We start from the raw sequence: 288,358 nt of genomic DNA, 5'->3' as shown, positions 1-288,358 counted from the left end.
AACCACATGGTTTAGCGTACATCAAAAGGGTCTGAAAACTATAATGTGCATGCATATGTGGGTGTGGGATCCTGTGGCCGTAAAATGAAACCTGCTCCAAACCACCAGTCTGGATTCAGGTGGAGAAGAAATATTAATTCCCCCCAAAACCACAAATGCCACAAATGTTTTTGCTCTTGTGTTACATCATCATGGCTGTTGTCCATGTGATGAGCGACGGAGTGGTGTTCGTTCCAGACCGACTCCATGCCTCAAACATCTGAGTCCGGTTTCTGCCCATCACTGAACCGTCAAAGATCAGTCTTTTCTTCACATCATCGACAAGACACGGATGTTTGATGTTTCAGAGGAGCAGAACCTCATACCGTTGGCTTTCTGAAACGTCCAGTTTGTCACATGTGGCTGGACTTATCGTTTACACTTCAAAGCATATGGCAAATACCTGGATGATCGCTGCCAGAACAAACGCAAAGTGACCCCAGGGCGCCCAATCCTCCACACATGTTGAACCTGCCAGACAGGACGACATATGACAGGAAAGATTATGTGACTCTACTGAAAGCCTCACACATGAGTATTTCTGAGCAAAAAAAAGACCAAAAGGACGCCAGAATCTCATCATTTGTGCTTATGTAAGAGAATGATTCATGTGTGTCAGAATCAGGATTGATGTCACTTAAACTGAGTCATTAGAAATTGTTCAAACAAAAACAAAGCATGCATTATTTATAATTAGAAATATATAGTGTAGCCTGTAGAAAGTATATGGGAAAGGGATGTTTCCTCTGCAGGAGAGGAAGACATTCGCTGGGAAACAGTATGGAAGAACTTGCACGACACATCCAAAAACCCTGACCATCAGTTAATACATTTCAAGTTTATACACAGGATGTATTAAACTCCCAGGAAACATCACACTATGAAAATTATTCCATCTCCTATGTGTGACTTATGTACACTAGATACTGTAGGACAATTTATACGTATGTACTGGGAGTGTCCTGAAATGTATGACTTTTGGAAGCAAATTTCTGTCACTTTGAGTGATATGCTGGAGATTAATATCGCATTATCACCATCTTTACTCCTGCTTAATGATGACTCTACCTTAGAACTTTCTCTTCAGCAAAGGCGTATATTATGGGCTGCCCTCACTGCAGCCAAGAAAATGCTGGCATTGAGATGGCAACCACCTCATACTTTATCACGGCAACAATAGATAAATTATTTTCTAGATATAGTTATGATGGAGAGGTCATCGGCCCGGATACATGCAGCCAGTCGAAAAACGCTGAGTATGTGGGATGGTGTTTATTTTATGGTTAAAGAAAGAGTGCAACATAATTGTCTATGACTTTCCTGATCACTTTTCTGTTTATATCTGTAAATTATATTCTCTTTCATCTATATACATGTATTTGTCTTTATTTGTCTTTATTAGTTGGTTTTCGTATTCTGAGATCCAGATTGGGTTGGTATGGGGGTCGCCACTGGTTCTGGGGGTGGTGGTGTTTATACTTTGTGTGCCACAGAGTCTTGTATTATAAAATGTGAATTTCTTTTTCTTTTGTATTGTACTTCTGAGATGCACAATGAAAACAAATAAAAAATTGATCAAAAAAAAAAAGAAATGTATTGTGTAGAGTTACTGAGATCCAAATCTAAACTTCATTAATAAAAATTTCTATTTTCTGTGAAATCTATATTTCTGGGAACTGTGTTAAAATTGAGTATTTTTCATGTGCAATGTATTTCTTGGAATATAAAGAGTAGTATTTCTGCATGTTCATGTGATATGTGAAAATTTTTAAAACATTTTTTAACTTTATCTGTAGAACATTGTGAACATTTTAGACAGAGTGGTGCACAGCAAAGGGTATGAAAATACAGAATAAACCACCGCACCACCCACCACCCAAGGCCAGTCACTCAAAACCCAAATGAAAGACAAAGACAAAGAATTCAACAAAAAAAAAAGAGGTAAATAAAAAAAATAAAATAAATAAGGAAAAATAGTGTGTGTGTGTGTGTGTGTGTGTGTGTACATATACACACATACGTACAGTACATAAATATGCACATATACACATACATAAATATACATATATATACACACATACAGGGTGGGGAAGCAAAATTTACAATATTTTGAGGCAAGGATTGAAAGACAGTGTATGACCAATTAGTTTATTGAAAGTCATGAGAATTTATTTGCCACAAGAAAATGTACATAATAGAAAATGTTTTTATTCTATGTGTCCTCCTTCTTTCTCAATAACTGCCTTCACACGCTTCCTGAAACTTGCGCAAGTGTTCCTCAAATATTCAGGTGACAACTTCTCCCATTCTTCTTTAATAGTATCTTCCAGACTTTCTCGTAATAGTTTTGCTCATAGTCATTCTCTTCTTTCCATTATAAACAGTCTTTATGGACACTCCAACTATTTTTGAAATCTCCTTTGGTGTGACGAGTGCATTCAGCAAATCACACACTCTTTGACGTTTGCTTTCCTGATTACTCATATGGGCAAAAGTTTGTGAAAAGGTATGGATAATAGTGTTAGGTATGATTATGACATCAATATATGTTTGGTTTCAAAACAATTGATGTAGTGCCTGCTGAGAAAAAACAACTAAATGTTCATTGTAAATTTTGCTTCCCCACCCTGTATATTAATTATATATGAATAAATAATATTAAATAAAATAAATAGCAAAAAGTAAATAAATAAGTACACATATATCAATCCTCCAACTCTGAGGAAAGGTCCAGTGAATGTATGTAGTTCAAAAAAGGATCCCAAGTAACTTAAAATGATTTCACCAAACCTTTTAGTGTAAACCTGAGTTTCTGAAGCTTCAGATTATTAAGCACCTCACGAACCCAATGAGAATGTGAAGGCTGACTGGGGAGTTTCCAATTAAGGAGGATCAGCCGACGGGCCAGCAGGGTGGTGAACGCCAAGGCCTGTTTCAGATTTTTAGGAGGTGTTATGTGAAAATTTGATATTTTCAGAAATGGAGCCATCAAAAAAAAAAACAAAACACCAAATTACCACAACTACACAGATAAGGTGTTGTCTGCTCCTGGAGTTTGATGTTCAGTTATTACATTCAAACCGTACAGACTGTAATAATCTGTTCAGGTGAAAAGTTGATTTTTAGTTCAACAACTGCAGTCCAAAAACATGTTCAAGTTTCTCTGTTTAACATCTCTAAAATCACGAGTTTAAACATGACTAACCCTAGTCATTAAATGATGTGGAGAGGTTAAAAATCTTAACTGTTACTTTATTCACTCCAACAATGCAGTGACTGCAAAAACTAACAATATTCAATGTGATTTTACTGGTGAATCTTAAAGGATTCATCAGCCTTTATGAAACGTGGTACATATTTTGATCAAATAGACATTCTTATTAATCAAATATAACCCAAAACTTCACATTTACCCTGTAAAGCTAATCAGGTAATTTTAGATTGATAGGTTTTAAATTTGCTTTTGGAATTCCCTCAGCAACTACAACATAAAGTGGGTTAGATTGACTTAACTGTCAAATATGTGGCTCCAGCTGTTGTTCAACTACAGTCTGGTGGAGATGGTGTGTTTGGAGCCACTTCAGGTGCTTCTCCATTAAATTGTTCTCCTTACTTTTATAGAAAAGTAAACTCCTAGCCACAAATTGACACTATTTTTAGGCTTATAACTAAAATATAGCACCATCTAGCTTCACAAATATTAGATGTTCTCTCTTTATGTATGATTTGTGGATCAGCACAACCATATTTTTTTTTTATTTCTGGGAATCTTTTCATGGTTTTCTAATGTTATAAAATGGCGTTGAATAGTTATGCTTTCATTTAGGATAAAAATCATGAAATATGTCCACCCTAAGCTGAGGTAAAAACCCAGTAATTTCTCCATTAAATCCATGAAAGGGATTTTTCTCCAGTGTATGTAACTGTTACTAAACACCTCATTTTCTTTGTGCTTTTGGATCACTGCAGCATTTTGTGTAATTTTCAGTTGACAGTTGAAGTGTTGCAGGAGAGACTGGAAGTGAAATACTCCGAATTCCCCAAAGGCACATTAACACAATCAGCCTGAAACCTGCATCACTATGAAACACACATTTTCACACACTCAGCTCTTTGCTCTCTGAGGCTGATAGTTATTCTCAAGGGTCTAACCCTAAGTGTAGTGGGTTTAACATTTGACAGACTGTTTTTACAGTGGACCTTAAACTACAGACATCCACAGATAAATGATTTCAGATTTGTACTCACACCCGGTGATTTATTTTCACCTTGGGATTCATGCTTATGAGCTGCGTTATCCTCGTCTATGTGGAGATGCACCTTAAGCCAACATATAAGCTAATTTTGGCGTCTTTGTCCAACACCGATACTACAAAACACAATGAAAAATGAGCTTTAGAATCTGCAGATCTGCTCTTATCAGTGAATTTGCTGAAAATGAACATATTTTTGAGTTTCCCAGTTGAATCTCTGATAAGCCATATCAACACACACCTCCCTCAGTGCTTCTTCCTACACTCCTTCCCATAAATTCATGGATCTGTTCAGCAGTTGCATTGTCACTGTTAATATAACACATTTCATACACATCCATATTTCAGTAGAAAAGGATGTATAAATCCAGTATAATAATAAAATATAGAATATTATCTGATTAAGTGAATATCTAGTTATTGAAGAATGCATAAAATAAGATATTACTGTGTATTGCCCATTTGTAATTATTTAATTAATAAATACGTATATTAATTATACGCTCTTAAGCTGCTCATGTCATGTTATTGTAATGTTTGCTCTTTCAAAGTAAAAGCCCTTCCTACGCACTTCAAAATTTATAATTTCAGTATCATTCCTTCAAAGTTCAGATGCATTGATATTGCCCTTAATAAGATGTAACGACCACAGGGATCACATCAAGAGGTTTCTAAAAATCATCTTGTGACCCCCCGCTGGCGTCCCCCCCACTTTGGTAACCCCTGCTCTAATAAATGAAGGAACTCCGAGACACTGTGAGAGAATTTCTTGCAATTTTCAACAAATATCCAGTTGGACTTGAGTAGAATGTGGCGATTAAAAATTTAAATCACTTACAGTCACACAAGTGTCCAAGTGAAGTGCACTGATGACCCAGTGAGATTTTAAGTCCATAGGGTCAAAGGTCAGCTTCTCTGTGTAGTCACAATATCCTCCAAAAATATTTTACAGGCCATTATTCACTGTCATATCAAGGGTTAAGGACTTTGGCTCCAAAATGAGCTAAATGCGTCAGTATCTTAAAGTTGTAATACAGCTCACGGCCACTAGATGCTGCTCTAAAAGCCCTGTTTTCCATACATTTATATTGATAATCTCTCTAAAATACTAAGTCCGTAATGCTTTTCAGGACTCATTCTGATCTCAGCTGTAAGGTTTCAGACTGATCTCAGGTCAGATAGAAGCTTTGACGTCTGTCATGTCAGGCTTTGATTGACAGGTGTGATTGACAGCTCATTGGCCTGCAGAGTCATGTCTTTCTATTTAAAGGGGTCATATTTTGCTAAACCCACTTTTATTAGTCTTAGGTTCATTTATTTCTGTATTTGGACCCTAATAGTTTATGAAGTTTGAATTTGAACCCTCCAGGTGCTGCAAAGCTATCTTTATATTCATTCTTGCAAAAATCGAGTGGATTTCTACAACCTGTTTCAGCCTCTTCTTAATTTGTTGCGATTTATAACTAGTTACGTCACGACATTTGTACATATAAGGTCAAGACTTCCGACGAACATTTCTTCGAGTACGCCATAATTGTTCATCAGTAGCAGCGGTTGTAGTCAAAACTGAAAATATGTCAAAACTTCGAGCTGATTACCTAAAATGTTCAGTTGTTGGTTGTATTAACAAACACAAGTGGCTGAACAGGACAGAAAGCACAGCCAACAACCTGGAGGGGGCGGGGCCTGAAGTGGCTCATTTGGATTTAAAGGGCCAGCACTCAAAACCACCTTTCTGGTGTCATTACTCAGAAATAGGGTTGAAGATGGACCTGTGGAGTTGAACGAATGAAGAATTCAGACCCAAACATAGCATTTACAGTTTATGTAGACCACAGGGAAATGTTTTAAAATGAAGAGTTCTATTTAAAAAAGCAAAATATCACTCCTTTAAAATAAAACACATTTTTCCTGACAAACAGCTCCACCATTGCTGTAGTTTATAAGTTACACTAAGACTGTGGCGTGACTTTGTTATGAAGTACTTAGTATTAGCTCACCCATGATGCCCCTTTTGTGTCATTTCCAGCCTCAAAAAGTCAACATGGTGATGGCAAAAATGCAAACTAGTGGCTTCAAAACATCTGTTTGGATGAGAAGGATGACGTGTACTCCATCTGCTCATTATCAGTCTGTTGTCATATTTCAGGAACAGAAGAACAGACTGTGTCCATATGTCACATTTGCTCCGATACTGAATTGTTGACACTAATCTTCGTTGTCCACCTTGACTGAATAGATCTTCTGTGCTTCTGGGTGGAACATGTGTGTGAACAATTTTTTAGCTTCTTTTCCATATTTGAAGCATTATCTACTGTTATGGTTGCAACTTCAATCAGAATCAACTTTATTGGCCAAAAATGTCAATACATATGAGGAATATGGGCATTTTTTTGTTCCTCTTAATGATGTCACACTCTTTTCCAATAGAATACACCACAACAGTTAAATCATATTATACATTACTATGTCACAAATCAACTATTGACATGTCTGGATGTAAAACTCCAATTTATACAGCTACAACATACATAATGTATGTACATGTATTTACGGTTTCCAAGTCTTTGATGGTTAAACAGAACAAACAAATGCACTCGGAGAAATTTAATCTGATTTTATTCTTTTCTAATTTCATGAACACACAGTTAAACAAACACACATGCTGCAGCCACAACAAAGCAGTGACGTGAGTCTTTTAATTTCATTTGGAGATGTCGTCTTAACAATGAGGCACAATGTGCTCGTCTTTAAAATGGGAGATTTTGCAGCATTGATCCAAAATAGAGGTTTGGACAACATTCATCAGACCCTTGAGGTACATCCTTGTTTTATTTATTACCAGAAAATCCCATGTAAACGCATCATCCTGCAAAGAGTGTTCGATCCTGATAGTTTTAAACCTATTTCAACAGACGTGACCCAAAGAAAGATGTCAGTTTTAGTTTGAGAAACCTAAAAGATTAAATCAACTTTACAGTGTAGCTCAGATTAGATGGATAAAGGAGACTTATGGTAATTTTAAAGCATATTTTCTTAGACTTCAACATCAAAACAAAGCAAAACTTCCCAGGGTTTTTCTTGCCTCTCTGTGAATTTAATGCAGTTATCGATGCAAAAGTCGGAACATTAAAAACACTGGAGCTGTTTCAATCTCAGCCGCTGCCAAATTCTGAGCGTGCACTGGCCAAGAAAATGAAATTAGAGGCAAACAAATTACACAAAACGAAAAGAAGAGACAACAAAGGCAACACAAGAGACTGGGAGAGAATAACACTGGAGTTTTAGGGGAATATTTGGAGAACATAAGGAGCTAGTTAGACGTTGTCCCAAAGCCATTCTGTCCATCCAGCCCTTCCTGCCAGATAGACGTTCGTAATAAGCTATCAGTCCATGTTCTGGCCTTCTTCAGGTATTGACAGTCTGTAGTTCCCCTGGTCTCTGAGGCTTGAACCACTTGGATGACGACCAGCTCTTGGACCTCGCCCGACTACTTCTCTCCTGACAAAAACAGTCATTATATCTCACGCAGCTCACATTATTTTCCCCAGTTTTGCTGAAAAGGTACACGATTGTTATGAAATGTAAAATTTTATCCAAATAAGAGAGAGTATGAAAGGTTAAGGTGGATGTTTGAATCATCAAGATGCAGAGAGACAGGATAATTTAGGAGCCATAAAACTATATTTTTGCAGAATTATTAATTTTGACAGTTCTCTTATGGTGAGTGTTTTGTTTTTTTTTTTGAAGTGAACTGCATTAGTTTGTGGTTTGGTATAAACTGTTATCTGATTTGGGCCCAGAAATGAAGATGATTGTTCTGTTATTTAAACCTAAATTTGCTATTATGTACAATATGCATGTAAACTAACAAGCAGGGTGTACGAAACAAGATAAAAATGATGTAAAAGATGCAACAAAATATAAAAAAACACAGGATAAAAATGATGTGAAAGATGCAATAAGACATACAAGACACAACAAAATGAGAAAAAATAAATGAAACAAAATAAATGCATGAATGAATAAGATAAAAAAAAGATTGAGCAATATCTCACAAGACATTATTGACCTTTATAATGCCTCTGGAGTGCTTCTCCCAAGTATAGAAACAGCCACAGCAGGTGTTATTCCAGATCTACAATGTCCAGATGTATTTAAATTTCTAATAAACTTTCCCTCATAAACAACATTTGTGAGTCTGTCAAATTTTACAAGAGGCTGGAGGGACACAAACTGATGCAATCTGAATTTGTGAAAAATATTCAACTTTGAAGTTTTCCAACTAAAGAGAACATTGTCATCGCAGATGTTTTTCTTAATTTTGCCTTTGCTAATTTGTGTGTCAGCTCGTCTCTGTGTGATTGAGCGTGAGTCAGCTACATTATTGTGACATGTATGAATTCCTGAACATGCGGTCGTGGAAAAAATTATTAGACCACCCTTGTTTTCTTCAATTTCTTGTTCATTTTAATGCCTGGTACAGCTAAAGGTACATTTGTTTGGACAAATATAATGATAACAACAAAAATAGCACATAAGAGTTTAATTTAAGAGCTGGTATCCATCCATTTTCCATGTTTTCTTGATAATAACCAAAATCACTTCAGTTCTTACATCAATATCTATCGCATTGTACTGGCAAAAACAGTGCTTTTAGGCATTCCATGTTTACTTTTCAGTCTGTTTTAGTCATATGATACACACAGGAGTTAGGACTGGATTGCATAACCATTGTTTTTGATGACTTTGATAGTCTAATAATTTTTTCTGCGACTATAACAAAGTACAGCCCTTTGGTTCACATCATGTCGATAGGTGGCATTCTTACACCAATTACACGGGTCTACAAGTAAAATCCCTGCAGAATTAAAGTAGTGAAACTGAGTTTGAGTCACTGATAAAGAAAAATTAAGTCCAAATGCTGGTTGGCTGTAGTTTCCAAAATACAGTCTTGGGTCAAAATGGGAAATTGTGTGAATTAATAATAGAATTGGTTTTACTCCAAAGGAATGTTTATATCAGAGTAACCAGATCTACTTCAAAACACTGTACATTTCAACACATTCACTTTACAGAGCCTTTATACTGGAACATTTATAAATCTATTGTATAAATGGACATAAACTTATATATGTGTAATAACACTTCATCATATACACTGAAAATATCAGCAAACTAACAGATTTGTCTTTTGTTTTCTGATTCAATTAAAGTATGTGGGTGGAATTTATCTTATCTTATCTTACCTTATTTTACCTTATCTTATCTTTATCTTATCTCTAATAAATTGTAGACCGGTATTATTTATCATTTCGTACTATGTTTGTCCTTCCAGAACACCATAGTTTGATCATTTATGTACAGCAGGACACCATGTTCATCAAGTTTACTTCAGGCTGTAAATCTTTTAACTACAAATCAGACCAGTTTGTGGATTGTCTCCGTTTCTGCTTTTCCTTCTGTCTCCTTACATCACAATGGCCACCCCTCACTTCAGACAAACAGAGTACACGTATGTCCTGTAAGGAGGTAAACAACTACAACATCAACAACAACAGGCATCCTCCTACTCTTAGGGTTGCACATACATAAAATAATCCCCTTTAATAACGCCTGTTATCATGCAGGTGCCCTGATATCTGTTTTACAGGTGAAGCACTCAGACTGAGTGACCCTTAAATGAAACCATGGGTGTTTTTTGGAAGATTCTGTTACTGATAAGAAGTGATCACTACTCCAGCAGAATCTGTTCCTGTAGCTCCAACTCTACCTTCACTCAGGATGTTTGGATATTTTTCGATCCGATAAATGCTCTCCCCTTTGTTTATCCCTGACTATTCAGGCATCCCAGGACACAGCAGCTGCAGTAGTGGAAAAAAGTGTCTGGACACCCTTAAAATTTTACGCAGTCTCAAATATTATCATGAAATATTTGCAGAATAATCTTTTTTGTGTTTCAAAAGGTGTGGCTGCATCAGACATACACAAATTGAAATGTTTCTTTGTTTGTTATTAATAAGAAAATAACAAACTCGATTCTTGAGAGTTTCAACATGTCATGTCCTGGATGTATTTCATTATACACTGAAACATCTAGTTTTGACCTTGATGGAGTAGAGCATGTGCAGAAGGGACCATGTGGGTTTGGAGAATGGAACAATACTTGGTAGATTTCAGTGACTTAATTTAGATTCTTAATGCAGTATTTATTCAAATGCATGGGGTGTCCAAAAACGTTTTTCCACCACTGTATCCACCATCTTCAATTTTTAATCAAAACAACCAACAAAAAAATCCAAACCTGGAGCACCTTAATGATAAAGATTAGTCATCGAACAACTCCCCCACTGACTCTTGCACAGTAAAGTGATCATTTAAGGTTATTGTTCTGCTCATTAATCTTCAGATTTCTTCATTTTCTGGCAAAGCAGAACAAACACTCCACCACCAGAAAGAACATAAATCAGCATATTTCAGATATGTTGCAGTCAGCTCTTTAGGGGAAAGATTTGAAGGTCTATAGAGTTTGGCGGAATGTTTCTGATTATCCCTGAAGTGTACACGTGCTGCCTGAGGCCCTCCTTCTTCCTCCTCCTCCTCCTTTCCCCAGAGTTACTCATTTGCGCAGTGGGGAGACTCAGACATCTAACAGGGAAGAGAAAAATCAAGGGTATCATAGAGAAATATGGGAATTAAGACAGAGATGTGAGAAAGCAGTGAGTCATGTCTCAGGGATGTTTAAACATCTGTATCCTGAGAGAAATTGCCTTTTCTTCTCCACAACACACAAATAAGCTGATAAGATAATAGATATGTGCAGCTGTAGAGTGTCAGATACTTCAGTTTTTCAGTTTTTTTCTATCTATACTGCTCTAAAACTCACCAAACAACAAAAATTACCGTAGAAGAAGACTAAAATACTTTACATCTGATATAAAAAATACATCCACAGTGACAGTTTTCTATTAAATTCCAAATTGAGTGTGAAGAAGAGGTTGTGCCTTCAGTTTAGTGCAGTAGGTAAATGCATAAGCTGCGAGTGTTAACGCTTTCAGAGATGGTGTTTCCAGAATCACTGTTAGTGTTAAAATGTTCTAAAGAAACTATAATAAAACCCTCATAAGGAGTATAAATTATAGTTTTTTTTATCCTCATGCCAGCCCTCAGAGTCTACATTGAAAAAGTAAAAGACTCCAAACAAATAGTTTCAACATCTGTTTGAGGTAATTGAAGATTCAATTACTCATCTCTTGTTTAAAGCTGAGTCTGTGCTTTTGTGTCGCTCTCGACTTCTTCTGTTTCAGCATTTTTTTGTGTTTCTAGCGAAGAGGTTGAAAGTTCGTCTAATTTCTGCTGAAGAATATGATTCAATATGTGCAGCAGATATGATAGTATAATGTTATGGTAGATATTAAATTATGATGGGCTAGTGAGTGCATAATGAGAGTGAAATTGTACAGAGTTAAAATTTATGATGGTCTGATGAGACTAATATCCTGTCTAGATAATGTGTCTGGCTTAACTCTCCAGCACTTTCAGCAGCGTTGCGGTGTGTGTGTGTGTGTGTGTGTGTGTGTGTGTGTGTGTGTGTGTTTACCTACCTTCGTCATTTCCCTTCTTCGTTGTGAAAGGTGATAAATCAAGTCAATTATGAGTACAGCTGCTGCACAATTTCAGACGATCCAGACACAAACGCACACTCCTTATACTGAAAAAAACACTAACGTACAACTGAGTTATTATGTTTACAATGGACGACATTAGGTGAATATATGTAGTGCAGTCGCTGGTTGTCAGAGGAAAAAGCGAAAGAAAATGTGATGTATTAACCCATTAACACCCAGTGCTGCTTTTGTGTCAGTTCCCAAATGAAATTTTCTTCAATATCTAACCTTTCTTAAGTGATTTATCACCATTTATTATAATATTATCCTCTGTATTTTGTATTTTACCAACATAAATCGAGTGTTTTCCTATATTTAATTAATTGATCATGTAGATGTTCATAAAAGCTCAGATTAAAGTTGAGTGTTATTGTATCAAAAACAGAGAAAACTGAAAGAAAAAGTGACTATTTTAGGTGAATATATCATTAACTCTACATAAACCAAGCATTTCCATCCATTGTCATTTATTAGACTCCATGGGTTTTACTGGTGAATCAATGTTGTAGAAGATGACGGTGTTTTAAGTGTAACTACGGAGCCTCTGAACGTCCAAATGGGTCATATCTGATGACCATGAAAAGACGACAAACTGTATTTTACACCAATTATTTACATGTATTGATAGGATAAGTGGATCAACAAGTATTAAACAATTTAGATCATTAGATGTTTTTGGTTGGTCATAGATGTTTGGTGGGTCTTTATGGGTTAATTAAGGTTCTGAGTAATTTTATGAGATGCAGAGGTAAAGATGTAACAACTTTAAAATAATGTAAAACAGATCGAAGATGCAACAGAATGAAAAAGATGTAGAAGTAAAAGGATGCAACATGTTATAAAAGGCACAAGATGAAAATGATGTAAAAGGTGATAATTCAAATGTATAGCAAGTACCTTGTTGTGTTTATTGCTGTGAATTCAACCTCTGATTTCTAAGCTAAAGTTAGTCTTGCACTCTGTGTCTACCTTAGAGGAACTGAAAAGAGTGTGTGAAGAACTTGAGAGTGAAGAAAAGGGTTTTTATGCAAAAGCTCAAAGATGTACGAACTGTTGGGTGCAGCAAAGGCTTTATAACTTAAAGATGCAACAAGATGTAAAAGATGCTAGATGAAAAATTATATTAACCCTTTCATGCAGTGTTCACTCCAGTGGACAGTTCTTCTCCAGCTGTTCTCTTATATATTCATGGGTTTAGTTGTTTTAATTCCATGTCCTCCCAAGACCCAGCAGTGCATTTTTGTCCTCTGTAGGGGACAAAAGTTTGACAATTTCACTAAAAAAATACTGAAGGACATTCCATTAAAAAATAAATAAATGAAAATAATTTTTAAAATGTATCTGGAAAAAACTGTTGCATTATGCAGTTTCCAATCAAGATGACTGTTTAATGTAAAAAAAAAAAAAAAGTTAAAAATGTTCACTTTCCTGGGTCTCAGGAGGATATCAGCCAACACAGTGGACGCACATGCATCATCTACGCTGACATTCAGAACATTAATGTAACTTTACTGTTCTTGATAAACCTGATCTGCACTAACATGTTTGAGTGGAAATCAACTGCTAATTTTCTCAAACAAAAAGTTTTTTTTTTTTTTTGCTTATTATCTCCATAACTAGTATTAGAATATGATAAAATGTGGGAAAACATGAGATTAGCTGCATTAAAAATATACATATATTTCATAGTTTTCACACAGTATATCACTTTATGATGATGGGTTTTAAATATATGTTTCTTTGCTTCAAAAATGAAATGCATGCTGTCCAGCTGAGTGGACATTTTTGTAACTCTGTGAAAAATAGATAAATTAAAAAAATTCAATCGCATTGTTTTTTTCATGCCTAAATAGGAATAATAACACTCAGGAAAAAAAATCTTGATTAAGGTTCTCATAATTCATGCATGTAAGGGTTAAAGATGCAAGAAGATGTAAAAGATAAAAATGATGAAATTGATGTAAAAGATGCAAGAAGATGCAAAAGACAAAACAAAATTTTAAAAATTATGTAAAAGATGAAACAAGATGAAAAAGACCAAATAAGCTAAAAATCATGTAAAAGATGGACAAAAGATATGAAAAGATGTAATGACAAAAACAGTTTAAAAGACTAAATTAGAAAAAAGACTTTCCAACACTGTTTTAATGGTGAAAGAGTGAGTTAATGTTTTGACTTTTTGCCAGTTTAAGATGTATTTGTGTAAATTCAGGTCCTGAGGAGATATCAAATGGATTTATTTGGGTCTCGAGCTGAACTGCTTTAGTGTGCAAAACTCATTTCCAGAATAAAACCTGACAAACAAACACATGTTTGCAAATTCACTGCAATTCAACAACAAACAGTGTGGTTTACAAATACAAAACATTTCAGACAAACACACAACTGGTGTTAGAATCAAATACAACGTCTATCCAATGTGATTATATTGACAGTTTTCTCACAGATGACCAGAGTAATACGACCTCCAGGACAACAGGTGGCGCTGTGGGTCAGTTTGAAGGACTCTATATTTGTATCTGATGCATAAACATTTTTACTGTGTTAGTTTGGCTGAAATTTGGCTCCAGAAACAAACATTACAACCAAGAAGAAGAAAATAAAGACACATCAGCTATGTTTAGTGTGGAAGTATCTGATGTTTGGAGTAGATGGGAATGTTTTAATTGTTCTCTGAGATGGATTAAAGCAACCGCACTGACGAAAGCAAATGTGTGGAGGAAGTGTGGAGCGGTTCGCCTGTGGTCAGGAATTAGAACAGAACCAGCAGCTTGAAGCCACCGGAGTCTGGTGCTAACCCAGAAAATATGAACACAGCAGGGGTTAGTCGTACATTTGTGCTCAGAGCCATATTTTGATATGTCTGATGATACTGTGTTGACATGGGGAAAGCTTCTCATTAGTATGTTTGACTAAAGTCTTCCTGTGTTATGGTGTTTTCTGCAACTGAAAGCTGAAAATGAGTCATGATTCATTCAGATATGTCACATCACCTATAACATGACACATAGTTTATCTGTAGGTTACGTAGATACGTATAGTGTTGTGCAGTTCCTTCCAAACTGTAATACTCCTGAATTACTTTTGAGTTACATACAGACTCTCATCCTAAATGTCATGTCATACCCCACCCCACCCCCCCTCAAAAAAAAAACAAAAAAAAAAACAAGAGATAGGAGATAGACACATAAATTTGCACCCCGAAGTACATGTGGACCGATATTACGTAACGCTACGGTCTACGATGTTTGAATCCCAGCAGGAGCACTTGCATTTTTTTCAACATTTTATATATTCAAACGGGGGCATAGCACCGATAAATCTGCAATCTATAAATAATTCTAACAAGTCATAGAAACGTTAGCTTACCTTGTCATCGCTGATCAAAGGGAACGTGCTAACTAGCTTCTTGAAAGCAGGGTTAGGGTGAGTAATGAGTATACGTCCATGTGGCCAATGGACTGTCTTCTGCTGTCTTCACCCATTGGCTGAACAACAACAGGAAACAGAACTTTCCTACTGCATTTTTTATTCCTGAAGGTCTCACGGTCTTGCTGTTTTTTTGTTGTTGTTTTTTTTTTCCATTTGGGCAATTAAATTGTGGGCAAAAAGTGTGTTGTAACGCACATGTACCGAGTAAAATATTACTGAAAACTGATTACACTACTACGTTACAGCAAAAAAAAAAGTAATCTGTTACTGTAATGCATTACTTTTGTAATCCGTTACTCCCAACACTGTAAATAGACATGTTTTTTTTGCATCAGGTGAAGAAAAAAAATCATTAACGAGGTTCATAGATTTGCAGTGGCTCAAGTTTTTATTGGATGAAATATAGCGGTGTCTGGTGGATCTGGGAAGGAACAGACCCTGAGGTGACCAGAAGCTGGAGGGGGAACACAGTGTGGAACTTACAACAGAAAACGAATGAGAGGAAGATGAAAATCAGGGTCAGAAAGGTGCACCAGGGTATCAACAAAGTGTGACAAAATGATGGGAAAGAAATATAGTATATTGGTCTTCAAAGGGTAGGAAGGGAGCATGGGGAGGTCATGAGTTTGGGTCAGGGGTGGAGCATATTTATCAGAAAGCCAATGAGCAACAACCTGACAGTAAGGAATGTTTTGACCAAAAAAAAGTCGGTCCTTAGTAAGATGAAAGGGGCTAAAATCTGAGTCATCAGCCATAACATTCTGACCACTGACAGGGTAAATGTTAATAATATTGATTATTTCATTACATTGGTACCTTTCACTATGTTGGATAGACAGTATTAGGCAGCAAGTGAACATTTAGTCCTTGAATTTGATGTGTTGGAAGCAGCAAAATGATCAACGAAAGGAACCGAGTGACTTTGACGAGGTTCATATTGTAATGGTGACTGGGTCAGAGCATCTCCACAACTGTAGGTCTTGTTGGATGTTTGTGGTCTGGCATGACTTGACTCATTTTCCTGTAATTACTATGTTTAACATGATGTTTAAAGAGTCTTTTAGCTAGGAGGTCTTCCATCTCTTACACTCTGTTAGCTCTGCATAAGTGCCGTAGTTAGATCTGGAAGCATCCACTATCATTCTGGCATAGGGATAAAAGTTTATATGTAGTGTATCTGCAAATTAATGTTGAGAGAAACGTTTTGGCAAATTTTGTTTTGTGCAAATGAGAAGGAAACTTGTAGTATTAACCCTTTAACAACAGCAGTCTCTCCGGTGCTGCATTTTGCACTTTACAGCATTCAAAGTACTGTAACTCCTGAACCTTTTGTGCTGTCCACAAAATTCAAGCAGCATCAGAAAGCTGAGATCCTGAGCTTTCCGACACTATGTAACACTTTACAGCAGCAATGTGGGACTCTATTAAGAGAAGAAAGGAATTGTTTCAGAGACTTCCACACAGACTAAAAAACACCTGGAAATAACAAAAAATATGAAGCCATAATATGGATACTGAATGTTCAAGACCAAAAAGCATGTTTGAGCAGATGTAAAATAGTTGAAAGTTTATTTCTGCAATCTGAGAAAGTTTTATTATGGACATTTACAGTTGTTTTTGATAATAAATATGCTAAAAACTTCAAATCTGTTTTTTTGTTTTTTAATAAAACTCACAGTTTTAAGCATTTATTATTTATAATAATGATAATTAATGGCCAGATATTGAAAGTTAAGTTCTTCCTGAAATCAAAGGTGCAAAAGAATTGGCAAAAAAGACGTTTTCTGACACTTTCATTGCAAAGAAAACATGCAGACAGCTAGGTGGCCTGTTGTAATGGAAGTCTTAAAAGGGTTGACAGTAAAACATGCATGTTTGTCAAACCAGGCCATTTTCAGGATGTAGTTGCAGCTTGGAGATTGTTGTTCTTTTACATTATGAGGATGACTTTACAAAACTTTAATGCACAGTTAGTGGAAGTAAGAACAATGACAGTCCTGGAGATATTCACCTCTATTCCAGCAGAATACTTCTAGTGATTACCAGTTACAAACATTGCCGTCTTCATCATTCGCTTCCGGCTCCAAATTAATCCAACAAATTCCAAGAGGAAATGAAATGAAAAATGTGAAATCCTTTCTACTGATCCCTCAGGCGTTGTTACAACCACAGAGATGGACCAAAACAGACTAATAATGTGGTAAACATTAAGTCCAATGTCCTGTCGTCTCTGGTGAGTATTGTGCAGACAGACGTGGTTGAAGCCTCTGGAGATGAGGATGAAGGTCCTGCTGTTTTGTCTGGAGCCTTGTGGTGACAGAACAGCCATCGTCACATTGTCAGAGGGAGGAATGTAAGCCTCGATGGTGTGCGAGAACTGCTGCTGCTCATTATCTGGGATGGAGACACATTCCTCATTCACAATGTGACTGAAGGCCTGTTTATTGGCAAGAATCTGATGTTAGGACGCATCATGATGTAGAGATTATTATTCAGAACATGGGGTGATATTATACTGCAGCTTTATTAAATCTAACTATAACAAACCTGTAATTATACAAAGATCACACCAATTTATGCATCAAATCTGAGTAGAAAAAGTTGCAGGTTAAAACATTGCATCATCCTACAGTTTAGACACAACAGTTCAACCCCCATCTCATGTAATGTATTAATTAAAAGTCGGTATAGAGGCTTTAAATTCAATACACACAATTACAAAGCATTATACCATAATACTCATGCACAGATATTTTCTTAAACTTCTTGCTCCTATTTATTGATGAGACATCCTTCTTTCAGTTATGTTCACAACAAAACTAACAATACTACAATGATAATACTTTTGTGTCATCAGTTTTTCTTCTTATAGTCACCTGTTTTAACAGTTGGTTAATATAATACTGTCTTATAATCCTCATTATGTCAGCTGATAGTTTACATTGTAGATCTGTTAGCTTAGCTCTATTTTTAGACAGAAAACGGCCACAGTAGAACCACAAATCACCTCTGTTTTCTGTTCGGTTTGTGTTGTCAGTAGCTGAACTAAAGATATGTTTGGAATCTAAGAAACACAGTCAGAACTGTCACAGTTTAGTCTGAACCATGGATCAACAAACAGCAATTTAGCAAAGACAAGAACATCCCATAATAACTTTATACCTTCATAAGCCTCATAATCAACCTCACCCGTGTAGAAGAAACACTGATATTTCAAAATCAAACTCCATTCTTTTCATTTACAGCTGTGTTCAGTGGAGAAAACAACAGTGATTCTACTTTACTTTCACTGACTCAAACAGCTGTTTCTTAGAGGTTCATCATTCATACCTTTACAATCCAATACATTGGCATCTACGGTAGAACTTCACAGCTCCTAATTCTAAACACTATAATGATAATATTAGGTACTTTTTTTTTTTACATTTGAAGGTAGAAATACTACAAGGGCCGTTCAATAAGTTCATGGCCTCACCCAGAACAGAATAACACAGACTGATAATTTATATTTTATTTTTCAACATAATCTCCATTTACAGCAATGCACTTGGTCCATCGATGTTCAAGCATCACTATCCCATCACGAAAGAATGTAACATCCTGTATTATAACAACCAGTATTTCTGGGTGAGGCCATGAACTTATTGAACGGCCCTCGTACATATATCACCTTTAAATGAATGAAATGCAACAACAAAAGTCACATCTCATCTTCCATATCTTTTCTTTTTATGTGCAGCTGCTTATTTTATTTTATTTTATTTTATTTTATAAGCTCATAAGTGCATACACTGAAGTCTGATTCATTTCCAGACTTTACTTCATGATGTTCTGATGAAGATCAGAGAGAAAAAACTTTAAAAAAAAACTTTACTGTTGGAAACAACCTCAGAAAATTCCAAAAAAGAGTCCCCTCATTCTGAACAGTGTTTATTTTTCTTGCCCATGTCTGTGGTTTCTGGAAAATATTCTTTTCACTTCGTGTTGGTTGGATTTGCAGGTCCACACCAGCCCATGGCAGATGCACAAACTGTTCTTATTTCTGCTTAAACAATAACGACTTCAGTCTCAGAACATGCTTTTAGCTACCTCATGTTATTATATTTAATACATGAAAAACTTTACAAGTATGTGTTCAAATCTGCTGTTTTTTTGTGCATTATTTAAGTTGATGTATGTTTTTCATTTGATGTTGCAGTGGAGGAGACTCTGGTCCGGCTTGTGAACGGTTCAGGTCCCCATGAGGGTCGTGTGGAGGTTTTCCATGAGCGGCGTTGGGGGACGGTGTGCGACGACGTCTGGGATAAAAATGATGGCAATGTTGTGTGCAGGATGCTGGGATACAGAGGAGCCACTGAAGTCCATAAGACCGGACGCTTCGGACAAGGTACGACACTGACACACATTTAAACAGATCAACATCAAAACCACTACAGCCAGTACAGTTTGTTTTTGATGAATAAATATAATTTCACAATACATGACTAAGGCTACTACAGTAAAAATGTACAAAATAAGGTTCTAGGTGGTTCTGATATTTTCTATGTTGGATAGAGGAGACAGTTTCACAGTATTGGGTTTTCTGAACATAATAAAACTCAACAGCTGAAGATCTTTAAGGAAATATTTTGCTGAAATTCTATAAATTGCTTGAATGAGATGAAATATTATTATAGGATTTTGAGGATATATTGGTTTTACCCCGACCACCGCCGCTGTGGGATCTGCCGGATATCCTTTATGTGAACGCCATAACTAGGACAGATTTGGTTGGATTTCTTCTCCCTTGATAACCAACATAGGGGACCCCTTGTGGAAGAACCCCGTGGATTTTAACTTCTCTATGAGTTTATGTTTATGCATTTGGCAGACGCTTTTTTCCTAAGCAACTTACAGGGGAAAACCAATCAAATCACTCAATCAATCAAATTTTATTTATATAGCACCAGATCACAACAAAAAGTTATCTCATGACACTTTATATATAGAGTTGGTCAAAACCAGACTAAGCCAATTTACAGAAACCCAACAGAATCCTCCAGGAGCAAACACTTGTGACTGGTGACAGTGGCGAGGAGTATTATAAGTCATCCAAATGTGGGCACTTAAGTTGAAAATCATTTTTATGGACATTAAATCAAACAATAATAGGCCAATTGAGATAGAATTTGGTTCATATTGATTGTCTTACAAATGTCTGTTTTCATATGGAGTCATTTTCATTCACTAGGTGGAGTTTTGTGGAGCAAATAATTGGTTCTCTGACCATTATTCTGCCACTATCAGGTCGATGTAGCTCAAATTGCGTTTACCGTATTTTCCGGACTATAGAGTGCACCTGAATTTAAGCCGCATCTGAATATAAGCTGCACCCACCAAATTTTAAAAGAAAAAAATATTTGTACATATATAGGCCACACCTGACTATAAGCTGCAGGTGTCCATGTTGTAACATGAGATATTTACACAGAAAGATGGTAAACAGAAAGATTATTTAAATATTTATTTACATACCTTAGCTGCTTTTTTTCCATACAGTGCCTGTTAACACAGCAGTAAATCAACAGAAACACGACCGGTTAAAAAACCCAGAAAAGTCATTGATCTCTATCTTCATCTTCCTTCTGCGTATTGAAACCACTGCAGTCGTCTTCTTCAGTGTCGGAGTTGAACATTCTCAGAAAGGCTCCATCACACACCTTCTCAGTCTCTCTTTCGTTGTCTCTCTCAATGGCACTTCTGTGCTGCAGCTTTATTTCCTTCTTAGACACATTGATTGCTTTTAACTTAAAAGCTGCATCATATGCATTTCTTCTTGTGTTTTCCATGATGACGGTTTGTGCATGACACGCAAAATGATTGTTAAAAGTTAAGCTTAAAACTTCTCCTCTTCACATCATCTCTTCCACCTGTCTCTCAGTCTTGCGCTTCCTGTTAGAGCGCCCCCTGGAGGCTGTTAGCCCTTATAAATCTATACTTGAGCCGCATCGTTGGATAAGCCTCAGGGTTCAAATCGTGAGAAACAAGTAGCAGTTTATAATCCAGAAAACACGGTATATCAATTGTCTAACAATTATCGTGGATAGATGTGTATATATAGCAGAGATTGGGGGGATTTCAGGGATATACCCTAAGCCTCGTTATTATTATTGTTATATGCCAGTGTGAGTCCGTGCATTTCACTCCTAAGCCTTCAGCGGTGTTCTACCTGACTTTCATCTTTTAATATCAGTATTATACTGTCAATGCTACACAAAAAAACACAATATAACTGTGTTGTATCACAGAAAGAATGTCAATACTAAAGGAAGAAATCAATGAACACAACTCAGCAGCAGGTCTCCTTTCACAACAGTCACAGCTGCACCATGTACATTATCTCAACACAATCAGCAATATTCCCTGAACAAAATGACAAAAATGCACAAATGTTCATTAAATACATTATACATATTAAAATTATTGCTTTAACCAAATCCATTTCTTCTCCTCTGTCAGGTTGAAAACGGATATTAAATCTAAACCAGAATATTTTAGTATATCCATGCTGCTACAGATGTGGTTTGTAGCTGTTATGCTATTTGACCGTCCAATCAAATGAGGTGAAAATGTTATTGTACTCCTGCTAGATCGCCCCCGTGTGGCCAACATGAAAACTGATTGGTTAAATTAGCAAGTTCCCTGTTAGGATTTTTTTTTTTACCTGGCAACACAAGATGCTGAAATATGATTGGACGAATGCTGTAACATACACATACATAAGCAGTAACCAAGACAAAATATGCCAAATAATGACAATAGACAATTGGGAATAATTTAATACATTTTCATGGAGCAAATATTTAAATGTAGGTCAGTGAGTCAGAAGAAAAATGAGTTGATGGACACTGATATATACATTAGAAACTGCAATTATTCCTTGATGAAACCAGATTTTTAAGTGTTTTTTATGTGAGTTTCAGTGGAATAGCAGCTTTAGTTTCAAAATTAATGAGTTTTATTGTCAAAGAATGGAGACATTTTAGTAATCGCCTTTGGTGTCTGCAAGATAATGAATGCATCCTGTGTCTGTAATTGCTTTGGGATGTTTCTCTCTTCATAAAATTATCCGAAATAAGACAAGATCCAAAGCATCTTCTAGTATTTTGTCAGGTCGTCTCATTAAATTGATTCAGTAAAGGTAAGAAATCATCTACAGTCGCTGAAAAAAGTATTAGACCACCCCTTGTTTTCTTCAGTTTCTTTTTCATTTTAATGCCTGGTACAACTAAAGGTACATTTGTGTGGACAAATATAATGATAACAACAAAAATAGCTCATAATAGTTTAATTTAAGAGCTGATATCTATCCGTGTTCCATGTTTTCTTGATAATAACCAAAATCACTTCAGTTCTTCCATCAGTATCTATGGCACTGTACTGACAAAAACAGTGCTTTTAGGCATTCCATGTTTTCTTTTCTGTCTGTTTTACTCACGTGATACACACAGGAGTTAGTTCTTGAAAACATAACCATTGTTTTTGATGACTTTTGATGGTTTAATAATTTTTTCCGCAACTGTATAATAGTACAGCTCCAGTGTGATGCTTTTATTGTTGATGTGTTAAAACCAACCAGTGGAAATGATGGTCTGTATTAAATTTGAGGAAATGCTGACTTTAGGCTCGTTCTCCAGAGGTCAGAGGTCACGTTGTGAAATAAACAACATCTCAATCTCAGCAGGAGGTCAGTCACATTGTGCTTACCCACAGAACATCTCTGCTGAGACAAACACAGGGAAGCACTTCTGGTTTTTACAAGCTCTGCTGTTTTTTGCTGTTGAGTGGTATGACTTGACCAGTGCCCTGAAATGCTGCAGGGATTAATATAAGGCTTTTATAGGGAAAGTCGTTTGAGCCAGATGTCGTCAAAAAAAAAGAGTCTCGGAGGTCATATCCATCTCTTTTCTCGCTCTCACTTTGTTCATTTTATTCCGCTCAGCAGTCGGACTTACATCATTCAGCGTCTCTGTCCAGGCTGAGTTGTTACCAATGCGTCTGGAAAACCGAGAAAACACACTTTTGTTCCAGGCGACAACAACAAAGGCTAAATGTGTGGCTGGATTCAGTTTAATACAATCTGGCAATGAAGTATAGGTTGTCAGTTGAGTCACTTACCTCTCTGTTTTTTGTCTTAGTTTCATTTATGAAGCAGAATGAATTTAACAGGAGGAAACAGAGTTTACCACCTCAAAAAACAAATAAAAGAGCCTTTTCCTATTCGAGTGTAACAGAGGGAATCGTAACAATGGAAAAGCTGCTGTATCTGTTCAGCACACTCTGAATAAATAAACTAAATGTTTTTCATTTTGTCCACAAAGTAATTATTTGTGCATGAGCCTGTTCTAATCAGAAGCAGAAATGAAAGCAGGCTTGTTAAATTATTCACCAGGAGTTGGAAAAATGAGCAAACAAATTTAAGAGGATTTCTTATAATCACATATTGAACCAAAAAACTGTTGTGGAGAGATCTTTGACCACTCAAGTGTTATATTTAAGAACAAACTGGAGGTGTTTTATACTACTTTATACTTGTACTCCAATAAATTTTAAAGAAATGTTGTACTTTTGACTGTACTACATCTATTTATCAGCTTTTATACAGTGGATAACATGACAAGCTCACTTCATTGTTCTAATTAAGACTGATCCAGTTGTTTTTGTTTTTTATCTCTCAGCTCATTCCATATTTCTGTGAGCTGTTAACAGATTTTTCCTCTAAACTTTAAGTGCTTTAGTTTATCAATGCTAAAATTCAAAATCTAATTACATTAGACTTTATTGATTCCACAATGGGGAAACTCAACAGTCAAGGCAACAGAATAAAGTGCAAGAAAAAGTGGGCATGCATAAAGAGAGTACAAAAAACAATATATAACAAAGTGATCACAATACCTCCTGGTGGAGGTAATAAAGACAATTTATGGCAATGGCTACTGCCACAGTACTGTGGCACAAAATATCAGTTTGCCTATTGCCACAGACCAAACAAATTTGTACTAGAGTCAGTCATGGATACTGTTGCATGAACTCATTACCCTCTTGTTGCCACAGTACTGTGGTAATATATGGCGTAAGAGGGGGACTTGACATCTAGCAGCACTAAGGTGAGAGAGCCAGTGGCGAAATGAACTTATAGCATGTTTTTCAAAGAGTCAGCAGTGCAACGCCAGGTATTTAGACTGCTTCATTAGCACCATTAATTCAAGCCGTTGAAAGCTCCATGTATATGACATTCAAAAAGGAGAGCATCCAAGATTGGATAGTAAGAGAATGAGATGGCTTCCAGTAAGTTGCAGTCATTTTCTTGGCTGCTGTCAGTCCAGCAAAGATGACTCACTTTTTGAATTTAGAAATGTTAAAGACTGACAAATCTTTCAGCATCAACACACATATGTTTACAGGTGCTGTTTCATGTATCGGCTCGGATAGTCTGGATGCAACATTGCCCTAGAATAGTATTTGTGAAACTCTTGAATGTGGAACCTGAACTAAATCGATTGTTAATATCTCTGGTGTAATTTTTGCATTTCACAATTTCATCATAAGGGCCAAATTGGACCCTTTGGCGGGCTGTATGTTTGACACCTGTGATCTAAATCCTTCATCCTCCACTGCAACAAAAAAAAATAGAGAGAGAGAACCAGATCAGATGCTTGTCTCTGTCCTAATGTACTGTATTACTCTACCAGTCAAAAGTTTGGACTCACCTTCTCATTTAAATGGCATGAAATGGACCGCAGATGGCCAACAAGTGCTCAGCATCACTGGGAACTCCTTCAGAACTTTTGGAAAACATTTCAGGTGACTACCTCATGAAGCTCATCGAGAGAATGCCAAGAATATGCAAAGCGGTAATAAAAGCAAAATGTGGCTATTTGGAGGAATCTAAAATATATTGTCACACTTTTTTTTAAACTACTTAATTCCATGCGTTCATTCATAGTTTTGATTCCTTCAGTGTGAATCCACAATGTAAATAGTCATAAAAATAAAGAACAACCAGGTGAGTCCAAACTTCTGACTGGTAGTGTATATCTAAAACACATTCTAGCTCTTCTTCTCTGGGTTATTGCTAGTGTAGCATATGTGTAAGAGGAACCACTGTATGAGTACTGGATATCCTAAGTCACAGATAAACAAGTTAAAGGTGCATGACTCACTGCCTCTCAGTAAAAGTCTTGTTTTTGTTTTCGTTAGGGAAACTTTTCAACTTCAGATAAAAACATCTGTGGCTTTTAAGTAAAAGATAATGTCTGTAACCAATTGTAGCTACAGTGTTTGTGAATGTCAAAGGCTTCCAAACCTTTTTTATTAAGCGTGTTTACCAAAACCATATCTAATCCTGATCATTTAGTCCAGTGGTTTTGATCTTGAACTCGGTTACATCGTGTTTGCTCCCCATCTGACTCGGGCTCTGGGTAAACAGGTCCAAAGGTCTGAAACATCTCAAACTCTTACAGATGAAGTGGATAAAATTAAATGGTAGAATTCATTGCAAAGGTGAACTCCCTCAGTCTCCCATGACGAGAAACAATAGAACAGTCTGGAGTCGGGAGGAAGGCCTCAGTGAGAAGAGTCAGTTGTGCAGGAAGGAAAACCTGGTCCAGGATGGAACGCCGTGAGGGAATTTCTTCAGATTTATGCAAACTTGGACTCGAGGATGAATTGATGAGATTTCAGTGGCCAAAAGTCACAACCACCGTGATCGCAGAGAACATTATTCTGCATGATGTCTTACTTCACTTCCTTCACAAACATGAGCTTTGACAGATGTAAACAGAAACGTGGTTGATGGAGGAAAACAACCCTGAGGCTAAAACGTATATTTGTCATTTCTCAGCAGCTTTTTGATCCAACAAGTCACTTTCACAGTTAAACACTCTTCTGTAAATTGTCCTTGTGTGTTCCCCTGAGATCCCAAACAGTTCGCCGGTGATTCAACACTTATTTGTGAGATGTGTCATAAATTTTCTGGATCCCACCCTGATGCTGTAAATGTGTGTTGAGGTCCAGAGTAAACGAGTTAAAGGTCTGCGTCCGCTGAAGTAAACTCTCAGCGGCAGAACAGCTGGGTTTCATGTACAACAACACTGGACACGTACACCGTTTCCCCAGTGCATACCTCATTTACATCCTGCATATATGTACATGTTCACTGTGTGTTTAATGCTGCTTTCAACACCTCAAATCGGCAGCCAGTTAGTGTTTGTTAATGTGATGTCATAAATGAAGAAGAAATGTTTGAAGAAAATGAGGAATTAATTAGGTAATTTATTTTTTTTTTATGTTATTTAACTAGAAGTTTGCATTTTTACTTTATCATCTCATATTGTATTGTCAGGAGCTACATTTGGCAATAGATCCCAAACCAACCAAATCAAATGTGTATAAAATATTTGCAATTGGAGTTTGCCCTGAAATGTGTTTTGTGAGATCAGAACAAACCCAACCTTTGACCACCAAAGTCATCCGCTCCTCCTTACCTCCAATTAAAAGTTTGCTCCAAATTAGGAACAAATCCCTTAGTGCATTCTTGAGATATCGTCTCATAAATGAATGTTGTCTCAATAACTTTGACCTTTATTCATCCCTGCATCCAAGTGAATGCTTGTGCCAGATTTTTTGCAGCATTCTGACAAACCATTCCTGAGATGCTGCATATTATACATACTGTGTATTAGTGGTTCCCACATCACAAATTTCTGGTGACCCCACACATTCAAAACAGAGACATTTTTTTGCTAAAATTAATTTGTTTTGAAATACTATGTTGCAAATAAACGTTAATTTTAGATGACATTCAGTCTATATAATGTATATTATTATGGAGGGAGGCAGAAAAACCAGGTGTAGATTATTGCGCAAAGTGAGAAGTTTATTTTCCTTGGTCAGGATATGTACAGTCAGTCCAGCTTGGATTTACAAGACTGACAGTTAATACTGAACAAACAAGAACTCAAACTATGAATTATGAAAGAGCTGCAGCATCTGAAACCGACCACAATGAACATTTGAAAGATAAACAGTACCACAGTGCTTCAGTTTCAGACTCACAGTTTGTCATGTCTTTGTTTGTCATTGTGATTGTCTCTCTCAACTCACCATATATTTTTTATTTGTAATTTTTTTTTTAAATTTTATTAATTACCAGAAATTTCAGGCGACCCATTTGAATTCCAGGCGACCCCATGTTGGGTCCTGACCCCAAGATTGAAAAATACTGCTGTATATGAATAACAGATGCTCTGTCACAGATTAATCTAAAAACACACAATTTATAGCCTTCACTCTGTACTCAGGTACGATGAAAAAGACATAACTGTGCCCACTGATGAATTAAGTGTAATATTCATGTGATTGATTGTGTTGTGTACCATTTAAAAATCATAATTATCACGAAATAGTATTGTAATATATGATGATTTGCAACCACAGATCTAGGTAAAGAACTGTCTGCATAGTTTTTCCCTTTTGTTTTGGCTGTAGTGCTGTTAAAAAACATTTAAATGCTGATAATGGAAAGGAAAACTCACTTTATTATTAGATTTAATTGAAATGTGTGTAAATATGAGCAACATGAATTATGTTTTTCTCCAGTTATACCTGTGCCTGAGTTTTCTTTTCCCAGTAAAGTTTATTTTAAAGCCTTTTGAGACTACTACTTGGTTTGTAATTTTGGGTTATGTAAATAAAATTCACCCAACTCGACTAAACAGCATAACATTTTATTAGACTGTGCTTCACAGGAGAGTTTTTACGCATCCAGTGATGATCTAAAGTCATCAAACCTGATCTGATCTCTGAAAAAAAATCTCTGAGCAAAATGCAAATGGAAAAAATCACACCCTAAATCACATTAATGGAAAGACGAACTGTCTGACGCAGTCCCAGTGAGAGTTTTTGGAAACATTTCATTTTTGCATGGTTCATGAAACATCTCTGATATGGCAGCATGGGGTCTGTGACACATGTGCTGCTGCAGCTTGGATGAATTTTCCTCAAATTTGTTTCCAACAGAAAAAAAGGGAAAGAAAAGACAGTTTGATTTGTCAGCAGTGAATTAAGCAAGAGTGTAGAGATTGAATGCCAGACACCTCAGGTCATACAGTGTTTACTTATAATGTATTCATTAAAGGGGCTGTGTGTAATATTTCTACTTTCAAATATCAAAAAATGACCTAAAATAATCATCAGAATGTTTTCAATAAAGAACTGTGAAGTTCTGCCAAAGATGTCAGTGTATTAGATTGTAAAAATATGAGCTGAATTTATTTCCAGCGACAGGCCGGGGGATTTATGTGACCACTAGAGGGAGGAGTAAGTCCCTCTGCCAGTCTCCTATGGTGAGGAAAACTAACACCATGGAGCCAAAGCATCAGAAAGTGACCAGATGGGATGAGAACCATTAAGAAACAACTTTTAAGGCAAAGAAAAGAAGTGATAAAAATAGCAGCTGTTGTTTTCTCCACTGGACACAGTAAATGTAAAGAATGGAGTTTGATACTGAAATGTCAGTGGTGAGTTTGATTGTGAGACTTATGAAGGTATAAAGTTATTATGGGATGTTATTATTGTTGCTAAGTTGTCATTTGTTGATCCATGGTTCAGACTAAACTGTGACAGTTCTGACCTTGTTTGTTGGATTCAAACAGATCTTTAGTTCAGTTACTGTCAATACAAACTTTACAGAAAGTAGAGATGATTTGTGGTTTTACTGTGGCTGTTTTCTGTCTAAAAACAGAGCTAAGCTAACAGAGCTATAATGTAAACTATCAGCTGATGTGGCAGGTGAAGATTATAAGACACTGTTATTTTGAGTGACTGTTAAAATAAGCATCTGTGAGTTTTAGTCTGAAGAAGAGAACTTAATGACACCATAATACACAAACAATGAGCTTTATATATTATAAAGTGAGTGGTACAATCTGTGGAGACATAGTGTTGATTTGTTGGCAGTTCTGGTGCCAGACTGACCCCTGCTGGTGAGAGTTTGGAATCTCAATACAATATTGAACTGCTTAGTGACAAGGTGATCAATGAAATATGAAGAAAAACTATGAATGAAATCATTTTTAGGCTGATAGTATAGTAAAACATCAATGTAGACAGTGTATTTCTCATCAACAAATTTCATTCGATCATTATTTAATCTTTGGTTTAAGTTAAGACTTTAAACCTTCTCAGTAATTACATCATCTTTAAAGGATAGTGGTGAAATAATCAGCAGGATATAAAACTTATATCTTATAACTTATACCTATAACTTATATAAATGTTTTAAAACTCTGAACAAAGGCTTAAATAACATTAAATTCTCAGTGTGTTCCTCATTTGATATCATTTCACCTGTTTTGTTCCTGACTGTGTGATGAAATATGTGCTGACTTTTAAGAGGAAATAAAGCAGAAGATGAACAGTCTGGGACGATGATGATGATGATGATGATGATGATGATGATGATGGCTCTGAATTATCTGAGTTTTATGAGTCTGCTGGCTTAAAACTAGTGGCCTTGTGATTTTGATGATACTCATTTGCCAGGATGTTTGATATATCATTGCTGAAGTTGTGGTTGAACTTCTGACCTCTTTAGTTATGAGTTCTAACACTTGAAGATCAACACATCCAACCAAATATCTCTTTATCTCGGTTCCATTCCCTCACAGTCGTTAGTACTTGAGTGTTTCTATCTTACATCCTTCTACGCCACTATATCTCAGAGATACTTTGTTTTTCTTCCTCCACTACATTTATCTGGAAGGTTTAGTTCATTTTACCATTTTTCATCCTCTTCCTATCCAGCAAAAACCACAAATATCCACATGTGCTGATTTTGTGATAAACTGAAGGATGAAGTGTTTCCTTTGAGACCAAAATTTTCCTTCTTCTTGTGCTAAATAGCATTTTGGATCTGCTGGAAAATGCATTTTTGCAAATCTGAAAACAGACCTCTCTCTTTGAGTTATCCTGTGAAAACATCAAATGTATGATCATCCCATGGCATATGATTCATTACTGAAGATTAAACAACCAACAGTATGTAAAGTAGTGAAAATGAGCTCAGACTTAAACACTGAAACTATAACATGCAACTTAATGAGTCAAAAACATCATATCTGTATAACAGTAAATCAGTGACAGGAACCATATAACAGTTAATTTTGCTGAGAATATTTTATCTTAAGCATGTTTTTAGAGTATGAGTTCAGAGCAGAGGTGTTTATTTTAGTTCAGAGATCGCATAATATATGGCATAATAACCTATAAATAATGACTACACAATTTTTTGGTTCTTTGTTTTAGTGCTGAAAACTAAACTTACAGTATGTGATGTTTACATTTACAAATTTTCTTTTCACAAAAAATGTAAATAACCTGAATTTCCATTTACAACCTGAAATTTCTAAAGAAAAAGAAGTGTAATTTTAACAATGTTATGCCTCAGCATATTGTTTACACATGTGCAATACAACTTACAGATCACAGTGGATCTCCAAAACGTAAAAGTAACAGCCATCTTGAACTGAAAATGATAGTTTTTATCTTTATGATCAGAAAAACATCAGTGACACCTTTGACTGCCATTGTCTTCTGTGCAATGTTTACGCTTTGCAAATTCATCCTTCGGGCCAGATTGAACCCTTTGGAGGGCAGGTTTTGGCCCACAGGCTGTATGTTTAACACCCCTGGTTTAGAGTATATTGACAGTAGGGCATGAGTATTTTTACTGTTTTCTTCTTCCGTCTCCTCTCACAGCTGAGTAACATCGAAAACAGTTGCAAAACCAAAGCGTCCGGGACTTTCGAAAGCCTCCAGTGATTCTGATTTGACAAACAGGAACCAAAGTTTATAGAGTAACTATACTGCCAAAGGCTCTGCTTACCAGCTGGAATTGTGTCTTTTATTACCGGATACAATATTATCTGATCAACAACCCTGAAAGGAAGCAGTGGGACTACTCTGAGGCTCCCAAGAACCTTGTATAAAGACACCTCCTGAGATAATATGTACCACTTTGGACTCTTGTGACGTCTTTGTCTTGGTCCTGTTGTCTCCTTTTCTGCAGGTACTGGTCTCATCTGGATGGACGACGTGGCCTGCAACGGGACTGAAAACACCATCCACCAGTGTAAGTTTTCCGGTTGGGGGAAAACAAACTGCGGCCATGTTGAAGATGCAGGAGTGACCTGCGCCGTCTGAGCAGACGTATCATGAAGCAGCTGCAGCAGCCGACCACCTCCTCCAACACTGCCTTAAACCTTCACGAAGCTCCAAGATGAACAGCTTACAGAGATGCCACCTATCTTCCTTTTTTTACCTATAAAAAGCTGATAAACCTTGATATTTTGCAGAAAGTGAGGAGAAACACTTCAGCCGACTAAATATAACCATAAATGTTGTCATATTTTTTCATGGATTGCCATCACAGCTCAAAACACCAGCATCCCTTTCTTCTTCTTGCAGAGAAATGTGTCTAGCCTTTCGGATCTCATCAGGATCAAACTGTTGTGTTGTTTTGTTCTGGTTTATGTCCCTTTCTACTCGTTTGACAAACCTCCATGTCATGCACAAACTGAACCTGCAGCAGCTAAACATGACGTTATGAAGGTTTGAGTCCATGGCCTGAAAACATGTGACGGATGACTCTGAGCGGACTCTTCATCAGGACTTCAGAGCAATGAAGTTCTGCTCATGCTCAGAGTTCAGACCGTTTGGACCTAAAGAGTTCCTAAAGACCTACGACAAACAGAAACTGACAAGACTGTGACAAACTGATGTTTCCTTTGTGGGCGGATGCTGCTCATTCACAGTGTTATAATCATGTAGGAATGGCTTCTGCAAAACATACCACGTACAGTGTTGCCTTATGATATACAGCTTTGCCCGGCTCTGATTCTGTGATTTGCAGGTCACAAATCTTAAACAGCCTAGAAAAGAGTATTTTTATTTATACTTTCACTTTTTTTTAGCTTTCACCTTTTCACCAAACACTGCTAAAAGAATATATTTTATCTTTGTAACACGGAGATTCATTTTTCAAGTACGCAAAATGGATAATTTTCTCAACATTTGGGCGTCTTGTCCACATGTAAATGGATTTTTACAAAGGAAGATTTTTATGAGGATATCGGAGAGATTGGAAAACGATGGCATCATTTATATTATGTCTATTATTTCTTTGTGTGATGAAGCTGCACCTGAAACATCCAATCCAGGTGTATAGATCAGTGGATGACCTGCAGTAGATGAAGGTCAGCACCGATACCTTTTGGAGACGGACCAGACCGGACCAGCATTATGGACAAATCCACATCATGTAAAGACACTTCCACAACCAACACTTAAGGAAATGAAAGTTTACAACTGAACTTGTTGCTGCTTCACCTTCATGACAGATTAAAGCCTCTGCATCTGCTACGTCCAGGATTATCCACAGTGTCCAACAACGATGGTTTAACTGAGTGTTCGGACCAGTTTGGAGTGGTATTTGTGTTGCTGCGTGGACAGATATTTAATAAAACGAGGACAAAAAAATAAAAATATCCGTTAGTTTATACAGGTCACTAAATAATAGGACATTACATCGATTGTGTCATACATTTTTAAAATACAGCATCTCTGATAAGGGTGTGAAAGACATTGAAGCAGCTCCATTTTTATATTTTTATTTGGCATAAAAGCAGGAATAAATAACAGCAAAAACAAAATCTGCCTGTACCACTAATGCCTCTGAGTGTAACGTTCACTCATTTTTCAGCAATAAATTTTGTGTCTGTAGAACTATTTTATGCTGGATGCAAAGCACCAAATAACAGGAAAACAGACAAAGAGAATGAAAACCTAATTGGATGCTCAGCAGATGAAAACCAAACTGTCTTGGATCAGTTTTACAGGCATGAGCATGATTCCAAATCCCGTTGTGACTGCAGAATCTGTAAGGAGATAACATACAGATGGATGACACATTTCTGGGTGTATTTCAGTGCAGCGGTATCTTCATTTGTTCCTATGTTTTTTGCAAGAGGAATCACAAAAAACAAACTACATCTATTACATTTAGCAGGAATGATTTGGCTTTTAATGCATCTAAAGGCATTTGTTTTCCTCTCTTCTTTTGACTCTTTTCATTTGTTAGTTGTTTTTGATATTTTTTTTTTTTATCACTTCTGCTGTTCTTTTCCAACAAGTAGAACAATTTCATCAGAGAGAGGTGATAAATTATGAGAAAAATCTGACGGTAAAGGTCTTTGTAGGATACTCTTCATGAAGTTTTATTGTATAGTTTGACCAGATCTCAACCCAAATGGACAGATTTTCACCACCTCCATCATCAAAGCAACAAATGAAGGTATATATCTTGAAAAATGTTGTTATTATGTTGGGTTTTTCCTTTAATTTGTTGCCCCATTGCATGTTTTGTGGATTTTTCAGCCTCAAAATAATGGACTCTTACAGCTTTTATCACAGTTTTAACATAGAAGTCCGGGCATATTTTGACCCGCAAAGTTGCTATTTACTGAGTGGTTTGTGTTTATAGAAGAGTCTGCAGCTAACAAAGATTTTGGAAATGTTTATCAGTCATTGCAGCTGACAGAGGAAGTGATCAGAAAGAGGGAGAACAGATGAATACAAACAGATGGATGCATGGACGCCTGCCATGTGTGATTTATAACCATGAGCCTGTCAGTGTTTACTGCCAAAAGGGTTTTTTAGTATTAATACTCAGGCACATGCACAGCAAACAGACCACCACCCACAGGCCTTTTCTCTCAGTAGGTCTTCATGTTTATGACTCAACTCCAATCCCAAAGTATTGGTACTTCCCAAGTGTCCTTGTTTTCCTCCGATCCTGAGCGAAGAGGAGACGTTCAGCTGCAAGTCAGACTATAACATAATGCAATAACCCGTCTCTGTACGCTATCATGTTTTATATTTGAAAAGGGCTTTAAAACATTCACTGCACCTTCTGTTGTCGAGTTCGTGTTCCTTCTTCAGTCTGTGGTGATGTCAGTCTGCGTAAGTCGTCCAACTTTAAGCAGATTAAGAGTTATCTGGTGCAAAACGACACATGCTGTCCATGTGAGACCAGGATATGGATTTTATTTAGCATCACAGTGCAGCCAGAAATCACTTTTTCTACCTCATGTTCAGGTGCACGACTGTTTGTCGAGGGGTTCGTGACTGCCACTGAAGAAGACAGATTAGACAAAGAAAAAAGATCAATGAGGTGAGAAAAATCAATTTACTAATATAGGATGTCTCGAAGAATAGATGATCCCAGCGTGAGACATACAGCACCATGCATGATGAAGAAAGGTGTTTCTTGCATCAAAATATAAACCCTGTTAATTTTACAACTGTGCATGGCTCATTATACTATTTCACTTTTATTAAGTGTATTTTTTGATCACTGTATTTGTCATTTTCTGATAAAGAGCAACCAAAATTGATACATTTAAAATACAAAAGTAGAATACTTCCCCAGAAAATTCAGATTTTATTGTGCAGGCACTATATTTATCCATATGCTGTTGCCCGTAAAGGTGGAATAATTTTGTTTTCAGACACATTCCTCTTTTTATTCCTATTTATACACATCAGAATTAACCTTTGGGGCAGTGATAACATACTGAATCGCAGTTACACTTTATCTATTAAGAATAAATCACATTGTCACAATAATTTCATGAGAATAGGTAAAAAAAATATTTTATTTATTTTATTTTTATGGGTAACAATGTATTGGCAAGCCCCCCAGTTAAGCAAAATGTGCTCGACAGGTTGACAAAAATCTTAAAATGGGGTATCAGGTGCAAAATGGAGTGGGGTTCACATTTTGATGCCCACTTCTGTACAGAAATAACTGAAACATCCTATTTTTTTTTTACTAGAAACACCTGAGCTGCATGCCTTATTTATCATGCATGTTCCTATATTTCTCCGTCTGCAGTTTTCTTGAAAAGTAAAGGATTGAAAAGAGTCAGTTTTCTATAAGACACACAGTATTTTCCTTATATTTCTCCATAATCTGTACTCCAGCACCAGCTCAGCATAGGTATAGTAATTCAGTAGTAAGTCTTCTTTCTAATAGTGTTTACACATTGCTAACATTTTAAGGGTTACACCAGCTGACATTTAGCCCTTAACAGGTGCAAACTCCTCTATAAAATCATAGTTGACATGCAGCATCTGGTTGTTTTACCATATATTGTATAATTAACAGTGTTACCACTGATTGCCACTATTGTCATTTGCACTAGCTTAACATTAATGCTCTATAGTTCTCACCAAATCATAACCCTGTGTTCTATTCACATACCTTTTGGTGGTTGTTTGGTGATTCATGTCTTCAATTTTTAGCATTTAGCCTCTTCACTATGAGGCAGAATCAGAGTTTAATAGGCAACAAGATAGCAAAGCAATATTGAATCATAAACTCTGCAATATGAATAAATCCTTTCACTGGTTGGTAATGAAAACATCATTATCTGGAGTTAAAAAGCCCTGAACAGTAGAGGTTAGACTCCCAAGTCACTGTATTTGTCCAGAATGGCACAACAGAGCTACTTTGAAACATTTTTGTGCTGATAGTGCATGTGAATAAGCACCATCGCTGCATCTTTTACCTGAAATCTGTTTTCTGCTATCACATGTCTTACACTGACACCAATATGTGGTTCAGTTTATACTTCACACCCACAGTCAGATCCATTAGTATTTGGACACATTTTGGTCACAAATGTTGTCATTTTGCTTCTGTTTACCACCATGTTGGACCTCATGTGCTGTTCTTTTCCTTCCACATTTCCACACTTTTCTCTTAAATAAGTAAAATATATATAGCACATTTCACAGAAAGAATTCACAAAGTGCTTTACAGTAAAATCAGAAGTAGGATACATAGACAAAGACACACAGACATAAAAGCTTAAAAGCAAACTGTCAAAAACCCACATCGAACTAAAAGCCTGTCTAAACAACAGGGTCTTCCGCTGCTTTTGAAAGGACTCAACAGAATTTAAAGTGCAAAGTGACAGTGGTAATGCATTCCATAGTCTGGGGGCCATTGTTTGAAAGGCTCGATCCCCTCTAGTTATGACCAGCAGGCATCAACTCAATGATCTAAGAGCATGTGTAGGGTTACGCAATTATAGCAACTCAGAAATGTAAACAGGTGCTTGACCATTTAAAGCTCTCAAAGTGAGCGCTAAAGTTTTAAAGTTAATCCTTAAATGAACTGGGAGCCAGTGGAGCTCTGTGGTGAATGTGAATCTGTTTTCTGGTGTGAGTTAAAAGTTTTACCATCATTCTGGTACAAGTTCACTTTGGCTTCATCCAGCTAGAGAATATTTTTCCAGAACTGATCAGGCGTTTTCACATGTTTTCTGTCAGATTCTACTGTGTTCACTGCAAAAATCAAAACCTTACCAAGAGTATTTCTGTCATTTGTAGTCTAAATATCTCATCACACTTAAAATAAGACATAATCACCTAAAGAGTAACTTTTCAGTGAGATATAAGAACTTATTTTTAGACAATAGATCCTGAAAATCTTATTTCAAGAAATCTTACCAAGATAATTTTCACTTGTTCCATCGGAAGATTTTTTTTGCTTAATTCAAACAAAAAAAATCTGCCAAAGGAACAAGTGAAAATTGAGAAAAAGAGAAATGAGAAAAATAGACTTGGTAGGATTTAGATTTTTACAGTGTTCTTCCTGTTATTGTGTTACCAGTGGTTTACACCTTGTTGTTAACCCTCTGTATTTACATTCATGAATGCATCTTTTCATTATAGACCAGGGGGGTCAAACTCATTTTAGTTAAGGGGCAATATTCGGCCCAGTTGGAGCTCAACTGGACTGGACCAGTAAAATAATAGCATAAGCCGATATATAAGGACAACTCCAAACTTTTCAACAATTCCAAATATTTCCATAATTTAACCCTGTAAAGCCTGAACCATTAAATCATTGACAGAAAATTCCAGCTCTTTGAAACTGGAGCCTTTACCCCCCAAAAATTTCCAAATATCGATTTCCATGTATGAGTTTCAATTTTGTATCTTATTCGATACATCAGGTCTCAATTCCTCAAATATTATTATTTTTGAACGAACAAAACATAATATAACACAAACATGTCTAACAAATTGGTAATTCCTTTTCAAAATTGCCAAAGTTCTGCCTCCTTCCTCTTTAATGACAGTGTCATCGGAAAGGCCTCTGGTGAACAAATTCCTCCCCCCTGGTGGATTATCTGTGTATTGCATGTATCTAATTGTATACATCAGGTTTTTCAAGAAAAATCACACTGATCATGTGGAGGGCTTCAAAACTCATGTATCAGATATGATACGTTTGGTGTTATAGGGTTAATATCTTTTTTTTTAACCAAAATGAAGAGAAAATTTTCAAGTTGTCATTATTTATATTCATAATTTTTTCACATTAAACCAAGAAGAATATTTGGAGTCATTATTTATAGGTTATTATGCTATTATTCACCTCACAAATTCATCCCTCCGCATGTTTAACACCTGTGTTATAGACTTTGAAAATGACACACTGACCTCCTCTATTGTGTTCTGGACTTAGATGGATGTAAAATGTTTTTTCTTCGCCAACAAAAGAATACTTGATCATCCGCTTTAGTTGTCTTTCATGGTCTTCCAGGCCTTTTGGTTTTACTGAGCTCAACAGTGGATTCTTTCTTTTTAAGACTGGACCAAATTGTTGATTGGACTACTCCTTAAGTTTTATCTATGTCTCTGAACGATTTCCTTCACTTGCATTGACACCTCTTTGGACCTCTCATATTGAGGATCCAAATGTAAATTCAACATCTGGAATCAGCTCCTTTCAAGACCTTTTATCTTCTTCATTTATATATACAAATATATTCTGGAACTGCCATGAAAGTAACACTGGGTCTTTATGGTTAAACAGAAGAACAGCATAATAGTTTCATTTATGTGCCTGAAAAGGGGTGGGAAGAAGTGCAACTTAATAGTGAAAAAATGTCACTGTGAGAGGAAAATGACAGTATCTGAAAATCTGGAAGAAACTTAATGGAAACTGTGTTGCATGCATGTTGTTTTAAAAGTTTAATCAGTAATAATTCCCTTACTGGAAAGAAGCAAACAGTGATTTAAGATCACTGTCGAAGTAGAGGTGGTGAGGAACAGGTTACAGTTAATATTTCTTGAAGTAAATCTTTGTAACTGAGGTTATATTAAAGATGGTTCAGCTCTTTACAGTCACCTTAGAGTTAAAAAAAAAAGAAAAAAAGTTGACTTTATTTTTGACAAATCACCTTGACTATGGATTTGGAAACAGCACCACCGTCAGTAGCATGTTTGATAGATTTTCCCGGTCTGCAGCAGGTGAAAACATTGCAGACCAGTTGTTTATTTTAACATCATAGACATTTTAGTGAAGATAAACTCTCCGACCAGTTAAATACACCCATAATGGTTCTCATGTGTGTTTAATGCTCCCTCCTGTTTACTCTCCTCTCGGTGCTAAATGTGTTTTGACTGACGTTCAGTCGCAGCCTTTCACATCCCATCGAGTTTGAGACTGTTGTGATGTGACGTCCTGATTGGTGAGAGGCTCCTCTGACCTTAGATCAGCTTTGACATGATGGGGTCAAATAGCTCAAATACTGAAATATAAAGCAGACAAAAGCACCAGAACACATTTAAAAGAGACTAATGCACCAAAGTGCTTGAATGTGTTTGTTTTTTTATGTATGTATACATGTTACAGAGACTTAAATATGCAATTTCTGGACTGTTTGTATTAATTGTGCTGGTCATAACACATATAAGGGCATGGAATTTGCATTAAAAACACTTGATAAACTGTTTCACATTTGCTTACAGAACAAATAGACAACTTTTTTTTTTTATCTGTTTTGCTCATTTGTGCCACTAAAATGCTGTATATGCACTGCTGAAGTAATAAAGTGTAGATTTGTTTAAAGAAGTGAGCTGTGTTATTTTTGTTCATATTAACAGAGCTGAGCTGAAAACACTTGTAAGACGTCAATGAAGCAGGTGAAGATGGATGACTGCATACACATATTGCTGCAGCACATGGATGTGTGCACGCCATATATGTGCTGTGATTGACAGAAGTGAAGTGTAATTATGAGTATGAATGTTTCCACATGTGAAGCGGATATAGAAATGATTGGCTGAAAATCACCTGACACACATGGCCGACAGTCAGAACAAAGAGTGTACAGCCGGTGAGTCTCAGGTCAACATGTTTTCACTTATCCTGCAGGAAGGTAAGGCTTTACTTTTTATTTTCTGACAGTAAAATGTACAGATATGAAAGTGGAACTCATTTTACATGTAGTTGGATGAACATATGGCTGCATGAGATTCTCAGTTTCTTTATTTCTTCATTTGTTTTGCCTGGAAATCAGACTGGACGTTTATATAGTAGTTTTATTTTTGCAAATTTATTCCTATTTGTGCAGTCATAGCAAAAGTGACAAATTAAACGTCAGTGAAACCTAAAAAAAAATGCTTTTAATTGTTCTCCAATGTACCTCAGACATACATGGGGACAAAAGCTGCACAACTGTACAGTACCATTTCATACAAAAGCATAAAAATGAATAAAAACAAAACATACGCCAGATAAAGCAACATGTGCTCAGCCGCAATGTGAAGCCATCTTTCTAACTTAAATATAGTTTATTATTTTTGATGAGGTGAAATTGCAAAGACAATTTTAATTTGAGCTTGTATTTATGTTCACATTCTCAAATGCGGTGACCAGATCCAAGTAAACCAGATGAAGGTGAAGTATGTTTATATAGGTCATGTTACCAGGTATGGAAAGTTTTATCTGAATCGCATACAATAAACTGTGCAGGTGACAGCATGTGGGTGACTTAAATAAATAAATCAACTTACCAAACGTCCATGGAAAGTAAACATGGTGAGCATAAACGGAAGTTAAAAAGTAAGTTTCTATATTTTTATGTGGTAAATTTATATACTGTGTTAATCAAATTAGTTGCAAAAAAAAATTATTAGACCATCAGAAGTCATCAAAAACAAATGTTATGCAATCAAGTACTAACTCCTGTGTGTACCATGTGACTAAAACAGACAGAAAAGAAAAGATGGACTGCCTAAAAGCACTGTTTTTGTCAGTACAATGTCATATACTGATGGAAGAACTGAAGTGTTTTTGGTTATTATCAAGAAAACCTGGAAAATGGATAGATATCAGCTCTGAAATTAAACTACTATGAGCTATTTTTGTTGTCATCATTATATTTGTCCAAACAAATGTACCTTTAGTTGTACCAGGCATTAAAATGAACAAGAAATTGAAGAAAACAAGGGTGGTTTAAGAATTTTTTTCTACAATTGTATGTTTTTCCAGTCACTCCTCCTTCTGGGACGCAGAATTGTGACATTTGTTGCATTTCAATGACGTAAAGGTCGAATAAATCAACGTGATATCATGAATCATCATATCATCATCATCATTGCATACAGATATGCATTGTACTGTACACATTATAAACTTTCAGGTTAGCGGTTTGTGAATAGCGTGATTAGCAATCAGCAGCTACCGCACTGACATGCCATCAAATGGCGTTAAATAACACGCGAAAGGATGAAAATGCCTACGTATAGCACACCAAATGTAATAAACTGGCGTCACATACAATATGATTTCATGAGATCAGTCTGAATAAATGTGACCTGGCCGTTCAGACTGAAGTGGCATTGCAAAATATCAGATATGTATCGGATTTAGGACCACAAATAAAAGTGGCCTGGGTCGAATTTTAAAAAATGGGATTTTTGCTGTTCAAACTGTCTTTAACAGATCGGATACAGGTCATATATGGGCAAAAAAACTGGATTTGGGCCACATTTGGCTGCAGTCTGAATGTAGCCTTAGTTTGTGCAAATATATATTTTCTCTGTGCAGCAAAACACAAATCACAAAATATTAATAAGTGATAAAAATATGCACTGTATGTCTATATTGCTCTTGTTTATTTGTGTACTATAAACCATATTTGTCCATGACAGTGAGCATCACTTCATGCCCTTTTTCTTGTCTTCCTCTGTGGTTCTTTCTTCCTGGTTTGGACTTTCACCAGCTCATCCTTCGTTCATAAACCCGACCACAACATGTGCTGGTCGAGCCCACAAACATGAGCTCATTTCCCTTCAGGGGGACGAGCAGAAAGAGCAGTCGTTGCAGTCTTTCCCTCCATGTCTGTTTGTCACTGCTGTGCATTCCTGCTCCTCTGTTTCACAATGAACCAGTTATCTGTCCATGCAAAGAGGAGTCCAGACCGGGACCATCTGCAGAATGTGAAGGAGATGAAACAAAAATGGGATCATGAGAGACGAGGTCAAGGTCAGCTTCACCAGCCGGGCGAGGAAATTCTTCAGGACAAGTGTCTGACATTAAAGAGACACAGAGAGCATTTTAGCAATAATAAAAATACCACAAATCTCTTCTTGACTGGCACTTACTGCCCACATGTGCTCCTCATAACTGGGGATGTGGTGGTTTACCAGCTTTGAATCATCAATACAATGTACTTCATTTATTAAATATCATTTTCAGGTTGTGCTGCATGTAGTCGTCCATTAAAAAAGGAGTGACAGTTTTACATAAAACATCCATCTCCAACTGGAGGGTTTTGCAAAGGAAAATGTTATTCACAAGCTCCAGGAAAGATGTTTTAACAAAAGTAAACTGCAATGAGTATTCAATACAAAGATGAAAATGTAAATAAGAAATGACAGTGCACATTTATTATATATTCATGTAAAACAATGATCCAGAAGAGTGATATTTTATGCTTTGCCCTCAAAAACAGCTGCTGGTGACCAAAAGCTTCTATTGATCTAAAATATTAAATAGCTGTTGGACCGCTAGTCCTATCAATACATGTAAATAATTGGTGTAAAATGCATTTTGTCATCTTTTCATGGTCATCAGATATGACCATTTGAACATTCAGAGGCTCTGTAGTTACCGTGGAAACACTGTCATCTTCTACAATCCATGCAGTTTGATAAATGACAGTGGTTGTAGATGCTTGTTTTTATGTTCAGTTAATGATATGTTTTGCTGAAGAAGTCACATCTCTGTTTTGATATAATAACCTTTGAATTAACTCTGAAGTTTTATGAACATCTACATGATCAGTAAATTAAATATAGGAATATACATGATTTTCACTGAAAACTGTAAAATACAGAGGCTAACATTAAAAACAGTGGTAAATCACTTAGGGAAAAGAAAAAAGTTGAGAAAAATTCATTTGAAACTAATCAGAATAATAATTCTTTCTAGGATTAAACCCTTAAAAGCTTGTGTACAATTTAATGACGTCAACACTGATTTTATGATCCATTTAAGAATTTTTTTTATCATGAATATACAGTATATACACCTGCCTGACAGTTTAATGAATGTTGTCTCTTGGCTGACCTCAGCTGGTGAAAAAAAATATTACATTGTCAAGGTTTTTTAAAAAAAAAAAAAAAAGGTTTATATCAGCCCTTTAGTAACAGCGTTGCACTCATTTTATATCTTCTGTTTAACATGGAAACATATGATATGGCAGCACCATTACTGAAAACAGTATAATCATTATATATCAGGGAATCAACTTCCATCAGATAGTACTATCAGCCATTGTCGTCATCTTTTTCCTATTAGGACTTGTTCTGAGAGTATGAGGTTTATTGCATTAATTTTCTGATGTTTTATACCAGGTTTCATTCAACACATGTCAGATTTTCTTTTTATAAATGCATACAAAACACCGATATTTTTAACAAACACCAAGATGTTAAAAAGAAAATTTGTCCAAACAAATAAATTAACATAATGCAAGGGCTTACAAATACAAAAAAGAAGAAACAATAATTTAAAATATAAAGATATAAAGAGAAAAACACAACAAAAAGTAAATTCATTCCATTTTGAAGAGTTGTTGATAAATTGTCAGGTTTTTGTTGTTGTTGTTGTTGTTGTTGTTGTTAAAGATAAATTCTTGGGAGTGGATAATTTTTTTTTTTTTTTTAAATTCTATCATAAAGACTTGAAATGTTGGGGGTGTTTTGGCATATTTACTTTTTGTGTATGTGGAATTTACCAAATAAAATGATCAGATTAACAATAAATTCAAGATTATGCATGTCATATTCAAAATGTATAAGTAGCTACATTTTGAGATGTTATATCTGTATTTTTGATTACATTTAGATACAATAAGGTTTTCAGTTTTCGACCAAAAGTTATAAGAATGCACGCAATTAAAGAATAAGTGTAAAGTAGTTTCAGGAGTAGAGTTAGAAAAGTTACATGTTTTCAACATGTGTCAGATGTTTCTAATTGTTTGTGCTGCTTCTTGTCATGGGGTCAGAGGTCACACGAAATAGTGACTTCAGAACCATTCAGTTCAGATTGTTGTTTTTTTTGTTTTGTTTTGTTTTGTTTTTTTTTTTGGTCTTTTTGAGGGTATGCACATATTTCCTGTATTTTCTTGTTGTATGTGAAGTTAAGACATGACAAATAAATATCTATGCTCATTTCATCCCTGCAAAAACAACAGTTAAAGCAGCTCAAGACTTTTAGAGTGAAATTCTTCATTGCAACTGACCGCTCTTTGACAGTTTTCTCAGATTATTGGTAATTTGTTGCAACAATGTAATGCTTTTTGCTGTAGTAAAAATATTTGGTTATTCTGGTAATATTCATCAGCATCACATTTCAAAACTGCTCCTCTGAGGCTCCCGTACAGTTCGCGATATTACTGTGGGTTTTTACAATCGCCTTTCGTGTCTTGTTCCTCTGAGGCTTCCGTACAGCTCGGTTTGAATATTCGGCGGTTGAACAGCTGCGTACTGAATTGGTGAGAACGTCCGAGAAACAACAGGTAATTTTACTTTTACTGAGGAAAATAGACATTTATCTGACTGAGAACGGGATTAAAAGATAGACTACTTCAACCGTAATTTGCTTCCGTAACTTAAACGCAGTGTTTAACATTGTTGACCCTTGTTAACGTGAACAACTGAACCTAACGTCAAAGCTAATGTCGCCGTAAACTAGTTTAGCTAACTGTCTGTGTTTGGCCACAGCTGGAAATGTTCATGTAAGCAAATGGTACAACATATGACACGATGAGCAAATAAATTTTTCATCTTTCTGACGCTAATTTGACACCATTTACGTAACATTTCACCTGCAACATGACAGACCGCAGACAAATGTGTGTATTTACTGTATGTAAATAGACACATTCGGTTTTAGACTAACTTTACCTTTTTTATACTCAGTAAAGCATAGATCCAAGTTTTCAAAAACAATGTTATTTTCTCGTTTTTGGCCCAGATCAAGTGAAAGTGAACATCAGTGTCAAAAATTAGTTTCACCTATCATTTATCAAATAGGCTCATTTTTTAGCTTAACTCTATTTTATGGAACTGTTTACATAATTTCACTATCACTTGTAGAAAAAAAGATGTAGCTGATTATGTAAAGTGATCAATATAAAATGAATTCTAAAAGGAGCACATGTAAATGCACTGTTAACTTTAATAATTTTTTCTTGATTGTATCAGTGATATTTTAAGTCAGTGACTCTATATGAACTAATTATTCAACAGTCCAAGAATATAGAAAGGTTCTGTACAATCAAATTATTTGTAAAATATGCTCTGCTATTAGCTGTATATATCACTTCAGTTGTTATATGGATGTTAAATAAAAGTTTATTAGCATATTTGTAGTATTTTAGCTCAAGCAAAGTCTTCTTTTCTGACTGTTGAACAAAGTGACAAACTGCTGGCCCCGTGTCACAACATATTTCTGTTCATAAAAGCTTATCATTGAAACATTTTTATCCAATATTGATCACAGTTGTAGTTCAACATCATAGCTAAATTCCTATGTTTCATTTAGTATCAGTTTCTTATGAGAACAGCATGTTTTGTACATTTGTATAAAGTGATAAAACAAGATGTTCATTTTGAGTCTCCTACAGTTCTTGAGTAAATGTAACTCCAGAGGATATGTTTAATTGTATAATGTACCTTCTTTTTTTCGTCCAATAGAATGAATACTTCTGGTAAACACAGTGATGAGGGTGTCTTTAAAACCCCTAAAACCATCCGAGTGAAGAGCTCTGGAAACAACGGTGGGACCCCCATCACCATCCCATCTTCCCCTTTCATGAAGAAGCTGGGCTGTGGAACTGGTGTGAACGTTTACCTCATGGACAGGTGTGTGTTACAGGAGAGTTTTGTTTGAACATTTGTACTGAATGTAGTTCATCCTAATTAAAAGTATTTTGTGTAATTCTGTATAAATCTGTCACCAAAAGTATTCACTGGTGGACAGATACGTGAGGCTTCATATCATGTTTATCCTACTACAGAATAGAAAAGAATAGAATAGGCTTTATTATCATTACACCAGTTTTGCAATGAAATTGCAGGTGGTTTCTGCCAGCGACAGTGCACTTACATCTAAGTAGCAATACAATAAGATCCAGACATCTTTAAAAAACTATAAAAATATAAAGGTGTGCAATTGAAAAATGTATAAAGTGGAGATATATACTGTATGAAAGGCTAAGATTTAAACATTTAAGGAGTATAAAATATGCAAATATAGTAGTAGTAGTGTAGACAATGTAAACACAAACTATCGTGACAATGAAGTATTCAACATTTTGCCAAAGCTTAATGTCTGTGAGTATAAACATGAAAACAGAACAGCTCATCCAAGTGTTTCCTCACAGAGTGGGAAAACTCAATGCATCTCCATGGGCTGTGAAGAAGATCAACAGTAAATGTGCAGCAAAACAGAAGGCGGTTTACCAGAAACGCCTGAGCCAGGAGGCAAAGGTCCTGAAGGGAATCATCCACCCAAACATTGTTGGTAAGACACAACACCAAAGAGTCACTGGAATGTGCAACAGTGATAGGAGTTAAAGAGTCTAAAAACAGACTTTATACTTTATACATTTTGGACTGTGTTCAGATGTGTTTCCAGATGTTGAGTAATGAGGAATAAGTATGTTTTCTGAAATTGTTCATTTTTCACATGTTTCTTCAGTGGTTCAGCTTATCCCACTAGCATTAATGAATGTGTTACAGGGTGTTTTTAAATCTTTTTCAGGTGGTTGCCAATGGCCTTGGTGGTACTTTATGATCAGAAAGTTCTTTTATGGACAGGTTTTAATTTTTTTTTAGTTTTGATCATTGCAAAGGCAGTAATAAGTGCTCACAGAGCAGTTTCTAAGCCTCTGGTAGAGAAGTAATTATTAGATAATATGTATTCTGAAGATGGTCGTTTTGAACAGGTTTTTTAAAGTGTTTCTGGTACTTGCCAGGACATTAGTTGTTGCTGTCTGAGGAGTTTCAGGTTGTTTTTAGGCTACCTTAGTGGTGTAATTAAAATGCCTTACTTTGTTTTTATGCAGGTTTTCATTTATATTTGTATTTGTTAATTAATAAGGCATTAATTGAGGTGTATCTGGTTATTTCTCTGCCTTTTGTAGGAGGTTGGCAATAGCCTCTGGTATATGTTCAGGGTGTGAAAATCATCATTCTGACAGTTTTTCATGTGTATTTCTAGTGTTTTCATTAGTGTTACCAAAAGCTCTATAGAGTGTTTCAGGTGGTTACTTAGACTTTTTCAGGTGGTTGCCACTGACCTCCTTTGGATTTGTAAGGTAATTTCTGACAAGTTTTAATTTCTAAAGGTTTTCCAAAGCTTCCAGTTGCATTACGCATGCTCCTTCTGTTTCTGAACCTTTTCCTGGTGGTTGTCAACATCCTCTGGTGAAATATTAAGACTACTCCTTCATTTATGCTCCTTAAGTATTTTAGAGGTGTCAATAATGCATTGCTCCAAAAAATGTATGACTTTTTCATCTTAAATTAACTTTTGGAAAGGAGCAACAAATCAGTTGAGCTGCTCAGAAGGGGTCGTTAATCAGTTTCAGCTGCTGAAATTAACATCAGGTGCACTAGAGGACGATGGTTTTTGCAGGGGGAGACCACAGACATTTTAACCTCAACTTTTCAGGATGCTTTTGCAGTAGTTTTGCATTTGGCGAGGGTTAGTGTCAGTACTGGTATCATGACCCGACAGAGGTTGAACAGGCAGTAAAACTCCTCCAGGATGATGCATCAGTATGTCGCATGGCCAGAAGATTTGGTGTGTCTTCCAACACAGTCAAGAGCATGGAGGAGGTTCCAAGAGATGTACAATTACCTCAGGAGAGCTGGACCAGGCTGCACAAGGTCCTTAACCCACCGGTAGAACTGTCAGAACCTTCAACAGGACACAGGTGTGAATGTCTCAGACCAAACAATCAGAAACAGACCTTATTAGGGAGGCCTGAGTGGAGGCCACCCAGGGTACAGACAGAGCACTGTTTAGAGTCACTGCAGTGAAAGTTCAGCAAAATGGACTAGACTTCCATTTAATTTTTTCACTTAGATTTTTGGGGTGTCTTTGAATTCAGCTTCTGTAGGTTGATGATTTTCACTTTCATCAAACAATGTGACTTCCTTTCTTTCCTAACTCATTACTCCGTCCATATCCAGCATGACTTTCTTTCCCAGTGAGATCTGATGTGTTTTTAAAGTGTTCCTTTTATATTTTTTTTCAGTGTATAAAGTGAACCTTGAGACGTTGATGTTCCTAGTGTTTGTGATTATTGATAAAGTGATAATAATGTTCTCCCTGACGTGTTTTAGCCTTTTAGCCAACTTTGTCCTTCTGTTTAAAAAAAGTAATAGAGAAATAGCTAAATGTGTTGTTTCTAATCAATAGATAAAATGCTCATTAACAGCCTTGAGGATAGAAGTCTTTCCTTTATTGCGAAGTCAAAGTAATAACAGAAGAACCAAGCTGAAAAGACTAAACATTGACTTTATTGTTCTTTTTTATGTTTGAATATTGTCTGATTTCCACATGTTAATATTCATCTTTTATTGTTAAATATAATAATCCCTTTGTAACCACCAGGGTTTCGTGCCGTAGCCACAGCCACCGATGGATCCAAGTGTTTGGCCATGGAGTACGGAGGAGAGCAGTCGCTCAATGACCTGATTGAGAAGAGGAAGGAGGAAGGTCTCAAAGCTTTTCCTGCTGCCAACATTGAACAAGTGGCTCTACACGTGGCTCGTGGCCTGAAGGTAGAACATACACCTTTCTGTTGAGTTTTCTTAAATGACAGAGATGTTGTGATTGAATCTCCTGTTTGAGTTTCACATGTTCTTGTTTCTTTTAGTCCTAATCTGAGATATAGTTTCAGGTGTTTTTTTTTTTTTTTTTTTACTGCAGTATCTTCACAATGAGAAGAAGCTGCTTCACGGTGACATGAAGTCCTGCAACGTGGTCATTAAAGGGGATTTTGAGACGGTGAAGATCTGTGATGTCGGCGTGTCTCTGCCACTGGACGAGAACATGAAAGGTGAAGTAAATAGACTTTACCTGCACAGATGATCTGGGGGTCAAAGTTCATGTTTGGTCGCAGCCCTGATGCATTGTGTTTTATCATAATGTCAGATAGTGATGAAAACAAAATGGTTGACACATTATGTTACTTATATGAATAACAAAGAAAGTAAAGATGGAACATGAAGTAAAAACACAAAAAAGCAACTTCACAAACCTTCATGATGGTGAAATGGGTCCCCACGCTTTTAGAGTCAAATGATTGACCTACTCTAAAAATTGTATTTATTTTTATTTATTTATTCATATACTGAGCATACTTCATATCTATAATAAATGAAATAATGTCATCCCATTCTGCTTCTTCCCACACATTTTTACAGCTCTTCTTTAACAAAAAAAGTGGAAGGTTAACAAGTCAACTTAACTCACTGGAGTTTTACAGTAGCTCATGTCATTGACCTCTGGGTCATAGGAGATCTCAGACTGGACTCCCTGTACGTCAGTCAAATACCAAAGGAAAGATAGATGAACATCTGAAACATTTTATGAATGACACATGATGAACAGACACAAGCGGAGAAAACAGTTTATAAACACACCAAATGTTTATTTTCTACACATGGAAGTGATACCATTGGACCCGTATTAACTGTAAAACTAAAATTAAACTGTCTAGTAACACCTGTAGTGATTGATGAGTAGAATAAACAGACTGATGATCTTGTGTTTACAACTGGTATTAATTCTAGATTCAAGTGCAGAATTGGCACGACTGAAATTGTTTTGCATCATTTGGTTTACTTTGTTTCTCTGCCCAGAAACGGTTTTAACACTGAGTCAAGAAGAGTTTAAATTTAAATGATTTCAATCAACTGTATCTTAATTCACTGCAGATGTAAAAACAACCCAAAACTAGCTTTACTTATAAAAGATAAAACAGTTTGAGTCTGTTCCATTCTGACTTCATTAAAGATGTATTTTGTTCTGTTTAGTGTCGGATCCGAAGGCGGAGTACATCGGTACTGAGCCGTGGAACTCAATGGAGGCTATGGTGGGAGGGGAGATCACAGACAAGGCGGACATCTTCTCCTATGGTCTGACTCTGTGGGAGATGATGACTCTGGCCATGCCTCATCTGGAGACACTGGACCAAGACGATGATCAGGAGGATGAAGGTGAGACGCTCTTCAACCTCAGAAGAAGGCTTGTCCATCTATTTCCTTGCATAATTCATGAGTCGTTGTTTTTAGTTATCAAATAGTCAAGTGTGACGAAGGCTGTTCAGTTTCTCAATTGCTCAGTTTATAAAACGTCAGAAAATAGTGACAAAGTGTTTCTCCAAGATGATGTCCTTAAATGTCTTATTGTCTTCATACTCAGTTTAATATTATATTAAAATCTTAATTATCTTGACTGTTTCAATTGTATTTCAGTCAATATGCTTTCAACAAAAAAAAAAAGAAAATCAGCCGACCAAATTTTTTTAAATGGGCATTGTGTGGAAAATGGCAAGTCTCATGAAGTAGCCTTTGGATTAATTATCAGTTTTAAGGAAAGTTAAGGTCTTAATTTAGGACAATCACAATTAAGACTTTATGGAGGTCCACTTTTTCAGACCAGTAACTGTTCTGTTTCCTCAGGGGACTCCTTTGAGGAGAGCTTTGATGAAGATGCCTACTACGAGCGTTTGGGGACGAGGCCGCCACTGGACACAGAGGCCCTGGGCCGCTCGTACCGGAGGATGGTGGAGCTGTTCTACCTGTGCACCGAGGAGGACCCCAAGAAAAGACCCTCAGCTGCTCAGATTGTCCAGGCTTTAGAGAGCAACGCCCCACTGGAGAAAACGCCCACTGAGGTGATTGTCATCGACTGATTTATGGATTTTGTGGACTTTAATGCACTGTCTAGTATTTAAAAAAATAGTTACAAGTAATAGAAATACTGTAATGAACCAACTGATCTTTAACTCTATACATTTAGTAGCACTTTCCCATCTTTCATCTGTTTGTTTCCTTCCTTATTTCACTGTAAATGTTTATATGTATTTGTTACTGTAGCCCTAAATTTTAAAAAGTTTCTTGGCCAAATTTATGCTGCTTTTGTTTCTGTTCAGTTGGTTGAAGAACATACATTCTAATGCTAAAAGGTCAATTAATCCAACATGCAAGAAAGTACAAGTATGTAAATGTAGAGCAACGCAATCACTGAGAAGTATCAGAAATCAACAATGTCTAGATTTTGAAAACGTTTATTAAATCCATTTACAGAAGTAGATGAACCTGCAGCATCCACATTTTAACAGCTTTTCCTTCAGAACTGGTACCAAGTTCATAAAAACAAAAAAATTAAACTGGTCAATTATAAACACGTATCGTAAAAATCAGCTTGTAGAGATCACTGCAAACTCTCCAATAAGAGTATAAACATCTGAAAGCACTGCCAATATGTACATGAACCTTCAGTGGGAAACTAGCCGTACTGAACATAAATATTGAATTAAGTGAATATTTGAAATACAACTCTAACATCTAGTCATGAAAACCTGAACAGTTTGTGTTGCATATGAAAACCCTAATGCGTTATTAATACTGAGTATTTAACCCTGTTAAATAACGAAACCTTTGACTCAGATTCAACAAAGTCCTTCTGACACCTCACGCGATGAAGTTGTAGACAAGGAAGGATGGTGTGTTGCAGTACTTTGTTGCAAACTGTTTCCCATCAGGTGTCGGGTCTGAGAAGGCGATTTCCTCCTTCGTCAGGTGACTGCCGTATGTGAATGTACTCCTATGAGAGAGCGAGAGAGAGACCAGGTGTGTCAAACATGTTATAATGCTGATTGTAAAAGGAGTTGATGCATAACATTGTTAAATTGCACTTCATGGTGGGGGACACTTTCATCACCAATTTTTCATCGAATCTGTAAAACCCCAGTCATAGCATGAATCCGTGTCTGTAGTTTGTCACCTGAATCTCTTCTGCCGATGGGTCACTCAGCCATCTTCAGAATGTTGTCGAGACATGCATTGTGGGATGTGGTGGAAGGGAAGCGGAACTGCTGGTGAATCTCCACAATGCATGTCCCGACAAAATTTGTAAGATGACCAAGCGGCTCTGTAAACAGATGGTTTGTTTACGGTGGGCTACACCTCGAAATTGTTCACGGTGAGGGAAGAGATTCAGGTGACAAACCACAGACAGACTTAAGGATTCATCATACTTATGCTGACTGGGGTTTTACAGATTTGATGAGACATTGGTGATGAAAGTCTACCGCACCATAAAATGCAATTTAGCAATGTTATGCCTCAACTTATTTTACAAAGGCACGAAACATTACCAAGCATAATGACAAAATTTTTGAGTCTGGAACTTATAGGCTTTATAGTTCTGACCGACTTGAGATCAAATTGGTCTGTATGCGGTTCCTGAACTAAAATGGTTTTGGCTAAAGTATTCTTTAAGTTTTGCATTTCATAAATTCATCCCATGGCCCAGATTGGACCCTTTGGGGGGACTGGATTTAGCCTGTGGGCCGTATGTTTGACTCCCCTGCTCTAAAATGTAATACAGCCATTTTACAAGTTATAGGTCATAGAGAAATGTAAAAACAAAAACCCTGACATTCTCTAACCGATGACAGTAGGTACTAATCAAACCCTGAGGCGTTTTACCTGACGGTGTCGAGCAGGCGGGTGGCGACGCCCCTCCGTCGGGCCAGGCTGAACACCCAGATCCGGCTCACCCCACACAGGGCCTGTTCTGGGACAGTGGAGCAGCACCAGGCCCGGTGGCGCTCCATGAAGTCGTCCTTGGTCAGATCCTTCTGGCGGTCCGGCTGCTCCAGGACCCTGTATGCCTGGGAGGACAGGAAGTGGACAAACCCTTTAGTCGCAGTAGTCACATAACTGGTGTGAACAGGTACGAGCACACGTCGGGTCGTACCTGTCGTATGGGCTCGGCGACCAGGCAGCCCACCACCATCCGCTCAGTGCTGATGAACAGGTAGGTCTTGGCCTGTGTGGGTCGACTCAGCGCCACCTGCTGGAATCCCAACTCATTGTCCGCTATGAGTCGCACGTCTTCAGCCTGAAGTCCAACACATGAAGAAACAGCAGGTGAACACTGACCTGGGAACACCAAAGTGAATTAAGGTACATTTATGTGTTCAAGCCTCACCTTTTTAATGGCGTATTTAGGATCATCCGGCATCACAAGGAGAATTTTTCCATCCCAGAACTCGGCGACAACACGCTCCTTCTTCCAGCCCTAAAACATGTGAAACCACTTAATATACTTATAGACTAAATGTTATGAGATCAAAAGCTCTCTGAGGGTTTAATTATAAGTGCAAATACCTTAAAGTTGTTTAAAGTATCCAGCAGTAGTTAATTACTTAAATAAGCACCTCATGCAACATTATCATCATGGTATGAGGCAGCTTTTAATAAATATTAAAGCCTTGTACTTTTTTTATTATTTTGAACATGCAAACAAAATAAAACAAAAATAACATTTAAATGAACAAAATCTGTATGAATACGACAGTCTGAATTTGCATGGTTGAAAAGGAGTAGAAAGTATAATTGTGTTTCCTGTTAACAGAAGTTCAATATGCAGCCTGTTTGGTTGTTGTGATGTATGAAGTGCAAAGTTTTAGTGAACAAAGTATTTTTTAGTCTTGTTTTGTCTTTAGTTCATGAGTCGGAAAATCATCAGGAATCAAGTCTAAAAATAAAGAGATTCATTGTTTTTGTACATGTGACTTATTTTTCCTCATTTATCCTCTTCTTTCCATTTGATCAGACTCGTACCGACACAGACCTGAGACACTATTAGGTTTGAAATATGTGGTCTTTTTTGTCACTGTGTTGTGTCTTATTGTTTTATGCACATTTATAGTATTTGGATTAAACTGTTGCCGTCTTATAATTTAATCATGCTTTTAGATGTAAAGCACTTTGGTTTTCTTTGTTGTTGTAAATTGCTATATAAATAAACTGATTGATTTAAGTGATTCTCATACTGTGTGTTGAATTTAATGTGTACAGACACGTTACCACATATTTGATGGAGTCCAGGAAGCGCTGGTGGAACTGAGTGTGTTGGAAATGATCCTCTGGATTATCTGCGCTGTAGATCATCCCACAGGAGCTGCAGGTCATTGCTCCAAACTGCTTCTGACCTGCATCCTGAACAGGAAGATCAGAGTACACCATTAATTCCCACAAAAAAAACAATTTCATCTTCCGAGCAGCAAACTGAACATTAATGCCCAAAATAAACCATCTACGTTGTGCTCAGAGATGATTCTGCTCATACAGACGGGACTCATTTATATTAAATATTAATACGTACGATGATGAGTTGATCATCGTCCTGCTTGTCTTTCCTCCTGCGACTTTGCTCTTTTGCTGCAGAGCTCTGAGACTTGAGTGTCATGGTGGGACCAGAGGGGGTGCTGCAGGACACTGGAGTTCGCAGGACGGCAGCCTTAGACCTGCACCACAATAAAAAAAAAACAAAAAAGATAATGTAAAAGATGACACATCAACAGGTTAATACATGACATTCTGAATGTAAACACATCAAATTCTGTCTCACCTCTTGGATGAACCAAATATGGGATATACTGCTGCAGAGGCTGTGGAGGAAAAAAAAAAAAATCTATGGTTATCCAAAAGGTTTTATTTACCTTTATATGTACTAGTCTCATCCATAAAAAAACTTATAAAACATCACATGGTTGAAGTCAGATTTACCTTATACTATAAGTATTGTCTTAGTCACTTACAGACTAAGAATATTCTATCTTCTTTGTGCAAAATATTGTAATTTTCTGTCAAATATCACATTTTGTGGATAATTGATGATTAAGAATAAAATGTTCTAAATGGTGCACTAATATACACTACTGTGCAAAGGTTTTAAGACACATCTAGCTTTGTTTTTTTAGGGTTGAAATGAACTCATTTATTTCACTGTTTTCTTCAAATATGAGAAAATACTGAAAATATGTGCACAGCCTTAAAAAACCCCACACAGACTGAACTAAAATGTGTTGTAAAGTTTAAAGCAACTATTTAGTTTGACCTCTGACCCCATGACAAGAAGCAGAAAAAACTATTGGAAACATCTGACATGTTGAATGAAACCTGGTATAAAACATCAGAAAATTAATGTAATAAATCTCATTTTGTCTGAACAAAAGGGTTAAAGTGCAAATGGAGGTCACACTAATGCAACCACAATGGTTTATAGAAGCTGTTTTTTCCATGAAACTTGTTTTTCCTGCTGTACATACTTTATATATATTTATCAGATTGGATCTTACTACAGAGACTGAGAAATGTAATATGTGTGGAGATTAGGTTTGTTGGTTTAGTAAAGTTCTAATGTTGGACCAGGACTTTTACACAGAACTGTATATAGTTGTATTTCAAAAAGTTTGTTCAATACTTTAAATGTTAAATCCATTTTAATCGTCAATTATATACTAGAAGACATGCTGGGATACAAAACAATAATGATGAATGTCATAATATAGTTTTATATTGGGATAAATATTATTGCATTGGTTGGTTTGGTTTAAATGATCTTTTCTTCCAAAATGCCTCAGAGATGGTTTTTACTTCATTTCTCTGAACATTGATTTTGTTTTGTTTATCCATTACTATGATTTAAATTTTTTTTTTGTTTATTTCGAGCATTTACAGAATACATGCAAGTTCAAAATTCCAAAATCATTCATCTACAATCGAAAAGGAGTGGGAAGAAGAAAAACTTATTTAAATGTTCTACTTCTAAATTTCCAAAGTATTTTTCATGCTCTGATCATAAATAATTTTCTATCACAACTAACCATCTACTTTCTTCACATCTCACTTGTGAAGAAAAATCTCCCATTAAACTTTGAGGAAATATTGATGTTTATCTCAAATCAGCATGAACAGGACATCTTACAGCTGGTCCAGTTCATTTCTGATTGACCAGTCGACTGCTCAAATGCATGACTGTTGATGCGTCTAAATGTCTGGGCTACTTTTTTTAATAGTTGATATAAGCAGCCAAATAAATGAATGCTCGTTTATTTCAGAAGGTGTCTGACATTCTACACAACAAACACCTGCATCTTCACAGACACTGACTGATACATCTTTGAAACCCAATAATTTCCACTTGTCTTCTGTACAGTCGGTGTGTTGTTTACCTTTGGGTGGGCTTGTGGCACTAGTGGGACTTATTTCACTCAGATCAAAGACTGGTTCAGAGTCACTGTCGGTCACAGAATCATCCTGCACAAAACAGTTCACTTTATGACTAACAAGCACAGGAAAAGCAGCATACAACCATTCATCATATACTTCACGTACATTCAATTTTAAAATACTGTCCAATTTCTTTTACTATGTTTATTGATTAATTTTTAACATTACACTGTAACTATGTATTTACATGAAAAATGCATTGAATCATGAATATAGAGCTGAAATGATTCATTGCCAGAGTATTAAATTAATCAATATTTGATTGATATAAGCATTTGTTAAACTAATCTAAGCCTCTTATGACTCACGACATTAGTTCAAAGGCCTCACACAGTCCAATATGGTCTCAAGTGGATCCAACCATTAAAATGATAACATTATAACCTATAAACAATGACAACTCCAAAGTTTTCTCTGTGTTTTAGAGTAAAAAAGTAAAGTTACAGTATGAAAATGTTACAATTTTCAACCTATCCTTTCACAAAAAATGTGAACGACCTGAACAAAGATGAACAACCTGAAATTTCTGTAGTAAAATAAGTGCAATTTGAACAATATTCTGCCTCAGTTTATCATTTACACATGTGCACTACACCTTACAGATCACAGTGGATCTACAAATACACATTTACTAACAGACATCTGGAACTAAAAAATATAGTATTTAACTTTATGATTAAAACAACTTGTCAAGGCTCAGTGATACCCTTAACTGTTAAGGTCTTCTGTTTAATTTTTGGACTTGCAAATTCATCCCATGGGCCGGACTGGACCCTGAAGTGGGTCAGTATTGGCCCATGGGCCGTATGTTTGACACCCCTGCATTAGAGGGTGTCACTTTCAGATTTTGACGGGGGGGAAAAAAAGACACTTCATTTTCTGGCAATAACTAAATGATTGAGGAAAATGATGAATTTGAATAAATAATCCTTAGTTTCAGTCCTAAATAACTAGTATTTACAACAAACTGCTTGATCAACATACGTTCTGAACCAGGTAAAGCCACATATTTCACCTGAGGTTTGACGGATGGAGTACTGGAGGCTGGATTCGGGGTTCTCGTCAATACAATCGCCAGCTCTTTGTTACAGCAATATTTCTCCAACATTGTCTGAGACCTGCAGGAAGAAAATCAAGATTACACTTCTAAAACTAAAAAGTTAAAACAGTAAATTGTGTAAATTTAATATGCAACGAAGAAACTTAACAACAAAACATTTCTGTACAAAAAAAGACTGTAAACTCACTTAGGTGGACGTGGAGTTTCAGGCTGTTCAAAGGAGTCTATCAGGTCCAGCAGGTCAAAGTTTGTGTGCTGTTTGGTGTTCTGGTTCTCTTTTGTCAGGTCCGGGTGGGAAGTGATCTACAAAAACAGAATAGAATTAGAATACTTTATTAATCCCAGGGGGAAATTATTGGGTGTTACAGTTCAAGTATAAAAAATATAGTAGTAGGAAAGAAATTATCAAAACAACAAAAAATACACATAAACACACCAAATATACATATTAAAACACTTTATTAAGACACAAAATTAGAACATCAATTTGTAGAATATGTACTGGGCAATATATTATCTATACGATAATTACAGGAACATACAAAAGTGCGCAAAACTATACTTGTGTGTAATTATAATTATGTGGTTATAAGGTGGAGTTAAACAGTTTGATGGACACAGGCAGAAATGATTTCCTGTGTTCCGTGGAGTGGGTGAGTGAATTGTCAAATATTCAGGGTGTTTTCTCTTTAATATTTTAAATTCAAGCCTTTAACATGCATAGCCTAATGTCTGGGCCTATTATTGATTTTTTGTATCAGCTGTATGGTGTGGCGGCAAGGATTTGGTGCCCCATGGCAAAACCTTACCGGCAGAAACACTGGTAAAAAGCTGACAGGGACCACGTTACCACACTGTCTCCACTCACCTCCTGAGGTTTGTTCATCAATGTCGTCGGTGGTTTCGGTTGAGCTGCTTTGTTTTTTCCAGGAGCCGACGCTGGCCTGGTGGAGGACTTTGGGGCAGATTTCTTGTACATAGATGTCGGTTTCTTCCCTGTGCCGAAGAAAGCAGCTCCCACAAAGATCTTAGGCTTGGGCTTAAGGCTGCTGAACGTGATGGTGATGGCCTTCTTCGACTCGGTGGACTTGGAAGGAGCGGCTGCTGTGGTTGGTGCTGCAGGTTTGACAGCGACGCCGCTAAAGGAAACAAATCAAAAGTATAGGTTTTAAACAAATGTCTTTAGTTTTATGTGAGTGACAGTGAGAAAAATCTGATACCAGGGAGCAATCAGATAATTATAATAAAACAGCTAATGTTCTTCGGGTTTCATAGATGATATAAAGTGAGCAAAGTCAAGGGAAGGTTAACATCTGGTCCAAAAAATTTAAATACAATAATCTACATAAAACTTAGATTTTTGGGTAGGTAATTACTTATATTTTCAGGAAAATGTATTTTGAAATGAGAAAAAAAATTGGAGAAGTTTTATGAGTGTGAATGTAAAGTGACGATGTTTTCTGCCGTCATTCTGGGTTCATTTTATAAACTCTCATAAATAAACTAAATTTCTTCCACATACATTGATATTTGACTATTATATTATTTGTCATATTCTAAACACAGTGTTTAAAATTAATAAATACACATATTTCTGCAAAATACATTTCAATATAATATTAATATTACTTGTATGTTGTAAATATTGCAAAAAAAGTATATGATATTGATAACAAATAAAAAATGTTTAATTTGATATTTACTTTTCGCCCACACTTTTCAAAACTCTTGCTATTTAGTCTAGATCAAGTTTTTTTTCCTCTAACCAATTATTAGGTTGTAAAATCGAGGGTTTAAGGTATACACCGAATACATTTTAGGATGAAAATGTCAGAGGTACTTCACTTTTGAGAACTTCGTAATTCTTGCAAAAAATAGATGTTAATATTTTGTCTATCTGTGACGCAGTAGTTTTTGATATTATTCATTTAAAAATATTTGAAACTAAATTTTTCCCTTTGAGTATGTTTAAGGTGGCATTTAGACCTTTCCAATTATGTGTAATACTTGTCTTAAACTTGTCTGGTTCAAAAGGTATGAATCAAAAAGTAGTGGGCGGTCCCTTCGTGACACCCTTGACCTCGCCCAAGTGTATTAGAGGCAGTTGGGTATAAAAGGTTACAGACCTGCACAAACTCTACCAGTCGAATGTGTCACAGCTGCTGTGGAAACCAACCTGTTGCCAGCTGTGGTCGTCTTGGTCAATGCTGATGTGTTGCCTTTTCCTTTTGTTTTCACACCATTTTTTGATCCTGCTGCACTCTTTCTCAACCCGACTCCTTTTACATTTTTCTTTTTCTTGTCAGGCTTTTTGGTTTGGAGGGAAGGAGGAGGAGGAAGAGGAGGAGAAGGCAGGGACTCCTTGATCCTCTTCCTCTCCAGTGGAGTCAGATAGATGGACTTCTGTTTGCCATAGAAGGAGCTCGAGCCCAGGGCACGTTTGAAGGGAGAGGCTTTACACGGTGACTTGGCGGGTGAGCCTAGAAGAAGCCAAGAACAAGAAGAAAATAGAAATTTAACACATTGATTCTAAAGACGTTAGCAGTTTGTGTAGCTTTTCCACCTACCAGCTGGTCTTCGTGGGGATCTCTGCTGTGAAGAACTGTTCTCTTTATCCAGGTTTCCATTGGGCTTCTTCTTGATGGGGGACCTGGGGGGTTTCCTGGGAGACCTCCTCTTCACCTCATCACTCAAACCCTTCTTGGCTGGACGACTGGTTTTAAAGTAACAGAAGATGAGTAAGAGCCAGAGCCAGGGGTAGCAAAAGTACACATCCTTTACATCTGGAGTAAAAACATATCTGTGCTCGACCATCCAGTAAAAACAGAGAGGGTTGTGTAAAAACAGAAGGAATGATTCAACAAAGTGTGAAAAGTACAAGCTCTGAAAACTAAAAAGTAGATGTTCGACACTTCTACTGGCTGTTAGGATGAAAAGTAAATTAAACTTAAAAAAAAAAAAAAAAAGTAAAATACAGAGAAAAAAGAACATTGGTGTGTAAATCACGCATTATGACTGACAGCGTTTTCATCTTATTGCATTGGCTTCTCCTCACACTAACTTGTTTCAGTAAGTCAGAGTGTACACATTATTAGAAACTGCATAATAAAAATAGAGTTGGGTGAAATTAGCAGGAAAGTGTCCTTACAGTTATAGACAAGTGACCATCAGTTGCCTAGAAGATAAAACTGGACACAAAAATGTTCTTCCTTCACTAAAACTATATGCCACACACTAGTATAAGATAGTACAAGAAGCAAACAGGTTGCATTTTAAGCTAGAAATATCTCCAAGGAATAATTTCAGTTTTGCAATTTATCAGGCTTTTTTAAGAGAGGAAAAGCTTAATTAACCAAATTAATTCGATAACTGCCCAGTCTTAGAGGAAAAATAAGCACTAAATCACACAATCAGACATTGCAGTTGTGATTAAATGTCTTGTGCATTTCATCCATTTAGGCTGAAACTGGGGACAATAATGCTTAAATAAAAATAATCAGATATTACCTTCAAAAGTATTAAAAAATGTGAAAACATGAGTAGAAAACAGAGGTACTTGTGTTAAAATGTAGCAGGGATAAAGGGAACATCCTCAAAGTCTCCAGGTCTTAAAAACAACTGGAAAAGCACTCCTAAACTGACATTAACAGGATACAGTTCAGTCCAAATGCATTCACAGCTCCAGACCTGCAGACTATATGGGACTGCAGACCTTAGTCAACTCATAAAACACCTGATAACAATCAGATCATCAGGGTCCCTTTCACCCACGACATGGAACCACTAGGGGTCACTGTATTCCTCTAAAATTCTAATCCATGAGTCTCTCGTTATCCAGTTAAATGCAGCTGAAACTGAACAAAGTCTACACCAACTATGATACAAATACAAATTATAATGAGTGCAATGTTTTTGTTATGTTTCTTTGTATGCAGGATGATAAGGCCTCCACTTGTCCATGCTTTTTAACATTTATATCTCATGTTATGTTTTTGGGGAAAAAGCTCCAGATTAAGTGAATAATAATTCAGTGTTGTCCAAGAGTTGACATTAACAAAGAAATAAAGCCTCAAACCCAGTTTGTTTGTGACTCACATGTCTGTGTCCAGAGTGGAGAGCTTTCTCTTCCTGGTTGTTGTTGGCATCATTTTGATGAATCTGCACAAATAAAAAGACACTTAAATTATCATTAAGCAAATGACGACATGCACCATCTTACACATAATTAAATACACTTAATAAAAATGAAAATATAATCAGTGTCAGTCACACCTGTCTCTCAGAAACAAGATACTGTTGTGAGATGATAAATGATGCCGACTGTAGTGCATTATTTTGTTTCTTGATTAATGGATACTTTCTTAATTGCCAAATGTTTTGCACTGCAGCATGTATTTATTAATTTGATTAATAATGCAAAAAATAAAGACACATCCAGTACATAGGATTTACAGCGTTTAGATATCCATTTTTACTGAATGTTATGCATAAAGACAAACATTTTTGCTGGGATTTGCCTTCATAAGATATATTACAAATAGATTCTGATGGGAATTTTTGTGATGGGAGCAAACATCTCAATCAAAATAGGGTTAAATATGACGGACTTAAAACTGCTACCACATTTTTTACCCAATATCTATGTGTTGGACAGAAAATGGTTGGATTTCTTTTACGAGTTTGATGCGACGTTTCTGAAAAAGTTAATAAAACTCAGTTATGTGAAGCGCAACCTTTACATCCACACTGTTATTGGTAGATTTAAGTATAAATCACAATTAAAACCTGCAACAACTATACTTCCATGTCTACACACAGCTACATGTTTTTACTAGCATGTTAAAGTAGCATTTTAGCTAATTGCGCTAATTATACAGTAAACACCGATATGAATAATGAATAATTGGCGGGATGATTATTTTGCAGTAAACTACCACCAATTAACGTGGGGACCTTCCTAAAAAGCTTATGACTGAAACAGTTTTCTTGACTTTACTTAACCTGTTTAATACAAATAAATTCAACAACATCGAGTTAACGAGTAAACTCATTTACATCTATCTTAATTTGGATTAACTGACGCGCACAATGTCCGACACAAAGACATAAAACATGGGTTCATTTTCTTACCGAGCCTGTTTCCGTCGTGCTGCATAAAAGAGTAGATATTAAAATAGAAGCAGACGTTGTTATAAATGTTGTTTTATCTGTCGGCGCTGATATTTCGACCCGCGTTTCTTCTCTGTGTTTTGAACAGCGCGCGCCAGGAGGGAAAAAAAAACTGCGCGACAGGAAACGGAAATGACGTTTAATAGTAAAGTGGAAAAAAACAAGACTCTCAAACATCCAGTCACAGCCTTCAAAGTAAATGCATTACCTTATTTGATATTTACTTATTCACGGCAAAGCAAGATATTCCACATAAAAAGACACCTACATGTATTAAGAAAATATTGTCAAGTTCTTTCAACGTATTTTCACAATATATTGAGAAAATTTAGCAGTAAAATATTTCACTTTTAGCTATAATACAATTATCTTCAGAAAAAGAAATACATTTGCAGTATAAAGAACAATGATATAAAAAACATGACCAGAGTTTTAGTGGCTATTGTCTGTGAGTTTCAGGGTTTGTTGTCCCAGTGGAGGGGGTGGGTTGTGTGTGGGGGGGTCTCAGGTGAGACCAGGTGAACGGTTGCTTGTTGAAATCCCCCACCAGCAAATAGTACTGATGAAGTCTCCAGATGAGAGAGGAAATGTTTACAAGAACAAAACCAGAGTTAAACTGAAAAAACAACTGAGTGTCATGTTATATTACATTAATTTCATGTTATGGTGAGCTAAAATTCACATTGTGACAATTATTATATTATATTATATTATATTATATTATATTATATTATATTGATATTGATTGATCTCTTGGGCAAGGTCCATCAGGAAAATTAAGGTTTCAGCAGCAGCACAGCACCATATGTAACAAAAATTATAGATACAGCAGTTAACAGGAAATTGTACATCAAAAGTACAACTACTATACTACTACTACTGCTACTACTACCACTACTACTACTAATAAAATATTTCATATCATATCAAGATATCTCCATGCTATAACAATAATTATTCAAAGAGTTCATACTTCATTTTATTACATATATTTTTCCTATTTATTTATCATTTATGTGTTTATTAAATTCTAATCTACACAGTTTCAGATATTGGTATTTATTTTTATGCTTATTTCAAATTTCTTTTTTCAACTCTTACTGTTTCAGTCAAACTTCCCCGTGGTGGAAACAACAAAGTATTTTCTTTTGATATCTTAATATTCACTTTCGAAACATATTTTGTATTTTAACTAATTTCATCCACAAACTGACCACCAAAAAAAGAACAAACTCGCGTTAAAAGAAACATGGAACGCGAAAACATGCTGCTGCTTTTATTTTGAAGGAATCTATTTACTTCCTGCCTGATACATGCTAACCTGATGCTAACTTTGTGTGACTTGACGCAGTAACTAAACAACTTCCTGGGTCAACTTGCGGAAAAGTGACAGCTCCAACGCTACCACTTGGGTTATAGCAGCTTTTTTTCCTATAATCGTACTCATTACCATTACTTACAAACTTCATACTTATTATTAGACTCGTAGAAGCCAGTTTTCATTCAGTTAAGATGGTGTTTTACTTCACAAGTGCCGGTGAGTAAAGCTAAAGCAGTTAGCAGCGATGCTAACCATTAGCCTGGCTATTAGCTGTTAAATCTTTATCTATTTTTATGATTCTAAGTCAATGTCTGTTTTTCCTTAGTGGTAAATCCGCCTTACACGATCTACATGGGGAAGGACAAGTATGAAAGTAAGTCCGATCAAACACAACTTATAACATGCTGGGTGATTTTTATCTTTTATCATTTGTTTTGTCCGATCCATCAATTAATCGAATAGATGTAAACAAACATGTGACTTACCATGTTTGTTTTTGTCAACAGATGAGGATCTAATAAAGTATGGATGGCCTGAAGACATCTGGTAAGATTTGAGTTTTATGTCTTTTCGTTTATCCAAGCTGCCTTAAGACACGTGCTGAGTTTGTTGTTTATTTCTAATCCCACGTGTTTACAGTTTAGAAACATCACTCACTAATACTTAAAACTCTTACTTTTTTCTGTTTCTAGGTTTCATGTGGACAAGTTGTCTTCTGCTCACGTTTATTTGAGGCTGCCAAAGGTAAATCAATGCATTTTATTCACCTGTGTAAAAGGTTTGTCAGTATGAAACTTACTTTATATTAGAGTGACCTGGATATGAGAGCTGCATAAACTTATAATAAGGGTTTTTCATGGGGTTTCAATAGAATTAGTTATTGAAATGTGTGGATGACTTAAAGCCACACAGGCAAGGGCAGTTTATGTTCATCCATGTAAGATGAAATGACTCTTGATGTTTTATTTGTACTTTCTTCTGATTAAAATGATGCTTAAGTGAAAAAGCTTAAACACAACAGACATTTCGTAGATAGTTCATCACTTTTTCTCCAGGTGATAACTTATATTTTGATTGTTGTGTTGTGCTGTTTTTAAGGGTGCAACTATCAATGATATTCCTCCTGAGGTGCTGATCGACTGTGCACAGCTGGTGAAAAACAACAGCATCCAAGGTAAAGATCTATTTGTCAATACATTAATGGCATGTCTTATGGAGAATAATAGAGTTAAAGTGCTTCAGTCAGAATATGAACACGAAGCCCCCAAACCTGCATCCTCACAATTATTCTAATGAATTCATAAGAGATAACTATAGTCTGTGCCTATGCTAATGATAAAATGTACTGTTTTGTGCTTCCAGGCTGCAAAATGAACAACATCAATGTTGTTTACACGCCGTGGGCGAATCTAAAGAAAACTGGAGACATGGATGTAGGACAGATCGGCTTCCACAAACAGAGAGAGGTCAGTGAATAAACTCACTGTTGGAACCATGACGTGAAGATACTCAGATGATAAATAAATATAAAATAGTTTTGTCTAGGATTTCTTCTGGTTTAATTTTTTAACCTCACTAAAACCTACTATTTTGAGGTATTGTGTCTAAAAGATGCTGAGAACCTGTTACTCTTGACACCTCACGCTACATCCTGAACAGGTGAAGATCGTTGCAGTGGAGAAGAAGGTCAACGAGATCGTGAACCGTTTGGAAAAAACAAAAGAGGAACGATACCCAGACCTGGCAGCAGAGAAAGAGTCAAGAGACCGAGAGGAGAGAAATGAGAAGAAAGCGCAGCTCCAAGAACAGAAGAAGAAGGAGAAGGAGGAGCAGAAGAGGAAAAAAGAGATGGAGGACCTCAGGTAGGTGAAGGAACTGTTTATTCAATCTTTTTCTTGGTGTTCTTTTAGAGTGGACTGAGTTGTTATTTGTCAGTTAAATTAATCTCCAGACTAAAGTGTGTTTTATGAGGTAAATGCAGTTTTTTTTCAGCGACATCCTGAGTATTTTAACGTGTGGTTTTGTCATGATCTGTGCTTTTATTTAACCAATAATTTCTCTCTGTTACAACTGTTTTCTCTCTAGAAACTACACATCACTGATGAAGTCTGAAAATATGAAAACAAATGAGGTGAGGACAAAAATGATTAATCAGTGACTGTTTTGATAATCAGTTTTAATTGGAAAAAGTAATCTGCAAATGAATTGGTTAATGATGATGGAAACAACTATTAGAAGCATCATTGTTAGTTTTCTACTTGATACATAGTTTTTATGTGCATATTTATTTTATCTTGAGTGTACACCTGGAGGCTTCAAATTCAAATTTTTTGAACTATTATGGTCCACAAATGCACAAATAAATGTACCAAAGGCTAATAAAAATGGGTTTAGCAAAATATGACCCCTTTAAAACACCACAGTGACACAACACAGATTTAAGAGCACTTCAAGGCTTTAGTTCCCTGTCAGAAAGGACAGTATGATGGCGAGAAATAAGAAAAAGTGTTGAAATTATTGGACATTTTAATGTTTTTTTTAGTGTGCCTTTGTCAGGTAGTAAAACTCCTTCAGAGCGTCATATGGTTTTAAATAAGTGTCTTATAATTCATATGGATCAGTGATATGCGAAGTGTGTTGGTCCGTGAGAGGAGGTCATAAAAAAGTCAAATTTATATCAGTGCTTCTCAAATCACCCTCATTTGACTTCCAAAGCAAAGTTACGAGTTCAGATAATTATTTTCCAAATTGAAAGCGCATCAAATGTAGCCTAAATAATCCTAACAGTAGACTTTTATTGAATTTGTCTGTGCAAACCCACGTTTTGCGTCACCATTTCTATACAGTTAGGTTACCTAAGTTGCCGATTTTCATATCAAAGACCTCTCGTGGCTTGTGAATTGTGGTGGAAATGAAGTAGAATAGCTAACTAATCAGAAACAAAGAGTGAAACGAAACGAAGAGTGATGTGAACAGTTCGAAAAGACGACAATGGATCAGAGACTGAAGAGAAAAGCTGGAGAAACGACGACCAATGTTAGCAACAAGGTGCAAAGACATTCTTTTAGCCTTGAGCTGTTCGGACCATTTGTAGTATACTGCAGACTTAATTTGTAATATGCAAAACATAATAATATTGTAATATAGGGTGGGAGTGATAAACTGGCCAGCTGTTTAGGTGGTCTGTGAAATGTATTCTTTTTTTTTTTTTTTTGATAAAGTGGTCCTTGGTGTGAAAAAGTTTGAGAACCCCTGATATAGATGAACCTAAACTACTTAAAGCTACTTAACAGTAAAAGTTCAGTAAGTTTAATTTGCTTTTATGGCCTGTTAAAAATCACAAACGGGAAAAAAAAGTCATGTTTGAACTCAGAAGTAAAATCATCTGTTGTAACATTGATGATATTTTACTGTTTTTGTTTCCAGGACGGCTACGATTCAGATGACTTCATGTGAAAGCTGAGGACGATGCAGCGACACTCAAACCTCTACTGTCGGACGCTGTGCTGCTGTTTTCCGCTCGCTGCTGTTACCGGTGCACTGACACTGACAAAGACATACCTTCAGCTTTTTATTTTTTTTATCTTTTTTTTTTTGAGGGGGGCAAAAATGAGCCAATGAGGGACAGCTTTGGGACTTTTCTACATGCTGGTTGGTTCAGACGCTGCTTCCAAACTGAACCTAACTGGCTGTGCCCTCCACATCGAGACAAAAGAACAGAAACAGGAACGCCGAGGATGAATTTGAGGAACAGATCAGTGTTTGATTTGATTCACTGCCATGTCGAATGATACTAATGTATGATTAAAAGTGTTTGTGTGGGTTCCTTTGTTTAAAAACTCTAAAAGAGGAATTTTCTAGAGGCTCCTTTGACCTTTGCTAGCTGTCTTCTTGTGTATATTCTGTCTGTGCATGTCTGATTTTATTCATTGGCGTCACATATTATTTTAACGATCAACTACAACTTCCAGAAACACAGTGCCTGCAGCCCCAGTCGTCCAGAAAAACCTACAGAGGAATTTAAAGTGTTTTCTCTGACTGTAATTGTTCATAGTGGAGATTTGAAGGAGGACGTTTAAAATCACATGCAATGGTTTATCTGAAGATGACATGAGGCTTCATCAGATCAAGTTTTTTTTTTTTTTTTTGTCATTTTACTGCAAATAAGTACAAATATGAGGGTCTTGTTCTTAAGTATTTTTATTTTATGCAGCTTTATACTTCTATTCCTCTACATCTCAGAGGCAAATATCATACACCTCACTCTACTTATTTGTCTGACAGCTTTAGTTCCTGGTCAGATTCCAGATTTCCTGTCCAGTGAAAGCTACATATCCCCAAATGCCAATATATTTTCAGCATTTCTGATGAACTGAAGGATGCAGGGTTTATGTATGACTTCAGTTTAAAAGAATCCTCCTCCTTTAGTTAAATAAACTCGTACTGAGCTGAACATAGGCCTGTTTTTTTTTTTTTTTTTTCTTTTGGAGCTGCATGATGGTATAGATTAGAACATGATTCACGGCAAAAAAACAGTTGATAAAGTACTTAAAATGAGCTTATGCTGTAGCAGAAAAATTTATCAAAATAATCACATATGCAGTAATAGACAATGATTTTTCACACTTGTAGTATATTTTGCTTATTTTTACATAAATGAGGTTTTGGAGGACTTTAATTTATAGCAGCATATTTTCAGTGCTTCACCAAGAAACACAAGAAAAGTGACATTTTGCTGTAAAATGACAAGATACTGCTAATTTTACTACCACAGACTGATGAACCTCACATCAACTTTAGATCAACAGGAGTGTAGAAGACAAGGCGAATGCATCCGAGTATTTACTAAAAATGAGTGAATGAATGAATATAATCTAGAGGGAGAATCTGGAATAAAAAGCATTACAAGTGTCAAAACACATTTAATATGGAGGTGCTTTCTTTTTCATAGTGTTATTTTAAGAGTCCTGTTTGAAAGCTAACAGCCAGTTCCACAAGGTGCTTTGCATGTTAAATAAAAAAGGGAATAAAACTTTTTCACATAATGGCTGTTTATTGTCTGAATGCTTATTTTACCACACATGCAATGACCATACTAGGGCTGCAGGTAAAAAAAAAAAAAAAAAAAAAAAAGAGATATTGCACCTATTGGGGTCAACATTTGACACTCTACTTGGTTGTACTTACTTTCATTTTCAGAATTAAAGGAGAACTGTGATGGGAGTTGTTGGTTCTAGGATGAATGTGTGCACATCCACAGGCCATGGATGGAGTAGAAGCTCCAAGGTGTGCCTTCATTTCACTGTGACAGATACAAAATTATTTTAAAATGACATTTCCTGCAAGTCTGAAGACACCTGCGATATATATTAAAGATAAGATGAATATTATTGATTCCATAGCAGGGATATTCACTGATTAAGGCACCAACAGGATAAAGTGCAAGAAAGTGTGCATGCATAAAGGTAGTGCAACAAAAACATACAAAAGATTGATACTAAATACATAAGAAGAATTGCAGTATGTCTGACAGTGCACATGGGAGACAAACACAAAAGAGCTACAGTGCAGAAAGAAATTAAACTACAGGGTTTAACATGTTAGACAATCATTGGGTACGGTTACATGATGTTTTTTAAATCCGATTTATTTTTCCAGAAGAAACTGATTCGGAACTTAAGTATTTTCTCTGCTGTTCACATGGAAATGTTAAACCTGAATAAAGGTTTACATGAGGTATTAATGAAGTAGATAAGTGAGCAGAAGGGTTAGCGCTGCAGTGCTCTCGTTGCCTTGTTCTCACAGCCCTTCTGTTAGCTTAGCTTAGCATAGTCACTGCATTTCCATGGTCACACGTAGCCAGTTTTTTAAAGGTGATTTGTTGTCTTTTGAAAGTGATTTTCTGAAAACCAATTTTCCCTAATTATCTCTATAGATCCGCGACTTACTGCACTCATACAATCTAGAGACTGTTGTGTTGACGAAAGTTGGAAAATCTTTTTGTTGGAAGGGATGCATGCGCTAAATAAGCTTTGCTTTACCGTTTTAGCTTTGCATTAGTTTTTATTTCCTAAGATTTTATTACTGCAGTAAGTCACATCGCCATGATTTGAGCCTCAATTTGTGATCATATTGACCCCACCGGACTAAAGTAATGATTAAGGGGAACTGAATTTCACAAAATCACTCATAAAATACTACAAATCACCTATAAAAGCCTGGCTACATCAGATCATAGGAATGAAGCAATTATGCTATGCTAAGCTAAGCTAATGGAACGGCTGCGAGAACAAGGCAATCGGTGCACTGCAGTGCAAACTGATTTGCCCACTTATGGAACTCATTAGTGCATGACAAATGAATTCATAAAAAAACAAGTGAGGAACTATTCCTTCAGGGTTTTCCAGGCTGGTAGATCCCATCAGAATAGCCCACTGGAACGGTTTGGGTTGACTAGACTGCGCTGCATATTCTCCCGCCAGCACAGAATGTGTGCGTCATCGCAACAGGACAAGACAACGAGCATGCGCAGAATGGCAGGAATAAAGTCCAAACGGAGTAAAGGGTTTACATGTCCGAAGAATAACTTAGTTCGGAATTCTGAAAGGGATTAAACCAGTGACTTTATTCGGGTTTAAATTTAATCCGAACTATTCTTTTTCAACTGGAATAAGGTGTTTACATGGGCATCTGAAATAGAATCTAACGTTTAATCAGATTAAACCGCAAATAAAAGTTGTTATGTAAATGCACAGAATATGAACTCAGTTTGAGCTACATCGACCTGACTGAGGCAGAATAATGGTCAGAGAAACAATTTTTCCCCACAAAACTCCACCTAGTGAATGAAAATGATACCATATGAACTCTGGATTGTAGTGAGAAAATGGACATTTGTAAGACGATCAATTGAACCAAATTTTTATCTCAAAGCGGCCTATTACTGCTTGATTTATGTCCAAAAAAAGATTTTCAACTGAAGCACCCCCATCTGGATGACTTAAGTGGGGTACACACATAAGGATAATTGGGTTGGTTTTGTCTCAATTTTCCCCCTTCCCGACCAAGGACGGCAAACACCAGATTTTATGTCTTATTGACCCTTTGCACCAACGTCACAGTTATCACGTGACTAGGGGTGCAGCGCCATGGTGGACAGCAAAAGCAACACAGCAAACAAACGAATGAGAAACGGCTTATGGCTACCAGCACTGAAAATAATGTTTTGGAGTTGTCCTGCGAAGTGACTCACCTTACTGGACGGCACAAAGAACACTATTTGGAGAAGCTAGTGATAGCAGGGCTAGGTACCGACCCATACCGTCTCCCTGCTGATGTGTTTACGGATATACCAAATGCCTCCAGTCTACCGGAGTTTAAAGCACACGATCTGTAGCATTATGTTATAAATGTGTCCCCATACGCAGGCGCTGATCTAAAAGCATACTAAAGTCTGGATGCTTACCAGTTCTTAGTCTCAGGTTAGATTACCGAGTTGCTGTACTGCGCTCACGGCAGAAGAATGTATCTCATAATGGTAAAGGTATGATATAGCTAACATTAGCTTGCTAGCTGTGTATGTTTTTAACATGTTTCCCCCAGCATGCCATCAAAACTCAAATAGACTGGAGCCAAAAGCAGCTCTAATTAACTAACATTGTATAATGTTAGTGTCTGTCATCAGTAGCCTACAGTATTAGCTCTGTTGTTCTACTATCTACACACAGTAATATGCACAGTTCCACCACTGGAACATATGGCAGAGCATAATGACAATAACAGTAGGACATAGAACATAGTGTAGCTGGTAGAAAGGCAGCCACTACAACAACAGAGCTAATATTGAAGGCTACTTATGACAGCCACTGGAACATAGTGGCTCATAGTAGTTAACCCCATCTAGCCACCTAGCTAGCATTTGGTGGTGCTAATGTGTTATCGACAAAAACAGAGCCTGCTCTATCTGTAATGTCAGGTCCGTCATATCCAGGCTCTGTCTGTAACCCAGCTGAAACCATGGGTGTCTTTGAAGAAGGATGGAACTGTTGCGTGCGACCACTGTACGTGTAAAGCAGGGTTAAAAAACAAACAAAAATGAGAACGTTCAGATCAAATTTAATATTAGCTGGTTTTCCATTCAGTGTGCAGTCCGGCACTTCCGCTGTCCGTCATGGTGCTTGTTTGCAGCGCGAACAGTGCATGACATAACATGCAAAGGGTCAATAAGATTATCCTATAAGATTATCCTTTGGTCTGAGCTGTGTTAAAAGTGAATTTGTCCTGATAATTGGCTCCAAAACAGGTCAGGACTGACAATCATAAATATTAAACTTGTTCAATATTTACGACCAAAAATCTTCACGTGTGTGAGGAAAGCTGATGACTCCTGAGTCATGACTACATGAATTGTGACATGGAATGGAAATGTGGCCAATCAAGAAATGAGCTGACTGAGGAACAAGGAAGCAGGCGTAAATAAAACAAGAATGGCCAACCTGAAACATAAAGTTCGGTGAACCTCAGAAATGGAGGACCAGCTCGTGGAGCTGTGGGAAGCCCAAGAATGTCTTTTCAACATCTCCACCAAGTCGAACCACAACTGAAACGTGCTGCATGTTGTGGTTTCTGGTTGTTGCTATGTTTCCTCTTCTGCGTTTTTGTTAGATCACTTTTGATTATGCGAGATTTCTGGCTAGGAAGACTAGCATCTAGATTAGTGGTGGGACAGAATCGTTATGTGTGTGGTGTGCAGTGTTGAGATTATCGGAGCACACCACACACAGTATGATCAAAACTGTTCAATGCCTGAATTTTTGTCTTCATATGTGGGGTCTGTAACAAATAAAAAATATTTTCAGATTTAGAAAATCCTTATGTGTATACCTAGCTTTATAATACTCACAGAGAAGCTGAACTCAATAGTCTTCTTCCACTAGTGCTCCCCTATGTTGGTTATCAAGGGAGAAGAAATCCAGTCAAATTTGTCCTAGTTATTGCACTCACATTGAAGATATCTGGCGGCAGTGGATCCGGCTGATTTGGCAGTGGCAGCGGCAATTGGGGTAAAACCATTATATCCACGCAACTTGATTTTGGGGATATAATAATGTGTGCCTTCAAAGACTAATGCCATAGAAAATTCACGTCATTGAATTAATTAATACTTATTATTTTGTGTGTACTGTGAATCTTACAGGCACAGATTACCCCACAATTGTTTTTTCTTTGGGTTAGGAGTTTGGCCACAGGTCATTTTGGATTATCAGATTCACCTGCCATGGTGCTCTCACCTGGCTGTAATTAGTCAGGTAGGCTTTAAAAGGAGCTGAAGCTCAGCAGCTCAGTTGGCTGTGAACTGTCCAGAAAACAACATTCCCTTGATTGACACTCCCCACTTAGTTTTTCAGCTGGCCACATTTTGTCCCTTTTGCCCTGCCCCGCCCCGCCCCCCCATTCCTGACCACTGACTCCCACACTAGAGTTTTTAAAGCCCACCTCTTCATTTCCTCTATCTTTACGCTAGACTTAGTGGGTGAATGAGAATGAAATTCTCAGTCCCTTTTACAACCCCTTTAAAGGGGGCCTGTTGTGGTTTTACCCCTTTTCCTTGGTTTTGTGTAGTTTTTGTTTGTTAGTTTCCCAACTTGCTACCCTAGTCCATGTTTTGTTGGATTTTGTTATTTTTGGGGAAACGTAACAATGAAGAACTTTGCTTTGGTTTTAAAATCATATTCCACCCAATGACTTGTAATGTTTATTTCTGTTTCTGTTAATATAATGATACTAACAATAAAGTGTACCTTCAAAGACTGTGGGACTGTGGAGCTTTTTTGATGATGCACAGACTGAGTCTTAAATGTTGGTATTATCAGATTTAATGAACTACAACCCAAGATCAAGGAGAAACATGTACTGAACTGCACAAACATCAGGAAAACACAAGATTTAAAATAAACAAATACTGGAATGAACACACACACACTTCAGGAAAACTATATACATACAGAGAACTATACATGCAGGCATACAATACAGTATATACATAAAATGCAATATATGCATAAAATACAATATATAAATAAAATACAATATATATACAAGCAAAATATCTCACTTTGCTGCTCTCTGTTCTTCCAACCATTCCTCAAGTGACTTGCCACTTTAGGAACGTGCACAGAATGTGGCACTGCCATGGCGACTATGCCCAAACTCTTTTGTTTTGGGCTGCCCACACTGGCTACAGGTATTGTATGTAGTGGTTCTCACATATTTCCTCTTGAGGATGCCACTCTCCTCCTCAAGGGCCCGCTGCCGCCTGTTCCTTTGGGTGTATCGGGACACAGTAACAGAGGGTGCAGGAACAGGTTGAGCTGGGGGTGCAGGAACAGGTTGAGCTGGGCCTGCACCAGAAGTTGAGGCACCAGAAGCTGACAGCACCATGGACATAGTCATGTCTGGGTTTAAGACAAGAGTCCGAAACCTGGGCAATATTCCAGACATGGGCTGTGCAGCTTGTGATGCTGTGGGGGCAGGTGCTATTGGGCGTTCCCTGGTGGTAGAGGCGGGCCGTCGACCTGGCCGGAGAACAGGAGCCTGTCCCTCCAGATTGGGAAGGAGGATGAATTGATGGTGTGGACCAGATGTTGAGGGACGGACCTCCAGCTTTTCCTTCGGGGACAGGAGCTGCTTAGGTGCCACAGGAATTGTGTTTGCTGTCTCCAGACCCTGAGAAAGGACACTCTTTTCCTGACTCTTCTGCCACCGTTGAAACCTGAGAGATGATCATTTGTGTTAGATGTATTCATTAGAGAATTATTCAGTAAATTTGAGGTAAATAATGTGCCAGACCTACCACTGAATGAGTGTCCGCTGATTGATCTCAAACAGCTGGATCATCATTTCAGCCATCACCCTTGGACTGCTGATCACTAACTCCCGGATGTGGTGGTAGTCAGTGAGAATCTTAGTCCATCTGGGGGTGGAAACTCCAGCCTTCTTGGTGGTCCCCTTGTGCAGAGTGCACAGCCTCATGCACATTGCTTCAACCAAGCGGCTGGTGCTGGGCCACTGAGCTGGTCCCCCAGGATGTCCTATCAAGCAGCGCTTGACACTCTCCACACCCGGTGTGTTTCCAGACCGCTTAGAAGCCTTAAAACGGCCAGATGGCAGTCACGGCTGGTGACGAGGCTGAAAGTTGATCCGCTCCTTGTCGCCCTCAGGGAGAGCTGTCCACAGCTGGATGACCTCGGTCACCTGCAGCTCAGTGAGGTAAGAAGCCTTACGGAGACCCACCAGGTAAGCAGCCAGATCTTGGACTTTGTCCCACCCAGCAAGCCCATCTGGTCCAATAACTGCTCCATAATAAATTAATTGATGAACAGTCATATATGTGAAATAAAGTGACATTAAAATTGGATTGAAATAGGCATTAAAGTGTCTTATACCTGAGCCATGTCAGACTCAGAGGTGTCAGGCAGCGCTGAAGGGGCAGCGGCAGGATGTTGTCCATCACGTGAAGTGGACGGCAGATCAGCCAGTGATTCAGGGGCCTGTGGTGGAGAGGCCTGAGGACTTGTCATCAATGAGGGCCTGTTCTCCAGATCACAGCAGAGGTCGTCATCATCACAGAGGACAGGAACTGTGATGTCTTCTGTGGTCTCTTCTTCAAACCCCGCATCTTCTATGTCCTCATCATTCACCTCCTCCACCAGCCTGTCCTCCTCCTCTGGGTTCTGGAGCACTGGAGTCAGTGTTTTGCCAGTCTGGCTGTACAAGTACTCCATTCCCAGCAATTCACCTACAAAAACAAAACAGAAAAAAGGAAGTATTCTTAATATTTTATCTAATACATTAAAGGTTAAATTGATTAATGAATAATGTTATTAAAGAACAAATTAATGAAATCATTCTTTCTCATGTTGAATGAGTGATAGTTTCTTGCCTGTGTAGGCTCCAGGGGTGCGATAGCGCTCATCCCAGCATCTCCCTAACACCGTTCGGCTGAGCTGGTCCACTGCCTCTCTCAGAGCACCACCATAAGAGCGGATGGAAGGTGCTCCTTTTACGGCGTCCTCCATCTGGTCATCATTCCAGCGCATCAGTCCTTCCAGCAGATATGCCTGGAAATGTGCATCGCTGGCACTGGTTCCTGAAGGTTAAATAAGTAAAGAAGCATTTATCACATTTGTACAAGATATGTGATACATATGAGATACTATGAAGTATCTGTACCATGTAACAGAATTAAGTTAAAAAATTATCACTACAACCAGACATACTAAGAAAAAGAGTTCTTAAACTAGTAAGTTATCACAGAAAAGGACTGTAGTATTACTGTAAAACAGAAACTAGTAACCTATATGTATGCAATACCTGGAATGAATCTGTTCAGGGGGAGGTGGAAAGACTCCAGGGAGGTAGAGCCACGGGCACACCTGTAGCAGCACAGCTCTACACCTCCTTTCTTCAGGGTGCCTTTCTAAATGTAGAGTGGGAAATCCTCTGGGTCTTGGATACAGTACACGTGCTTCTCCTGTTCCTTCCATATCTGCTGGATCCGTTCGTGGTCCAGCAGAGGAGCACCCAGAATATCCTTCCCACTTTCACTGTCAAACAGACTGATCAGTGATCCGATCAGTCTGGTGGTCTCCTCCACGCCCCTGGTCCTCCTCCTGCAGTGCAGCACCAACTCCCTCCGGGTAATGCGAGTGGTGACTGCCTCCTCTGAGATATGGCCAATCCTCTTTGCTGCCAACTCACCCTCCTTGGCACGACGTAGAGCCGCAACACCCTCTGGATCCCATTCAAAAATGCTTCTGGATAGGCGTGCCATGAAAATGCCATACAGGGGGTGAGCCTCTGTTGTTACACCTGCAGCAAACCACCGCATGAAATGCCATATATCAAGGCGCACCTGAAGCCCATCCCACTCTGTAAACATGGCCCTCACCTGACAAGGGCCGTGCTGATTGCAGCAGTCTCTGTCCATGTATATGACTTTTGGTGGTGCCTCCCCTCCCTCTCGGTAGCACTTCATTAGGCCAGCTGCCATCGCATCCAGTCCTTGTCCCTCGCTGGTTGTCAGGACCGAGACAAGAACTTGGCCGTGTTCATTTCCCACATTAGTGCACCAAGCAGCTGTACCTGCAGCGGCACCAGCAAGTTTCTTGGTGACCTATTTGGAAAAGATAAGAGTCAAAAACTGTTTTCATTATGAATGCATTCAAAATTCTGGATATAAACAGGGCTGTGATACCTTTTTTGTGGAGTCCATCTTGAGGACAGAGCCAAAAGTGGATGTTATTTTGGCCTTAACCTCATGCAAATGCCCCAGAACATCCCTGGCATACACAGCTAACAGCCATTTGGGCTTAGGTAGGGCAGGCAAGAGGGGAGGCTCAGTAAACACAGGGAGCACAACAGATGACCTTGTGAATGGTTCGCAAACTGTCAGGTACTGGAGGACACGCTGCATCCATGCTTCACTGTGTTGCTCCAGCACCTTTTTGTGACGCTGAGTGACGCTGTTGCCCATTGTTGTCTCCCTCATCATCCTAAGCACCCGGATGTCACATGAGTATCTGAAGAAAGAAGAGTGTAATGTCTAAAACAAATAACGCAAATAAAAGCATCTAAGCATTCATTATGAATCACCTGTATGTCAGCAAAGCTGGAAACTGGCTGTGGTGGCCCATATCCAGCTGTTCTAAGATGTCCTCAGACCAAGCAGGATACTTTTTGAGCAGCGTTTGCACTCAAGGTACTCAGTAGCAAGGTCCTACCACCCGTCAATGTCCAAGACCTTGCGTACTGTTCGGTACAGTCCTGCTGCTGTTAGTCTGTTTGTCACAGGCTGGACGAACACAGACCAGAGGAAACTACCACATCCTCTGAGACATCCACAGGAACAAGGGCCGACAGAAGAAGTGGTCAGGTGAGGCAGGAGGCTGGGTGTGAACGAGGGGGGGCTGAGGAGGATACCACCACAGTTTCAGCTGAGGCACTTTTTCTAGCTTGCCAGTTTGTGGGTTGGCCTTGAATAATGTGTGCTGAATCCACTCATGCTGGAAAGGTGGAAGCTGATCCTTCCAGTGACTGGGAAGCTCAGCTGGTGGCTGAACGTCACTTGGCTTCCCTGCTGGAGGGGGACTGAATAAGAAGTGACTGTGGGATGAACAGAGTCTGCAAGAGCTAATGAAGGAGAAATTAAGCAAACAGACAGCAAAACAATATTAAGCTGACTGTTCTGTTTGATAGTGATATGCCATAAATGCAGCTGACAAACAGGTTTACACAGCAGTGATTTTGGATAAGAAAGGAATCAGCAGTAATGTGGGGTAATTACACCAAGTGAAGAAGTACTACAAGTGTTAAAAAGCAAAGAACACAGTATACACTTTTTGATGTAAAGAGTATGGCGTAAATACAGCTGTGTTAAAGCTGTGTATGACGTTCATCACCAATTTTTCATCATATCTGTAAAACCCGAGCGATACATACCGAACCGAAACCGGTCACTCAGGTCTTTTCAGAAAGGGCTTTATGCACAGCCCCACTATTTCCTGAACTTCAGGTGGGTCCTTTTATATCCTGTCTGTCATTATTGGACACACTGATTAATCCAGGTGTGCCTAATTTATCAGTAGTCACAACAAGAAGGAGCAGACACACCTGGATTAATCAGTGTGTCCAAAAATGACAGACAGGAAATAAAGGAGCCACCTGAAGTTCAGGAAGTAGTGGGACTGTGCATAGAGCCCATTCCGTGCAGCAGCAAGAAACAATGAATCCGTTTCTGTGTTTGCTGCTGCTGTGGCCATACTGGCTAGTGATGTGTCGGTCGCGAACGAAACTGCTCTGAGAGCCGGCTCTTTGACGTGAACGGTGGGAGCCGGCTCTCTCTCTCTCTCTCTCTCTCTCTCTCTCTCTCTCTCGCTGTCTTTCTTTCTTTTCTCTTCAAGCCACATTTGATTGGTCAGTATATGTGTGGTGTCACCTGTGTCTGCGCTGAGCAGAGGGGGGAGGGGCGGAGTTACACACACACACACACACACACACACAGCACACAACAAGCACACGAACAGGAGGGAGAGAGACGAGAAAGAAAGAGAGAGAGCAGGGACCACAACGGAAACGGACTGGAAAGGTAAAAAAAAAAAGTTGAGAAAATGAATGACAACAGGAAACGCAGCAAAATGTGGACACATTTCGATGAAATTGTCCAAACTAAGGCAGAATGTAGAGTGTGCAAGACAAAAAATCTCATATAGAGTTGACTCCACAAACAACCTGCACAGACACATGAGAACTGTTCATCCATCAGTGCAACTGGAAAAGTAGTAAAAAGCTAAAAGTTTAAAATAGTTAAAAGTTAGTAAAGGTCATTTGTAAATAGTTAAGCGTTTCTTTTTGCACTTTTTTAATCACTCTGTAGAGTGTATAAATAAAGGTGTATCTATATAAAAAAACATTTTATATAGTGCACGTTTTTTTTTTTTACATTAGTAATTCATATTGTGCATAACTTTACATTATTGTTGGTAATGAATTAATTTAAGCACCAAAAAATTTGAAGAGCCACTTGGGAGCCGAAAGAGCCGGCTCTTTTTATTGAGCCGAGCCGAAAGAGCCGGCTCTCTAAAAAGAGCTGGAATTCCCATCACTAACACTGGCTGCGTGAGAACGGAACTTCGAACAGTAAGCCACAGGGAAGGACCGTGATTGGTCACAACAAAGACACGGGAGAAACGTGATTGGCTAATGTGGGCTTACTTTGGGCTTACTTTAGCGAAATTGACGGCAGACAGCTGCGAGAGGTAGAGGGATCGATCCCCACATCCTCCACCCCTATTATGTTCACTTACAGGATGTGTCTTGAAATGTTTAGTGAGTGTAAAAAAAAATGTTTAGTAAGCATTTACAATAACCTGACAGCTGTGTGAATAGGCATGTCGCATATTTATGTTATGAATATATCCACTCGTCAAGAAGAATAAAAATGGACGGATTTTTGTCATCACTGAGTTTAAAGTGGCAAGGGCAACTAATCACTATAACCTAATTTGTATAATGAGATACTGTCAGTAATTTGGTAATTGCTTAGTGACTGTATTTACTTTTTCCTTCCCCTAATCCGAGTGGATCATTCATTAATGCATCAGTGAACCAGCCAATCAGAGAGCTCCTTCGGACAGCAGGGGGCGGAGTCGCAGACAGGTTAGCGGTAGCTAGTAGCAGCCTGTTTACTAGAAGTGGTTTATAAAACAGAAAAACTTCCACTTTTCTCCATTTCAGGGTAAACAAACTCCGAATTCAATCGTTTGTAGTGGAGTCCAGAAGTGTATTGACCAAAATGAGCGGCGTGTATGCTAACGCCGTTCCCACTCAGGATACATACAATCCGAATGCATAGGTCAAACATTGTTCAAGTATCGGCGTAAATATAAACTGATGAATATGTTGGACTTTAACACATGTACTGCATCACAGTAGTGTAGGAGTAGGTTTTCTTTACTTCCTGTTCATAGGGTGATGCTGTTTCTGTAGGTGTATCGAGGGGGATTAGCTCAAATGGTAGAGCGCTCGCTTAGCATGCGAGAGGTAGCGGGATCGATGCCCGCATCCTCCAAATTATTGTTTCTTTCATAATGTGATGATTTTTGTTCTTTCCTTCTACAGCGTGAGCTCATTTGAAGAACTTTGTAAACTGTTGGTTGCAGTGAATCATGTTCTAAAGCATCATCATGTCTGTAGTGGCCTGTGTTCAGCTCTGCAAGAGTTTAGTTAAAGGAGGATTCTTTTAAACTGAAGACGTACATGAACACTGCATCCTTCCCACTTTCACTGTCAAACAGACTGATCAGTGATCTGATCAGTCTGGTGGTCTCCTCCACGCCCCTGGTCCTCCTCCTGCAGTGCAGCACCAACTCCCTCCGGGTAATGCGAGTGGTGACTGCCTCCTCTGAGATATGGCCAATCCTCTTTGCTGCCAACTCACCCTCCTTGGCACAACGTAGAGCCGCAACACCCTCTGGATCCCATTCAAAAATGCTTCTGGATAGGCGTGCCATGAAAATGCCATACAGGGGGTGAGCCTCTGTTGTTACACCTGCAGCAAACCACCGCATGAAATGCCATATATCAAGGCGCACCTGAAGCCCATCCCACTCTGTAAACATGGCCTTCACCTGACAAGGGCCGTGCTGATTGCAGCAGTCTCTGTCCATGTATATGACTTTTGGTGGTGCCTCCCCTGCCTCTCGGTAGCACTTCATTAGGCCAGCTGCCATCGCATCCAGTCCTTGTCCCTCGCTGGTTGTCAGGACCGAGACAAGAACTTGGCCGTGTTCATTTCCCACATTAGTGCACCAAGCAGCTGTACCTGCAGCGGCACCAGCAAGTTTCTTGGTGACCTATTTGGAAAAGATAAGAGTCAAAAACTGTTTTCATTATGAATGCATTCAAAATTCTGGATATAAACAGGGCTGTGATACCTTTTTTGTGGAGTCCATCTTGAGGACAGAGCCAAAAGTGGATGTTATTTTGGCCTTAACCTCATGCAAATGCCCCAGAACATCCCTGGCATACACAGCTAACAGCCATTTGGGCTTAGGTAGGGCAGGCAAGAGGGGAGGCTCAGTAAACACAGGGAGCACAACAGATGACCTTGTGAATGGTTCGCAAACTGTCAGGTACTGGAGGACACGCTGCATCCATGCTTCACTGTGTTGCTCCAGCACCTTTTTGTGACGCTGAGTGACGCTGTTGCCCATTGTTGTCTCCCTCATCATCCTAAGCACCCGGATGTCACATGAGTATCTGAAGAAAGAAGAGTGTAATGTCTAAAACAAATAACGCAAATAAAAGCATCTAAGCATTCATTATGAATCACCTGTATGTCAGCAAAGCTGGAAACTGGCTGTGGTGGCCCATATCCAGCTGTTCTAAGATGTCCTCAGATCAAGCAGGATACTTTTTGAGCAGCGTTTGCACTTAAGGTACTCAGTAGCAAGGTCCTACCACCCGTCAATGTCCAAGACCTTGCGTACTGTTCGGTACAGTCCTGCTGCTGTTAGTCTGTTTGTCACAGGCTGGACGAACACAGACCAGAGGAAACTACCACATCCTCTGAGACATCCACAGGAACAAGGGCCGACAGAAGAAGTGGTCAGGTGAGGCAGGAGGCTGGGTGTGAACGAGGGGGGGCTGAGGAGGATACCACCACAGTTTCAGCTGCGGCACTTTTTCTAGCTTGCCAGTTTGTGGGTTGGCCTTGAATAATGTGTGCCGAATCCACTCATGCTGGAAAGGTGGAAGCTGATCCTTCCAGTGACTGGGAAGCTCAGCTGGTGGCTGAACGTCACCTGGCTTCCCTGCTGGAGGGGGACTGAATAAGCAGTGACTGTGGGATGAACAGAGTCTGCAAGAGCTAATGAAGGAGAAATTAAGCAAACAGACAGCAAAACAATATTAAGCTGACTGTTCTGTTTGATAGTGATATGCCATAAATGCAGCTGACAAACAGGTTTACACAGCAGTGATTTTGGATAAGAAAGGAATCAGCAGTAATGTGGGGTAATTACACCAAGTGAAGAAGTACTACAAGTGTTAAAAAGCAAAGAACACAGTATACACTTTTTGATGTAAAGAGTATGGCGTAAATACAGCTGTGTTAAAGCTGTGTATGACGTTCATCACCAATTTTTCATCATATCTGTAAAACCCGAGCGATACATACCGAACCGAAACCGGTCACTCAGGTCTTTTCAGAAAGGGCTTTATGCACAGCCCCACTATTTCCTGAACTTCAGGTGGGTCCTTTTATATCCTGTCTGTCATTATTGGACACACTGATTAATCCAGGTGTGCCTAATTTATCAGTAGTCACAACAAGAAGGAGCAGACACACCTGGATTAATCAGTGTGTCCAAAAATGACAGACAGGAAATAAAGGAGCCACCTGAAGTTCAGGAAGTAGTGGGACTGTGCATAGAGCCCATTCCGTGCAGCAGCAAGAAACAATGAATCCGTTTCTGTGTTTGCTGCTGCTGTGGCCATACTGGCTAGTGATGTGTCGGTCGCGAACGAAACTGCTCTGAGAGCCGGCTCTTTGACGTGAACGGTGGGAGCCGGCTCTCTCTCTCTCTCTCTCTCTCTCTCTCTCTCGCTGTCTTTCTTTCTTTTCTCTTCAAGTCACATTTGATTGGTCAGTATATGTGTGGTGTCACCTGTGTCTGCGCTGAGCAGAGGGGGGAGGGGCGGAGTTACACACACACGCGCACACACACACACACACACACACACACACACACACACACACACACACACAGCACACAACAAGCACACGAACAGGAGGGAGAGAGACGAGAAAGAAAGAGAGAGAGCAGGGACCACAACGGAAACGGACTGGAAAGGTAAAAAAAAAAAAAGTTGAGAAAATGAATGACAACAGGAAACGCAGCAAAATGTGGACACATTTCGATGAAATTGTCCAAACTAAGGCAGAATGTAGAGTGTGCAAGACAAAAATCTCATATAGAGCTGACTCCACAAACAACCTGCACAGACACATGAGAACTGTTCATCCATCAGTGCAACTGGAAAAGTAGTAAAAAGCTAAAAGTTTAAAATAGTTAAAAGTTAGTAAAGGTCATTTGTAAATAGTTAAGCGTTTCTTTTTGCACTTTTTTAATCACTCTGTAGAGTGTATAAATAAAGGTGTATCTATATAAAAAACATTTTATATAGTGCACGTTTTTTTTTTTTTTACATTAGTAATTCATATTGTGCATAACTTTACATTATTGTTGGTAATGAATTAATTTAAGCACCAAAAAATTTGAAGAGCCACTTGGGAGCCGATAGAGCCGGCTCTTTTTAGTGAGCCGAGCCAAAAGAGCCGGCTCTTTAAAAGGAGCTGGAATTCCCATCACTAACACTGGCTGCGTGAGAACGGAACTTCGAACAGTAAGCCACAGGGAAGGACCGTGATTGGTCACAACAAAGACACGGGAGAAACGTGATTGGCTAATGTGGGCTTACTTTGGGCTTACTTTAGCGAAATTGACGGCAGACAGCTGCGAGAGGTAGAGGGATCGATCCCCGCATCCTCCACCCCTATTATGTTCACTTACAGGATGTGTCTTGAAATGTTTAGTGAGTGTAAAAAAAAATGTTTAGTAAGCATTTACAATAACCTGACAGCTGTGTGAATAGGCATGTCGCATATTTATGTTATGAATATATCCACTCGTCAAGAAGAATAAAAATGGATGGATTTTTGTCATCACTGAGTTTAAAGTGGCAAGGGCAACTAATCACTATAACCTAATTTGTATAATGAGATACTGTCAGTAATTTGGTAATTGCTTAGTGACTGTATTTACTTTTTCCTTCCCCTAATCCGAGTGGATCATTCATTAATGCATCAGTGAACCAGCCAATCAGAGAGCTCCTTCGGACAGCAGGGGGCGGAGTCGCAGACAGGTTAGCGGTAGCTAGTAGCAGCCTGTTTACTAGAAGTGGTTTATAAAACAGAAAAACTTCCACTTTTCTCCATTTCAGGGTAAACAAACTCCGAATTCAATCGTTTGTAGTGGAGTCCAGAAGTGTATTGACCAAAATGAGCGGCGTGTATGCTAACGCCGTTCCCACTCAGGATACATACAATCCGAATGCATAGGTCAAACATTGTTCAAGTATCGGCGTAAATATAAACTGATGAATATGTTGGACTTTAACACATGTACTGCATCACAGTAGTGTAGGAGTAGGTTTTCTTTACTTCCTGTTCATAGGGTGATGCTGTTTCTGTAGGTGTATCGAGGGGGATTAGCTCAAATGGTAGAGCGCTCGCTTAGCATGCGAGAGGTAGCGGGATCGATGCCCGCATCCTCCAAATTATTGTTTCTTTCATAATGTGATGATTTTTGTTCTTTCCTTCTACAGCGTGAGCTCATTTGAAGAACTTTGTAAACTGTTGGTTGCAGTGAATCATGTTCTAAAGCATCATCATGTCTGTAGTGGCCTGTGTTCAGCTCTGCAAGAGTTTAGTTAAAGGAGGATTCTTTTAAACTGAAGACGTACATGAACACTGCATCCTTCAGTTCATCACAAATGTTGAAAATATTTTGGGATATGAAGATGTGTAACTTTGACTGGACAGGAAAACTGGAATCTGGCAAGGAACTAAAGCTGGAAGACAAATAAATAGTGAGGTGTATAATATTTGCCTCATATGCAGAAGAATAAAGTATAAAGCTGCATAAAATAAAAATACTTCAGTACAAAATCCTCAAATTTGTCCGTAAGTGCAGTAAATTAACAAAAAAAAAAAAAAAAAAACAACCCCTTGATCTCATGTAGCCTCATGTCGTCTTTGAGTGAAAAGATTGGCTCCCTTCCTGGTCAACAAATAAATCCTGTTTTTATTTTTAGAAAAGTGACATTTAACCCCACACATAATATGTTTAGCCTTTATATTCACATAGTTTTCAAGTTCTGAGATGTTGGTGATGAGCCAGTAACACATAAAACACCAAATATTTACAAAAACCTAAGGTATCACACCACAAAGTGACTGAAAAACCAGAGGATGGGGTGGAATTCTTTATTACAAATCATTTACGTTACAAAGTAAGACATTGCCATAGCCATCCAAACATCATTTTCACAGAGGGGGGAGCATATCAGCTGGTCAGAAATGGTTGCGCTACTCTGTGTTAATGTGGCCTGAAGACGAGGGTTGGCACAGGGTTAATCACCATCCAATCATCAATCAATAACACATACTAACCTTCAAGTATGAGCATGTAATCAATGTGCAGCTTTGACGTCAGCACAGAGAGAAAATAAACGAAGAAGAAGCTCGAGACACAAAATGAAGTCATGAAGACAGAGGATTCTTCTGAACTGAAGCGAAAGTCTTCATCCTGTCCACTCCTCATCGTCCGAAGGGGTCATTTCACCCCCTCCTCACTTCTTTCCATCATAATCTGACAACTTTCAATGATGAAAATGCACAAAAATACTGCAGCTGATTTACTGCCAAGGATTTGTGAGATGAAGCAGCCCTCAGAGATCAGCTGGGGGCTTCAGTGGCTCGGAGAAGTCTGGAATATCTTTTTTGGTCTTTTCCCTGCCTTTTCCCCAAATTCTTCACAAAACACATCTTTATATCTTTAAATAAAAATGGTTTATAAATGATCTACAAACCCATATTTTCTATAAATTACTTTTTTAAATCCAGAGGTTAAAGGAAGAGTTGAAAATTGTAGTAGAAAACTCAGAGACGACCTCTGCTTCCAGCAGTGACAAAAGGACTGATAGAAAAAAAAAAAATTCTATACAACGGCAAACCGATTGAATAAATTCAGCCAAAACAAGAGACACGTGGGTCCTTTTAGAGTGAGTGTTCGTGTGTTGACCCAAAGTGTCCAATGTCAGCTTCAGAGAGGAGCTGACGCACTGAAAGGCAGCCTCAGACCGGGTCGGTGTGTATTCTGTGTGTTGATCAGCATCTGTTGCGTTATCATGCTCGTGTCAGCAGGTCCTGAGCCCACGTCTTGATGGCCGAGGTCGTGTGTTGGAGCAGCTGCCACGTGGAGTTGGTGAAGGATAAAGCGTGGCCCTGCAGACACGATACTGAAACCTCCCCACTGCAGGAAAACAGAGGACAGAGTTTATTCATCAGCCTGTTTACAGAGAATCACTTCAAGTCAACTGAACTGGAGGACTGGATGCACTGCTGAGGCCGACCAGCAGGAGGCAGTGGTGCTGCCAAAAAGACATCTTTGGATGGGGAAAATTTACAGTTTTTTTTTTTTTCCTTTCACATCAAAATGAAGTATACAAATGAAGTATTCACACAACCAAAAAATTGTATCTTTACATTGTAGAATAAAACATATCCTCCTGAGGTCCAGCAATGCATTTTTGTCCTCTGTAGAAGACAAAAGTTTCACAGCTTTACTTAAAAATGCTGTCCACTGCAAAGGACATTCCATTAAAAATGTATCTGAAAAAACTGTTGCATTATGTAGTTTCCAATCAAGACAATTTAATGTAAAAAAGCAAAAACTTTCACTTTCCTGAGTCTCAGGAGGATACACTGTTAATTGTTTTATTGTGATTTACTTGTACATATTTTGAAGCAAGGTAATTGTTTTGAATGTTCTACCTCAGTACTTACGAAATGTTCGAAAGTGTTCATCATGCTCTGATCATGGAGCAGCAATTAATGACCTTTTACAACATATTCATCTTTCTGACTGAAGAATAGGAACAAAATAAGCACTAAACCACAAAAAATATCATTATTATTATAAAATATTTGACAAATGTTGTTTTCCACATTTAAATTACACAGATCATAATTTTTGTAAACCCCGTCTCCTCATTTACTATAAACCATCACTGTATGAGACACCTCTTGTGCAGTTTAATGTGTTTGACTTTAAATCAAGAGGAAGACAGATTAAAATGCATCCTGGACTATTTTCATTTTTTTTCCCCAGTCATATCAAGCATTTGATTATGTAAATATATACTTTAGTGCCTGCTTGTATTTGCATAAGACTTGTTAGTGCAGTGGAACCTGTTCTTCGTTAGAGATATATAACTGTTCAAAAACACCAACATTACAATTCAATGATGTTTGACTTTACACGCCTCCTCACACTTAAACACTAGATCTATTTGTAATCAGGTCACTTTCATAAAACAGGGAAAAACAGACATGTTAAATGCAGGTTACTGACTTGCAGGAGTCCTGTAGGTTGGTCCATGCTCGTTGTAGCAGGTCAGATATATACGCCAGCGCTGGCAGGATGTAGTTTTGATGGATAAAGAGGAGGAGCTCCTTTAAATACGCCAATGCCTGGAATACGCTGTCTGGAGTGTTGGTGTTTATCTGGACACGGATGGAAACATTAGTCACAGTGACGGTTTACCCGGATCAGTGAGTGATCGTCTTCACTTACCCACTCGATGACCAGCGGCGTCTTTTCTTTGACCCACAGGATAAACTGTGTGGTGTTTTCAGAGATGAAGATGGCTGCTGCTTTGGCCTTTTCCAAACCTTGTTCTGTTAGAGGTCCCAAGACCCGCACACACTCAGAGTAATAATAAGGAGTGTTTTTCTCCAACCAGCTACAAAGAAAACACATTTTAAAATTTAATGGTTTATGAACAAAAAGGCTCATGGCTAAATCTACTATATAAATTAAAAAAGAAATCAGTGAGGAGCAACAGAAATAAACCATTTATTTATCCATTAAATCACAGGGAAAGCCTTTTTGAGATATAAGCTATAACCTGGTCGAGACAGCAGCAACAAAAAATTACACATTAAAAAAAAACAATATACAAAAGCAACACAAGAGGAAAAATAAAAGACACACGTCAGACTCCTTATGTCCACATACACACACCCCTTAGTAGGGCAGCAGCATATGTCTTTTGTACCAGTATGCAAAATACCTTAAAGATATTTTGCATACTGTCACCATAATGTGGGAGTGGTTCTATTGTAGGTGTTTTTGAAGCTCATTGCCCAGGGCGCACAAAAAGAGGACATACTTTGCCTAAGCTCTGGAAACACAAGTTAAAAAAAAAAAAAATTAAATCGGATTACACACTGGGAACACTAGAACACTTTGTCCATGTATCCATAGTCAGTTTTATTCCAAAAATGACATTATACTCATAGGATGTTTACTCATTAATCTTCTATTTCACAAACAGCAGTGACTATTTTTACATGGACAAAATATTCAACTTCTAGCTCTTTTTGCCCTAGTCATTGCTTTGAGAAGTGAGTCAGAGGATTTTCTATTCTTTGAATTAACTGGCTCATGTTCAGATGTAAAAATACTGACAGAAATAAATCGGGGAGACTAAAATCTGGCACCTGGTAGATGATAAGACCGACAATACGGCTTGTATGTATGTATGTTCTCAGTTGTGGATATAAAGTCGTAGGTCAGATCATACCTGAAGCCCTGTTTTGAGTAGACTGTTATTTTGCTCCAGGCCTGCTGCGATACAGCTGTGACCCCTGAGTTGTGCAGATACAAGGCTGTGGTGGAATCTGGAAGAAACACAGAAAGGCAGATTTAATGCACATGGTCCTGGTGATGGTGCACAGAAATCATGGTATAAGTTGTGTGAAAAGCATGTGATATGTGTAAGTGTCACTCAGATAGACCTGAGAAGGAGCCATGTGATCTGATGTCATGAGTTATGAAGCCGGCAATGAAAACCAGCAGGACCATAAAGAGTCTGGACCAGGGGAACCCATGACCACGCATCTTTACCTGCAAATTCTGGAGCAAGAAAAACACATGCAGCTTTAGCAGCAATGTCTTAAACATATACACACACACACACACACGCACGCACGCACACACACACACACACACAAAATCAAAAGAGTGCCTAAAAATACTCCAGTATTAATAAAAGGTTATCAGACATAACTGTTGAATAACTTGGATAACTGTTGGACTGAATGTCTAAGTCTTAGTAACAAATACCTACATGGGAAAATACATGTGCTGATACATTTTTCAGTTACTTTCTGGTTAATATGGTGTTGTGCGTCTCACCTGACACAAGTTATTGCAATCCTGAAGGTCCTGAGATTCAATGGTGTCTTTCATCTCATCATTGGTCACTCTGAAAGACTGGATAGTTTCTTCAAGATTCTTCCTCAGCTGGAGAAGGAAAATGAAACAAGACAAGTCAATGGCTGTGACTGACTGATTTACAGCATCTCAAATGAGGTATATCTTATTAACAAACTTAAACGTCTCACAGTAGGACTCATACCTTTGGTGGCAGGATTTTCCAGGACTTCAATAAATGGTTTAACAGCAGACTGAAGAAGATAAGAAAACCATTTAACACCCAGATTTCTGTCAATTATGCTCCAAATACAGTTCATTTGAGTTAAAAAGAGGTGAAAATTAACTCACAGAGGTGTGTTCAAAGTGGTACGTTTGTGTGCAACTCACCTGGACTGGGGTAAATGTTTAGTATAGAGCTGCCTCCACACTCCCAGACTCTGTACGTCCACACACAAACACTCCGTCATACAGCTGAGCAGCTGCAAAAAACAGAAAAAAAATGGGAAAATTATCATGCTGAAAGGGAAAAAATGTTAGGAACTACTTTTCCCAGAATACACTTGTACATTTTAACTTAGGATATAACTGCAATAAAGTCAGTGCATATTAAAAGGATTTCTTTCTGTTTGCCAACATGCCTTTGATCTGTGCAATTACATGCATCTTAACTTCTAATGCCTGTAATATATGTTTACAAGAGTGCCCTAATATTCCACTAATAATTAACTACTAACCCAAATATAATAATAAATATATCTCATCAAACCAAACCTCTGACAATCAGTTTAGAACCAAAATGTTAGCAGGTAAATCACTAATCTAAATACCAAACTGTTCTGTGGTAATTGCTGAAAACGTTAAAAGTTTAGTAATTACATTAGATTCCCCCTACGCAGACCTAAAAAAAAAACAGAATTCCTCGAGTTACTGTCAGCATTTTCTTTGCCTGTGTTAGGCTTTTTAGTTAAGGGGCTACTAACTCATACACAGTAGGAGATTGTAATGTAACCTTAACAGTGGATTCTACACGTTAAAAAAATTGTAAGTGACCGATTATATTCCATTCTACAATTGATCAACCATTTAAATTAAATGACTTTTGAAACATTTTAGAATGGTTGAATGCGTCAATGGTCAAAGAAGTGTCTGAAAAATGAACAAAACCACAGAAGTTGCATAAATCTGTTACATTTTTGGCAAATTAGATGCTTCAGAGCTGACAGAAAAGTTCTATCCTGATAAAATGCTTTAGTCGTTGCAGTAAGTAAACACATATCTTATCAGATCACTATATTTAGCCCACATGTAAACAATTCAGTTGTAATCTCAGAACAGAGTGATCTCAGTCAGGCTGACAAAATATGTTTCACTTGACAGCAACTAGAGCTCTAGATGGGGTTAACTCCCGCCAATCATGAGGCTTTTGGGCTCATGTGTGGGTCACACCTCTCTCTTCATGTCGTCTGGACAGTGCGGTGTGGCTCTGGACAGAAATGATGGCAGGTACGTGTGCAATGTGTTCTCTGGTTTGGCTCCAAATGCCAGGACCTTCAGACGAGGATAAAGACGCCTCAACTGCTCCTGCAGACTGGAGACAGACAGAACTGGCTTCAGCAGTTTTTCAGAACAAACTGTTCCTTAACAGTCAGTTTCTCTCTCAGTTTCATCGTCCATGTACGTTTCTATGCTAAACAGTTTCCTCTTCCAGGCTTTCATACTGTTCAGCAGCTGATTCATCTCACTGTGACTGGCTCTTGTCACATCCTCATATATAAACTCTAAGCCTGCATATTTTATTCAGGGATATCTGTACAATGTAATTCGTTTTAAAACTGTTTTTATTGCTTCTAGGTTACTCAGTCTATTTATTACCTCTAACAGAGTTTTTGTTCTCTGCATGCAATTCTTTGTTTTCAATGCACTTGACAATCATTGCTAAACATGCCGTAATGACATGAGTGACTCCAAATTATATGAACTTAAATCTTTAGATGCTTTAGCTGCAACTACTAATGGTGTTCAGACTGTTCAGGCTAAAATTAACCCTGTACTTGGATAAGTTTAAACGGATTATAAGGATTTATTACCATATATGTATGCTAAACTGTGTGTTGTAATAAATAAAGACACATGCCCACTGACCACTTTACATCTTGCTAGTACTGGGTGTACCTAATAAAGTTGTCTGTAAGTGGCAGCTGTTGCCGATCTGCTGTATTTTGATACTCCAATACTGAGAAACATCTCATATCTCTGAATAGGAATTACCAGAAACAGGGTTTTCACACTTACGAAAATAAAGGATACAACGTGAACAAAGCATCAACCTGACTGGGATTTCAGGAGCTTCTGTGTTTGTTTCATGAATGCAAAAAGCCTCTTGAAACTAAAAAAACATCTTCTCTCAGACACATCTGACATGTGACTACACACTGTGGATCCAGTTAATAAGAGCAAACTGATTCACAGATGCGCACTGATTTTCTGATGGGTTTCTAGAAGAGAGAACGAGTGTAATGTACATGGAACACCAGCCTCAAGGATGACGAGGCCCTAAATATCCCAGAATTTTTTTTTTTGGATCCATAAGTGCTTTCCACTCTATTTGTCAGTACATATTCACCTTGATGACAGGGCATTTTTGGGCATGAAGGCAAAATCCAGCAAAGGAAAGAACTCTTTTGGCCCCATGATGCCAAATCCCTTTGTCAGGTTTGCATGAAGTCTGGAAAAATAGGATGCAGACACAAAAACAAACATTCAAAAATAGCAATTGGCAAAAAGGAAGAGATTTTCAAGGGAAGTAACATCGTCAGACAGGCTTACAAGAGGAGTCTCTCCAGATAGGCGATGGCGTATGAGGATAAGGATTTCACTCCCAGAACAGGAAGCATGATACCGAGCCACACTGAAAAATAAAACAAGCCTTTTACACTTTACCCTTAGAAACCCCAGGCAACTGCACCCTGCAACACTATTAATAATTCAAGTACAGTGGGTAAAATCAAAGAAAGCTAAAAGAGTACAAAGTAGAGCATTGTGAGAGAGGAAGATTACCCAGCAGGCATTTCTTCTTCAGCGTACTGTAATAGAATTGTGACGTTCAGACATGCCTTTTTTATAATAAACATATTTACCACAAGTCTGCATTATATATGTAAAACTACACCATTTTAACACCAACATTCTCAATAAATGTATTAAATGTAAGAGAAGTATATCAGCAAGTTTACATATTAAATTGTTTCTGTGGAGACCAAGACGTACATCACATATTTTCTCTAAAACTATTACAATCGACAGGGACTGACATTCATTTTTGTTGGCCTGTTTCTGCTACAGAGTGTTAAGATGTGCAATAATTCCACTTATGGATTAATGAGAGGTTGTGTGATATAGCATAGGATAAGATGACTTATAAGACAAGAGGGATGATTAGAGGTTTTTCTTTTTGCGTCAGATTTGTCTGTACAGATGTTTACAACGTGGCTTTTGTTTAGCTGCTATGCTGCAGAGAAGAGAATTGTTTGAGAGTATTTCATTGCAAAGCATTGCGTGTCTACCTTTAAATAATTAAACGTAACTGTATATTAAAAATAAACTGGAAAGGTTTCAAAATTAGGTCAGTTAGAGCAACTCCAATACAGAGCTCAGACAGAAAGGGTCTTGATTGCTCATCAAATTGTCAATTGCCCCAGTGTTTCTGGAACAGGCATAGCTTATATTTGTGTCAGAATGAGCTGATTGTGTCGGTCTTTGCCTTTGGGGACTTGAATGATTCTTATCAGACTTTCTTTTCTTGCAGATGACTGTTGTTGTATAACCTTCCTAGAACATTCATCGTCCTCTTTGCCCACATATTAACACCCACCTTGGTGCCGACTCTCCCACTACAGATCTTCATCGCAACCCAGGAAAGACCTGGTGGCAGCAGCTGAGGGTTTGAAGTTAACGTGTTCAGATCACAGTTGGCTCAAAGCCTTAGTGTCACTGCTCAACTAAGAACTGCTGCTTCATTAAACCCTGACACAGTTTCTGTTGTGACATATTGTTGGGAAAGGAGGAGAAAGGGGAAGACACCAAGAGGGAGCGAGAGACAAACTTTTAGAGTTGAAATTATTCAATAATCCATGAGTTGTTAAGCAATTTGATATTTCACCTTCCTGTATTTCACTATTTCATTGTTTTCTTTGCTCTTCAATGATAACAATTTTTTTTTTTTCTGGACTAAATGAGACATTTGAGGACATCTCTGGTGAAACAATCATTGATTTCTTGTAATTTTCTGACATTTTTAGGCTTGACAACTTGATTGAGAAAATAATCAACAGACTCAAATAACAAATCTATGGGCATTGGTTTAGTGATTTAAACTATAATACATTAAATTAATGCAAAATGAACTTATTTGTCTCTTGAGAGTGTGGGCTAGCTGTAGATTATTTAATTACCCATTAAACACTTTGGGCAACTACAGTACTTAGTAAATAATGAATGAACTAAATACTGTAATTTTATTTTACTTTATGAAATTCATCTCATTTACAGACATTTTCTCATATTGCAATTGCATTAATTTATTTTACTTAAAACATAGGCTGGTCCTCAGCAAAATTAAGCATATATTAATGCTACTCTTCCTTTTCTTTAATAAAATCCAAGGTTGTTTTTCATATTGAAATAAATGTGTGAGAATGTGTGTGATACATTGAGTGCCATTGTGTCTGTCTGCTGAACAATGTGTCACCTCTTAGTCCTTGGCTGAGGTCGTAAAATCCAGCCTGGCCAAGTGCCCACATTATGGTCAAACACTTCACTGGACGATTCTGAACTGACCGTAACCACTCCAAATACTGAAGAAAAAAAAAAGACGAAGAGAGTCAGTTACAACACATTGCAGAAGGCAAATCTACAAAAGGCTGGACAAAGGAAATGACACTGCCTGTTTACACAACGTATTCTTTCACAAAGAAAAAGTAGCAAGGTTTTACAAAAGACGGCAATTAACAATTTACATTTCAACCAAAAGAGCCAAAAGAAGACTGGGTACATCATTTTGCTTCAGCTGCTTTTTGTTTTCTGTCCTCCACTTGAGAAGCACCTGACTCAGACTGATTTTGCTGGAGGTCCTGTGGTGAACCGTGTTTATCAGCATGTGCATTCAGTGTAGACAAGACATGGGCGACTCAAGGACGCACATACTCACCTCTGGCAGGTTTTGGGTCGCTATTTTGGGTTTGTCCTGTAGGATCGCCTGAATGCAAACTCTATAACCATGCAGTGGCTCTCCTGTAAACACAAACAACAGATGTGAACATTCTGACACTGTACTCCTATTGAGGTGCGCCACACTAATTAGAATCACAGTGACATAATTTTATATCATATCTCAATGTCATTTTATATAATGTCACAGCAATTTTCTTTGAAGATATCATTTTAAATTCTTTACATCATAGGGGTATTTTTTCCCCATTTACATTGTCAAACCTAAAAATGTTTCGATATTTTCACTTTTCACTTACTTACTGATAAAACTACTACCATTACTACTACTCCTACTATTACCACTGCTACAAACAATAAAAATAATAATTATAATAATAATAATGAAAATACCAAAAAAAAATAACTTTATTATCTTAATTGTTTTGAATGTTCCACCTCTTGATTTCTGAAATGATCTGACCATTAAAGATTTGCCATTTATAAGTACAATTGTTGCAGATGTAAACCAGGCAAATTCTGCTTCTTTTCACTGCACATATCTGTTTATGTGAAGAAAACAACCCTGAAAATAGGTAGGTTGACATTGGCAAAAGGGAAAAAAAGGAAGGGTTGGACGATGCTCAAACCACTTCAGCGCTTTATGCAAACGTTTCCACCTACCTGACTGTCTGTCCAGCTCCCTGAGCATAGTGCAAACACAGTGGTCGAAGAAATCTGGCAGACTGTCATTGCAACGTCCAATGAGGCCTTTGATCACACCCTTCAGCTCTTTTCCTGTAAGGCAGTATGGGTAATCTGGGGACAAGAGGCAAAAAAAGAAGATTTTTAATTCATTTAGATGACAAATTTAGTGTCAGTGAAGTGCATGTAACTTTAATATCACGTAATGTTGACCACCAGAGTGAAAACTGAAATGAAAGGTGTAGGTGTGGCTGACCGTGAGCGTAGCTGCTGAGTGTGGGCTCCGTCTCTGGTGCAGTCAGATTGAAGTTGAGGTATCCCGCCAGGTCTTTGACCCACACCGATGGGTTATTTGGAAACAGGGTCTGACTGCGAGCCAACTGCTGCTTCAGGTCTGCAACGTCCAACTACGAAGAGTACAGGACGGAGAGAAATTAGGCTGCACTCGGAAACAACAGATCTATCAGACAGAGATGACACTGCGCTCTAGCATGTGACAGTCGGCTTTCAAGATGCCACAGTGCAGCTTTTGTTTCTGTGTGATATTTTTAACATGGAGGTGTGTATTACATTTATTTTTGTTTTCCCATTTCATGAGAAATATTTGCCAAATTCATAGATTATTGTTAAGGATTAGAGATTACAGCATTTTACTGAAAGTACAGCAAGAAGTGATGAAACCGGAGGCAAACAGAATGGAGGCTTCGGAATAAGTGCAAGTTCTTTCACTTTTCAGTCAACTCAAATGATTTTGTTTAAGCTTTTCATGAAAATTTGTAGACTTATTTTTCTTTTTAAGAAAACGCCAGCTTTCAATTTCTGGTTTTCATTGGACAGAGCTGAACATGAGAAATTTTGCCAAGACTTACAGCTTTAAAGGCTTCCTCGAGGCTCTTGTGAGTCACAGAGGGAACTGGATTGCTGGATTGCGACTTCTTGGACGGTTTACTTGACAAGGGCTTCTTGTTTTGAGGCTCAGATGGTGGTGGAACCTGCTCTTTGTTCTGTTTCTTTCCCATCTTCTCAGTGCTGTCGTACAGATTCTCCGATATCTTCAGGGGCGCTGAAAGACACAAGGCAGAGCTGATAAGGCACGGTGCTCGATGGCTACCAGAGCCTTTACTTGAATGTCTTTGGTCCTCTACAACACTTTTCCTCTGTCATAACCCAGCCCTGAAGACCAAGTTAATCTGTGAAACCATGGCATTCCCCTCCCCTTATGTTTCTTATCCTCTGCACCCTCCCTCCATGGCTTGCATAACGTGCTGAAATTATCCATGAAAATATTCATGCAGTGCAGTTCACAACACCAACAACATTCCAACTAATCACATGTCTTACTTCTGAGCTTTTAATAGAAGAATACAATCACAATACAATACAATTTGAATAAGAAATGGATCAAAATTCACATAAAGTAAGGTTCTCAGAACAGGTTAAAAGCAGTGATAGATTCAGCAGGTAGATCATTTCAGAGCCTGAGACCTGGACTGTAAAAGCATGACAGCCCCTTATGTCATGAACCAACAGAGCACGATCAGCTGATCTATGAGGGAGTTGACAGTGAAAGCCTCAAAAGCGAATAAAACACAAAAGAAACAAAAAGCAGTTGGATTTTGGAGATATACAATCTGATTTTCTTGAACTGGTGATAACGTTAACGGCAGCATTTTGAACAAACTTATGATAAATGTACAATCATTATTTCCTTCCAGATTAAAGAATTAAATTAAATAAAAAGACTGACATGAAATGGAAAAATGACTTGTCGGCTATGATTTCATGATTTAATGCTTAGTTTGTTCAGATTTTATTTTGCTTATTGAACAAAAATAAAGAAATTATTTGCCTAGTGACTGGTAATTCCAAAAGATGAAAAATATGTCAGATGTAGTTTTTGTTCAGTACAGGACCCTCATGGCAAAAAAAAACACTTCACTGACTTATTCTGAAACCATGTTTTATTAATCTCACAAAAAAATACTAATGCAATGAAATCAGTGTTGTTGCTAGTTTTTGACATATCCAAGACTCTAATATATATCATCAATATACATTAAATTTAACTCCCAAATGCAAAGGAAATCCTATTAAGAAAGCATAAAACTCTGAATTTAAATGGTCAGTATTAAACTCCATGGATGCACACAGGAATTCCCCTCAGACCCTCCCACAGAGATGAGGAAGTGTTGACAGGGGTCACCAGTTGCTCACTCCTCATTCAGCTGTGCATAGAGCTGAGAAACCTAAATCTAAATCTGGTCTCAGTGTGTCACTGAGATGTGACGCAAAGGGGGGACTTGTTTCATCACACTGACTGAACGTGATATCCAGTTGTCACCTGTACAGATGTGTCAGCTGAAGATGGGGAAACTAGCCCAGACATGCTGTCGTAAACAGCCTTAGAAAGAGTTACTGTGAGAGGAAACTGTACATTGACTACAGTCACGAAGGACTGACCACATGGTTTTGTCTTTCACTCAAATGATTTCAAGTGGCTGCTTATGACATGAGAAGATATGTATTACACATGCTTATACAGAGGACAAAAGATACTTGAGTAAAATAGAACTGAGTCATTTTTCAAGAGAAATTTCTAGACAAGCCTTGATTTCCAGAGCACTGGCAGATATCACTGTTGGCCTGATTTCAGACTAAAAGAAGCAACAACTAAGGACAAGGAGCTTCTAATTTTTGTATTTAAAGTAAAAGAAGTCTGGATGATTTGGCAAAACATGTTATCAGGTTAAAGATTTTGGTATCAGTCTGGAACTATCCAATCACCATTTCCAGTTAAAGGCTGGTGTCCTGAGTGAAAAGTGAAAGCTGGCACTGTCCTGTAGTCAAGTCTTTCTGGATAGACGTCTACAAGTTAACTTCAGAGCTTATTAATGTAAATATTGCTCCATGTCCAGCAGTGTGTCTGATGGGGTACAGGGCTGCACGGGTAAAAACAAGACGGAAAAAATAGCTGGTTTAGCCTTTTTGGCTGCGAAAAGAATGATTTTGTCGAGCTGGAAAATTCACAAATCAAAATGTTTCTCAATAGAAACATGGGTTTCTGAATTCTGAGTTTTTGAATCTCTAAGGTATAGAGCGAATAACAGATATACTTAATGACACTAATTTTAGAACTAAAACCATTTGAAACCAGGTGAGGGGGTCACAAATATTATGTTGAAAGACTATAAATTCAGAGCAATAGGCAATTTTCTCCGTTCTTTTTTCATCAGTCTTTATCCAGTCTTGTATAGGATCTTTGGATTCCCTTTGATAATTTAAATGATTATTTATTGAAGTTGAGAGTCCTATCCTTTTATGTGGTATTGTTGTGAAAAGTATTAATGTTCTGTCTTTGTCTGGTTTGTTGTTTTGGTTGTTGGTTTTCATCATGGTTTAGATCTGTGTTTATTGTTGTCATGTATAATTGTAAAAATTAATAAAATGTGGGGAGAAAAAAAAGAAGAAACCCAAAGGTTATCTGTGGTTTTAGATTATTGGTCAAAGGCTAAACAGGATGTATGAAGACAAAAGAACACCTGCAGTCTACAATGTAACATTGTGGAAGCTAATGTATGCTAAATCAAAATGAGGAAAATTAGTACAATCCAACTTCTTATTCAACTAGATGAAAATGGTGTAAAATACAGTTATTTGTGATTTTTAAACTCACTCTTTATGTTCGGAACATGGCAAATACTTATTATTTCACAAACATAGATATTCAACAATCAAAACTATAAGAATATACATTAAAAACAACAAAACACTAAAGCATTTTAATTGTTTTAGCTGAGGATGAAATCAAAATAAACAAGACAAAAGAAAAATATTTCATGGTAACTATGAATATTGCAATACAAACATATATTGTGATGGTGATAAGTAGCATTTTATTGCGCAGAAGATGAAGAAGAAGAATGGCGATATCAACAATCAGCAAGACATCAGAAATAATCTTGATGAAACAGCAAGAATCTGGCCATACTTTCTCAACATTAACCTGATTGAATAATTCACAAACACACTGATAAACTTCTAGATTAAATATTTAGTCCAACTCTGTGCTGAAACTGCTGCAGTGACTGTGCTCGACTAAACCTGTTAGACAGACTTTGGACGAGATGATTAACTGATAAAAGTAAAACGAAAAACAAACAGTCATATGACCGACATGATGAGATCTGAGATTTTGCCATATCATGCTCATGTAGCACCTACATTATTTGCAGTCACAGCTGTAGAGATAAATCTGTTGAGGAAATGGACTATTAAAAAAAGAAGTATTGATCAGTTTTTTTTCTTTTAAGTTGCGATTATGCTTCTATTGATCACTGACACATTAGTTGATGTCATTGTCAACTACGATCAAAAATGGGAAAGCACAACTTAAAACTCTGTTAATTCAGAGTGGTTTTTATTTTCCCTCAATTCTAGAGGGCATGGTCTGCATGTTTATGAAATTTTAATCTTCCTTTTCATCATGCATGGGTCACCACAGTTATTAGAAAAAAAGTGGTTAAAATTCTTCTGCTCAAGACGCAAAAGAGAAAATCAGCATCTCCTCAGGAACCAGACTTACAAAAATGCATCATCAATGACCATCCATCTACATTTTTATTGATTCGGACTACCTTTTTTTGGTGTGGACTATAAACTAAATGTAAAATTGTTAATTATAATGTTTTGGGGCTGCAGCTGATGATTATTTTGATTAAACTGTTAATTAATTTCTCAATTCATTTTTTAATCTATAAAATGTCAAACAATCACTCAAACCAATATTGACTTGTCAAAAACTGATAAATCATTGCAGCCCTACAGGATCCGATCAAGCGGTAACATGTGGACACATTTCGTGTTCAACAGTCTGTCATGTAAGCAGAGTAACCTATATGCATGTATTATACATATTTGAGTAGGTATTTAGAAGCACTTTAACATTATGTATAACAAAATTTGGGGAGTTAAATTCTTAGGTGAAAAATGTCAAATTACTGCTCGATAACACGTGGACTTGAAATGGACATCAATTTTTTAAGCTTTATGCAAACATTCAAAACATGCAGTTCTCAACAGAAATTGATATCAAGTAGGAGAAAACCTTTTAGATATTATGTTTAACTATGCTGAAAATAAATTTTGGAGTAAAATATTTAAAAGTTTGTTTTATTGACATGAGGATGTGATAACACATGGACAGGCTGCCACAGTAAGACGTGGCTGACTCTTTACTATTGTATATGCATCACCCAAAATGTTGACTTATTTTTTAAAACAACAAGCCAGGTATAATCACAATGCTTAATTTAATGTATTTAATACTAACACAGTGGTATTTACAACTTGTGGTGGGCCATACTGATATAAGTAAATTACAATTAAAGAGTAATTTCTCAGTAACAGTTCACAGATAGTCTTTTTAAATGTGACAGTGTATGAATTCACAAACTTCATCATTCAGAATTTTAAAATCTCAAAGAAATAGACAGACTTTTGCATGTCTTTTTGATAATTTAATGGAGCCTAGCAGAAGGTTTGAAACTTCTCCTGTACTGTGTAAGGGGTATTTTAAAAAGGATATCAGTTCCAGTTAGCTAAAAAATGAGCCCACTTGATAAATGATGTGTGCAAATTTACTTTTTCATGGTGATGTTCACTTTCGCTTGATCGCACCCTACAGTATTTTCCATACAAATCAACTATTATCATTCCATCCCAAATCAGCTGTTTATTCATGTATGCTATAATTTATACTACTTAACACTATGAGCTGGTAGTTAAACCCTCTGTTGCATTTCGATAGCTACTTTAACTGATTTGTTTGGTAACTAACTAGTTTTTATGTGCCTTTGATTTCAATATGTGGTTTTGTAACTATTCACACCAACTGTCAGCACACTAGTTATTGCACAGTCACCAAATATCAGCATGGCATCATCTATTAAATTACTTTATGGTCTAAAATGCATGTGTATCGATGACATTTTTTGTCAATAATTCTAGAGGCAGCTACAGGAGCATCTGGGGGACATGTACCACTAGTAGATCACACATAAACGAGTAAAATAAGCAGCTGATCACCGGAAATGTGACATTACTTAGTGTATAAGTATTAGATGTTAATATAGATTTCAGGGGTACGATTAAAGGTCTGAATGGAAACACATGCCAACTCCTCAGTGATGACGTTGCCTCTGTTGACACATTGCTAACCTATCTTTACACAACCTAACTGACTACGAGTTGCTGTTTCTTAAAGCACAGTGGTTTTCATCAACTAGTATGTAATCGTTTGAGTTGGAGAAAAGCGGAAGTTTGGGTATTCTTACAAACAGGGCTAACTGCATCACAGAAATCACCGTATGAACTCACTGTGTGAGGCTATGCTAGCTAGCTAGCTTAACGGCTCAGCTGACAGCTGTGAGCCATCTTATTTTGCAGCATCATCAAGAAAAAATAAGAATTCTGGTTGAGTTTACGGTGTAGATACATTCGCACAGTCCGGTTTATCCTTTACAGAACTCTGCAGTAGGGTGTCGGGGTGACGGAACAGCTAGCAGCCCCTCAGCGGGCCGTGTTCACTTACCTCTGGACGGTTGGTTCGACTCGCCCAGGGCTCTCCGTTCTCCGCCGCCGGGTTTCTTGTCATTCGGATTCTTGCCCCCTCCAGAGCTGTTACTCTTCTTCCCTTTCTTCACCACCTCCCACTTGCCGGCTGAACCATTATTCGAAGCCATGTCTCTGGTCCGGATACGTTATTAGAGTCGAGTACCGTGACTTCCTGGCTACTTCCTCTCCGTGAAATGAGACGACACGACGGGATGCGGAGGACGTCAACGGTTCGGATTATTTAAACGTCAGCGTGCCACGTCTCTTTGACGGCATGACGTCAGAGCGCTGCGCGCTTTGAACGAGCGGTACGTGCACGTTTAATTCTACAGATAATTCAGCTCGTAAATAAAAACATTAGTTTATCAACACTACAGTAACTCAAATGTTTTCTGTATCCCCTGAATTGAATTATCTATTCAGTTGAATTAAATATTGTATCATTCATTTATTTTACATACCTTGTTTAGATATTTAGTTAAGTCACCTAATTGGAAAATACTTAATGTTTTAATATTTCATCAGATTGAATTTTGAATTGCACAGAAATAGTATCTCCTTGTCCAGTGTCGATAATAATATTATCATCACCTCCCTAAAATAATTGCCTAAGTAATTTTTGACATTTAGACAAACATTTTTTGCCTAAATCCTCAAATACTTTTTTTTTGTTAAATTATATTTTAAGTATCCTAACAGGCTTTTACTCAAAAGGTTTTGTGTTTCTTGAAAGGATATTCAGTTATGACAGGAAACGTAATTTAAAAAAAGGCTCATAAACCCATATTTTGTTCACATTGCAAGAAAAAAATAGCAGAAGTTTACAATTTTAACAAAAAATAAGGTATCTTAGAATTTGATGGCAGGAATACATATCTAAAAGGTTTGGACAGGGGTGACAAAAGGTTAAAAAAGTGTAGCATTCGGAGCCACAACTGAAAGAACATTTTGCAACTAATTAGGTTAATTATCAACTGGTCAGTGACATGACCGGGTGTAAAAAGAGTATCTTAGAGAGGTAAAGTCTGCCAATGTGAAATTGTGAATACTTTGAGTATCTCATAATCTCCAGTACCAAATATGGTCTGAACACTGACAGAATCTGGAGAAATCTCTGTGCACAAAGGAAGGAGGCTGAAAATAAACACTGGATGTCTATGATCTTCAGCTCCTCAGGCAGCACTGCACTGAAACCAGACATTATTTCGTAATGGAAATCACTGCATGGCTCAGGAATACATCCAGAAATCACTCTCTGTGAAGACTTCACCATGACATCCATGAAGGCAGGTTAGAGCTCTATCTTGCAAAGAAGAAGCCTTATGTGAATATGATCCAGACACATCCTTCAGTTAATCACAAATATTCAACGTGTTTGAGGATATGTGGTTTTCACTGGATAAGAAGCAAATGATAAGCTGTACAAGGAAATAAATAAAGCGGTCAAATGTAGGTGGAAATACTCAAATCTGCACCACAGTACTTAATTCCACCACAGTGATCGCCTTGTCATGTTCTTGCCACAGGCTTCATCATTGACAGATGCCTAGACCACATAAATCGTGGACCTGCTGCAGTTTTGTGCCTGGCCTTTGTGTGTGGAACAGACGGTGAGTGTTGGCAGACGAGCCTTTTAAAAGACCCACTTAGTATCGCTCAAGTGATTCACTTAGTGTTTGGCAAAAACCCCCTGGATTCCTGTCAAGGGTTTCATCCATTAAATCTGAACACAAGCTTGAACATTAACCACTAGAAACATCAAACTGGGTTTATATCATTTGAAGATCAGTTGCTTTTACATTAACCCTTAAAGACCCAGATAGCCACCAGCAACCAAAACATCTACCAATCGACAATGTTCAATAATGTCTGATCTACTAATCCTATCACTACATGTAAATAATTGATGTAAAATGCAGTTTGGCATCTTTTCATAGTCATCAGATATGACCTATTTGGACATTCAGAGGTTTCATAGTGAACATGGAAACACTGTCATCCTCTATAACATTGATTCACCAGTAAAACCCATGGAGTTGGATCAATGATAGTGGATGGAGCTACTTGTTACTTGATACTACAGTTGCTGATAAAGTCACTTTTTCTTCGGTTCCTTCTATTTCTGATATACTTTATCCTGAGCTTTTATAAACATATGCATGATCAGTAAATTAAATAAAGGAAAATACCAGATTTTTTCTTGATTAAAGCAAAATGCAGAGGACAATGTTATAATAATTCCGATAAATTACTTAAGAAAGGTTAAATAAAGAGAAAAATTCATTTTTGTAATTGCCACAAAAGTAGCATTAGGTCTTTTTGGGTTAATAATACATGCCCCCCTTGCTTTAAATAATACTGGAAATAGGTTACTAGAAAAAAGCATTTCTTTACACTAGATATTTATATGATTATCTTTCATATCACATAATATGCATATATTTCTTTTTTAATCATTTTTCTCTTTACATTATTTTTACATTTCTACATTGCTTTTTGTCTCTTCAGGCTCATTCCTTAAGCCAAAACTTTGACCTTGTTTCTGGTTAAATGTAGCTCAGTATTAGTTGGAAAAATAGGATTCATTTCTGAGAAGCAGTATGTTTTTTACTGTGTTGAAATTCCTTTTTTGCAGTGCAGTGTGTACATAATTAGCAGTAAAGCTTATGGAAACAAAATATTTGTCAATGTCAAAACCTTTGGCCATAACTGTAAGCTTGAAAAAGTAAGTGAAAACACAGCAGAAACAGATCAGATGTCAAACAGTGAAATGATTTACTTTTCTTAAACCTCAGAACTTTATTTCATTCCAGCAGTAACTCCAAATGATGCAAGTTTAACACAAGGCTGCCACAGCAACAGTGAGAGGAGATGATGTTTCATCTCTCTGACCAGTACGTCTAAAGTCAAATTCCAAACCACCCCTGTAGCTCCTCGGCAGCCACTGTGGCGTTTTAACGCTATGCAACACATGAAAACTCAATGAAAAACGGCAAAAGAAGAATATAGCAGCTACAATGTTTAACTCAATTAATGCAGTCAAACATTAGTACTTAGTAGTGTCTGTCTGTAGTCTCATGTTTTTACATTTGTTCATTCATAGAATTTCAAAGCCTGACGTTTGATAAATATGTTTTACACTGATGCCTCTGACTTGGCCATTGAGGAATTCAATGCAAATAAAAAACAAACCTCTTTAAAACAAACCTATAAAATATAAAATTGCATCTTCCTGTATCTTTCTGGCTTCAGCCAGTCACTGCATCTTGGCATTTTGGATCATTTCAGTCATCTCATTTTGCTACATTTAGTGCAAGACCTTCAATTTCCCCAAATCCAAAACCACACATTTTTTTCTGAAACTGTAAAGAGCAGATTAAAAAAAGATAAATAAATAAAAACATAAATACATCATGCTGTCTCATAAAGAAGCAGTTTCATGAGCACCCTCTCTGCTAAGACAACTTGAAAAGTACATACACTGTGATGTTTGTTTATTTAGTTTTTACCTCAGAATGATGATGTTTTATGCTTGTATATGTGAGCTGATCAAAGTCTGGGATATGTTTGTGGGTTATATATAAGTTCACATGTGTCATCATATGTATTATGTAAAACGTGCATGTGCAGGCCTCTAGACTGAACCGAACACGCTTTGAATGTTTTAATCTTATGAAATTCCCATCTGAAATATCCGAAAACTGGTCACATTGTGTGAACAATGTAGTGTGATTTCATAAATAAAGTGTTTAGCGAACCCTGGTGTACGGTATAGTGTCTGTGTGCGGTCACCAGTCGTAGTGAGCGGTGAGAGAAAGTGACCCACCTCTTCAGACAGACAGATTGATAGCACTGTTGGCTCCAGGCTGCCAGTGCCGGATCCCTGTAATCTCATTGCTATTAACCTTAAACCACAGACAGACTAGCAGTACAGCTGTCCACTCTGGTAGCAGGTTAGAATAAATTGAGTAAGCCAAGCCAGTCCTAGTCCTGACAGGTCTGGGTTAAGTGTTCATTGCTAGTAAGAGGCTGTTCAGCAAAGTCGACATGGATATGGACAGCCACAGATGAGATGGGAGAAGTAAGCAAAGAGTGTAAAAAGTAAAATAAATGGAGCAAAAGGGAGAGAAGGTGATGACAATTATGACAATTAAAGAATGAGAGGGGAGGGGATGACAAACTGATGGTGATGAAGAGAAGATGAAGACTTTAGTACTCCTCCTGGTCTCCTCGTGTTCCTTCGTCAATGTCTTCATCTTCTGGTGGCGCGAAACCCTCCTGTAAAAAAAGTCAAAGGTGAATAAACAGTAGGATGATGCAGCTACTACATGGCTTCGGCACTGCTATTCATAATGTGTCATGTTATCATCTCTTCCAGTTTGAAAAATTAAAGGTCATTTATTACATTTATTATTCAACATCCATGCATCTTACCATAACTTGAAAGCAAATTATTAAACCTGCAACTGGTTCCAAAAACATCTCAGGATTTTCCCTGCAGTCTGAGTTAAGGTTCCTTAAAATAAAATCTGCTGCACAAACCAACCTTAAGTCTTCCTTAAAATCTTCACCACTATATCAATTAGATGTATCAGCCAATATTTGCCGATATCATCCAATATCAGTATATAGCATCTTATAAGATGTGTTTTCACCCATGGCAGTGTCAGATAGTTATTAGATATTTATAGTGTAAGGATATATAAAATGTTTTCTCCTAAATGTGTATATTTGAATCTCAAAGGTTGTTCATTCAAAGGTTAAAATTAAGGTTAAGCTTAAATCGCTTAATTATCCCAAAGGGAAATTTGGTCCCTGCATTTTACTTATCCTAATACAGTTTCACACAGTACCTAGCATTAGCATTAGCACTAGCATACAGACACTAGGAGCAGTGAGGGGTTTTTTTGGTAACAAAAATAAAATAGAGAAACAAAAACAACATCCATATCAGCTATTGGCCAAAATGTCATCTTAAATATTAGTATTGGCCAAGAATTCTGCAATCAGTGCATCCCTAGTTTTCTATTTTCTAGTTAATAATAAATTATTACATGTCTAAAAGGTCAACAGTGCACAGCGTCATCCTCTAACCTGCTGAATAATGTGGTTCCTGTTAAAACAAGGAAAGGGTGAGAAAGCGGTGCACTTTTTTTAACACTGTCAGCTTCCCAAAAGTGCAGAGTGATAAAAGTAATCACAACTGCATGCACAGCTTTCATACAGACTTTAGAATTTTACTGCTGCAAAACCTGTCAAATGCCTCAATGAAATAAACAAGTGTCATTCTTAAGAAGAAAACATAAGGTGGTTCTTGCAACCAGCTCTAGAGTCTCTGTGACTGACGCTTCACTAAAAAGCCCTAAATATATGTCATGGCATTTTATATAAATGCTCCTGTGTGTGTGTGTGTGTGTGTGTGTGTGATCTGACTGTATTTACCTCTGTAGCATACAATATGTCCATGATTTTGCCGAGGATTGGGTTGTTTTCGTTTTCTTGGCAGATGAGCTCGATGTCTCTTAGCTTTCCGAAGTAGAAGTCCCTCTCCTTCTCCAGTCCGTCTACAGTCAGCTTCATATCCAGCAGCTTTGATCAGAAACAAAAGCAGAGGGAAGAAAGGTCAGATAGAGAGTACCTGCACAAGGCTCACTATGTAACAGACCTTCTGTATATATAAAATTTGATATACCTGCAACTTTTTATTAATTGCAAAGCCTTTAGGATAATTAAAATGTGAAGAAAATTAAATGTCAAGATAAATAAATGATTATTTAAAATGTATACAAGATAGAAGCATTGGAACCATAGACCTTTACATGACCATCTCAACCAAGTAGTTTTGTTTTTTCATGTTCCTGTGTTTGACCCATTCATTCTTCAAGACCACCTCCCATGTGGACCCTACTATTCTTTATCCAACCTCAGCCGACTTCCTACAATCTAGGTGGAAGGAAGCCCTGAAGGCAAACTTCTCCCACCAACACACAGAGCGAACACAGTGACCTTTCATTACGTGGAAGCAGTTTTCAAGCAACTCCAACCTGTTTTATCACTGTGCTGCTTCTGACAAAAGGAGCCTTAATATGAGTCATGCGTTCCAGTGTGATTGTGGGAAACCTGTAGATGTCTGAACAAATCAGCAGTACCTGCTGGTTGAGCTCTATGAGCTCAGCGTCTCCTCCATTTCGAGTGACTGGAGTGTTCCTGCGAACAGGTGCATTGATCTGCCTCTGGGGGGCAGGGACGCTCTTTGGTGCTGTAGGAGACGTTCTCATGGGGCCTGAAAAACAACAGGGGTTCATCCATGAGTAAACACTGACATACAGATAGAGATACATATCAGTTTTATTTACCTCCAGGGGAAACTTATTCTGTTACATACTATTATATATGTTAGCATCCACTACCCTTTAAACCCTGTAAAGCACTTTGGGTCAATGTCTGTTGTTTTTCAATATGCTATATAAATAAACTAACTTGACTTGACTTAAACCTTGAAAGGCTCGGGATAATGTGCTGATAATAGACTGATGACTGTCTGTCCATTCACTCACAACAGATCAACTGTGATGTTAACTTCACTTTTACTGAGTTCTGTAACAGTTTCTACCCTAAATGTCTAGTCCAGGGGTGTCAAACTCATTTTAGTTCAGAGGCCACATATAGCCGTACATGTTCTCAAGTGGGTCAGATCAGTAAAATAACAATAGTGAAACAAATAAAATTAGATTAGGAAAATATTTACATCTACAAGGTATCTTTTGAAAAATAGGACCAATGGCCCTGTATCTCACCACCATGTTCTATCAAGAATCAATAACAAATTGAATTTGTGAGGTTGTCAGGTTGTGCCGCTATGTCAGAGTCCTGTGGTCTTGATGCAGGAGATCAATCTTTCAACAGAAGTGGGTGGTACTTTCACTGGAGAAGAACTCAACAAATTAAATCAAAGTCCATATACGACTTCTATCTGTGATCAATAGTAACAATATTGATATCTCTAAACTTTTCCATGTTTTAAGCCATTAAAGGCAAATTTTTAATATTTAAGAAATTATCAAAATTCAAAAATTTAAATTTCTCAAAACTGAACAAGCATTGTAGCATTGCCTTGCAGTGACAGTAGTACCACCACCAGCCTCTAACAAATTAGTACTTGATATAACCATGTTGTAGCCCTTCTGAAACAAATTTCGCTCGCCCTCAGGCAGTTTTTTGGTAGTGGACACAGAAAAAACAGTTGCAGTTTGGGCCCTGGTGTTAAACCTGCTTCAGTGGAAAAGGGATTTCAGAGGCCTTGCACTATTAACCCAGTGCAGCGCAAAATATCTCCTCCCCGTCGGGGAATTGAACCCCGGTCTCCCGCGTGACAGGCGGGGATACTCACCACTATACTAACGAGGAGACGTGCTGATCTTAAAACACGCATGTCCATGTAGTGCAGCAAAACTATGATTAACTCTAGAGATCAAATGTCAGAGGTGTCCCGATACTTTTGGCAATATAAGTCAGACAGCTCAGTGTATGTGTGAGAACAAACAACCCAGCATGGAGAGAATTCTACCACTGACCAAACCACCAATGCTGATCCTTTTTTAATCTCATGAATTCATCCCAAGGGCTGGACGGGACCGTTTGGCTGGCCGGTTTTGGCCTCAGGCCATGTATTTGACACCCCTGGTCTAGATCATGGTCTTTCTTTAGTGTGTCATCACCAGTCACTGTGAAAAGTATTGACAGGCTCAAGCTCTGAACTGTTTAGTCACTGTTAAGACACACATGCACAAACAACACAGTTGTTGACACAGAATCAACCTGAACAGGATGTTTTTCACTGCATTTTGACTTTGACCTAAGCTTTATGTATTTTATGTATTTCTTTAGATCTAGATCTTAGGCTATAATTTTACTAGTACTAATGAGCTGAGCATGAATCTAAGTATGAGGCTACAGGATTTTCTGAAACCTGACGATAGTGATGATGATTGTATTCTTAGTTTTGTCTACCAGTCAAAACCTAGTAAATATGTGACATTTATGACTTTGTTTTTGTCAAGTGTAGTCACAAGTCATTACAGTTTCCAAAGCAAATTCTGTGTTTTTTCCATAACATGCTAAACACAGTCATTCATGATGAGGCTTTGTGTGCTTTCCTAATAGAAATACCACAAATGACGATCTCTGACATTGTTAATGCCACAGAGTAAACTGTGATCATGAACATAAACACGAAACTTCTCTACTTTAAACATATTTGGATGAGACATGCTACGATCTTTTATTTTATGATCATTTTAATTGGCTGAAATTTACGCAACAGTAAGTGAGAGGTGAATGTAATTGAAAAGGTAGCACAGAAGAAAAATTCACACTCCATTCACGTTTTTCTTTTATATTATTTGATTTTTTTTTTTTTTTTATCCTGGACTACTATGAAGTCTATTTACTTTATTCTCTGTTATTTAAAAGGAGACATAGACTGCTCTCACTGTGAAACTGATGATAATAAAGTACTTGTTAGAAAATGCTGACAGCCACTGATGCCTCCAATAAATATACAGAGAATAGATCAAAAACACAAACCAAGTAACTCACACCGTTATTGTGGAAAATACACATTGCAGACATGAACAGCACACACACATGCTGGATGGAGGGGTGTTACCTGAGCGAGAGGGTCTTTTAGGTTTGTGATGAGTGAGTTCACCTGGTTAAGGGCGAGGATGTGTTTGCATGAAGATATCAGAGCAATGAAATGAAGGGTTAAAGTTCACACACAGTTGGTCGAGTCCTACGTCTGTACCTGGGTTTGGAGGAGGCGGCGTTCCTTCCTGTCCCTGTCGTGACTGAAGAGGGTCATATTCTTTCCCGTCGTAGTTGGCGTCGAAGAACTTCTTAAACCACTGGAGGAACTCAAAGTTGTCCTGAAACTTCCCCTTCACCAGTTTCTCCACAGGGATGATCTGACGGGACACAGAGGTAATAAGAGCCGACACAGAGGACAGACTGAGGAGGAATATCATCAAAGTGCTGGATGTGTGTGGTCTCACCTTGTCCACATTCATTCTCTTGAACGCAGCCTGTAAGACCTTGAAGTTGTGAATGTATTCATGTTCCAGTTTAGCATTAAACTTGACTTTCTTCAACAGGATGCAGCCTGGAAACAGCATGTCCATGAACTGACAGTAGGCAGCACCTGGAGAAAATGACACAAACGCACATCATCAATTCAATGGCTAGTTATAGGCGGACTATGTATTGAATAATGTGTTGTAACTTGTTCTGTATCACAAACATCATGTTCAAGTTGTCACAGTGGTATGAGATTCACACATCTTAACATGTTGAGTAGGGCTAAATATTGATTTTATCAGTGTTATGGATCATGTATGGTTTAACCCGTTTTTCCCATCTATTCAAAATTAAGACACAACATTCAAATACAGTTATTTCAATAAAATTCACTGCATATGTGTAAAATCAACTACAGATGGAGCAGTTAATCAGTTCGGTTGGTTAATAGACATTGATATGGTGTACAAGTTGTTAACAAAAAAAATTACTTTGAGGGAAAATAAGTGCCAAAAAATATGGCCATCTATGTTTTTACTGTTTGTCTTTTTTAACTAACATTTGTTGCTTTCTAATAAATTGAAAAACAGCTGATGTCATACAGTACTGTGCAAAAGTTTTAGGCCACAAGTCGGTCTATAGTTTTAGCAAGAGTATTGTGGTAAATTATATTGCACAAATGCATTGCTCAGTCTGTGTAACAAGATACAACTGAAATACTGAACAGCATTCAAGACAAGAATTTGAGAACAAAACAGACTGAGGTGTCCAGTACTTAATGTGACCTTCAATTTTTCTTAACATGTCTTTAACTCATCTGTGAAGACTTTATGAGATTTACTGAACTAATCTTCTACTGTCTTATTCCAGGTTTCATTCAACACTTGTCCACTGTTTCTTATTGAAAAAGAACCATTTGTGAAGATCAAAATTGTTAAAAATTCTTATAATAAATGTTTTCACCAGAAATAATTTACAAAAAAAAAGCCAGTTCTGTTTTGAGAGAGCTCCAGAGGACGCATTGCTGTTGATCTTGCAAAGCTGTAATAGCAGATGGATGTGGATGAACTAGATCCGTTGTCTGGCCTTGGTTTGTTTATCACAAGGAAGAAATTATTCAGTAAACAAACCAAAACACCCAAATACTATTTACAGGTTACAATGTCTGGCCATAATAAACAGTTTACCTGAACAAAGCTGTTCGATCCTTGTGAAGGTGAGCTGTAGAGAGTCGTTAACCCATGCCAACATGTCATGGCGACTGAGGTTCTCTATGTTCATAGAGGTGGAGTAGACATTCACTGCCATCCTCCTGCCGTACCAACACATAAATATTAGATGCAACATACATATAAGTACAGGATAACAGCCTCAGATTAAGACTGCAGAGTTCTACCATTTACAATAAGACTGTGGATGATTTAGGAGCATGGTTGCAGAGTCTGCAATAAAATTGTAGGTTTTTCATTAAAATATGTATCATTTGGCCTTATTCTGGAGCATTTTTATCATTTATCTGTCAAAAATTTGGAGAGAAAAATCTAGTATCAGTTTTTTTTTACTATTTAAAAAAAACATGGTGGAAATACAATATAAGAAAAAAACAGGTGGGAGTTGTATTTTTCTATAATTCCCCTCTCTTTTTCATTTTTCTTGTCCTCTGAAAGACACACAGAAATGACTTACCTGCTCTGGGTGTGCGTTGGTGTGAACTGTTAAGAACTGGGTTGTATTTGGCCACCTTATAAAAAGACCTGGATACAGAAACAGAAACCCCATGAGACACCATTTATACTGACCTACAAAGTTACTTCACTGTCTGTGAGAAAAATCGACATTTTGTTTAGTTGAACACACAGCTTGTTGGTCAAAAAATGGCCCACTAAAGGGTCCAATCTGTTAGGTGGAATGAATTTGTGGAATGCAAAAATTGTAGATGTCTTCAATATATTAAAAACTGAAGATACAATTACAAGGAAATCTTTAAATTTCGGCTATAAGTTATCCATTCACAAAAAATGTGAATAACCTGAACAAATATGAATAACCTGAAATGCCTTAAGAGAGGTCAGTGCACTTTTAGAAATATTATGCTTGTTATTAAATCTTTTGTGCCTTTGTATATTCACTGTGATCTGTTGTAATCGGGTACATGTGTGTAAATGATAAGCTGAGGCATAATATTGTTAAAATTGTACTTATTTTTCTTAAAAATTTCAGGTTGGTCATGTTATTCGCATTTTTAAAAGGTACTTTGTAGATGTATTCATTTTCATAATGCAATTTTGCTGTTATTTTATTTTTATTTTACTGCTCTGGCCCAATTGAAAACATATTGGGCTGTAGTTTGAAACCCTTGGCTTAAAGGGAACTGTTTTGTCTTTGTAAATTCCCTTGACACAACTGACATGCTTGCACTGCAAATCAATCAAACCGGGCTAGTGCCCTGCTCAAGAGCGCCTCCACAGATGAACTCTCACAGTCACTAGTTCACTCTCTTGACCATTAATCTGCCTCAGTTAATCCTCTTCTACAGCTTCAACATGCTGTAACCCATCACAGCCGATAAAGGCAGCTAAAATCCCCTGTAAGTGCAGCCAATAAGCATAAACACCAATGCATCTCGATTCATCACTTTGACAATCAAAGATAAGGAAAAATCCAGCAGTACTGGGGCATTTCCTGTGTCCAGACTGCCTCCTAAATAAACAGCATACAGGATGCCGTGCTGAACAATCACTACCTACATCCAGGCTTCACAGAGGTGACACTGTCCGCCAACTGGGAAGCTCATTTGGTTATGGCTATGAATACCTGTCTTTACATACTGCGCGCACAATGTCCCAGCAGTCTGGAAAACTGATTTGACTAATATGTAACTTAAGGCCAGCTGATTATAACTGAACAGTTCAAGTGATTTACAATCTACATGGCTTAAAATGGTTATAGTTAATGTACTTGGCAGAAAAAAGCTGAGTGATAAAGATGACTTTGTTAATCTCTACACCAGGGCTGGGCGATTAATTAATGTGATATTATTTCATATCATGATGAATATTTTTTAACATGATTTATACATTTTAGTTTTGCCTTTAGGGTTAATTTTGTTGAGCAAAATATGTGCTACATCACAAAATCAGAGACCACGGGTGGATATGAAATTACAGTCAACATGTTTACTCTCCACAACTTTAAGATACAGCTAATATTTCAAGAAGATACATAGTTGCTGTTGGCTGATGAGTTGAGCAGGTTACCTTCTGATATTCAGAAAATTAGAAGCAAAGTGTTTCCTGACTATACACACATGGCTTGTTAATATAAAACATAAACAAAAGAGACAAAAATAAGACTAGCTACAGTGTCGCACCCTGGATTTAATTCAAATAATTCAGAGATACATGCACAATTAATCAAACTGCTGTTCCAATTTCAACCTGTGCTATTAAATGGTAAAGGGCTGCAATTTATAGGTCCTATCTGGTGATTTTTGGATTCAGTAACTGCACAGAGGGAAACTGTGTAAAAACATGCAAAATGACAGGCTTTTTTCAACGCTTTTGTCTGTGTTATTCTAGTTCTTTGAATTTTTGATCTGAAAAAGAAATTATAAACGATAGAAAAGATATCAGTTTTCTTTGATAACCAAGCAAACAGACTCAAATCGCAAAACTAATCAGAATATGATTTTTCTAGCAAATCCTGGATTCAAAACTGCACAGGCAGACAGACTGTATTTTATGTTGCACTTTTAGTAAAATATCCGTGTTAGATGTTAATTTCCTTTGACTGGAGGATAATATATTCAAAAAACGTATACAATGTTTAAGAAGAAAACCTCTTTTTACAGCAGAGGTGAGATAATATTTCGACCTAAATCTCAAAATGCAATGTAATGAATTGTTTGTTCACTGCAACTGTAAGCTAGTATATTACAAACAGTGAAGGGCTTATTACTTTGTGCGCAATGATAACCGAGTTTCTATCCCGGACTCGGTGCCGCTCGTCCCTCGGCTCATCCCGGTGGTTTGGATCCGCGGAAAGTGCGACAGTCTCCGCCACTGACACTGTATTGTGATGCTAGCCTTTAGCTAACTCACACTGCTAACACGGCTTTACGATCTAAGTTAGATTCAGGCTTTCTTGGTAACCTTTACAGGCTTTTCATATGATTTAATTTCGCAGAGGAGATTTTTAAAAACTTAAAATACGTAGAAGTGTGAGTGAAAATGGGACTTTTTATCCTTACGTTACCCCCCTCTGGAGGCCTTTCCGATAATATACACGCACATTACCCGAGTGGGAATGACAGCGCTGTCACCTACGGGCTGGTACAAGTATTTATCTGGCACATAAATCAAAGCAGCCGTCAAACAGCCACATTATAATAGTAAACGGGCATATTCTAAGTGATGTGGAGTATATTTTACTCACTGGAGGTCGACAGTAGCCTCACTCCGCCGTCCCGTTGTTCAGATGATGGGCTTTTCTGTTGCTACAAACCGACTGTTACCTCAGCAAGTTGCGCGAGACTGCTCCCACCTAAGCCGCCTGTACTGCGGCTGCGCGTTACAGTTGCAGTATTTCCGTATTGTTTGGGATGAAACTGATGCTTCTGATCCGCCATGTTGGAGTAAAGGTCCGACAGTGACTGCGGACCGTGCTTAGAGATTAACCTGACCTGCACACACTCTCCCTTTGGCCCAGTCTGGGGTTTTATATTTAGTTGAGTCCAAAAGTCATACATCATGTTATAAAAGGCTGTGATATATTATCCACTCTGTTTCTGCTTTTGTAGAGTCCTCTTTTTATGTCTGGCTTTGTTAGTCCTGTCTCACCTTAAATCACCTCAACAACATGTATTAGTGTGTGTACATTAACACCATGTAGCTACACTTTCACATCAAATAATATAACTTGACAGGCTATGACAGATAAAATCTAGTTTCAATTTTATAATGGAATTATAATATAATACATCTATTATATGTTAGGTAGAACACATATGTCCTAAATATGATTTAAAAAGCCATTTTCTTGTGTGCAAACATGAGCCAAAAATCTAGAAATCTATCCAGTAAAATAAATAGTATTAGATGTGAATAAATGACTGGTATATATAGTTTTATATTCTAATTTTTAGTGTTATATATTTTATGTATATATTCTCTTTAAATCCTGCATTTATTTAATCTATTGTGTATTTTGTATAGTGTTTTTTTTTTTTCATATACTGTATTGTATATGTATATTTTCTTTTCCATTATCAATTTTTACTGTTGCACAGAGCACTGATAATTTCATTGTGCGACTTTCACAATGACAATATTAATTTCTATATATTAAATAAATAAAACTTGGTATTATATTTATCATATGCTATGTTCATGGTAATAAGATGACCTTTACTGATCACCTCCAGGAAATTCAATTTCCCAATGGTTCAAAATAAAATAAAAACAAAATGAGCATATTGTTCATTATTTACAATATAATTTTAGTAGTAATAGACATACATGTACATGCAGTACTTTCCATTCTCTATCATGGATTTCTAAATTATTTTTCTAGTTCTTTTCATTTAATAATTCATATTTGCACTGTATTTTTGTTTATATGGCAACTGCGAAACCATGTAATTAAGGCTTTCGTACTTCTGCCCTTGACAAGCTATGTAGATTATTAAAAAGGACACATGAGGACAAAACAATCCTTTTCTTTTTACTTTATTATTTTGCCATTATTTTTGTGGTAAGAAACAAGCAGCCACTTACAGATTCAACAGGTTCACTGTCCAGCACAACAAGAATCTACAAACACACACAGCCACTGAGCAGTTAGTGCCTTCAAAACAACAAAACCATCCAACAATAAAATCATGTTATCGTAGGTAAAAAAACAGCACCAGTTGTTGTCGTTGTTAACCTGTGGCGTTCAGGGAGCTTCATCCCTCTATGTCCATGTGGTGCTCTTCATGCATGGGCATCGATGTGGCACAGGTGATTCACATTGGCACATTTATTCTTTCAACTAAAAAAACACAAACATCCTAAATATATAGTACACGGACGACAAGATGTGATCAAGTATAAATATAATACTGCTAGGCAGGAATGAGAGACATTGTCAGGAGGTGAGAGGGTCGGCGGTTTCTTCAGCCTGTGCAGCTCAATCTTCCTGCCCTCTGGAGACTCGACAAGTAACAACAACCCTTATCATTAAACATGGGGAGTTTGCTTTTAGAAGCCCATTAGATGCTACTGAAACTTAAACACATAATTTTCTTTTGAGGTGCACAAACTGGGGTTCTCATTTGAATCTGAATTCCCTTATTTACCCATGAGGAATCACCTTGATCCAGTTCATTGCTTGCTTGTAATGTCTGTGTGGCAAGACTTGATTACTATTGTCAAGAAGGTACAAAGCTGACGATATACATGACTGTGGAAGCAGAGAACGGCATTTAATGCTGTTACCTCAAAGTCACAAGTGTTTTATTTTGTTACCATAGAAAACGAGGTCTGTTTTGTTGAGACAACAGATAACCACAAAAAACAAAAAGGTTGTTTCCTCTTTTTACTTACAGTGCGTTCATCAGGGATCTGCATGCACGCACTAGAACGCATCTTAAAATGAAAATATCAGATGAGCATGTAATCGATCAACACATCTGACTTGTGTCTTTCTATTAGAGATAAGATTCAGATCAGTCCTCATCACTAAAGGAGATTAGATTCAGAAGCTGACATTAATTTTCAAGTTCTCTGTGATTACCCAAAGATCTCAAATGATAAAAGATCTAATACCCAATCTGTATATATATATATATATATATATATATATATATATATATATATATATATATATATATATATATATATAACTTTTGCTGTTCATCATGTCATTAGGTCTTGAAAAAATAATAGGTTAGATATTCTTTTTAGATAAATATGGAATTCTAATATGAATAATTGATAATGAATGATATCAAATGTTATATGAGGTATCAAAGGTACCAGAAAAATGTTTGCATTGCCTAAAAATAAAAGAGGAGGGAAATTCCACTCCTAGATAATTGCAGGTATGGCTGTTCTCTGCCTCCATGCTTTATCTCTTGCCCACTGTTGATGATTCCTAGCTGTTAACTGCACCACTAGATTAATATTTGATTACTATCAAATCTCTTAGATGTTCAAGCAGCTTCTTTTTTCACTCAGTACGCTCTATGTAATCTCTCTGGTGAATGAGAAGGCACTACTTTCCCTTTTTATTCATGAAAAATTACCAGTTATTCTCAGATTGATCAGTAGCAAAGTAACAGAAAGGGTCTCCTCCCTGTCGTCTCCACTGTGACCTTGAAAACATCCACCATCCTTCCTTGAGGAGACTGAACTGACCTTGAGACACATATAGTCTATAGGATAATCGAGTTTACATACATTTAGCTCTTGAGACTCAGTTGTGATCACAGGTCAATACATTTTTCTTACTTGTGACTCTTTCTGTAGGCCTTCAGAGAGGCTGAGTGTCCTTAAGGATATGTGTATTTTCAGTCAGAGGCAGTGAAAGTATAAGGATGGATGGAGTCAAGTCTATTTGGAGAGTGCAGCGGTGTTTGAAGCAGTTGGATTTCATCACCACACGGCACAGTTCACCCATTGGAAATAAAAACACGGTTAGAGGAACCCGCCATGCAGCAGGCAGGAAGCCGTGCACAGTGGGTGGTTAAATCACAAACAGAATCCACACACATCTTCATACAACTCTAAAGCTATGGTGTCAACGGTGTACTGTATGTTTGTGTGCGACGGGGTAATAGATATTTCAATGATTCCAGTTCTACTATTTTAAATAATTCAGTCGACATCACTTTGACTCAAACCATCAAAAACTGTACTGGTTTTGACCTTTCACAGTTGTTTCGTAGCTGGCGGATACAGGCAGAATGAGAATGAGCACACTTTGTCAATGTTAGTATGATCAGCTCCAATTTGGCAGGATATTTTAATTCATAGCCAGACAGCCCTTCGCTCTCTTCACCGCAATTTATCAAATCAGTCACTCCAATTACGACAAATTAGATTTGTAAAAGTCACTTTGGTAAACTACTGATCATCAGTTACCAATCACAGATACAAGCGTCAATTTATTTCCTTCTTAACTTTACTCCTGTGATTGAAAATCAGTGCAGTTTTCCTGGTTGCTCAAAAATATACAAAACGAGGAGGCTCGGAATATTTGACGCTCCACAATCAGTGTTTACCAGATACCACTGGAGCGACCGCCAGGAGGGGCCAGGATTCGAGCCGAGGACCTCTTCGGGATGTGGTCATCAACCTGAGATCCTGAGAGGAAAAAACACCAGATGCATTTACATGTTTTGAGATTTATTCTTTGTTTCTTTTATTTTTTAAATTAAGTTTTCATTTCTTTATTTTTCATTTTTATTTAGCTTTTCAATTTTTTCTTTTTGATTTCAGCTCAAATCTGTCAGACTTTTTGGTTTGATAAAATTGCTGGAGTGTGGAACAAAAGAGTTGGTTCATTACGTAAGACTGTGAAAACACTTTTTGATTAGTCCAGACCTGCAGACTAATCACAGGAAGCTGCAAAAGGATATCACTTCCAAAAAAAGAAGAGGAAAAGCAAACGGAAGATGCAAGAACAACATGCTGACATCAGACAAAAACCCATCTATAAGAGCGACACAGCAAATGCAGGTGATGACAGCAGGACACATTAGTTCACATGGAAAACAGCAGCATAGAAGTGAAATTCACCAAACCAAATGTATAAAAGGTAAAACACATAAACTTTGACTTCAAGGTGTTAAAATTCAATTGGTTTTATTCTGAATATTTGACAAATTTGATTTTGTGATCATTTCTAGTTTTAGGTTTTCAGATATTGAAGGAAAGCCTTGACAAACAACATTAAACATAATTTCAAACCATTATTTATCAAAGGTTCCTATTGTATTAGGATCTTAACATTGCTTAATTAGCACCTGGAGCTAAATCAAAAGAAAGTAATTTACAGTCATTTACAACTCACCAAAACAGCTTTAACTGAAGGCGCTAACCTCCAGAAAGATTCATTTTTATTTTTAAAACCTTTTTAAGATAATAAATGTACAAGATTTATTAGTTCTCATTCCCTATGTCATAATATCACAGAAAATTCCAAACTAATCCTAAAAAAGCGTGAATTAAATAGAACTGGATTATTCCATTTCCCTTTTAGTCTTACCGGAGAGACTAAAGGAGGACTCATGGAGGTCTCGGACACCCTGGTGCACACGTCCACAGGCCTTGTTGGCTGCCTCTCCGTCTATGGGGCCCAAACCGAGCTCCTTCTTCAAGGTGTTTGCCACCTTGGCCACATCTCCAGAGTAGGGATCCCTGTCGACGCCTTTATAAGCCTGGCTCTGCAACAGAAGATGAAAAGCTGAAATACAACGGTGACCCAATGAAGATAAAAGATGATAAAAAAAAATCTGATGAGTGACTGGGAGTAGTTTTCACCATAGGGTAAAGGAATTTATTGTTTTGTGTTCATGTCTGCAAGAGACATTTACTGTGTGTTCTGTCGCTTCTCATTCTTAATACCAGTCCTACGAAATCAAGTACCATAATTTTGTCCTTGAAAATGGATGTTTTAAAAGGAAATTACCTAAAAAACATACTGACATTGTGCTGAGAGAAAACAAAACCAAGCACACGTGGGGGAAATTTGTCTTTAGGGGCTTTTTTTGCCCCTAAAACCTACACTAGCCTAAAAATCAGTCAATGAAGTACGAATTTGCCAGAAACTAAACTTCTAAAATATTCTGCCATAATCATTTTAGCATGTCATTTTAACATTTTAACCCACAAAGACCCAAACACCAACTAATGACCAAAATCATCTCCCAATCTAATATACTGAATAACTTCTGAACCATTAATCCTGTCAATACATGTAAATAATTGGTGTATAATGCAGTTTGTCATCTTTACATGGTCATCAGATAAGACCCATTTGAGGCTTTGTAGTGAACGTGGAAACACCTTCGACAACATTGATTAATCAGTAAAACCCATGGAGTTTGATAAATGACAGTCAATGGAGACACTTGTTTTTATGTGCAGTTATTGATATCTTTCTAAAAAAAAGTCCCTTTTTCTTCAGTTTTCTCTTTCTGATATAATAGCCCTCAACTGTAATCTAAGCTTCTATGAACATTTACATGATCAGTAAATTAAATACAAGAAAATACATGGTTTTCACTGAAAAAAATACCAAATACAGAGGATAGTATTATAATAAATGATGATAAACCATTTAAGAAAGGTGAAATCTAGAGAAAAATGTATTTGGAAACTGCCACAAATGTAACAGTGGGTCTTTACGGGTTAATGACATGTAGAATAATTAAAGTACAGAGTAAATTTTGAGATCATGCACAGACTCCATTCATTTTTCATTTCCACAACACCATATGAAGTGGCAGACAGTAATTGAAACACCACAGCCATTGTGTCTAAACGGACAAATATGAGCAACACAGTTTCACAGAATTCAACAAAGGTGATGGTGTCATTAGGTTTTCCATCTGTTTCATCTGATTACCCTCCTAAAAGCCCTGAATGTCAGAGACAACAACCATTTAATACCACAACAATTTTCCATCTTTTTAAAAACTGAAAATAAAAAATACACTGTTGCACAACTTGAGATGAGAGAAACATCAAAGGTTAAAGGAAAAAAATAGTGCAGCATATCTAGTGAGGTGGAGGCTGAGTAGAGGAGATATTTGCAGACAGCAGTGGCAGAAAAACAGTGTCAGGGCACAAAGAGAGTGTAAGCATTAAATCCTTTGTACAGACTGCCAAATCAGGGTCGTTAGACACACTGTAAGGGCAGCTGACACAGCATGGCATAAGCCTCACTGCTCCGCAACAACCAGTGAATTCTTTGGAAACACTTTCATCATCTAAGCAAATTCTGAACATACAATATATTATGGATTGTTAATGTTTGGATGAACGTGGTCATACCTTTTCTCTTTGCACCATTTTCTTATAGAGGTAGTCAGGGAAAGTGCGTTGTGGGTAAAACTTTCCAGAGCCCTCCGCACACATGAACACGCCATTCTCACACACTAAACGTCCTCGGCTGATGGTGACGAGGGGGACGCCATGGCATCGCATCCCCTCATACAGATTGAAGTCTCCACCCTGCACCTGAGTGCTCACGGAAATAGTCCTGCATGAAGACAGAGAAGTTATCAGCCTTTGTTTATGTTACGCTTAATGAAGTAAAATATGTCTTATATCTGTGAACCTTGTTGCATCTGGGTCCCAAACGACCACATCAGCGTCAGCACCGGGGATGATGCGACCCTTGCGTGGGTACAGGTTGTAGATCTTTGCAGCATTAGAGCTGGTCACTGCCACAAAACGGTTCTCATCCATCTTTCCTGTAACCTGGGAACACATCAGATTATCGTTGTTGAGTTCATTTAAAAAAAAAAAAAAACACTTGATGATGAGATGTTTGCTGTGTGATTCTAGTGGGCTAGTTTTAGGAGTGTATTAGAGTAAAAATAGGCCAGGCTGTTTTATTAATGTGCTTTTTCATACTCATATGCTTGTGAATAAAAACTTCTACCACTTAAATTCATATTATCTGGATACTACATAAAGACTATGGACTGTAACAGAAGAGATTGGGAGAGACTGGAGCACAGATCAGTGTCCTGATTGTGTTAAAACGATATGCTGCAGGGTTTATTTCCATCGGCTTGACTGGGAATGCCGTAATGTCACCCCAGAGGAGCTAGAGGGGAGTCTGGGTATCTGCTAAGGCTGCTACCCCCACAACCTAGACCCAGATGAGCAGAGGTGGGTGGATGAAGGGATACACAGATGGAATATTTTTATATCGTGGAGAAGATTTTTTTGTTGGTGGAAATATATACAACAAAAATACAGAAATAGAAAATACCATCAGCTATTGGCCAAAAACTAAATATCACTATCAGTATCAACCATAGATTTAGCAATCAGTGCATCCCTAATTGCCGCAAATATAGTTATTTTGTTATAAAATGATATTAAGTTGTAGGATTTTGTTGCACAGCCCTCCTACTTTTCTTCAAACAACTGAGTGTGCACATACCACTCCCCTCTCCCAGATGACACTCATCCTGTCCTGGACTCCAGGCACTCCGTGGGGGATCTTAGTGAAGTCCTCCTTCCCCAGTGCTCTCTGCTTGATGTTAAAGGGACGGTGCTCCGAGGCCACGACGCTCAGAGTGTCACTGAAAGCAGCATAAGCAGTTTAGCTTTGACAATTACTTGAGCTGACTAAAATACTTCAGGTGTTTCAGATGACCTACTTTCCCAGCAGGCCCATGAGGTAGCTGGGAGTGTTGGGGTCCACCCGGAGAGGAGGGACGAGGACGTGGGCGGCGGCGTGAGCCCAGTCCTGATGGTAATACTGCATCCCATTCAGCACGGCGTGAGCTACTGTGGTCTCTGCATGGACCACTTTACCTGGAGAGACAGGAGGAAGGTGGAAGGTGGCGATATTGTCACCTTTATCACTGACCCATGATCACCATCTCAGTTTTTTTTATTATCTTATCGGTCATCTGGTATGCTCTTTAATCTGCATTAACATTTACAGTACAATACAAATAAAGTTTTTAGTGACTCACCTTGCATCTTAGCAGCAGCGATCATGTCTCCAGCTGACATACTGGACACGTTGACCAGGTAGATTGGGCAGCGGGCCTGAAAAAACAATAACACTCAGTCATTTGTTCATTTATCAGTTAACACCCAAATGAGATATTGAAAAGTGCTGCTGTTGACTGTTTACCCTGTTGGCAATGGTCACTGCTCTGTGAGTCGCCTCAGATTCCAACTGCAGACAAAAACACAAGGAAAACTTAAGTATATACTGAACATACATAACTATACTGTAACAAAATAACTATGATATTTTGTTTTTGTTGCAGTCAACTGATTTATTTGCTTGTGAAAGTAGTTGTAGTAACTAAAACAGCAGAGTTTTTGTGTTATTTCCTAATCTGAAGAGCATCTTTGTTAAGTCAGTATTTTTTTTTACATCAAATCCAGAACTAAAACTCATCAAATATCCAAGTGTTACCAGAGTCCTGCTTTCACTTACATTCTGATTTTAATGAAAACAATACACATAAAATATATGTGTGTTCTACCAACAGTGTGCAGACAATTTAAAACAGAAAATGGCATACATTTTAAACTACTGAAAGACCGATCTATGGAATTCAATGACCTCAATTCCAAAAAAGTTGTGCAAAATGTAAATGAAAAAAGAAATCTCGTAAACCCACATTTTATTCACAATAGAACAGAGAAAATGTATCACAAAACAAACATAAGGTGCTTTTAATTTAATGCTAGCAGCATATTTCTAAAACACTGAGACAGGGCCATGTTTAACATTATGTAGTTTCTTTTAATCTTGTTTTGTCTTTTACCCAGCCCCTGATAATAATCAAGTTAGTTTGACTTAGTTATTTTTATGAAATGATTAGAGATGCCAGTATTGTGGACTTTACAGCTCAACAACAGTAATATTTGAAGAATATAATAGAAAGCAAATAACAGCAATACTACTGATGCTTCCTGTTTATAAAAGTCCATCTGATGCTTATGAAGACTCACCTCCTCTGGTCGACTGATCTCAATCCCTTCTGGTCCACTGATGCCTAAATCCAAAGCCTCTTTGGCGCCCTGAAAAACAAAATCTTTAACTAGAAAAATTTCAATCTCTGAAGAGGTCATATCCGATTGCTGGTTGTTGACAGCTTGGCTTGCACACTGCTGACATGCTGCTGAATTATGGCTCAAGTTAGATATCTTAAATTAGAAAATATTGTTAAAAATAAAGCAATAAAGGTGAAGAAGAAGCTGGAATAGTAGACTTATAAAAAACAGGAGAAGATTTCTTGGGCTCTCATTATAAAGCCTAAAATTCTTAATTTTAATAAGAATAATAGGAATAAAAAATATCTTGAAAAATATAAAAGGTAAAAATAGGGGGAAATCTGACTGTTATGTCTTTAACAACCTGAACATTTTGGACTTTGAGTGGTTTTAGTGGAACAAAGTATGCAGGAGGAGCAACAATTAGACAACAATTATCGGCTGAGTATGAAAACATGCAGCTGTTCTGAACATTTCTCTTTTAAAGGAAAACAAGGAGACAGATGTATCACTGGATCTGCTTAATGTACCTCTGCCACCAGCTCTCCGTTCTCAGCGTGGACTCGTGCAATGGCTCCAATGTCCTTACAGGTCTGTAGTGTCTGGTACAACTCGGAGTCCCGCAGCATCATCATGTCTTTATAGGCCATGAACATCTGGAAGGAGTTCACCCCGTGTTCCCTCACCAGGGTCTCCATCTCGTTACGTACCTGAAAGTAAAGGTCAGGGGTCAGGATGTCAATGAAGGACAATAGGAGATGGAGGTTTTGTCAGTTATGAACAAGTCATTATGTCAGTTCTTTCTGTACAGTAGCTATGGCTGTGCTAAAATTCTCTTCTTTCTTCGATTAAATGCATTCTATGGACTCTTTTTTCTGTGTTTCATTTTCCACTTTATTATTGTATTTGTTTTTGTGTTCCATTTCATGTGTTTTGCCTTTCTTTTTTGTGAAATACACTGAGCTGCCACTAAGTTTTTGGTTTGTATTGTCACAAACAGATAATATATGGCATTAGCCAGGGTGAAAATGGACATGAAGGAAATGAAAAGCTCTATTTATATACTTTATATGTGTGTGTTTGAGTGCATTTGTTATATGAAGTGTGAAATGAGCTTGGAAGGAGATCAGACTGCTTTTACATAGGCGACTGTTGCAGCCAAAGAGGAAAATCTAATTAAACTCTGTTTGTTAAACATGGTCTAAGGTAAGTAAAATGTCAGAGTGTATAATATATTAACCTGTTCCTTCCCACCTAATCTGTGTTAATATCGTGTGGGATTGGATGTGAAATGGAAGAATGTTTGATTGAGTTTTTTTTAAATAGTGCTTTTTCTTAACCTTCACATTAAACAAAATAAGACTTAAAAATAGTGAAAATGCAAAACTATAAATAATGGCATGCACATAACATTGTTTAGTGCTAGTGGACCTCACGTCATAGGCGTTCTTTTCAATGTCTTCCTATGTTAATACATGAAATGATGTAACAGTAAAGAAAACTGAACTGATGTGACCACTGACATAAGTGCATTACATCAGAATGGAAGGAAGATATTATGGCGTTATCAGCTAGAAGAAGATTCTAGCTCTAAGACTTTACATATAATGAGATGTGGCACATGCACAAAGCCGGCATACGATATAGTACAGACATTTGAGCCAAAGGCTGAATAAGGCGCGTTGACTCATAGAATCTGTCTAATGCGCCCACTGAGCATGTGTGTTAACCTAGATCCTGCAGGGTTTAATCTAGGTCATTACACATTTCACCCAGATATGAAAATGGTTTCACTGCTTCGTTATTCATTCCGTGAGAGTAAAAGATTAAAGAGCTGTCTCTAAATGGTCTAATGGAGGTGTTCTGGGCTGTGGTTTGTCTCGTGGTCTGGGCTCTCACCTTGGGTCCCCACCATGTCACGCCGACGTGCAGAGCGTAGTCGCAGCAGGCCTTAGCATCAGCCACGGCTCGGCTCTTCTCGTAGGTGTCCAGCAGGGAGCAGTGTTGTTCTGGCAGGACCAGAGACATCACCATGGTGGTACCACCCATCAGCGCCGCCTGGGTGAGGACGGGTGAGTTAGAGGGTGAGGAGGAGGTAAGGATGGGTGAGACAATGGGACAAAGAGAGAGAGAGAAAGGAGAGAGTGATTAGAGAACAATGATCTCACTGTCAGTCCCATAGACTCTGTTTGTTCTGGTAAAAACTGTCCCTCCTTATGAACTGTCTCCACATCATCACACTGTCGGAGGCAGGTTTTATATGGGAATATGATCATTAGAGTGACTAAACTTTGTTAAAGTGTAAAATAAAAAGTGCATAATATGTCACTGCTTCTGTAATACCTGAAATGTGGACTTTTACACAAGTGACAGACTCACACAGAAAAAGAACGATGGATAAGTGGAATTGAAAATAATATATCAGTAAGTTGTATTGGATTGTGGCTTTTGTAAAATAATTGCCAGAGTAATTTTGTCAGATTTTTCAGGAACCAGGCCTGAATCACACTCCTGACATGTGTGTTATTATGAGGTAGAATCTCATGACCTGTTCAACTGAGAATGTAAGCGATTTTACCAGACACGACCAGCATCATGAAGAGATGATTTAGGCAAAAAAGTCATTTTATTTTAGGAAGATGATGATATAAGGGATAAAAACACCCTGCAGTTAACTAGCTGAAAAAAACTCTTAACCCTTCACATATGAAACACTAAAAAAGTCCTGACATTTTTCTTTTGGAAGAATGAACCACTTGGGTTATAATCATTGACATAAGACCTATGACATATGAAATGCTATAACTTTGTCATCTTGAAAGTGAGCAGAAGTGATATTTTACACTGTAATTTCCCTGTCTGTCTGTCTGTCTGTCTGTCTGTCTATCTATCTATCTATCTATCCGTCCGTCCGTCCGTCCGTCCGTCCGTCTGTGTGTCTATCTAGCTAGCTATCTGTGCCTATAACAATTCTCCAAAAAAAAAAACCTATTTGATTCAGACTTCAGTTCTTTGATTCAATCACCTACAATTTGGAATATCAAGACAATACCATGACGGCGGATTAACTTCACAAAATTCACATAAATAAATGAAAAAACACTGAGAACACTCTTGCGTGCTGTCTCACTTGCTGTTAAAAGTTTAATGAACCTACAATGTAGTGGCCTTTTCCTCATTCTTTTCGAGCATAACCTTTCTCCAATCCATCTGTCTTGCAATATGAATTAGCTACAACACACAAAAAAATTCAAACGTATCATGTGACAAAAAAATTAAAAATTCACATGCAAAATGGAGGATGGAACTGTGACTCAGAGCTGTGTCGACATGAACACCCTCAAACTACCTCAAAAATTACAAATAAAGGGGGAGGAGAAGACGAAAAGGGACGTAATGGATGAAAGGGAAAGTCAGAGGAGAGGAAGAGGAGGGTTACAGGATGGAATGACGCTGAGATGAAGGGAGTGGTCTGCGGTGACTCGTTTCATTCGAGTGGATGGTAAATGCACTTTTGTGTAGCCATGACAACAGAAACTGCTCAGCCATGCCTGTCACAGGTCCACACCCTCCTCCTCCTCCTCCTCCTCCTCCTCTTCCTCTCTCTCGTTCCAATATTACACAACCACCCTTTCAATATCTGCAATATTAAACTGAGGAGTGACGGGAAAACAGGCCAAAGATAATATAGGAAATAGGAAATGAACAGATCAACGGAGATTTTCAGTGACGCCAAGTTCAGCTGCACCACCAACAAATCATTCATTTTATTACCACTACTGCACAGGTTCCCACAACTCAATAAATGACTTTTAACATGACCCTAATCCTGTGCAGGGCCATTCCTCCAGAACACACACACATCCCAGTGGCAGACATCTTTTTCTGTGTAACAACTCCATCAGTCACCAACCTACAAGACCTCCCGTTGCCATAGAGACTACACATCACCATGTGCAGCATCAGCATCGAAGGGCTCCTCCTATGCCTACATGTAGAGTGTAGAGTCATTAGTCACTGTCAGCATGTGTGTCAGTGTGTGTGTGTGTGTCAGAAATCTAGAGGCCAAGGACGCAGCAGGGGAATGTGGGATTTAAGATGTCAGTCTGTGACCTTAATTAACATTTTCTGAAAAGAGGGACAGAAGAAAAGAAACAGCAAGAAAGAGGGAAAAAAAGAAGACAGATGATGTAACAAAGTGTGTTTACTCAACATCTGAGGTACTTACTGAAAGGAGCTACATTTAGAATCTATACTTTGAAATATGCATCTAATATTATCATTAGAGTGTTTAGAATAAAGAGCTGTGGAGTTCTACCAAAGATCCCAATGTATTGTAGAGATATGAAGTGAATCAATTTCCAGAGCAGCTTTAGTGCAGCGATTGACAAGACAAACTGTACAGAAAATGGAGGTGACTTGTAGTTAAACAGTGGCTGTTTTCAATGTAAAAATAGAGCTGAGCTAGCAGAGCCATAATGTAAACTATCAGCTGATGCAGCACCTGAAGATTATAAGACACAGTGTTTTTTTTTTTTTAGTGAATGTTAAAATAAGATGCTATGAGTCTTAGTTTGATGAAGAAAACTTGATGATATCATAGTACAGATGTGTGGAAACACTGAGCTTTATACTTTATTCAGTGAGCGAATACACACTTAATGGATACACAATGTTGATTTATTGGTGGTTTTGGTTTTAAGTGTGTTCTGGTACCAGACCCCCACCTGCTGGTGACAGTTTGAAATATCAATGCTACTTAGAACTACTGTGAACATTTCTATTTTCTGCGAAGGATGAAGTGTTTGTGGCTTGAGTTCCCAATTCTTTTGTTTTTTTTTTTAAGGTAATTAAAAATAAACCCTTTTGGACTCAGACATCAGCTCAGTAAATGCTGATAAGGACCACTTTACTACATAGTGACTGCCTTTCCCTTTTATATTTGAAATACATTTAGCTAATAAATACTTAGATACTCTTGTTTGCAGTGGATTATTTTCACAGTGTGGTATTATGTAAAGGATCTATGAGTGTTTCTTTTCATCACTGTGAAGGTTTCAGCGGGCACTTTCCAAACTGGAACAAGCAAACTCTCTGCCAGTCAAAACTTCTTTCATCCTGCCCTGTTTCTACTTTTCATGCTGCATCTGTAACTATACTCCTCAAATAAACATCCAAGTTTAAATTAGAAATCCTCTGAGAATATGCAAGAAAATCCAAATCATCACTGAATCATCACACAGGCAGTTACTGTGTTTTCGTGATGAGACTGTACTGGTTTGTTTTGCTGATGTTGAGCACAATAACACTGTGTTCTACTGGAATGAATCACTACATAATACAGTCAAAACACTTAAACTCCACAAAGCAGCACCACTTTTCACATCTTCAGTACATCTTCATACATACTTTACAACACATTCAAAGCAAGCATTTTATTTAATAAAAGTAGTGAAGTGGAGGTGTAAGGAAGTGCAGATTGTAAGGCCCCATACAACCTAAAACACTGTACTCCCCCACTATTTCTTATAAGCATATTACTGACGCTGGCAGGACAGTGAATGCGGATGGTGACACACAAACCCCAAACAGAGGTTTAACATGAATCCCCTCTCTATTAAAGACCCCCGACCCCCCACTGTGAAGATAATCCAGTGGAAATAAAAGTGAAAAGGGAGCAAAAGTGGGGGGAGAGCAAGCATGGGTATCTCCACATACATATGAGTGTGGTGGGCTTTTGAAATCACATTATGTACCATGAAATAGGGGTTACCATGCAGTATAGGGTAATGTACAATATGTATTCAATGAATTGTAGTTTATGTGTGTGAAGTTGTAAAAAATGCTAAATCCTAAAAATGGTATCAGTGTGCCCTAGGGCTGAATGATATGGACAAAATTTCATATCTCGATACTCGTGCCAGATATCTCGATATCGATACGATATATGACGACGGGTTCAGTGAAAACCAAGCATTTTTCAGAAAAATACAAACATCACAATACAAAAGAATGTGGAAAGTGCAGTTTTATTTATAAGAACTCACTGCCAGTCATCAACATTAACATAAAGTACGAATAAATGAAATTTGTTGTGACTTCCAGAGCTGTACATGCAGGGCGAGCGCGGGGGAAATCTATATCATTTATATCGTTGCTTTTTCGATATTAATATCTTGAATGTTCATATCTAGATATCGATACGATATATCTTTCAGCCCTAGTGTGCCCTCTGAAAATCTTCCTTGTGCAACAAAAATGTGCTTGTGTGAATATGTTTGTCCTAGTATCACTTGCTCTATATTATTTAACACAAGAACCACTAGAAGCTATAATATAGCCTACCTAAAATGTCTAAATAGGTCATATATGCTCATACATTGTTTCTTGTTTGCAAAAATGTCCTCTGTCATTGCACTGACTCATTCTCTGCTCAACGAAATGTCTCAAGTCAGAGTTTGTTTCATCATCCCCTGTGAACACTATTCACTTTACACAGATGTCAGTACAAATTAGTCTAAACTGAGAGAGACAATGTAATATATCTTGAAATGTATGAACATATATCATGTGAAAATCAAATGCACTTCTATGTTGTATGTTTCCTCTCAAGTTCATGCAATTAAACAAAAATGTATTAGAATTGTTAATTGTTCATAACAATAAATAAAGAAACAAGATTTAATTTGACATTAATTGACTGTAGTATTTTGCCCTAAGTTAAACAAGGTCATACTGATTGAATATTTTTTACATGTAATTGTAGGAAAACTGTTATAATTAAGACATGCATACAATCTAAGAACTTTTATGTGGTCAGAAGAGTGGGATCAACATAAAACACAATATGAAAAAAACAAACAAACAAATATAAAAAAAGTTTTTTATGTTTGGGTTTTTTTTTAATGGTGTTTTTTAAAAAAACACAATATGAACCAAGTACAGACTACAGTATCACAAAACATAATGTCACAATACTCAAGTCTATCAATATTTTCTTACAGTCTTAACACATTTAGGAAAGCTGAAGGTCGTTTATGCCAAACCTTCACTTGTTACAGATTCTGAAATGTCCTTTATGAAAGCCTCTACCTCTGGTTCATGAATACCTTTTCTGTCCACATGGAAAACTGACACATGACTGATCTGAGAGGATTCTGCATGTCAGACTGAAGAGGTTATCAGTGTCAAACGGATTACCACTGCAGCTCTCTGATCAGCCTCTATCAGCACCTCTCATACCTCACATTACAGCTGAACACCTCAGCTTCTTTCATCCACTCCTCCTCCTCCTTCTCATTTCCATGCACCTCTCCTTCCTGCAGAGGCATTACCCTTAGCTCTGCGGTGCCTGATCTAATTGGTCGATAGCGGATCATCATCAAAGAATCGGATCAGATCATGTGGAGTAAATGGAAAGTCTAAAATGGTTGATCAGATTGGATAACAATACATCTGGAATTTACTGTATCCTCTAAACAGGGGAAACAGAGGAGGGTGGGCAGGAAGGAGAGCAGGCAGAAACAAAATGATGGGAGGGAAGACGATGCTGAAGGGAAATAGTTTCGGGGTTCATCACAATTGCACATGAGCCGTTGCCCCGGTAACACAGTCACCGTAGAGACCACACAATACTACCACAGTCATGTGTGCACACAGACACACACTCTACCCTGATTTCCACACTAACAGCGGGTTAGTTGCCATGGTAGCGGGGTCAATCAGTGGGAAGGGGCTGAGGTTGGGGGTGTGTGGGTAAGCTGGCATACAGAGGATTGAATCCCCCACTAAAGCAGCCCACTTCAGCTGGCATTCCATTAGACTCAGGCCTGTCATTTCACTAAGCTACAGCGCTTAAATCTTCCAAACACACTGGCACTTTTTGAAAGAAGAAAGACATTCAAAATGCCTCTGATATCCTCAAAATAGTCTCTGACTGTTCAAGGAGATAGAAATAGAGACTAAAACATAAGGAAAAAAAGCAGGCCAGTGGATGGATCTAGAAAATAAATATGTTAGACTTTAAATACTGGTATTTTGCCTTGCACAATCAAACAGCATAGCATTGCAACTAATATATAAGGAAATTATGGTGCTGGATATGCAGACAAACAGACTAAGATGAACCTGAAGATAAAGAGGATACACAAAAAAGACCTGGGACAAAAAGAATAAGATGAAAAAGACCTAGAAAAAGAATAAGAGGACAGCACGAGACATAACCAGTATGGCCTGTAAGTTTATTTTCATTCAGATAAATTTGTTATAATTTTTTCAATTTGTGCATACAAAAACTGAAAAAACCTTGAAATATTCACAAGGTAGAGGTATAAAAGTTGTATCGATAAAAGTTAAATGTGAACATGCAAATAATAATACAGCTGTATGTGTGCACCAACAAGGAGACTGCAAAGTTCTTTGAATTAATAACTTGAGATTTGTTTATGGTTTATTAATCGTGTGGAATAGTCCTTGGTAGAAGTCTACACTCTGAGTGCACTTACCGTATTCTCAGTGGGCCAATGAGTGTGTAAACATTATAATACATTGATTTTTACCTTGTTAGTTACAGCAACACAATTGATAACCTTTATTTTCATGTTTCTTTGTTGCTTGGACTGTGTAGTGGCAGCTGTGTGTACAGTGGATACACAAAACCTAATAATAATCCAGACAACAACAGCAGCAACATCCTTGAAGTCATGGATTCTGCTGCAGGCCTTGTTACACTCCTTCTTTTGAAATTTTAAGTCTCCTAATTATTAAATCATCCTCCTAGCTCAGAGTCTCAGGGGAGCAGTGGAAAATATGCAGAGCACTCATAGGAAATGAACTTATAAACCCATACGAATGAAGACTGAACAGCTGTACATGTGTGAGGGGGGTGTGTGTTAAAAGAGAAGTCTTTTAACCCGAAACCAGTGACAGCTGTTTGCTTGCTTCCTATAGGAGCAGCACGAGAACATGTGTGGTCATTAGTCTTGAAGAACATATGAAGGATGGGATGAATATTTGACTAAAGACAAGACAGAATGACACTAAGAGATTGTGTCTGACAGTATATCAGCTGATTCTGGATCACACATTTACCAATGGCCTATTGTAACCCAGCCGTGTGTGTCAGTGTGAATGTGTGTGGGTGTTAGTGTACCTTGGTCCCACTGTAAAAGTCATCCTGGATGGTGGCGTTCATGAAAGTCTCCTGCAGATGAACACTGGTGTCTATTCCACCTGGCAGCACCAGCTTTCCAGATGCATCAATCACTTTTGCTCCACCTGGAATCATCAACTCCTTTCCAACCTGCCACACAAAACACAAATAACACAATTTTGCTACTGCGCTTACTGCTTGTGCATATGATCAGCTTAACCACTGTGTGCTTACTTTGCTGGATTTGGATTGTGGGTCATCATTTCTAATTTCTAGAATAGTTCTCACAGAATTAAAAAAATATTATTAATTTTATAAGTGATGGAAAGTTTTTTGGAGAATTTTTATGGATCTGTTTTATTTCAGTAAACTAATCTCCATACCTGAGACTTAATTACTGCTTAATTACTATTATGAAAGTTATGCCTAATATCACTAATTTGTATCATAGCTATTGTGAGTATTCAATTTACTAATCTCCACTTAATTTAGCATCTGCTTGACAGTAACAGCACAAATAATTTATTTTGTTTATATAATTGCAAATAAGTTTAGGTAGTAAGGGGTTACTAAAATACTAACAATTTGCACATTCCTGTTTTTTTTTTTTTTAATATTGTCTCACTCTCGTTTTCTGGAGTATGCCCAAGCCCACATTACATTACCCTTAGAGTAAGTAGAGGTAAGCTATATCTATACATGAGTCAGCGATCCATAGCCATAATGCAAGGAGAATTTGATGCTCAGTGGCCACCTTCATCTCCCCTTTATGTCACCCCCTTCTTTTCTTTCTTTCTTTCTTTTTTTTTTCTTTTTTTTTTTTTTTTTTTAACTTTTTTCCTCTTTCTAATTATGTATGTGAATGTTTTTTTGTATGAGGGTGTGTAAGAAGTGTATTAATGTAAAAATGTTTCAGATCTTTCAAACTGAAGTAAATAAAATGTGCAAAAACATAAAAATTGTCTCACTCTTGCATGTGGACTTTTTTTCTCAATTTTCTGGCATTTTTATAGATAAAACTACAAGCCCACGTCTGTTGCTTTCGTAATGAAAGAAAAATTGACTGAAGTTACTGAAAATAACATGTTAGGATGTGAAACTGTCAGAGGTGATTACTGGTTACTCGGGTTCCTAAATTTTAAGAGAAAACTTACTAATTTTAGAAATTGTACCTGTTTTGTTCTCAATCTTTTATTTCATATTAGTTGTATATTTTTAGTATGTATTAATTGGATTTTTCTGTACTGTTTGTGTTTAGTGTTGAAAATGTCTTATACTGTTCCTGTGGTGAGGTCACTTTTGATAAAGAGATTTTAATCTAATAAAACAGATTTTACCTGGTTAAATAAAGTACAAATTTTGTAGGCCTCTCATCGTTTTAGAGGTTATGCTCTTCCTCATATCATAGACGTGTGTTCATGTTCATTACTTTTGTCAGGTTACAGAACTAAGTAATGTCAGTGTAAGTTCTCATTTGTCCAGGTTACCATCATATAGACCATTTGAACTTCAAAAACTACTACAAAGACGTAAGTAATGCTGAACTGATCATTAGGGACACGCAACAAAGACAGAAAAGCATCTTAGTGCTGTTTTAACCCATGTTTTCTATGTTTGTTAAAAGAGAATTTAAGGTTCAAAACACTGCAGTTGTCTCACAAAGTGTTACATCAGGGTGATGAATTAGAGAGACTGAATGAAGACACTTTTGGTAACAAGCAGCCAATGCAGTGAATTCAGTGTTTCAGTTTGAAACTGAGTTTTTATTTGTTTCTTGTTCAGATCAGTTTGTCACCTTTACCCATGTTTAATGCAAAATATGTAGTTAAAGATACCTTTAATATGCATTAATAAAGACCTTTAAAGATTTTCTCTTCATGAGATTTAATGTATAAATAATTTTGAGATGAAAACAAGACAATGTACTGTCAGTATCTGAGTCTACGTTTTTTTTTTTTGTTTTTTTTTTAATTCAGCAGTACCTGGAATGGGAGAGATCCTGTTGGTGATCTTATTAGAATAAACATCCGTGAATACAGAACAAGGTACTAACACTAAAACAGTGTTTGGGGAAGAGAGGAGTGCATCAGGAGTGGAGCTGACCTTTCCAGGTTTCTTCGCACAAACTGATGCTTATTTCCATGACAACAGTCATTGAACTAAATATAGCTTTCACTATCACAGCGTGGAGCCGCAGAGTTAACTGAGTATTTCATTCTCTTAATACTGAATCACACTAACAGCTGGGTATGCGCTGGGCAGTGACGGTCAAAGTGTACAACTGTCTGTGCACATGGAAACAGATAAATAGTGTGATGTGTATTGAATATGTATGCTCTTTAATGTGTTCTTGTGTAAAAATGGGCGTGAACTTTGTGTACTGGAGGTGTTTGTAGTCTATGTACCTGCTGGATGATGCCGTTCTCAATGTAGACGTCAGCCTCCTGGGTGAAGTCATCATTGACAACTTTTCCCCCTTTTATGAGGATACGCATGGACCCCACGTTGGTAGCCATAGTCCTAGGAGACAAACAACACCATTATAAAACAAAAGCTCTGGTCAAGAAAGAATGAACACAGTATTGAGCTTCAGAGAGAGCAGCTCCAAGTGGAAAAAAAGGGTTTAATGCCAAAAATACATCAGATCAATTAAGACACTTTAGTTTTGCTGTTACTTTCTTAACATATGTTATCTGAAATTGTACTGTATATTTATATTGATGAATTATTTGCTCATTTGCACTGGATTTATGTGCACATTCTCACTTGATTGTTAACAATGTCTATATTTAGAAACTCTTGATACTTAGCATTATTATTTTTATGGACTGTAATGTTTTTCTGTGTAAAACAGGTCTCACTTTCAAATGGGACTAAACTGTATAAATAAAGAATTCATTTATTTATTTTTTGTCACATTTTCTTAAAACTGAATGTAAGATGGAACATTTGTGAGACTAAAATAAAGCAAGACTGAGGCTTAAACAATGATATTTTAGGTAGATTTAGTTAGAAATCAATGCAAATGTTTTCCGATTATAATTTAATTTGTTTAGAATAATAATATCAACCTACTTTATTTTAGTGAACAGTTACCTAAAGTGGTCACACACACCTCTCTTCATCTACAGGAACCTGGTGTTTCCTGTCCCCTTATGTCCCAAACAACAACACTAACTGAATGTAAAATGCACAACATCCTGAGAAATATTGTCAGAGAAACTTCAGCCCACTGTGCAAAAAAAAAAAAAAGCTCCCTAATTTAGAGTAAGACTGATCTGTGACTACTTCAGAATTTTTTTGCTGAGTTATAATTTACAGTTTATGACACAAATTCAGCTTTTTTGGTCTCAGGAGACAGAAAACTTCCTCCAAGCTTTTAATGTGTGTCAGCCCAATCTATGAAATATTAAGAGCAGCAGATTTATTATTTAGAAATCTACAGGATCTGCACAGAGAGGAAAAAAATTCACATCAGCAGCTCTTACTGCATCTTTCCCTTGTTTCCTTTCTGGGTCCATAATTAGGCTACCCATAAGAACAACAATTAAAACGTACAGTATCCGCTAAAGCCACTGATCTATCTGAAATGACTCAGACTAGGGGGACTGACGCTAAAGAGGAATATAATTATACGATAATTTGTAGTTGAGAGGGTCCACTCCAGTGGATCAAGCACCTCTGATACATAAAACATCGTTATTTTCCTGATCCCATGGGTTAAGAGCTGTGTATGTAATTAACCTAATTCCAGTGTTTCTAAGCACATCTTAAAATGAATGCCCGATGGTAGCTGCACATGTCTTTGTCTCCTCCTTTTCTAAAGATAATGATAACCTCTGGCTAAGGCAGTTTCAGGTTGTAGGGGAGCACATATGGCACCCATTTTGCATATTTGGAAACATTTCTTATAGACCGCTCTTCATTGCAGTGTTTGGCTAATTTAGATTTACATATTTTCTAATTACTTTAACAAAAATTATGGGGGTGGCTAGGGATTTGCAGCACTGTCTGAGATGACGTAAAGACAATGCAAGTGTAGGATTTTTCTCCTGATTCTCCTAATTATCACACCAAAACAAAGCATTTATGAATATCAAAGAGGTATGCTCAGATTACAAAATTCTTTGCTGATTTTAATATAACATGACATGATAAATATCTTCTATACCAATACCAAAGTTGACCAATATACTGGCTCCTGATCCCTTATATTAAAGTATGTTAAAAACATTTTTTCCATGTTAGCTGCCACAACATATATCTTCAATGTAAATTAAATCAATTTGGTGAGAAATTCCAACTTAAAGCTGCAGTGTGCAATTTTTTTGGTGTCACTGGGCTAACATTATGCATTATTCCTTCAATATATTTCAATTTGACAGGTCTGAGATAAAAAAAAAAGTCTTACGTTTGTGCATGTCCTGTTGAATGTTTATAGGCTACAGAAAGTGTTTGTTGAGAGGAAGGGGCATTAAATATGTGATGGGCAGCTTTGAAAGATTCCAGCGATATGGCAGCTCCCCTAACTGTGATATTTGGGCTTCACTTTTCCATAGCAGTGAGTCATTTGTCACTATATCAAGTCAAAACATTCAAGACTTGCAGAGGGAAGGTGTACATTTTCAGATTATAGTGCTTTTCAAATTATTTGTTGTGTGTTTACATGCCTCAAAATATTTAACCAGCATCTAATTTTTGAAAGTGCAAAGTAGGTCAACCTGCCATCTCATTTGCTGGAAATATAGCAGAAGATTTTGTTTATGCCATTGTTTCAAGTCTTTTGATGTCAGTTCAGCAACACTTAAATTGTTTTTAAGATCTTCAATAACTGTCTTCCTCAGGTTTCAATCCCTCCTGGAATCATGACCTGATCTGTTGAGTTTTACTCCAAATACAGAAAAATCATTTGGGCATTTAGGTACATAAGGCATTTTTATTCATAGATTCATACATAATATGATAATATTATAAGATCCAAATGCAGCTGTCTGGCCTGTTTGGGCAAACAATATCTAGAGGTCAGAAGGTGCAACTGCTTTGTTTTTCATGTAACAAACAATAACTTCTTGTTCTTGTGAGTCCTTAAAAACTGCCTGTATTAGTATGCCTCACCATACTATAACATGCCAGTGTCTCTATGCATGTGTGTAATTGTGTATCGCCTGTTTTCTGCTGAATGCCCTCCAGTTCCCATCTCCTTGGAAACCAATCTATTATTCTGGCCTCTAGGCCTTTAGGGCCCTGCTTTCCATTCTGTAGATAGATCCCCCTCCACAATATTTACTGCTTTATGTTTCATTTTATAAAAAATCAACCCCTTCTGCTTCTCTATCGGTGAACTCATCTTCTTCTGTGTGACCCTTAGCTCTTTACCAATCATTTTAAGTTCTTCTCACCTCAGTCTGCCCTGAGCTCCAAAGGCTTTTAGTGTAATAGTGAAATGATTGCCTATACACTTAGACCTTCTTCTTATTTTCTTCTTAAGTACCAATATGTTTAACAGACAATGCTGAAAATAAGCTTGGGGCCACACTTGCTTAGCACATAGATAAACCATTTTTGCCAGGGTCAAGGTGGTGACACCAATAGACCAACTGGGAGAATGAATAAGATTTTATTCTCTACATTATGCTAAGTTCATATTCCAAGCAAAATAACCTGATCATTGGGAAACCCAGATATAAATGTGTTTTAAATGGAAAATAAATACTTTCCATGCCACATTATCACATTTGGTTTTGTCTGGTTTAGGTCCAATTTTCAGGCTCTAGATCTTTTTTTTTTTGTTTGTTTCAGTGTATTATTCCCCTCAGTGTTCTCTTTCCTCCCCTGTCACTGCCCTCCTCTCGCCTCTCCTTCCTCTCTCTATTCTCCTCCATCTTTGACTTGATTTTGTTTGACTGGGAGGCTATTGTGTCCTGCCATGAAACACATTGCACACAGCCATCCATGCAGAATAGTCTCAGTCACAGAGGGATAATTGTACAAGAACCACTCACTTTGCTGATCCCAGGAGAGGTCTGGCTTTACCAAATATGAAATCAATAAATATGTTTACATGGGGTCTAATATTTCACAAACAACTAATGTGAATGAAGATAATTTCAGAGGAGTGGTGCAATCCTTCAATAACACTTAATATAATTGTTTATCTTTGGATGGAATAAATATACTCTTTAAATATATGTTTGCAAGGACCTTGGCTCCAAAACAAAGCCAGTGTTTCAGTATGAAAAGTGTAATACCACCAATGACCACTAGATGCTGCTCAAAAAGCCCTGGCTCCCATAGTCACGCATATTAAAAATAATATCTCAGTAGTTATTTTCAAGGTCTCATTTTGGTTTTGTTTGTTTTATTTTGACTTTCTAATGTGTTATCTGGTCCATCTTTAAGCCATTGCTTAATTAGCCAGATCACATGTTTCAGGACTAATAGCAGCTTTGACTGACAGGTGTGATTGACACTTTGCTTGTGTTGATTTAATACAATATGTTTTCTCCTGACAGCTCCACTGCAGTTGCATATAGGAGGTTACTCTAACAGGGCGTAAAATGACTTGTTTCACAGAGCTTGATTAAGTTTACTGAGTCACTAACTTAGCACTTAGCATTAGTTCAACCATGACCTTTTGAACACAGCTTACTCCTCACTTTTGTCCGAATATGGTCACCTGTGGCTTAAAAAAACCAACATGGTAATGGCCAAATAACAAACTACTGGCTTCAAAACAGCAGTTCATAAACCAATGGATGACACCACAGTTACTCCATGCACTAAATACATACAATCTCCAAGTTGGAAGCTCTAATCAGAATGATGTCAGACTGATAAATATTGTCCTGCAGCTACTATAGTGAAGTAATGAACAACCAGATTTACATTAATGCTGTGTTTTAAAAACCCATTATCAACCGGTCTCATTTACTTGCATTTATTTCCCTAACATCAGCAGCCTGAGCAAAAATTCACACATCAATAATGTCGCTTAACCACTTTCATTTCACCATGTGACATGTGATCTGACAGACAGATGAGACAGAGCGCTAGTATCCAATCACCATCTCACAGTAAATCCAACACAAACAGCAGGTCTTGTAACAAATGACAGCTGACTTTTTAGACCCTAATATAAAATTCTCTGACTAAATTGCATTGAATTCAGTCCCATGGTTGTAACTTGGCATTAAATACTGATATACTCACATGTTCCCCAAAGTGGAGTGGACGAACAAATCAAAACCGACAGACTGTGTATGAAATCCTGGCCTCTATAACTGATATTTATGGGCTGAAGCTGTTGTCACTATTTTCCAGTGAGTCCTGTCCAAACCCACACCACTGACCGACTGTGTGAGTGGGAATGGGAACGCTGACTTAACAGAGTGCTGCACTGGACACTGAGAGCTTTGTGTCTGTAAGGACTGTAAAGCCAAAGGAAATTAACATCAACTTACATAATTTACAGGTTGGACACAGACAGATTCAATACTCAGCAAACAAAGTCTCTTTTTATTGTATTATCCTGCTTATCTGTACTGAAATGAAAAAAAAAAAAAATCACCTAATGTGCATCTCTTAGACACACTACAGCCATCTTTTTCTGTCTTCTTCCTCTCTCTATGATGTTTTTATTGGAAGATGTTTCTATTTCTGCTGTCACAAAGCTGGACAAGCTGCCATAGCTGTCCTTACGTATGAGCATCCTCATAAACACCATGTGAGAACACGAGTGTCATAGGGAGCTGTGATGTGACTTGAAGAGATGCAGCCATTAGTTGGATCACTATCACTGGTCCAGAACAGCTTTGCCTTCAGGTTAAAGCTACACAGTAAATCAATGTCTCTGAGAAAGCATTTGATTCAGGTTCCCGGAGGGCTAAAGAAGTGTGATAGCCTTTTTAGATGGTAATGTTATCTGACTTAAACTATGCATTTGTGTGTAATGTTGGGCCAATATTGTTGCAGAATTTAGACACAAAGCTAGGAGAAACATCAACCAAAGTAGCTCACTGACGAAGTAAATGTTTTCAAGAATACATAATGACTTGCATGATTGGATGTCTGCAGCCACCAGCAGCTCACAGACTTACTGCATCTAGTCACATATTTTCACCCTGACTGTCTATCTGTGACAGGTGTCATACTTGAAAAGCAGTTTTTCTCTTATTTTGGCAGTAAAGACATTACTAGACAATCTTAACTCATATTTAGTCATCATAATTTGATTTCCTCAAGAAACATAAACACAAACTCCTGTAGGTTAAAATGGAGTAACCCAACACCACTGATGCTGAGACACTAAAGAGTCAAGTAACAGATTTCATTATATTTACAAACCCACTGATATTAATGGTATAAACAGTCCATTACAGCTCATATTAAAAAGTGTTTTACATCAGCAACCGGATAGCATTAAACCCAAATTGTTCTGCATCAGTAATTTGCTAAATGACATTCACTGCCAAGCAGATTGGTATTACATATTCAGTAAAGAGACTGAAGATGAACATGATGCGCACTGTTTCTATTTACTTCAAAGTTCATATGTTATTTGGGCAACACCTTTACTGCATATTGCAATGTGTCAACTTGAAGCGAAAAAAAGGTGAAGCAGAAAATTTAGATAAGGGAATACATAAACACTGTAAAATGTTTCTGCTTTGCATCTCCAGATCTTTCTCCACACTTTATTAGAATAGTGGTACTTTACTCCTGCTTCTTCTTCTCATTATTTTGTGTTTATGTGGCTGTCTAAACAGGTTGGAGGTGTGTTACAGCTACTTTATGGACTGGAGTCCCTTCATTTTCAAATAGTCTTATTTTTTCCATCAGCAACATGTGGTGAGTGAAGGTGTGACACATACAGGTAAAAATTTACATACTAATATGATCCAGGGTGAATGTTTTTTTTTTTATGCTGGTCCAAGCCTAAAAGCCAATTTCCAGAAAAAACACCACCTGTCCTGATGCTGGGGCTGATGTGGTAGTATAGCAATTAGCACCTCCATCTTAGCGTTCCTCTGGCTCCTTGGTTTCCTTTGCCATAAAAGAAAAAAACAGGCGTATGTACGATAATTCTCCTGTCAGCACCCATGACCAAAACACTGATGAAGATCTGTAGTTGTCCCCCAAGCCCCTTCAATGGCAGCTAAGTGCTAAAGCTAATGCTCATGCTAGATGCTGGGTGTATCAGGATAGGTAAACTGCACAGACAAATTTTCTCAACAAGGATAATAAAATTTAACTTTAACTTAGACCTTTAACTTATCCTACACCAGCTGATATTCTTTCTCTCCAGAGCAGCAGAGAAATCTCAGCTTATTGTTTTGTGTTTCTTTATTTCTGATGCTGCATCTGGGTGTCATAACAGTAGGACAAACCCAGCGAAGTGAAAGGCAGAATATTACAATGACAAAACAAATTTAGACTCCTAGTGCAGCTTGAAACGAAAACCTTCAAAGACCACCAAGCCTGAAACCCAGATCTATTCTAGACTTCTTCAGTGTTTATGTGTGTGCTTTCTGCTGTGTCATAGAGGGTACGACAGACAAACTACCACAGACACACACATGCAAACACACCAGGCAGCATTTCTCACTCACCCCGAGACCAGCTGCTCATACACACATGAACAAATGCACACACATGGACGTACACATGTACACATTATGGTCTCACATGAACAAACAAAAAATTAAACGCATAATTCCACCCATGCACACACTGAGACACACCCTGATTAGTCTGCTCTTTCCATGCAGACAGTTTTGAAATGGGGTGTTAATAATAAATGAGGAGCAGCAGGCGGGTTCAGACTCACAATGTCACATGCTCACAATGTCACACAATCACACTTTTCATGATAACATACTGTAGTGATTAATGATACATGGACACTTCAAATTTCTACAAAAACACTGGCCTCCTACTGTTTGTGGTATGAACTGTTTCTGCATCAGCAGCTTTTTGTTGTGTGGTCTGAGTGTAACTTATGTTTGACAACACCAAACTGGGTTGTTAAAAATGTTAAAAAAAAAAAAAAAAAAACAACCTAAAAACTATAAGACTAAAATGAAATTAATCGGTTGTTATTGGCTGTTGTTATAGGTTATTATTAATTTGATCTGAAAATGATGAAATTGATCATTATTCATCAGTCTGATGACCTCAAATGTCTTGTTTAAAGATATTTAGCTTACAGTCAGAGAAGTAAAGAAAGAAGAAGCATTTTTAGTCATATTAGTAAAACTGATGATCACAATAATTCATAACTGTTGCATCTCTGCTTCCTTTAGTGTTGCTTGCAGTTTTTTGGTGATATCTTTAACAGTATTACTACAAATATCCACATTTTTTTGTTCAGGGCTTTCATGTTTATCACTGAAAATGCTTATTTTGCATTCATTTCCATTTATTCCATGCATAGATATACTAAAAAAAAACCTACAAACTGGATTAAAAATGTAACCCCAAATCTAGAACATAGAAGCACTATCAAAATGTGTAGGAAATGCAGCCAAAAACAGAAGAGGAGGAGATGAAACAATAAAACCTGCAGTTGGTGATGAGTGGAGAGTCAAATCTATTTTCAGAAAAAGCTAACATATTTAGAAACCGTTTAGATGTGACATAGTGGCTGCTGAAACCCTCAGATGTCTGTTTCTGGGCAAGTGCTGGCTTCATGTGTGTCGATGCATGTTGTAAGTGAGAAGAAAGGAGCGGACAGCTGCTGACTCGGGTCTGATCTGGAGACAGAACCCCACAGTGTACAGGATCTGCACACATGTGTCTGACTGATCTAAAACGCCAGACCAATGTACATCAGACAAACATACAGACACAAACATACAGACACAGTGGGGTTTGAAGAGTTCAGGGAGGTTCATGGATGAATAAGCCATTAGTGAATCACACACAGATAAACACACAATAATAACAACAACAATCGCACAACTAACTAGGACATCACTCTATGGATTAGGGACACATCAGTGCCTATTGATGCATTCACTAAATCCTCTTGAAATTGTGTTATGTTGTGAAGGAATGAAAGATATAGCTTCCTCTTTTTTCTGCTCTTATTCACCTTCATTTCAGTTTGTCAAATATTTGCTCCTGTGCCACCTAAAGGTAAAACAGTACCTCTACACACATATCACAAGATTATAATTAAATTTACTGTTTATTCAGGCATCTAAGACAAAAAATATACCTCTTATAATAAATCCCGTGTAAAACTGCATTCAAATTGCAAGATTACAATTAAATTTACTGTTTATTTAGGCATCTAAGACAACCTCCCTCCCCAAAAAAACATTCCTTTAAATAATTCATGTCTGTTTATTCCAAAACAAAAAAACCCTCAAGTATTTATTCAGATGCTATTCTGGTGTCTGTGCAGAGCAATGTGTGCTGGTAAAAAAGTATCCTCACAAGACAGAGAATGACTAGTTGTGGTAGGGCATTGAGTCTACCAATAAAAACGTTATCAGAGGTTAAAGGCAGGTGGACTTTAAGTACAACTTTGAGTCCTGTCACATCCGAAAACATTCTGATGATAGGTATTGTGACATGTATCAGGACAGGAAGGGAAGTACAGAGACCTGGAGCCACAAAAACGGCCTCCTGCTGAACACCTCCAAGACCAAAGAAATGGGGGTGGATTCCATAAAGTCTAAACCCCTCCTCAGCCAATCGACATATATGGGGTAGCTATAGGTGGTGCCAATATACTAATATCTTGGTATGCATTTTGATGGAGGATGGAATTGGCTGTTTTTCTGAGGAGGATCAGGTCCTTTTCAGTCAACTCTAAGATGCTGTATGTTTTACCAGTTGGTTGTAGTCAGTGCATTCTTCTGTGGTGTCATCTACTTGGGAGGTAACATCAGACAGAAAGATGCAAAATGACTGGACAAACTGGTGAAAAAAGCTGGTTCTGTTTTTGGATTGAAGCCAGACTCATTGGGAACTATGTTGGATGCACATTAAGTAAGGTGGAGGACATCTTGGACTATTCAGATCAGCCTCTTCATTCCACTCTGACAAACCAGAAAAGCTCTGCAGTGGTGGACTAACCTCATTAAGATGCAGGACTGAATGCTTCAGAAGATCCTTCATGCCCACCTCTATCAGAGTCTACAACCCCTCAATCTGATGATTCATAGACTGCTGTTTGCTCATCCATTAATTCTGTTTTTTGTTTGGTTTTCTTGGCTTGGCTTTCTCTTTTAAAATACTGTGAACTTCCCTTTGGGGATCAATGAAATTAATCTTCACCATATATAAACTATAGGTTGGATCCAAAAGAAGGGATTGTTAATTGCAAAGGGCATTGGACAGCGTTCAGAAAAGACTTTGTGCCAGTGTGCCATATCAGCAAAATTTTCACCATTTGCTCTTGTGTTGCATCAGAGTATCTAGTGTTTCAGGGTTTTCACCACGTTTCACTCACAGATTAGTCAAAAATAAAAAACAGCAAAAACCCTCAGATTGTCATTAATGAGTAGAGACAACACAGAACTCTCAGCAGAAAAACAAAACGTTCATGCCTCTATAATAATTCACATAATCTACTGAAATATCCATCAAAATAGGTTCCAATTATTACTATTTAGGGAGGTCAGAAACATGTTGGATTAATGGCTACAACTTAAAATTAGTGTACATTTAATAATAGTTATCTGAGATTTTGTGAAAACATTAGAAATGAAGGGACGTGAGCCACAGCGTCTCTGAATTCCAAAAGCGGTTGTGCACATTTACGCATAACACAGCATTTGTAACTTCATTAATAAAAGATCATTCAGGATATGACATTAATCTTGTGTGTTCTGCACTTGTCATGCTCTAGGACTCTGGAATCATAATAATATATTTTAATATGTAATACATGAGGCTTATTTACACAGAAAGGGGCTGATTTTGCACTAAACCTATGAATATTTCCTCTGTTTGGCAATGATGTTTGCTATATATTCCGCCCTTTGTATGTGCTCTGTGAATTAGATGTAATTTTTGGCTGGTTTGCATCAGTTTTATGCAACAAAAGCCGTGCAGCTCTTGTGTGGATATGGCCCTGAGGGAGCTGAAGGTGACCAGTCAATGGAGGGGAGACATCAGTCAACGTCTCTGCCTCTGAAGTCTCAAAAGTGCACAACTGAAGTGACAACCAAGTGTTGGACAGTGCATGTGCATTATAAAGAGTGACTCAAATTTCTGCATGAGAAGCAGAAACACTGCCTCGTGACAATGGTTTTTCACCTACGGATACTGTCTTATACATACATCACTGTCAAACAACAGTACCACACAATTCATTCTCATAGTATCCCAGGTGTAAGACTTCCTTTCTGTATTTTATATTATTGTAAAATTTAAATAAACATCTGTGGCTGTTATGGTTGGGTGAAATGACTGTATACTACTGTGTGATGACAGAAATAAGGTATCTTTTTGTGTCTCTGTTGTATTTCAGGGGTAGATTATGTATCAAATCAGGACTAGATCCTTATAAAATCTCAAACTTGAGTGAATTTAACACATGTAATAGGTTTTGGGATGGAAAACCTGACAGATGATATCATCCTCATCCCAAGTCCAACAAATTTTGACACTTTGACACCACATTATGTACTTAAAAAAATCAAAAATAAACTAGACAACTGTTGAATATTGCACCAAAATTAAGGAATACCTGAACGAATAAGTCTTAAGATCAATGAACACTGTAGTCAAAGTAAATACTCAGTGAATCTAGAAAAGATAGATAGATAGATAGATAGATAGATAGATAGATAGATAGATAGATAGATAGATAGATAGATAGATAGATAGATAGATAGATAGATTTTTTTAAACCCTAATTGAGAGTCACTGTTACATTTTTTAGCTATTACATTCCCCTTTCTCTATTTGGAATTACAATATTAACTCTCAGTGACTACTGGTGCAAACTTCTTCCAATATTTACAGTTAGAAAAATGTCTTATTAGTCATAATTATTTGTGTACCTCAAATACTGTATATGCCAATACTATGCCACTGTAGTATACCCATTATAATTCATCATTCATTCATTCATTCATCTTTCAGACGTATTCCATATGTGTGCTGGACTGGACAAATTAAAGGAAAAACCTGATGGGAGCAGTCTCTTCCATGAAGACTCTCCCCACATCCATACAGCAGGAGGCCTTACTCACTAGCTTAATAAAAATGATGTTAATCAGATGTGAAGGTGGCCTTCACAAGTCACCACTTCATGCGGGTGATCCCATCATCACAGCTCCAAATGTGGGAATATGTTCAGAGGGAAGTTAGTCTGCAGATATGTGTGAAGATGCTTCTTGTTATTTTTTCCTTTAATTTGTCACCTGTCTGCATATTCCTACTGTGCAGTAACTCCCACTTGCATCTGCTTTTCTGTCCACTACTCCAAAACTCACAAAAAAAAAATCTAAAATAATCGCAGATTGAATGCAATAGGCCTTCTGTTGCATCATATAGGATCCTCTCTAACGTATTCAGCCCAGTGTGCTGCATTAAGGAGCCTTAAAGCTCCCTCAAGCATCCTCGAAACCCCTCAAAACCACCATGTAAAAGGCTCAGACACCTCCTATTGAACAAAACACAGGCTGCACGTAAAACCAATAGGAATGAGGAGGATTTTAACAACCTGCGACCATCTTCTGCACCAGTCGTTTGTATGCATGGGAACTAGTGGCCCTCCTCTTCCTCATCACCGGCATGTTTGATATAACGGTGAATAACCTATAAACCAATACCAGACTTACATAACGGCCAACACACACCGTCTTATCGCAGTGATGGAGACGCGGACACACGCGCATCTCAGGCGAATTTCGTCGCCTAAAGGCACGCGACGCACGAAAACTGAATCCATCACCAAAAATATACGTCAGGTTAAAAATATCCCTAAGGTGCCATTCATTTTTTCCCCCCTCATTTTCCACCTTATTTGCTCAGAAGAATTTAACCCCTTCAATTTGTCATGGAGAATGAATTGTATGTATGATTTATTGATTAAAAAAAAAAATCCGAAATACCAAAATGAAGCGTCTGACATTATGCATTATGATAAACGGTGGAAAATTAACGGTTGTGTTAAAATTTGCGGCTAATGAAGAGATTTAACGCATAATTTAACAGTCAAAACGCACATAATATCAGAAAACATCCTCCATTACTGTTAACATATGCTGTATTCAATATTGTAGCTGTAAATTAAAGACTGCCAAGTGGATTTTATGCTTATTTTTTCCGTTTTCTTACCGTTTTTCCAGATTTCCAGGAGAACCTCCTCTGCACGAGCCTCTATCCAGAGTGCGCGAGGACAGCTGGCACAGCTCGAGCCGCAGATGCTTCTCCGGCGACGCTTTCACGGCAGCCAATCAAAGGCTGTTAAGGCCTGAGCGGCGGGGGAGCAGACCAATAGGATCCGATAATTGGGTCCGGTCTGGTCTGGACAAAAGGGGCGTGTCCGCAGCCGCTGAAAACACGCGCTGCCTTCAGGGACTGTCGGAATAACTGTGGCATCGCCCGTCAAAATGCCACCAGAATAAAAATAGTTCGAGCCCACTAATAAAGAAAAATGAAGTCCAAATGCTTTTTGGCTGTTGTTTCCAAGATACAGACTTGGGTCAAAATGTGGGAATTAATGAGAGAATGGCTTTTACTTCAAAGGAATGTCATTCACTTTACAGGTTATTTATGCTCTAATGGAATATTTATAAATCTATTGTATAACTATATATGTAAATTCTCACTTTATTATATAAACATCAGCTAACTGTCACTTTTGTCATTTTTTTCTTATTCTTATTGTATGAAAGATTTAGCAGATTTAATTTCTGAGCCAAATAATTTATTTACAAAAAAAAAAAAGAAAAAAAGAAAAAAGAAAAGTACACCAGTGGAACAAGAAGTATAATTTAAGTATTTCTGTTGCAACCTCCAATGTTTTTTTTTTTCTCTGCATCTGACCTTTCCTAAATAATTTATCCCCATTTATTATTACATCAGCCTCTGTAGTTAACATTTTTCAGTGAAAATGGGGCACTTCCTTGTATTTAATTTACTGATCATGTAGAAGTTCGGAGTGAATTCAAAAGTTATTATATCAAACAAGAGAAAACTGAAGAGAAAGTGACATTTTCAGCAAAATATAGCATTAATATAACATGAAAACATATATCTACAACCACTGTCATTTGTCAAATTATATGGATTTTACTGGTGAATCAGTAATAGGTTTTGTAGAGTTACTTTTTACATCATTTAGGCTCAATTCAGGAGACTAAACCTATTTTACACAATGAACTAGTGGAGTAATTCTTGAATAAACCAAGGCCTGCTGCACAAATGTAATTTTCCTTATTTCATTATTATTATTATTATTTTAAATTATTCAAATAATCTTTTAACATCTTAGCTATTATTTCAGCTGTAACATCAGTCAGGTCTTAATGCATTCTTAAAAAACCCAATTACCATCTCATATACTGTCTTCCTCCTGATCTCTGATAAAATAAGTTAACCACTGAAAACCCTTTATATCATAAAGCATAGTTTGGTACTTCTCAGAGACAGGGCATTGAATGCAGCACGTCCATTGCCAAGAGCTACAAGGAGCACTTGAAGGCACCAATATGGAGCTGAAGGGCCACAGCGTTGGAACCAGCCCCAGCTTCTTGGCAGCAGGACTGAAAGGAGCTGTGGCAGGAACAGAGCTGATCAAAGTAGCAAATAATAAAACCAAAACCACCGGATGGGTTTGGTTTTAAACCAGTTCTTCTTCTTGGTGTCTACTTTATTTGTGAAACAAGAGAACTGTAACATCTGACTGAATGTATGACAGATTATTCTTATGTATATGACTCTTCCTCTTGTTTTACTTTATCATTATTTTATCTATATAATAGTTATAAATTTTCTACTTCTAGATTTCTGATTGTCCAGTGTTTTTTAATTTTCTGACCATAAAGAAATGTTCCAAAACCACAAAAAAACATATGTTGTATTCATTGTTTGTTGTCTTGCTGACATCATTTTCATCTTGCTATATAATTTTTTCTCTCTTGTTTGTTTTCATTTTGTTATACGTTTTATAAATAACATGCTAGTTTCTTCAACTTCTACCCTGAAACAAATATCAAATCATTTTTTTTCCTACATTTAACCTTTACTAAGCAGTTTAACACCATTTATTCTTACAAAAACTGAATAATCATTGAAGTACTTTTATTTTTAGCCAAATATATTATGACAAAACAAATGCATGGGTTTTACTGGTGAATCAACGTTGCAGAAGATGATGGTGTTTCCATGGTAACTACAGAGCCTCTGAACATCTAAATGGGTCATATCTGATGACCATGAAAAGAAGACAAACTGCATTTTACTTTAATTATTCACACGTATTGATAGGATTAGTGGTTAAAAATGTATTAAACATTTTAATTCAGCAGATGCTTTTGGTCCGTGGTGGCTGTTTCGGTCTTCTGAGCTTGGATGAGAATAACCAAGGTAACCTGGCTGCACTAGTTGATGTTAGCATTCATATATATTGCAGTATATGGTCTGTTTGCTAAGCTGCTAATTAGCTCAGGTAGCTATAATTAGTATGTTTGTGTATTTCATGTTACTCTTATCAAATACAATTGCATGTGTTAACATTTATTCAGGAGCTGAACTTCCTTGATAATGTTTATTATTACATTATTAGTGGATGTGAATGATGTTTTCACTAAATTCCAGTTTCATCCCTCACTCTTCTCTCTATAAACTTTCTATAATATGAATCAATATGAAAATGTAAGAACAATATTTTTTTGGCTGTATCACCAACCTGTTAGAATTATTAAAATATGTAACTTTGGATGTTCTTGGTTGCAGTATCATTTAAAGGGAGAGTTAAAAAAAAAAAGTTAATGGACTGTACATTTTCTTTTTTCTTTCCTGCTAAATATCTTAAATGAAGAACATGTGGCAACCATATTGTCATGAATCTCTCTTTAACTCTACTTGATACTGCAACATTCCTTTTTTTTTTTACCAACCTGAGCTGTCATATTTGTCCTAATTTGATTATTTGATTTAGCTGCCTGGGAAAAATGGGGAAAAATAGTGCAAAAAAAGCATTAATTTAGACCTTCCCTACATTTTGAAAAGGAACCTAGAAATACAAACACACAGGAAACACAATCATCTGCCAAAATAGACTCTGACATAAGAGGAGCAACGAGTTTGTGAAGTAAAACTAACAGGTTCCACCTCTAGTAGGGTGATAAACTGTTACTTACACATAAAACGCTGAGTGTTATTGTGTTGGTTTGATGTCAGCAGACTTCAGAGGACAGAGCTGACCTCAGATCAGTTCAGAAACATGCAAAAAATAACAAAAACCCTGTGTTAAAAATCATACAGGTCAATGACACTGAATCACAAGAAACAGTCCTTTTTTTATTCACGGTTCATTTCTTACATTGGTTCAAGTACAAAGTTAAAATGCCTTTTTAATTAGTTCATATTCATACAAGAGTAAAATAATAATAGTGCCTTTTCATTACTACGACAAACTTAAATACAGTCATTGTAAAGACAAACTTGATTTATACTCCTAACAATATATTTTTCTTATTTTCAGATAAAATTTTAGCACCTTTTGAAACACCACCAGTTCCTCCTTTCCTAAAAGCTCATCTTTCATTTAGTCCATGAGATGAGTGTCTGCATGCGCCACAGCATTGTATTTGTAGGTGTTGGGCGTGTTTATCTCTGCATCCGTGTGTGAAGAACAGTGTTGTTTTTTTTTTTTCTGTGTATTTGTTTTGTAAGTGTATCAGTGTGGAAAACAGCGCATCACTCAGCCTAAAAGCTGTCGATAGGCGAACAGAAACACCATCACCGAGTCACCCATCAATCCAAGTATCAAACCCGTTCCTTATGCTCGCGTCCGACTTCACTCTCAAACGGAGACGTGTTGAAATGACGCAGCTTTACACCTGTGATTTGAACACTAAATGTTAATCTTGCTGAAAAAGAGCAATCATTCCCCAAAATCTTACCATAATTAATCAGATTGAGTGGTTAAAGTTACAGCCCAATAAATTCTTACACTCTATTATGAATCTCTGTTTAATAAACTTGTATTGGACATTTTAACATAGTATTTGTACCAAAAAGTCAAAAATAACAGGTTTTCTTTCTCAAATAGTTGGATTTGAGTGATTTTCAGGTTGTGTACGAAGTGAGAACCTACTCACTGAATCAGCTGATGTTAAAGTACATGTTAATTACTGCAGTATTTATCCTATGGAGGCAGCATTTCCTCAGTTAAATCCTTTGTTTTTAGCCGGGTAGTTCGACATAATAGCTCACTGATGCTTTTTTTCCCACTTATTGTTAGACTTTAAAGAATGTAGTCAAGCAGAATAGTCAAATGTCCATAAATACTATTGCAAACACCCACCACGTTTACATTTATATGTTCTATTTTGTTTGCATGTTGTGAAATACCTGCTCTCAGCGATTTAAGATTAATGTAAAGATTTGAAAAGACAGGGAAAAGATGATTTTCTTCTACTAAATTAAAGACAGTTATGTTAAGTATCTTCTATTCATCAGCATAAAATACAGCTTTTTGAATAATAATTAGACCACGCGTTAAGATGCTTTTGTTGTTATTACTTTCAATGTGGCTTATATTTTTATTATAGTTTTTAGGTTTTTTATTCAGACGTGAACAAAAGCAAACTGTGACGGCTTTTATAAGTCACATCTATAACAAATGTTGAGTTTTTTCACAATGGTGCAAGAATTATTTATAGCTGTAGGATTAAATTTGATCTATGTATCTATCTCTTATCATAGGTAAATCTAACATCCCTGTCCTTCAGTTTGAGCACTTGTATTTTATTTTTTTTCAATGATTTTATTAGATTTGAATGATTTCAAACATTCTGCACTAGTAAACAAACTGTTTTATTGTTTAATCCAGATTTGAATGTTTAAGGCATAAAATAATAGGTATGTATGACATCTTTTCTGTTTTTAAAACTTATTCTGAATATCTTTTTTGGGCAGATTAATTCTATCCACATCACTACAGATACATGATTCATAGGTTTAGATGTTTTTATTTTGACTGAAATTGGTTCTGATATTGACTGGTGGTTGATGTTAAGTGTCTCAAGTGGAATTGGGGACTTTGGGGGAAAATAATAGCTCAAAAAATTAAAACCGAAATTAGAATTATCTAGATTTTTTTTTTTTTTTTTTTTTTTATAGTGAAGCTGATGTTCAGTTCCATAATAGTTTGATGTTGATTACTAAAGTCATAAAGAGCTAATTTGTCAAAGTGTCTAATTTCTTTTTCCTGCTGACATTGACTGTTTGACCACCACTGTGTACAAAGATGCATTAAATTAGTGATAAAATGAGGAATTTAATGGTGTAGTTTGGGTGTTTTCATTTATCCTTGACGCGCTGGCTGCCATTTCAACCCGTCTGTTATTTGAGAGTGTGCTTCAGCATCGTCGGCTCAACAGTTTCTTCTGGCATCCTTGGGTACAATAGAACAAGTCACTACTGTTTACTAACTGTAATATATGCTCTCTCTAGCCTCTCTCTCTCCTCTAGGCTGAGACTGAACTGAACTGAGCACCAACCTGGAACAGTACACACACACAATAACAGATTATTATTGTAATTATTATTACCATTATTATTATTATCATTACTCCCTAAACTAACATGGAATCGGAGATTACACTGACTGACTGACATGCAGCACCTGGGGGGAGTGGGGGTGGTTCTGGAAGGGGTGGGGAGTTAGTTGGGGCTCGGGTTTGGGAGCACCAAGCGGTCCAGAGTGAGGACCGTCGGAAGTCAGATGGCAACAGGCGGCCGGCGAAAAAACACAGTGTGTATGTGTTGTTGTAGCGAAAGGAGTTTAAAGAAGCATGAAAGTCTGCACCATGTTGGTTTCCAGCAAATGTCTGTATGTGTATATATATATATTTATATATATATGTGTGTGTCTATGTATTAATGTATGTATGTGTGTGTATGTATATATGTGTATGTGTATATATATATGTGTGTGTGCGTAAATATGTATGTGTGCGACCTGCAAGAGCACTGTAAAAAAGAGAAGAGTTTAAAAAGCACCTGAAGGTTGGTTGTATAAACGGAGAGTAAACATGATGAAATAAAACTTTGAACCTGCTGGTTTATTTACTGATGTGATTGTTTGTGCGTTTCTGTCTGTCTGTTTGTTTGTTTGTTTGTTTGTTTGTTTGTTTGTCGGTGTGTGACTGAGTGTGTCCAGTTGTTAGCTGGTATCTGAGGAAGGTCAGAGGATCACAAGGCTTCCTGGGAAAATAATGGTCGTCTGAGGACCAAAAGCACCAGACTGAAAGAGATGTTTTCTCAAAAGACAGCCCCGTTTAAATAAAACACAAATCAGGTCTGTGTGGTCGGCGACATTCACACACAACACCTCAATTAAAGTGCAAATACTTCAGCGCACATAGAGGCTACGCCCACCTGAACACGCCCCAACATGGGTAAGGAGGGGAAACTGTCAACCTGGGAGTAGATCTAAAAATGATCTGCTTCAGTTACAATCAGACACTGAAACTTGACCTTCATATGTTCCTGATTTCAACAGTAAAAAGACCAGACAGAAGGTGTAGAAAAGTCCTGATCCAAACAAACACAACTACTATTCTTTCAAGTTTATTTTGTGTCCTTCTCAGCAGTAATAATATTAAATGTGTGTAGCGTATAGTGTATATAAAGATGGACCAAGTGACAGCTCCTTACAAGTGAAACTAAAACGTCTGTATCACCCTCTAGTGGCTGTATCATGTCATTTACTGGGACTTAAACTAAAAATCATTGTTTTTCACATGACAACTATGCACGTTTTTCGCATTGCTGTGTTGTTGTGTTTTTTCCTTGACTGATCCAGGAGTCCAACAGCCGAGGAAACATGTCTGAGGTTTGTTTGATATGATTGTCTGCGTGGAGCTCAGGTAACGTTAAACCTCAGAAGGCGAAAAGGTGAGAAGGCTGAAGGTAGTGTGTGTCTTCTTAGTTATATTTGTATCCAGGTTGACCTTATTACGTTATTCGATGATATAACACAGGTGACTGACAGCTGTTACAGTTAAGGGTGAAGACACACCAACCACCAATTTTCAGAGGTCGGACGTCATCGGGCAGTCTGGCGACCTCGGTCACACGATTAATGTGTTCTGTGGAATCGGCCGTCATTAATGCAGTCACCATTCTTTTCAGATGATTCAACATGTGTAATCATTCAGTTGGACCAGTCTGATTGGTGGAGGGATAGCCCTTGACTAGTGAATCAGGGAACAAGAAGGCTGGAATCTTTCTTCTTCCACAAGAAGAAGCCCGAGAGCTGACAACGCCAGGATCTTCTTCTTATTAGCCATCCGTTCAACAAGTACAACAACAATCCTTCTTGACTACTCAACACTCTCTGCTGACAACAATGACTGATGACAGCGAGCTCTATGTTTTGGTCTAGAGAGATGTTCCGTCATTTCTGGTTTTTCGTTTTTTTGGGCCACAATACAGATTAGTACCGCCTGTTATGAAGACATTACATCTTGTTCAGAATGTACGCTCATGTCAGTAGTCGATTTGGTGTGTTCTTCGCACTTTTTTGACCGTGTCAGGGAGACGGGAGCCGACCGATCAGTCCTTTTCTAGCGACAAGTGGCAGTTGATTTGGTGTGTCTTCACCTTAAGACTAATCAGACTGCATCACACTGGATTTTTCAGTTTTACATAGCTGCAAGAAGTATCATCTTTTTGGTTCATAAAAGCAGCTGTTGTACATGTTGTGACTCTTATTCTGAGATGAAAATGGGAAGGTAATTCCAGCAACATGATGAACAAAGAAGAGGAGTTTTCATGTCATTGCACAAAAGCTCTTCCACTACACTTCCACTCAATAAGTGGTCAGCAGGTGCGTCTGCAGTGACGTCACTTTCAGACCCTCTAATCCTATTCCAAGTCACAGATGGGCTGAGCTTATCCCAGCATGCTTTGGGCAAAAGGCAGGAGCGCTCCCGTAACGGGTCAGGTGAGGTACCTGATATTGATTTATTTATCCAGGGCTGTCTGTTTCAGTCGTAGGAAGTAGAAAACCGGCATAGTGTCTACAGAGCAAAGGTCTGCCTCTGGTTTCAGTGAACTTTCGCTGCTTCGACATCTGGATCCGTATCACACGCAGCATGAGGTTAAACTGGAAGGACTGGGACCAGTTTACCAGTTCACCAGGCAGAGAAGGGCAACAGGAGAACATACACTATATGACGCATTCAGGACTGAGCTGATTCACTTTACTTCAAATGCTGCTGTGAATGGGACACTGATTTTTGAAAATAATCCTTTTAGGTTTTGGTTTCTTGAATGCAGAGCTGCTCTGGAGGACAAAACTAGTTAAATCTTATTATCTAGAGCCAAAGATTAACAGTTTTCTGGAGCATCAATCCACTGCAAAGCCAAGGTGATGTTAAAGGAGCAGTTTGTTATTTTGCAAGATAAATATATTCACTTTTTGTTCAAGAAAAAGGAAATTTTCAGTGATGCTCTTCTGGTAAAATGATTAGTCAAAGGTAAGAAGGCAAATTACATAGTCTACAAATTAAAAACAAGATCAACAAATGAATGAAATGATGTTGTGTGTATTCAACACATACAACCAGTCACTGTACACAGTGTCATTTGTGATTGATTCTCTCTCAATATTGATCGATTTCACATTCACTTACAGTAATTAACAGTCATTTACTACACAAACCAGCATTATTTCATGCTATCAAGTATGTACGTCAACAGTACTAAAGGCAGTTTAAAGGAAATACTACAGTATCTATAGTAAAGTGGTTTGTATACTCACTCTAAAAGACACGTTTTCTGGAGTTTTCTGGTTTAACAGAAGCAGTGGAGGTAAATCCTGTTTGCAGAGAACTCTTACTTTATAAATATATAAGAACATGTAGGTATTAAATAGAGAAGCTTTAAATTACTTTAATTATTATTATTTTTTTATTCTAACATCGTCATATTCTGTACTGGTTTGTCCACTGGAGGGCGCTGTTCACACTGAAGAAGAAGACGACTGAAGCTGTCAATTATAAACTAAAAACCTGTATGTAGGCACGTTGGACATCCATTGTGAATGATATATTTTCTATTTTATGCCTTTTTTTGATATTTTCTTTACTAAGTACTTCATTTTTTCCTCCAAAGTGGATTCTTAAGCTGCATCAGAAGAAGAATCAGTGTTTTATAGATGTTGGATAAAATCATGCTCACAGTTAAGTGAATACATTTATGTTTTATCAGTATTTCACATTTCCAGTCGGTAGTTCTAAAACTCATTGCGCTTTTACTTCAGCATATAAACTGCGGCTCTTTGGCTCTGCTGAGATTTAATTCTTTGTACCTCCAAAGCAGGTCAGAATTCTACTATTAGGGTCACTGTAGGTGAAATAAAAAAATAAAAAAAAACTGGAGGAGGGTAATATTCCAAGAACTAAGACTATGACTGGAATGTTCTCTGAGAATATCAGCATAGTCGGCATTTCAGTTCAACACAAAACTAGACTATTGAGCTTCACACAACTTCATCCATATTTATACCCAACATGGATTTGTAATTCTCAGAGATTTTTCACATTACATATGCAACTCAGAGAAAAAAATGTCAAAGAATATTCTACTTTTTCATATATTTGTGAGTTCTTTATTTGTAAATTCATCCATTTCATCATATATTTAAAAAAAGAATAGATTTTTTTCCCCCTTATACCATTTGAAGGCTGAGAATTTGGCGTTTTTTTCCTTTATAATCTCACACAATATTAGATTTCTTACTCACGAATACGAAGAAACTTGTAATTTCTCATAAATGTAAAGCTTTATTGTCAGGGAATATACATTTTTTTTCTTGTACATTTAATACTTCAGAATCTCCAATTTTCATAAGTTTTTGTAAGTCTGTTTTAATGTATGTTTTTTTTATTTTTATTTTATTTTTGTTTTTATTTTCAGGGTCTCCTCATTTAATAAATACATTTACGTGACATGACCCTAATATACTGTCATAAGAAACAACCTACAATCCTTCCAGTTTGTTTTATTTTAAATTACATTTTACGTTTATCTGTGACCATCAATATTTCAGCATTTTCCCCCATCATTTTTTTTTGTTTTGTTTTTGGGTAAATATTCATGTTTTGGAATCTTGTTGCTGTTCTTGCCTGGTGTTTCTCCCTCGTTTGCTTCCGTAACTTTTCCTTAAACTCACTTTTAATGACAAAACCGCAGCGACTTAAAACAACCAGAGACCGTTCAGTCTCTTAGAGCACCAAAAACTGTAAAAGTGTTGAGTTGAAGTGGCACCATTTATACTGGATCACTGCCTGACCAGCACCACAAGTGTTATCAGTTGTGTTTGTGTACATCTGTGTTCTGTCACTACGGTTCAGAGGGTTCAGAGAGATGTTGAAGACAGAAAGCTGGGGGGGGGGGTCTTTGTCAGTTTAGCGCCCCCTGGAGGTTTGAACTCCAGCTACTACAACACAGTAAAGCCAGAAGACATCAGTTTCAAGATCGGACAGGAAGTCTGAGTGTGAATAGATCAGCTCTGCTTTAAGGAGCAAGGTAGCACCAGGGGACTAAGGGCGGCCAGTGGTCTACACGGGATCTACGAAGGGAAGCAGTCCTTTACAGTATGTGTGTGTTTGTGTGTGTTTCTGTCTAATGTCAGCCAACCTTCATGTACTAGCTGTGTTCCTGTGTGTAGTGGCCTGTGTGTGTCTGTCGTTACATACTGTTTTATGTGTGTGAGTGCGAGAGAGAGAGAGTCGGTGCGTGACTAGTAGCAGGCGAAGTACTCCTTGAGCGGCGCGAAGAGGTGCCTGATGACGGGGACGCTCCAGGACCGTCCCAGCAGCCTTTGCCTGGCCAGACGACTCATGTTGGACACGTCAGTGTAGTGGACGGGGAAACCGAACACCCTGCAGACACAGAATGGTCAGAGAATCAGTATTTTAGTGTGATCTGCACTCACAAATACACTACGTGGACAAAAGTATCGGGACATGTCGAATTCTGGTGTTTCTTTTCTAACGGGGGTCTGGGATACAAAACAATAAAGACAAATGTCGTAATATAATTTTATATTGGGATAAATATCATTGCATTAGTTAGTTTGGTGTAAATTGTTATCTTTGTGTCCAAAATGCCTCAGAGAGGATTTTCACTTAATTTCTCTCAACATTGATTTTTTTGTTTTTTATCCATGATTATGATTTTAAATGTTCTACCTATTTTTCATGCTCTGACTAAATAATAATTTTCTATCACAAATAACCATCTACGTTCTTCACGTCTCACTTAGGAAAAAAAATCTCCCTTTAAACTTTAAGGAAATATTGATGTTTATATCTCAAATAAGCATGAACAGCGTCCGAATACTTTTGTCCATATAGTTTATTTACTGAACAACAATATTCATTTATGCATGGATGTAAAAGTTTTCTATATACACAGTATGTACACCTATGGTTGTAAAATTTTCTTGACAAATCAAAGGTTTGAGAAGGAAGAAAGCCACTGCTATCTAAAAAAGGACCCGGACAGAGGTCTGTAAAAAAAGAACAGATTCAGAAAAAAGTGACAGAATGGTGAATCTCAGTAAAAGGACTCAATTTATGGAACAATCAAGATCAAATATCGTCTTAAAAATCCATTAAATGCTGCAGATTAAGGAATTATGAAACAGGAAATTATTCTGGAGACGGTATAGTATAATGATGAATTACAGCAGTAAGTGATGGCAGATACTGTATTAAAAGATTGATTTCACAATTCTGTTTGACATTGATACTTTAAGCACACAAGTATTTTGTTGACAAGGGGCAAAAAATATAAGATTGTTCTTCTTTGTGCTCATTTTTATTCATAATAACAAACAACATAAATTATGCCGTCAAGTCATAGCACATTCGCAAAATACTAACATCAACTGCCATCTTGTCTCAAAAATCATGGGAAAAGCAAAGGAACATGGGAAATGTAGTCTTATATAGCTCCTATCAATAAATCAACCAAAATAAAGTATATATTATCATTAACAGCTCTGTATTAAGTCAATTATAACAATTAAGCCTTTGATTAATCTAAATTAAATCAGCTGTTAATAAATTACAAGTATTTTCCTAGAACAATACTAAGTTTCAACAGCGGACATTTTGCTAACATGTAAGAACAGATTTTTTTTGGTGTTTCTTTTATTTTATGAATGAAATAAAATAAACTACATGTAATTATTATCTGTTACTGAGCTCTAACTGCTTTGCTGAGATGTTTTGCATCGCTATTTTACACCAGCATCGACCAAACTGTCATGTTAGATATTGGCATTGGACGAAAAACTTTTCATGTGGTCAGATAAAACACACTGTTTTGCTGTTTCATGTACTTCTACTCCTCCAGATTTGATCAGTAAAATAGCTTTGATTGTTCAACCTCTGAAATGTTCTGCTGTTTATTAAAAGTTTGAATAGTTAAAAAACACAAATAACTGTCTTCTACAGTGTTTACATCTCAGGTTGTACTCATTTTGATTTGATGTAAAAGGAAGAAAATGAGCAAAAAATTTATCTTGAAGTCAGTGGCAGACGTGTTTTTGTCTTGATATGTTGTTTTTTTTATTCTTGCTGCATAATTTACATATAATATCTTGTTTATTCAACTTTCATTCCAAAAATAAGCCTTCCAACTGGAAAGAAGTTTGACTGAGAAATGTCAGTGCAGCCAAAACGTTCATGGTTTGTCATGGTTAAAAACTTTTAGTACAGATAAAAGTTTTGGGAAACAGAGTCTACATATCTTTATTGGGGATGAGGAAGATTCCCTTTATTTCGACTGTTAAAACCAAACATAAATCAGAACCAGGGTGTCGTACGTACCTCTCCATCTCCGTACACCACAGGATGTCCTCCTTGTTGTCCATGAAAACGGGGAAATGCTCGTCTTTCCCCTGCTTCACAGAGTTGGAGCGTGTCGTTATCGTACGCAACTTCTCAAACTGGAATTAACATCCAGACATACACACAAACACAGACATGGACAGACACACACAAATCCTTTTTAATCCTACAGCTGGCCTTCTACTGACTATAACTTCTATGGTTTTAATGTGCAGGCATTCACATGTGTCTCTTGCTGCCAGTCTCAGATTTCAATAAAAAAAGACAAAAAAGAAAAAAAAAAGAGTAAAAATAGTCAATGTTACGTGTATAGTGACTGATGCTTGTGGTCTGTGCATAAACATATCTCAAAAACACAAATACAACCACAAATTCTCAGTTTTTCAGCCCATACTTCTACTTTTTAAGTCACAAACTGATATTAGTAATATTTAATATCACTGAGAGCTCACCTCAGGGCTGGACAATAAAACATCATTTTATATTGTGATAAATATCATATTGTGATTTTCTTCTATCTTTTGGGTTTAGTTTGTTGCGAATCATAAACAAAACTACGTAAAATTTGAGACTATAGGTGTGTGTAGATATTTTTCTCATTCATTTGAGTTTTTCCACAGTTTTTTTCTTAGAAGTGTAAGGCTTTTGGATCTGAAGAATACATTTGTTACTCAACATTTGTCGAATTCATGACTTTATTTTATTGTATGAGTTTCTTTATTGCAACTTTGAGATTTTTTGTCCTTATAAATTAGTAAGTTTCTTTCTCTTTTTATAAATTAGTTTGATTTTTTTAATTTATCTACCACTTTAATCTTATTCTTAGAGAATGTCCATGTTTTTCTCATTGCAAATTACTTTACAATAAATGAGAATAATCTGTATATTCCTCATACACTGGTGAGGGTTTTTTTTTTTTTTTTTTACATAAATTCATGACATCTTTCTCGTAAATTTAGGAGTTTTTTTATTCATAAATTTACCTGTAAATTTAAAGTGTTTTTTTCTTCTAAATGTATGACTTTATAATTTTTCTCTTCTACTTTTTACCATATTTTTTAACCACTCTTTTACCTGAAATTATCCAAATACACCCTTGTAATAAACAACCATCTATCCTGAAAATATTTTATGTTGTGAAAATCAGTGGCAATATTTCAGCTTTCATCATTTTTCCTCATCATTTGTTTTCTGAAATTTCTGACTAGAGTGTTGAACATTTTGAATGTTTTCTTTGAAAGTTATAACATGAGAATTTTTTTGCATTAATTTGAGGTTTTTGTTCTCAATTACTGACTCTGACTTTTGAATTCTGAACATGTTAACATTCCTGATTGGTTTTGTTGCTTCCTTTATGACTAAATCTAAGCCACTAACAATCATTTGTTTTCTTCAACTCTCACTCAAGAACAAAAATCAGCCTTGAAACTTGGAAAAAGACACAAAGATCTGGCATCTACAATCTAACATCTATCAACTGACATGTGCATAATAATCATGTTATCACCAGCCCTGCCTCATAAACGTCTAATAACTACCATTCCACACCACCTATCCAGAATTCAGAACATTTTCCACTTCATGGGACTTTCCTTCTTCGATTCCAAATACCTTTTTGAGGTGTGAATGTTTTTGGTCTTTGGAGCTGGATTTCCTCAGTAGTTTATGTTTTCAAAGCTTCACTTATCAGTCATTTTGCAAAGGATTGAACATTCTGAAAAGTCTAATTGTAATTTCTAACATAGTTTCATACATATAGTTTCTTAAATTTTCTGATTTTTTTTTTTTTTAATTGTGTGTGGTACTAATAATATTCTATAATATGAAGAAATTGTTTAGTTCTGTGTCAAAAACAACCAGTTCCACAGATCTTGTTAAAAAATACCTACAGTACTGGTAAATTTTTACCAAGATGTAATATTTCAGGGTATCTGCAGATTTAAGGAAACCACATTTAAGATTTTAAAAACCTTTTCTGAGGCCACTTTGGTCAAATTTATCACCTTACTTAAATAAAAATAAAAGAAAATAAAAAGAAAAACAGAAAGAAGACTCATAATTATTGCATTGAACTTAACCATGTGGATTCATACATATTCGTCCAGCTAATGTCAAACTCAATTTCCACCAAATGACTGTTGGTGGTTCTGCTCCTTCCAATTTCATTATGCTAAAATAAAAAAAAAAAAAAAAAAAAAAAAAAAAAAAAAATATATATATATATATATATATATATATATATATATATATATATGGCAAATTTTACTTCTTACAGAAATTAAATATTCAACATTAAGTTGTTTCCTGGTTCAGTACAAATGAGGTTCTGAAACCTACTGAAGAAATGCAGCCCTCAGTCCTAGTTGGATGGATAGATACGGTTTGAAAATAAGCACATAGACACATAGAACACAGAACAGTAGAAACCCACATACAGCTGATACCTTGGCTGTCCGGCCGTGTTCCAGGCACTCTTGAAGATCCAGCCTGTCATTTGCCATCGGTGCGAGAGGTCTAGAAATTTAAAAAGTCCTTTCATTAGGTTTCATTTCAATATTTGACTGAATTCATGCCTGTGTGTGTGTGTGTTGTGTCTTCCCATTTCACCTGGACATGCCTGGCAGGTTTCCCCAGAAATACCGGGGCTCGGTGGGGCAGCAGAAACCTCCTTGGCGTCAATCATCACCGGGTTACACTGATGACAAACAACAGGGTCATGATTCTTTTGGAAAAAAAAAAGGACTGGTCTGTTGTGCGGCCTGAAGGTTTTTACCTCTAGAAAGCGGGAGATGTCCCGTTTGTCGCTGACTCCCATGGCCACGACGTTTTCAAAGAGCCAGAAGAATGGCCGCTCGTCACCTGGTTTCGGTCGAGTCTCGTGTAGAAGACGGTAAAACTCGAAAAACAACCGTCCGGTTCCCTCTGATGAAGAAGAACGCTTAGTGGTTATGATTTATAATAATCTTTGCACCAGGGGTGTCGCATATACAGTCCCCAGACCAAAACCAGGGTCCGATCAGGCCCATGGGATGAATTTGTAGAAATGTAAAAATTAAACTGAAGATCAATCAATCAAAGATGTTAAAATCATTTAGTTCAGGACATACAAACCAACATGATCTCAAGCGGATCAGATCAGTAAAATACTATCATAATAACCTATAAATACAGACAAATCCAAATTTTTCTCTTTTAGTGTAAAAAAGTACAATTACAAATTCAAACAACTTGAAATGTCTTAAGAGAAGTAAGTGCAATTTAACAATATTCTGCCTGTTACTAAATGTTTTGTGCTTCTGTAGATCACTGTGATCTGTAAGTTGTAATGCACATGTGTAAATGAGAAGCTGAGGCAGAATATTGTTAAAACTGCACTTATTTTTCTAAAGAAATTTTAAGTTGTTCAGGTTATTCACATTTTTTTAAAGAATAGTTTGTAGGTGTAAACATTTTCATGATGTCATTTCACTTTTTCACTCTAAAAATAGAGAAAAAGTTGTAGTTGACATTATTTAAAGGTTATGAAGTTATTTTACTGGTCTGGCCCACTGAAGTAAATGAATTTGACACCCCTGCTGTACACACTCATCTGTTCGTCTTGTCATTTGTACCAGTTCTTACCATAAAGGCCTTTTCTTGCTGGGTTGACTATCGAGAGGTCATTACAGGGGCTTCCTCCGATCACCAGGTCAAATGGTCCCCAGTCTTCGATCTGAAGGAAATAACATAATATGAGTGAACAGGGCTAAACTAATTTCTACATATGTGAGTGTAAATCATCACCTTGTGCTACATTTCCATTGATATGAGAATGTTGGGTTACGTGTCTGAAGGATCATACTGTGACTCACATGTTTGCGGGTTACTTTGCGAACATCCCCCACGTACATGATGCGGCCGTGGTGACGGACCATGCCGACAGTGATGGAGTCTTCACATACCTCAGACGCTACGTATTTGTCCACCTGGATGCCTAAATCCTTCAGCACCAGCAGACCTGAGATCAAAAAAATGTCTGTTTATCACTAAAACCAGAGCTGGTAATGAGACTTATCATGTTACACATTCTTCTTCTGTCTCTAAGGTTTATATTGATGTGAAAAATAACCACTACAGCACAGGTGCGTGTTGAATGTCTTTTTCATCTTTTGCACTTTTTATTCAAAATTTAAATTTACAGACAGATAATTATTCAACATTTACCATGATCATTACAAACATAATTGTTATATTTCCAATCACATAGCAAAGCCGAATGTATCATACTGTAGCATAATAAATCCATTTAATACCATTTAGTATGTGTAATGTGTGGAAATGGGATTAACAGAAACAGTGTTTCTCCCTTTGTAACAATGACAAACTAATGTGACCCAATTACACAACAAGCCTTACCTATAAATCTATAAACAAAAGAAAGAATTTGTGCATAAATGGACGTTCATGCCAATTTTACTGTCATTTATGCACCACCTTATACTATTATCTTGATGTAAGAGGTAAAACCACCAGTTAGAAGATGTTTGATAAATCAACCTTTTCATTTTACACATATGCAAATTTTAAGGCTTCATAAATGAGGCAAAATAAGTGCATTTAAGCAGAGCCAACAGGACCTTTTATTTTTTTCTCCAACAAGCAGAACGTGTGCTCACTTTTCATACTAGATACTACATGTTACAAGTGAAATTACCTTAATTGAAGCTACTCCTCAGTCCTTTAAAGAGTATTTTAGATATAGCATAATTCACCTTTGATGGATAATGTCAGGCTGTTTAACTAGAATGACAAATGAGTAGAAATTTAAAAAGAAAATGAAATTGTACCTCGGATGATCCAGATTTTGGATGGTTGTTCAATTAGATACTTTATAATTAAGCCAAAGGCAGTAGATTTCTATGGTTTTCCAAGACATTAATCGACTTTCACCTTTTTCCTAACAAAAATCTGAACCACTATGACTTGACTTTGAGGAAAATTCTCCTATGTGTGATAAAATGGAGGATTATTTACACTGATTTCTCAACATTTTCCGTTGCGAGAATAATCTACACAACTTTTCTACTCAACTAATGGTATTTTAGAAAGAAAGAGCACTGTAGTAACCACTGACATAATTCTACAAACCTATAGTAGAAGCATGTCACTATCACTGATTGCTAGGCTAGTGAGTTTCTTTCAGTTTTTTTATAACGATACTTTGGTGATCGTCTACACAAAAGTGGTCAGTTTTAGTCCACATTAACTTGCAGAGTTTGTGTAATGTGATATTTTACTGATGTTTTTCGACTCTGGGTCCAGCTTCTGAACTCTGATTTACACATGCTTTATAGTTATACTCATGGAAAACGTCTTTTATTCATTACAAAACCATAGTTATTCAAAATGGGCTGCTGTAGCCTAGGTCAGGGATTCTCAAATTTTTCCATGCCAAGGCCCCTCAAACAGCATTAGCTTCTGGCCGGGGCCCCCCATCAACAATACTACAAAATATGTCAAGAAACATTGACTTTTAGAATGTGTTTTCTTACTTTTATTCACTATACAATAGTTATTAAATTTGCTTTTGCATATTTTATAATAATCCGTGATGATTTGCATCTATTTTTTTAATGTTGTTTTGTATTGCATTTTTTTCCTCATCTTTCCTCCAATTTTCTGAGGCCCCCCTAGCACCCCCTGGCGGCCCCCACTTTGAAAACCACTGGTCTAGGTAATTAATGGAAACACTGCAGCTAGTGATACAGGAAATTGTGGATGTGTTTATTTTACATCTAGATATTGTCAGAATATTTTAATTTTGCTGTACCAAAATGATGCAAAATGCAGAGTTTCTAGTCAGATACGACAAAAAAAGCATCACATAGACTAGACCTTCAGAAACCAGAGAAAATCAGAGGTAAAATCCATAGATTTGTTGTAACTTGCCTGCATTTTACAGGAGGTGAGTCACACCTCCTTCCATTAAAAACACCAACACAAAGCAGACACAGACTCACATAAAGAAGTGTGTGTGACAAGTCAGGGTGAATTCAGTTATTGTGAAAATGCTCATGATTAACTTTTTTTTTTAAAATTATTTACAATTTGGGGGAAAAAAACATGAATTTATCCATCAGGAAACTTTTGTTAGACACTTTTCACACTTACATGACACTAAACTTTGAACTTTTACAACAGTAATTCATGACCTGAAAAGAACAATGAGTGTCTTTGAATAAATACCTGTTGCGATGCCGTCAAACAGCGACAGGACTCTGATTGGCTGCCTTTTCTCTGCTGCCACTGGAGGAAACAGCTTGGCTGGTTCCTGAGTTCAGAACCAGAAAACAGAAGGAGATTAGAAAAATACTAAACTCTATTTAAAGACAGAATGCCGACATGTTCATCATCAGCTTTATTCATGACGACGATCTGCTCTGTCTGCGAGCAGAACATCAATAATTGAAGGTGAACATGTCCTGTTTTGATGTGTATTAGCCTTTCTGGATAATTTATAGAGCTGACAAGCCCTGGAGCAGAACATGCACCGATCCTCAGATATGAATGTTTCCAGTTTGATCCTTCTGCTGAGGTTATGACAACAGATTTGATCAAGAACCGCAAACACATCACCAGTATTAAGTATAGCTGATTTATAGGCTATTCTGAGTAAAATGATTACAAAGCGGATGTGTTGGCTTCATCGACCGGTTCCCTTTATTCAGGCATGACATTTACATAAAGAGGATCGCTGCTTCTGTTATATTTAGAATCTGCAGGAGGGAGTGATGTCCCAACTACAGAACAACAACGAGTTGAAGTGATATACAGTATGTGTTCTGTTACAGACTGCAACAACTGATCAAAAATAAGATTATTCTGCTGTTGAAGCTTTAATTATTGACCAACAATGAGCATGTTTTTGAACCATAATATACTAAAACATATAAACTTCTTAGACTGGTCTGAATTTGTGCTTTGTGGTTGATGAAACTGCATCAACAGGACTTTTTTTTAATAGACTCTCACCAGAACTGGGCTTTATTTACCCTTTAAATTGGAATTACAGACTTAGATGGAAAATTAAAGTTGAAAAGATAAAATTAGCACCAAAGCTCGTGCACAGAAGTCTATTTTTCAGATTACTTCAAATGAACTAAAATGTATCAGATATGACCCATTTGGACGTTCAGAGGCTGCGTAGTGAATATGGAAACCCTGTCATCCTCTACAGCATTGATTCATCAGTAAAACCCATGGAGTTTAATAAATTACAGTGGATGTAAATGCTTATTTTTATGTTCAGTTAATGATATATTTTGCTGTTTATTTAATAACCTTTGAATCTACTCTGAGCTTTTATGAACATCTACATGAACAGTAAATTAAATACATAAAAATGCCTGATTTTCACTGCAGAGAATAATATATTAGCTAAGGGTGATAAATCATTCAGGAAAGGTTAAATGTAGAGAAAAGTTAATTTACAAGTCAAATGGTTCCAAGTCTTTAGGGGCTAATGCATCACAGCTGTATTTCTTGCTTTATGTTTTTTGGTTTGACTTCAGTCAGACTTACAAACTCCTGTTCGTGGTTGTTGGCGAAGAAGTGCTGTAGCCGGCAGGGCCAGTCGTCCCGTCGCCGCAGTAACCCGTATGTGTTGCGGGGTCCACACATGTAGCAGTTCCAGGGGTCTTCTTTAATGGCAGCGGCTGCTGAACCGGCTCCGACCAACAGATCCACACACTCCACGCAGAAACACCTGCACACACAGGATTCACCATCAGACACACATTTACAGCCTAATGCTGAAGGTGTTTTTACAAAAATACAGGATAATGATTGTAATACTTAAATACTGGTTATCTGCTGTGACTTTAGCATTTATTCAGAGACAGTGATGAGTTTAAAGGGTTACTTTGGACCTCATCTTTCCTGTATTGTATGTGTTTATGAGTGTCACAGGTGTGTACAGACACGTAGGGGTGTTAAATACCTAAATGATGTCAATAATAACCATCACTGCTGAGATTTTTTGAGATACAATTCTCCTTCTCTACTCTGTGGCTCGATGCAGAAGCAACATGACAGATCCCATAACTGTGATATTTGGATTCCCTTTTCTTTTGTGAATTGAAACAATGTCAGGTTAATTTATCATTGAGAGGAAAGAGCTGTAGAAGGAAGGTGTATACTTTTAAATTCTGCTGTTTTTTCATAGTTTTCAGCTCTTCAACAATGCCACAGATAAAATGTATGTTCACACGGCTCATATAATGTAATCAGAATCTTAATTTTTTTTAAAAATATGCATAACGTGTGTCCACCTGCTGTGAAACATCTAATCTACTGGAAAAATAACAGAAGAAGAAACTGTGACAGCCACTTGAGTTAATTAAGAAACAAAAATGTGGTACTAAATGATAACAGCAGATAAAGACTGCCATGTATGACGTAGAAATGTTTGTAAAAGGCTTTGACAAACTGAAAAAGACTGAAACGTTATATGATCCAGATCACAGGTTTGGTTCAAGAATAACACCCCGTTTACATCCATCAGCTCCAAAATCAACAGCTCTAGTTCTATGTTACTGTATGAAATAACAGTTTTAATGGACAAATTTTACACCATGTTGATGATGAACCAGTAGTGAATGGAAAAGCACATATATCTGCATTTTCGTTTTCTAAGTTAATAAAAATGTCATTGAAATTTGCATTTACATTTAGATGGAAACTCTACTGTCTGACCTTGGTTGAAGGTGATTTACTGCTTCATTACTGTGGGTTGAGGCTGAACCTGGTGCAATCTGAGGTCAGTTTGTTGTCAACACTCTCAATCTCTGCTGAACTCAGACTGGTTTATGTTTTCAGTGATGAGGTTGGAGGCTTGATGCCAAAATCAACTGTGATCTATGTATTTACATGAAGTAAATAAAGCTGTTAGTGATTCAGCTGACTCAACGGGAACAAAAGGATCCATATGTCATCTTTCGACGTCCGCGGGTAAACTGCTGCAGTTGATATGAAACCCAAACCAGTGTTTTGACCACAGAAAAAGGTGGCTGCTGCTCGCTAACGCACACATTTCCACTGACCTACAGCAGTTGTTGTTGCCGCACATGAGCACTTCCCTGCCTCCACAGCAGATGGTGCAGTAGGACTGGTAGCCATCATCATCATACTGGTAAGCGCACTCCAGGAAGGAATTCTGCAGGAGACACAAGAGGCTCTTAGTATTATAAATGTATGTGTCTGCTTGTTCATATAAGTAATTATGTGTTACATAACCTTTAGAGAAAGTCTGTTTATGTGTTGCTTTCATTATGTATTAATCAGCCTTTTATTTTCTTCACATATTGATTAATTACGTGGTTTTTAAGCAGTCAGAGGAAACACACCTTTATTAAACCAACTTCAGCATCTTTAAATAATCTTTTTTAATGAATGAAAACTAAAAAAAATTATCTTTGCAAGGACATAAGTAGGATGGATCACTAGGGTCTGGACTGAGGATAAAAAAATCTGACATTTGGAGAAAAAGTCCCAACAATCTGAGAATAAAGTTTCAATTCTATCTGTATAAAATTTCTTAATTGAGATAAAGGAATAAATAAATCATATGACAGTAAATAACATAATAAAACTGCAGTCTTGTATTGAATCAGATCTTTGGTCATTTTGAGAACTTAGTGACAGAACTCCACATACTGTGAAAACTAGACCTGGAAATGAACCTGATTCTGAACCATTCCCCACTCGATGTTGATGCATTCAATCAATATGTATATTATTTTGGCTATTCATTACCAGTTAAAATACCATCAAAATGTATATATTGGTGTACATTTTGTTAAATTAAATGTATAAATATTAATACTATCATTTGTTAAAAAGGTGCTTACAAATATCCTCCTCAAATGAGGGTAATCTAGTGAATATAGACGAAGATTTAAACATGTAATGATGAAAGTACACAATACAGCTTTACGTCAGTAGATCATCATACGGACTAATTACAAACAAAGGTTTCAGTGTCTTACTTTGCAGCCCTGACACATGGCTCCAACGAACAGAGGATGCTCCAGAGACACGTTGAGACTTCCACAGGAGATGCAGATATCTGAACAAAACAGACGAACATGTTCACACCAAATTTATGTGCAAGTATAAGCAGGTATAAATAAAAATGTATGGAAAACATAAGGAAAAGTGAGCTATGACTTCACTCATCAACTCAGTAAAAAAAGTTGCATTGATTTTCCAAAGGTGGTGCTTTGTGAAGTGATCATTACATTACTTTGTGATGTTTTAACATACAAACATGGTTGAAACTTTAATTGGGTCATGACACTTCAGACGACAGATCAGTACCTCAATATCTATTACAGTATTTATGAAACCACAGTTTAAGTTGAATGCTTTTCCTGCTTGCTGTATTCAACACTGTTATCACTACGGAGGAGATCTTGGAAATGTTTAAAACTTTTCTTTAAGACTACTATTACTCTGAGTCTGTTTACTACCAGTTTACCATTTTTACCACAAATGTAGCTTCATTTGTCCTCTTTAAGCTAATGTGACTCCCAAATCCCAGTGACTTACAGACTCTGAACCATGAGCCTCAAAGTGACAGGAGTTCTGCCCGACAGCCCCATTAAACTCAATACTGAATCACAGCAAACCTTTCTGTAGGCATTGTTTTACATCACTGCCCTTCCCACATTTCAATTAAACCTACATAAAATTTACATCACCACATCTACATTATAAAAGCCAAGTGGCCTCTATGTGCGTGTATGCGTGTCTGGGGACTCGCATAATATCCAGAAAGAGCTGACTGCTGCAGTTTGTCATACTTATGTATTTTTGGTCAAGGAACAGACTAGCGAAAACAGCAAGTTGATAGGACCAATATTTTGGGAGATATTAGTACTTTTGGAATACAATAGCCTTACAATCACATTGCTATACCCACAAAGAATTGGCGGTGACTGCTGGACAAATGTGGTACAGCATGCACAAATACACAACAGCATAAAAACTACCACATCTAGAACCCATGGATCCCCACGGGTCAACATGCTACTTCAAGTCTAATCTCCTTTATGGTGGAAACATTTTAGTGATTTGAGGTACAGCTTGCAAATAAGAAGCCTCTATTTGAAGACTCTAACAGCCATTTGATTGTATTGATCTGACCAACTTGATAAAAACTATATTTCTGTCACATTTAAGAACAAATAATGTAAGAAACCATTACCTTCAATGTTTCTGGTCTTCTTTTTGATCTCAAATATGAGTCTCTCTAGAAAACAAAAAAAAGACAGCATGTAATAATTTCCATCATGAATGATTTATTCTATTGTTGGCTGTAAAATAAGCTACGTTATTATCACTAGTTGTGTGTCTCTACAGAAAATATAACCCTAACATATATATCCATATGGGCCTGAATATAAGCAACACCTTCTGAAATGTTTTGTTTACCTCTGGTCCCTTCGTCAATCACCTCTCTGATCTTCGCCTTCTCCGCTGCGTTCTTGCGAGGTTTCTTGGCAGGTGGAGGTGTGTATGCGGCTTCAGGCTCCGCCCACATCTCTGGGTACACTTCCTTATATGGATTTTGTTCCTCTGTGGAGAGAAGAGTCAACAGAAACATACATTTATCTTAAGAAATATGTTGTTTATAGCGGTTATATTTGGATGTTTGGTTTGTCACATCCATTTAAAAGTGACTGATTACATGTTTATATAGTTTACATTATAGCTCTGTGAGCTCTGTTTTTGGACAGAAAACAGCCACAGTAAAACCACAAATCACCTCCATTATCTACTTTAGTCTACTCATCAATGGATGTCATTTCCCCACAGCTAATACACAAATCAAAAAGTGGTCCTAATTTAGTTTTCTTTATATTACAGCAGAGAATTTTAGTAGATTCTGGAGTAGCTTTTTCTAGTTCTGATCTGGAAACAAAATGAGGATAAACTGCCTGACAGACAACATGGAGGCATGCACTGCTTTACTGGATAACTGAAAAAATTCTTGAATTAAAAAAAAATATTGAAACAATAGATCAATACCTGAGGACTAAATCTTTCCAAAGAATCATTTGGCACTGAAAACACAGATGATGACCTCAGCCATGGCCTATATCAGCAGATAAAGCTCAAATATCTAAGATCTGACTAAAAAACAGATTTTGGGTCAGTATTAGTAAAATCCATGTACTTTGGATACACTCAAATAAACATATGATTAGTACTGGGGCTACGGAAAAGTCAAAAACACAGCAACGGAAAATTATTTGTGATGCTGACAACTGGATGAGGATAGGAGGAGGGGTTTCACAACTACAACCAAGACTTCAACAAGTAACTGGAGAGGTGCACTGACAGGCGTCCAGTCGACTCAATCCATTCACAGACACAGCAGTCACTGAAGGTACACTTAAACTCTATAAACGCCTTAAGATTTACTTACATGTGAGTCCATTGTTTTATGTTTTAATCATATTGTTTCATAGCTTTATTGTGTGATCATGTTGTCATGTTTTATCTTTAGACTTGATTTTCTGAGGGTCTTTCTGTTATGTTTCCTTTTTCTTCTGTCATTTTTAGCGGGTTTATATTTATATTTAATTTATATATACTCTATATAAAATAATCACGTTTCCAGTTGTAAAATGTGTTTTCTTATGTTGAATAGTGAAAATGAGATGTATTTTCTTACCTTGGGGAAAAAAAGTGTTTTCAATCACTTGTAAGATTTGTTTCTACTTAAGAGAATAATCCAAGAAATTAGGGGGTGCTAATAAAATAAGAACAAATGATGGATTATAATGAGATGTTATACTGTTACCGACATGAGTGACCTTAATGAATACATTTACATTATTCTGTATTTGACAGGTGTCATGTAAACAGCATATTCTGCTTTGATATTCTGAATAAAGCCTTTTTCTGAATGGACTATTCTCCTAGTCATACAAGTGGGATATGATGTAGATGTAGTCATTATGTAGTGTGGACCTTGTGGTGATGTTTGACATTACAGCCCTGTGTTCATACCCTCTGGAGGATCCAGTGCTTGAGGCCCACTGGGTAAGAAACCAGTCATTGCCCACTCGATCATCTCTCGGGTCTGAAGCTCCACCCCATCTGCATCATCACTGGCATCACAGGAAGGAACGGGCCTCCCAGCTCGCACACTGGCCACCTGGACACGACACGAACACAAAGGGTACACATTCATTAAAACATGTGTTAATGAATGACTAAAGCACAAGGGGGGACACTAGACATACTCACAAAGGAAATAACAGCTTTGTGTGGTTAAGAGTCCAACTTCAAGTTTCAGTGAATGAATGACTGATTGAGAAAGGCAGTTCTACATATAAAGTCTTGCCAAAAATAAGTTGCCACCTAGATTTAATAAAGCAGATCCTTCCATTGGATAATTACTGCAGTGATTAATATGTTTCAGTTCTTTGACAATTTAACTGATGCAGTGAGGAGCTTCTCATTTCTTAAACAAATACCAGTTTGTAGAAAGCATAAAGAATGGAGAGTTTCTATGTAAAAAGGTCACATGGTCTGATGAGTCTAGACTGACCCTATTCCAGAGTGATTACCCATCATGCCAAGTGCCAACAGTACAAGCCTGTGGGGGTTGTGTTATGATCTGGGGTGGGTTCAGTTGGACATGTTTATGTTTACAACGTTATGTCAGGTCAGCTGAACCTGAACATCCATGGATTTTTTCTTCGCTGACGACACTGACATATTCCAGGACGACAATACCTGGATTTATTGGGATCAGATTTTTAAAGAGTGGTTCAGGAACATGAGACATCATTTTACACGGATTGGACACCACAGAGGCCACACCTGAACCACATTGAGATTCTGGGATGGAGAAGATCTGATTCTCCATCAATACAAGATCTAGAAAAAAAAATAATGCAACTACATATGGAAATACTGTGATATTTATTATGATTATTGAAGTACTGAATCATATAAGCAATGCCACTGTGAATGTGTCCCTTTGTCACATCTAAAAATGGGTTTGTTCTGCTCGGACACACTGACAGACTGATTGATATATCCCTGGGCAGTATATGCTGGGGATAAAAAACGAAACGAAATTACATGGTATTAACAGTGCATTATCATGATGAAGCTAACTGCAGGCACGTCATGGCTCAGTATAATATCATGATTTGTCAGTTCAACAGACTGTTTCTCTGGGAACAGCTACAGAAAACATCACTTTGCCTCAGGCTTCTTTATCCGTGTGTAAACAACCTGTTGACTGAGACAGGCATTTGTGTGCTAACGTCAAAATAAGACGTCTTTGGGCACAGAAAATACACCTGTTCATAAGCAATTTAATGTTCTCCACAAACACTGTGCACCAAGTATCAAGTCCAAGTATTAGTAAAATAAGTTCAAAGAAAAAGATAAATACGGTAACTATAGCTGTACATGTGTTCTTCACTGCTTGTCTTTAATGGAGAACGATTATACTCTGCTGTTTTGATTAAAAAGTAGAAATGACTCGTTGATGGCTCATGTGTTCCCACTTCAGTTGTGGGCAGAGTTAGATCACACAACACCTCCACAGATGACATCAGTCCAAACCTCCAGAAGAACGTGGCCTTTGGACCTGTTTAACATGGACTAAAGATCATTCTAAGTAGCGTTTCTACCTGCAGAGCCTCAAAGATGGCTTTCCGGTACATGGACTGTTTGTTGTAGGTGGGCTGGTGGAAGGCGGATGAGAATGAGCTCAGAGGCATCAGCTTCTCCACGCAAACCTGGAAACATCACACAGAACATGGATTAATCACTGGAACCAGAATTTTTTTTAAAAATGGCTGAAATGGCAGAGGTTTCTATTGTGTATTGACTGATTTAAGTATAATATTAAAACCATGAAGCAGAACAAAATAGTTTGTAAATTTCCCATTTTCTTTCACATTATCTGATAGACGTTCAGGGCCTGAAGAAGATGCTCCACACATTCTGTGTCACTCTACTGTAGTTCATGACAAAGGTTCTCTGCTGTAATCCTGACCCATGTGGTTCTATCAGGTCTAGATGAATGCTGGTTCTGTATGTAGTGTCTTTACACACTGAAATCCATCCAGAAACCTTGAAAATTTTCCTTTTGTTCTGCACCATAGAGGCTCAAATATCCAAATCCTTTCCTTCTCTTTTTGGAGGACATTGTTTTTAAACATGTCAATAATTTTCTCTCATACTTATTTTCAAATCAGCCCAGTACTAGACATCTTCTGGATGCTGCTTTTGGACCAAATCATGACTACAATTACCTGTTTCACACTGTACACTTCGTTCCAAGCTCAAGATGTTCAGAAATGACAAAAGATTGCTCAGTTGCAAAGATGTAGTTTTGACTTCTTTCTTTTTTTGTACCCCCTCAAAAATGTGCAAAGAATATTTATAAACAAGTGCAAAAGCACACATACAAAAATACTTGCAAGAAAAAAAATTAAGTAGTTAGAAACCAACCAAGAAGACTTCAGTAAAAAAACTTTCTCCAGTAAAGAGTTTTTGCACAATTTAAAAATATCTTGTGGGGCTACATATTTTACCCATATATATTATGAATTATCAGCCTTAAATTGCTCCTGTTCCACCCTTTTCTTGAACGTTTTACAGCCTAAATGTGGTCCTTCTGTCTACAATAAAATATGAGCCTTTTACACCAGTGATACCTATTTTAATTTGCATTTTTCATACAATTCCAACAGTTTATTGGGATTGTAAGAAAACAATTTTGAATCTTTGGATCATTACTTAATTCTGAATGAAAAAAAGTTGGAGAAAAAGACAGAAATACCCTGCCGTGAGAAAAAATTAAGTTGTATAGCTGATAAACATGATGCGCTTGGAGTTTGACAGTCTTATAAATGTCTTATCTGGATGTTCTTTCTGTCATTGCATCTCTAAAACTATCAAAACTGGATATTTTTCATTTAAGCTTTTAATCTACTCAAAAAGAGTTGCAATAATGAGGTAAAACTCCATCTTAACTGGAGGAGTAGGAGCACTACTCACTCCCTAAATAGGAGCTGTTTCCTCTTTCTGTCAGAAGACGTTTTTCCCTTAAAGCTGAATGTCCCACATCTTGCGCTGTGTCATGTTGTAAACTGTTATCCAGTCAAACCCACCACTGAAAACTTGCCGTCTCCAAACCACATGACCCAGCGAGTGCCGTCTGCAGCTCGACTCCGGCCGCTCATCCACCAGGAAACAATCCGGCCCGGCCACCAGGAGAAACCCCTCAGCTTCCCAAACACCAGATTACCGATGCCAAAGCCCCGGCCATCCTGTTGACAGGAGATACACTGTGTACTCATGTAACTACAACAAAAACAAACAAACTACATAACCACTTCCTGCATGAATTTCTACAACCATTTAAAAACTTGAGAGCATAGTGGTTTCATGTTTTTGCAACAGTTGACCATAGTTTCCTTAGTATTTTTAGTATATAAAGACAGAATATTGTCATAAGAGTGTTTAGAATAAAGAGCTTTGAAGTTTTGCCAAAGATGCCAATGTATTGGATTGCAGAGATATGAACTGACTTAATCTACACTGACAGGCCAGGGGATTTATGTGACCACTAGAGGGAGTAGTGAGTCACTACTGGTCTCCCTTGATGAGGAAAACAAACACCCCAAGGCCTTTGACCAAAGCATCAGAAAGTGACCAGATGGGATGAGAACCACTAAAAAACAACTTTTAGAGTTGGTGAAAGTGACTCTGATAAAAGCTAGCTTTCCTGAAATGATAAAGGTCAGTTTTGTGTTGTGAACAGTGAACATATTTATCACAAACATATATTTCATACAGAAACCCAATTAGTAATAGTCCAAATCTGGGACACATCCTTTGGCTCTTACCTGGTACTCTATCTCACTGGGCGTGCCCTGGTCTCCCCTGGCAACTGGCTCCGGCGTTACGGCAACTGTAGGAGAGGCGGGGTCTGTGTGCTGCTGTGAGGGGGGTGGAGCCGGGCTGGCAGGCTCCTCCTCTTTGTGAAAGTCGCCCTCTGATAGGTCATCCATCATGTTCATCTCAGCTTCCCTGTAAGCCCGACGCTCTGCCTGTGAAGGAAGAACAGAGGTCAAAGGTCAAATGATGAACAAGTACAGAAAGTTTCTTTCGTTCTTCTTAAGCTGTAATGTTTTTAGTCCCATGTTCTTTAACTCCACAATTAATGGGATATAATTTTATATCATGCTTCAGTATAAATGTCATATTACATTATGCTAATATTTATTTGCGGCCATGATAATATTGGGTTTTTTTTGTCTTTAGCATCTATTCTGTTTACTTTGTCTAAACACTGTTTACATGTTGTGATGTTTTACTGAATGTTTTTGATAGTTTTGTATGTTCTACCACGAGATTTCTGAACTATTCTTATCTGAACAATTTAGACCCACAAATAGCTTTCTTTTACATTGTTTTTATCCTTTATTTATTTTTAGTTTATGGTTGAAAAAGACAGCATTTATGTCACAGCCATCTTGAAAATGAACAAAATGTGTAAAAAATTATTAATAGGAGAATGCAGATGTGCTTTTTTGTCTTGTTATATGTTTTATGCATTTTTGTCTCGTGTTCCACATCATTTTCATTTTGTTGTGTCTTATTCATTGTTTTTGTCTCATTTTGTGTTTGTTTTCATCTTGTTAAAACTACAAATTACCCTCTACTTTCTAGTTAATTCCAAAAATCCGTCTTTAAACCAGAAAAAAATGATGTCTTTTTATTATATTATAATCAAGATACTGAGTTTTATGAACATTTTTATATTCCAATCGGCTTTATATGATACAGAATAAAAATTCTACTTTACTGATACCATGTCACTTAAAGTCACTGTATGCTCCACAAAACAAAATTCAAAAAGTAAAGAGCTCTTTACAAAATGTCCAATAAACAAAATCCCTCATGCATATGCAGTGAAGCAACTGATCATTTACAGAGGAAAGAACAAATAAACTCAGCTAAAAAGAGTTTTCCTCTTCTTAAACCTGCACTGAGAGCATTTATTTTTCAAATAAATGTGCTGTGGGAACTGTGGTATTTTGCTATTTGTGACTAACTCCTTAGTTCTGCAGTACGGTACATTTACCAACACCAACTCAGAGGAATTCACCATGGTTTATGGCTGACTTTTTAACACTTGTTTTTCCCTTTGGGGGGGTAAGCTCCTACATACATAACCTCCTCCACTGCGTTCAATCTGTTAGATAATGGATCACGCATTTATCATGTTTTTTGTTCAGGAAAGAAGTTCACAGCTGCTTTACATGTGACTATTTGGGTTTTTATCCATATAAATGACTTTATATTTCCTGCAGTTTGTAAGAAAAAATGCAATCTGACAAACGTTATTTGAAGCTTTGAATGTCAAGAGCCCACAAAAACAAACTCATATATTAATCATTTGCTTTTAAAAGGGAAATATTAACTGGTGGATTAAGTTAATAAATAATACAAAATGATCTCTTCTCCACTTTGGTAGGGAATTACTACTTTTACAGTACTATTAGCATATAATTAGAAGATATTAACACAGTTTATATGATAAACACAGTTTATATGATAAAAGGTTGCATATAAACATTAATAAACAGTTTAACCAACATTTTTCAAGTGTTGTGAGTGTTCAATTCATTCCTACCCCTTTAAATGTGGACATTTACTGTATCTACCACACATTTTTCCAATATCAACATCCATCCTTTAATTTAAAAGTAAGGGCTTAGGTAGTAAAATGATAATAAATAAAGGCAATAAATTGTTTCCATCATGATAATTTGCCGTTGTATATAGAGAGGTGTTTTACAGAGGTCTGTGTTTCTCAGTGACATTCTTTCCTTTGCTGTTGAACATGTCTGTCTCATGTTCTGGCATCTCCTCACATGTTTATCATAAGTTTCCTGCCCTATCCTGCTGGTCTACATTCAGCTCGTGTCCTTCAAGGAGATCCCACAGCTGACGTTTAATGTGGATCTTTCCAGCTGATGTGCGATGGCTGCTCTAGATCAAGGCCTCAGTGCCCCAGGCCGTAGGAACAATCCGTTAATTGTTCCTCTAAACAGGAAGCGAGTGGGGAGAAAGGGTGCGGTATCGGAGCCGAGGGGGGTTCAATGGGTTCAGAAGAGAGAGAGCAAGAAGACAAAGAGAAAGAGAGTAAATAGGATTAAATCATAAAGCAGGAGACGTACAGAACAGACAGAATGGAAGGGACCAGCTTTTGATGGAAAACAGGAAGCTGGAGAGGAGATACCGGAGGTTATTGTTTCAAGTTTCCATGTCAGATCAGTTAACTACAATATTTACTTGACTTGCAGGACGTCGGGTTTAGTAAAGCTTTTCTCTGTTTGTGTTTATTCGGACAATAGCAGTCCACCAATGCTAACAATGGAAGCTATAAGAAACTATTAGCATTATTTTTGTTTACTACATAATCCCATATGTGCTGTCATAGTTCTGATGTAGAAAGCCATGAAAATAAAAACAAAAACAGTGGATGAGAGGATGTGTGTTGACTAGTATTGTGTATTCCTTCTGCATGTTAATCCACATGTGGGTAACATTATAGGGTAAGTTTCCAGGAGGGATAGTCTTGTTGTCTCTGGTCCATAGGTGGTGTTGTGGTGCTGCCCATACTTAAAATTATTTGGAGAAGAAGGGGCGAATTCAACATATTATCAGCATCAAAAATTTCCCTCAAATAAAATAATAATAATAATATGTTTGAATCATTATAGTACAATGCATGCGTGTTCTGTAGTTCATATCAACATTTACAAAAGTTGTTTTTCACTGTATTTGCTTATTTCTATGTGAATACGTTCACTTCCTGGTTGCAGCGTTGGCCTCATTACTGTGTATGTGTCCCCTAAAACATTTGTCTATCACATGACCAAGGATTAATTAAAGAATAAATCAGAATTGCTTTCTATTTCTCATCTTTATGTGATTGGATGATTTTACTTGAGATGCCAAGTTCCATTGACTGAGATACAGACACTGTCAGGATTCCAGAAAGTAGGTTAAGTAGACGATTAACCTGCTCCAGATGTCACAAGTAATAAAGTTTAGTCCTGTTTATCTCTCTTTACTCTATTTTAACCAGGGATTGCAGTTTCAGCTAACAAATTAATAAGTGCTTTTTTCATATTGTCATGCGCACCCAGCATCACTTAGAACCACCAATTCAACATAAAAAGAAAACAGCTACACACACAGAAGTTAAAGTGAAACATCATTGCAAGTGATCTCAGTGTTATCCTGCCGACTAGAAGTGCAAGGTTTGTGCTTTTGGAAGAACTCTTAAGTATCTGACATGAAATTCTGTGCAAATAAAAAACTCTACGCTTGACGTGTTCCCTCTGAAATGTTGCTCAGACTTTGAATAGAGTATTATGACTGTTTCAGCAGCAAGCTGAGATGGAGATCATTTTAAGGAGTTTATAAACCGCCGGGGATTTTTTTCTAATAATAATACGAAGAAGAAGAAAAAAGAAAGAAGAAGGAGGAAGCTGAGGAGGAGGAGGAGAAAGAACAGTGTAATGGTACATTATATAAAGTTAAATCTACCAAATGTTAAAAACAACTTTATTGTAACTATCATTCTTAATATATGGACTAGCATTAAGGGGGAGTTTTCCATTAAGAGAGAATTTTCAATAATCAATAATCCCAATTAAATTCCTTCTTGTGTTGACTTGGTGTTTCCTACATAGAGAATCCTGAGGTAGCTGCCTGATAGGCTTATTTTCTAATAACTGTTGTACTCAGTGAAAGCTCTCAGTACAGCTGTAGTTTGTTTCTGCTACTTTTAAAAAGCTTGACACAGATGGAAACAGACGGATTTTTCTCAGTTGGAGATGTTCTGTTGTGTTTACTGGAGTGGATGATGCTAAAGTCTTAATTAAAGGTTTTGTAACTTTGAGATCCAGTTGAGTCTATAAAAGTTCACTGACAAATCACACTCACTGGATTAGGATGATCTTAGTTAATTTTTGAGCATTGATTTATTTTTTTTCTTTTGCCTAATTGTTTTTATAATTAGCTTCCACCTGATTTGAGTTTTCTTTTTTGTCATGAAAATAAAAATAATATGGCCTGAATGAATGAAGCAGCATGGACATTAACTGACCGACATGTGACGCTTGAGAAACATTCACAAAAGGGAATACAACATTTGGATTCCTACAGCAAAAGAAGCATAAATCCAACCAGTAAAAGTGAGTGTCAGGTCGTGACAGTTCTCTCCTCAGTTTGACCCCAGGTCACAGGGTCACTCTGCCCCGCTCCTGTTGACCTTTGACCTCATAAAATCCTAATCAGCCTGTTACACGGATCATAGACAGACCACACACACAAACACATGCAGCGTGAGGGGAAACATCTGGGACGCTTCAGCAAAAAATCATCCAACAAGTAAACAAAACACAGATTCTAAAGAGTTTGACTGTAATTGGACTAAAATTATTATTTCTGAGGTGAGAGTTTTCATATCTTAAGTGTTTGATGCTGCAGATGTTTCCTCCTAATTATTTACTCTAATATTTACACCCTGTGCTCATTGCTATTTTCCACTTAACTATTGCAGGCTGAACGTGTTTAAAAAACACCCTTGTCTTTTTCATTTGTCAATTCTTATCTTTTAATATTTTTACATCCATATTGCTATAAAAATTATAATTTAAAGACATTAATAACTAATTCCAAGTAGTTTTGAGGTTTAATGTTTGCAAGTATCTGATTAAAGGTGTCTTTTCTTTCCTCTCTTATATGTTTTATGCATTTTATGATGCTTTTCAACACGGTCCAATTGGGTTGCAATGTTAATCACAAAATCCAAGGTAACAGTAAACAGCAACAACGGCTGTTTGGGGGGGTTACACAACCTGTACTCCCCATTAAACTAAATATACATCTTTTTGCATGTCAGGACTTGAATAAAAACTTGAAATATCACCATTTAAACCTATCTAATCCACTAAGTTTCTCGTTAAACGCATTAAATTGTCTACAATGTAAATGGAGACTGTGTTAATGTATGGGTTGTTGGTTTTAATGCTGTATGATAGGGAGCATATGTAAGTCTGTTTTCAGTGATTCTATTGCTGCTGAAGAAACACTGACAGCTTCTAACAACTGGGGAATTCCAGACAACTCTGTGAGCCACTGGTTCAGATGCAGAACCACCAGATATCTCAATATGCTGTGTTCTAATACTTCTACATTAAATAGTAATGAATTATTACAATTAATTATTTCCCTTATTGCTCCCTCAAAGGAATCATGAATGTTTTGTTGGTTATGAACAGTTTCTATTGTTGACCAGCATCTGGACCAGACCATCTGATTAAAATCCATGTAGTTGTTGCTAAGAGGCTTCATCCAAAATCTCACCTCCTGGGTGAAGCTGTCTGTTGCCTGGCAACATTCTCTGATTGAATATCCATCAGGAAGCTGTGCTGCTTTCAGGGATGTGGATGAGTCAGTGATGACAGACATGTCTGAATGCATCTGCTCAGGTTTGTATGAGAGAAACACCGAAATCTGAGATAATGAAGAAACCTGCAACTGTACTGTGGACACTTGAAGACTCACTGTGGAGTTGAGTGCCAGTGCTGAGTTTTCCTCCTTATTATTCTGTTTCTCTTCTCCTGGTATTCATTTTCCTGCTTTTATTTGTTTTCTTTTTCTTTTCTTATTAACACGCATGTTAATCATTGCTACTGTTATACAATGTTTGCCTGTATTAGTTCTGTTTTTGTGTCAGTTTTTTGCAAAAATACTCAAAATCTAAATTTCTCATAAATATTCTGCACACTGAGCTGCATAATGTAGTTCCTAAGATTTATACAGACCTTAGAAGAACAGCAGTCTCTTATTTTACTTCCTGGTCTTTCAATAACCTTCAGAACATTTTACAACTAAACTATTTTTGCCTCTGTGGATGAATTTAAAGCAATGGAAGTGAAGAGTTTAATTGCTATTCCAGCTGGATTTGTCTCGTACTATGTCTTTTGTTTTTGCCTGTTTTTCGATTATAAAGGTCCCCTTCTTTTCCAGGTCTCCCTCAAAAAAGACACTTCATTCTCATGGGATTCAAAGGTTGAATAAATTAAATAGATAGGAAAATTCTTTGCAAACATCCTTTTTCAAATGATCCACAATTGCATACATTTTCATCAGAAAAGGCTTCTACAATGAGAATAATGTGATGATATTAAAAAGCTTCAAAACCCAATTGATATATATGAACTAATTGCCCTCATGCGAGTGCCAGCTACACTGTAAAAATAGTTCTTTTCATCCCTCACTAGCTACTGTCAGTTCATTAACAGACACATAGTACTTTGATATAACAAGGACTTGGACACATTAATGATGCGTCTGGAGCTTTGACACACAACATTATCACACAGTACAAATCTATTATTTCTTGGCGTGTTTAGAGCTGCCAGTCAGCCCTTTAGCTGCACCAGGAAGGTGGGCTGAATTCGTCACTTGTTTTCAGCCCACACAGCTGTCGAGAGCATCAATCACAGCTACACAATCCATTTTTCATCATCTCCTACTGCTGCATTAGGCTCCATGATGGGTTTCATACCTGTGTGTCCATCATTTATATCTGACAAATACAGAGGATGCAGTCAGTCACAGTGATCACAGAGTCAAGAGAAACTTAAATCACCCACTAACCTATAAAAAGAAGAGCAATTAGGCCAGTTGAGAGCGCATTAACTGTCTGAGTGGCCTAATTTAAGCTCTGGTTTCAGCATTTACACTACCATTTAGTTCCAGGTTTTTTTTAGTTTTGTGGTGATTAGAGAAAATTCTTAAACAAACCCTGGCTTCTGAGAATATTCTGCATCTTTAAAAAATCCCAATTTGGAAAGAAAAAAATTGTAATTTCAGGAGCCAACAGAAGGTGAGACTTGACTATGAAAGAGAGAGTTTTATCAGTTGATCAGGCAAGCAACAGACCTGACTCATGAAACTAGTTCCAATCAGGATCTTCATGAAAATATATGTACCAATAAGTGAGCTTTGCTTGACTATATATACAATTTCTACTTTCAAATGTGAAAAAAAACCCATAAATTATCTTTAGTGTCAAAGATGACAATGTATTGGATTGTAGAGATACAAACTGAATTTATGTCCAGAGATGAGGCTGGGGGATTTATGTGACCACGAGAGGGAGTACTGAGTCACTCTGCTGTTTAACCCATGGGGAAGCGTCAGAAAGTGACCAGATGAGCAACCACTAAGAAACACTTTTAGAATTGGTGAAAGTGAGTCAGTGATAAAATCTAGAAGCATTCTTTTCATTTAGAGCTGGACAGAGCTCTAAATGAAAAGAATGGAGTTTGATGTTGAAATGGCAGCATTTCTTCTACACAGGTGAGTTTCATTCTGAGGCTTATGAAGGTATAAAGTTTTTATGGGATGTTATTATCTCTGCTAACTTGCTGTTTGTTGATCCACGGTTCAGACTAAACTGTGACAGTTCTGACCTTGTTTGCTGAATTCCAAACAGATCTTTAGTTCAGCGACTGACAACACAAATCAAACCGAAAATTGAGGTGATTTGTGGTTTTACTGTGGCTGTTTTTTGTCTAAAAACAGAGCTAAACTAACAGAGCTATGATGCAAACTATCAGCTGACACATCACATAAAAGATTATAAGAAACAGTATGATTTAGAGCAACTGTTAATACAAGCATCTATAGGTTTTAATTTGAAGAAGAAAACTTGATGATAACATCATAGAAATGTGTGGAAACAATGAGCTTTATATTTTATTCAGTGAGTGATACAGTCTGTGGATACGTGGTGTTGATTTGTTGGTGGTTTTTGTTCTAAGTGGGTTCTGGTACCAGACTGACCCCTGCTAGTGAGAGTTTGGAATATGGATGCTACATACAATACCTTTAAAAATGACTCAGTGAAATTGGTTGTAGAACTTTCTATCCTGAAGCCTGCTACTCCCCTTTAGTAGTGATGTTAATTTACAATCCAGCACCAGTCATGTGCTTCGGCTACATTTATAAGGTCAAGACATCTATCAGACAACAGGAGGATGTTTATTACAACCTGCAGGAAGAAAATACAGTCTGACTCCACCAAGATCCTCAAAGAAAGAGACAAAAACACATTTCAACACCATGTCACAGTGGTCTAATAATTTTCTCCAAAGCTGTATGTATCTATAGCCATGCTAACCTTGCTCAGACTGACTGACATCTAATTAAATCAGTCATACTATGTCGAGTACACAGAGGAGCTACAAGACCTGCCTTGTTCGTTCAGATCAGGTTCCTGGTGAACTACAATCTCATGCAGAGCGAATGGTGGATCAGACAAGGACGGTGTGTCAGTGTTGTTCAGCAGCTGTACAGTATGCGTGTAGAAAGACATCAAACATGCTATTCACTGTTTACATTTGACATTTTACTGCTAACAGGCTGTACCACCACCTCAGGGGGTGATTGTGCAACACTAGGTGGAACAAACTCTAACCTGCATGACTGTCTGCTAGAAGGAAATGAACAGAAACCAAGCCTATATTTGGGTTGTTTTATTTCCTGTTGTACCAAAGGTGTGAAGAGGACCTGACATATGAACTTGTGTTAACTTACAGCTCAATTACAGAACAATTTAGGTGCATGTAATTACAACAAAAAGAAAATCAGTATCATATTTTAATTCATGTATAGTCAAATGAAAATATGGACAATTGTCTTTTCTTTGTATTAGAATGAGCTGTTTCTGTTTACAAATGTACAAGAGCATCATGTTTCTATGCTAGCTCAAAACTTTTCTATTCTATCTTCCGTTTCATTCCATTTTCTACTGAGCAGCATTCAGTGTTTAGGTGTTTTATCTTTATCTCCTTCTACATTTGAGAGTTGATCCAGGTTAATATCCTGAAAAACAGACACAACAAACTACAACAAATCATGGCAATGTGGTGCAAACTGCAGCTTCACCACTAACTATATCAGACAAGGTGGCCGAGTGGTTAAGGTGATGGACTGCTAATCCATTGTGTTCTGCATGCATGGTTCAAATCCCATCCTTGTTGAGGCTTTCTGCAAATTCATTGCACAACTTGTGTAATGACTCTAGACTGTGTCAATACACATTAAACTGTAACAACTTACTTAAAAAATGCTTTGTCTTACCCAAAGAACAACTAAATGATGAGAAGTTTTACCAAATCAACACTAGAGTTCAGCACAAAAATCTCAACCACAGCTTTTATTTTTCACCCTGATATAACCATAAACTCACAAAAATGTTACACCATGAGACTTGACATTATGACTCAGCAACATCCAAGATTTCACAGCAAATTGCTCCCACAGATCTGTTTACAGAAACCAAAAAGAAAACCAAAGTCAGAGAAGCAACAACAACAACAAATGCGCAACAATTTACAGATCCAGTGTGTAGGATTTGGAGAGATCAGTATCTGTGAGCTTATTTTCTCTGCTTCTATTTTACATTTTACACCAAATGGCATTGGGCATCAAGATTAATTATTGTCTCCTATTGTGTTTGAAAAAAATAAAGTCCTGTATTTGACTTCTAAGTATCTGTGTCATTTTTTTACCAAGAGAATTCATAATATTATGACTATGAATCCAGCCTTGGTTACACATTACTAAGTTATCCAGGCAGGGAAAAAAACAAAATGAATACCTAAGTGGTATTTCTTGTTTTTTTTTTGTTTTTTTTTTAACTTCTGTGGCTTTAAATTGTTAACCCAAGTCCATGTCCCGGTGATCAATAATGCATACAACACACATACAGTACATTCCACATCAGCAAGTGCAGTTGCAACTAAATACTGCTACTCTTGACTGATAAAAAATCTGCAATCTAAGACTTATATGTTTTCATGTGTGGAGAAAATAAATGCAGGAAGGGGGTAAAAAGACAGAGTGAGGTTGTAACACTGTGAGTTACAACTTTGAACTTTGATGAACCCTGTGGCCTGGTCAGTGTTTTCACTCTTAGTGCCGCCCCCTTGAACTCTGACCTCTCACCCCACGACCTAGCCAATGAGCCATTTCTTAAACCCCGCCTCCTTTATGACTGTGACTGACCCTGACCTCGAAATGAACTCGCTCTTGCTCAACAAACACAGATTCACAAACACGTACACACACACACGACCATTAAAAGAGCACTGAAGACCCTCTCTCACATTGTCAATAGGTAACACACCGAGAGAGTGCACGTTCATTAGCATTGATCACAGCCGTGGGACACGTTAAAGACAAACAATCAGTGGGTTTCCATGAGGCTCTTCAGGTCTCTTATAATGAAAGGCCTGTCTGATGGCTATTAACGGACAACAGAGCAGATTGGACATCATCATCTAGTGGCTTGAGGTTATTTTTCAGATTATAAATATTTTACTGAGCAGTAATTGTCAGTTCACATGGTCTCTTAAAGCCAGTTATTCAATGTAACTGAACATGTAACTTATCTTTTATACCCGCAATGCACGTCTGATGGATGTACAAAACAAAAACATGCCAGACTTTACCCTACACTACAGAGCTGTTTGTCGGTTAAAAACATAATTATCAGTGTTTTCTCTGTGTTATCAGAAGTTTAGGGGCTGTTTGGGTTATAGCTTTTTGTATTAATTTGAGAAAAACGCAGGTAGGGCAACAAAATGCTACAATTTGAAATAAAAAAAAAAAAAAAAATCCTCCAGAGTCCTATGTAGATGAAAAACTGTTGTTCGATGCAAAGGACATTCCATTAAAAAGAATAAAACATGTATCTGAAAAAATTATTTTCATACAGTTTTCACCCATGACAATTATTTAATGCAAAAAAGCAGAAACTTTTACTTTCCTGAGTCTCGAGAGAATTCAAATTCCCATAATTTTAGACTATCAATACCATCATATCTGTGTACAGGTATTATTTGGCAAAGCTAGAGCAAAACACACACAAAAAAAAGAACACACAAAAAGCAAAAGTTATTTTAGTAAGTTTTGATTCTGTATGTACTGATTTTAGATATTTACATACCCAGGTTTACACCAATATTTATCTATTTCTGCAAAAATATTGAAACTGTTAACCCTAACACCCCTGTTTCCACACAAAAAAGTGACAAAAAGGACCAAATAATATTTAGTGCTGACTGTTAAAAAGATGTGCAAATATGCAAGTCAAACATTGGCTTTATCTGTTGTGTTATATTAAGTTGTTGCATAAATGTGTGATCATACAATGATTTTATAATGAAGATTCCTTTGTTTCCTTCAAACAAATGTGGGAATAAATGACAACAACAGCGTGAATTTCACAACTGCTGCCTCCTTAGTTAAAACAGAAAACAATGAATACTAAAGTTATTGTTATTTACAGTACTATCAGTTTCATGTTTTGACTCCATTTCCATAAAAACTGAATGAAAACTTCATCTGGTAATAAAATGAGCTGAAAAACAATTCTGTTTCTTGTTTGTTCAAGGATGATACCATACTAATCTGGATGTTTACCCTCCAGGCTTCTAATTCAGTGACTCGGCAATGTTCTGCAATTATATTTTGCACCCACTGATGAATTTAAAAAACCTAAGAACACCATTAAATTTTAATCTTCATCTTTCCCAAAAAAGCAGAAACAGCAGTAAACAGAAAAACATACACCAGCGCTCACCAAATCAACCCTGCCTTTTAATACTTTTAAAACCGACTTTCACCGCGAACGTCTCCACCAACGGGACATGGGAACTTTTATTTTTCATTGTGATACAACCATAAACTTGTAATTTATGCAGATTATTCTAAAAAAACTTAAGTGCTGAAAACTGTGAAAGCTGACATCAGGACTAAGCAACAAGATTTCAGCATAAATTGCTTTGAAAGACTAAAAAAGCTCTGTATTTTCTAATTTTTAAATACATAGCTGTCTCAAGAGTTTTATCCAAAAATATTCAGCACATGCCTTCATTAAAATGAAACTTTTCACATTTTGAGATTCAGTATTTTCTTACATTCTGAGGCATTATAGTTTCTTCTATGTTTCTAGATTTTCATCATTATGAGTGTTGCGATGATAGAACCTGGACAAACATGGATCTATTTTCCAGTTCTCAAAGCTTTTGACCTACTGAAGATACCAATCAGACTGAAAACGGTGTCATCGATGAATTATTTTGGTATTTTCAGAACAAAAGAATACTTTAAATGGTTAATTAAAGTCCTAAATTTCCAGAAATCACCAAAAACAAATCAGTAAATCCATAAAAAAAATAGCCAAAAATGAAATATAATAGGGCTGATTAATCATTTTGACACTTGATGTTTTCAGATCTTGATGTGTTTTATATAAATATGGATGTGTTTTCCATTTTCTCTTTGGTGGAAAAAGGCAGATGTTATTATGCAATTATAATGTTATTATTTTGTTCATTTTTCACCAACAGTGACATGATAACAGCTACCACAACCATGAATCTATCCCTTAAAAATCCTCAATTATGTTACGTATTCAGGAACATGACATAAGTGACCATATTAGTGAGGGTTTTGCAACTTCCAGGCAAAGGTTGATCCAAGTCACAAAAACCAAGGAGTAAACACATGACAAAAGGACAAAGTTTGGACACATTGAGAATTCAATGCATGCTTTCCTTGTTTTCCATGTTTTACTTATGTTCTGTACTAAGGAGTAAGATAAAAGTTAATATATTAGTGAGTGTTTCCTACTTCCAGGCCAGAGAAACTCTTTAAATTGTCTTAAATGTTACAATAACACAAGTGCAAAATTTCTGTAAAGCTAAAAACACCAAAACTACATGACTAAACGTTATAAAATAGACAAAAATGTCACTTTCAACAGGTTTTCATGCAACACTTGGTATTGACTTTCCAGAAAGCATTAGAAAAGACACTAGATGAAACCCTGTCGAGTATTAAAACCAAACCAGCCATGAAATAACTTAACAGCCTGTATCACTTCCTGTTTTATAGAGAAGAATCCTTTTGCATACATTTCTTCACACACTGCTGCACATGCACACATGGAAAAGAAAAAATGTAAATCACTTACAGACCGGACATGGCAGCTCTGTAACTGCACCCTCTCCGCCTCCCTCTCCCTTTTTCTCTCTGTCATTTTCTTCATCTGCCTTCCTCTCACCTCCTCCTCCTCCGACACTTTCCTCTCTCTGTGTGCATTTCCTCGGCTACACTCGCCCTAAAGCCTTCCTTAACCCTCTCGCTCAGTGCTGATTGGCCGTCTGTGGACTGTGTGATTTACTGGCTCCATCACCTAACAGATGTTTAGGTGAACACACAGCCAGTAGTGGTGTAGACTGATGTCTGGTAGCCGCGGGGGTTTAAGGGTGATGACGACTGGAGGACTAAGGACCAGACTCCGATACAGCCTCTTTGTGTGTACATGCACGGAGGTCAAAGGTTAGGTAAGCCTCAGAGTTGACAAGGGAGGAGGATGTGTCAGGTCGAGACCTCACATTCACACACATGTACTGTGAAGTGTAGCTCTGTGGTCACATGACACGTTTACTAATATTCACTGTTATTCCAGACTCCATCATTTCATTATCGTGTAAAAAGTGTGTTATGTATGGATATTCTGAATGAAGTAGAGCTCCACCCACAGTAGAGTTTTAACCTTAAAGACCTAGAGCTATTTATGTGTCAGCTTCTCTATATCTGACCTTTCCTAAGTAATTTATCATTATTTATTATTTTATTCTTTCCATTTTATATTGAAAATCGGGTATTTTTTTTATATTTAATTTATTAATAACTTATTTTAGTGTGAAAAAAGTAAAATCACATGATGAAAATGTTTACATTACAAAAACCGTGAATAATCTAAACAACCATGAACAACCTGAAACTGAAAGTGGACTTTTAACAATATTATGCCAAACTTTTACAGCTAGCTTTACATTTATCCAGTTTTTATTAAATCTAATTATGGTGAGTTTATAACATTTTACTGGGGTGAGTAAAAGTCAGATCATATGGTGTTTTTCCTTGTCTAAAATTTTTTTATTTTATTGACTTAACAAATCCACTATTGGTCGACCTATAAAAGCAGCTAAGATTTATAAAACACAATCCAATATCCTTTAGAAATACAAGATGACAGTATACTTCTAAATGTGCAAAATATGTAAAATATAATTTAGACAGCTGCAAGACTTCCTTGTCCCATCAGTAAGAGAAAGTGAAATTTCTTTTGGATTTCTTCTGGTTTGTGGCTGAAGGTGGGTGGAGGTTTCCTGGGGGAATCTGGACCCCAGTATTCCCAACATCCCGTCTACAGCCCTGGTGATGTTTCCTATTAAAGTATATTTTTATATACAGTATGTTTCTCTGTAAGTCGCTTCACAAAGTGTGCATGAGGATGTGATGCGCATTCCTGTGGGCTGCATTAATGCAAATGTGTGATCGATGCCAACCACGAAACATCCAAACGGATTTATACAAGCACAGAAACACAAAAGAGAAGACGACAAACAATATAGGTTCAAACGTTTAAGAAAAGAAGAAAAGCAGTGGGAGGATCAATCATTTAAATAGAAGTATTAATAGTGTTTCGATTAAAACCTTATTTAAGTAATATGTGAGAATTATCAACAAAATGTACTTAATGTAAAAAAAAAAAAGTTTATTGTGCAGTAAAATGGTCTCATTCATAATGGTTTTGGATTCATTTTACTACTGTACATGTTTAAGTTTGAGCTAGTTTATTTGACCATTGAAAAAAGATTGCTGCCAAAACGTGTTTAATCCCAGAATTTATGTCAGAAATTCATCCAACTCCACCAAATATTCAGTTTTCTCTGTGAAAAGCAGCAAGTGTTCACATCTGAGAGGGGATGTCCTATGAAATGTGTGCACTTTGCTTGAGAAATGATGAATTAATCATCAAAATAATTGGAAGTGTTTTAAATTGGTCCCTGTCGCTGTCTTTATGTCATATATGACGTTTTTGGTTCATTTTAGTGTTGCATTCATGTGCATGCTGCATTTTACTGCTTAACATTTAAGGCTGACCATATTTAACAACTGAATAAACTGCTGATTGTTTAATCTACACAATGCTTCATGTTTTATAAGATGTATGCACTGTTGCTGGCCACTTATTTCCAAAAGTCAAGTCTTTGGGCTTTGATGTGATACACTTTCTACAGAATCCAAAAGGTTTTTACAGAGTTTTCAAAGAGGTGCATCTTTTGAGAACCTGTTTGAGTGATTTTTTTTTTTAGGAAACAAAAGCAGAAATTCAGAGTACAAAGATATTTTCTTGCTTATTTCCTCTTTAGACTTTGGGAAACATCTTATGACATCTTTTAGACCAATTATTAATCAAGAATATAATCAGTAAGATTAAACATAGATGAAAATAACTGTCTATCATCCCATTAACACATGAATAAACATCATTCATCATTCATTTTATCACACACATTAAAGACAATATGTTCTATGTGAAATGTGGATGTAACTGGACTGCACGGGGGTGAAAAAATGTATTTTGATGATTGATAATACATTTCTGGGATTGAATTATCTGATTCCTGGAAGAGAAAACTGAATTTCTTTGGGCTATGAACCTAAGAAGACATTTGACAGAGTTTTAAATCAAATAATCAATTGAGAATATTGTCAACAATGTAAGTGCTTGTTAGTTACAGACCCATAAACTCAGCCTATATATGAACACTGCAGATGAAAGAATGTAAAAAGAAACCAAAGCTGTTGGAAATGGGTAAAAGATAAATGAAAAGGCATTTTAGTTAAAAACACTGACCATAGATGTTATATGTCTCATTAAAACAGTAACTTCAAGCCAATCCAAATCATCTCTGATCAAATGGTTTAAGTTTTGTAAATCATGCATGTGGTTTTCAGTTTATAACAGCTAGAGGTCACAACGAGGCCTCCGCTGTGTGTGACGTGGGAAATTTAATCAGCATAAATTGAGGTTAAGTCAGAGTTTTTTCAAAGAGCGGGAGAAAAGTACACACTCTGAAATACACGGCGCACTGTACCCCAACTCAGTATTTATTTTCTTGGCTGTAATTTTAGACATAAAGTGAAACGATGCCAGATTTTTCTTTCTTTTTTTTTTTTTTTAATCCCAAAATGGAAAAGTGTTTGCAGAGGTGCTGGGTTTCCTTCAGAAAGTGGTGCAATGGGATATTGATGAGGGTGTTAACAGCTGGCTGCAGTTCAGCGGACTGACAGAGTAAATACACACTCACAAAGGCAGAAACCTGGTACTGGTTAACCTCTGTCTCCATCACTGACTTCACCTCATTCTCAAACACAAACACACCACGTCTCTCTTATTTCAACCACTCGTCTCATCACTATCAGACCATTTTCGTCATTTTCATGTCACTTAACTGTCTTTCTCTTTTATTCATTTCCTTGTTCCAACATCACCATGACCTTTTCTTTCCTTTCCCGACATTTTCCTTCTATATCGTCTTTTGACACCTATTCTGTAGCAGTTTTTATTTCTATTACCTTTGTATTTACTTAAAAGTGACGATGAAAGAGCCCTAAAACAAAGAAACAGATCAATGTGGGTGATAATATATAATATAATAATAATAAAATAATAAAGAATGGATTTACACTCCAGTCCTGTCCAAAATCTACATCAAACTTACACAAAAATCTCAGAACAGCGACTCAGTCTCCTCCTATTCCTGTACTGCATCCTATATTTTAAGATGGGGAGTATCTTCTAGGTAGTGCAAAGTTTGTCTGGCACATCTGAGAACAGGTGATGACTTTTTTCAGTTTTTCGGAGTTCCCAGTTAACAATGCTCTTATATTTAATCATTGTCTTTGCATTTTATTTGTTTGTGAATGAACTAATCTGCTGATGTGAACAAATTGTGTGTAACTGTCTCGCTATTGTGAAACTGACTCCTGAAACTGATGACAGGAATCACAAGATTCATGTCATGTAGAGTCAATCATTTGAAATCACTCTACTTCATGCAGTTTCTATAAAAAGCTGACATTATTGCCCTCTAATTGAAGTGTTTGACCTACTTGTCATTTAGTCGGAGTCTGACAAAACTCATTTATTTTCTGACAAGGAACTAAAGCAGTTATGTCACACTATTCTGAACTGATAGATTAATCTGATTATTGTTGTCTGATAGTTAAACCGTGAAGTCACTTCTTATCTCCTACTGTAAACTGACCAGGATCTTACATGAAAGTATCTTAAAAACTTAAAACTTAAATATCTTGACCTCCTGCAGGTAAAACACTTGTAAAGATAATTCAAATTGCACTAAGACAAAACAAGACAAGACAAGATGGGGAAATTTGCAAATAACTTACACTAATAACTGTATTTGATTGAAATAAATTAATTCAACCCTAATTGGTGAATCAGTATGAAGAGAGAAGCGAAAGAGCTCCTGTATAATTGACTGCTTGGACCTAGAAATTAGTTTCATGGCACCATAACATCAGACTTTTGTTGCTGAACACATCTGGTTAGTGTCTAGTTAGAGGAACACTTGGCATGGCATGAAGATTCAGGGGTGACAAATAGGTTTGTTTTTTGGTGGTAATTTTTTTAGACGAAACTAACCTTTCAGAGCCTCATTTGGTCCTACAAGGGTGTCCTGACGTCCTTGAACATCACACCAGGTGTAAAACCTCATTTGTACAATCAGCCTTCTCTGTTAAATGACCAAACTATGGAACTGCAACAAATGAGTTGAAAACACAACTTATTTTTAATGTTTTTAATAGAATTGTTAAAATTATGGCTGTTTTTATTGTATTTCTATCAGTTTTTTCCCTTTCTTTCTTAGGTGTTGTAAACTAGACTTTTGCTACAACCACTCAAACCATTGTGTCTGGTATTTGTTCAGATTGTCAGCCACCAGACTCCTTTGACAAAACAGGAATTTCATCTCAGTTAGCAGTTGATCGTATTTGTTTTTTTTTATTAAGTGACCAAATCCTCCTCTGTCTGAAAGCTGAATTCTGATTTAGACTTTGTAGAGGTTAGGATTTACAGTATATTGGATTCCTAACCTGGCCAGTTTATTCCGACCAAAGTACTTAGAGTCAAAAGCTAAAAGTTTTTCAGTTTTTTGAGATTCTTTTGTTTACATGTGAAGAATTATAACCCTTTTTTTAGGTTTTAAGAGCTTTTATGGGCAAATAAATAAAATAACACTTGAGTCACTGTCAACTTTTGGCCATAATTGTACATGAAACGTTTTTTTTTTTTTATGTTTGATTGTTTGTGTGTATGTTTCATTTTTATTTTTTAACACATTTCACTAAAATTATCCAATTCACAGACAAAGAAAATGTAAAATGTTCACACCTGATGCCAACATGTTAAATAATAGAATCAGAACAGAACAGATACATGAGAGGCAGAGCTCAAAACACTGCTCTGATACTTTGAGGGTTTTATGAAGTTGATATTTTTAGGTGGCTCTAGTGAATGTCATCTACTGTTGTTAAGTACTTCATAAATTCCCATTTCAAGTCTTTCATTCCTTTTTTTTTTTTTTTTAAATTGTCCTTCATTTGCCTTTTCATTGTACTTTTTCTTCCCCTCTATTGTTCATCTTTCTGTTCTGTCCTCTTAAAGATGAAAAAAAAAAAAAATTCTCCTTTCCACACACTCAAGCAGAGAACACATCATCTCACTTTTGGATGAGACTGAGATGTGGTGAGTCAGCAAGTGGGAAGATGTTTTCACCAAGAAGTCACACACTCTACCTCTACCGCCATCTGTCACATGCACTCGCAGAAAGACAAGCTGGTATCAGAGTGACCAACCACAGTTTGGTTGTTTTCACATATGGTTCACAAATTATTCATGGGGAACTATTCATACTCTTCATTTTAATCATTCAGATTCTCTGTTGGTGATACACCAATGATAAACAATAGGCTACATCCACTGCAGCTCCTTTTGCGCTTACACACATATCACACGCAGATCTACTTCATTGTGTGGCAGTTTACTGGATTTTTATTTTCCTTTAATTGTTTCTATTTCTTATTTTGTTGCAACCCTCCACTGGATCAATAGAGGTACATGTATGCTGATCTGATTTAAGGGTTTAAAAGGCATGGCGACCAAACTGAAGGAACAGAAAAAAGTCTGCTGAGATTTCTCAACCACTCGGGACAGAGAAGATATTAGCCTGGATAGACAGTAGTTTTTCCTCAAACTAGCTCTTTAAAAACGGGGTCATTTCATTGTGTGTTGACGTCATTCATTAGCAGGCTTGTTTCATATGTCATTGAGATTTTAGCTACATTTTTTAATCAAATAACAACAAAAGCCTAAGGAAAACCCTCTTGTCTCATTTCATCTTGTAGCAGGATAAGATTTTCTTCTATGAAACAATAGGCTACAGTTTCATGTGTGTCTGCATGGAAATTTAGACAGCTACAATGGAAAAAATAAAAATCACACACAGTATTTCGTTGGACGGCCTTTATCCTGGGTTGCAATGTCACAAGAATGTCACACTGCATTAATTTCTGGCCAAAATCTTGGGAGATTTGGACCAATGTGTAAAGCCTCCACCTCATCCCGTAGATTATCAGTGTGGTTCAGGTCACAACTCCAATCCATGTGTTAAATAATGTTTTCTGCTCCTGAATCACTCTTTAATAATCGTATCCTGATGAATCCTGGTATTGTTATTTTGGAATATGAAGGTGTCATCAGCATAGAAACAAATTGACTGACGTTCAGACCTGGTCCTTCAAAATATTCAGGTTCAGCTGACCTCATTTTAAGGACACATAAAGTTGAAAACATAGACCTGACCAACTGAGGCAACCATAGACTTGTACTGTAGGCACTAGGAATGATGGGTAATCACTCCATCACACTGGAACAGGGTCAATCTGGACTCATTAGACAACATGACCTTCTTCCATTGAAACACAGTCCAATCTTTACGCTCTCTACAAACTGATGGTTGTGTAGCCTCTTAAGCCCAGCAACCATAGTTCCATCTGTGTTGCCATGGTAATGCTATTCAAGACTTATACTAATATACAGACGCAATACACCCGCATAACCAGAAGAACATCAGGTAACAGCTCAATTAGAACAATTTTCAGACAACAGAACATAATTCAAACAAACACTTAAATGGACAAATTCCTAAAACAAGCCAAATGTCTGCAACAACAGATCAATGACACAAACCTTCCAGGATTAAGCTAACACGAAGCAGATCCAAGAGTACAAGTATTATTTCTCTACCGCTAAAACTCATTGAACGAGACGAAGAAGAGCAAAACTAAAACTTGCATTATGATGTGAATCATCACATCATATGAATTTTGTATTATCTTTGCCGTTTTCTGATTGTACCTTGGTTTTATATGAATAAAGCTTCTGATATTCGGTAAGCCATTCCAACTGGAAACAAATGGTCCAGGTCTTAACTTAACTCATCTTTCCAAGAATAAAAGTTATACCATGAATACAAGAGCTACTAAAAGAAGAATGACAGTGATTATGCTGAAGATGGGACTAATTTAAGTCACTGCATTGTATTATTTATGGCTTGACCAAAACTATTTACTGTAAAATATTCTCAAATATGTCATTAGAGTTTCCATCTAATCTGACTGAATGTGCAACAATCGGTGTACATTAATATTTATTTTTTTCTCTGTAGTGCTTATGAATGGTTGCAAAACTTTAGCTTTATATATTGTTTTGTGATTTATTTACTCAGTCTGTTATACATTACTTAATTTCTTAAACAATACAAACAACTCAGTTCTAATCAGGTTAATTATGAATATCTTTTGTTTTTATTTGTAAATAATATGCATTCCAACAGTATTTAAATATAAATATTACAAATAACGTTGATAACATTTTTTAATCAATATTTTCTAACAATCAGCACATTATGACTAATTTCAACTCTTGAGTGATAGATGAAATTCTACACACTTTGGTTTCTTTGCAAATAAATGCACTAATCTAGGCATCTTTTTCTGGTTGCAAGTCGCAATTTGATTTTACATGTTTTATGAAAAGATACTCCAAAAATGAAAGTACTCACCTGAAAAATAATGATCTGTCAAATAGATCATGAAAGGTTTTTATGACTAAATTCAAGAAGAAGGAGGTTTGCCTCCTAATTGGCTGGTTTATTCTCCCCAAAGTGCTTACATGAGCCGTTTTTTGATGTGTTTGAGCTACTTTAATTACGAGTGGTTACTGCAGCTACTAATTTAAGCAGACGGATCCTGTTTCTTTCCCACCTCCATCTTCCAGCGGCTGAGCCATTCTTCCCTCTGCCTCCGGCTTATGTAGTATGGATCTCCGGCCTGGAAAGTCACTCTGGGAACAGGCCTCCGTCGCAGCCTCCCAGTCTCACCCTTTAAACAGACACACATAAACAGATTCAGTGCACTGTACCCCTGAATCTCCTGGCTTTGTGTGTGTAAAAAAAAAAAAAAACTGAAGTGGGGTAACGTCTGGTTTCCTCACCTCTCTGGGGGAGTCGCAGTTTCTGTCGTCTGGCTCCTCTGAAGGAGAAGAAAGTGGGTTACAGGAAATGGCCCATTTGTACAGATATAATAAGAGCTTTAATGAGGAGGGTAAAGTCATGGTTTTCATCATGTTGTTCATTTAAGTCAAAAAATGCCCGCAAACACTAAAATCTGGAAGGTATTTGGTTGTAAAAATGTCAGGTAAACTGATAACAAGTGTGCTTGTATAAATGTAGGTGCATTTATTTACTATACTAGACAAACTATGGCTGTAATTGCACATTTGGTCTTTCTCTTTTGTTCTTTAATGCTACCTCTGATGAAAAGTGTATGCTGCTCTTGGTTGAGAAAAGCACTTTGTAACCTTGCTTTAAAAAAGCGGCATTCTCAACCTCTTTAGCAAGGACTAGTGCATAAATAAGATGATTTATGGTTTTTGTAGCAATACTTTGTCCTTTAATTAATCACAAAATGGTAACAAAGATGAAGAAATGTGTGGCTTTGTGTTAAATTCATACCTTTATTCTTCTCAGTTTGCTCTAGTTTCCGTCTCCCACGCTTCTTGCGAGGGGAGGGGGAGGGCTCTGGCTCCTCAGGTGGAGTTGGGGGGGCGTTTGCACAAGGGTCAGAGGTTGCCATCTCCTGGGAAACAAATAGAGCACAGTCTAGGTTTGACAAAACTGCAGTTTGCCCCTGTCTAGACTCATCAAAGCTTGTATGCACAGACACACATTTGTACAGGCCTTATAAACACGCATAAGGGTTGTATGTAAGAATTACTGCGAAACACACACAATACTATTAGTCTATCCCTGTTAGCACAACACACAGCAGCAGAGCGTCTGCAGTGAATCAGTGTAAAACACCCCCTACTCCCATTAACACAAAAGCACAAGCGCACACATCCATGGGAGTGATTTTGATGCTGTTAACAGTGCTAATCGGGGGGTGTAATGTCGAATGGATTAAAATAAAATATAGTGTCAAATAATCTCTGTGAATATCAACAGATGCTCAATGAATATTAGCAGTTTTGTTTTGAAATGTCATACTTTTCAAAACAAATGCTGAGATGACAGAATGAGACCTCAGATAATCTGTTATTTATCCATTAGTGCCAATCATGTGTCCGCTCTCAGGCACTGGCTGGGTTTTTAATGTGTGTGTTGCTAACAGGCCAACAGATTTTATAGGTGGAGAGTTAAAATGCAGAGAGCAGAGGTGAATGTCAAGCTCAAAGGCTACGCTAACACTAGCTAACGCTAACAAGCCCACAAAGACTGTAATGAGCAGGTGAGAGCGGCTGTAAAACTCCAAGAACACAAAAGGTGACTAAAAGGGCCTCAGGATAGAATAAACTACACGCTGACACACTTAAAGAGCTGAATACTCAGTGTAGGAACAGAAGATTTTCCTACTAATGTCAAGTTTGGTCACTTTAGTGCCCCAAACTTCAACAGAATGTAGATTTTTATGTTTTCATCTAATAGTAGAAATGTGTGCTAAGACTGTTAGCAGAACTGGAAGTGGAAAGAAACACCCGTGTTAAAACTAAAACAATTCTGTAAATAGTAAAAAGATATTTCATTAAATTCAGCGGGAAACAACACACATAAGACACCACATAGTCACATTAAACAAATAAAAATAAATTACAATAAAACTTGCTAAAACCAAATATGTGCTTTAAGAATATGCACATTTTATTACATTACAATAAGTTAGTTCACATGAATTTTAAAACTGTGTATAAAACAGTCATTATGATGGTATGAGTAACCTACAAAATCAAAAGGTAAAACAAGTCTTAATGGAAAATTAATAGTGAATGCACAGCACTACAGTATTTTCTCACCCTTCATGTGGAAAATGGTCTTAGCACGTTTTTTTTTTTCTCCACAAAGGGAAATTAAAGCTGCACCAAGCAATTTGTGAAAAGTAGCAGTCAAAAACAAACATACAGAATTGACTTGTGATATTATATATAAGCTCATATGGCTGACAGATTTTAGCAAACTACTTACACATTCAGCAGAAACTGAAGAACCTGGACTTGCAGTCATCTTTTTGGCCAAGTGTCGAATGTAAATGCATTTCAGCCCTGGTTTGGTCCAGCAACTCCTGATAAAATGTCTGGAAATATCATTGGTTTGCTATTTGTGTCCACGTTCTTCAACTTTCCGCCATTTAGCATTGAACAGGAAATGTACAATCAGCATGTGAGAGCTGATTTACACTTCCTTTTATGAGAGCGGGTGCGTTGTTTGGGTTTCATTCAAACCAAAGCTGACATGAAAGTGTGGGAAAGCTGCAATGAGCTGCAAACTATATTTTAATCGAGGAGAAAATGAAATAAATTGCTTAATGCAGCTTTAAGAGTACACCAAGGGAATTTAACTTGAAAATGAACACACAACAAACTGAACATTTACAAAAAATGAGCCCACTGTGCGTCGAACCCAAAGACATTATACACTTATGTGTCAAGAAACAGCAGTCAGACAAATGGCTGCATTCACACATACACATGTGCTGCACCATCGCAGTTCTTTGTGAAAACTTCAACTCTTCAAACATTTCCTCACTGACCCCACACTTCCTCTTCTCAAAGCATCTCTCCGCTAGATGCGTAACCTTGATCATCGGTCAGAGACCATGGAAAGTACCTGACTTTTCTAAACAGCTGACAAACCTGAGCTCATGACAGTTTTTAGGTTGGATGAAACTGTAAAGACACCCGAGGGGGCTCTAGGTGGCTCTACCACCAGAGCAGGAAGTAGCAAACAATAAAACAATAGCAAGATTAAAAAAAGACAGTCTCAGTGGCTTAAAGTTGAAAATAAAGAGGCAAGTGCATGATGTCTGTATTTTCACTAAAGTAAGGAGAATCATTTGTTTACACTGTAGTCAACACAAACACACAAGCCAGATGGACCAAACTGCATTGTGGCTCTTCTGATGACAGATGGATGCAACACATACTGTATGTGCAGAAATATGTGCAAAGCAGGTGCTTTTCTTTTTTCAGTAATTTTCAGAGTGCATCTCCAAACTGAATGTGTTTCATACATAAAAAAAAAACACAGCTTGTGAATTAATGCATTGTTTAGTGAGAGATGTAAACAATGAGCTCTTTTTTCCCCTCAATTTTTTTTTCTGTTTGTCACTGCAGATCCTGAATGTAAGTATAGTAGACATGTTCACGCAATTGCAACTTTAACTACCTCGCTAACCATGTGTGAAACTTGTATTTACTGATTTACAAATGTTGCTTCTAATGAGGAATTTAGTGGGAGAACAAAAAAATGATAGATCTTTAATACTTTAATCCAAAGAAAGCACACAAAAGAAGATTCAGTCCTTACAGAAGACCATGCGATGTTTATACTGCAACATTTCTCAATGGGGGTCATGGATTGGTTATACCAATTCCCCCAGTGGCCACAAGCAGCATTGCAACCAAAAAAGTCACCCATAAAACATTTTCCCATTAAACCACAATGAAAAAAGAGACGCTGATCATGATAAAAACTAAAAACAAGACACCTACAACTATACACACGAGTGGACATTCTTCTATGCAGTAAAATGCTAAAAATTCCCATATTTTTACTTGATATAGATATGTCTAACAGACTGTCACACAGAATGAATAAACAAATCAACCACAAAGGGCCATATGCAGGTAGATTTCCAGTTTGGAGACTAAATGTTTCTATTACAATAGTCATTTAGTTGAAAAAACTCTGCTCTAGTATGTATCATGGTTTTTTTTGGCTTCATTTACAGATGAGCTGCTTCTGTCCTGCTGCTTCACAGGAATGTAAACATTGGAATCTAAAAAAAACCCAAAAACAAAACACATGGATACTGACAGACTTCATGGTACATTCAAGTTCAGTTTGTAAATTCTTTTCTTATTTTTCCTTTACACATAGTGCTACATCAAGTCAGTAAGCTGGCATTTTGCATTAGCTCACCCATGATCCCTTGCACACGTTTCTGACACCTTGCTCTCCCTCAGCTCTGCCCCTTTTGTCCAAATATGGTCACTTCTGACTCTAAAACTACTGGTGGTTCAGTTTTTATGTATGTTTCAGACATATCCCTCCGCCCTGGTTTTATGCATTAAACCATCTGTATGTCCAGGTCCAGTGAGTTTAGAATATGTGTTGTTACTGTAATGAAATGAAAATGATGAAATAATGAAAATAAATAGTTATGAACAATGAAAATCTCTGGACAGGACCAGCAGGTGAATCATTAGTCCACATGTATGGGCTGTATATAGGAAAGGTAAATCCGGAAACGAGAAACCTTTTTGGGATGGTTTCAGTTGGAAAGAATAGCTGCCATGTCAGAATCATTTGAGCAGATAATCAGCTCAAACCAGTTGTGAATCTGTTACACCCACACAATTGTCAAATCTGACCCAAAATCACCCTAGTTATCATCTTTTGTGGAGACAGCATGAAGTACTTTCTCAGAGGATTACATTCTGGTTATGTCTGTAAAATTTAGACTGACTTAAAAATGCATATTTAGGTTGAAAATGAAATGTGGCTTCTTATCAGTGTAAATGGCCGGGATTCAGCTGTAAGACACGACACACTGCATGGTTCTTCTAACAGTCATCACTGTCAGCTGCTTTCCAGTGCATCTAATTAAGTGTCGTATTAAGATATGAGAGCTTTCCAGTCAATAGAGCCCACGCTGTGCTGCTGACACATACAGATATTCAACCTAAAACTGCCAGCTCATGACAGTAAAAAGTCAAGTAACCAAACTGAAAATGTCTTCATGCCCATCTGTGAAGCACCAAATCCCATTTCTTCACTTTTGTGTAATGTTTTTGTAGTTAAATGCCCAGAGTAAATTAATTGCTTATTTAAAGTGTTTACATGGTTTACAATCTGATGGAGAGTGAATCTAATCCATGCGGTTGGTAGTTAATACAAGTCACCACCCTGTTTTATTTATATGATGGTTGTGACATTAAAGCTGAACTTCTGGCCCAAATGGTCATTATTTATCCACCAGCAGCAGGGCATGACAGTCTTTTTCAAACCTGCCAAACACAACACATCACAATTGTTTTTCCTAAATCTCTGTTTGACCTTTATCGTTTCGGCACAAAACAGAAGCAAAGAAACCAAATGAAGCTGCAACCAGGTCAACAGCAAACGAAGGCCATGTCCACACAAAACTGCATCTTTTCCTATCCGATCTTTTTCTTTGTCATTTTCAAAAAAGTGCTCTGTCCACACGAAACCACTGAAAACCAATGAAAACAATGTAGTACAAATGCCAGGCCTGTATGTGGCCTTGTAATGCTTTTGCTTGGTTGGTTCTACAAGGTCTGATCCAATATTTCCTCCTGGTTGCCCCTCTGGTTGCCCCTCTCCGCAGTAGATCCAAGAGCATGTAGTGAATATTGTTAGCTATGGTTGTTTGTTGCAGAAGATTTTGATTCAATATTACCAATAAGCTCAATAACTGTTGTAGCACAAGCACTACTCTATAGTCCAATGTTGTTGTTGTTGTTGTTTTTGTTGTTGTTGTGAAGTGGCATTTTGCTTCAGGGGTGAAAGGTTAGAGAGGCGAGGCTATGACATCATTGTTTTAAAAAAGTTGCGATGTGGCTGTACAGACAAAGACGCAAAATCAGCGTTTTCAAATTAATCCACTTCTCTGGGATGTGGTTTCAAAAAGTTGTGGTTTCATTGACTGAAAACACCGGTGTCATGTGGACAAAAGGTCTATCCGATACAAAACTTTTGCGGATACGACCGAAACCGTTTTCGTATGAACAAGGCCTGAAAGCACTGGTCAATGAGTCACTAGTGTAATTTAAGAGCTTTAAAGCCATGGAAATCTGTTCTCCCACCGGCATCTGACTCGAAATGTTAGGATCCTCTATTAAGTTAAAGCAGGTTTACCAGTAAAATGTGACATATTTCTGCAATTTAGTTTATTTATTTTGCTTTTTTTCTTAGTCGTTTACAGTCAGGTTTAGTAAGAACAGTTAAAGTCACTTTCTTTAGAATTCAGCAACATTTAGGTTACACTCTGAAAGATTACTGTTAACTTAAAATTTGGCACCTTTCAAAGTGTCTTCCTAATGATTTCTATGGATTTATATTATTTCTTTTCTTTTTTTTTTTATTGTGTATGTTTTTACCTGTCCTATGGACCTAGTTTTTGTGTCCTTAATAGTAAAGCTTGAATGAATGAATGTCTATATATTGGTTTTGTTTTAGTTGAAATGTGAGATATAAATATTTGCACAATGATTTCATGAATATGCCAAATACTACATGATAATTCAGCAAAATCTTTGGGCAGGCTTTGCTGCTTTCTATTTATGACTGTTGATCAACTGTGATTAAACCTAAACCACAGATGCCTAATGATGCAGATTAGTCTAATTTTTATATTTTAAAATGTTTTGTCTGCATTTTTGCATCTTTATTTGAAAGTCGACAGCTTAGATGTCTCTGGAAATAAGGCCACATCTTCACTAATGCATTTTCATTTTACAGAGAGCTATTGCTGTCAACATGCTTGAAACATATATCACATGAACAGGGGTTGATAATGGCTCAGGACACAGGAATTATCACAAATGGCTCAAATAACTCCACTGTGAATGTAATCCGTAATGTCAATTTAAAAAGCTCCAGCAGAGACAATAAAGGCACAGTCTCCTGCGATTCAGTACGGATTCAACAGCTACATGTCTTGGTTTTTTTTTTAACAAAAAGTCACATGAAAGGGGCTTGATGAATGTGAGAAGGATATGTAGTAACTGATAAAATCTGATCAGGCAGCAAACTGATATCTGTGTCATTTCTAAAAGCCTCCATTTTTATCCATCCAGATTTCAAAACAGCCTTAAAAGCTAACAGACTGCTGTAGGGTTGGACATTCACACAATCTTAGAAGGTGATCCATCTTAATTTGTTATGATCTGCTTTTCAGAGCGATCACACAGATCAAGTATTAAGAAATTAAATAACAGCACTGACTAAACTTTTCCACTCCACTAACATTCATTTTAAATGACCTATTTATTAGTGTTATTACAGTATTTGACAGAGTGTTGTACTAATCTACGTATGTCTGCATTCAGTGTTTAGCATCAGTCCGTGTTAACCTGCAAAGTTTGTATAACGGTCAGTGTAACTGTTTGGGGTAACTGTAACTGCTGCTGAAGAAAAAATGAGAATGAAAAATAACTCTATGATCATCAGGGACAGGTCTAGGTCTCACTCTGATATATAGGGGGTCTGATTTACACAGATGTTTTAGGGTTGTGTTACTTTGGTAACAGTTGGACGAATGAGGCTACAGTCTGGGTAATAAATGGAAACACTGCCACTGTATCTAAAAGAAAATGGACTAGTGTTTACTTCATCTGGATATTGTCAAAATACTGTAATAACCTTGGGCAGAAATGATGCAAAAATGCAGAACCCCAGGTCAGATAACAAGAGAAAATCATCACATACAGACTAAACCCCTAGAAACCAGACCATAGCGGAGGGAAATGTGTGATTCCGATTGTTTATCATGATTCTACCTCAGAGTCCAACCATAGGCTTTTGTCACTGTTTAATTGTAGAAACAGGGTCATGTACACTGTACCTGAGGACATAGTTTAATGGTATAGATGAACATTTTATGTTTAAGGGATACAATTCTATTTTTAATCCTGCATTTGTCTTATATTAACTGTATTCCCTCTCTAGTAATTCATGGTTCTTTCTTTATTGCAAATGATTTAAATATGTTTTCATCTGCAGACTTTTGGCAGATCAGAAAAAAATTAATAGCCTCTTATGACACTCTTTAACCACTAGTAGTGCCGTAGAACCATGGAAAACACACATAGATGCATGGAATCATAAGAGATCCCGAAGACGACCTGATTATTTTACTGTAAGTAACTTCTGTCGGTTTACAAGAAGACTTAGGGAACCTCTTCATGTTGCATTCTTAACAGATATTACGTTTTGTTTAGTCGTGTGAAAAAAACTGTCCACGTGTAGACAGAGCAGGTTTTATACAATAAAGCTAGTGTTATAGGAGTAGTTTGTATGTACACACTAGTGAAAAGTGTGTCAGTGTTGTGTTATTCTGTGAGCATTTAGACATGTGTGACTGTGAGGTGATGCCTTAAGGCATGACATAAATGGTTGGACGTGAGCCAGTACATTTCTTCAGTCCTACTGTACTTAAAACTGCTCTGAAGTGTTTAAGCAGAAGCCACAAATTCAGCACACACATAAAAACCGCCAGCTGCTCCACACATGGGACTGGTGAAGTAAAGGCACAAAGCAGAAGAAAAAAGAATCGGACTGCAACAAATGATTACATGACCTTTTTTGTGATTATTCCACTAATTGCTGTGTAAGAAGTCAGAAAATGGTGAAAATGAATATGATTGCATAAAAGAATCCAGAAAATATCCACATTTTAGAAACCTCAAAAGAAAATCAATGATATGCCATTGATCAAAAGCACGTACATTTTGTGTCGTTGTATCTACTTAACACTACTTAGCATTTTCTTTTCCTTTTGCTGAAAACAGAAAGAATAAGAAACAACAAAAAACTGTATTTATTTTGGTCATTTTGTTGGCATACACTTCAATAAAAAATAAACAAAAAAGGACAAAACTGAAAGTGAAATTGACAAAATAAACACTAATTAAAAGTAATACGCTGATATGAACAAAGCACAGTGACTCATGTCAATTTTACTGTGAAATAACTTGTTAATGTTCAATTGTGAGTCAGAGTAAGTAAAACTGAATCAAACTGACTTATACATTATGCACTTATTTGCAGTGAATTAGTTTTTTTTAATTAATATAATAGTGGTTGCATTTCTATAAGAGACAGACACATTTTGTAATGTAGAGTTAAAGGCAGAGAAGGCCAAAAAGAAACTGTAAAAAGCAGCCAGAAAAAATAAGAACCACGGGGAATGAGAGGAAAGAGAGAAAAGATGGAGGCTGGACGTGCAGCTGATCTACTTATCCATAAAACCATCATCACTTCTGCTGTGTATGCCCGTGTTTGTGTGAGTGAAAGAGTAAAGGAGAAAAGTAGAGGATACAGCAGAGGGAAAGTGAGCCTCCTCCATTCCCTCCTCCCTCCTCCTTCCCTCTATGCTCTCTATAGTTAGTGTCACTGACAGCTCCACCCTCAGACCCACACAATAGCTCTATTCCTGGACACACTCCACTGTGTATGTGTGTGTGACAGAGTTAATGGGTAACATACTGTACTCTTGGCCTTGAGACTTCTCTTATAAATACTACATGGGACAACACTTCCATACTGTTCATACTCTGGACACAATAAGCCTTCCTTCACATGGTATGACATCTCTACTACTGTTACGTCTACTGCAAAAACACTCCCACTTCTACCTCTACTGCAACTGCCACTGCGGTTATAGTACCAATTCTGTTACTAACACCAGTTATGGATACTTGTACAACCACTACAAACTTAGTTGCAAAAACAATCATCAGCTGGCTTTCTATGCAGCCTGCAGAATACTAATAAACTCATAAAATGCATAGAGCAAAAACTACGTCATAGTATTGTGCTGTTTTCTGAAAATCACAAAATCTGGATTATTATTACAAAGCTTCCTTGCTCAACAAAAATTCCAAATGCTACCTGTTTGATGCTGGTAATATATGAAGTAGGCACGTGTTCCTTCAGTCATGCTGGAGCTCTAGTTTTAGTCAAGAAAGACTCTTCTCCTACTTCTCCAACAGTCTGACACTCACTTGTATGGTGCATTCAAGTGTGCCTTGTAAACTCTGCAGTGTGCCTTGCTCTGTAAGGCAGTGTGTGCTGCATTTGGTGCACCTCATAAATTCATACATTTCTACTAAAATGGCTAAAAAAGGTGGTTTAAAGCAGTAAAGAAAGTATGTTTAATTTGTAATTTTTTAATCGTGATAGTTCTTTCATAATGCTACAGGGATTAGGTGCTAAAAATCACAATGTTGGAATACACACAACACACACACATATATATAATATATATGCCAACAGAACTCAATGTCTGTGGCTTAATTTCAAATACAAGTGCCAAAACTGCATTGAATTTTACTAAGCTTCCAGCATGTTCATGTTAACTCGTGTAAACCAAGGTGTCTGAATTCCTGCCTTCGCTCTGTGCTAAATCTTTCTTGTGTGGCCATTTTTAACTGTTGTCATGATATTATTGTGACAATGTGACTTATTCTTCATAGATAAAGTGTCACCGGGACTCAGTATGTAACCACTGCACATGGTCAAAGGTGATTACTGTTGTGTATAAATAAGCAGAAAAACAGGAATAATGAGTCTAAAGACAAAATTATTCCATCTTCATTGGTAACAGTGTATATTAATATGCATGACTGCAAATACTGTTACTACTATAAACATTACATTTTTCAGTTTTGTTGCTATTACTTTGACCTTTAATACTGCTATTATCAGATTGCAGCAGTACAAACACCATGCAAATTGGTAGACGTGTGTTATTTCTGTGGCCCTGTTTGTCTTGTGCACATGTGTGTACACCTGTGTGTGCATGTGTGCGACAGGACCCACATTAGCCCAGCCCACCCTGTCAGAGCACCGACATCAAAGCAAGATCAGACCTGCTCACATGAATGCATTCACAAAGCCTCTCACACACGCTCGCTGTAGTCCTGCCGGTATTTCTGTCTCAGGTTGTTTGATCTGCTATATTGACTTGCAGGGTTCAGTCAGCACAAGAGAACGCACACTACATGAAACATCCAAGGTGAGCGTTACCAGACACAGCAGTATGGTGGAGAGGATAAAGCTGTAGTCAGGGAGAGTGAAGATATATCCTGTATAGGATCATTACAGTAATAATGTGGCTCTGTAAAACCACTCACAGCTTATTACCGGTGGCTTTAAGGCGATTGGAGGGTTGCCAGTTCAAAGCCCCAGTCAAATATCCACTGGAAAGTAAGTAACACTCTCTCTGTGTGGAAGCAGCAGCACTCAGTCACCATCACTCACAGCAAAAGTTTTCAGATGAAAAACACAGATGCAGTGGGTTCAGTATGCAAATGTGTTAGCATTTGCTTTTGTGCACATGAAAAAGAAAACAGCACGAGTACCTGACTAATCTGGCTGTAGGTGGAGGCAGTGCAAGGTGATACGGGTAAAAATTATGTCACAGAAATTTTCATATTAGTCAGAATCGATAACTATGATAATAAATGTCAAATCATTACTTATTTTCCAATTTAAAAGCAGACTTTTGAGTTTGAGTACAAACTAAAGAAATCAGACACTAATGATGTGTAAGAGACAAAAAAGAGATTAGAAATTACACTACAGCAGTTACAAATCCAAGGCTATACATTGGCAGCCTTGGATTTTGTGATTTTTGCCCATTCCACCCTGTGCTTGCTTAGTTCATTTGCTGGTTTTCACAATATTCAATCGAAATAAAGAAAATGAGTGGATATTCAATATGATAAAAAAATTTAAAATATGGGTGTCTGTGGCAAATATTTAGGAAAATTTCATAAATCTAAAGACAAAACAAAATAAAACCTCAAGACAACAGGTTTCATCTTGCTGTCCAGACCTACTTATATTTGAAGAAAACACAACATTTTTTGCAGTTGCATCTACCTTTAAAGCTCATGTAGCAACACTGCAACACATAAAGGATTTTATATTTTACCATTTTCAGTAAAACCTTTTCTTCTACTCAAACATACTGTGTCATGTCGTCACTGCATGTTTTTTCAATTAGTCGAAAGAAAATTAATCTTTTCTTTGCCATTTCAGATGATGCACATTAAGTTTTTGCTGTTGAGTGAATAAAGCAGCCCTACATTCTACGCATGCATTTTGTTATAGGCTGAGTCAGAACAAAGTTAGCACTGAAATATGGAAATAAAAGTATCTCATAATGGTCAGTTCCAAATGACTGATTTGTGTGTATGTGTGCATTTGTAAAACTGTTTCACATGTGTTCAAGCTGCTATTTGTGTGTGCACTGGAACGCATCTGTGAAGTCTTATTTTTTATTTGTAGATCCCATAACACACATTTTGACCATCTGAGACTATTTTTACATCATCAGTATGGACCTATGCGTCTGAAATGAAGCTAAAGTAAATAAGTGTTTCATCCCCATACAGAAATAAATCATTTTAAGGTCTGTGGAAGATTATGTAGTTTTCAGCATGTAGGTGGAAAATGTGTGGAGGGAGTCGTATGGAGGAGTGAGAATGATGACAAAGTTGAAAATGAAAAGGAAACAGAACTAAGATTAGACGCCTGAGGAGAAAAAATATATGCATTGAAACCTTTGAGTGCATAGGGGAATCCCCGTTTTAGATGCACAGTAAAGATAAAAGAAGCGACTATGAGATGAGGGGGCTCAATCGTATTATCTGTCAGACAGTGAATTGTGATGATTAATGGATTAATTTAGTGTGTCCTCATATGTCTGTTAGCGCTCTAGGGTTCTTCAGTCTAATCAGAGCTGAGCGAGGTTACCGCTCAGCAGGAAACGATGCGTGTGTTCGTTTTCAGTATACGTGAAGGGTGGGGTTTAATAGGTGAGCAGATAATCAGTCGTTCTGCTGCAGCGTGAATCCTAAAAGGCAGATGACAGGCTGTAATTACTGTACTCACAGGAAGCAGCTGTTTGCGTTTCCTGCCAGGACGACCCACTCGGCGTTTGTTGCGGGGACTTGCTGGCGTCCCCTCCTCTGGACTGTCCTGGTCTACTCCATCTTCACTCTGTCCAATCAGAAAGACCACATCAAACACGAGGCAAGAAGACTGCATGGCGCTGTAATTGATGTCAGCAGCGAAGGCCGCATTAAAGCAACAATGATTCAAGGCAATGTGGTTAAGAGACACTTGGGCTGTAACTGACAAAAGTACAAAAGTGCAGTGGCATAGTTTGCTTGTAGAACTGAAAAAAGGAGCTAAAAATTACAAAAAATGACAAATTTCACATATTACTGAAAGACTGGGTCAACTTTAAAACAACGAGTAGAAAACTCAGCCAGGTTTTGATTGAACGAAGCAGTTCATAAACTAAAAATGGGCAAAAAAAGAAAGAAAACCAGTAAATTATATGTCTACAGTCATGAAATCCAGTTGTGTTTAGTAAACTATACACAGTTGCCTACTCTGACTTCCATGGATATTCAGCACAAAGCCAACTCTCAGACTAAATTATTAACTTAAGATGATTCCTTTAAGCACTTTTACTTGAGAAACCTTCATGGGATATCATCGTTCTGTGCTCAGTGTTGATACCATAAGTGAAGCTTTGAATCGAAATGAATGCATCACATCTGCGTAAAAATAGCCTCCTCTGCTCACAGACTGCATGGTAGGACTGACCTGCAGAATAGTAGCAGGTAATTTTACAGTGAAATATGGAATATAAATAGATGGCTGTATCTGTCAAAATAGTGCACCTTTAACTGAAGCCCTCCCAGTGATTATGGAGCCTGTTTATGAAGTCCTTAAGCTCTGTTTAGACCAAAGATTCACAATTACACAAGCTGAAATTTGCAACTTCCCTCAATTCAAACCTGTCCTTTCACATCAATGCAACCAGACAAGACAGTCTGTTGTTTACATGGCAGTGACACTCCCTACTTCTATTATTACTGCTGACTTTTCATGTTTTGTGTAGATGGATAAAATGTATGACTATATTTATCTACTACGGTTAAATCTGCAGCTTCCTTCACTGTGCCCCATGGGACCTTATTTCAGGAAATATATGTACAATGGAGAGACAAATAAATCCCCATGATATTTGTTGATTTAAAAGATAATTTTACAAGTACCATGCAGTTTGAATAATGGCTCAGTGAACTACATCTCACCTCAGCACATTTCACCTCATTCTTCAAAAATAACTAACAAAGCATTAGAAGTGGTGGGAATTCACTACATGTCCGGTCATGTCAAAGCTGCAGAAACATCTTCAGTGACTTTGAGCAGCTTATGGAGACAGAAAGTTATGATGATGTATTACATGACATTTGGTGTGTGGTCTTTTTAATGATGCGTTTTCCCAAGTTTGATAGAAGCAAGTGGTGCCAGGTACAATAAACCTTGCACGTATTGTAGCTTACTTTGGCATCGATCCAGCTGATGTCATCATGTCTATGCGTGTGCTGATGTCACCATAGACATAGACAGCATAGAGGAATTTCAACCATTATAAGTACTTGGGGGAAAAAAATGTAAAAATTCATAAAAAATTATTCTGGGTCACTGGCAATCTATAAACAAAATTTAAAATGAATTCAACCAATAGTTTTGCTGCTAAAGGGTTAACAAACAAACCAAACCAAAAACAATACCTCTTGCCTCCCTTTGGGGGGCAGGGTAAATATGATTTAACCTGTAATAATAAGAGAAAACACAAAGTATGGTCGAAGTGTTCCATCAGAGCAGCTGATAATAACACTGAGTACCCTGTTGACAGGTGAGCTACAGCCCATAAATACTGAGGAAAACATAACCACACTATAAAACCAGCCACCGGTGATTTAAAAGCTGCAAACAACATCATCATCTGGCTTCAGTCGAGCTGAGAAGAACCAGATCACACCTCTGTAACTTCACCCTGCAACAATCTAAACTGTTTCTATCATCACACAGGTTTGGCCTGAATTGGGCTTTAATATCACTGTGTTTTCAGCTCAAGACATGTAAACTTCAACCTAAAGTAAAATCTAAATCCAGCAGCTTTGAAGTTAACTTAACATTAGACTCCTTAAAATGAAAAATTAAAAGCTGTGATGTAAAAACGTGTGTTGAATTAACTCCCACTTTTCCTGACACCGGATAGACTTTAACCCAATGTGACAGCAGCAAATCATGTTGCATTAGCAGGAGAAAACAGACCAAAGGAGACAATATCACATTCAGATGTAAACACTCTGGTGTGGTTAACAGATAATAGGCAACAGTTTGCGGAAGATTCACCTCATAAATCACAAATCACTGTGGTGGTATCAAAACATAACATGCAAAAGCCATAGCACTGCTTTAAATTATGTACCATAAGCTCTGAGCTTTTGTTCTATGAAATACTGGGTTAAAGTCACAGTAAGCATTTAGGACTTAGGACAGTGTTTTTCAACCTTGGGGTCGGGACCCCACATGGGGTCGCCTGGAATTCAAATGGGGTCGGCTGAAATTTCTAGTAATTGATAAAAATAAAAATAAAAACTTACTAATAAAAAATACATGGTGAGTTGAGAGAGACAATCACAATACATAAAAGACATGACAAACTGTGAAGCTGAAACTGAAGCACTGTGGTACTGTTTATCTTTCAAATGTTCACTGTGGTTGGTTTAAGATGCTGCAGCTCTTTTATAATTCATACTTTGAGTTATTGTTTGTTCAGTATTAATTTACAGCCTTGTAAATACAAGCTCGACTGACTATACATAGGAAAATAAAATTCTCACTTCGTGCAGTAATCTCAACCTGGCTTTTCTGCCTCCGTCCATAATAATAAGCATTATATAGCCTAAATGTCATCTAAAATTAACATTTATTTGCAATATAGTATAGCAAACTATTACATGATCAAAAACAAATTAATTTTAGCAAAAAAAAAAAAAAAAGTCTCAGTTTTGAATGTCTGGGGTCACCAGAAATTTGTGATGTTTAAATGGGGTCATGAGCCAAAAAAGGTTGGGAACCACTGACTTAGGATCTTAATAAAGTTAAACCTGGACAGTTCACCTCTAGGGTAGGTCTGAAGATATTCACTTACATCAATAGGTGTGTTTCCATCTATTTCACATTTTCAATTTGCACATAAATAATGCAGCAGAAATGGCACAAATTAAGATTTAAAACTTTCAAGGTAAATGGAAAAAGGTGCAATTGCTAAAACTTTTGTATTTATTCTATCTGCTCCTCAATCAGCAGCCCAGGTCCTACATTACATGACCTATTAACTGTCTTAAACCATAATGATAATGACGCAAAAGAGTAGTGCATAGAAACATATGAGTGGAAACCTGACTGTTCACCAATTATTTATGTAGGGTTTAATCAGATTTCCATTTCAAGTGTTGCAGCAGTTTTTGTGAGTGACTTTAAAGTGATTGTGATTTGATGAAATGGCTTTAAACGCAGTGTGGATAATGACTCAGGGCACTTTCACACAGTTGGTCAAGTCTGATTCAAGCCAAATTTGCAGGTGTGAAACCATAACATAGATCAAACAAGAGGTACATTGAATCTCAGTGACTTACACACACTGTTTTAGTGTGTTACTGTGGTCAAACTGTCAATTACAGTAAAATGCAGCACCCTGTAAATACTTGGATGTACACTCAAAATGGGAAAACGGAAGAGGAGGGACCAGAAAACAGTGAGGTAAGTTGAGATTCATGATTCAAAGTTAGAGATGCAAGTTCATCAATAATGTGGCAGATAACAAATTGAAAGTTAAGTTTAATGGCAGATATTCTGCTGACGAACAATTTATAAGCAGCAAAGCATATTTCACTTGTAAGGGCATGTGGCTGCTTTGATTTGAGACAAAATTAACACATACAAACATATAGACGCAGTTTACTTGAATTGCTGAATATGAGAGACAGTGGATCTTGATCTAGACCAAACTGAAGCGGTTGAACAGTGTGAGCACTTTCTAGAGAGTTTGACATCAAGGATATCATTGCAAAAAAAAAAAGAGAGAGCTATAAAAACTTCCAAAACATCTGTGTGAAAGCAAAACTACTCACACCAAATGCAAAAGATGATTTGGTTCAAACCGTTTCCACTCAGAACTGAACAGTAACAGCTTCAGACTGACTTATGTGGTGTAGCACAGTTGAATGTTAGTGACCTTATAATAAAAATCAGGTAATATAGACGGTGATCTGAGAGGAGAGGAGGCAACATCACTGTTTGTTTATTTCCTCCCTATCAATTACATGGTACCAAAATATCCACTAAACTGCACTGAGCTGCATCTTTTTTCCTCCTATCTGCCGAGCCATTGTCTTCTACACAATAAAACATACTTACAGCCTTGTAGCTATAAATGAATTGATGTAAAGCTTGTCCAAAAGAAAAGGCTTGATTTTGTTCAGGGAGCTTGTTTGATTGATCAACTAAATCTCTCTTTTGAGACCTAGGGAATTGTATGAACTTGAGTATGCTGTGAAAACATTTTTGTGTTTTCTTTCCACATGATGTTCTTCCAAAGTAATCATAAAGAAAAAAGTGAGGCTAACGTGAAAACCTGACAGAGGTTCCCCATGGCTTGTAGTCAGGTTCGACTGAGTGTTTTGGTTTTGTGTAAAACTCTGATGGGACCCGAGGGGACTCATGAAAGAGCGCTAATAAAACAAGCAACGCATGCTGCAACACCAGTTAAAACATCGACTCTTTAACGTGGCTTCATCACATTATGGATTATGCCTGTTACCGTAATGGAGGATGTTTTTGGTCTGGAGACAGGAAACTGTAAACTGTGAATTTCATGATTGGCCTTTTTATTTATATTTGAGCATGGGATATGTGTCTCAGGAGGAAATCATAGTGTATCACTATCACTGATACAACTGAGAAACCACTGCTGAAGCAAAAGTTCCAGGTTTTAATGTGTCATATAAGAACCTTCTACTTGTAAATCTGTGTTTACCAAAGTACTATTTATATGGGAATAACACAATGTTCTTCATTTTATTCCAGTGTGGTATTTTTTTGATTAGTCATTAGATTTCCACTTGAAAATATTCCTCACAGAGGCTGAAAACGTATTCATAATATAACTAGAAAAGAACTCGGAGAGCACAGACCTCCGCCAAGGCAGATCACTGCCCCCCCACACACACACACCCCCACCCCTGATCATCACCAAAATTTTATCATTTGTTCCTTGTGCCAGTATCAACATTTCCTGAAATTTTCATCCAAATCCGTCCATAACTTTTTGAGTTATCTTGCACACGGACAGACAGACAAACAGACAGACAAACCAACACCAGCAAAAACAACTTCCTTGGCGGAGGTAATAAACAAGTGGTGCCAGGCACAATAGACCCCGCCCCTCGCACGTATTGTAGATTATTTTGGCATCGATCCAGCTGATGTATTCACGTCTATGCATGTGCTGATGTCAGCGTAGACATAGACAGTATAGACACATTTCGGCCATTATAAGTAAATGGGGAAAAAAAAAGATTTAAAAAATTCATAAAAAAATTTAACTTTGACCTACTTTTCCAAAAATTTAATCACATTTATTCTGTTTATTCTGCAATCTATAAAACCAATTTGGTATGAATTCAACAAATAGTTTCGCTGCTAAAGTGTTAACAAACAAACAAACAAACAAACCAAATCAAAAACAATACCCATTGCCTCTCCGTCGGGGGGTGGGGTAATAATATGTATGCTGTATTTTCTGAAACCAGTGGAAAATGTACACAGGATCACAAATAAAGGAATTAAACATTAACTCACACAGAAGCAATAATTATGTTTTTATGCTTTAAATGAGAATACAGATGCAAATTGAGATTCATCCAAACTGTATGCTTCTGACTGGAAAAAGATTTGGAAGGTTTTGAGTTTCTGGAGATTCACTGAAACTACATAGACTAAAATGGACATTTGTCATTACTGTATACAGTTTATTTATAGCCCGAGAGTCTAAACAATGGTGATTAAAGTACTTCTAGACATCAATTAGGTTTACTGTTCAGTGTCCAGTAATATTTGAAGATGACTGATGAGCATCATGCAGCTCCTTCGATAACGTCTCCACAGGGGAACTTGACTTCAGTAAACAGAAACTTGCTGACTGGGATTATTAAGATGGGGGTGGGAAAGGAGGCCGCCAAAAAAAGCCAATAGAGCGCTGTCAATCATCAACATACCAACACTGTGAGTCTGAGGTGATGCCTTCAGGGCAACAGTTTTCAGAAAAGCCCCATAAAGGAAAGCACCTACAGAAAGTGGGTTAGGGAGCTGGGAGGATTTGGTTCGATTAATGTGATGCTTCTTTTGTATTTTATTGTATTGTATTCTATCAGATAAATAACTTTTTCCTGGACTCATTCTGGTCTCATTAGTTTTATTTGGAACCTTTAATAAGTGATCTTTCCTCTGTTAATCTCAGGTTGAATAGAAGCTTTGAAACTTGCCGTGTCAGGCTTTGATTGACAGTTCATTTTCTTGCCGACTCAGACTTTTGGAGTCTGGTTTTACTTAATAAAATACATTTTTTCCTGACAGACTAATTCTACTGCAGTTGAGGTAAATAGGCTCTACTAGTGTATCTGTAAAATAAGTTTTTTCTTCAGTGGTTGATGAAGTTCACAGTTCTACTAAGTCAGTAAGATAGCATTAGCATTAGCTCACCCATGACCCGTTGCACTCCTGCAGCTCCATCCTATTGGTCCTGATAAAGTCACTTCTGGCTCCAAAAGACAAATATAGCAACAGCCAAAATGCAAACTACTGGATTCAAAAAAGGAGTTCAGAAACCAATAGGTGACATCACAGTCCATCCATCCACAAATTATACACAGTCTATTATTGCATCTGCTAATTATGCCATATATACACTCTCAAACTGTTCTGATGTAAGCACCTGTTCACAAAACATTTTAAGTAATTATGCACTGAGACAAACACCTATAAAGTTTCTGCCATGGGGTGCATTTGAGCTTCTAACATTACAGGTTTTTCTCTACATCAAATTATATGTTTTTAATTAGCTGATGCACGCACATAGAACTTTCCACAATCACTTCCAAGAATATGTCTTTAAATTTGTGACACAAGTTGCTGAAATGTCTGCCAAATGATGATAAATGATGATCCTTTTATTTTTACTTTTTACAAAAATTAGTTAAACTGGAAAAATGAGATTAGATGAAAGTTCAGAGGATGCTTGACACCATGTATAATGTTAACTAAAAATATAAAATGATATATGCTATATTATCATTTTTTGATGACCTTAACTGCTGATTATCTGATGTCAAATTTATCTGGGAAAATAATATTTATGTTCTATAAAAGACTATTTAAAGCTTGAGTTAATGCTAGCTGTTGTGTGTTTGGAGGAGCTGCTGAGCTGCCTGCTATCTACACTGTAATTAGCAAGTAAACAACAAATGAACAAGAAAAGCACTTGGAGCGAAGACCTCCGCCAAGACAGATCTGTGCCCCCCCCCCCCCCCCCCGATCACCACCAATATTTAGTCATTTCTTCCTTGTGCCAGTATCAACATTTTCTGAAAATGTCATGAAAATCCATCCATAACTTTTTGAGTTATCATGCTAACAAACAAATACGCAAACAAACACGCAAACACACAAAGCAAAGCGATCACAATACCTCCTGGTGGAGGTAATAACAATATATATCTCGCTGAAATGTGTTGATTCATCTGTTGTTCAGAAGCTGGTAGTTCAGGATCTGGCTCTAAAATTACTTTTCACTGTATATAAGTCAGTCACAACAGGTGTATAAGGCCATACACTCTATGTAATAAATGGAAACACTGCAGCAGCTGAAGCGTCATTAACACCAGATCAGTCAGGATGTGACATCATTAATGTTATATGTTCTGCAGCTGTTGACACTCAGATTCCAGGTTAATGAGGTGAAATGTTTGTAATAAGCAGGCTGATCTCTGATGGGGATAAGCCTATCAGGACATTTTTATGTTTAAGTTCAGATAAGCCTCAAACCCACCTGGCTCACAATGTCTGGATGAAGATTTCACACTCGATATCGCACACATTAATTCAATATAATTCACGCCTCACAAACAGAAACACTGAGTGAGGTACCGGTAACTTTCTACAGATGGTAATCCCATCAACCAGAAAACCTCATTTGCACAGTGTGGCTCTGGCCCTTTGTTTTAGGTGAGTCTGGCGGTACACACTTGAGCTCAAACCAAGTAGCATCTTAATTTTTGTTAAATGGTCTGAAATGAATATTACTGTGGAAAAAAACATATGAGTTCTCTACTTGTAAGGTGCTACATTTAGGAAATGTGACACTGACAAATTCACAACATTGGGGATGGTATTAAGGTTGTACAAGCAGCGTTCAAGAAGGCAATGTCAAGAAAATGAACAAGAGATTTTAGGACAGTGAGTTGAATTAAGTGGAAAAATGACGAAACAGAAAAGATCTGTCACACAAACAATACTATATCCCAGTAGAACAGCTGTGATGGATGAAGGTGTATCAGTGACTTGTACCACTATCAAAACCTGACTGTGCAGCCGGCCTGCTCTCTGACTCTGTTTCCATTAATGTCTTCCACCATTTCCCTCTTTCTGCTGGACCCAGTGCTGCGGTGACGGTGGAGTGGTTGCTAAGGTGCAGAAACTGCTTAGCAACTGTCTCCGATGGGGCTGCCGTGCTGACTAAACATCCTGATGTCACTTCCCTGACGATCAGCCTAGCAACCAGCTAGAACGGGTAATGGCCCTGCACCCGTCTGCCTGGTGTGCTGCTCATATGTGCATGTTACAGTGCACATGTGCAAACACACAACAAACTGAGAAACAAGAATTCCATATTGTGTGCTACACAAACACAATCAAGTCCAACTTAAAACCAAAAGAGCCGGAAAACCACTCAGCCAAATTCCTTTAACACTCACTGGCCAATCTGTCCATATATCTTTGGTCTATTTCTGTCTCCCGGCAGGTTATTTTAGGCCGCAGCAGTTGCTAAGCAACCAGACTGCAAACCAGGCGGGCAAAGGAGGCTCCCATCAGCAGCAGACAGCCTGTCCTCTTTCCTTCTCCTCCATCCTCTCTGTCTGCTCCTTCTTCCTCTCCTGGTTTGTTTCTGTATTATGCATTGAATCAATTATCACCTAATCATCTGTTGATCAGAGTCAACAGAGGAGTCAACACAACGTACAATATGCTTCATGTTATCCAGATTTAGCCTGATTTAGATTATTTCATACTAAAAACTGACATGCAGTAGTAATCAGAAATGCATAGAAATGGCTGAGAAAAAGGTGAAAATTAAATAACTCACTAAATATAAAAAAGTACACAAACATTACTGTTTGTGCACAATCATTTTTGGTTAAAAACATGGTGACCACTACCTTTCAGCCACCTACATATCATTTCTTTAAGGCTTTAGAGGTGGACTGGGAACAATGCTGACAGCATTTGGCAGCTAAGGTATTAAGTAAAATGTTTGACATCTTTAAATCACGTCCATTTCCTAGAGCAACTGGACATGTGTCCATGTAAGAAGGGTCTGTCGTTTCTAATTTTTCACAGAACAGCCACTGCCACATTTCCTTTGCTACAACATTACTGCCTTCGAGGGGAGACTGTGCATGGTTATCCCCATTTGTTCAAACCACTGTGCCAAGTTTGTGCACAACAAGAGTTCTTCGACAGAGGCAGTCTGGTCAGGGTTTCCACACAGAGTTTTTCTTTGCCAGGCCGGTGTCTGGAAGGAATATATTTTACCACCTGAATGTGAAACATACGGGACACATTTCAATAGCAGTGTAAGCTACAAATATAATCTTCATAAAAACAACATCTTGTCTTGAAAGACGCCAATTCATTCGTCATTCATTTGTCATTTCAACTGGGCAGTTACCTGTTAAAAACACATATGTAGTGTGGGATAGTGCAGGATTTCCACCACCCAGAACCCTTAGCTTGATGGAGCAAAGACAAGGCTTTAACAGCAGATGTAGACTTAGAGGGTGGCCATTAAAAACAAGCATGACTTATACTTGGACATTAAAATTATTTCAATCATTTATTTAAGTAAAATTAAATGTGCCACACTAAAAACACACATAATTAAAGAATATCATCAGTAATTTCTATATGTTTCTTTACATTTCATATGTTGTTATAGTATATTCATTGTTATAATCCTGCACACTAAGCAAGGCAGGATATTGTTGTCATGTCAATCTTTATGAATCTTGGAAGATATATTAACATTTTCAATTAGATTTTGGTACATTTAGTTTAAGATTTCACAAAACTGTGTCCCATTCCCTGGCAGAAGCATTTCATTTCATATTTTGTAGATTAAATGATGAAACAATACAGTTATTTCATGTTTCAATAATCTGCAAACTGTGATAGGCCTGCATGATGTGAAGAAAACTGGAAAATAACTGTCTGTTGGCATGAAATGGTTTGGGTGCTGAACCTAAGCCTGATAATAGGAGAGAAAACCCAGCTCAAATACCTCAACTTTACACTTTAAGCTGCTGTGCCTGATAGTTTTTTGGCATCACTGCACATAAATTCCATACTACCATTCAGCTTATTGTACAGTAGTTCATGTGCGGTTCAGAAAATGTACCCTGTGACGGGAGGTTTAGGATGCTCAATGGTGTTTTAAGATTAATTCAGACGTGACTCTACTGCTTTACTCTGTGGCTTAAAATAAAAACTTTGAAAAGTTGGTTTGACTTTTCAATAGTGATGTGAAATACATAAGGTTCATCTATTCTTATATTTAGTTTTTTATTTGGATTGAGAGGAGGGAGCTGATGTTTATTCTTTGTGATTTCAATTCCTGCAGCTTTAACTTGTATTAATTTGAAAGACTATGTTCTTCATTCAGTTACCAAATTAAGCTTTTTATTAATTAGATTTTGACAGCTATTACACTGTTGACCATAAATACTGTTATCTCATGAAATGATTGTGACAATGTGGTTTACATTTGATAGATTAAGTGTAATTGGAACTCGGTATGTAATCATTGCATCAGGGCAAAGGTGATTACTGATGTGCATGAATAGGAATAAAAAGAGGAATGTGTCTGAAAACAAAACGATTCCAACTTTATGAGTAACAGTCTATTTATATAAATACATGTAAACTATTGGCCCCAGAGGAGAAAACTGCAGAAAGAAGGTGATTTTTCCCATTGTCAGCTCACTATGGTACTTCACTTTATAGTTTAATAGCTTTCTGCCATCCATATACTCAGGAAAAGGCTTTTGTTAGCCTCAGCTGATTATAAAGCTACAAAAAATGATTTGTTGAAAAAAAAAGAAAGACATGTATGAATAAAAAAAGTCAACATTTGAACAGCAGCTGCTGTTGTGTAAAATGGATTACAGCTGAATCAGTCAGACCTCCCACACCTCCTCGACTCTATCCTCTACATTGTCTTGCCATGTTTCCTCTCTGTCCTCAAAGTATGATTTCTCTCAGGGCTTATCTTGACTCTTTTGAGAAGGAGCTGAGTCTGAGGAAGTTTAAAGGCACAAAGAACTGTGGTAAAATAAAACCCTATAAGGAAAACGTTGTGTTTGTTGGCTTGTTGCCAGTGTGTGAATGTGGAAGTGAGCAAGTAAGACGTGCCTTTATATAGCAGCACTATAGAATGAACTTCAAACTTCTCACAGATTTACGAGGGCTGCCCCAGGCTCTGGGGGTGCAAATGAAAGGAGCCATTTTTCACCTTGTGTATGTCTGCCTGACTGACTGTGTGCTCATTTGTGTAAAGAAAAAAAAAAAAGACTGTTACAGACCCGAAACCACTGGCCTCACCTGCATGTGGTTGGGTGAGTGTATGGAATGCAGAAAAGCCAGGAGTGAATGTAAATAAATAACCGTAAGTATAATAATTATTGACACACACACAGCCACTACTTGCCAGATTTTTTTATGTGTGTTGGCTAAAAAAAGCTCTCCACAGTGAGCAGTGAAGCCAAAGCAGATGTAATGGTAGCCATTATGAACGAGGTAGCGGTTGTAATGAGAGCAGCGGCTACAAAAATAACAGTAGTAATTATTTAGAGCATGTAATAATAGAAGTAGCAATAATAACAGTATAATAGCAGTGACAGCAGAGGAGACTGGAGCTGTAATACTTTACATCTACATCTTTTTTCAGTATTACAAAAAGGTTTGAAGCCAAACACCAGACTGAACCAGATTTTATCATTAGGTGTTGCATTTCCACACAGCAGAAGAGAAGAAATGAGACTACTAAAGCTCCTGACTGAGAGTATAGCAAGTCCAGTCTATAAGGAAGAGGTTTGACACCCACCAATAAACACTAAATAATGAAGCCGGAGCAAAGCAGCAGCTTCCTCAGTGTGATCGAGACTGGGTTAGTTATGCAAGACTATAGCAGCAGCACCCTAATCAGCTTCGCAATCACATTCATTTTTCGCTCCTTCCTATCATCAACTTCAAATCCGTCCACATTGCCATACTGATAGTGTCTCCTCTCAGGTTGCACCGAAAAGCACATTAACCTTCTCCCAAACAAACATGACATGCACTGTGCACATCTTGAAACATGATCCTCCTTCATTATACTGGCTTTGGCTCATCATTAAAACAGTGAGGGTTCTCCAGACACTAGCAGCTCTGTTAGTCTTTTAGAACAATTCGATATACACAATATAGTAATATTATGTTCATCATGTTGTCACATTGCTGCAAGACAAGTTGGATTAGCGCCATGACACCGTCTCCATCAGATTGCTCATCTAGGTTACCTTTTAATTTGACAGAACCTCATAGTGACAAATGTTGGCTGGTAACTCAAACCAGACCAGACCAGCAAAACTGGAAAACAACCTGACTTTAATTACCAGTTCATTGAAATATTTACCCTTGAAGATATAGTGATAAGGCTATTTGTCTTTTTGCAGCTGTAAATTGATTTGACATTTTGTGCACAAGGTAGATCACTAGCATCCTCCTAGAATCTGGGTTCTATCATTTATGAAAACAATTCTTCACCTTTGGGAGATAGGGCATATTTTGACATTTTAAAGGCAGTGTGAAAACTCAGAGATAATCAATTTCTAGCTGACAATCCACGATTAAGATCAACATTTTAATTTCATTGTAAATCTGACATATTTGATGGTGATTCATGACCTCAGTTAGATTAATTTCCTTCAGATTTGGGTTTTGCTCTCATTGTACACTGCTTTTTATATCAGGTGTGATCATAGAACCGACACTGACACCACATCCAAAACCGATAGAAGCATGAATCCAGCTTCTATTGTAACAGTTAGGGATACTGTACATTAATCTGTGTATAGTGGAGATGATGTGAGGGAGCGAGGGCTGAAAGCTCCAACTGTCTAAAGTCTTTAACCAAATAGTAGCAGAGAAATAAACCTTTAATAATTGACTGTACATGACTATGAGCTCAATAAAGTTAGTGTAGAGCCGTAAGTTGAATGAATCAACTCCATAAACACTTAGTCACATCCAGTGCCTCGGTTTAACGTTAACACATCAATAATTTACCACAGAAAACAGAGCAACCATTAAAATGTGAGCATTTACTTTTTATACTTAACAGGGCTAAAACTTACAATTATCTGCATTGATTAACCATGTGATGAGTCAATTTGCTTGTTGAACTAAAAAATGCCTGTTATCACCTTAAATATGCTTGTTTTATGCAATGTTTTAAAAGATCATGACTTCTGAAGCATTTTTTTTGTTTCTGATAAATTTAGAGGAATTAAAAATAATATAGTATTTCCCAAGTTAAAAATAAAGCTGCAAATAGTAAAAGTGTTGCTCTTTCTTTACATGTTGAGATGTGATTGTAGCATTAGTGGCATCAAGAGAAGGGCAATAATCCAACACAACTTTTACCTCAAACTCTGAATCATCTTAACAGCAGTATAAGTTGCTCACCACATCAATGGAGGTGTCGTTCTCCGGCGTCTGGGGCGGTTCAGCGGCAGCAGGACTGTTGGACGGCATGGCAGGGAGCGGCTCGGTAAAACCAAGTTTAGAAAGTAAAAAATGGTGCAAATCAAAACATGGGAAGAGCCCTCAGAAGCACCAGGTGCAGCTTCATTCACTCTGTCTGTCAGCTGGACGATCACTCGCTCACCAAGACCTCCCCCTCTCCTGGAAATGCAAACAGAAAACACAACGACATGAGTGGATTGAAGAGGAGGATTTGTCAAATCTGAGTAAGAAGTTAACCTCAGTCTGTGGCAGACATTTGGCGTCCGGGGTCTCCCATTTTGTCTGAGCTCATGTACAGCCCTGAGGTCGAGTCTGAACTACAGGTGTATGTCTTTAAGGAACTGTACGATGTGATTAATGGGAGTCCTGCACATACATAGGAGAAAATATTCCAATACAAAAACACTCACATTTATGCATGCAAACACACACGTACACACATGCAGGTGCTCTCAATGGACGGTGCATGAATCGGTGTAGCTCTTAGCGTGGCTGTCAGAGAGTGATTGATGTGGCCGGATAAAACTGTCCTGTTTCATTAGACAAAATGGCGCATGTTCACACTGCAGGTGAACGTGGGGAAAATCTAAACTTCGCCAAAAAAATATGAGGCCGATGAGTGTTTTTTTAAGCTAATATTTTTAAGTCTTGTTTTAGTTTTCATCATTAAGTTACACTTGTGTAAATTTCAGGGAATTCAACTTCTACCTGTGGCTGTCGGTGATGTGTGGAGCCACTGATTTCCTTTCTGATGCAATACCAGGCAAAACCACACTGATATCATCGTACCAATACTAATATTTGCAGATTCTTGTAGAGTAAGTCATTTAAAATAGATAAATAAGTGTTGTGACTAAGTAGCTTTGGAGATCATCTGTGATTTTCTGTATAAATTCAATATAAATGCCCTTTACCATGAACTTTTATTGATTTTTTTAGAACATTAATCATTTGTTTTGTTTGTTTTTCAATAGATGCTCTTAATTTACATTTTCTTGTTATTGAGAACATTGGTGTTTTGTTACCACTATCTTAAAAACAGTTTATTTCTTGATTTCTTCTTTGTCATCTGTTATATTTCTGGCTACATTTACTCAAAAGAAAACCCTGACAGCATCACTTGTTTCTCAGTGGACTGATAATTACCTCCAGTGCTGTTTGCAGAGTATTAGCTATTTTAACATCACAAGTTTGAACATAATAATTTTCTTTAAAAAATGGATAAATATTTGATTGGACTGAAGTTGTCAGGATGTGAGGTGGTCACAGCTACACAAAGCACCACAAATGTGAACTGAAACATTGCAATCTAATCTTCATAGATCTTTTTATTGTGGCACTTTTTTTATTTCATTACATACTTCCTAACCTGATTTATCTATCTCACTGGTGTCACTTTACATCATTCTGAGTAATGCAGCATTATGTAAGAACAAGGAGGATGTAGTTTGGACATCAACAAGCTGCGACATTTATAGAGCTGTTATTCACATAAGACCCCGACAGGTGAAAGTAGAGGTGGTTTCAACAGGGTATAATTTAGACTAAGTCCTGGAGACTGTGTATTCACTTTCACTTGATGATGATAAAATACTCACTTCATCAATTACTCATCAGTAAATGATAAAGTTAAACCCACACACATAGAGAGAAGACCAAGACTTTGAGGTGACGAGATGCAAAGCAACAAGGGCATTATGGGAAACAGTGTGGTATGAGGGGTGAGATAAGTCCCTTTACCAGAGTTTTTTCAGCACAGTATTGATGATAACAACCAAAAAAAAATAAAATGCATGAGAAATGATATACTGATATGCCTACAGCTGTGGTCTTCACTGGTCTTGAAATAAAGTCATGAGTTTTCTTTGTCTGAGATCAAGACACAGACCAGTCTCAAGTATTACATCACTAGCATCACAATCTAAACAGCTCTAACTTTAACCATCAACATAAACTTCATTGATTACAACTGTTCAGGAAAATATTTAGCTTAAGAGAGCTGACAATTTAACATCATCATAATATTGAAAATCAACAGAGAATTAAGTAAGAATGATATAAAACAGGCTGAACCTAGGCTAAATCAAAAGAAAAAAAAACAAATATCTTCCTTTTGCTGTCAATAATACTGTGAATATTTCACTGCATCTTAAAATAGACATGAAAACAAATATTAGTGTGTTTAGTGCTATCTTCACTCTTCTTCTTTCCCTCAAAGTCTGAAAAAATGCAGTCTCAAGAAACAAAAAGAGATTTTGTACCAAAAACTGGTAAATTAATTGGAAACTATCCTTGTGATTTTACTGTCAAACCCCTGAAACCTCATAATGACTTCAACTAACCCCTGAATACATCTATGCTCAGAATCAGGACTGTAGCTTCAAGTGGACAGTAAAGGGATCAATACAACAGGAAAAACGGTTACAGTGAGCAAAACCTCTTCCAATAAACATATTTGACTTCTGACACGATACCTGACTTCTCGAGTAAGATAAGCCCACTCGCAAAAATGTGAACTTGTCGTTTAATCAGGTTCCAACCCAAAACAAGAGTGAAATTCAGGTCACAGACTATAGTGTAACACTTGGTTGGTGGGAATTTAAAAAATCTCTGAAGTGTGTATTATTTGCTTGTGTCTTTTCACGTGCTTGATGTTTTCCTGTTATTTAATTTGACTCAAGTATTACTTAAAAGCACAAATCAACTTTCCCTCAAGACCAAACTGACCACATTGACTCAATATGTATCCTAACTACGTGAAAGTAAAACTGTTATATCACTTTCTTCAAAATCACCAGATGCTGTTGACAGAAACATTTTGTTATTTTACTTCAGATTATGCAAGTTTTTGAGTTATTGTGATATTGTAATAACATTAAACTCCTGTGTTGTGTAAGGATTTTTTTGGTGAATAAAACATGTTTTGCTGTGTTCATAGGACAAGTTTTCCCTCCAGGCTTTCTGTTAGAAAGGCCTTCATTGTGTCGGTCTGTTATAACCCAAATCATGGCCTTTTTATTAATCAAACCAAATACTTTTGCCCCTAAATCTATGCAAACTCATAATACCAATCTCCAAAAAGCAGCACTTGTTACTGAACTGCCCACTGATAGCAGAGGAGTCAAGCAGTTTACTGGAAAAATATTGATTTTTTTTAAGTACAGCAACTAAATGATGACAAACAACATGACAGACAACACAGATGGATGAAAAAATGGGAAAAGCCACCACTCCAGCCCCAATAACTGTTGGTCCCTACTAGATGTTTAGTTTTTGCTCTTTTTGTACACACATATTACACACATGCATACAATGGTCCACAATGAAGTGAAATCGTAGATTTAAATAAATTAATTAAAAAAAAAAACATTTTCTCACAGCACCTGTGTACTAAGTCTTACACAAGCTAAGAAAGTGCTTCTAGAATCCAGACTTAGCTTTCAGAAAACCAAACAAAGATGCTGACATTTCTGATAAATAGTAAGAGGGTTGGTCAAAAAACATAGAATGGTCTCCAAATTGGCAGCCCTGTCTACACTATCGTCCATGATAAACTGTTGAACCTGTCAACTTCTTCACCTGACTTCATTTAGCTTCTAGTCCAGAAAGCCAAGACTGTACTTTCAGCTGCTGTACATCACCACAACAGTACAATTCTTCACTTTTGTGCTGGTGTTAACGTGACAAAAATCAATATCCACAGAGAGTCATCACCTTATAAAGCTTTTGACTAAACAACAGTTGAGAATTCACAATTGATGCATTCCTACTGCCAGGAAACACAACATTCATCGAATACATGAAACTACACCTGGAACATCAAATCCAGGTGTACAAATCAGTGTATGACCTGCAGTAGATCAAGGTCAGCATGGATAACCAGGCCGACGTTATATACACATCATGTAACGTATACACTTCCAAAACCACAAAACATGTAACATCTATGGTTTGTCTAGGGATGGGCATCAAGAACCGGTTGTTGTGGAGAACTGGTTCCCTGCAGCTCAGTTCCTTGGAATCTTCTGTCTTATTTCACTGGTAAAGATGACCCTCAGGCCATTTGCGACAGTTGCAGAGCTTCCATCATGACAAAGGGGGATATACCTCCACCATGCACAAACATTTAACCACACAGAATCCAATTAACCATCATGAACCTAACATCTTTGATTGGCTACTTAGCGAAGGGGGCAGGGACTCTGGAGGCGGAGCCTACAGCCAGGCATCCTCTGTCATAGCCACTAACATTAAACTCCTCTGGGTTCTATCAATACTGTTAATGTTAGCACCATTTCACTGCGTCAACCTGCTTTCACTATTGTTTATCAATAATCTCCATGTCCTAGAATTACATGTAGATGATGATGAGGCTCAGAGGCTGCAGCAGGTAGATCTAGCACTCCTTTAGCTACACCTTTATAACCCTTTAGGAGGTTTGTTCAAATTGAATAAAAAATTTTTCATATTGACATTAAAGAGTCAATACAAATAAGCCATTTGTACTATAGTTTATTCCCTAATCCAGTAACAATTGATGAGAGAATCAGTAGGGAATTGAATCAATAAGTGATTTTGATAATGGAACTGGAATTTCTAAATTCTTATCAGTTCCTATACCTAGGTATGTCTGAGAGTTTGGACCAGCTTGGACTCATTTTTATGTTTTGTGTTGAGTGAGCAGAGATATTTTAATGACAAATGGAGAAAGAAGAAGAAAATATCTCTTAAATATGTACATTAGTGTGGACAGGGCACCAATGACACAAAAACATACCTCCACTCTTTACATTTTATGACAGCGTGATTCAGATGAAAGCAGCAGTCGAGGTATATAAACTGGGTGATTCAGCCGCATTCTGGCAGACAATTAATTTTCAATCCAACACCGGTACTCCTGTCTACTTCTTCAACCTGACCACCATTAACAAATCTGACCTAAGCCTTTAGATAACACCTTTATTCACGGAAGTACCCACTGAATCATGCTGGTTGTGATATTTTTGTTGCTATTATCTCATGAGTCAGTGTGATCTGCTCAGACTGCTTTCAGATCCATCAACCTGCACAGAAAAGGACTTAAAAAAAACCTACAGTATTTGTATATGATTTACATGCACTGAACAGCAGTGATATGAATGTGAGCACAGTGTGGCTGCAGCCGATGTGTCTGGGCTGCATTGGGTTGTATTGTACAGTATGTCATTCTTCAAGCTGAGGCCTTACATCACCTACTGTAAAGACAACAGGCAGCTGGCCAGGGTTACAGCAGAAAGGCTGGGGTGGAAACTTTGCAGAAATGGGTGTACAGTATCCACCCCACACCCCCGGGGGCTCCCAGCACAAGCTCCAGGATCCAGGCCAAATAACTCCTCCAAGTTCTGTGTATTTGGGTCACACACACATACCTCACACTCCTATAGCAGATCTATACACACTGAATTAAACTGTTCCAGTGCTGATGCCAGCGGTGGATTAAATTAGACCAAAGGCCCAAGCAGAAGCCTGAACCGGTGGGAGGAGAAATGGTTGCGCAGAGAAAATGCTTGGAAGGTATGTGAAGGTACCAGGAGTTACACAGTGAAAGACAAGGAAGCAGGTGACCAGTTTCCATAATAAAAGCATCAATAAGGAACAGCCTTCCTTTAACATCTTTGTAATTAAATTCACTACAATTGTGTGTTTCTTTCTGATTTTCATGAACTTTACTACTTGTTTATACTCAGATCTTACTAAAGCAATACTCCTGTGTAAAAATACTGATAAAAGTTAAAATATTAACCTATAAACACCCAGTGGTACTTATGTGGAAGTTTCAAAACAGTTTTTTCTCTATATTTAACTTTTTTAAAGTGATTTATCACCATTTATTATAATATTATCTTCTGTATTTTGTGTTTTTTCAGCAAAAATCTGATATCTTCCCATATTTAATTTATTGATCTTGTAGATGTTCATAAAAGCTCAGATTAAAGTTGAGGGTTATAATACTAAAAACAGAGAAAAATGAAGAAAAAGTGACTTTTTTGGCAAAGATAGTCTTAACTGAGCATAAACCCAGTGTGTCCAACCACTGTCATTGATCTAACTCCATGGGTTTTACTGGTGAATCAATGATGTAAAAGATGACGGTGTTTCTACGTTCACTATGAAGCCTCTGAACGTCCAAATGGGTCAAATGTGATGATCATGAAACGATGACAAAGTGCATTTTACAACAATTATTTACATGTATTAATGGGTTTAGCCTTTCAGAAGTTATTAAACATTTTAGATCAGTAGATGGTTTTGTAGTGGCTGTTTGTCTTTATGGGTTAAAAGTAAAAGCACAGAAAGGCTCATAAATAATATACACAACTACAATGTAATTATTGAAGCATTAATGTGTTACAGTTGTTAATGGAGGGAGTTATTATTCTTACATATACAGGTTTGGAAATAATACTGGTTTCACTCGTTAAAAGCCAACATTTGTTACGGTGTTCTTAAGTGAAAATGTGAAATTAGATATATTTCGTTACAACGCATAACAAACCCAACTTTCTTTTTAACAAATAACACAAGAAAAGCTGATGAAGAACAACTATCTATAAAAATTTGATATTCCACAAAAGGTCTTTTGAAGGATTATTATAATGCTATTCTATATTAAAACTATAGGAGGTCTAGCTGTTATTTCCTATATACTGTAGTCGTGGTCAACACGTTTGGCAGTGACTCTTTGTGTAAATGTGATTTATGGGCTAATAGAAGTCTTTGGAACTCAAAAAATACAATTGTTCTTCAACATAAGTCAGAAATGTACAGGGGGAAAAAATCTGACGAATATTTGTGTCACTGCTATGAAGGTGTATCATTGGGCCACTTAACTAATTAACAGATTTTTATTTTACACTGATATGTGATCATGCAAAATAATTATTAACAAAAGTCAAAAAGCTACTAAAAATATAGAAATACTGAAGTAAAGTACATTACATCAGTCCTTAAACAGGATGCTAAAGTTACACTAATGTTAACATTGCTCTCATGATGATTTGGTGATTAATTTCTAACATAAATACTTACAGCAACAAATATTCTTAAGAAAGTTGAGTTCTCTACACTCACAGAAAAATTCCACACAAGCTCCAATAAACACGAAAACCACTGATTATTTTCCTTAAAGTCTGAAGTATGTTTAAGTGTTTGTAATTTTCTGGCTATAGATAAAAATTGGAAAACATATATAACACATATGTTTGACGACTTCAGTTTTCACTCAGGACAAAAAATACGCATTTCAACTTGTGAGAAATATATTTTGATGTGTATCGTGATAATTATCGATACTGAACTACAAGACGATTCTCCTCATTGTAACATTTTTGGCCAAATTAAAAACTTGAATCAGAGTATTTGAATATTTCTACCCTCTGGTATTTCTACTTTTACATTTATGTAGCTTTAATTCTGATATTTTGCTTCAGTTGCATGGATTAGATGGTACTGATCAGTTTTGCGTTTATAATCTTTGTAGAACTACTGCTAACACTTTACAGTATGTGTTCATTTCAGTCTTGCCTATAGAGGTAGCCTATTTCATTGTATTACTTCTACTTGAGTAAAGGATCCTTCTTCTTCTTCTTTTTCTTTTTGATTGCTCTAAATGGACACTCCAGCCTCTGTGATGAAAGTCGCCATACAACAAAGGTCCTCCAGGACACCGAAAGAACCCAGGGTCCAAGTACCACTTCTGGTTTTGAACTGGTAATTTTTTTTATTTCTATTGTTTTGATTAGACTGTATTGATCAGTTTTACATTTATAATAACTACCTCTGATGCTTTGAAGTACATTTGACCCACATAGAAGTATTTCATTGTATTATTTCTACTTGAGTAAAAGATCTGTTTAACTTTTAGGTTGATATATTTCTATTGTTATGATTGAAAAGTGATTTTACAGGTTGTACACTGATAACCGTCCACTACGGCTGGTACCGTCTAACAACGGAAGAGATTAAATATACACAGAACATTTAATGAGTCTTATTTTGTAGTAAAGGCGGAAATGTGTCCGGTCGTACCCGTTAACTTAACGGTGTCCAGCCTTATGACAGTTAATATAGGGAGCGACCTCACGCGGCCTTTACCGGACAACCGTTCATAAACGGTGTATAATCCCAGCGGGGCGCAGGCGAGCCGGGCCGCCGGTCGGAGACACGTGTCTGAGTGTGTAGAGACGATAAGCGTTAGTGGGTCAGGTGAAAAAAACACACGGCTGCGCGTTTCAGACCGAATGCACCCGTTAACCCCCGTCAGGCGCGTGCTCGCCCTCCGCGGAGGCGGCGGTTCCGCGCGCTGATGTGTCTGTCTGCATCTGGTGGCAGAGGAGAACGGTGCGCTCCGGTAACGTTACCTGCTGGTGTCGGGGGGAGCCAGCGGGGGGGAGCCGCGGTCCACCGGACACCGTCCAACTTACGGAGCCCGGCCTCCGTCAACGTCCTCCCGCCACCGCTAAAACAACTCCCCAAGTTCACTCCGCCCGTGTCCGACCCGCTCCGTCTTCACGCGCACATCAGCTGCTGAAACGGAACCAACCGTTTGGCTCTGGAGCGCGCGAGCGACGACTTCAGGAGATGACTGAAGCGAACTTAACGGCTGAAACGGGTGCCGGTTCTTGGCGTTCACGAGGCAAAATGTAATGTTTATATTTACCGTGTCGTGCGTCCCTCGGGCACCCGGACCCTGACGTTCCTCGCTCTCTCTCTCTTCTTGTTCACTCTCTCCCTCTCTCTCCCTCTCTCCCCCTCTCTCTCTCTCGCTCGCTCTCTCTCTCTCAGTCCTCGCGCTCCACCAGGTCTGCTCTCTCCGCGGCTGGCTCGCGCTCCCCCGCCTGCTCCTCTCTCACCGACCGGCCTGCTCGCTCTCTCTCACGAGCCGCAGAGGCTGCAGCACCGGAGCAGGCGTCCGCGCGGTCCTAGAGCCTGAGGACGGGGTGAAGTCAGGTAAACCGGCACGAACCTGTTCGACAAGTCGGACCGCGATGGATCCAGTCCTCCTCCCGGTCCAATTAAAACAGACAGAAACCGAGTCATACCTTTACAAGGGTCGAATCGGGCTGATGGTTGGCCCTTACAGCTGTCAATCACACATTTAACCAGAGTTCACACCTGGATTAATGTGCACTGAAAGGTGATGATAAACATGAAGATAAACAAAGGCCCCACAGTCCAAAACCGGTCCGACTAAAGGTCCAATCCGGTCCATGGGATAAAATGCAAAAATGACACATATTAACATTACATGTTCATACAACAGTCAAAGGTGTCCAAATCATTTTAGTCCAGGAGCCACATACAGCACAGTCTGATCTCACATGGGTCGGACCAGTAAAATACTATCATAATAACAGAAATAATGACAACTCCGTGTTTTAAGGAGACAAACTGTCCTTTCACAAACAAATGTGAATAACCTGAACAAATATGAACAACCTGAAATTTCTTAAGTGACATAAGTGCAATTTTAACAATATTATGTCTGTTACTAAATGTTTTGTGTATTTGAAGATCCACTGTGATCTGTAAGTTCTAATGCACATGTGTAAATGTTAAGCTGAGACTTAATAGTGTTAAAATTACACTTAACTACACTTACACTCCACACTTTGTACACATTTTCATCATGTAAGTTTCCTTTTTTTCCAACCAAACAGATAAAGAAAAGTTTGGAGCTGTCGGTATTTATATGTTATGTTATTATTTTACTGGTCCGACCCACATGAGCTCAAATGGGAGTGTATGAGGCTCCTGAACTAAAATGAGTTGGACACCCCTGTTTCAAAGCCTCATCTACATTGTACTTCAAATTGTCATCTGGAGCCTGAATTTTGTGTTTTTCACCATAAACTGATATAGAAAGGCCTCATGGAAACTAAGGGATGTTGCATTTGATTAACTGTTTGACTTACAATAAAATATTTTAAGACTTAACTCCTTGTGGAAAAGTGTTTTGAATGGCTACATGATGCATTCAGGTACAAAGGGACAGAACATTAAACCTAAATGGAAGGTTTTTCTGAGGTGGAACAGACAACCTAGTGAGCCATCCTGATATCAAACACATTACTTTTATATGACACAGAGACAGGACTGAGGCTCAAAGAAGAATTTTCTTTAACCATTAGGATACGTGTGCTCATCTCATCATAGTCATCTCAGACCAGTACATCCAAAGTAAATATATATAATTTCATATCAATAATATATATTTTATTTAATCTTAGCTGCAAAACTTTTACTACCAGAAGGAGTTAATCCACTACATATAGTTTACCCATAAGGTTCTCCAGCCAGTGTTTTTTAATCTGTATTTTAACTAACCAAATGATCACAGACTGTTAATTTATCATTATTTCTACTGATATTGTGCTTCCATGATGCACACTTGTGACTTAATTTGTTCAGTTGCACAAAGCAATCCTGACATTAACTGAGGATAACTTTATTTCTCAACTACTTACCTGGTTAAATAAATAAATAAATAAATGTCACCTGTAGGGGGCAGCGGTTCCTTTACTGTTATAGTTCAATACCAAAAAGTGAAATATCATGGCTCCTTGAGACCTAAAAGAATAAAAATTATGCCATGAATATGTCGCGAATTGCATCTTTTACATTGTTGCATAATTTATGTAATTTTTGACTGTCCTCTGTCATTTTTATCCTCAATGTTTTATGTCATTTTCAACTTTTACATCTATTACATTACTTTCCATGTGTCCAGAGACTACTGGAATAAATCCCAATAAATACATCAACATCGGTACAACTGTCAAACAAAAATTGCTAAAATGATTATAAGCACTAAAAGTTCAATTAAAGGTACAGATTTCCCACTAAAACAGCTTTGAAACTGCGAAATACGGGCTTTTTAGTTGTACTGTTTTGTACCTGCATTATCTCTTTTACAGAAAATGAATTCAGATATTGTGTTATTCTTGTGTATTTTGCTGTGAAAGTTGGTGAAACGGTAAAAACAGCTCCAAGAACCACTCAGGTTTTGGTTTATTTGAGCTGAAGGACTGTGAGTTAAAGTGTGTAAAGTGTAAGTAAAGTAAAATATAATGAGTAATTTAGAGCATTAATTAGGAGACAGTCACTGTAAGCAGACATATATAATGTAATCCAGATGTATTCTTGCAGCGCAGCATGTACTAAAAGCTCAAAATTGTTGAAATGAGATCCAAAAGGCCCGTTTTGACCCGAGGTATCTTTGAGGGTTAATCCACCCGAGCCCATAATCACTGGAAAAGGTAAGAGGAGCTCTTTGTAATCATACACAGTGTGTTTGATGTCGGAGTGTCACAGCCTGAAGGTGTTCTGTCACATCTGTCGACCTCCACATCAGGCTCAAATCTGGGTTTTACGTCTTAAACCTGAACACCTGAACTCAACTTGATTTTGGTGTAAATTTATGATAGGAAGTTTTCTGTTCTGACCTTGAAAAAGACTTAAAACCATAAATAACCATTGACTTATGTTGTTTTTGTCTCATTGAATTGCATATATTTTATTTTGATTAAATGTTGTATTTTGCCTTTTTGTTGCTTCTTTAATGACTAATATAAAACCACAAATAAGCATCTGGTTTCAACAAATTTGTCTTTATATTGAAAAGAAATAATCATTTGACTTTATTCTAAAATACATTGAATAATGGCAATATTTTCAGTGATATCTCTCAGCCCTATAGTAGTTGATGATTTATAAATGTGTCTTTTCAATACCAGTGTGAACAGTTTTTTTTTTGGTTGCAAATTTTTAATATTTTTACTTGTGTGTGTTGTTTTTGTCTAGTTGCATCTTTAACGTCATTTTTGTACTTAAGGTAGTTTTTATCTTTATATTAACATTTTTTATGCTTTCATCTAGTTGCATTTTTTACACCATTTCTTTGTTGCCTGTCATTTTCAGCTTGTTACATCTTTTGTCTATTTTTTCTGTTTATATCACTTGAGTAAATTACATTGTCATTTTATTACGTTTCTTATGTGGTTTTCATGTCACGTCTTTTATTTAATTTTTTACATATTTATTTGGTTGTGTCTTTTACTTCATTGTTTTACTTTATAGTATTTCCATCGAAATAGATTTTTGTTTTCATCTTTTTACATCTTTTACCTTGTTTTTGCCTTTTACATCACCGTTTCATCTTCCACTCCATTTTTGAGTTTTTTCCAATGTGATATCATGACTTGCATAAATATAGATGCCACTTTTAATTGGAGTGTTATCTGTACACATTATAAGCTTTCCACGTGCATGTTCACGCCGCGTCAAATACCACGCGCTGAGATTAAGGGTTATGTGAACCGGAGATTTTGGTGTGAATTAACATGCAATCAAATGGCGCTGAATAATACGCGAAAGCTCAAAAATGCGTACATATAGCACGAAAAATGCCATAAAAACTGGCGTGACATACAATGCGATTTCATGAGATCAGTCTCATTTTTTCATCCTCTAATTTTTGTCTTTTACATCATGTTTTAAAAATTTTATTACAACCATTCACATGGTTTTGATGAGGTTAACACTTAAAAACTCCCCCAGAACACCTTCTTCTTCTTATGTCTTAATTAGGAAAACAAACTCAAGCATCATATGACTCTTACGTATTTTAATATATAGTTACAGCATCACCAAGTTTGTGATAATGCAGCTCTAAATATAAAATGAAAGCATAAATCCTGCAGTGTATTTAAAGGTAGATGTGCGAATATTAACAGGCCACGATTCAATTAGGATGAATCTGCAAACTGTGACGTTCCCACCTCTCCAGAGTGGATATAACTGTATAGATGTAGGCAGTTTGTCTTTCTCCTTGTAGTCTTCACAGCTTCACATGAGAAGGTTAAACTCAGTTTGACCTCTGGTTGTACAGATTCCGACTACACAGGGTCATAACTGCACCGGCTGCTGTGTGGTGGTGGTGGGGGGTGTGGGGGAGGGGTTATTTATAGCAGTCAGTGAGGTCACCAAACAACCTCAATGAGCTTCATTCAGTCTATAGTTTACACCCCCCCCCCACGTCATACACTCTGCCGCCGTCTCTGTCACAACACACACATATATACAACGCACACAATGTCACGACCTCTGAGGAGGGCTCATGGGAAAAGTGAAAACTGCTCATCCATACTAATGAGGACACTAAATCAAGCAGAAAGTTAAAAAGTCCCACATATAAGAGGACATTTGATGGGGTTTTTATTTCACATTCATGGTGGGGTAATTCAATTTTAAAAACAGGGTTAAAAACACAACACCATAAATAAAAGTGTCTCTGACTACTGTGATTATTTTGGAGGAAAAGTTAACATAGTTTTGACATTTTCATCATTTTAAGTGTCAGTTATTTATCTTGTGAACAATCAACCGGTTGTATTCTTTTCTCAGTTTTTCAGGCAAGTTGTTTTATTGATATTATAAAGAATTGACTAGATTTATAATTTTTTTTCCCGGTAATTTTAGGAAAGTATTAACTTATAGCTGAAAGATTGCAGCGTGACATCAAATAATTTTCTACAGGTCTCCTATTGTGTAAAACCATTCATATACAGTCGTGGAAAAAAATTATTAGACCATCAAAAGTCATCAAAAACAATGGTTTTGCAATCAAGTACTAACTCCTGTGTGAATCATGTGACAAAAACAGACAGAAAAGAAAACATGGAATGCCTAAAAGCACTGTTTTTGTCAGTACAGCACCATAGCTATTGATGTAAGACCTGAAGTGATTTGTTATTATCAAGAAAACCATGGAAAATGGACAGATATCAGCTCTGAAATTAAACTCTTATGAGCTATTTTTGTTGTTATCATTATATTTGTCCAAATGCACCTTTAGTTGTACCAGGCATTAAAATGAACAAGAAATTGAAGAAAACAAGGGGTGGTCTACTTTTCTAATTTTTTCCACAACGGCACAACATTAACCATTAAAATCAGCAGAAAAACACTGATTTTTACATGTAGTCTGTGATGCACTGTTCAGTTTTTGTGCTTTTGTTTAAAGGTTCTGTGTGTAATATCTATCAACATCCAATGAAGTTGCATGTTACAACCAGCTGAATACTACGAATGGAAAAAAAGAGAAGACGCACCAGTAAGAGGGACGACTTCTGCCTTGGGAAAAAAAAAAAAAAAATCATGAAACAGCCCTGTCTTTGACAAAGAAGTGGATGAAGTCTAGATGCACTAAACTTTGCATTAAACTACTTTTTTCTGCCACTGTTACTTGGATTTCTTTCTCTTCCAGTCTTTTTTTTTCTGCAGGGTTAAGAGCTGGAATAGAAGAAATATCATGGGAATTAGAAAAACCGTCTTCCAGCCAAGTCTAGGAATTTTACAAATAGGTCACTTTCCAGGCGTATAAGCATGTTTTTTCCAGCCTTACTACATTAGATTAGAGGTTTTTCTTTGCCCCATTGTAGCACGAGCCAGCTTTAAGAACTGTGAGGGTGGAATAAAACGTTGAGGTTATGGAAGGAAGGTTATGTAAAGCTTATTGAATTAAACATTACATACTTGTATTAAGTTGCTGTCTAGCCTTATGTGTCATGGGAATCCACACCAACAGTCACAGAGGGAGAACGAACTCAAGAGTTTGATGTTAAATAATATTTATTGCAGATAAAACACAGATCCACACTTTTCACTCACGCCATCAGCTCCAGCAGGTTCAGAGCTGAAGGTGTTTACAGTTTCATGTCGGGACGTGTCGGTCCTGTCAGTCTTCATTTTTCACACTCGCTCTTTCACACATACACTCGGAAACTGAGCTCATTCATTTGTTTAACTGCTCATACGGCAACTCAGTAATGAAGGAGCCTGAAAACGCGATAACCTCGGCCGAAAGCGCTCAGTCGAACTGTGAAAAAAGCTGATCCAGAAATGTACACAACGGTGAGAGTAGGGCTTCCTGTGACAACAAACCCAAACTCTGAAAAAAATTAATAAAAAAAAAAAACCTTTAGCTGATAAAAAAAAAAAAAAGAAACCACACAGCTTCAAAAGGTGCAACCTGACCAGACAAAAACCCAGAAAGTCACTTTGGGTTGTGTTCAAATTGCACAGAAGTCACTCTGAATAGTGTGGACAAATGTGGTTTGGTTTATCAGTATGAACTTCAATACCCACAATCCTCTATATTTTACAGAAAGATAGAAATCAAAGTATGAGTCGCTTAATGCCTCACAGGTTCTCAAGTTAGATCTTATTCATTTTCTGCATAGACAATATTTCACTTTCAAAGCTTAGTTGAACATAAAACTTTTCCTAAAATCTGAGCGACTGTAGCACAATCTGAAATAAAAAAAAACAACTGAAAGAAGAACATTTGCATCAAATTCAGCAATTCTAGCTTCTTCATTTATTCCTAAGTGTTTCAGATTTGCTACAGCTAACATCCTGGCTGTAACAGTATTTGTAATGTGAGATATTCTGTTTCAATACCAGATTGAATTCAATGTGACATCAGTGATGTATTTAAATGATCAGTTTAGATGCTTCCACAAAAAATAACTTCATAAAGCAGTTTGTGTAAAAACATGTTAGTACTTTATGGATTATTCAGGGTAATAACGGCATTTAGTAATCAGCCTTGTTACCCTTTATCTCAAGACAGACAATATAGATTCCGATAAATGAATTCCAGCGCCAACCTCTAAATCCTCATTATGAAGCTCTTTTGGCATTTCATTAAAGACAATGATCTAAAAGTTATGTGTTACCAGCAGTTAAACAACAATTTATTCATATGTACTGTTTATTTGTGCAACTTCCTGAATCTGAATCTTGTACATTTCGAGGCTTCAACAGATAAAAGTACTGTTGTGTATTAGGGTCACTTTAGGTCAAATAACAGGGTAATATTTCGTAGAAAAACTCAACACGTAGGTACACTAAAGGAGGAGCATTCATGCGAAAAAATGCACACAAATTCACAAAAAAAACCATTTGAATATTCTCTTGGATAAATTACAAAGCCATAAACACGCAAGCATGTTTTTTCCTACATGTTTGTGGCTTTTTATGGTAAATTTATGAAAAAAGTCAGATATTTTAAACACATTTACAAAAAGAACTTGTAATTTGTAAGAAATATATTTGAATAGTCTGGGAATATAGAATCATACTGTTCTGAGAAATTTTAGGAGGATAAAAATGCAAATTTACAAGAAAAAAAATTATATATTCTCTCAAAAAAAAAAACAGTCTTTCACTTTTGAGAAAAGGCCCACAACCTTACAAGAAGAGCACATCTGGATATTCTCTGGGATTGTAACGACATATATTTCCTTGAAAAAACTCAGGATGCAGGAACTCAAGAGGATTATAAACGTCCAAATATGTAGGGAAAAAATATTTTTCAGAGATAAAAGATGTGAATTTGTAAGAAAAAAACTGATGTTCTGAAGTGGTGAGGGAAAAAAACTAAAATTTTCAAGTAACATGCCTGAAAGACTTGGAAGACTCAAGTTGGAAATAAAAAAAGGAAGCACAAATACAGGTCCTAAATCTAAAATGTTTTCTGTCTAAATATTATTAATGTCTTCATTCAAACATGTTTTATTTGACCTAAACTGACCCTGTTACGTCACTGTACAAAGCAACTAATATTTCACCAGAAACAGCAAAACCTGTGGGACATTTGCTTTTTCCTTCAAGTTCTCATGAGACTCATCAGATTTGTGAGAAACAGCAACAGTAGACTGAAGCATCTGAACTGATCCTTTAAAATGTTTAGTTTTCATTGGTAAAAACCTCGTCCCCTGACTTTGGTTCTTCATTTCTGCTGCAAACCCTGTTAAAGCACATGGTTTTATTTACTATCTCTGACTGTGGATCCACTGCAGAACCAGCACCCGTGGCTCTAATCTGGTCCAGGTTCCAGACACCTGGACTGAAATCGGGACCTCAGCTCTCCAGTCTGCATCGCCTCATCCGGTTAAAGCGACAGGAAAAGTCCCATTAAAGCTTATCGTCTCAGCAGGGCCTGACCACACACACGTACACACTCAAACCGACTGAATAAATGTCAAAACTCAAATCAAAGCAATAAATATGAAGCACACAGTGCCAAAACTTAAAACGTTGCAACTCGCTTCTCCTCTTTTTAACTTTTCTGTTTTTTCCTGCACTTTTTCCTCTCCAACATGATTACATTCTGAAACTTTCCCACACTTACTGAAAATTCCTAAACACACCTTCCTGTCTCGCCGCGATGTCCCTCTCACTTACTCGACCCTCTCGCATCTCGAATCGCAGAGCACGCGCATGCTACAGTACATCAGTAGGTTTCAGATTCTTAGTTTAGCTAAGCATGATCAGATCAAAACACAAGTAAAACCACAGTGACAAGACAAACACTGAATCACAGCTATACATCAGTAGGTACCCGAGGGTCATTTGGTGTCCAGCATCGTGATTGGCTGATTGGCAGCGGAGCTTTTATCTCCACTGGCTGAAATGAACATCAGAGGATGAAATTAATCCTGACGGGGGCAAGTTTCTTTGGCCGTGATGATCCATTGCTCTACCTATAAAGAAAAGGGAAAAGACTTTGAACAACAAATTAAGACACATTGCATTGAGTATCAATTCATGTTAAAAAAATCAGTTACTTGACATTGGGTCATGATGAACCACAGCAAAGCTACATGGGAAAAAGCAGTTCCAACTACTTTCTCTCACAGCCCAGGTAAAAAAAAAAAAACTTCAGGTGGTACTTATTATGTGCCCCACACAATTTAACCACAGAAAAAACAAAATCAGTGGTCAATGGAGAGAGACATAATATTTTAATCCTGTCTAAATTGTGTCACCATCATTTACACATATGACGTTTGTCAATTTAAAAGATCATTTTATGAGTAAAAAAACGTCACAGTGTGTGGTAAAAATAGTAAAGTTTTGTGTTAAAGCAGTTTAACAGACTGCATCTCTTGTTAAATGCCTTAGTATATTTGACCTCAATCTCTGAGAGCGAGATGAAAAAGTATTAAACTCTTCAGACTCTAAGCCGCTCATGAACAGAGACCGTTATGATGACGTCATCTCTTTCAGGTGTGTAAGTCTTCATATTTACATATTTTCACAGTCTGATACTTCAATAGTTTTACAAAAATGGAGGCTTTATTGACTTGTAAAATCATCTTTTAAAATAACAATACATATGTATAAGTGATGCATGAATAAAATTTTAAAATTACTTGTTGCTGTACACTGTAATTTTTTTCTGAAACAAGGTCTCATGGGACACGACAGGAAGGGGCTTCAGCTCTAGTAAGTTTCACTTCAATTACACTACAGCTGTGTTTTCCAAACATCTCTAAACTAAGACTCCAAAAAGTGAATTTGTCACGCAACTTACAATAAATTAACAAAAACACAAATTTTACAAAAATAATGTCATTTTATTGACATTTTAAGGACACTTTAACCGTCAAAACAAGTCTTGTTTGTTATGTCATTTAATCCTCTACAGTAGTTTCATCTTGTTCCATGTTTTACATTTTCTGTCACTTACCATGTTTCATCTCTTTTGTAAACAGTTTATTTAATTCAGAAAATTAATTCATATCATTATTTTTTATTTCATGTTTTTTGCCATGAAAAAACACCACTCCATGACCCATTTTGTGAAAGGCAGCAGTAGAGACCCAAAGGTAAAATATAAATGTGAACAAATAACCTACTACAACAACTACTACTCCTATTTTCATGAACCAGCATTTTCACTGGTTTAACTATAGCCCAACAGGGAACATATAATTAGTTTCCTCACAAATAAAATTAACATTAATAAAACTGCATCCATTTAACAATGTAATATACAATAAGTGTACTTCTGATCCGTACTCTTACTTTTCAACAATACCTCACTAACAAATCTCTGGATTTTGTTTCAAGTGAAAATAAAACACCACTGAGCGCTTCCATGACTGATCAGAATAATAAACATGGGCCGGATCCAGGCCTGTGCAAACATGCTAAAAACAAATCAACAAGCTGCTGCTTTGAGTCATGAAATCAAACATAAATCATGAACACAGACATTTTTCCTGTTTTTTTTTTTTTTTTTTTAATTTTAACAGCAGCACAAACAGATGCCACCACTCAGAGTCAAAAAAGGTGAACAACACACTACTTTCTACTATTATGAAACTGTAGAAACTGTTAAAAACCTGACAAAGAAAATGTTTGTTTATTAAATATGTGAATGTAACATTATATCACTTACATTTTGTTTGTCCTGGGATCATTTTAGCCTGCTGAGAAGACAAAGAAAATTGTATTAACAGAGCACGGTGCAAAATGTAATAGGGAAGGAAATAAGAACCAGATTCTGTCTCTGCATAAAAACTTAAAACCAGACTGAACGGGGCAGGTGCTGTGCAAACTGACTTACTTAACAACTTGGTATAGGCCTTATAACTGTGAAGACTTAACTGCTAAGCTGAACCCTGGTCACTCGTCTGGCTGGTCGGGGCACGGCGGGTTAGTAGCAGTGCAGGTTAGTATTTTAATGAGGGTTTAGTCTGAGCCCAGGCAGCAGACGAGGAAGTGGTTTCACTGCTGCTTCCCTACAAGAGGTCCTCTCGTAAAGAAGAGGAGCTCAATAAAGCATGGCTAATGAGATGGCATGTTAGCGAAGCCTGCTACGGTACAGACGACAGAACACCTGACAGATGAGTGGACTCGTGTGGGACTGTACATGTGATCAAGAACACAGACAGACACACAGGAAAAGCTGGCAGCACACGAGGATTTACACATATTTAACAACGTCCATGAATTTTTTGAAAAATCATGAAAGAATAATCATCATACAAGTGTACTTTAATTATTGTAATTACTCATAGAAAATTAAACTCACTTCAAAACGAAATGGTGGGTAGAAAATCACAGTTGAAATATATATATATATATATATACATACATACACACACACTCTTTTTTTGCTGAAGGTATGGAAAATGCAGCTTAAAGCTGAGTTCAATCAAGTTATACGTCTTTATGAACATGAAGAGAAACTTCTGTAGTGAGTTTTGTATTGCTGAAACACACACAAAGTAATGACAGAAGTGTGTTAACTCTTAATGGTCTATGATCAGGCCTGATTAGATCACATGACATTTTCAAAGCACCTTAAAAAAGACTAGGTAACCTGGAGCACTTATATATAATATAATATAAAATAATGCTCTTTTCTCAGTTGCACATATCTAATGCAGCTTGAAGTCATTATTTAGCCTCATTTATCTGACATTTTAAATATTTGATGAAAATACAATGACAGACAATTACGCTCACAAAACGGCATTACATATTTTCATTTTAGACATGTTTTCTACACTTACCCATGATTTTATTCATACATTACTACTTTTATGAAGCTAAGACTTTGGTAAAGTTGACTTTATATTCGATGGCTAAACTCAACCTCGTACAACATCAGAGCGACACTGTCGATCAAACAGAACTCCAACCGTGTAACTTAAACTCATGAAATAGATTCCAGTCTCTAAGCCACAGTATGAAGGTGGAAGCCGTCCACCCACCCATTTATCTATGACTGGTGGATTTTGTGTAAGGACAGAACTGTATTAGACTGTAAAATCCACACCCTTCACTTTGAGCTGAATTTTCCCTCGGGCGGAGATTTCTAGGACAGTATAAAGTTTACGAGGACCGGGGCTAAAATTCCCTTTGATTCTTTGTACAATAAAACCTGTACATGTAATTCAACATATCTTTTAGTTTCTTTGTATTGTACATAATAGGAAACATTTCTTTATGTGTTTTTCATCTTTTATATCTTGTGCATCAAGTTCCACATCTGGGATAATAAAACGATTGAACTTTATTAAACATAAACCACAGATGTGGGTCATATGAAGATGCCTGGTAGAACCTGCATTAATATGCACCTAAAGTAAAACCCTCTATGTTCTTCTCCATTTTAGTTCAGTGTTCAATTTGTATGAACAACATATAATTTAAAGACAATATTTATAACCATTTAAATGCAATAAAATTATTTTTTCAAGGCCCTATCAGTGTAAAGTGACTCTGCTGAGGTTTAAGGTAATGTGAGTGAAAGAAGAATAGGATTTAGTGGCATGGGGATGTTAATGGGACATTTACCTCTGTCCTTCCCGTTCAGCAGCCTCTCTTCTTCCTCCCGTCCATCATCTACAAAGGAAATAAAACTGTCATCATACACCATTAACTGTGCAACAGACAGCAAGAAACTTTCATCATCCTCTATAGTGTTTCGTTTTAGTATTTGGTTTCATACATTTCGTATAGACCTTATGAAGAAGTCTGATTCTTTACATTAATATGCTAATAGCTTTGAGGTATTTTTAAAATGTGATCTACAACTGCCTTCCTCCACTTGAAACTGTTTCATACAAATCTACTGTACATTTGATTTAGTGTTTTATTTATGCTGTTACTTTGTGTTATTACATGTGTTGTGATCTGTTGTTGCTTGTTTTGTTGTGATTCAATATTATTGTACTGTAAATATGCATATACAGTACATACTTGTTCATCTGTGTGTGTATACAGAACATATTTGTGCATCTGTGTGCATAGACAGTACATATTTGTGTGTCTGTGTGTGTATACATTACTTATTTGTGTGTCTGTGTGTATATAGTACATATTTGGGCATATATAGCACATACTTGTGCGTCTGTGTGTGTATACAGTACATACTTGTGCGTCTGTATGCAGTACACATTTGTATGTATATACAGTACAGATTTGTCAATTTGTGTGTATACACTACATATTTATGTATGCGTATATAGTACATATTTGTGCATATATAGTACAGGTTTGTGCATCTGTGTGTATGTAGTACATATTTGTGCATACATAGTACATATTTGTGTGTCTGTGTGTATATTGCACATATTTGTGCATATACAGTACATATTTATGTGCCTGTGTGTATACCAGAGTGTAGCTCTTTGACCAGTGAGGACACAGTGTTGGTGATGGAATCTGCTGCTACCAGAAGGTCGTTCCTCAGGTTCCTCCTCGGGCCTGAGATGCACAAAAAAATAAACAGTTAAAATTTGAGATTCTTACAATATCATTTCACTTCCCAACAGCCGAAGTTATTGCACAACACTAGTTTTGTTTCATGTGAGTTTTCCAGTTCTGTTGATGATAAGTGAACATCTCCTTTAAATAACTGACCAGTTCCTGTCATGTGCTTTACATTATAGACTTGAAATTTTATGGTGCTTCAAAAACTGTAACTGAATGAAGTAAAACGAATTCAGAACACTGGGAACTTGTATTATATGTTCGTAGCTCAGCTTTTGTGGTAAATACATGTGGTTAAGGCTGTTGGAATTATGACTATGTTGCATATGAGCACTCTAAATCCATATTTCTAGAGTTAGAATCAGAACCTTGGTCTAAAACCAGAAATACAAACCCACATAAATCAGACATAAGACAAAAAGACAGCACACTCTACATCAACACATTGGCCACAGTAGTTAAAATAATAGAAATCCATCTTACATCATTTCTAAGGAAGGATAACCTCTAAAACAATCAGCACATGGATTATGCATATACAAATTTATGACCTATTGATGGGTACCCTGTTAAATCCTTTCTAACCTTGAGCGAAGGCCTCTTGTACGTCACCTCCGACCCCGGCGAGCGAGTCCTGAGGAGGGAACATGTGGGCATGAGGAGACGCGGCGCCGACTGAACGGACGGCCGATGGACTCGGGCGAGAAGGAGAAACATGGGAAGAACCGGCTGCCTGCACCTGAAACACAGATTTATGAGGAATTCCATCATTTATGCACTGCAGAAAATATACAGAACAATTCTTCACAATTCAACAAACAATACAACGCAACTAAAATATTCATGCATGCTAAATTTTACATTAGAAAGTGTTATGACATAGTGACCTGCTCAGACATAGAGCTGTGATATGAAATGATATATATATTAATATCACATATTTTCTGTGAATTTCAGTGAATACATTATAATATTTCTTGACCACAAGGAAAGGCCTGTTTGTTATTACAGTTTGGGGGCTATGAGGGCTCTGCAGAACCACATGAGGCTCTGAAAAGGTTCATTTGTACCCTCCACTATTGTTCTGGAGCAGGGGTAAAAGTTCTCAGAGTTGTTTGTCATCCGATGGAGATGTTTTGCAAAGGGGGTATTTTTCTCCACATTGGGCGTAAAGCATTTTAGGTCACAAAAACTGAAATTTCTGGTGTGTGTGTATCCATATGCTCAGGGAAAACACGGAGACTGCTAAAGAATGGCGTCTCACCCAGTTCTCCCCATGTCTGTTATTACCTCTGCCAAAGAGGTTATGTTTTTGCCGGCGTTGGTTTGTCTGTCTGTCTGTGTGCAAGATAACTCAAAAAGTTATGGATGGATTTGGATGAAAATTTCAGGAAATGTTGATACTGGCACTAGGAACAAATGATTAAATTTTGGTGGTGATCGGCGGGGGGGGGGGGGGGGGGGGGGGGGGGGCAACTGATCTGCCTTGGCAGAGATCTGCACTCTCCAAGTGCTTTTCTAGTTGTTTTGTGTAATGAAGCTGGACCTTAAACATCAAATCCAGGTGTGTAAATCAGTACATGACTTGAAACCCAGGTTTAACTTTAACGCACTCTTTGCACTGCTTCCCATGATTATTGCGTTGCTGGTATACGGTTAGTTGTGTTTATGTTTGAGCCTACTTATGGAACAGTCTATGGTATTTGCAAAGCACAGATTGCTGGTCTATATCAGACTTTTCGTATGCCAAAGCATTTAAATGTGATGCAAGTGCTGAGTGGAAAAAATACTAAATATGTCATAAGGAGTGAGATTTGAGACCCAGCGAAATAAACAGTCTATAATATGAAATGGCAACATACATATAATCATATCACACAGCCCTACTGACAGAGGAAGAAAACTTACTGCCTGTCGTTGTTCCTCATCCTAAATGGTGACAACATGGACAGTTGGGAAAAAGTGAGGGGAGAAAGGGTGGAAAAGCAGACGTCAGATACAGTCAGAACTAACAGGAGGAAACAGCAGAGTGTCTGGAGGCAGAGGGAAAAGTGAGGAAAGTAACAGTCTGAAGAGATGTGTGGAGCAAAACAGAAACGTTGCCCTCTAGTGTGTGTGCGGCTACGTCATGGCTTTGTGTATGGGTCACCTTGAGCAGCTTCATCAGTCCCTCGAGCTGCACCATCAGCTCCCTCCTGCTCTCCTGCAGAGACGACATCCTCTGCTCCAGCTCGTCTTTCCTCTGCCTGAGACGCACAAGAACACAACAGCTTTACAATCAGTGTACATTAGAGCCTGTCAGGGGGTAAGGAAAACAACACATCAGCACAGAGGAAAAAGGTGGGGTTTAACCTTCAGTAAAATTATGTCAAAAATATACGAGGGTGAAGTTAGCAAATTGAACCATGACATTTGTTCTCTTGAATATCTGCAGATTTTATATAATACAGATGCTCTTCCATATTTACAAAGTCCTCACACATGGCAGTGGTTTGTCAGGAAGCTTAGAAGGTGGGTATTTGAGGAAATCAGATGGCATATCCCCACCACAAAGTCAAAAAGTGGTTCTTGTTAGTGACGATACTTTATGCCACTTCTCCACTGACTGTATTGGCTCAACTCGCCACAACTCTGCATGTTTTTTTTGCCGTTTCCAGTGAGTGAGAGGAGGGATCGGCAGGTACTACCAGACAATTCTTAGAATAATCTTCACTGGTTCCAAGACCGTCAACGTGATATTATACGTGACATATTTTACAGAGTCTCTGTGCTTTATGTCCTCACAGGTTTTCCCTGGATCATCTCTGCACCTGCTGCTGTGGTCCTGCCTCTCCCCTGCCTCCATCATCAATATTCATTTATGCATATAGTTGTGACAGTGTTTATTATACAGTTACATGAATGGTAGAGGTTTCTATTATTGGTCCTAACAGCTGCAGTAGTAGTATATCCACTGTTAGTACTTGCATTTGGAATAGTAGTGTTAGCAGCTATGGGTATTTGTACTACTACTAGTTATTAGTAGTTATACAAACAACTAGCAACAGCAACTATAGGTAACAGCAACTCTAGTTCTTAACAGTTGTAGTTCAGTATGTGCCCCCCAAACATAGTCTCTCTTTCTCTGTCTCTATCTTTAACCCCAACTGGTCAAGACGAGCATCCTCCATAGAGGATTCTGTTGGGTGTCTGTGAATGGGTTTAAGAGTTTGGATTAGATCAGTAAAATGTCATGAGATAACTTTTGTTATGATGTGGCGCTATATAAATAAAATTTGACTGATGGATTTATTGATAAAAATAATTAGGTTGCACAAGTGTTTGGCTGCAAATGTAAAAATAAATCCAAAAGAAAGAAGAGAATGTATACCATATTGATATTTACGCTAATATAAATATTTACTACTGCTTTATCACTCAGCCCTCAATGACACCTGTTTCATACATTCATTCATTTTCTGAACTGCTTAATTCTCAATGTTACCAACTAGCATCAGAATTGAACTCCAGACCTTTTTGTTGTGAGATGGCAGTGCTAATCACTGTACCATTGTTCCGCACCTTCATTCACACATTTCAGAAAAAAAACATTCTTTTATTTGCATGAGTTGTTATGAAGTCATAAATAAAATAACAGGCTATTGTTAATTAGGTTTTTAACAACAGAATTATCCCTGAAAGAGGTGCAAAAAGGCAACAGACCAAGTGCTAGCATTGACAAATAAAAACCATCCGGCAGACAAAGCAAACCAGGAAGTAGCAAATGGCCACTGGTTGGAAATCTTTCATATTTTTGCGTGGTTTCTTGGTTTATTTCAGATCAGACGGGTAAGAAAAAGTTACAGGTTAAGTAAAAAACCCACCAGGTAACAAAACTCCCAGAAGGACGACAAATTCTGACCAATACTAAACTGTCACCTTCTAGGGTTTCAACCCTGAACTCGATACTGTTAAACCAGATCAAAACCAGGAGACAGGTGTTTACAGTATGTTTTCCAGGCAGTATGTGGTCTGGATCAGAGTTTAAAGGAGATTAAACTCTTGTCCTCCCTTATTGGCTTCCATTCACACAGTCAGATATGAGAAAAAATAAGCAAGAAAATCCAGAATGTAAGTCATGATCCAGCTCCAGGTTGTTATGGTCTCACATGAAGCCGTCAACAGTGTGTTTGACAGAAAGTTCAAAGTGACAGATTTATCCTGTACCATTGTTTTATGATGAAAGATGGTTTTTATTGATGGGAAACACTCTCGTGAGTAAAACTTCGTAAAATAAAGAAAACATTGTATATTCTAATCAAATATTTTTTCCAAAAATGACATACATTTGCTACAATTTTCATAACTTAAAGCTACTATGTGTAGATTTGACTTTGGCGCCCCTCAGTGGTTATATCCAAGAAATCTTATTTTTCAATTTTTTTCCTTTTTTAATTATTAAATTTTTACAACTTTTAAGTGTGTTTTATTTTCACACTAATGTTTCATCAATTATGGCACTATAACCATATTTTGTGCTCACTCTATGCCAATTACATATGAAGCTTTTGTGATTAATTTCTTTATTTTAATACAATTTGAGGCATTTTTCTTACATGAAATTTGCTCAGTTTTTCCATGCTTGGTCATTTTTGGAGTCACAGTGCAAAAGTTCCATTATTCCCTTTCAGTATATTGTAATTCAAGTGTCCTGAGAGGAAATAAGAATCCTTGCCACTTCAATGGACTGCCTTTTTAGGCTGAAGATAATGTTTTTTATGAAAATTTTTTCAGACAGGCGTGTCAGACATGCTTCTAGTTTACTTCATTACACAACATGATAGCTTGGAAATGTGTCATCTCTTTTCTATAGAAATGTGTAACTGTCAAGTTCATCTACTTTCAAGTTCAGCCTGTAAATGTAGACAAGAGTTGCACAAGGAGTGTGTGTTTTTTCAGTTATTTCAACTAGAGCTGGGCGATTCAATACTTCCCGACACATACATGAATACTACTGCACATTTTGCGCTCATTAAAAACCTGCAGTTACTTCAGTGAAGTATTTGTCTAAACCAGGCAAATCAAATGACAGCCACAAAATGCAAAGATCTGCAAAATAGTGCAGAAGAGCACATAATGGGTAAAGAAGTAATGGGTAAAGTCATTTTTTATAAAAAATAAAGTGCCCGAACAACCCTCACGTGGTCTCTCTGTTATTGCTGCTTGTTGATATTACATCTGCTGCACATAGTGTTAAAAGAACTGTTTTTGAACTAGGGGAAAAAAATGACTAAAGCCATGGCTTAACCATCTTACAAAAACAAAAATTCAAACGTAGATTAAATTTGGCCATATCGCAAAGCCCTAATTTCTGCTCCTGTAGTTTTAATTTCTTTATATCCAGACAATTTCATTAACATAAATGCAATTATTTTGACAGAAATTACCAGATAAAGTGTTAGTGTTGTAAAAAAGCCAAGACCTTGTGGTTAAACTCATCCTCCATCTCACATCAGTGGAGCTGTAGTTGGTCGGGATCTCTACGTTAACACCACATTAATATCTCTTCTGCCTAATCTCCCTCCTCTTCTTTGGATTTTTTTGTTTTTATTGAAAAACAAACATGTTGGAAGTGATTTTTACATTGGCCTTTCACAAAATCCGCCGTCTGTTGCTGCCATCTGCCACAGAGCACTCTCCCTCTGTGCTGCAAAGCAACACAGCAGATTTCCCGCCAAATCTGACGCTGCAGCACCCAATACAGGAAGTGCTGTTTCCCAGACGCCGTACTTCAATACCCTTTCAAAATTATGCCTTTGCTTCAGAACAGGATTACAACAACCTCATTCCAAATGTGTAGTTTAAACCAAAACAACTTATCCTTGTGGAATCACTGCGTGAATGTGAAGCAGCATTGACTGAGCGTGTGGTGGAGGCCGGTTACCTGAGCAGGCGGAGCTCGGCCAGCAGAGTCGGGTTGGTACTACCCTTGTCAGGGCTGGGCTGGCACGCCGCGTCATGCTCTGCACGGAGACGCTTGATCTCTGCCAAGATCTCTCTGGGAAAAGAAAAACATACTGGTCAGCTCAGTGTTACATGACTGAACAGACTGAGAAGAAAGACACGCGGTTCTTCTATGGCCTTCGGGAGGTTCGTGGTGGAAAAAAGTTCTATTTATAGAGAATACCCAAATGAAATGTCGATTTGGAGAAAACAAATACAATACAGTATTAGTTGACAGGGTATAAGCAAATACTGTGTTTGTTTCTCACAGGACATGCCACACTTTGTCACTTAAAACGCCTTTCATATTTATTTTTAAGGAACATCTTGGATTGCAGTATTTCATATACACAACAAATACATTCATTTGGATTTAACTGAGTGTATAGTTCAGATTCTCCATTGGATAATTACTGCAGTGATTCATATGTTTTACCTGCAACAAATTCTTTAACCCTGTAACTGATGCTGTACCTTCTCATTTCTTAAACAACCATGAGTTTGTAGAGAGTATAAAGACTGGATGATGCCAAAATTCATTGGGCTCATCAGTTTTGTGAAACAAACATCAGTCCAGACCTGAACCCACAGAGAATCTTGGGGATGCACTGAGGAAGACTTTCCACAGTGACCCCACTCTCCATCATCAACACAAGATGTGGGACAAAAATTAATGCAGCTCTGGATGGAAATAAATGTTATGACATTGCATATACCTTGTAGTCAAAACTAAACATGATGCAATTAAATATAGTATGTGGGACTTTTTTTGGCTAAGCTGTGTAAAATAAACAGCTTTATCTCATGGGAATTTTCTAATTTTAATGAGTCTGGGGCTTGGAGCTGCAAGAGCAAAGCTGTAAAAAGAAAAATTTAAGATTGAAGATTTAGACCCACATCCTGAAACATCCGACCTCAAGTGAACAGCTCTAACCCGGCTGATCCACAGCTCCAGTGTGATCAAAGTCTGATTTATTCTAATATTCTGCGTCTGACGTCTTTCCGCTGCTCTCATTCAGCACCACATAAATGAAGTACAACTAGTATATGTTGGACTTTCACTACATGACATCAAAGATCTTTGTGTTCAGGCTGTTGAAACTATGGGTATATATGGTGTGCATCCCAGACCGTGACTGGATTTGATAGGGCCTGGCTTTAGAGCCGTCCACATGTGATCAGATTTGCCAGGACAGGTCTGAACAGGGCCAGAGACAGTCCTGTAGGATGTGGAATAAATGACGACGTCTGTGAGGGAAATCACTCACTGTGGTCCATGATTTACTGAGGTCACCATGTTATAGTGCATTTATACCATTTATACACCATTTACATGTCTGTATTAACTCTTTAAGTGCCAGACAGTTAAGGGGCTAATAAGCCTTAAAAGTGCCACAGAATTTGGCCGTTTTTCAGTATTTCGCGTCGTTTTTATAATATTTGAAGAATCCTGCAGGAAACCGCTCGGTAACATCCGACCGATTGCTAATTAGATTCAAAACGCACCGGACGCAGCCGATTCATTATTGATCGTAATTTGCACAATTCATAATAATAATAATAATAATAATAATAATCTTTATTTATATAGCACTTTTCATACATTAAAAACTGTAGCACAAAATGCTTTACATATCAGTTTAAAAATCAGTACCGCCCCCCACCCACACCCAACCACTCACCCGCACACACACACACACACACACACACACACATATACATGCAAACCCACAAGCTCACACATACTTAAGAAGACTGACTGAGCACGGGTAGACCAGAACAAAAATGTACAAGTAAAAGTAAAACATCAATTTAGAAGGCGCTGTCTCAGGGAGCTGTCCGCACCAGGAGGCAGCCGCCGACCCCGGCGACCAGGCACCAGCAACACAGCCCCGCATCCCAACTAGTGGGAGAGGGCCAAATGGGACCCCCACCCACCAGAAAGGAGCGGACCCCAGTGAGAGAAGGCGCCACAGCCCCCGGAGTCCACAGCCGCCCCCCGGCATGGAGGGCTCCCTCTGATGAAACACCGGAGAATAAGAAACATTAAAAAGATATAAAAATATTATTCGGTCGTGTGACCTCAAATTCCCGTCTGCTTGGTCTCAAAAGGGGGACACAGAAAGAACGTCATCGAAATGTGAGAAAGAAATGGGGGTGGATGGTTTGTTTGTACACAAATATGGCGTGTTCTCCAAAGCCGATCTGATCGGCCCGTGGCACTTTACAGGTTGTTTTCGTAAAGCCGATTTAATCGGCCCATGGCACTGAAAGTGTTAATAGTGTGATAGTGAGGCAACAGTTTTATTGTCCTGTAATGTATGCCTGGTTCTTTCTTTGATTTTTTTATTGTGTTTGGTTACTATCATTTTTTCCCCTTTTTCCTTGTGTATTTTTTTATTGGTGTTTCTTTTTCTGTATGCTTTCATATTAGTAGTATAAAAATATTGTTTAAAACAGTGTCGTATGATGCACTGTGAAAAGTAATGATGGTTTCATGGCCACTACTTCCTGACAGAAATCCCATAATGCAGTTCAGCACATTTTAGCGATATGAAACCTTCCATGATTCCATAGTTGACTGGTTTATGAAGCAAATTGAGGGTTTATTATTATATAGTAAGCAGTAAATGAGGGGAAGAAAACCACTCTCAGCCAAATTCATCTAAATAAAGGAACAGTTTGAACTTTCATACCTGTTTTTGCTCTCCAGCTGAGCAATCAGCTCCCTCTTCTGTTTGTTCACGTCAAAATTAATGCTTCGGTTTGGTATTACCTGGAAAACATAGAAAGTGTCACAATTTGTTTCTCAGTCTCAAGGATCCTTGGTCGTCACTTCCTTTGTAGAACAGACCAGAGTCCTTACATCTGATCAATTCCGTCATGAATGGACCAAGATCAGAAAAAGTCTGGCCTCATTTCATTACAATTCTACCAACTATGCAGCCTTATATGCAATGAACAGAAAAAGGTCTTATCCACTCACTCCTGCCCCGTCTGTTTCAGCCAGTCGGGAGGTGTAACGGGCGATCAGTTTATGCTCCTCATCTTGTCTGCTTGGACTATCCACACTCCTGAAAGCAAAAAAAGCAAAAGAACCTTCACCAACCTGTCACAGGAAAATGGGTAACAATTCAGTATGACCAAATATGACAAATCCTCACTCATAGTAGCTTAAATCTTAACATTTTCAGTAAACTCGACAGACGGTATTTATGTTTTTATTTTTCCTTCCTAAACCTTGGTTTGATGAGATGTTTCACAACTTGTTGTGCAGACCGTGTGTTTAATAGACACAGATCAGCAGCCGCCTGACACTGAAATGTTGTTAACAGTCTGTCCCACGACTAAATTAAGTGGATGCTGGAGACATGATATTCAAATGTCTGTTGGTGTAAATTATACTTGATTGGACAAATGAAGACGCACAGCAAAAGGTTTGTTTTTAAAATATTTTCTCTAACTTATTTAACCAAAGTAAATCAACCCTTACATGCTTTCTCTGTCTTCAATGTGTGGTCTGGTTCAGATCTGACCCTAGAATGCCCTTAAAATGAGCACCTGAGCCAAATTTAATCTATTTAAAATCTATGAATATCCCCTTTAACATTAAGAAAAAGGGTGGTTTATCCTCAGTGAATGATTCAGAGAGAAGGAGGGATGTGTTTTCTAGGTTTTACAAGTGGTTAGTTTTGGTTGTTGAAACAGACAATTACAGTCCATTTTAGATTTAGTTGAACTTTAGAGCTTCAGTGTGCAAAAACCTATAGAACTTGTACAGGAGTATACAAGATATTTTGCTTTTTGCACATTTTTGGTCCTTAAATTTCAGACTAACAGAAGATCATTTAGGTTATTTTCAAGTATTAACTGTTAAATGTGATTCATATAGTAACATAATCCCATAAACGTAAGCACTTGTAAACACAGAATCTCACCGTGGGCTGCCCTGGAGGCGATTCACATAAGCAGCGATCAGAGCGTGTTCCTCGTTCATGCGCTGAGCTGCTGCCAGGCTGCGTCACAGAAAAACACACTGATGACATTCACATCTCACAACTTCAGCAGCTTTATTCACACTGACAGCCGTGTCTTCAGTGGTTGTAGAAGATATTCTGCATGTTTATGTGCTTCACTGTAAATATCTTCATGCTTACTCTTTAGATTGATGTTATTTTACATATTCTGCCAAAGGCGTTTATTAACATGTATCAGACTTTCCAGGTACTGTCAATCAAGTCCCACACTGATTTCTAATCATTGTCTCTGATTCATAAATATTCAAAACAACTCAATGAAACTGGAAACCATCATGAATCATAATGCATATCGGGGGTTACCAAAGCCTTTCAGCTCGAGACCAGAAAAATATGCAAGAAAGAACCTCTTCACATCTTCCATCGTTACAGTAATGTTGAATTAAATATATGAATTTGATCTTTTTACATCTTTTTTATACATTAACAAGTTTTTGCATCTTTTGCAACATTTCTGTTAGGTTACATGACTTTTTTACTGGTTATGTTGTTCTTCTTTTGTCTCTTCATCTTATTACTTTTTCGTCTTTTGCATTTTCTTCGATGTTTTCATGTTAGTTTCATTTTTGTCTTTTTACGTCTCAGCACCATTTTCGTGTTGTTACATCTTTTGTATTTTTTTCTTTTTAGTTTTTGCGTTTATTTTCCTTTGTTCTCATCTTGTTACATATACATTTAAATAAGCTTTTCCTAGTTATGTAATTCTCATCTTGTTGCATCTTTTTGTCTCGTTATATTCTTTTCATCTTGTTAAATCTTTCACATCATTCTTGTCTTTTGTGTCCTTTAAATCGTTTTTGTATTGTTACATTTTTCACACGTTTTAAGTGTTTTGGATTTGTTATGTCTTTTACAACATGTTCGTACTGTTACATCTTCTGCATTTTTGTCTCTTTATATTGTTTTTTTTACTTACTCTTGCTACATCTTTACAGCTGATGCTTCTCCTCTGTTTTTTCCAGGACTTCAATTTGCCTGATCAGTGGTGTTACTTCCTGAGCAGAGCACTGCACATGTGCTGCTAAATCTAGTCTGATCTCTGATTATCTGAGTAATCTTCAATCTGGTGTCTTTAATCAACACATATTAATAAATGACAAGTAAATGTAAGATCAAACTTCCACTGTAAGGATCTCCACTCCAGCTTGGTGATGCTGTCAAAAATTAAATCTGTTTGTTTTTTTCAATGTTATACATGATTTTGTTTTCTGACCAAAATAACTAAAGATAAAACACAAACACATTTACATCTAATATATAACAAGAAGCAAACAGGTTGCATTTAGAAACACTATTCAGTAAGAAAGATCTTAAGTGGAATAAGCTTGATTTTGCAATTTAGCCATTTTTCTCTGTTCACTGTTTACTACAAAGTACTGCAACTAACATTTATGTCAATTGTTGATTTATCTATTGATTATTTTCTTGATTAATCCATTGATTGTCAACGCCAGTAAATGTCTTGTTTAGCCCAAAACTTAAAAAATATCCAGTTTACTGTCACAGAGGAAGAAAAAAATGAAATTTAAGAAGCTGGAATGAGAGAATGGTGATATTTTTCTTTCACAGATGCAGTAAAAGTTAAAAGACTGTTTTTGATTCATTTGAACACTGACAATTGATCACTACAGCTCTATTTTTTCCTCAGATCTAAGCAAGAAATTAAATTAGACACCATTTAAAAGTGTAATTTGAAAAGGAAACAGTATGTTCAGGTTTAATGATGTATTTATTATCCATGTAACTACTGTTTTAGCTCTAAATTAGCGACTTTAAACATACAGTGATACAAAATAAACTTAACTCTCTATACCTCCTGGTTGACTCGGGTCCTGCTGAGGACAGCAACATGGCCTCGCTGGGGTTTCCAATAGGCTGGGAAGGGCTACACACACAAAAACACACAAAATGTCCATATGAGCAGCAGTGCAAACACAAAGCAGTGATAACAACATTAATTGATTAAAACACACAGGTCTGCCGATCACAAAACACTCGAGTCCATTCATGCGATTCAGACAGGGCAAAGGTCACCGGAGGGAAAGAATGAAAGAAAAAAAACCCCGAAATAATTCAGACAAGAAATAGCAAATCACCTCATGTACTCACATCTGTGCTAAGTGCAGCCCCTGTGTGCTGGCCTGAATTCAGACCTGGTGCTTAGAGGTCTGTAATGATCCGGTATGCGGTCGTTTGGAAAATCAAACACTTTCGAGTCTACCACAAGGGGCGGGGCCACCAAAATGGGCAGCCCAAGAGGTGGGGCTTTATTTTTTATTTTTCCACAATATCCAAACTTCTTGTGTACACATAACTCTACCAGTGATAACAGAGGACAGGGCTATTCTGTAGAGTCTGAGTATGTTAAGAGTCAATGTTTCATGGTGTGTAATATTTAACTTTCTGTAATGAAAACCAACCTTCGGCACATTGACAGACTCAAATTCCACATAGAACTACTGCTGTACTGACGAAGCAACGATTGGATGGAACTGAATATGATAATTCAGCGAAAATGTATTGGTTAAAGCTGCATACAATGTCAGCCTCTGCAAATATATAAAAGAGAATCTGCAATTTAACTAAATCAGAAAAGTGAGAACATGAAAATTGATTTTGTGTGTGGAATCTGATTATTTGCACTCATAATAAACCTCATCATAGCCTGATTTGTAGAAGAGGGGAAATAATTAAATTAAATTAAATTAAATGAAAATGGACAATAAAGTGTGTTGACTCATGATACCATTTGAGACAAAACTGTTCACAAAAATTTCAATACGACTTCTTTATTTAACTTGTTTGCTGTTGAAAAATGAAAATACTGTTATAAATCTGGATAAGGCAGTATTCTGTGGGCGCCGCTAAGTATGTGACATGCAATAAAACACTCTGTTATTATTCTAAATATGATAATATTGTGAATTTGACAGGTGTCATGTAAACAGCATATTCCATTGGGCTATACAGCGCAAAAGAATATGGACTCTCCAAAGAAGAGTCCAGATTTTTGGTCAGAAGGAGAAACAGCCATGCTGGGTTTTTGGGGTCGGAAGTGACCATATTTGGCCAAACAGGGTGGAGCTACAGAAGTGTGATAAAGTAAATGAGACCAGAAATGAGTCTTGGAAAAAAATACTGACTTAGTACTTAAGACAGAAGTTCAATTTAAGTTTAATAAGCATCTAGTGGCCATCGGCGGTATTACAACTTTAAGATGCGTCATTTTGTTGCCAAGGTCGTTAGTTTCTTATTCAGTCTTCTTCACCTTTGTTTCAATTTGCTGAGTTTTGTACCACTTGCATTTTTACCAAATGCAAGTTTGTTTTTCTGAATAATCAACACTGCGATTATATATGGTAGCAACAGGATAGATACATGCTAAATATTCCCAAATTCCCCAAAATTCCTGTACTTACACATGACAATAAAATTATATTTCTGATCAGGTACTATGTGTTTTTTTTGCTTTAGCCTTTGGTTAAAATCACTCAAATATTTTTCATAATTGCTTTGTCATTCAGTAGTATTTCATAGTGTTCATGTATGTGCAATAGAATATTTTGTCGTCTTACACTATGTTGGAAAGGTTCAGGGTCCTCTCGGGTTCCTCTGGGTAAACCGGGTGGGAGGTTTCCCTGGATGACACGCAGCCCAGAGTCCTGCTCAGGGCTCGACCAAGTTTTGTCGCTGATGATTTCTGCACACAAACATGAAAACGACACCTTTTCAATTTCTAGCTTTTGTTACTGTATTTATCGCCTGCACTGTGGACACAAATGGAGTTGCCAGAAGTAGATGTGCATCCCTGGCAGATGAATTAATGGCCCAGTTGACACATGTCATGTCATGTCACATGCTACATGAGGCAGCAGCTGTAACTGTGAGATTTGGTCTAACAGTAAAGCGAAGCCCAGAAATGGAGAATAAAATGTCTTCTAACGCTGAGTCTACTGAGGATGATTAAGATGATTTTTCCAAAATAAGAGGATTCTGTCAGACGGTTAAGGGGCTGCACTAGTGTAGAACGTCATCCTGAAACATTAATAAGGCAAATTATACCAAGATTTGAAGATGAATAATTGAAGAACAGTTCTCTTCTATTAATACATAATTTCTTGTTTGAGAACATTTTTGCTTCAGGCTACAATATTATGGTTATTTTATTACTATGCTACTGCTTCTACTGATACATCCTAATTAACAGAAAATGACTGGATGAGAACACTACAAATAACAAAATAAAGTGTATGAGCTGTTGGGCCATGTGATGACAACACAGCAGCTTCAGATTCTACAAATCGGTGACTTCAACTGGGGGATGAACACCATTTTTTCATGGTGTTCTGATGGAGAGCGCTTTTTAAAGCTGAGTCTGCTCTGTATGATTTTGTTTAGTCCCAGACAAAATCCAATTAAACATAGTGATGTCTTCAATCAAATGTTAGTTCTCCATTACATAGTCAAAGTGGTTTGAAGATATTTCCCCGTCTTGCAACCATAGAATTTAACTACAGCACAGTGTGTGTGCTGCTACCACCTACATAACTTATACCCCGACCACAATAATGCAGATACTTTGCAAACTGGATATGTTTGGACACATGCTTGCATGTTAACGCCATTTTAGGTCACAAAAATAAAGATTTGATAAATTCTGGTTTGTGTGTATACATATGTTTAGATTGTAAAATGATGACATTGGCATTACATCCCATTTTCCTCATGGCTTTTGTGTGTTTGGGTAATGAAGCTACACCTGAAACATCAAATCCAGGCGTATAAATCAGTGTATGACCTGTGGTAGATCAAGGTCAGCACTGACACCTTTGGAGGATGGACCAGACTGGTGTTATGGACAAATCCACACCATGTAAAGAGCAAACGTCCACAACCAACACTTGTAAACTGAGTCTACAAGTGAACTTGTTGCTGCGTCACCTTCATGACAGATGAAAGCCTCTGCACTTGCAGTGCCTAGTATTACCCATTTTTAGTAAAATGAAGGTCGTGTGGACAGAATTTGATCTGTTTAGAAAAATATCTGTGTTACTGTGGACAGGGTATAACTGCATGTGATTGCTATGCAATGTATTTATTTATTTTTACCCATTTTTAGGTTTCTGTCTGTAAAAACTATAGGTTTGGAGATAAAAAGACGTGACCACAGTAACTCTGAGATCCCTTTTAATTACTTGAAGAAATATTTGTTTGGTAAATAAACAGTAAAAGCAGTTACCATACTGTTCATATCATTCTCTTCTACCAGCTGTAGTCGGACAGTTCCATCAACAGAGACCCCTGTTGTGCTGAGAAGTGTAATCACACTCCGACTCACCCAGGACGAGTGCTCCTTCATCTGATGCTGGTTGTTATGCGACCCGCTGGCATTGCCACGCCAGAAGCAGTTCTGACAGAGCTGGTAACCACGACAACGGAGGCAGCGATAGCGGAACCCTGTCATACCATTGCTACGACAATAGGAGCAGGACACGGGATGATAGACTGAGAACAGAAGAGGGAGAGAGAATCCGTCACATGTAGTGTCAGACACAACACACACAACACACTGGTGACAATCTGCAAGAAAACGCTCAGAAATAACAAATGGGATGCAGATTTTGAGACCATTTAAGATACAAAGATATTTCTGATGTTTACTGTTTGATTTACAATATAATGAATACCAACAAATCTACCCATAGGGGCAAATAACATATTAAATCATAAAATATTACCTATTTTCCCTTCATACTGACAAAGACCAATTGATGGTAGGTAATATATACTTTCATATCATGGTGAAATATCATTTTCATGCTTTAATGTGATAATTGTCCTTGGAGATCAAGAGCTATAATTATTGCGATACAATTCTCTAAAGTGATCATTTTTAGTCTTTAGGGTTAATTTTAACACAATCATATAAAACCAATGTGTTTATGTCTTGTTACTTTATTTATTTTGTTGCTCTGAAATGTTACAAGTGGTGTAAGAATACAAAAAACACACCAGCAGTCTTCCTTATTTTGTTAATTTTCTTTATTTGATCGATGCTTTCTGAGTTCTTATTTATTCGGTTAGATAAAAATAACAGGAGGGAAGTCATTTTTGGTTTTGATGTCTTCAGAATATGAACATTTAACAAACAGTAAAACATTTCAAAATCCTGTTTTGTTGCATCTTTTACATCAGTTTTAATCATGGTAACATTTTTGTCCATATTTCTAATTTACAGTTTAATAAAGGAGTGCCATTTTATTGTGTGTCTACAGCGTCTGCATGTGTGTTTGTGTGTTTACCATGCTCCACGCTGGCCATGCGATGCATCAGTGGCAGCCAAACCAGACACGGAGGAGGATCAGATACAATGTCCAGGAACATGTTGAGCATTACCCTCTTCTACATTAACAACAGCAGCAGAAACACATTAGAAACCATTCACTAACTAGAAGCACTCGGAGAGCGCAGACCTCCGCCAAGGCTGATCAGTGGCCCCCCCCCGTGGGCCCCCCCACCCCCGATCACCACCAAAATTTAATCATTTCTTCCTTATCCCATTTCCAACAAACCCTGAAAATTTCATCCAAATCTGTCCATAGCTTTTTGAGTTATGTTGCACACTAACGGACAGACAAACAGACAAACAAACAAACCCTGGCAAAAACATAACCTCCTTGGCGGAGGTAATGAATACATGGAATCTGTTTGAATCCAGAGAACATAGATAAGGTGTATAGTTTCACCTGCTGTGGGAAGCACGATCGTGCTAAGGTGTGGGTGTAGCCAAAGGACGGTCCTTCATGGACAGCGGTGGGCAGCTTGAGAGCCTCCCTCAGGAAACTGTCAAACTTAGACTGTACCAACACTCCATGGGAGTCAGACACCTGAGAAAACACATCTGCACACACACGGCAGCTTCAGTCACATCTCATCTCATTTCCAGTTTCATTCATTGAACAGATTCATGTCTCCATAGCGTGACTAACAGGCAATGTGATGTGAGGAAACAGCAGCATTGACATGTGTTTTCCACCAGGTGGCACATACGTAACATATATACATGTCTATACGTAGAAGAAATCAGTCTGACACAACTTTGCAGATACATAACCTGGCCAAAAAAAAGTCCTACACACAATGTTTCTTTAAATCACCTTTAGCCTTGACTACAGGATACATTTGCTGTAGCACAATAAATGACACAACATTTATCTCTGTTAAGTTCTGTCCCAGATCATGCAATGATAATGTTAGAGTCAGACCGCTGTGTAAAATCTTCTCCATTACATCTCACAGCTTCTCAGTGTGGTTCAGGTCTGGACTCTGTGGCGGCCAATTCATAAGTAAAAATGATGTCTCATGTTCAAGAACCACTCTTTCTTTTGGGCCTGATGAATCCTGGCATTATTCAATCTTCATTTCTTCAACAAACTGAGAGTTGTTTGTGAAAGGAGAAGCTACTCACCACATCAGTTCTGACCATAAATAGTTATATTAAGCTGCCAGTAACAATGTTTTGTCTTCGGTTCTCACTCAAGAAGAAAAATCAGCCCTTTCACTTTGACATTTATCATGATGATTATTGAAAACAACTGACATGTTTCATTTTTATCATAATACACCATTGCCCATAAAGTCGAAATAAAACATTCTTGCCTCTTCACATGAAGTGGTGGTGACAATATGATTTATTCTTGATATATAAAGTGCAACTGGAACTCAGTATGAAATTACTGCATCTGGTCAAAGGTGACTGCAGATAAAAAGCAGAATGTGTCTTAAACAAAATTATTCCAACTTTAGGGACAATAGTGCATTTAAAATGAACAGGAACAAAATGTTTTACAAGCTGTCGGTGATGTATTCCAATATTTTTGGCCATATAGAATGTGAGCAATCGTTTTACTTACACTTTTGTGACGTGTATGATCTAAATGCATGTCATAATGTTTTCTTTTTCCTTTTTGCTCTGAAGGAATTTATTCAAGATTAAGGGTGAACTGCAATAAACTGATGAAAATAAAGTGCCATTCTAGTACTATTACTACGAACAATCTCTTAAAGTTAATGTTGACTCTTATCAATATCCCTGTCTCTGCTTTATAGCCATCCTATCACACATAGCGCCTAGCATTAGCAAATAGACAGTAGCACATTAGGAGCAGCGAGCTGCCATTGAAGGCACTCTGGGACCAACTCCATGCCTTCATCAGCAGAATTAACCCTTACATATCCGTTTTTGATAGCGAGGGAAAGCAGGGGACTCAAAGGAAACCCACCCAGTGCAGAGAGAACAGGTCAACTCAAACCTCAATCCAACACAGAACTTTCTGGCTGTGGGTTTAAGCGTTAACCACTATGTGACCACACTGCTAACGCCTCTTCCTTTTACACTTCTATCTTTAAGTCCACTCATTCATCCTTGATTTCTCGGCACTGGCCATGCCCTTTTATATGATTTATGACAGACTCTTCTCAGCTGATACTCACAGCGAAGTTTATCAATCAGTTTTCCTCCACAAAGCATGGACAGCATGGCCTTCACAGAGAGCACAGTCAGACGTCCTTCTGGATCACTGGAACATAGACAGATCACCAAGTAGAATGTTTTACTCATTTTTTTTGTGCATCTGAGAAGGTGGAGTTTACAAAATACAGTTTTCCATCTCTGTTTGTACCTGTCAACGGCAGCCAGTATGAGCTCAACCAGCAGGACGGTGCTTTCTCGTGGGTTAATGGTGTGTGTGGTGGGCAGGCGTTTGCCGAGCTGGTTGAACAGGGAGGACACCAGGTTCTCCAAACGGATCACGGAGATGCCGGCGTGCAGCTCCACAGCATTAAGACCAGCGTCCCGCACCGCCTCGATCACGTGATATATGTCGATCAAATGCACTGAAGTAAGAAGAGCAAAAACTTTTAATGAACTGCCATCTCATTTGACTAAAACCTCCATATTGGTGTCAAAGAGCTGACTCACAGTTGCATCTCTTCTGTATAAACCTCAGTTTGCATGCTGTTCGGTAAGTAGACAGACAAATGGCATCCAAGTTCTGCTCCCCTGTGACAAAGAAAACAACAATCTGATGTAGCAATAATGAAAATAATAACCAACTTCCTCAAACTCAGACCACAACAATGCTTGATTCGTCACACTGCTCCGGACAGAGTTACATAACTGACATTTTTTCCTCTCTTACGTGGAAGTTTTTCTGATTTGTCTTCAGGTCACTCACCGAGCTCAATCAGGATCTGTCTCCCTTCTGCTCCAGCTGTCCCCAGGGTCCCCCTCCCTCGCTCTCTCTGGCTCCCCTCCTCCATCACCATCCTGCAAAAACGCAAAACAGCAGGTAAACTACACATCTTAACAGCCTCATGACGCACATTAATGCTTAAATAACATCAAACAAGCTATAAGGACAACCAGATAACTTAGGTCAAAAGTTCATTATGTTGCTGCAAAAACCTATGACACTAAGAAGGTTCCTCTGCATTACTGATTGTTGTATTAGGTTTCCCTATAAAAAAGGGGGAAAAAAAAGCCTTTGCACAATGTAGTCTGTGCAAAAAGCCTGTATTCTGTGGCTGAACACATACAAAGCAGGCTTTTGGTTTTGCCTTGGTTTTCAGAAGGTTTAGGTGCTGTTTCTGTAGTTTCACATATCCACATCCATCTCCACACTTTGTTATCCCTGTCCCAGTGCTGCTGACAGATCTGGCACCGTCCACTACCGTCCTGGAGCAGTGGTAAAAGTTATCTGGGTTGTTTGACTGGTTCTTAGACGCTATGACAGTGTATTTGCAAAACAGTGTTGGTAGAGACATATTGTCTTGGCTGAACACAAAAATGTCATGGTCATTAAAATGACTAAATATCACTAAAATAAAACTGTAGATGAAAAGGCTTGTGTCATTTTTGAGGTGTAGTCACACAATGGAATATATTCTCCCTTATTCCAAGAAGCCAAACTAGACTGTTTGGCTTCTAGTATTTTCTTTATGTTTATGGAAGATTTAGGTGCTTGGTTGTTAATCTTGAAGTTCAAGAAAATGTAACACTTTTCAAAAAGAAATATACAAATTACATAATTTGCTGGTGTATATTTGTATTACTGTATGCTAGGGCTATGTTTCCTAAAATATGGCTCCTATACATGTTCTACACTTATTCTCCTGTGTGAATTCACAACAGCAAACAAACACAAATACTGTATGTGTGTTCATTTCAGAATTACTAGAAAGGTCCACAGGTTATATTAGTCATGTGCAAATAGGGCTTAAGATATTTTCTCTGTAAATGTTCATGTTGAGGTCTGACAAAGAGCAGTTGTTCTGAAAGCATCATGACTAAAATAAATTAAAATACAGCAACACTGGTGAGCAGAGTTTTTCTTGTTTTATTCTTGCTACAATGATTATCTGAAACCTAAGGAGACTCTGTGTATAGATTGATAATCTAGGCTATTATACTTTTCAATAAGACATATATGACTTAGCATACTTTTGGACAACTTTTATCATCATATATGTTTACAAAATGATTTAAAAAAAAAAACATAAGTAACATCCAAAAAGCTTACAAATAAAACTTGCTGAAGTGAACGTAAGCCCACCTGTTCTCATTTTGTTTTGTTGTGATGCTTTCTACACTGATTCAATAAGAATGTTTGTAACCTTGCACCAAAAGTGGCCTTATAATGGTAGGGGAAACCTTGTCAATGTGTATATCTTGATAATGGCCTGTTATTTAAAAGATTTTATACAGTGTATAAAGCCTTTCATTTTAATTCTGAGAAAGTTTACTCAAGATGAGTTGTTAGCTTTCACTGTAGAACTGATACTGTTATATAATCTGTTCATTATGTAATGTTGTGGTTTGACATTATATTGTACATGAATAAACCATGTTTCTTTGATGGCTGTTGTGGCTAAATGAGCACATTTCTGTTTTAGCAACTAGCACCTGAGAAGGTGTAGAAAAAACTGAGTAAAAAGTTCAGTTGAAATTTAGATGGGATCCCTAAAAATCAACAAAATACTTCTACATTTACACCACACAAAGATGCTGGCAGAAATCCGGCAGAGTGTAACTGAACTGTAACTTCAAATACTGACACACCCTTATAAAGCCAAACACACATAACAGGGCAGGCTCAAATTCATGGCCACAAGAGGATGAGGCGAGAGCTCGGTAAATAAACACATTAACAAGGGCAGCTGATGAAATCGGATCTGGAGACTGGCATTTACAAACTTAACAAGGACACAAAGAAAGAAGAAAGTAAGAGAAGAAAAGACAGGAAGGCAGAAAGAAAGAACAAGTGGATTATGTGGATTAAGCAGGATCTAATTACAAGCACAGAACATAATATGCACTTTCTTTACTGTATAATCACTTAAATACAAGAATCATTCTATTAATTCACTGTTCGAGAGGAAGCTGGCTGTTGTTAATGGAGGATGGACACAATTATAATAACAAAATTAAAATTAGCAAAAAAAAAACCAACACACTCCATTTACATTAGTTAAGAGTGGATTTTTATAATCAGCTGATATGATCCCCACCTCTTCCTCCAAAACATCAACACTGACAAGTAATGCTTTCCTGAAATTAAAGTTGTAAGTCATACATGAATCGGAATGACAGACCATCAGAGTCAAAGTAATTAGTCAATAAGTGTGGAATTTAACAGCAAACCAATTGTAATTAAAAACAATTAGAAAACTGCAAGGGATCAATTTGTCATTTTTGGGTATCATTTTCCATAAAAGTCAGTATTTCTAAGTGAGGACCCAAAATATTAACTTTCAACCACTACTGGTTTCACCTTCTGTAAGCAAGAATAGTTTGTAAATTGTTGATTAATCAGCCAAACAGAATAAGTGGTCCATCTAATATACATGCATGAAAACAGACAGTATGATGTAATTAGTAGATGGAGGAGCTGTAACGTCCCCATTGGTTTCTGAAGATCATTTTGAAGCTGGTTACTACAAGTAAGCCAAATGTTCGATTACTGACTCAGTAAAATGCCACTGTGTAACAAGATTACTTCATAGTCTTTTTAGTGGAACCTGTTAACTACAACTACAGTGGAACTATCTTTCAGGAAAATATGTGTTTCATTAAATAGAACAAAACTTCAAAAGTCTGGTTAAATAGTCAAGTGAGCTGTCAATCACACCTGTCAATCAAAAGGCAGACACAGCAGATGTCAGAGCTTCTATTCAACCTGAAATCTGATTAACGGAGGAAAAATTAAAGATGGCTAATAAATAAAACTAAATAAAAATAATGAGGACATTGGACTGAGGACTTGTTCCATTATTAACTTCGCTGTAAGTCTATGTGCTATTTAGGGCATCATCTAGTGGTCATCAGAGGTATTACAGCTTTAAGATATTTGCATAGTGGCTTCGAGGTCCTTGCCCTTGGGTGCTGATCAATCAGCTAAACAAATTAATTGATCCCTCTCTAATTTACACACATGATTCTTAAATCTCTGGCAGGGATAGAGAAACAAGACGCAAAAAAAAGAAAGCAAGCTGTCAACTGCCATCAGGTGACAGAAAAACCACCGGAGGATATGAGTCACCATGGTAACAGTTATACCACCCTGACTCCTAACTGACACACACAGACTCGCACACACAATCACAAATATTTGCATTCCTTGTACAAATGTGGTGACAAGCCAACCCCCAACACACACACACACACACACACACACACACACACACACACACACACACACACACACACACACACACACATTCCAGAAAGGATTTGAAGATTTCCCAGGAGACTTCATGCTTCATTCAGACAAAGGAAGGATTCCTCCATTCAGCTTCACTCTCTGCTACAGTCTCTTACATCTTTATACAGCTGTTTGACTGATTTCCCTTTCAGTCACTCAACACATGCACACAGCTGCTGCTTTTGACAAGTGCAAGTGCAACATTTTTGTGCTTTCCACTTACAGTGACAGCCTTGCTGAGGCCTTTGTCACCATATTTTCAGTGTAAGACAGGCTAGAAGCACAATATACAACCTCACCTTAACCGCAAAGCCACAATGGAATTAATAATAATATAAAGTATGGCAGGAGACAACAGGTAACTTTAGTGAGATTTCAAATAGACTGTGGTCATATGTGGTATTTCTACTTTATCATTAATATTAACTAGAGATGTAACGATATGAAAATTTTATATCACGGTTATTGTGACCAAAATTATCATGATTATTATTATCGCGGTATTGTTGAAATGTGCTCAAAATGTTCAAAAAGTACTTATAAACACATTGAAATAATTTAACCAAATTTTATTCAGAAAAAAATAAATAAATAAAAAATAATAAAATAACATGCACAGTGTACTTTCAGTTGGCAGAAACATTAAAATATTAACATGTAAACATCAAAATACAAATGTGCATTGAAGATGGCACCTTATGGCCATAAGAGGTAACTGTACTTTGTACAAATTGTACATAAGAACCAAGAATACTTTTCTTTACATTCAGCGCTCAAGACTAGATCTAGTCTTACAGATTTAAGAACTGATACAGAAAGAACACATGCCTTCCACTATTACTAACCGTCAGGAATTTTACCGTGATTTATCATTATACCAGTAATCGTTACATCCCTAAAATTAACAGAGTATTTAGAATATAGGGCTCTGAAGTTCTACAAAAGCTGCTCATGTACTGGATTCTGTTGTTTTCTCCACTGGACACAGCTCTAAATGAAAAGAATGGAGTTTGATGCTGAAATGGCAGTGTTTATTCTACATGGGTGAGTTTGATTATAATAACCCTAACCCTTATGAAGGTAATAAAATAATAAAGTTATTATTCACACTTTCCCTCCTGACCTTCCAGATGGAGTTCTGAACACCATGGGGCCATGCATTCAATTTAATAAAGTGAAGTATAAAGTCAGCAAAACTCAACTATATCAGCAATCATAACCATAACCACAAACATAAAGTAAGAGAATAATTTAATACCACAGAGAATAAAGGCGAGTTCATGTTTTATAGTTGTAATCATGGCCACCGTAAATTCCCAGGCAGACAAAGAGAGTAAGTAGGTGTAGATGCTACAGGCTGCAAACTCTAGGGAAATACTGTCATATAATATATGGGTCAGAGTGTACTGGGTGGCCTCATCATTCCATTAACACAGTGATGGAAGTGAAGAAATAGGAATGCAATGACCTTCAGCATCAATTCAACCTAATGGACAGGTATTCAGCTTCTACTGGTACTTGTGTTTCCAAGGCTTGTCAACTCTAATGTTACATAATAGCCCTAATAATCTTTTACAAACTCAAAAAAATCTAACTCAGAAAAAAATATTATCCATCATTCCTTAAACTGCAGCTGAGTGAGCTTTTGTGATGATTTCTATTCTGAGTTAAGTTTTATGAAGAATTATAGCGGGGCGTTTTTTCCAGCACAAGTATTGGCAACTCATCTTCTCTATTGTTTTTATTGGACTGCTGTGACGCCAAATTCTGAGTCAGCGGTTTAATGACACTTAGTGACATTGATAAAGAGGCTGTATTTATTATTTTCAGCTGCTCGTGATCTGCTTCTGGTTAGTACCAGAACATTACAGTGATGCTTTCCTAAGACAAAGTCAGGGTTTTCCCTTCTAAAGTTTGCTCACAGTAGCCAAATGAAAAGGGGAAAAATTATGCTGTCAATTTGTGCACCACAGTTTGCAGCCATTTATGGTCTTTTACGGGCACAGTTCAATCCTTTCACATTCTTTGCAGTTCACATCCTGTCATGGTTGATAATGTGATTATTATTTTTATGGCACTCAAAAATGTGGAAGTTTAGTTTAGGACATCACACTTCATCCATGAGCATATTTGTTTCACTGTTTTCTTACTAAGATCTTAGTGTAACGTCAAAACTATGACCTGTGTTAAGTCTGCGTGATCTCAGTCTTAGATGGGGATGGGTCTTAGTTTGTCATATGAGCTACTTTTCAGAGGGATCACACAGGCCCTGTCATTAAGGAAAAAAATAACAGCACTGTTAAAGCGTTCCTACTCAGTTGACATTAGTTATAAATGTCCTGCTTATTCAAGTAATGACAGTATTTTTTAACTTATAGGCTTGTAGCATTAATGAGTAACATCACTAGTACATTTCTCTAGGTTAGTGACTTTATTTCAGTCCATTTAATGCAGTACTTAAGCGTCTTTCTAAACACTGGTCCAACTTAACTTGAAGAGTTTCTATGATGTGTCATTTTGCTGCCATTGAAAGAATAATGATGAAGAATTCCATCAAGTCCATCAGCTGAAATAGAGTGAATCCAATTCACACAGATGATTTAGGGTTATGTTGGAGTGAAAACATTTTTGATTCATTATAAAACTCTGTTGGGACAATTTAGGCTACAGTCTACAGTCATGGCCAGAACATTTGGCAGAGACAAACATTTTTGTTTTATCTTCATTGCTTAATTGTTTTTCTAGCATTTTCCCCCACAAAATTCTGAGATACAATGAGAACCAGTTATTTTTATTTTAAAAGTTTCAAAGACTTTTACTGCCAAAATATTTGGTCACAACTCTAATACTGCTGTGTTTACTTCAGCTAATTATTATCAATATTCTCATAATTTTGGTCCACAATGATCTATAAATGTAGAACTGCATTTCGAGTCAGATACATCAAAAAAACCATCACCCACAGATTAAGCCTTCAGAAAACTACTAGAAGACTTATTATTTTGTTGCACCTCGCTCACATTTTACAAGAATCATATCCAATCTGAGGCAGGTGGATGATGCATGACAGGCAATGAATAGGACTGACTGCTTGTGGTGGCTTTTTGTCCTCAAACTAAACAACAAATAAGGTAATTAACTCAAAATCAAACAGCCACTAAAGGACCTGATTTTACTCTGGGAGAAAAGGTCAGTTTTGCAGGCAAACACATCATTTTGTAGAGTTTATTTTACCACTGTACAAACAGACAAAGAACCACAGCATCTGCTGCCTCCTCTGTAACCACTACCTTGACAATAAACTATCAACCAATACAAAAACTAACAAAAACAAAAGATACTAATTAAAATTATTGCGATTATTGTCTTACAGTCTTAAAACAATAAAAGCAACATAAAAAATACAGTATCTTTCTCTGCTCGGTATCACAAAATCCAAAATATCACCATTACAGAGACTGTGCTTATTTTACCCCATTTCTGCACATTGATCACCCTAAATCCCCCTAAATCTTAACCTCTAAACTGCCGCCTTTTGAAAATTATACAATAGCATGGGCTGATACCATGTTTCAATTAGCCTAAATGTGCAGCCCTAATGGTAAAAACAAAATTAACTTAGCTCAGACTAAAATACACCAAATATCCAAGCAAACTAGCAACAATACACAAATATCTCCAACAGCTGCTATAAAGACACACATCATGTTTTGTAAAAACAAGCTGATCATAGTGGATATAAATAACAGATAGTCACCCGAGGTGTTACGACTGTTCGCTAGTTACTCATGATGAGTAAATTGTTATTTCCAGCCTGTCCTTGGTGATAACTACACCCTGCCCGTCTGTCTGTCTGTCTGTCTGTCTGTGGGTCTGCACAGACATGACATGGGCGACATTTGGTGTGTGAGGTCAGACTTCTATTTTAACTCTGAAAGCTTTAAACCATCTTAGATATAATTACCGTTCCCACAGAGCCAGAGACAGCTTGGCTAATGTTTTCCTAATCAATAGGTGTAAAAGAGCTAAAAATGTTTATTTAAATGGATTCTCCAGACCAGTTTCCACCAACTGGAGGAGCAGCATCACAGGCTTCAACCAAACCAACCTCAATATAAACTAAAAAATATGAAACACCCAAACCAAAGTATTTCATATTCATTACAAAAATGAAATAGATTTCTTAAACATACCCAACTGAATCCTTTTTAGGGCTTCACAACCATTTCCACAAAATGTTTTCTAGTGCAACATTGTTAAACTTACAAATCATTACTGAGAGCAGAGTTCATTCATTGATCTGCTGAACCATCGCGGGGCTGCTGTTTTACTTCCTAATCTGTGAGTTTTGATGTGTCAACATTTTTATGATCAGCAGCAAATCCTAAGAATAAGTCATCATTAAGGCTGCAGTTAAATATTTTGACTGTGGGTTAATCTTTTGCTTACTGTTTTGATTAATTGATTAGTTGTCAAAAAATATTAATAAATCAAAGAACAGCATTTCCCACAGCTCAAAATGACATATTAAAATGTCTTGTTAAAGATAATCTGATTACTGTCATTGGGGAGGAGGTAAATCAGGTAATATTCACATTTCGGAAGCTGCAATCAAAATCCGTTTACTTGAAAATAAGTAAAGTCCATTTCACAAGTTATCACAAATAAAATGATTTGGGTAATAGCTGATGAACAATCAATGCCATTCTAGAAATTATGGAAGCCTACCAGACTTATCTTTTATAAATAGCTAGGCTATATACATTAGGGTCATACATCATGCTGTCTTGAGCACAGGTCTAAAAGATCTTTGGGGGTAGAATCATGATCTGAAATGGCGAGTAGGCCAGTTACAATCAAACTACAAGCTTTTTCTCTAGGTTTCTGTTTTCTGGTGGCTTAGTCTCTGTGTGATGGCTTTTCATTGCTGTTTACTGACAAGAAGCATCATTTTCATCTAGATGACACCCACAATTTCCTATATGTCTGTATTAACTATGATATTTCTGCTAATTACCTGGACTGTGGTGGCAATTTTATAATAAATCAAAAACATTTTGCACAGTAACATAAGTCTAAAGCACCTGTAAGTCAGACTCACTGAAATTCATAATTATTTCTTGAGCAGCTGCAAAACATGTTACACAAACTCTTAACATGGACTAGAATCAAACACTTAAGTGCAGACAAATGACTATAAATACACTGGAATACACTTACTTACTACTTAGTTACTATTAGCCAGTGGAAAATTTCTGATGCTGATATTTATTTTTTAATGACATGATCTATACCTTCCCTCTAAAAAACATAGAACATGTGAAATCCTTTAAATGATGCCAGTAACTTATCCAAGGCAGTGAAAGCCAAACATTTCATTTCAGACACTAAACATTTTTTTTCTATATGTTTCAATGGCTCAGCAATTAAAAAAGAAAACAGAGAAAAAAGTGAGTGGAAGTGGATTCTGCAGCTGAGTGCATGTGTGTAGCTGTTCTGTGTTTGTGTGGGTGTGACACACTCTGCTGTTACACCATGGTGTTTTATTATGGCTGACATTTGCCGAGCTTCACAGAAACAAACACGCAAACAACACATGCTGCTTCTACACACTCTGAAGCAGGAGACACACTCCGAGTCCTCATCTAACCTTTGGCTCGATGCAGACTTTTGGAGACATAGTTTAACACCCTGAACGCAGGGTGCAGCTGCATTTGGGTGGGTATATGGGTGGGTGGGTGGTCATACCTCTCTGTGTCAGGGGGTCACACAGGACCAGAGGAGCCTCAATAAAGGACGTCTAGCAGAGACAGAAAAGAGAAAGGCAGTTTCAACAGTCTTTTCAGTCTACAGATAAACACAAAAGCTCTTTGTGGATGGCAGAAGACACACTAGTACAGACGCACTAAACACAACCGATGGGGTGCACATTCTGCGCCTCTATACTGTCAGTCTAGTAGATACATTTGACCTTCTGTTACAACTTTATCAAATTTTAGTCTTACAGTCCTTAGTCACTGCTGACAGATTCCTGCAAAAGAGATCAGCATTCTGCAATATACCATTTTTTATCTGTAGCATATACTCAGTTTCTAGGTTTAGGGCTTAAAACACATTCAAAAACAGGTATAAGTAGGTTAATTCTCCTGTCAGTGCCTTTGATCAAGCACACGAGCCATTTATCTGAAGAATGAAACGCCAGGAAAATTAAAGACAAAGAAATGACAATACATGTTTGTTAAAATGCAGTCGGTCGAACATTTAAAAGTAGAGATGGATGATTAATCGCTTTGTTACAGACAGGGTGCCTTACAAACTATCAATAGTATCAATCAGGACTAATTTTAAGACTCTCAAGTGAATTACTGACTTTTAAGGAATATCAAGAGATCAAAAAATACAATGTACCTTGATTTTTTGCCATTAGGTTGACATTCAGCTTCCTGATTTATTAATGTGAGCCTGATGTTAATAAGTTGTAGGCTATTATTTATTATATAATTCATTTATCTTTGTACTGTTTTACCTTAGATGTTCAGCTGAAAATTAAATGAATCTGCCTAAAAACTATTAATCTGTCACCCATGAATAATCTATTATCAGTAGGTAGTTAGTCTGATGCATACCAAATTGCTCAGAAACTACAGAGCAATGAACAATCTCATCAAGTCATGCAACCAGTATGGATGGCTCTTATACTTTCTTTAATGTCAGGAAATTTCAAAGCTATTTCCCAGCTCTCAGTATTGGCTGAAGTAGTTAATATTAGGCTTCTCAAATGGCGATCCTGACAGTGAGGGAAAATAATTTGTTTCTAAAAAGATAAAAAATTGCTTTGACCTTGAGTTTTTCCACTTGGTTTGACGTTCACGCCCACATTTATTAGTTATTTAGGTATTTAACACTTTAACTTCATGTTAAGTTCAATAATCTGCTTTTAATAATGTAAAGGTAGTAGATGATTAATGTTTTGATCCTAAAATTTCCATGGGAGTGGGGTTGGATGATATCAGTCGACTAATTAATATCAGATTTAACTGCACCAAACTCTCCCTATATCAGCTTTTAGAAAAACTTACTGCTGGTCAATCTTTATTTTTCGCAATAATATTCTGTCATTAGTGCTCTAGACCCCATTACTGATGAAAATCTGGAATTGGTCCCCCAGCATCTTCAAAAGCTGCTCACTGGTCCTAATGTGTGCTACACACTAATGCTAATTCTATGTACTGTGTGTATCATGATGAGTGTAATGCAAAGGCTGAATTCCCATACAGGGATAATAAAGTGAGTTAAGCTTAACAACCAAATTCACATCCAGGTAAATAAATTTATTTTTCTATGCTATGAAATTTTTCTGAGCGTGAAAAAAATGCCATGACCTGACAAACAAAACCGAAGATTTGTACCATAACATGCAGCGTAGTTGCCTTAAATGTTAAAATGATACCCAGCTCTAATGATCAGCCAACTTCTAAATAAAAAACTAAACTTCTCCAGATGAATAGGGGGTAGTGAATTAGGAATAACATGGTTTGAGTCAGTCAAACTTCAAATGGTATAAAACAACATAGAAATAATAATGGAAATATGGCATTTCTGAGAGTTTCTTCAAGCTGTTTGATACAGATAGATGGAAACAATTCAAATGATTATGCAAAATGACTGTGACTAGTTAAAATGAATTATGTAAGAGAATGAGGTACACACACTTCAGTAACCAAATAAACGATTATTTTATCTCTTTTTTTTTCACTAATAGTGTGTGAATGTGGTTCAGGAGCTTGTTACATCAGTACAAGACCACCCAAAAAGTACAACCTTGCATTAACAGTTGCCACACACAGCCTGATCTAAACAGCAGTTACACTTGTGCACACCTAAAACCTGCTACAGGCAAATGGTCCTAAAACAAATAAACACTGCATCTCCCATAAACCTGACACTCGCTCTTTCTTTCACCTGTTTAGCAGAATCAGCTGTAATAGGCTACATGCAGACTGTAGAAGAAAAAAAAAAAAAAAAAATCACTGTAACACCCCCACCCCCCACTCTGGACTCACCAAGCGTCTCCGCAGGTTTAAAGTTGGGGTGTGGGACAGAAGACACTCCAAAATAAAGATACTGAAACAGAGGTGGGCGTCAGGCAGGCGAAGGGGCACTAAAGAGGGGTAAGAGGGTGTTTACCCCCCTGTGTATGCCACACACACACCAGGCATGCCACATGACCACATCACCACTTGCAGCTGCTCTCTATTCTCACAGTGGGCCCTGACAGGACCTGAGCAGTGTGTGTGTTATATACTGTACACTGTAACCCTAGACACTGACGTTGCTGAAATACCTGAGCTCTATTTATCCTCTAAACGACCCTTTACTGTAACACACAGAACAGATGAGGCTCATTTGTCTGACCTACAAATCCCCCTGAATGCAACGCAGCAACTTTTATATTAATCTTTAAAAAGTAAAGGTTTCAGGAAAATGAGAAACTATGAGTCCAAAGCTCTCGTAATTTAGTCAACACTACATAAACCTAAAAAGGTCATGAAACATTTTTAGACGTGAAGGAGACCAAATAAACTTTTGCTTGGTGTTGAACAGCTGTACTTTTTACTGGACAAGGAATGCATTTTATCTGTTGAAAATATGACTTAGCCCAGTTGTGGCATTACATAGTATGAATACTGATTGAATACAGATTGATTTAATATGCATTCTACCAAATTTAGTGCTGCATGATGGACTAAATAAAGCTAATCAATTTTATATTGTCATATTTTACACTTTCCACATTAATACAAGTATTTTTCTCTATATTTGTAGAGCATTTTACATCACACAAAAATAGATTTTCAAAATTCTAGTTTGTTTGTATCTGTGTGTTCAGGGAAAATGTAGAGATTAGAAAACAATGGCATCACAGCCTGTTTTGCTCTTGTCTGTTATGTGTTTGTGTAATGAAGCTACACCTGAAACATCGATCTCAGGTGTATATATCAGTGTATGACCTGCAGCACATCCAGCATGGATACCTTTGGGATCCAGACCAGACCAGCACTATAGACAAATTGACACCAAAACAAATACACTTCCATAACCACAACCAACACTTAAAGTAATGCAAGTCTACAACTGATCTTGCTGCTGCTTTACCTTTGTGATAGATTAAAGCCTCTGCATCTGCTATGTCCAGTAATATCCACAGTGTCCACAGGTTGAACAATAACAACTGTGGTTTGTCTAAGTGATTCAGCGTTGTCGTATGGACAGAGATATTTTGTAAAATGAAGATCATGTGGACAATTTGTATTAGTGTGGACTGGGCATCAAAATTAGACACAACAGTTAATCCTTGTCAAAACCTGCTGAAAACAAATCAAATCAAACCTTTCTTTGAGGCTGTTTTTAACTCCTTGCAGGTTGAATCGAAAGTAAAACCTCTCAACCCTATCCGGTCTCTGACTACTGACCTTTGAACCTTGCGCTGCCAAAGAGACAACCTGGCTCGCCCACTATGACCTCAGGGTTGTCACCAGGCAGGTAAAAACAGAAGCAACACTTCTCTGGTTACACACTTAAGATGGACATTCAGGATGCCTCGGCTGCCTCGAGGGCAGGTTCACACTATGAAGTGTGTTTCTGAGGTGGAGACATGGTGGAGTCTGGAGTAAAATTCTCACAAGTCTGAACAGCCGTATCAAGTCCTGAAATACCCAATCCAAAATAGACTTTTCTATTTAAAAAAAAACATTAGGGTAATTATAGGTACTAAGGGTATGAATTGAAAAAGTCAAGATGGTCATTTTGATTCTAATGAAATAAAGTTATTTTTCAGCTATTTGACTTGAATTGTGTGCACAAAACATGTAAAAAAAAAATTAAGATTTTATCATTTTTTGGCACTTTTTTTCTGACTTTAATCTTGCAAATTTAACTTGGTATTTAACTTCCGGTATTTCTCATTGTCTTATTCAACACTTATATGTGTTTTACTCTTAAGGTATTTATACACTGGAGGTACACGCCATTATATTTATATCATGGATACTTTCACACAGAGATTACATGGAAAAGATTACGTGGCAAGAAGCATCACTTTATTTTCTCAGAACAAGGATGATTTTTTGAGCTTTTGCAGCATGGATAAATGCATCAACCAATCATATGTGTAAAATGGATGTCAAGTAACAGAACCAATAACAGGCCTTTGTATATGACACACAAATGATACAGAAATAAAGAACCACATATGGAACAACCATTGACAAATAAGTGGAGCTAAGTGCTAACTGACAGTCAGAAAACTCCATCAAACATAAGCCAAATCAAATGACTTAATAACTTATTAATCACAACTACTGTTATGGTTATAGAACATGAAATGAATCAGTAGGTAATTAAGATATCAATCAGCAGATATCTAATCCTCTATTGGCCCTAAATTGTGAGTTTTCTGAATCTAAATCCACTTTCTGTATGATTCTGACAGCTAACAAGCCAGAAAAAAGCTGAAGTTCTGATGATGAGTATGTGAATGTACAGGTTTGGATGTGAGACAGGAGTAGCTCAGGTTCATCCACATGACAGGAATCATAAGAAATTTATGCAGAGCCATATGAGGATCAGAAAGGGTTAGTTTGAGTTCTTCTAAAAATAAATATCCTTTTACATGCATGGTACATGTAGAATATTTTCACCACATTTCTCACCGTCACTGTGGTGATGTTTTAATATGTTATTTCAGTTTCAATCCAACAAACAAATTAACCAATCAAGGCAGCAATTCATAACAGGGCAATAACAAATAGCAAATTCACCAGAATCTGACTGACTGATTAGCGGCAATAACATTGACTTTTTTATACAAATTTCAGTAAAACAGTAGCAAGACTCTACATCATAGAATGGATAAGCCAGTTCAACGGGAGTCATTATTCTATTCACAGTTCACGTCCTAAACAGGTCTTAGCATTTCATATCACTTTAATGAAGCGATAGTTTACTAAAGAACCACAAGCCCAAATAAAGCAAATGAGACCCTATGTATTGACTTGAGTATTTCTAGAGATAGCAGACAGGCCTTTTAAAATCAGCGTCAAGAAACACTTAAACATGTTTCCGCATTGGCTTCACTTTCAAGCCCCTCAGTTTTACCCACAGATCTATAAATAAAACCAGCCTTCCTGGATCAAATTTAGTCGTCTCACCAGTACCTGAAGCAACATGCCCCACCAGCTCAGCCCCGGTCTAAACACAGTGCAGAGAAATGGAGGGTGGTCACGCCAAACCAAAAGACACAAAGAACACAGGTAGCACAGCGCAAAGGAGAACATGAGATGAGAGTTGAAGATGTGCTGAGAGACAACGGAAAAGAGGCAAGAGTGAGAAACCAATGTGGTGAAATCGACAGGAAGACAGTTCAAGAGAAAAACACAAAGATATAGGAAGTGAAAGTTTACTGTACTGAAGAAACGAGTGCAAAACAAAGTAGAAATGCTTGATCAACTGTGCATTGAACCTCCTGCTCAGCCAAGTTAAAAGTATACAGCAGGTTTACAGGAGAGACCTATTTCTGCAGATGCAAAACAATAATCCAACTTTATGGCCCTAAAACAAGTAGCTTTTGTCTGTATTTGCTCTTGAGAACATCATTTTCTACCATTCTCACCAACAACAAGCCAAGAATTTGTCCCAGATTTGCATCAGATCAATAAACAGAATAACGGGTTTGCAAAACATGTGACCTTATGAAAATCATTAAAAAACAAGCTGCAACACTTATGATGAGCAATCCATAACGCTGGCACCATTTAGCTGTTAGTCTGTCATTACGCTGCGTTTTACTGAGGCATTTCTTACTCAGACGCATCAAAGAAGCCAAGCAGTAAATGAGTGGAGGCTCTCGGAGGTCGCGTTCAACTGCCTCTACACGCAGGATGAGGAATACTAATGTTTCACTATAATTTGATTCCTGAGAAATTATACAAACCAAAGGCTGGATAGGAATGACTGAACTTCTAATCATAGGTTTCACGCGCACCGCCATCATCATCCCACCCACAGCGGAGACAGCAACACAATTCAGCAGTAAATCAACAACCACCAAAGCCCTTCCATATGGAGCCACCACCATGAAATAATGAAGATTGAAAAAAGGTAGAAAAGGAAGAACCTGTGGAGGATAATGTGTAGGTAGATGCTCACCGTGTGTATTGTTCAGGCTGGAGGAACGTTTAATACAAGTAACACATGTTCCTATTGTGCTTGGGTAAAAGTCAGGTTTTTAAGGGTTAAGGCCCATCATTTTCTGCAATTTTTCTCTTTATTTGATATCCCTCTTTGTTAGTTTCCTCCTTGGAAAAACGTATTACAAAGTATATTATTATTTTTTTTCATCGTCTGATTGTTGGTCTTTTTATTTTGTCATGGAATTTATTTGGTTATACATTAAAAAGTGAAGAATGGAACAGTCAGTCACATTTAAATAAAAAGGCTGACTGATTAATAATCTGAATGATAAACCAGTGTTATCTTTAATTCCTATGTTAACACAAAACTTTTAAATTATCTAGAATATTAAGTTGAATTCTGCAGTATTAAATATTTCCTCTTTATGGAAGTGTGTTCACATGTAGCCACATTACGACACATAGGCTTACAGAACATTTATCCATTTAAAAGCCCTTTTTACCTGCTTTTCTTATAATTACTTCTCATCCTACACCATACTATAATAATATAATAATAATAATAATAATATAATAACAATAATTTTAACAAGAAAATGCCGACAAATATAAATAGGCTACCATCAACCCTTTTTTTAAAGGAATGCACCAGTATATCAATTGAACATTTATAAAATGTTTTTTTCCCTGATGGCAGTGTCATGTGTTAATCTGTCATCTGACATTAAACATTTTTTTTTACTAGGTTTCTATGTCTGAATCTGTGTTCATTCAAAGATAATATGATGAAGCAAATGAGAAACTTTAAGATAGTGACTATTTTTTATATTTTTGATGACAATTTCTGTGTGAAGTGGGATAAATAACCACAAAAAAAAAAACAATGAAAGAAACAGAAAGCAGCATCAGTATAGGTCATTACATCATTTTTAGTATTGGTATCTGTACTAACCAAGAATTTTGCAGTCCTAGACCTCAATTTTTGACATTATTAACTAGGGTCTCTTCTGTAGTGTCACATATTGACCAGTATTTATTAAGGAAACATGGAATACAGATAAATCTAGTTCTTCATATCCCTGGATAGATGATAAATAAAACACCACTATCCCTGTTACTATGTGAAATTTACAAGAACACAACTATTTTTAGAATATTTCTGTAACCACTGCCTTCTTTTGAATTAATTTGATTGTGATCATTAAAATGAAGCCTCTTTTCGGTTTTAAATTATGCTTATAGGTATTAAAAGACAGCACTGTGTTGTAGATTTGTCTTATTGGTACTAATTTTACTGCCAGCAGTGGGAAATGAGAGCGACAGGTAAACATGTTTTCACTTTGACATCTGTCACTGTCATCATGACACGAAAGCAGCAATCAAACAACACAGCTGTGACTGATGGAAGAAGGTCATCATGGAGTTCAGTGGCAGGGTTTGAAGCTTTTCAACTATTTTCTGTTTTCCACTGTTACCTGGCCTTCTCACTGTTCATTTAAAGGAAACCATCATCATGTTGACTATTTACTATAGTCCTTTTTATACCTAAAAAGCAAAGTAGGCCTACATCAAATTCTTGCCATTACCACAGACACAAATCTTTTTCTCTGTCACTTTCACTGCAGCTACCATACATCCCATTACACCTGCACAGAAACCAGCATACACATATGATGTTTGTCAGCCTAAAAGATAATTTTCTACATCAAGAAAGTGACCGTTTGTTATTAAGTATTAATTATTATTATTATCATTATCGTTACCATCATTATTATTTATTTATTTACTATTACTACTAGCCTATTTATTTCTAATGTGCGATTGCCTGTTTTAAATACCGGTTTTTACAGATATTATTATCTTCTCATTCTTACATTGTATGCACACAGTGTTGAGCTGCTACTGGAATCTTAATTTCCCAGAGGCTCTGCCCAAGGCATCAATAAAATCCTATCTAATCGAATATAAACATAGTATGCGTAAATGATTGTTTTTTAAATGTTGTCTATTGTCAATGACTGTAAATACATGTTTTTTTCCCCACAAAATTAGGTCCCCCAAGCTACAGCTTGAAGGTGGGCGGGGCTTCTGCTTTCTATGTACACTCACTCACTGGCCACTTTATTAGGTACACCTGGTATTAGTTAGGTGTATCTAATAAAGTGGCCGGTGATAATTATTAATAACAATGAAATGTGAATAAAATATTAAGTGTGATACACAATAAACACATAACCTGATACATACTGGTGAATTTGTTTTAACCACTATAAATGCCTATAGGTCTGAATATTACACAGAATGAATATTCAGTAAATATATCCTTAAAACAGTGTAAGTATATTTGGGGTTAATAAATGCCAGATTAGTGGATGTAAACTGTGAAGCCCCCCCATAGTGGTTATGATTTGAAAAGTGGGCTTGACTTATAGAAGTTAACCACCTCCGGAAAGTGACTGTTTTGGACTAAAATAAGAATTACACCAACTCAGCGGTTTTCACTAGACATTTACAAACTATCGAGAAGTTACATTTAATATATTTGAGCCAAATTGTTTAACTTTTACTGTTACTTGTGCTCCGTTGTATGACATATGAGCGGCCATGTTGTAAAAAAGTTTAACTCCCTGTTCACCTTGTTCCTCCGAATGAATGTGTTCCTCAAACGCATCACCGAACCGAAACTTTACCCAAAAACTCGGACTGAATGTGAATAAAATCTACATTTATACCCGTTTTCCGGTGTTCGGTCTCTGTTAACGGCTGTGTGAGGCAGGTTTCAACTCACCGGGGCTGTTTTCGGCAGGTATTCGTGGCCAAATACCGACATCAACACTGACTTTAACCTTTTATTTTCACCCCAAAACGGCCGTTTCCTCTTTCCCACCGCGTCCCGGGTCCGTTGGCTCGGTTTAAAAGTCCCGTTCCCGTTTTTTATCTCCGTACAGAGCCATGTTTCACAGCCTCCGGAGCCGCCGCCGTTAACGTTACAGTCACCGGTTGAAGTGAAGTGAAGGCGACTATTTTTGAAAGAAAGTCACTCCTCTCGGTCCGGGCTGTTCCCTCCCCTTTCACAGACACACGAAAAGCCACGAAAACGCACAAAAACCCACAAAAAAAAAAAAAAAAAAAAAAAAAAAAAAGACAAAAACTCAGAAACACTCACAAAACTCATAGAAAAATCACAAAAACTCACAAAACTCATTTGACAACTAAACAAATTGATGAAGTATATAAAAAAGTAGTAAAATAGCTGATAAAACAAAAATTAACAAAATAAGTTAACGTAAAAAAAAACAAAAACAAAAACAAAAAAAACGATCAGAATGCGCAAATGAACAAAAATAATCCAAAAAATGAGGAAAAATGAACAAATTAAACACAATAAACAAAAATGGGCAAAATAATGAACAAAATAATCAATGAAATAAAATAAAATTTAAAAAATAGGCAAAAGTGTACTAAGTAATTAACGAGCTGAACACATAAATTAACAAAATAAACAAAATAATCGATAAAAAAAAAAAAAATAGACAAAAGTGTACTAAGTAATAAACAACTGATAAATTAATAAAATAAAAAAAAAAAACAATTAAATTTAAAAAAAATAGGCAAAAGTGTACTAAGTAATTAAAAAACTGAACAAATTACCAAAATAACCAAATAAATAAAAAAATAAATAAAAAATAGACAAAAGTGTACTAAGTAATTAACAAACGATAAATTAACAAAATAATCAACAAAATAATCAATAAAATTTAAAAAAAAAAAAAAAAAAAATAGACAGAAGTATACTAAGTAATTAACAAGCTGAACCCATAAATTAACAAAATAATCAACAAAATCATAATTAAAATGAAAAAAAAGATGAAAGTATCCTAAGTAATTAACAAACAATAAATTAACAAAATAATCAACAAAA

The 288,358-nt window shown here is 37.2% G+C and overlaps 12 protein-coding genes and 4 non-coding genes across 25 annotated transcripts in view; 6 read left to right on the top strand and 10 right to left on the bottom strand.

The window, feature by feature from the left end:
* The window catches only part of scara5 (scavenger receptor class A, member 5 (putative)), a 137,974-nt gene extending 101,036 nt beyond the window's left edge, over positions 1–36,938 (top strand). The window contains exons 11-12 of the mRNA XM_030128938.1: positions 19,590–19,778; positions 31,500–36,938. Of these exons, the coding sequence (XP_029984798.1) occupies positions 19,590–19,778; positions 31,500–31,633 (323 nt within the window). The 3' untranslated portion in view covers positions 31,634–36,938. The remainder of the gene's footprint in view (positions 1–19,589; positions 19,779–31,499) is intronic.
* A 7,382-nt stretch (positions 36,939–44,320) lies between these two features.
* Positions 44,321–51,223, top strand: pbk (PDZ binding kinase). Its single transcript, XM_030128939.1, has 7 exons — positions 44,321–44,379; positions 45,560–45,727; positions 46,249–46,388; positions 48,489–48,658; positions 48,807–48,936; positions 49,916–50,098; positions 50,564–51,223. The coding sequence occupies exons 2-7, from the start codon at positions 45,561–45,563 to the stop codon at positions 50,794–50,796; spliced, it is 1,023 nt and encodes a 340-aa protein (XP_029984799.1). The 5' UTR covers positions 44,321–44,379; position 45,560; the 3' UTR covers positions 50,797–51,223.
* Positions 51,162–62,515, bottom strand: LOC115415382 (N-acetyltransferase ESCO2). The gene is made up of 15 exons (XM_030128937.1): positions 62,382–62,515; positions 61,347–61,409; positions 59,819–59,964; positions 59,428–59,731; positions 58,120–58,390; positions 57,439–57,554; positions 57,207–57,309; positions 56,134–56,218; positions 54,528–54,567; positions 54,282–54,423; positions 53,984–54,115; positions 53,103–53,192; positions 52,869–53,012; positions 52,598–52,782; positions 51,162–51,710 (listed from the first exon to the last, which is right to left on the bottom strand). Exons 2-15 carry the CDS (start codon positions 61,397–61,399, stop codon positions 51,578–51,580), a joined length of 1,944 nt encoding a protein of 647 aa, XP_029984797.1. The 5' UTR covers positions 61,400–61,409; positions 62,382–62,515; the 3' UTR covers positions 51,162–51,577.
* A 1,268-nt stretch (positions 62,516–63,783) lies between these two features.
* ccdc25 (coiled-coil domain containing 25) lies at positions 63,784–68,198 on the top strand. The gene is made up of 9 exons (XM_030129111.1): positions 63,784–63,957; positions 64,067–64,114; positions 64,248–64,287; positions 64,434–64,485; positions 64,840–64,915; positions 65,104–65,207; positions 65,401–65,603; positions 65,827–65,872; positions 67,168–68,198. Exons 1-9 carry the CDS (start codon positions 63,933–63,935, stop codon positions 67,195–67,197), a joined length of 624 nt encoding a protein of 207 aa, XP_029984971.1. The 5' UTR covers positions 63,784–63,932; the 3' UTR covers positions 67,198–68,198.
* A 5,280-nt stretch (positions 68,199–73,478) lies between these two features.
* LOC115414634 (uncharacterized) lies at positions 73,479–76,215 on the bottom strand. The gene is made up of 5 exons (XM_030127850.1): positions 76,114–76,215; positions 75,683–75,889; positions 75,186–75,538; positions 74,594–75,099; positions 73,479–74,512 (listed from the first exon to the last, which is right to left on the bottom strand). Exons 2-4 carry the CDS (start codon positions 75,837–75,839, stop codon positions 74,911–74,913), a joined length of 699 nt encoding a protein of 232 aa, XP_029983710.1. The 5' UTR covers positions 75,840–75,889; positions 76,114–76,215; the 3' UTR covers positions 73,479–74,512; positions 74,594–74,910.
* On the bottom strand, positions 76,141–77,794 carry LOC115414633 (uncharacterized). Its single transcript, XM_030127849.1, has 3 exons — positions 77,395–77,794; positions 76,997–77,321; positions 76,141–76,915 (listed from the first exon to the last, which is right to left on the bottom strand). The coding sequence occupies exons 1-3, from the start codon at positions 77,433–77,435 to the stop codon at positions 76,220–76,222; spliced, it is 1,062 nt and encodes a 353-aa protein (XP_029983709.1). The 5' UTR covers positions 77,436–77,794; the 3' UTR covers positions 76,141–76,219.
* LOC115414876 (uncharacterized) lies at positions 77,619–82,110 on the bottom strand. Its single transcript, XM_030128239.1, has 4 exons — positions 81,632–82,110; positions 81,234–81,558; positions 80,557–81,152; positions 77,619–77,904 (listed from the first exon to the last, which is right to left on the bottom strand). Exons 1-4 carry the CDS (start codon positions 81,670–81,672, stop codon positions 77,619–77,621), a joined length of 1,248 nt encoding a protein of 415 aa, XP_029984099.1. The 5' UTR covers positions 81,673–82,110.
* trnaa-agc (transfer RNA alanine (anticodon AGC)) lies at positions 80,296–80,368 on the top strand. Its single transcript has one exon. It is a non-coding gene; the product is annotated as a tRNA-Ala (tRNA).
* A 2,454-nt stretch (positions 82,111–84,564) lies between the features above and the next one.
* trnaa-agc (transfer RNA alanine (anticodon AGC)) lies at positions 84,565–84,637 on the top strand. The gene has a single exon. It is a non-coding gene; the product is annotated as a tRNA-Ala (tRNA).
* Positions 84,638–85,334: 697 nt separating this feature from the next.
* tmem214 (transmembrane protein 214) lies at positions 85,335–102,110 on the bottom strand. Its single transcript, XM_030128772.1, has 17 exons — positions 101,866–102,110; positions 96,146–96,339; positions 95,533–95,683; positions 95,256–95,390; positions 94,573–94,655; positions 94,114–94,219; positions 92,193–92,274; positions 91,990–92,091; positions 90,813–90,954; positions 89,754–89,845; positions 89,569–89,617; positions 89,346–89,453; positions 88,946–89,063; positions 88,732–88,828; positions 87,720–87,888; positions 87,498–87,649; positions 85,335–86,396 (listed from the first exon to the last, which is right to left on the bottom strand). The coding sequence occupies exons 1-17, from the start codon at positions 102,014–102,016 to the stop codon at positions 86,270–86,272; spliced, it is 2,058 nt and encodes a 685-aa protein (XP_029984632.1). The 5' UTR covers positions 102,017–102,110; the 3' UTR covers positions 85,335–86,269.
* Positions 102,111–104,662: 2,552 nt separating this feature from the next.
* On the bottom strand, positions 104,663–115,509 carry LOC115415136 (microtubule-associated protein RP/EB family member 3-like). 2 transcript variants are annotated; one of them, XM_030128607.1, is made up of 8 exons: positions 115,398–115,509; positions 112,650–112,717; positions 112,151–112,278; positions 110,942–111,087; positions 110,695–110,854; positions 108,038–108,171; positions 107,331–107,477; positions 104,663–106,166 (listed from the first exon to the last, which is right to left on the bottom strand). In XM_030128607.1, exons 3-8 carry the CDS (start codon positions 112,269–112,271, stop codon positions 106,098–106,100), a joined length of 777 nt encoding a protein of 258 aa, XP_029984467.1. In that variant the 5' UTR covers positions 112,272–112,278; positions 112,650–112,717; positions 115,398–115,509; the 3' UTR covers positions 104,663–106,097. The 2 variants fall into 2 exon arrangements, with proteins under 2 accessions (XP_029984467.1, XP_029984468.1); XM_030128608.1 differs by having other exon boundaries at positions 112,151–112,275.
* trnad-guc (transfer RNA aspartic acid (anticodon GUC)) lies at positions 109,224–109,295 on the bottom strand. Its single transcript has one exon. It is a non-coding gene; the product is annotated as a tRNA-Asp (tRNA).
* Positions 115,510–117,900: 2,391 nt separating the features above from the next.
* On the bottom strand, positions 117,901–149,270 carry LOC115414935 (dihydropyrimidinase-related protein 5-like). Of its 2 annotated transcripts, none has more exons than XM_030128297.1 (14): positions 149,157–149,270; positions 136,262–136,376; positions 133,857–134,006; positions 126,605–126,763; positions 125,236–125,415; positions 124,664–124,732; positions 123,831–123,875; positions 123,667–123,742; positions 123,346–123,502; positions 123,126–123,267; positions 122,289–122,431; positions 122,003–122,210; positions 120,213–120,390; positions 117,901–119,308 (listed from the first exon to the last, which is right to left on the bottom strand). In XM_030128297.1, the coding sequence occupies exons 2-14, from the start codon at positions 136,370–136,372 to the stop codon at positions 119,223–119,225; spliced, it is 1,704 nt and encodes a 567-aa protein (XP_029984157.1). In that variant the 5' UTR covers positions 136,373–136,376; positions 149,157–149,270; the 3' UTR covers positions 117,901–119,222. The 2 variants fall into 2 exon arrangements, with proteins under 2 accessions (XP_029984157.1, XP_029984158.1); XM_030128298.1 differs by having other exon boundaries at positions 117,901–119,316; positions 120,221–120,390.
* An 8,389-nt stretch (positions 149,271–157,659) lies between these two features.
* On the bottom strand, positions 157,660–236,269 carry LOC115415195 (DNA (cytosine-5)-methyltransferase 3A-like). Its single transcript, XM_030128694.1, is given in 24 exon segments — positions 157,660–159,946; positions 161,903–162,021; positions 164,368–164,437; positions 164,531–164,574; positions 164,577–164,618; positions 164,697–164,845; positions 165,545–165,635; positions 165,775–165,920; positions 168,149–168,233; positions 169,484–169,667; positions 171,004–171,116; positions 171,949–172,028; positions 173,169–173,213; positions 173,396–173,539; positions 174,980–175,127; positions 176,623–176,730; positions 178,111–178,269; positions 178,849–179,052; positions 200,315–200,431; positions 200,544–200,581; positions 201,064–201,187; positions 213,250–213,357; positions 227,290–227,508; positions 236,048–236,269. Coding segments are annotated over 23 exon segments (2,529 nt in total). The 5' UTR covers positions 227,359–227,508; positions 236,048–236,269; the 3' UTR covers positions 157,660–159,804.
* On the top strand, positions 187,999–188,079 carry trnas-gcu (transfer RNA serine (anticodon GCU)). The gene has a single exon. It is a non-coding gene; the product is annotated as a tRNA-Ser (tRNA).
* Positions 236,270–243,410: 7,141 nt separating the features above from the next.
* Positions 243,411–287,457, bottom strand: LOC115415464 (dystrobrevin beta-like). Of its 8 annotated transcripts, none has more exons than XM_030129039.1 (22): positions 287,225–287,456; positions 277,994–278,045; positions 268,721–268,812; positions 268,465–268,545; positions 268,166–268,379; positions 267,978–268,063; positions 266,231–266,385; positions 265,787–265,886; positions 264,823–264,989; positions 263,060–263,184; positions 261,298–261,369; positions 259,386–259,463; positions 258,434–258,521; positions 258,144–258,223; positions 255,389–255,502; positions 251,615–251,711; positions 251,374–251,394; positions 250,051–250,204; positions 249,370–249,459; positions 248,548–248,595; positions 246,641–246,671; positions 243,411–244,937 (listed from the first exon to the last, which is right to left on the bottom strand). In XM_030129039.1, exons 3-21 carry the CDS (start codon positions 268,809–268,811, stop codon positions 246,664–246,666), a joined length of 1,869 nt encoding a protein of 622 aa, XP_029984899.1. In that variant the 5' UTR covers position 268,812; positions 277,994–278,045; positions 287,225–287,456; the 3' UTR covers positions 243,411–244,937; positions 246,641–246,663. The 8 variants fall into 8 exon arrangements, with proteins under 8 accessions (XP_029984899.1, XP_029984903.1, XP_029984904.1 ...); XM_030129043.1 differs by having other exon boundaries at positions 243,411–244,933; XM_030129044.1 differs by having other exon boundaries at positions 246,641–246,668.
* Between the last annotated feature and the right edge of the window lie 901 nt (positions 287,458–288,358).

The sequence above is a fragment of the Sphaeramia orbicularis genome, chromosome 24 (assembly GCF_902148855.1).
Source record: "Sphaeramia orbicularis chromosome 24, fSphaOr1.1, whole genome shotgun sequence".
In the NCBI taxonomy this organism is placed as follows: domain Eukaryota; kingdom Metazoa; phylum Chordata; class Actinopteri; order Kurtiformes; family Apogonidae; genus Sphaeramia; species Sphaeramia orbicularis.
The sequence above is the reverse complement of the archived record's forward strand: the minus strand, read 5'-3'. Positions and strand labels throughout refer to the sequence as shown.

Bases quoted from the DNA above. Each gene is read 5' to 3' on its own strand.
- pbk (XM_030128939.1), top strand. From the start codon at position 45,561: ATGAATACTTCTGGTAAACACAGTGATGAGGGTGTCTTTAAAACCCCT. The intron at 46,389-48,488 runs GTAAGACACAAC...TGTAACCACCAG, and splicing joins CATCCACCCAAACATTGTTG to GGTTTCGTGCCGTAGCCACA. The intron at 50,099-50,563 runs GTGAGACGCTCT...CTGTTTCCTCAG, and splicing joins CGATGATCAGGAGGATGAAG to GGGACTCCTTTGAGGAGAGC.
- LOC115415382 (XM_030128937.1), bottom strand. From the start codon at position 61,399: ATGATGCCAACAACAACCAGGAAGAGAAAGCTCTCCACTCTGGACACA. The intron at 57,310-57,438 runs GTGAGTTTACAG...TTCTTCCTGCAG, and splicing joins GAAACTCCACGTCCACCTAA to GTCTCAGACAATGTTGGAGA. The intron at 53,193-53,983 runs GTAACGTGTCTG...CACATGTTTTAG, and splicing joins TGGACTCCATCAAATATGTG to GGCTGGAAGAAGGAGCGTGT.
- ccdc25 (XM_030129111.1), top strand. From the start codon at position 63,933: ATGGTGTTTTACTTCACAAGTGCCG. The intron at 64,916-65,103 runs GTAAAGATCTAT...TTGTGCTTCCAG, and splicing joins GAAAAACAACAGCATCCAAG to GCTGCAAAATGAACAACATC. The intron at 65,873-67,167 runs GTGAGGACAAAA...TTTTGTTTCCAG, and splicing joins AAAATATGAAAACAAATGAG to GACGGCTACGATTCAGATGA.
- LOC115414634 (XM_030127850.1), bottom strand. From the start codon at position 75,839: ATGCGCTGGAATGATGACCAGATGGAGGACGCCGTAAAAGGAGCACCT. The intron at 75,539-75,682 runs GCAAGAAACTAT...TTGTTTTTGTAG, and splicing joins CACCCCTGGAGCCTACACAG to GTGAATTGCTGGGAATGGAG. The intron at 75,100-75,185 runs GTATAAGACACT...TTAATTTATTAT, and splicing joins CTGAGTCTGACATGGCTCAG to GGAGCAGTTATTGGACCAGA.
- LOC115414633 (XM_030127849.1), bottom strand. From the start codon at position 77,435: ATGGGCCACCACAGCCAGTTTCCAGCTTTGCTGACATACAG. The intron at 77,322-77,394 runs GTGATTCATAAT...TTCTTTCTTCAG, and splicing joins CCAGCTTTGCTGACATACAG to ATACTCATGTGACATCCGGG. The intron at 76,916-76,996 runs GTATCACAGCCC...TTTTCCAAATAG, and splicing joins AGATGGACTCCACAAAAAAG to GTCACCAAGAAACTTGCTGG.
- LOC115414876 (XM_030128239.1), bottom strand. From the start codon at position 81,672: ATGGGCCACCACAGCCAGTTTCCAGCTTTGCTGACATACAG. The intron at 81,559-81,631 runs GTGATTCATAAT...TTCTTTCTTCAG, and splicing joins CCAGCTTTGCTGACATACAG to ATACTCATGTGACATCCGGG. The intron at 77,905-80,556 runs GTACGTCTTCAG...TTCATCCCACAG, and splicing joins GGGAAGGATGCAGTGTTCAT to TCACTTCTTATTCAGTCCCC.
- tmem214 (XM_030128772.1), bottom strand. From the start codon at position 102,016: ATGGCTTCGAATAATGGTTCAGCCGGCAAGTGGGAGGTGGTGAAGAAA. The intron at 90,955-91,989 runs GTGAATATGTAC...GTCTGTCTCCAG, and splicing joins AAAAATGCCCTGTCATCAAG to TCTGCAGGAGCAGTTGAGGC. The intron at 88,829-88,945 runs GTCTATCTGAGT...TGTTTCTTCCAG, and splicing joins ATCACATGGCTCCTTCTCAG to ATTCCACCACAGCCTTGTAT.
- LOC115415136 (XM_030128607.1), bottom strand. From the start codon at position 112,271: ATGGCAGTGAATGTCTACTCCACCTCTATGAACATAGAGAACCTCAGT. The intron at 107,478-108,037 runs GTACTGCTGATT...TTCTGATCAAAG, and splicing joins TCATAGAGCTCAACCAGCAG to CTGCTGGATATGAAGCTGAC. The intron at 106,167-107,330 runs GTAAATACAGTC...CTTTTTTTACAG, and splicing joins ACATATTGTATGCTACAGAG to GAGGGTTTCGCGCCACCAGA.
- LOC115414935 (XM_030128297.1), bottom strand. From the start codon at position 136,372: ATGGCTACCAACGTGGGGTCCATGCGTATCCTCATAAAAGGGGGAAAA. The intron at 123,268-123,345 runs GTAGGTCATCTG...TGCTGCTTTCAG, and splicing joins CTCATGGGCCTGCTGGGAAA to TGACACTCTGAGCGTCGTGG. The intron at 119,309-120,212 runs GTAAGACTAAAA...TTTTCCTCTCAG, and splicing joins GTCCTCCTTTAGTCTCTCCG to GATCTCAGGTTGATGACCAC.
- LOC115415464 (XM_030129039.1), bottom strand. From the start codon at position 268,811: ATGGTGATGGAGGAGGGGAGCCAGAGAGAGCGAGGGAGGGGGACCCTG. The intron at 263,185-264,822 runs GTGAGTCGGAGT...GTTTGTGTGCAG, and splicing joins TGAAGGAGCACTCGTCCTGG to AAATCATCAGCGACAAAACT. The intron at 251,395-251,614 runs GTGACCCATACA...GTCACCATTTAG, and splicing joins GACTGATGAAGCTGCTCAAG to GATGAGGAACAACGACAGGC.